Source organism: Miniopterus schreibersii (assembly GCF_964146895.1).
Source record: "Miniopterus schreibersii genome assembly, chromosome: 14".
Lineage (NCBI taxonomy): Eukaryota > Metazoa > Chordata > Mammalia > Chiroptera > Miniopteridae > Miniopterus > Miniopterus schreibersii.
This window is the reverse complement of record NC_138114.1, coordinates 31226654-31491217: the sequence shown is the minus strand read 5'-3', so window position 1 is coordinate 31491217 and position 264564 is coordinate 31226654. Positions and strand designations below refer to the sequence as shown.

The following is a 264564-nucleotide window of genomic DNA, read 5'->3' as shown; positions in this document are numbered from 1 at the left end:
ACTTAGGCAATATTCTGGGAGCTGGAAATATAATGTTGTGTAAGGTGAACCAAGGTTGAGAGATGATCCAGGAAAAGGGTGTAGATCGAGGAAAGAAGATGACCCTGCAGTACTCCAAATTTAAAGTTTTGGTAGGCAGAGAGGAGACCACCAAGCAAGGAGAGCCACATGGCCAGATACCAAGAAATATATATATATGTGTGTATGTATATATACATATGTGTATGTATATATGTATATATGTATATGTATATTCCTTTGAGTGTTGAACCTGTGTATTAGCTTGGGCCTCCATAACAAAATACCACAGACTGGGTGGCTTACACAACAGACATTTATCTTCTCACAGCTGTGGTGGCTGGAATGCTGACAGCGGGATGCCAGCAAGGTTGGTTTCTGGTAAGATCTCTCTTCCTGGCATTTAGACAGCTGCCTTCTTACTGTGTCCTTTTTTGGGGGGTCTGGGGGAGAGGGAGAGAGAAAAAACAGGGAGGGATGAAAGATAAACCAATAGTACATTAGAAAATGATACATAGCTACCTGGTAGGAGAGATTGAGGGCATCCAGAAAGAATAAAATGTTTCTGGTTGGGGTTTTTTGTTTTTGTTTTGCTGGTGTTTTTTTTAAGAGAGAAAGGAAGGGAGAGAGAGAGAAACATTGATGTGAGAAATATTGATCGGCTGCCTCATGCACACACATACACACACACACACTCCCAACCAGGGGATGGAGCCTGCAACTTGGGCATATGCCCTGACTGGGAATCAAACCAGCAACCTTTCAGTGCATGGGACAACACTCAACCAACTGAGCCACACTGGCCAAGGCAAATGTTCCTGGTTTTAAAAATATACAATAAAAGAATAGCCACATTTTATTTTCTCAAACATCTACCCAATTGTTCATATCCTAAATTTAGGAAGTTTTTGCATTTCATAATGTACCTTTTAATCTAAATAGATTTTTAGCAAAATAAACACCGTATGTACAATATAATGGCTTTGCTGATTTGGTTAAATTAGTTGAAGGCATTGTTGACTTCATCATTAAAATTCATTTCTCAATGTTTCTTAGCTTTATTGACTCTTTCATCAATTCTTCAGTTCTGTTATCATTCCTTTCTTCCTGTTTCTTTAAATTTTGCATCTAAAATGTTCCAAATAATTATTATAGAAATTGGAAAGTGACAATGAACCTTTTTTATTGGCAAGAGGTGAACCTTTCAAACACATTCTCAGCTCATCATTGCAGTATCTAGAATATGGAATGGGAATTCATATCTTGAGAGTGCTGCGGTGCTTAAGTATGCAGAACAGATGTTTCATTTAGCAAGTTTTCCCAATTTATTATATGTGATATCTCTATCTGTGTTAGAGGAACACTACTTGGGGAATAGGCCTTCCCATTTTCCCCAGGAAGCTGATGCATGGAAATGGACTGTTGAGTCAACTTGTAATCACCTCAGGATTTTCAAATGCTGTTTATTTTCAAAACAGACATCAAGGGAAATAGTCACAGTTCCATACTCTCACCTCTCTGCACATGCCATTTCCTTACCTGGAATGCATTTAATTGGGTACACCCATCTTGCAAAGCATGGCTTAATTTCGTATCTTTTTTAAAATTGATGAACCCATCTCAGAGTGATAGCTCTTTTTTCAAGCAGCTACACAGTAATTGTTGGTGTTATCATTTTCATCATCATCACTAGCAGTGTAGGGGGGAGAAAGGTGGTATTGGTGAGAGAAGGTGGTGTCTCCCTGTTGCAGTGTAAGTTCCTCACCGGCAGAGACCATTCTTACCACCGTTTGACACCTCTCACAATGGCTAACATAGTGCCTTTTTCACAATTGGTGTTTTAAGATTGCTCAGTCGATTATGTAAAATAGCCTTGCTACTTGGGTAGCCTAACTTTGCTCTTGCATGTGGGCTAAAAAAGAGGGGGAGAAAGAAATAAGAAAATAGCTTTGCCCCCGAAAGCTATGGGATAAAGAAAGGTAAGGAGCAAAGTTGGCATTAGTAGAAAAGCACAAAATTAGGAAGCAGATAATCCTCAGGTCTGAAGGTCAAGTTTCTCTCCTGGTCTACACACTCATCCACTTCAGCTTTTCTTCTCTTTCTTCCCTACAATGGTTTGGCAAACGACCCTGAATAAATCTTCTAATTTTACGTACTTAAGAATGTCCAAACTACTTCATCTCAGACAATGCTGGTGGGAGGGTCAATTGAAATACCCCTGAATGGAAAGCAATTTGGCTGTGGATACCAAGAATTCTAAAAGTAGTCATTCCCATAGTCTCAGTAATCCTACCTCTGGGAGTCTACCCTAATGAAAAAAATTCTAAATCTGAACAGCGATTTCCTAAAGTTTTCAATAGGGCAAAAGGTGAATAAATTGTGACACAAGCCCCTTGCTTGAATGTTTAAAAGTTATTTTAAATTATGTTTTATAGGCATTTCAGCCTATTTTATTTTTTAAATTAACATACAGTAACATTGACTTGACTTTTTTTGAGTGCACAGTTCTATGAATATTAGCATCAATCTAGATTTGTGTAACCACCACCGAAATCAAGATGAAAAACAGCTTCATCACCCCAAAAAATTCCCTGTGCTATTATTCCTTTGTAATCATACCCTGCCAGTTCAGACAACCAAGAGTGTTTTCTGTACTTATAGTTTTGTTGGTTTAGGAATGTCATATAAATGGAATCATCAGTATGCACTTTAATCTTTTGAGACTGGCTTCTTTCACTCAGCATGCCCTTGAGGTTCATCAACATTGTTATGTGTATCAATAGTTCTTTTCTTTTTTATTGCTGAGTAGCATTCCATTGCATTGATGTACCACAATTCATTCATTCACCCATTGGAGGACATTTGGGTTTTTTCCAGTGCTTGGTGATAAATAGAACTGCTATACATGTTCATGTCCCAGATTTTGTGTGAACGTAAGTTTTCATTTCTTTAGGGTAAATGAATAGGAGTGGGGTTGCTGGGCCATATGGTGTTAACTTTGTAAGAAATTTCCAAACTGTTTTCAAGAGTTGAAAGCATTTTTAATTAGGAAAAGTACTTATGTTATAAATGAGGAAGTAGTAAATGTATATGTGTAGGAAGAAGACTGGAAGGAAATATATCAAAATGATAAAGTGATTATCTTGTTGTGATTGGATTATAGGTAGGCTTTTCTTTCTTCTTTTCTGTGTAAACTCTCTGGCTCCTGACATCAAGCAATGAGTAAAAACATATCAAATTTACATTAATTACACAAATCCGAGTGCTCAGAGATCCCACTCCCTTTATTAACATCTAGTCTTGCCCAGCCCTGGCCGGTGGGGTTCAGTTGGTTGAGTGTCAGCCGGTGCACCAAAAGGTGCTGGTTGGATTCCCGGTCAGGGCACATGCCCAGGTTTCGAGCTCAGTCCCCAGTAGGGGGCGTGCAGGAGGCAGCCGATCAGTAACTCTCTCATCACTGATGTTTCTATCTCTCTTCCTCCCTCTTCCTTCCTCTCCCTCTAAAAATTAATAAAAATTTCTTTTTGAAAAAATGCACACCCAAAAAACCATCTAGTACTGCCCAGAGAACCTACTCCCTAGTTTTTACTGGTAGGAGCAGAGCCCCAAAGTCAGGATAGGTTTGTGTCTCTGAAATGCCTGTACTGTAATGTCTGAGGGTTCTGCTTTCTGCCCCTGTTTCTCATTGTGCTGTGCTACCACCTGCTTGAAGGCTGTGCTCCTGAAAGCTTCCTCAGAACCTCTGACCTTCAGTGTGCTCTTTCACCTTGACCACAAGGAGAGCTCCGGCTGCTTGCCTGGTGGCTCCTGGTGACACTTTTCCTTCCGCCATTCACAGACATGCTGAGGTGAGGCATGGGTGGAAGGGGAACAGTCTAATCACGGTCTTGCTGACTCTACAGTCTTGAGCCTCACTCATAGTGTTTTCTCTCAGGTGGTGATGACTCCCCCTTTATTTCAGCCTCCTGGAGTAGCCTAATACTACCAGGCAGGTCTTTCATGAGTGAAGCCCACTGTGGACCAGGACCAGTTTCCCTCCCATGGAACTCCTTAACCCCTGTAGAAATCACCAGACAAGCTTCAGTGTCTACAAGTCTCCAAGAAACTGAAAGCAGCTGCCAGCATTCTCCGGCAGTACACCACACACCGTTAGGGGGCAGTGTTGTCTCAGACCCCACGTTTGTCTACCTGTAATTTAACTCATTCTCGGCTCTAAACCAGCCAAATTACCACTGCACCAGTATTTTCCAAATATTCAGTGAGCACACATTACTTTTATAATCAGAAAAAATAATAACTAATAAGCTAAAGAAAGCAGAGAATTATTTAAACACTAAGCAAAATACTAGGGCATTGCCTAAAATGTAAAAATAGCCTGTTTACAGTCTCCTTTCTCAACCATCTCTTTTTCTGTTAACTTCCTGATGATTCAGAGCTGAAAATTATGCATTATGTAGCTGGGTTGCTAGATTATATGGCTCTTGATTTAAATATTCCATATGTAAAATAGCATTAAAGCTTCTAAAGTCATTTCAATAGTATCCTCTAAGTTTCTCAGGAGAAACTGAGAGTGATACTTCTTCCCTCTCTATTGTATAAAGATAGCAGAGAACTAAAGAGATGGATATTAGTCTTTGTTCTTAGAACATCTAAATAAATATAAATATAAAATATTCTAACAAGTGAAAAGATAATGCTACCATTTATACACACACTGGCATAAGTTTTGAGTCTTTTGAGTTGGGCTATATGACTTTGGCTAGTTCACACACTCCCTCCCTGTGACCAGCCTCCTAGGGATGAAGGCTGCTTGCAGGTCTATCAGATGTGCGGCCAGGGAAAAACAGGCTGACCAGAGTTATGGGTTAGAAATAAAGATCACCAACCTATGCAAGATTTTTGGATAGAAGCCAGCCCCTCCAGAAGAAAACTACTCATTCCCCAAATGTTTATAGAGTGCCTTCTACTTGTCAAGCACTCACTGTTCCAGGTGCTAGGAATACAGTACAGAACTGTGCTAACAAAATTTCTGCTCTTATAGAGTTCACATTCTGGGCATGAGTGGGAGATAGCTAGAAAAGAAAAAGGAAGAAGGAGAGTATCCTCTTGAGAATTAAAATAGTGTGGAGACTGACTTGTGGGGGCTGCTTTATATTAGGGAGTCAGTGAAGGCCTCTTTGAGGAGGTGGCATTTCAGTTGAGATCTGAGTGATGAGGAGCTAGCCTTGAGAGGTTGAGGGGGTTGAGGGGCGTTCCAGGGGAGAAGAAGCACCTAAGACAAAGGCTGGAACAAACTGAATGGGCTCAGGAAACAAAAGAAGGCAAAAGTAGCTGGAATACAGGGGTGAGGGGTAAAGTCAGGAAGGCAGGTGAAGAGTCTGGTCAAGCAACAGCCTTGAAAGCCAAGGTAAGTAATTTGAATTTTATTTAAACGCAATGAGAGATGTGGAGGATTTCACACAGAGGATATCAGAAATAATCTGATACAGGATTTTAAAAAACCACTCTGACTCCATTAAAAGGGAAGCTTGGGAGCATGGAGAACACTTAGGCAGCTATCACCACAACCAAGGCCAGAGGTGCTGAAGGTATGGACCAGGATTGTGGCAGTAGAGCTAGAAGGAAGGGGACAGAGTCACTATATACCTTTTGGAGGTGGAGCTGTTGGGATTAGTGATTTATTAGATGTACACAGTGGCAGGAAGGTGCGAATCAATGGACTACCCCTAGCTGCTTAGTTTGAACAACTGATAGGATAGTGTTTTCATATCCTGAGATGAGAAGACTGAAGAAAGCATGTTTCAGGGGCGTAAATTGGTGTTGAACATGTAGGCCTACTAGCCAAGCCTTTCTTTGGGTGACTTCAGGCTTTTATCACCCTGCAGCTCTGGTTGGAAGGGTGTGGTCAGGCTGGCAACCACTGTGCCTGAGTAAACTGATCCAGAGTTTCATCTGGAAGGAGAAACCCAGGGTTGGATATAAGATCGAAGGTCAGCAACCTGCTACATCAACAAAGAAATGTCTTTTAAGGTGATTCATACTTAAGCATCTAGAAAGAGTGGCTCCTCAAAGTGGCTTAATTCCCACCAGGGATCTGTTACTCATTTGACCCCCACCTTTTGGCAGAACTTTCTGATTTTTTAAAACTATTCAGAGTTATAGTTTATATATATTCATATAAATTGAAAACACATACATAATGTGGATGCTAAATATTTATTTCAATGTTTTAGCATCCCTAAAATTTAAATAAATGAAGCCTTGGGTTTCCATGTAGAGAACACACATGTTTAAAAAGAAGAAGTCTGGGATGGTTTAAAATGGTAAAGCTGTAAACAGCTCTTAAAAACACAATATTTTCAGTCCCCAAAAGTTTAAAATGTAAATAAGTGCTTTAGCTTTTGACTACACAGCTGGAGAATTTGGGGTATTTTGAAGAATTTTGAAATGATACATTTACTCATAGTGATCCTGAACAATCATAGTCCTTAATCATACCCATCTCCTCTTCATTACTGTGAGTGCTTTTGTTAGTCATTTAAAATTTTCTTTTAGTGGAAAGGCTGCCACAGCTTTTGTTTGCTTTTGGGGAATGAGACTTGCCCACTTTAGCAAACTCTGTATTGGGGTCTGCAATGAGTCATTTTCCTGAGAATTGAGGGGCCCACAGTTATATCCTAGAAGAGGTGGGAGGTTCAGAAGCATGAGGGCTGGCCCCAGCAACCAGAATCCATATCATACCAGAAATCCCCCAAAGCAAATACCCAGGGAGGACCTATCCGAGCATCACCACCTTCATGTACTTATTTCCCTAGAGTTGCTTACAAATTCCTCCATCCATCACAAGGACAAAGAACTTTGGAGAATGATTGAATGGCAGAATTTAGGAGTATATTCTTTGTACCTACAATCCATTTGAGCAGCCTGAGCATGGCCCAAAGAACTCCCTTTTGCAGAATATGAATCACTTGTAGGACATAACAGAAATCCTGACCCAGGACTACCCAACATTACAGCGACCTCCTGGACTCTACACTAAGTGGTTCCCCATTCATCTCCCTGCCCTTATGTCCTACCATTGCCTCCCTGGTTCACTGTGCTCCAGCCACTCTGACCTCCCTGTTTTTACTCAAAAACAGACACACCTTACCTTGGAGACTTCACCTTTGCTGGTCCTCTCCCTGAACGCTCTCTTCCTGTGTCCGTACAGCTTTGCTCCCTTACCTCCCTGGGCTCCAACATCACTTTTTGAAAAATCCTACCCATATTAACCCCATTTAATATCACTAACTTCTTCACCATCCACACTTGCCTTGCCCATTATCTAGCTTTTTGTCAAAGCATTTATCACTTTCTAATATATAATATCATGTACATGTGTATTATATTTTTATATTTATTGTTTATTGTGTATATCTTCCCACTAGAATACAGTTCCACAAAAGTTAGAGTGTTTGCCTTTTTGTTTGGTCACTACTGATTTCCTTACGCCTGCAGCAGTGCCTGGCACATAGTAGGCTTGCAATAATAGTTGTAGATTAAATGAGGAACATAGCACATCTGAGAAAACTAAAGGTTGATTTGGTCCCTGCTGTCCACAGTAGCGCACCGCACAGGGCCATTCCTCTCCCAGCGCTGCTGACCGGCTGCCAGTCCGCTGTCAGTGAGCCCGGACAGGGCCTGGCCTCGAGTACCTGCCCAGTACTCACTCGGCATCCACAAAACCACTGCTACCCGTGGCCCAACCCAAGCACGCAATGTTAGCGGCTTGGCTGGGTTTCAGACTCTTCAGGTGTCCAAGTCCCTTTCTCAGTCTGTGCCTGCTCCCTGTGTTCTTGCTCCTGTCCACGTCACTGCAAACGTCTCCTCTCTTACGGTCAGCGACACTTCCCTGGGAAGGCTGGCTTGAGGGCTTTAGTACAGGGTGCCAGTCCCCCCAGCTACCGCTCCCATGCTCTCTGCATGAGGAGCTCTTTTTCCCGTGAAGATTCTTCTGCCAACCATCAGATGAAAATAGACCTGGTATAATAAAAACAATGAACTAGGAATCTAAAAGTTTATGAAATCTTATAAAATTTTCACAGTTGTGTTTTTTCATATGTATTTCTTGCTTTGTTTTTGAGATGATTTATATAGAATCATTTTATGTATCTCCTTTTGGGAGAAAAAGTATTTTCAGAATCTCTTGGTTATGAAAACGTTTATTTAGCAATTACTATGTGCTTGGCACCAAAATGCATCTCTCCACAAAGTACTTCATTTATCCTCACAACATCCTAGTGAGGTTGATGCTGTCGATTTTCCCACTTTAAAGAGGAGAAAACCGAGGCCCAGAGAAGTTACTGACTCCCAAGGTTGCACAGCTGGTAAAATGAAGGACTCTAAGTTTAAACTACAATTTTATCTTATTTGAGTGTTCAAAGTTTCAACCACTATAAAATATCTCTGATATGTGAGAGAGGTTGAAAAATAAGTGCTATTACCTGAAATTTCCTTTATTTTCAGTGGTTGGTGCCAATGTTAATCCATTGAACATATGTTTTACTGAGTACCTTCACTCTGACAGGCAATCGTCTAGCCACTGGGGAAACGGGTGAGCAAACAAACATGGCCCTTGTGCTCAGAACATATGTTTCTTCTGAAAATCAAACTCCAGGCAATATGTATCAATAAATGGACTTTAAAATATTTGTGACCTGTAACCCCATTTCTGAAAATAAAAGTACTCTGAAACAGATACAAATAATTATACATAGAGATGTTTATCAGAGCACTATTTGTAATGGTGGCAAATGGAAACAACTGATATGTCCAGTAGTGGGGAAATCATTAGGTAAATTGTGATACATCCATACATTGGAGTATAACAATAGACATTCATTATAACGTTTTCAAAAATGTTTCATATTATGAACAAATACTTAAATTTTAATGTTAAATGAGAAAAGCAAGCTACAAAAGAATCCGTATGGTATGCTCTTAAGTATGTAAAATAATATAACATTATTTAGATAAATTAGGGTAAACCACATGAAATTAACATTTTTTATAGGTCAAAAGGATCAAATATCAGCGGTTTCATGATGAAAAAACATCTGAAAGCAAATAAGACAAAATATTAATGGTGCTTATTTCTTGGTGGTGATATCATCAGCAATTTTTATTCCCATTCGTATACTTTTCAGCATTTTCCAATTTTAAACAATGTAACTGAATTACTTTTCTAATAAAAACATTATTGTAAAAACAGAAAGAGGATAAATGTTCTCCTTCCAGCCACTTTACTGTCATGATGCTAAAAGCGCTTTGGGTGAGGACCTGTAATCCATCATGTGGGTAACTGCAGCAGACGGCTGCAATTCCATTTTACACACACGGCAGCAGAGACCCAGCCCAGAAGGATATTTCAAGACCGCATTCTGAAGCAGGGCTGGTTCAGATAAAATAGATGCCAGACTGTCTGTGCTTCATTGTGACGGGAAGCAGCTATTTTATACTGGCTGCCTTAGAGACAGGTGTCTAGGGCATAATTCATAACATTTCCAGGAAAAACACCTGAATTTCTTATTGATGATCTCAAGTACCTCCAAAGCATTTTTTTTGGGAGAAAACAAAATTTAGGACCAAAAGAAAAGTGTGTTATAAAGTTCTAGCTCTTGAGGAGAATGGGGAGAATTTTTATATGCTAGAAAGAGGGTGTCTTTTTTTTTAATTTTTATGGATGATTGAAATAACTTATCAATTCTTCATCAGTCAATGTTTATGAACAGTCACATCTGTTAATATAGTTAGGAACAATGAAAATTAAAAATTTAAGTACAACAGGTCATCCTTTTCAAAGTTTAGTGTAACTGCTTCTTTTATACTTATACTTTAAATTGTGTAAGTTATACATTATACATTCATTTTAGTGAGTGCTTACTGTGTGCCAGGCACTGTGCTAAAATCAGCTATAGATTAGTGAACAAGACTAGCAAGTCTCTTACAGCCCAGTGGTAGAGACAGACAAACATGCAAATAAGTGTAAAATTATTTCCTAGAGAAGTAAGATGAAAGCGAAGAACTGGATGCTACAAGAAGAAATTAGGCTAAGGATAAATTAGACTGGGAAGAGCTTGCGATCTAAATTAGCACAGGATGGTCTCTCTGAGGAAGGGACATTTAAGCAAGAGTATGGGCAGAAGGAAAATCTTCCCAGGGTAAGGAAAGATCTAGTAAGGCCATAAAAAAGAGCTAGAGGGCCTGGCCGGGCGTGGCTCGGCAGTTGAGCATCAACCTAGGATCCAGAAAATTGTGGTTCGATTCCCAGTCAGGGCACATTCCCCAGGTTGTGGGCTTGATCCCCGGTTGGGGGCCTGCAGGAGGAAGCCGATCAATGACTCTTTCATCATTGATGTTTCTATCTCTCTCTCCTTCTCCCTTCTTCTCTCTGAGATCAATAAAGTTATATTAGCCCGGCCAGGTGTGGCTCAGTGGTTGAGCGTTGACCTGGGATCCAGGCGATCAGGGTTCGATTCCCGGTCAGGGCACATGCCCGGGTTGCGGGCTGCAGCCGATCAATGACTCTCTAATCATTGGTGTTTCTATCTCTCTCTCTCCCTCTCCTTTCCTCTCTCTGAAATCAATAAAGATGTATTTAAAAAAAAATAAAAATAAAATAAAGTTATATAAAAAAAAAAAAAAAAAAAGAGCTAGAGGTACTGGAAGAAGGTGAGGCTGCCTGGAATTTTCTTGAATAAGGTGTAGTCATCAAATGGTGTTGGTGTGGAAAGCCTCGGCATGTGACTCAGGAATGTACAGATCATGTTAAGGATTTATCCTAAGTAGAATAGAAATATGTTAGGGTATGTTAAACAGATATGACTCGATGTATATTTTTAAACCTCATTCTACTGAAGTGTCCCACTGGGTTATACTGGGTAAAATTCTATGATGTCTGGGGTTTGCTTTAAAATATTCCGATGTAAACAAAAGAGGAAAAAAAGTGGGGGTGACAAGGGCCTATGGTTCACTCTTAATGTTGTACATTCTGTGGATTTGAACAAATGTGTCATGACTGTATCCATCATTATGGTATCATACAGAGTATTTTCCGTGCCCTAAAAATCCTCTGTGTTCCACATATTCATCCCTCCCTACCAATCCCTGATCTTTTCACTGTCTCCATAGTTTTGCCTTTCCCAGAATGTCATATAGTTGGAATTATACAGCATGTAGCTTTTTCAGATTAGCATCTTTTACTTAGTAATACGCATTTAAGTTTCCTCTGTGTCTTTTCGTGGCTTGAAAGTTTTCTTTTTAGCACCCCTATACCTTTATAATAATTTTTTTCTTGTGTAAGCTGGATTCAGTAGGTTTCTGCAGCTTCCAAGCTAAAAAGTACCTTGTGGAAGACAAAGAGATACTTTTAACACCCCCTTCCCAACTTCTTGAAATCTGCAGAAGTTTGTGGTGAGGAGCCTCTGTCACCAAATATGGTGTTGGGGATGGTTGAAGCATCAGTGCTGAGCTGTGTTGAATAAGTCTGCACCATCTCCATGAGAGTATTGACTTCCTCTTTGGAGGCCTTTGTTTTATATCCTATAACCCACCTACACAAATGACTTCTTTTTAATATAGTGCTATAGACTTCAACATTTTGATACCATGATTTAAAATGGGACTAAAGATAGCTATTATGTTGTTTAATTTGACAGAGCAAGGCAGGCAATAATGAAATGGTATTCATCTGAATAGCAATCTTTATTTTTAAAATCCAAATGCATTCAATAATATGATCTATGGACTTTGCTATTGTGATAGCACATAAAATATCAAACATGTCTAATATTTAATTCATTTCGATCATTAGTCTGTGAAGATATAATAAATCAACAAGAAAGTCCCCCGCAAACATTCCCTATTGAAGAGTAGCCTTTGCTTTTATATGCAGTCATGAAGCTTGAAAGTTGCCTCTAAATCAGCATAGCTATTCACACAATATATCCACCACCAACAAAGAAATGCCACTGAAACAGTTGCTGAGCACTTTTTAATGCAAAACTGATGTTAGTGACAGATTTCTAAGCATGTAATTTGTCTCCACACGTGTCATTTTATTGGTAAAAGCTTCCAAGACTAAAAAAACGAAGTTTCAAAAAGTTATTTATTTTTTTCTCCTGGAAGGGTAGGATCGATATAAAATAATCATCCAATGAAAAAATGGGCAAAGGACTTAGATAGACACTTCTCCGAAGAGGACACACAGATGGCCAAGAGAGTCCAGTTGTGATTCGGCCCCAAACGGCGTCTCCGCGGGTGCCGCGGGGCGGTCTGGACACGGAGCGACCCTTCAGCCGCGCCTCGCCCGGGGCACGGGCCGAGCCTCAGGCCTCCGAGTCCAGCCGCCGCGGGGCGCGGGTCTCCCGGGCGGCACGGCGCAGGGGCTCCGCAGCCCGGGCCTGGGGCTGGCTCTGAGCTCCGGCTCCCAGCTGCACTCTCCCCGGCTGCCAAGTCCAAGGGGGCTCAGCCTTCCCTCGGGGGCAGTCAGTGACCTGAGAGGTCAGGCGACCCGGGCAGCGCCTCCCCCGCCCTCGGGAAGCACCGCGACCCCCGGCTCGGCGGAGAGCAGGGCTTCCTCCCGCTCCGCCTCGGCCGGGCTCTGGGAACCCAGCCCCGAGCGCGAGGAGCACGAGCCCCCTCCGGACGCGCAGCCCGAGCGGCGGGGCGTCGCCGCCGGACCGATGACGCGACAGCGCAGCCGCGTTCCCAGGGCGAGGGGGCCGCGCGCTCCGCGGCGCGCACGCGCAGGGAGGGCGCCGCCCGGGGAGCGCTGGGAGCGGGCGGTCAATAAGTCAGTAAGTCACCAAAAGGTCACTTAGTCTACTAAGGCTGCCATAACAAAATACCATAGACTGGATGGCTTTACCAATAGGACATTTATTTGCATATAGTTCTGGAGGCTGGAAAGTCCAAGGTTAAGGTCCAGCAGGGTTCTGTTCCTGGTGAGAGCTCTCTTCCTGGCTTGTAGACAGGTGCCTTCTTGCAGTGTCCTCACATGAAGAAGAAAGAGAGAAATCTTTCTCTCTCTTCCTCCTATAAAGCCACCAATCCTATTGAATTAGGATCCCACCTGTATGACATCATTTAACCTTTATGGCTTTCAAAAGGCCCCGTCTTCAAATATAGTCACCTTGGGAATTAGGGCTTCAACATATACATTTTTTGGAAGATACTGCTTAGTCCATTGCAGTCACTAAGTATAAAAGGACTAAATACCTAGATGTGCTGGAAATGGCAAAATGCAAACATCACCACATACTTTTATCAGATGGAATGCACATTATTCTTGAGTCTAATCCTACCATGTTAAAAAACAAAACCAAAAACACTTCTGTTTCTTTCTAGAACAAGTGAAGATTTTTACCCACTAAGTACTTTCTAAAACTTTTTTTAAATTTATTTTTTGTTTGTTTTTTAACTTAAAAATAATTGTAAACCTACAGAAAGTTGAAAGAATAATATATCCATATATAGGCTCACCATTTTTCCACATTGTCTTATATCCCAATCATAACCTCTCAGCTTGGAATGTAACTTAATGGACATATACAAACTCAGTCCAAGGGGTCAACAACCTCTACTTTCAGATCTTTGGTGAATGGGGAACTCAACTATTTTTGAGCCAGCTCCTTCTGTTTGTAGAGGCCTCTGGTTGTCACTAAGTTTGTGCTTAGAATAAACTGGAATCTAGCCCTCCATAATTTCCCTCAGACAAATTAATTCTCGTTCCTTTCTCACATGACAGCTTTAAAATGTTTGAAGGCAGTGGTCCGAGGGAAGAAAGACTTACCAACCCTGACCCCTTCTTCCATGCCTTATTTGGAGTGGTAAGGAGTCCTCACTTGCTTGGGTGATAGGTTCACATATTTACAAAATGTCACTCAATGTTGATAAGACAATGAGGCTTCTTTATCTTCTCAAATGGATATATTTTTCCCCATTGGCCATGCCAGAGAACACAGTCTCTGTGGGGTATGCAGAGATTGAAATCCTCAAGACCACCTTCAGGTTCAATAATTCACTAGAAGCTTTACAGAACTCACTGGATGCTGTTATACTCACAATTATGGTTTATTACAGCAAAAGTTATAGTTTAAAATTGGCCAAGGGAAGGGATGCCTGGGGCAGAGTCCAGGAGAATTCCAAAGCTTCCACTTGACCTTTCCCAGCAGAGTCCTCCCAGCATGGATGTGTGATAACAGACACAGAGTATTGCTAGCCAGGGAAGATCACCTAAGCCATGATGTCTAGAGTTTTTACTGAAGCTTGTTCATATTTCTTTGACCACTTGCATGATCTTAGCTTCCAGTCCCTCTTGAAGTTGAATTGATAGGGGTGGCCCAAAGCCCTCACCATAAATCACGCTGTTAACATAGACTATCTGGTATGCCCTAAGGCTCCCATGTAAACAGGCAGGACATTTCAAGTATTTAAAGGTTACCTCTCATGGCAAAGGCCAGACTTCTGTATGGGCAAAATTAATTCTGTGCCACCAGAGCAGATGGGCCGTCTTTCAAGTTTCCTCCTTATTCATTTCCTACTTCTCTGTCTGCATTCTCTGCCAGCATGGTGTCTAGGAATGTAAACCCCATGTGACAAGAGATGAGCCTTGATCCGAGTGCAGGTCCTGTCCTGTCCCATGCCTCTGCTGTAGGGTGGCTGATCCAGTCAGGTTCCTGGAGCCTTTCTGTGGTGCTTCCCCAGGTACAGTATTGTTCCTTGGTTTAGTTAAATCCACCCACCTTACATCTGCCAGGACTTGCAGACCTTACCGAGTCTTAGCCAGGTCTTCTCTTTGGCCCCTGGCATGGGCATCTGCTCTCCAGCCTTGATGTTAGAGTCACCTCGCACTGAACCACAGAGGCCCTATCATCGCAGGTTCTGAGGCTTCCAATTCTGTTGCTTGCTTTGTCTCCCACAGGGGATTGTGGGAACTTCTGGATCCCTTCCATGCCCCTTTAGAGCCAAGGCAGGCTCGGGAGGGGTTACATGGGCCCTCCTCTACTGAAGGGCGCCTCCCTGCCATCTTCATTGCGCTGTGGTGGTCCCAGGATGGTAGAGGCAGTGTTCTCTGAGTTCTACACAAGGACTGGAGCACCAGTCCCTTCTGCTTCTGCGTCTGACTCTCCCTTAGTTATATATCGTCTCTCCCCCGCCTGCTTCCAGATTGTGACTTGGAGGGGACAGGCTGCTTACTTGTCCTTTGGCCATCTTATTTTCCCCACAAACCACCAGGCCAAAAGGAAGGATTTCATTTATATTATATTTCCCTCTATCCTGATTTAGGATTTCCTCAGGTTATCCTAGCTAAATGGCTGTAAGGAGCCAGATTTATAAAAGCAGGGCAATAAAAATATTTTCAAAATATTATCTCTATCATGCGTTATAGAGTGTGGCAACAATGAGAGCCTGGAGCCCACTGAGAGCAGGAAAACCTCTTCCTGCCCCATCTTCCTTTCCATTCTTTCCATCTTCCTTACGGCGTGAAGAGCTCACAAACAGCTTAGCAACTGCAAAGTCATGGTTTGGAAATGGGAGACAGTTCACGATTCATTAGAATGTCAGTATCCATGGTAATGATAATAGCTGTCATTTATTTGAACACTATATGGCAAGTATTGTGTGGACTTCATTTAATTCTTCCAAAAGCCCTGTCATTACTCTCATTTTACAGATGAGAAAATTGAGGTTCAGGGAAGTGAAGTAATTTGCCTAAAGTCTTATAGCTGGTGAGTGGTATCACTGGAGTTAAAAAACCCAGCACCATCTGACTACAGAGACCATGCACTAATTGAGCACCACCCTGAACTACCTTTTGATGAGGTTTTCATATTTCTGGCTTCTTGTTATTGTTATATAAAGACATTCAGTAAAGTACAACTTCATACTCAGTTGCACCCACAGCTTTGCAAGCTTCCAAGGATCCTTTGTTGATAGATTAGTAAGTGTGGCATTTAAAACCTACTCTGGTGTTGGCAAGCACCCCAAAAATGCTGCTGGGATTACTGAGGGAATCTGCCACTTGGGATCCTTCCTTTCTAATCGCTTCATAAGGGAACTTGTAATGAATCTAATTGGAAGCATCTACTTGATTCCCTAGAGGATTATGTCACATAAACCAATAGCGGGGAAGGTACTAAAATCAATAAAAGAGAGAGGAGAGGAGGGGATTGGGAGAGAGAATGAAGAGGAGAAAATTGAAAATACAGAGCTCAGGGCAGGAGGGCAGGCAGGATGCTGATTTTGTAGCTCAGGAGGAAAGTCTTGGGCACTTTTTGATAAGCGCTGTAAGTACAAATGAAATTTTTTATTTAGGTGTGGGAACGTTAATAGTTTCCTTTTGATAAGCTAAAGTATGGGAATTTCTATGGGTGCTAATTAAAAATGAGCAGTGCTGGGCATGCTCTCCCTCCGGGGAGCAGGCCCTGGCCTTTCCCTTCTCCCTCTCCTTCCCCCAGGTGCTTTACCTGTGCCTTTTTCTCTCCTAAGCTCCAAGTGCCCTTCTTTTGCTTCTGTAACTTGTTTCCGAAGCCTACACAGCCCGCTGGGTCACTTCCACTACCTCTGTCACTTCCTAAATAAACTTTCTCTTATAATTAAAAAAAAAAAAAGGTGCAATGCTGCTGTGGTCAAAGGGTAGTGCTGCTGGTGGAATTCAGACCCCACTGAGAGCCCAGGCTATGCGACTGTGCTCAACATTGTCCTGGGGCCTTCATTCAGTTATTCAATTGCCCATTAAAGAATTGAGCTGGGCCTGAAGGGTGGGTAGGATCTTCATAGGTGGAGATGGTGAGGTTGGGTATTATAGGTGGAGTCAATAGTGAGCAGAGACCTAAAGATGAGAAAATATGGCACATGTTGGAGCACAGAGAGTTTTTGTTGTTGTTTTGTTTTTTGTTGTTGTTTTCAGAATTTCAGAAGGAGAAAGAAAAAAAAGAGAGAGACAAAGTCAGAAGAGTAGAAGTGTAACATGATGACTCTAGGGCCCCGGGGATGGTGCTCGGTGTGAACCCCCGGCGGCGCTGGGGGACCCTGGGAGGAGGCAGAGCAGGGAGGTTCTGCGCTGGGCGGGACGGGAAGAACTTTCTATGGCCCCCTCGCTGGCTGCCGTAACAGGACAGTTCTTTGGTCTGCTGCCTCATGACTGTCCCAACATGCGTGTTTGCCAGTTCCTCCTCTTGGTGAGCCTCCATCATCTGCCAGAGTTGTCTTTCTCTTCCTCTTGACAATATAGTTTAATCCTTTTGTTTCAGCTCACATTTCTGGGGCGATGGCCCTCAACATTCTCTTACCAGGAGCAATGGTCGGGACGGCGGCAGCAGCCACACTGCAGGGTAGGAGGGCGACTCAGAGGCAGAGGCAGCGACTGTCGGGGTAGAAAGCAGAGAAGGGAGGTCTCTCAGTAATCCCGGGGCCGCGGTGTAGGAGGAAGCGGTCTGTGGGAAGGCCTGAGGCTGCAGGTGCGACGGGAGGTAATTCATGTGGAAGGGGCGAGGGCAGCAAGAAGCGCAGTTTATTAAATGCTCGGGCTAAAAGGGTAGTCGTGTCTAAATAAATTGAAGCTACTCAAAATGAACGCCTTTATTATCTCCTCGCGTCAAAAGGTCTCTGCCTCCGCGGAAATATTCCCTCCGTTCTTTCTAAGATAGCATCTTCTCAAAGCAAAGCTAGCAATAACGTAAAATCCATTTTGTCATACATGTAATAAGTCAACCATCTGTATGTTCAATCTGTGTGAAATCAAACGTGCAGATAGACTGAGTTGTTAAATGAAAATTTCCATCCCACCAATGTCTAATTTGTGTCCTACCATATCCATAGGATCATCATCAGCCTTGTGAATTCATAATAATTGCTGCCTCTCAGAGCTCCCAGATCTCTTATTTCTGAGTTGGTCATTCGAGCATCTTTCTCTTTTTAAAAGGAATATATATGCCAGTCCTTTTAAAAATATCATAAATTTATTTTTCTTCCTTTTGGCACAATAAAGTATTTGTGTAATAGGTCTCTATTTACCTTTAAGATGTAAGTATAGGGTGTCCCAAAAAATGTATACATACACTTTGAATAATTATTAAAGCAGTTTATTAAAATACATTTCATTTTCAAAATTGAGCTGTCAGCTGTTAAAGTGTATATACATTTGGGGGATAACCTATATATGCAGTGAGCTGTGTGTATTTTTCCCGGCAACTCTAAGTGGGAGTTCAAACAAATCCACCTTCAGTATGGATATATTTAGCATTATTCTAACTCACTTTCTTGAGGGTATGACTGTTCCTTTATAACAATAACAACCACTATTATTATTATAAGAATAATAAAGATAAGTCTTAAAATGCAAATATCATTGGGAAGGGGCTCATTAAAAAATTAATATTTTTATTAAGAAACAAATAAATAATATCTAATTGATCCCCTTGTAAAGGTGAGACTTGAGAGGAGAGGGCATAAGTTGAGGAAAGGAGAGGAGAAACAGAAAGAGGCTTAAAGCACCTGAGGCGGCTCCCAGACCAGGGGCAAAACTACAAACCAAACTAGATTTACTTCCCAGTTTTGCTCAGGGCCATCCCTTTAATGTTAAAGGTAAACATTAAAACTGAGTGCATTTCTATTTGTTTCCTTTCTCTAAATTTGAATTCTAAGTTACCAAGTGTATTCACTAAATGGGATGCTCTTTTGTTTTCACTGTTGTACACAGACAAAGCTGTATTTATGCTCTGCCAGTAAATTGGAATAAATTGAGTTTAAAATGATTTTCAGATATTATAAAATGTGTTGACTGCTTTGAAAAGAACAAAAGCAATCTGAACAATGCCTATGGAGAATTGCTTTATACTATTAAAAACATCACTCGTTTACAAAGAAATGTTTCTCTTCAAAAATGGAAACTCCAGCATAGATTTAGTAGTAGCTATGTATAGCTAGCTGTTCCTGAAAGTAGTGAACTGTTAGGAAGTCCATTAATCAGGGTCATGTCTGTACCAATACCTGTTTTTAAAGGAGACTTCTTCCATTCATTACTGCCTATTTCATCAGAGAGTCACTTCTGTCCTTTAATTGCACAAGCATGCAGTAAATTATAGTCTTGAATTTCCCTACCAGAGGCCTAATTTAGGTCAATGCTGAGATAAATTAGCATTACAGCTTTACAGCTTGGCCACAACAGAATTCTGATGTATTATTTGTAAGAGATTCCTTACGTACGGGGTACATCCTCAGATGATAGGTATTGAAATGGCCAATACCTTCAGGCAAGTAGTGTCCTTTCACAAACCCTAGATGAAGAGTGACAACTAACAGAACTGAGGCAATGAGGCTCAGCGGAAGTTTAGAGAAATGTTTTGACTGATCATTTTCCATAAGAACCAAAGATCTAAACACCTGCTATTTCAATTCTTGTGGGACCTCTAAGAGCCATTTAAAGCCTGCTTCTGGATCTTGGCTACAAATATTTTAAAGCTGATGCCTAAATTCCTCCCTCAAAGGTTTTGATTTAATTGGTCTGGGATGCAGCCTGGACCTCACGATTTTTACAAGCTTCCAAATGGTTGAAGGAAGCAGCCAAGGTTGTGAACTTCAGAGGTTTACAGTTTTACAGGTTTGGCGGCAACCCCACAGCTGCTGATAATTTCCTGTTCCACCTAATGATTCCATTCAAATGGTGATGTCTCTGTAGAAAATAAAAATCCACATTTGAACCCCTATTTTGAGGAAGATGAAGCAGGCTCACGTTTCCTCATTTCTGCCACTAAATACAACTAAGAGCTCTGAACATCATATATAAAATAAACATATGACTCTGAAAGGTGTAAAGATGAAGGCAGACTGGGTAGGAAGTTCGGGACCTGAGGAACAACAAGGGGATGGGTTGCCTGGCTTATCTTTTTGCTCTATCTGTTCCAGACTTGAAGAAGCTGGCAGCCTAGAAATCCCCGTGAGCACAGACAAGTAAAGCCCCGAGCAGAAACGGAACAAATAGAATTAAGCAACATATATGATAATTACGTGCCATGACCAAATGCGGTTTATTCCAAGGATACAAAGCTGGGTCAGTACTTGAAAATCAAGCTGTGTAATTTACCATATTAAAGGCTAAAGAAAAAAAATCACATTATATCAATCAATGAGTGCAGAAAGATTTTATAAAAATCAATACCCGTTATGATTTTTAAAAAAACCTATGAGAAAAATAAGAATAGAGAAGAATTTTCTCAGCTCAATAAAGAGCATGTATAAAACCCCACAGCTAACATTTTACTTCATGGTGACATCAGGAACTAGACAATAGCGCCCTCTCCCACCCTCTTATTCAGCACATGACTGGAAGTTCTAGCCTGTTCAATAAACAGGAAGAAATATAAAAAGCGTACAGATCAGAAAGGGAGAAATAAAATGATCCGTATTTGTAGATAACATGATTGTTTACATAGAAAATCCCAAGGAATCTAGAAAAATAAACTCCTAGAACTAATAAGTGAGCTTTAAAAACATACCTAAAAGCCGGATACCAAGATACCAGATAAACATATAAAGATCAGTTGTATTTCTGTATATGAGCAATGAACATGTGGCTACTGAAGTTTAAAATGTAATATCCTTTACGATCACTGAAAAAAAAATACTTAGATATAAGTATCTTTATATAAACTATCTACAGGACTTCTATGCTGAAAATTAAACAATGCTAATGAAAGCTATCAAGGAAGATCTAAGTAAATGGAAAGAGTTTGTGAATTAGAAGACCCAATATAATACAGATATCCATTGTTCCAAATTAATATACAGTCTTAATGCGATTCCTACCCAAATCCCAGCAAGTTTTAAAAATAGATATAGACAACATTATTCTAAAGTTTATATGGAAAAACAAAGGCAAAAGAATAGCTAAGACGATTGTGCAAAGGAAGAATAAAGTGAAAGGAACCAGCCTCTGTGGTTTCAAGACATTTTTATAGCTACTGTAGTCAAGACTGGATGGTATTAACAGAGAACTAGACACGTCGATTGGTGGAACAGACTAAGGGACCCAGAGTTTGGCTCACACAACAAATACAACTGATGTTTTGACATAGGTGCAAAAGAAATTCAATGGAAAAAAGATAGCTTTTTAAATAAATGGTGTTGACCAATCCCACCGAGGACTCACACTTCATGTAAAAATTAACTCAAAATGATTCATAGACTAAATGTAAAACACAAAACTAGAAAACTTTTAGTAGCACACATAGGAGAAAATCTTCATAATGTAGGAATATGCAAAGAGTTCCTAGACTTGACACCTAAAGCAGATTCATAAAAGGAAAAATTGATAAATTGTACTTCATCACAATTAAAAACTTTTTGCTCTGCAAAATACTCTATTACGAGGATGGAAAAACAAATTAGATAGTGGGGGGAAATTTGCAAACCACATATCCAACCAAAAGGGCTAGTATCTAGAACATAAAAATGAACTCTCAAAACTCAACATTAAAGTCCAATTAGAATAAAGGCAAAAGACATGAATAACACTTAACCAAAGAGCATATACAAATGGCAAATAAGGACACAAAATGATGTTGGCATCGTTAGCCAACAGGGAAATACAAATTAAAACTACACACCTATCAGAACAGCTTAAGTAAAAGTTAACGACATTAAAGCTGATGAGCATGAGGAAAAACTGGATTACTCATACGTGACTGTTGGGAATGCAAAATGCTGCAGCCACTCGGAAAACACTTTGATAGTTTCTTTATGTATGACGGTTTCTATATGTTGCTACCATATAGCCCAGCATCTACACCATTGAGCATTTATCCCAGAGAAATGAAGACTTATGTTGACATAAGAACTTGTACACAAATCATCATAGCAGATCTGTTTATAATCTCCAAACACTAGAAACAACCCAGAAGTCCTTCAGCATCTGAATGGTTAAATGAACTGTGGTGAATCCATATCAGGGATTACTACTACTCAGCAAGAAAGGGAACAGACTATTGATACATTCAACAACCTATATGAATGTTCAGACAATTAGGCTGAGAGAAAAAGGCAACCCCAGGAGGTTAAATACTATATGACTTCATTTATGTAACATTGTTGAAATGACAAGATTATAGAAATGGAGAATATATCAGTGGTCACCAGGGGTTAGGGGGAGAAGAGGAACTTGGCATGGCTATAAAAAGGTCAACAGGAGGGGTCCTTATAGTGTTGAAAATATTCTGTATCTTGATGGTTTCAATGTCAATATTCTGGTTATGATATTGTGTTATAATTTTACAAGATGTTACCATTGGGGGAAACTGGGTAAAGGGTCCGTGGAATCTCTCTATATTATTTTTTTCACAACTTCATGTGAATCTACCATTATTTCAAAATAAAAAAATGTAATGATAATAAAAAAACACAAATCTTACCATATCACCTCTCTTCAGTAACTTCCCCATTGTTGTAAGATAGAATCAAAATGCTTCACGGTGCTTGATAGAACTTGTGTGGTCTAGCCCAGTGATTCCCAGCCATGGAAGCCTGTTAGAATTACCTGTGGATCTTATAAAAAGTACTGATGCCTGGGCCCTACTCCAGCTCAATTAGATCAGGATCTCTGGGGGTAACTAGGCATTAATTAGTGTTTTATTTGATTAAAGTCTGTCTTACCATCAGACCATAGGTTCCATGAGGGCAGAAACCAGGCCTGTTTTTACTTTCTCTCGTATCTCCAGCTCCTAAATCAGTGTCTGCCACATAGGAGGTTCTCAGTAACTTTATGTAAAGTGAATGAATGAAGGAATAGAAGGGAAATACATGTGTCCTCCTCTTTCTTGTTGCCTCCTCGAACCCATGAAAATAGAGAAGGGATAAGGTGACTTCCATGGTTTCATCTCCATCTCTCCAGAGCATCTTTATGAAATGCAGGGATCACAGCATTACTCCAAGGAGATCTAACCCATAGCAGAAAATCTGGAAAGGATGACAGTGCCTCCTCCTTTGCACTCACTCAACAAATGTGATGAGAGTGAAACAGAAGCTGACAAGGAGTGAAATGACACATAATCTTACTCATGCAGAGTAATAGAAAACATTGTAAATGCAGCTAAAAAAATTAAAGGCATGACAAAGAAATGAAAAAAGATTTTAGGGAAGGAGAAAAGCCAGGGAAAAGGGAAGCCCCGAGCCTTTGTCCTAATAATCATATTTACAGAAAGTCTTTCTCCTGCACTACTCATCAAGCCAGAGTGTTCACTTAATGAGCGAGTAAAATATGCCATCAGCCAATGAATTCAGCAAATGCCAAGGCAGTCCTGGGATGTACTGGTTCTGTCCACATATCTGAATTGCTTGGTCTCTCGGTATTGTTGAAATTAAAACATGTAATCGCTGTCCCTTCTGCCTTTGTGTAGGTTGACCTGGGCCAGGCGTAGAAAGCATTATATTTGCAATATAGGGAGTTTCTCTTCTTAGTAGTGGTGCACTCTACATGCCCGAGTGGCACCCCATACCACTTAAATCAGAATCTCTGAGGGGTGGGACCCAGATATCAGTGTTTTAAAAAACTCCCTAGGTGTTTCTCCTCTGGTCAAGAACCAGGGCTCTAAAACAGTGGTTCTCAGACTTGAACATGCACCAGAATCACCTGGAAGGCTTGTTAAAAAGCTGATTGCTGGGACCCACTCCTGGAGTTTCTGAGTTAGTAGGTCTGGGTGGGACCCAGGGATATGCATTTCTGGTAAGTTCCCAGGTGATTGGGAAGGTGAGCTAATCAAAAGTAAAGCTGGTCTGAGTGTCAGTTCCTCTTCTTCTTGCCTATGAGGTTATGAGGGGTTTGTGTCTGAGTCTATTCCATGACTTCCCACATGCTGATGAGTCACCCAAGAATACTAGCACGGCGTCCTTTGCTGTGTAAATGCTAAATAGCCTGAGAGCGTCAGAAGTATTTTGAAATAAATCAGGCAATGAATCCCATTAGACTTTGAATGGATTCTAAGGAGATTGCCACAATTTTCAGTAGGAAAATAAATATTTTTCAAAGAAAATTTACCATTCTCACATTTAGTTGTTCCACTCCCATCAGCATTTCTCTTCTATTTTGAAGTATTTGTAATAATTCCTCTTCATAATTTGTCATAAAGTCAAGTTATAAAGTTTATGGAGCCAGAACTCAAAAAAATAGGGATAAATCTTTGGGTCTATTAGGGCAGTGTTGCCAGATTTAGTGAAACCAAACCAAACCAAACCAAACCAGGAACCTATTTAAATTTGAATTTCAGATAAATTATGAATACTTTTAAATATGAAAATGATGAGTGCCTTTTAATATTTAAAAGTCCCATACAACATTTAAAAATCCTGATGAAGGGGGAAATACTAGGATGGGAATGACATATGTACCTGCTGTGGAGAAATAGAACAGAACCCATCCATTTCTGCTTATGGATGCACAGAAGTTCTTGATCTTGAGACTTGTCCATTAACAGCTCAATAATTATTGGCTGAACTGATGCAATATGGATACCTAATATATAAATACAGAACATAAAGTTGCTGAATGACTTCAAAAACGGATGCTTGATAACTCAAGATCCCAGTTTGTTTTGATTCACTTATGCCACTTCAGTCATTATCTGAATCATTTGTTTTCTACTGAGGGCAATTTTCCCCACCTAGGGGACATTTGGCAATGTCTGGAGACAATTTTGTCTGTCACAGCTGGGAGGGGCCGTGTTGCTGGCATCCAGTTGGTTGAGACCAGGGATGCTGCTAGCATCTTGCAATGCACTGGACAGCCTCCCACAATAAAGAATTATCTCGCCCAAAATGTTCAAAGAACTGAGGTTGAGAAACTGTGGTCAGGATTACAGTGCACAGGATTTAACATGTCTTTTGTCAAATTATTCCAGCCATCTCCTCTAATACGTTGCTATTTTATTCTTCCAGGTGTCAATTCAGGGGGAAAATGTCTGGGAACCCTAGCCGGTTTGGTTCAGTGTTTAGAGCATCAGCCTGCTGACTGAAAAGTCCCGGGTTTGATTCTGGCCAAGGGCAGGCATCTCAGTTGCAGGCTTGATCCCCAGCCCCAGTTGGGGATTGCAAGATGATAGCAGCATCCCTGGTCTCAACCAACTGGATGCCAGTTGGGGCTGGGTTCGTGTGGGAGGCCACCAATCGATGTGTCCCTCACATCGATGTTTCTCTCTCTCCCCCTTCCACTCTCTCTGAGAAGCACTGGAAAAAATATTTTCACGTGAGGATTAAAAATAAAAAAAGAAAAAAGAAAATGCCTGGGAGACATAAATTTTGTCTCAAGCCTCTAATTAGTTCTGGCTACCCAGGACATGTTTTCAAATAGTAGTTGGAAGACACTAACTCAAAATATATTCATTGTTTTGTGTACTAGAGTTGTTACTATAATTCTTGTAAAAGAAGAAAGCAGACTGCTAAATACAACAACTATAAACATTTAGACCTTGACAATACCTCGTGTTTTCATTATATTTACCTCTCGTTAACTATAAAACATTTTATAGACTTACATTCTTATTAAACACCTAATTAATTCCCATGATACCCATGAGAAGCAAAGAGCAGGTGGGTTATAGTGTTTCCCTTTTAAGAGGCCATGATTAAGCCCTGCCTGGAGTTACACACCGACTATTTGAAGAGCCAGGAGTAAAGTGCAAGTCTTGACAATGGTGCTGTGTCCGTCAGTCAGAACAGCATTCTGCTGGTGGCATTGATTCATCAGACTCCGTTTAGTGCCCAGTTATAAATGTCTAATTTCAAAGTCCTTTTAAATGTACACAGCAGATTGTGAAGGGTGGTTGCTAATTAGAGAAAGAGGACCACGCAGCTAAGACATTTCATTCCTAAAGGTTTACCCTTTTTAAACAACAACACAGCAACGGAAAAGTAAAAAAGGGGAAAGAAAGGTCTAAGTTACAGTTTTAAAAATGTCTACTATGAGCTAGGGCAACTTGGTGCAAGTCCTGTTCGAAGTACTATGGAAGCTGGACAAATACGTATCCTCAATACGTCGTTTAGTATGTAAGTTGGAGACTCAAGACTTACCTGCAAGAAACATACAGAGAACTAAAATATGTAACATAAACATGTGCCAAAATGTGTGAATAGGAGGCTTCTGCGTCCTTGAGGGCAGAGAGGTTTTTAGGGAAAAGGTGGAATTGGAGATGGGCCTTAAAATATTAGCGGGACTGGTTCCAGTGGTCAGGAGGAATCTATGGAAATAAGATTCGGCTAGACAAAGGGGTAATGGATATGGGTGGGGTCATTCTTGCTATTGTCTGGAAGAGGAAGTTGGGAGCTTTCCAGTGGGCATTTCCTGCTATGTGAACAGAAGGCAGAAAAAGCCAGACAGTAGGGGAGAGAACAAACAGAACTGCAGAGGAGACAGAGGGAGACTTCCTGGGTTCTTATCAACACTCCAGTTTCTGGTTCCAATCTCTGCCTGAGCCTCAGCTGCATCCCTGGTCTACCCCAGTGTCTTCAAATGAATTCCAGTGTTTTGTTGACCCAACAGGAGAAGCCAAGCCGTTATTGAAGACCCGAATCCTAGCTGTGGGGCTTAGGAATGAGCCAAGAGGGTTGTTATCAGATCTAAACCCTGGGGCAAGTACTTGAAAACAACTGTTAACTGCTGGTGGCTTTTCTGGTCAGCATTGGTTAGAAACCAGATTGTGGGTTGGCCAGATGAGTTAAAAGGGCGAAGGGGGCTCATGAGGTCTTATTCCTGCTACTCAGGCTATGTGGCTTCAGATTCGTCCACTGAGACAAATTGCTAGACACAGAAGCCTCATTGCTTCTTGGGGATATTTGACTTTGAATACTGATTGGTAAGAGACGGCTGCTGCTTATAGGTCAACTGGATAAAAAACACTTTTAATCAGGTAGGTTATCTTCTTTCTAAAGGCAGAAGAGTCCTTCATCAGGAATTAAACCACCTACTTGAGAATAGCTGTTTTGGCAAGAGAACTGTTTGCCCCCGGTATTTGTTCTTAGTATTATTTTTAATGTATTTTAATGACAGACTGTGACTTGGAGGTGATTCATTTTTATTTCATAGTTGTCTTGACAACAGTGTAATTATGATATTCTATGTACTTGAGAATCATGAAATTTTACAATCAAGCAGTATGATGCTTATTAAAATTTTGATCCAAAATACACTTTTATAAGAGTCAGGGTAAAACATAACTGCCTCTGAAAAGACTTAAAGATGCTCATTGTTTAGGATATTGATAGCATTGTGGCTAACCCAGTTATTAAATAATAGGAAAGGAACAAAGGGAAGGCCAAATATTATTGTCATTTGTGCAGCTTTGCCAGGAAGCTACAGTTTAACGCTCCCCAGGTCTATTCCCAATGATTGCTGAGGGAAGGGACTGGATGGGAAGAATAGACTCATGCCTCATAAAGTCTGGGTGACGGTGATGCAGCGAAGGTACTTGCTTGTCAGTCACACCTGGGAACAGGTCATTGGCCAGAGTAGGCAAGGCCACCGCAAGTGCGGGAAGATTTGATATATATAAGCCCCTGGACAAGAAGTTCCTTCTCTTGGTGCGTGCTCCTGGCTTGCAGGGTTCTCCTGCTCCTGCATTTGCCCACATGACCCACAGCCATGTGGACCCCCCACAATGGACTGATGGACTGTAACTAGCCTAATGCTGTGCCAGACCCAGCTCCACCTTGGAACAGAAATTTGGACTCTGGCTTTGCATCTTGCTCTGAATCCCCAGCTGTACCTCTTCCAGGACTGGATTAAGGGAAACAAGACTTTAGAAACCGAGGGATATAATTCCACGCAAATAAAGCTTCCTACCATATCTCATCTCCCATGGGGGCCTCTGGAAAACTCTTATTCCAGTGGTAACCCAAGAACCCCTCTCACTAGCAACGGAGAAAGACCCATCCATGAATTTCTCTGATAACAGTTCCCACTGTGGATTCTTGTACTGGGGAAATAATTGAGCCAGCTGACCTTAACAAATGGGGACTACAGACTAGGGGCTCCATATAAGTGGGGAACTGCAAACTGCCACCCATGTAGATCTTGGGACAGACTCAAGGGATGGAGTTTGTCATCAGTTAAATGAGAATTATGGTCTGTAATAAAGGCTAGGGGTTTGGGCTCTGGGCAGAGCTGTCAGCTTAAGCTGACTTGCCTTGTATTGGAAAGCCAATTAGATTGGGAGCTCGATGCAAAGAGAGCATAACTTGGAACAAAGAAAAACTTATTCATGGCCCTTGAAAATAGTGAAAAAGACAGAAAACTTAAAAGGGGTTTATGGGTGTCATGCCTGTATTTCTTGTTGTCCCCAAATGCTGTCAGAAGTGTGCTCTGGCCCTGGCTGGGTGCTCAGTTGGTTAGAGCATCTTCCCAATACGCCAAGGTTGTAGGTTTGATCCAAGGTCAGGGTGCATACGAGAAGCAACCAATGAATGCATAAATAAGTGGAACAGCAAATCAATGTTTCTTTCTCTCTAAAAATCAATTTAAAAAAAGGTTTGCTTTGGATCCCACCACTACCACCAAATCTGTTAAAAAACTTCAACTGAGCAAATTTAAAGATCAAATTGGCTATATTTAAAAAGTCATGAATTGGGCATCATCCCATCTAGCAAACAGAAAGCATCTTTGAGAGCCGTACACAATGGAAGGCTGTTATAAGCAGAAGGGGGCAAAAGAAGGAAGTTTAACAAAAAGTGGACTGTTTTAGGCAAGGTCATCCTCCTTTGGGGGGGAGGGTGTGGTCTATCAATCTGATTACCTCATTTGTGCGGATCAGGTGACTTCAGATTAAGTGGTTAAAAATTACATTCCTGGGAGAGACTGAAACTGAAATTAGGTTAGATATTAAATCTTGGTTTACTGATGTGGGGCTTAACTAAGTGCCTTAATTTTAGGTCTATTGTCTCTTCTTTAACAGTATATAGCCTTTCTCTCTGAATTATTTTATGAAATTGGAATAAAGTAGAAACAGTTCCATACCTTGCTTTTTTTCATGTATTATATATAGTCTTAAAATTACTCAGGGAAAACAATTTAAAATGTTTATTATAAAAAAATTAAACTACAGAAAATTAGATAAAAAACATTACAATGAGCACCCTAGAAAAGCAACTTACAATCAAGAATTATTGATACTTTGCAAAACTTAGTTCACCCTTACTTTTGGGGGGGGGCATTTAAAGTAAATTTAAAGATCCCATGACACAAGTCTACACCAAATGCTTACTTGAACCTTATTTTTAGGAAATCCAAAGCTTAAGCGACATTGCATAAATAGCACTCTAGAGAAACCAGCCAGCAGTTTTCTGGCATTCCCTTAGTTAGAAAAATTTACATTACAAGAAAGCAAGCCTTCCCTTTGACCTCTTGTGCAAACTGAGAGAAACTCCGGAAGGCTACTGAGCCTTACCCTCTGTAGACGTTCAAACCACGAACTGAATTTGTTATTTTAAAGCCCTATGTGACAACTGCGCTTTCTCAGTCTCCCCGGAAAGAGCAGTATGGTGTTAAGGGGTGAAGAAGCCAGAAAAGCCGGAGTCGAGGGCGCAGTAAAAAGCCCGCACTGTCTGTTAGGATCGACCGTGTAAAATTTCAATGCCACATCTGTAAAGCGGGCCGCTCCGACGCCTAGTTCAAATAAAGAAATAAAATGCCTAGAACCACCTGGAGGGCTTGTTAATGAGATCGCAGCATCCCACCCTTAGAGTTTCCCATTCGGTAGAATTTCCTAATTCTAACAAATTCTCCTAGGATGGTGATAAGGCTGGTCCCGAGATCACGGGGACCCCAAGCGCTTCGCGGCGGGAGCTCCATAAATACTGAGTATCGGCAGCCAGGCCGTCCACCGGGAGGGGCCGGGGGTAGCGCCCACCGTCGAGGTTTCTGCCAGCACAGCGCACCTCCTCTGCCGGGAACAGAACAAGGAGGCGGCTGGAGCAGCGGCCTCTCTATCTTACGGAAGGGGACCCCTTTCTCCAACTTCCACCTCTGGGGGAAAACAGACCATCCGACCCCGGGGTCCGCCTTCAGCGTTTCGGAGCCGTTCGCTCCGCGCCCCGCGGGGCCCGCCCTCCGGTGCCCCGGGCGGGCGGAGGCAGGTGCGGGGACCCGGCTGGAGCCCCGCGGGAGGGCGTGGCGGGGACGAGGGCGCTGCGCTCCCGTCTCGGCCGCTCCCGCGCCCGTGACGAGCGCCCGCGGCCCGGTGGCCCGGCGGAAGATGGCTGCCCGAAGCGCCACGGACAGTCACGTGCCCCCGCGATACGGCCTCGCGCCCCCTCCCCCGCCAGCCGGGGCTTCGACACCCGGAGAGGCGGGGCCCCCCTGGCAGCGCCTCCGCTATAGGGGTGTCGCGCGGGCGAGGAGGGAGGGGGGCGCCGTGACGAAAGGCCACCGCTCTCCGCCGGCCGCCCCCAACCCCGCGGCAGGGGTCCTTCGAAGAAAACCTTCCTTTGGGCAACCTGCACCAGGTCGGGCTTCTGGGCATGCGCAGTGCCAGCCCCAGCTAGACTCCGGGTTTTCTCCGCAACTCCGAGGGGCTGGTGGGAGGTGGGGCCCGGCCGGGGCGGCCCCAGGCGTCGGGAGTCTCTCCAGTGGAGCGGAGCTGGGCCCGCCTTCCCGGCCCGAACTGGCGTCAGGGGGCTCGCCCCGCAGGTGGCTTTATTGCTTTGGGGATGCGAGTCTGTGGCTACAGATTTGAAAACAGTGTGTAGAGTCCTAGGCCCGCCCCTTTTAGATGAGCGTGCCATCAGGAGTTAATCACGAGGGTCGCAGCTCTTTGGGTGGGGAAGAGGATCCTCGAGTAGCTCGCCAACTCGTGCCCCGGAGCCCGGACTCCAAAAGGCCGAGTGTGCGTTCGCTCTTCTGACCCGCTGCAGCTCTTCAACTCCGGCCCTGCCCCTCCTGGCAAAGAGCCTCTGACCGTAAAAATCGGCTCCCGTCCGGCCTCAATAAACGGCCCCCTAAAATTGTGCAAGCGGGGCACCAGTCGTCGGTGGGGAAAACGCTCGCCTCCGACCTTGCAATTTACTTAAAAGTAAAACAAAGGGTCCAACTCGCAGCTGCCCCCGGGTGCGCATTCCCGCCGGCGTGCGCCCGGGTCCCGGGGAGAGCCCCCCCGGACACCGCCCACCTGCCCCGCCCTCGCGGCAGCTGCGAACACCCGGAGGAGCGGATTCGTGTCGCGCGGAGTGCCCGCTCGGGCAGCGGACTGGGCATGCTCGGCAGCCCGGGAGGCTCACGGTGGCAAGTCGGAAGCTTTCGCACCAGGGAGGCAGCGTCCGGGGCAGCGGCGGCGGCGGCGGCGGCGGGCGCGGACGGGAGCGGGAAGCACCGGGGACGGCTGCTTTCCCCTGGCGCGCGGCGAGCCGGCCGGAGAGCGCGATCGGGGTGCAGAGCCCTGACGCTGCCTTGGCCCGGATTTTACCCCGCGGCGGGGGGCTCGGCGGGCGGAATTCCGGCGGCTGCCGCGACTCCGGTGCAAGTGAGTCGTGGGGCGTGGGGAGAAAACCAATTTCGGGGGCCCGATCGGACACCCGCCTCACGGGCCTGGGCCTGACTCCGGGCAGCGGAGTGCGGGCAGCCGGGGGGCGAGGGGGCGTGAGTCCAGCCCGTACAGCCCGCGAGGTGCCGCGCGCTTACCTGGCGGGCTCCCCCCCCCCGCGCTGCCGCTCCGGGGGGTGGGCGCAGGGGGCGGTCCGGCGGCCGGGCTCGGGGACTCGGAGGGGGCGGGCCGCCTGCGGGGCTCCTGGTCCAAGTTGGGGCGGGGAGGAAGGCGGGGGCGTCTGTGGGCACCTTTTTTCAGAGGTGCTGCGTACGGGCTGGAAGACTGCCTGATGTCCGAGTGGGGCGAGTGGACGGACGGTGGCGGGGCCAAAGAAACGGGAGACATGTTGCCTTTGGGCAGTGGCCCAGCGGTCCGGAGACCCGCGGGTACCGACCTCAAATCTCGGCCCCACCCCCATTCCCGGGCCGGCGGCGTGACAGTTGGTACCTCCGGGCCAGATCGCAGCGGGCCAGGCCCCCAGGGTTTCAGGATCCTCCCAACCCCACCCCTACCCCCGTGCCGTGACCCCTCTGTGCCCCTCTGCAACATAGCAGGTGGGACCCCATTCTCTGAGGGGCAAGCTCCCCTCCACAGGGGAAACAGCCTCTAGGCAGGAGGAGGCTGTAAGACCCGCTGGCTGCTCCCGCTGGAGGAGGGTGATTGGGGGTGAGGCCCGGGGGAGCCGCGGGCGCACGGACGGCCCCTCCGGGACGGGCTCTCCCGCGAGTGAGGGTCCCCGCGACCCCGAGGGGCTCGTCGAGGGCAGAGCAGCGGCGGCAGCGGCTGTCTCCCCCCGTCTTCCCCGGGACTCGGCTGCAGCTCCCGGCGGGCCGACGAGGCGCCCCGGTCCAGCTAACGGATCCAGTCCGGCGCGTTCTGGTTAACGCTTGTTTCCCTCTTGGGAGGTGCGAGTAAAAATCGGGACAAGGGTGGACGTGTCTGGAGGGAGGGAAGAGCATCCACGCAGGTGCTTCTCAGATGTTTCTTTTCACCTTCAAACAGGACAGACTTCCGCCGTACAGGCTTATGAAACCAAGAGTGAAGGCTGCTTATCTGAAAGGGAAGTTTATTTTCTGTTACGGGGCCTGCCTACTATTTTAGCTCCCTTGACATTTACCTTCCTGGACCTTTAAAGCTGTTTGGACAGGTTATTTTGCTTTCAAATTTGAGGGTGTTTCTGGTTGGCTGCCTGGATATGGAAGTGTTAAGTGCCTGTCATGGTGTGCTGTGAGCTCCCCACGCTTCCTGGCTCCGGGGGTTGAACGTTCAGGGGGGACTGAGTGGGCAGAAGGAGAGGAGTGGGCTGGTGACGTAGCAACGGGATGGGAGTTGCCTAGGGCCGCCCAGACTTAAGGGGGTCGGAGGCTGTTTTGGCCTGTGCTGGAGGGTGCTTCATTGGTGGAGGTGTAAGATGTCCACGGGAGAAGCCAGTGGGGGGATGGGTCCTTGCCTGGTCAGTGCTCCAAGGGAAGCCCAGGGATGTTTGGTGATTCAGCAGGTGGCAGCCTTCCAGCTCTGAAGCCATGCCTTGTCCAAGCAAGCCAGCAAGCCGGTGGCAGCAGCTTGTGCCTGCTGTTGGAGGCGCCAGCTTTGGGGGAACCTCCAGGAGCTAGCTGCCTTCTGCCTTCAGCAGCTCACTTTCCACATCTTGCTTTCTGTTTTGGTCTGGAGGGCCTGGCCTTTTGGGTTTCTTTATTGCTTCTCTTACACTATGTAGCATGTTTTTTAATTTCTCCAGTTCTGTGACCTCGTGAATAGCAGGAGGTGGCAGCTGCCACCATGCACAATTTTAGTTAGTTTTTCTGCAGAAAATGATAGCAATATGCAAAGCAGAGAACTTGTGTTTTCCTTCTTTTCTGCTTCAGAGACTAGAAATGAACATATTTAGTAAAATAGTAAGGTGTATTTCTGCAACTCTTCAGTGCTGGTAGCCAGCTATTTCAAATATCAGAAAGCATTTAAAAAATTAATTCAAGGGATGGATTAAACTGACCTTAAAGGGACAGCTATTTTAAGTGTTTTATTCATTGGAGGATCCCTAGCATTTTGCACAGTGCCTAACTTGAAATTACGCTTACTCAGCTGTAATTTAAAAATGTTTCCATAACAGAAGCTTGTTAGTAAGTTTTGACACTTAAATAACCCTGTGTGTTTTCTTAAGTCAGAATTGCCTGTGTTGACCATAAACATTCAATTTTAGCTTGAAAAACTCAACCCTTTCACTTTTCCCCCTAATTTTAAAATTGTGGCAGATCTTGCACCTCAGCTGAAAAACACAGACATGCTTTGCTAACATATCATGAAAATCTAAAGGATTCTTACATATAGCTGTTACACATTTTTTTTAAACTGAGAAGTACACCTGCTGCCTATCAAATATACATTATTAACAAAACTTTATTTTATGCAAAGCATTTCAGGAAAACCCTAGAATTCCCAAACCTTTACCATCCAATGAAAAGCGCTGTTGTAGAAAAGACAAAACAATGTTTTGAGAAGAAAAATTCAGGATTATTTGCACAGGGGGGTAATCTCCCCAGCCTTTGGGGGAGGTGCTAGTGTTTGGCCCGCTAATTTTTCTGTATTTTACCTTAGCTATTCTCCTCTTTCTTCCAGTTGTTTAGCTATTTCATCTTACCCTGAGACATACTTTCTTGGTTTGGGCTTGCTTGCTTGCTTAAAGCTGCTGCAAGAAGGATCTGCTGTATTTTCTCACATAAATTCAGTCAGTGGGGATTTTTCTCTTCTTATTTGTGGTCTCATCTACTGTCCCACCACTTTGTATGGTACACTGTTTGATGGCCTTTGGAAAAAGCTGTGGCCAGTCTGCCCTTGTAGGGATATGACTGGTTGTAGATGGCTTTTTCTTTGCCTTTTTTTGGATGGTAGCTATAGTCACAGCAATCTCTTCTGGAGGATCTGTATGGCATTCCTGTTCTTAAGGATTTTGGAGTTTCTGATAAAGGCTGTTGGTGAGGAATATAAATGGTCGTTTATCATCTACCATCACATTCCAAGAATTTGGGCTGTGAAGTTTATTACTTTAGTAAGCTACGTAATCACCAGAGGACCATATTTTGGATCAGCCCATTTGGATGTGGGGGTTGGGAAGTAGTATTGTATGTGAGGGGAGAGTGAAGAAAGGGGAAGGGCTAGTGGGGACAGGAAGATGGCTTGGTTTTGTAACTGTGACTTCTTGTTTCAGTACAAATGAACTGAATGGCTGATCAACAAGTATAGCTCAGTCTCCATTCTCTGGAGTGCCCTGCTCTCTTCCCATGTTCTCTTTATCTCCACAAATAACATACTACACACAGACACAGACAGATCTACAGACACACTGAAAAGAGACACAGACACAGAGGTAGACACACATCCCTTTTGCCAAAAGCCAAGAACCCCAGCTTCTTTTTAAATACTAGTATGTCAAAGAGGGAAATTCCAGGGCTCAGTAGCAGTTGGATTCTGAGGGCCTGAAATCACCCCTTTATTTCAAAAAGATCCCCCTTTCTTCTCTCAGGCAAGCTGGGGCTTTAACTGAAGTAACCATTGTATGTCAGTGCAGTAGAGTGAACATTTAGAGATAGCTTTGGTGTTTGTTTGTTTAGTTTTGCTTAAATAACAGAAATGAATGTTCTCACGTGTCCTCACATGGCCTTTCCTCTGTGTACCTGAATCCCTGTGTCTCTTTCTCTTATAGGGATAAGAGTCCCATTGGATTAGGTTCACCCGTGTGACCTCATTTGACCTTAATTATCTCTTTAAAGGCCCCATCTCCAAATACAGTTATATTCTAAGTTGGAGAGGCTGGATGGAGAAAGCCAGACTTGTTGAATTATGAAATGCATGGAAATGAGGAAGAGGGAAATTTGGGGGCCAGGAGAATGAAGGGATTGGATTAATATTGATTTAAAACTTACCCGGCACTGTATTACTAGAATGTCTACGGGGATGTCCCAAAGACACCTGATAATCAGTAAGTGCGGGATGTCCCAAAGACACCTGATAATCAGTAAGCACAAGTTGAACTCATTCCCCCCTTCTGTTGAGGGGTTGGTGAACATTGCTCAGGGGTGGCACAAGATTTTCTCCCTGTGCAATGCCTCTTTCTTCCCACTCCCATTTCCCTCTCCTCCAGAGGAGCCTTTTCTTATGTGTTGGATATTTTCTTAGGTATATCTGTATCTTTGTTAAAGATGTCATGTTATTTTGTGCATGTTTTCAATTTACATTAAGTGGTACTGTTCTGTGATTTCATTCGATTTCTTTTTCATTCAACATTAAAACTTTTTATTATGGAAACTTTTAGATATTTAGAAAAGTCGAAAGGCTTTAATTCAACATTTTATTTGTGAGATCTATGTTAGTGTAGATTTATCTAGTGCATCGCTGTGATTGCTGCTTTGTATGGTTGGCCTGCTGTGCACCTGCTAGCTTTTACTTACCCATATCCCTAGTGATGGACACTTAGCTCGCCTCCAGTCCTGCTACTGGGAGCAAAGCTTTGATGAACATCCTGTGTCAGTCTCTTAACAGTGCTTGCGAGGATATCTCTAGGGTAGTGGTTCTCAAAGTGGTCCACACCCAGCAGCAGCAGCATCGCCTGGGAACTGTTGTGGATTCTCGGGCCCCAATGTAGACCTCCTGAATCAGAAACCCTGGGGGCAGGTCCATCAATTTGTATTTTAACATGCCCAGCCTGGAGATTCTGATGGAGGGGAAAGTTTGAGAACCTCTACTCTAAGGGTATATATTGAGGAGTGGGATGGTTAGATACAAGAGAACAGGCACACCCGTTTTTACTAAATAGTACCAAGTTATTCTCCATTGTTGCTGATTTGGTGGACATTCCCCCATCAGTGCATAAGGGCTTCTGATTCCCCACATCCTTGCTAGTGGTGGATATTAACCATTTTTCTAATTTTACCAATATTCGATGGCTATAAAGTGGCATTTTGTTTCAGTGTGAGTTTACTAGTGAAATTGAGCGTCTTTTAATATATTTGTTAGCTATTACAGCATCGTTGACCAGCTTTAGTCTGTTTTTCTAATGCATTGATTTGCTAATTTTTTTTTGCATATTCTAGATACAAATCCCATTCTGCCATCTGTTAACTTTGTCAGTGGTAATTGTCAGAAATTTTTAGTTTTGATACAGCTCGAATCCATTAATTTTTTGCCTTATATTCCACTTTAGAAGTCTTAAGATTCTTCCTTCTCCAAGATCACAAAGATACTCTATATTTTGTTCTATCAGCTTCCTAGTTACCTTTCACAATGAGGGCTTTCATCTCTTTGAGGTTTATCTTCATCTATGGCATAAAGAAGGAATTCAGCCCAGCCGGCGTGGCTCAGCAGTTGAGCATCGACCTAGGATCCAGGAGATCGCAGTTGGATTCCCAGTCAGGGCACATGCTGGGGTTTTGGGCTCAATCCCCAGTCAGGGTGTGCAGGAGGCAGCCGATCAATGACTCATCACTGATGTTTCTATCCCTCTCTCTCCCTTCCTCTCTGAAATCAATAAAGATATATTAAGAAAAAAACTTAAAAGAAAAAAACTTAAAAAAAGGAGACGGAATCCAGGTTTGTTTTTTTCCTTTCCATTTTGTGAGCCAGCTTTTCCCAAATCATTTATTACACAGTGCATTCTTTTCCTAATATTTTGTGTATGTGGACCATCCTTTATCATACATCAGGTTCCCTCATGCACACACTAGTCTATTTCACTTTACATATGGTAAACTACATCCATTTAAAGTGTACAGTTTGACAAATGTACATACCTGTGAAACCCCCACAACCAAGATACAAGGCATTTTCATTACCCAGAGCTTCCTCTGGGCCTCTTTGCCTCCCATCCGTCTCTTTGTCCCCAGTGTTGGGTAACTGGTCTGCTTTCTATATATATAAGTGCAAACTATAGATTCGTTTGCGTTTTCTAGAATTTTATATAAATGGAACCATCAGATAGGGTACTTTTTGTGTGTCTGATTCCTTTCACTCAACATACAGATTTAAAAAATATTTAAAAAAAAATTGTGGCCAAATAGATATAACAAATTTACCATTTAACCATTTTTAAGTGTATAATTCAGAGGCATTAAGTACATTCACATTGTTGTGCAACCATCACCACCATAAATCTCCGGGACTTTTTCCCTCACCCCAGATTGAAACTCTGTTCACCTTAAACTCAACACATTGATTTTGAGATTCTTCATGGGGGTCTGCTTTTGAGTTCTCTCTTCTGTTCCAGTCCTGTCTGTTTATATGCCAAATTATTTTTATTATTATAGCTTTGCAGTGTGTCTTACATGGCAGGGTGAGCTCCTCATTTGCCCTTCTTTCCCAGACCTTGGTTATATGTGGACCTTTGTTCTTCCGTATACCTTTTGCAATGCTTGTCAAGTTCTCAACAAATTCCTGAAAATGTAACTGGCATTGCACTGAGTGTATAATCCCAAAAGGGGAGAATTGACACCTTTCTGTGCTAATACTGGAATTCTTTCCATGATCATGGTTGTCATCCCATTTTTAAAAAATGGCTTTTTAATAGAGTTTAAAATTTTCTCTCTTATGGTATTTTTTTACAAAGGAAATATGTTTCTTTGAGGAGAATTTGGGTCTGGGCTTCTTAGTCTGAACCGCAGAAGAAAGCAGGTAGGGGCTTTGGGGACAGATCTTGTTTCAGTGTTGTTTTTCCATTCACCAGCCTTGAGTGACATTGGGCAAGTTACTCACCTTCTATAGCCCCAGGTCCTTCCTTACTCAAACTGAATCCCAATAAGCCTCACCTAGGAGGCTGCTGAGGGCTTTAAATGAGGTAATGTAGGAGAGGCAGGGAGTGCAGATCTTGAAACAGTTGCTGCTCAGTGAATGTTGGTGTAATGCCTTCCCTAATGCTGGCTTTGACTAGCATGAACTTCATACTTTTATTCTGCTTCTTAGGGATTGATAACGAAGAGTCACAAAAGCAAGGCGAATAAGCCAATTAATTAACCTTGTACCACTCCCTAAGTCTACATATGCAGCCTGTGCTCCTATCTAGTTTTGTGGAGCTTCATGGAAAGTATGGGTAATTCCAAAGAATTTTACAATCCAGTGGGGAAGAAAAGACACAGAACTCTGTGTGACAGATGGTGTATAATTAGGGGTTAAGTGGTGTGATGTCAGGGGAGTTAGGAGAAAGAGAGAAGTGCTGCTCTATGAGAGTTTTGACTTGATTTGGGTAGAATTAGATTAGGGGGAGGGACTGGTGGAACCAAGTATAATTAGCATTTCTGCCAGGATTTTGAGGGCCTAGTATTGAACCTTGTGACAGTGGATTTTGTCCCTAAATTTAAGTATCTTAAAAGTCATTGCTTTGGGATCAGTGATAACAAGTGGCTAATAGATGCCTAGATAACTAATAGCTGTCTTGTAGTACAGTGGTTAAGAGCACTGACCCTGGAGCTAGAGGAGACAGATCTTGTCATTACTCTTTAGGAGCTGTGGGACCTTAGGCAAGTTAGGTTTACACCCTTTGTACCTCAGTTCCCTAACCCTCAAGTGTGGGTGCAGTAACAGCAGGTACCTCACAGGGTTGTTGTGAGAACTACGTAAATTAACACTTGTCAGGCATTTAGTTCCTGGCACAAGGTAATCACAATATATAGGGTGTCCCCCCAAAATGTATACACACACTTGGAATAATTATAAAGGCAGTGTTTATTAAAATACATTTCATTTTCAAATTTGAGCTATCAGCTGTTAAGGGTGTGTATACATTTTTTGGGGACACCCTGTAGATTTTAGCTGTTCTTATGACTACTTTTGTTAATATTCATTGTGTTTCTCTTGTGTCTTATTGGGGTAGGTATGTAAGGTTTATGCCCCAGAGTTGGATGGCTTTTGCCCAGAAAGACCTGTTGGAGGCACAGCCTTGTGGAGTGGGCTTTCTCTGCACATTGCCAGGCATGTGGTAGGGGCTCAGGTTGTAGACTAAGCAAGTAAATGCTAGTCGGCAACGGGCTATCTCTGTGGGTCCTGGACGCCCTCAGTCAGGGCTCTGGAAGGACTGGATAGAAGAGGTCAGGTGGTTAGCATGCAGGAAGCAAGTTTTATTTTGCTGTATTTCTAGTTTTGAGTAGACAGGTATAATCATAGGATTCACATTTGTTGAGGGCTAACCACCTGCAAGGCCCTTGACCCTTGTGACAATCCTATGAGGTAGATATTATTACCTACTTTTTAGAGCTGAGGAGAGTGGGGCACAAGTAATTTGCCTAAGAAAGGAGTACCGAGATGGAATTTAGTGTTTGAGGGCCTTTGCCAGTTGGCAAAAATTACCAGAGTGGGTGCTGTTGCTGGAGAGACATGATTTTGAAGAGTCGTGAAACACAGGGTAGCCCAGCAGGGCATTCCCATGACCTTGGATGTTTATCAGCCTAAGCTGGTGGTTCTCAAATTTCAGCAGGTATCACAATCACCTGGAGGCCTGTGAAAAACACCTTCTGCTGGGCGCACCCCCACCAGAGGTTCTGAGGCAAGTAGCTTGGGGTGGCACCTGGTAGCTGATTCCTCTAACATGTTCCCTGCTGCTGCTGCTGCTGCTGCTGGCCTAGAGACCACTCTGAGAACTGTCATGAGCAATACTCAGTGAGGAGCCAGCTGCTTCTACGTCTAGTTACAATCAGGTGAGATGGTTTCAGATTCAGAAATTTAAAATACTTTCCACCTCATGAAATAAGAACTGAACTCACATGGTCCTGTTTATTTAGGCCAGCAGAGAAATGTCTGAGCCAGTGCAGAGTAGAAATTTGCTTTCCATCCCTACCAGTGTTTCTGACACTGCCAAGGTGGATAGTAATGCAGGGTGGAGAGAAAATTTGGAAATGCAAGTCAAAGCTCATTGGAAGCATAAAGGGCCAGCTCATGAATCTCATCTTAGGAAATGCCCTGATTTGTTTTTATTTTGTTATTTTTCACCCTCCCCACTCACTGCCATAGGCACAGAAAAGCTTTGTGTCCACCAACTTAGCTTTTGGGAAAATTTAGGCACAGAGAAAATGTATGAAGATATGTAGTCTGACAGTGAAGAGGTGGGAGATAATCTTACTTGACTGGGTTAATTGTAGTAGAAAACTGTCTGCAGGAAGGCACTTAGGAGAAAAGGAAAGGGAAGGGAAGGAAAGGAAAGGAAAGGAAAGGGCTGTGTACCCATCTCCAGCTGCTGTGAGGTAAAGTAGCCCCTATGTCCAAGCTTAGCACAGCGCCTACACACAGGAAGCCCTCAAGAAGTGTGAATTGCTGTTATTATAACACAAGTTTTCTGTTTTGCAATTGAGGCTGCATTTCCCTCCTGAACAATGCTACACATAAAACTTGAATGAGAACATTTTAGAATTGAAAGGTTTTGGAGGAAATGCAGTCCCAGGTTTTGGAGGAAATCGGGTCTTTGAATTCAGTCAGAGGAGAACATACAGATAAGTTGCCTTTGGGAAGAAACTTTGGTGTCTCCTGTGCCCCTGGCAGTCAGGGAGAGCTCCTTTGCTTGGTGAGAGGATGTGTCTGGGCAGAGGGGATGGGGGTGCTAAGGAAAAACTGGGGAGGCCAGAGAGGCCTGTTCACATATGCAGATGTTCTCAAGTCTGGTCTTTTTATAGCTTGGAGTTTACAGCAGTATAAACATGTGCTAAGGGCCCGCTATGGGCTAGACGCCCTGTTAAGCCTTGAGACCCAGAGATGAGTGAGATAGGGTATGGGTCCTTGAGGGCTTGGGGGGGGGGGCAAGGGAGGGGAGGAGCACCAGACATGTCCACAAATAAAGGCCATCACCACAGAGTGAGTTCAGTGTGGTAGCAAGCCTCCTGGGGGTAGGGATGGGCTGGACGCTGGACAGAGAAGGTCACCTGCTCCAGGTCCCCTATGTAACGGCATACGTGAGAAGGTAAATGATACCTTAGGTTACTATAGCTGGAACTGGTATTTTTTGTTTTTGTTTTGTTTTGGGGGTTTCCACTTTTAGTGAGGTAACTCCCACAGCAGAGAGGAGTCTAGAAGATGTGTGCTGTAAGTGGTCAGCCAGCAAAGGGGAATTGGGAACTGGGACTGCATTTCAAAACCACGTAGGAAGCTGTAGGGAGTACTTGACAGTTTTCTTTGTCTCTAAAAAATGAGGCTAAATTTTGGCTACATCCTAGGAATGTAAAACCTGGAAATTAATAACTTTATATCTTTAAGGTAAATCAGCTTTTTAAAGAAAGATTTTATTAAAAACAAAGTTTTATTTTATTACCCCTCAATTTCTGGTAAAGTGCTAAATTCTGCTTTCAAATTTGTTTTCAGTGGTTTGCTTTTCTCGTTTTCTTTGTCTTCTCTTTTCCTCCCTTTCCCCTTTTCTACCCCCTTTCCCTTTCCCCTTTCCTTCCTTAATACCCTTATAAACAACATGCAAGCGAAGGCACACGTGCCAAGCCGTGACCTTGGCAGACTTGGTCTGTTTCCTTATCTGTAAATGGAGAGTTTGGATTAGCTGACCCCTATCCATCTAGTCCCCAGACTCCATGAGTTCTGTGATTGTGGGACACCTGACAAGAGTGTCTACTGAACTCCAGTCATCAGCCGTTTATCATTCTGTTAATAAAAAAGTATCATATTTTGAAATTTCCTTCCCCAGTCCTATTTAGTTGGGTGTACAAACCACTTCATAGAATGAGCCATGAGTGGTTGATTCTTTGCTGTTTGTATTTTCCACGTGGTGACTGATACTCCTCCTGGCAGGCTGGTTCTGCTAATAGTGTAAAATGTGGGATAGTCTTTTAAAAGTTTAAAAGACATACTATGTGAATCCACAAAGGATGTTGTAACTAATGTTATATAAGGACAGATTATAAGGGATGTGATGATTAATTTCAGGTTATGGGGTGGTGTGGGGGCTCTACAGCTAAGCCAGGTGGGTGGCTGATGCTTAAGTTAGGAATGGAGCTCCCGAGTCACAGGTTTAGTGAAGGGTTAGGAGAGGAGATAGAGGTCCTGAGGGCAGGGTGGTGAACAGACCTCAAGAACACTATCCCCTAAGGAGGTGGGAAGGGTTGGCTGAAGGGGATGCCCCCCTCCTGGTGCTAGCAGAGGCTGGAGAAGTCAGGAAGGGGAGAGAAATAGCAGCTGATGGGATGCTGGAAATATTTTGCTCTCCTGAGAAACACAGGCTGACAGTTTGGGCAGATGTCTGAGCAGGGGATGGGGGTTCGGATGTTCCTGAGGCCCAAAGAGAAAAGGAGTTTATTTCTCCTGAGAAAGTGAGGAGGGGAGGGGAAAATGTGTGAGGACAGGCAGGGCCGTGGCTGGTGAAGGTGCTCAGACGGGTGGAGAGGGGAGGAGAGCTGGAGCTTCAGTGCCTGGCATGCTGGAGGAAAAGCCAGGGGACCGAAAGGGTGTCGGGAAAGAAACACCCTGCGTGGGGGAATCCATGGCCTTCAGCCCAAGCCAGGCTGCCCTGGTAACCTGAGATTAAGAGGGAGCAAGTGGGGACAGGTGTGAGTGTCTTCCTGGGGCATTGGCTCTTTCTCATGTGAAATGGGAATAATAAATACGCAATCACAGTGTTGTCGAGTGAAAGCCCTTGGCATGTGCCTGCGTTGTGCAGGGCCGCATCCTGCAGTTGTTGAGGTGACCTTGGGAAGTGGCAGCAGAAGGTGACCCAGCGGCTCTGTCTGAGCAGGAGGGAGTGCTGGTTTCCTTTCTGCCCCTTCTGGGGCGTGCTGCCCATTCATTGGACTAGACGCACCATGAGTGAAACATGGAGTTAATGCACTGGTACTGTCCATTTGTACCTAACTTTGTGGCCATGTGTTGTTGAGATTTTCACCATGCAGACTGTAGTCCCTTCTCTTGTGTTTCTGCCTGATCCCAGAGCCTGTCCCTGTCCCCCCTGGCTGTTAGTTCACTGTCCTTACCATCAGATCCCAAGTGCATGGAATGTCTCCTGTCTGCCGTTGCTCTTATGGGAGTCTTTTCACAACGGCCTCAGTCTCTTCCTGAACCTTCCAAACCACTGGAACCAGTAGCATTGCCTTGGACGAGGCTAAGAATACAGTATAAGTGTGAACCAAGCAAAGGCTTCCCCTGCATGGAGTGTTCTTGGTAATGAGACAGACGCAATAATCAAGTCACTGAATATGGAGCATGCCAGGTGGTCAGGAGGCACAGCCTCACCCGTGCCTCCTAAGGGCTCTGCCACCCATTCACAAGGTAAGTAATTTGACGTTTGCTTTACTGCTGCTGTTCAAGTAGTGATACCTGAGTTACTCTGAAAGGCTCTACAGAGTTACCAGCAGTTGTGCTGGGCAGCATTCCAAGTTTCCATAGGGCCCTGAACATGGCCTGCTTTTCCCCTCCCTTTGATTTTAGAAACAGAGACAGCATGGTGAGAACACTTAGGAATTTCTCAAGCCTCCTTCTGGCCATTTGTTTGAAGGCATTATCAGTGGCCCATGGGTTCCTTTTGGGGTCCTTGGATGGGTTTCACAAAGCCACTGAAATAAAATTTATCATTTTAGGTGTGTGCATTTTTCTGGGGAGAGTGTTTAAAACTTCCATTAAATTCACTTGGAAGATCTCTGAAAGGTTCATTTTTATGAAAGTGAATAAAAGTTAAAATTGTGCCATTGAGGGTCTTTATTGCTGCATTTCCCACTTTTAGAGGAACTGATGAGAAGTGACTACCTAAAGTCAGGAGGCAGACACACACACAGAGCCTCACAGCAGTTATAGGAGACTTGACATTTCTGTGACTTATGGGTGGGACAGGCTCAGCCATTCCTCTGAGGAACTGAGAGAAGCCGAATGGTTTAGCTGGCGTCACGGAAGACCAACGAGCTTAGTGGGAGAAGGGAGTGTGTATGGGGGTGCCGCTACAGTGTGGTTTTGTTCTGAACGAAGCAAGAAAAGGACGTTGAGCTCTGGGAGGAGAGCAGAAGACCACTTGAGCAGATGCTGCTTCTCCGATTTCTGGGTCTGATGGCACCAAAAATAGGTCTAGAGAGAACAGGTTAGGACTTTGGTTGTGGATGTCAAAGGCATCTGTTTTAGGAGATTCTTCTGCTTGAGAAGTCTGCAGTAGTTTACCTAAATAATAAAGTTAGTATCAGTTGTCCTTCATGATAAGGGTATGGAGGGCAGCTTTTAAGAGGCGTGGTGTAGATGCTTACACACTACTTGATCCAGCAGTTCTCCTGGGAGTTTTAAGAAATAATTCAGATGGTTATTCATCCCAGAGCTGTTTTATCACAGTGAAAAGTTGGAAACCTAAATCCAGCAATAGGGGATTAATTAAATTATGTATGCTGCACAATGGAATACTAGGCAACACTTAAAAATAATATCTAGAAAATGCTCACATAAAACATTCTTCTAAAAACATTGTTATGTGCAAAATGATATGTACTTTTTTGTGTGTGTGTTTTTAAAAATATATCTTTATTGACTTCAGAGAGAGGAAGGGAGAGGGAGAGAGAGAGAAACATCAATGATGAGAGAGTCATTGATCGGCTGCCTCTTGCATGCCCCCAAATGGGGATTGAGGCCAGAACCCGAGCATGTGCCCTGACCGGGACTTGAACCTCGATCTTCTGGATCCTAGGTCGATGCTCAACCACTGAGCCACGCCCGGCTGGGTGATATGTACTGCTTTTTAAAAATTTATTGATTTTAGAGAGAGAGGGAGGAAGAGAGAGAAAGAAAGAAAAATAGAGAAACATTGACTTGCTGTTCCACTTATTGATGCATTCATTTGTTGATTCTTGTATGTGTTCTGACTGGGAATCGAATCCACAACCTTAGCATATTGGGACAAAGCTCTAACCAACTGAGCTACCCAGTCAGGGCTGTACTGCTTTTGTAAAAAAAAAAAATAAACTATTCAGGATATACTGGTTGGGTGCCTACTATGAGCCAGGTGCCCTGCTGGTAACTGGTGACATAGTGATGAGCTAAGCAGATATAGTTCCTGCCCTTAACAAGCTTATAGTCTACAAGGGAAGTAGCTAAGCCATATCGACTTTCTCATAAAAAGTTTTATAAGTACTTATAGGAGGACTACAAAGAGAATGACTCCTTAACAGGTAGTTGGACCTTCTGTGAAGTCTGATGAGGTTTCCCTGTATCCCTGTTGTGGCTACATCCCTGATCTGAAATCACGGATGTTCTAGAAAGCCTGAAGTAAGTCATTAAGATGTCTAATGAAAATGCCCTACTGTTGAACAGTCTTCCTTTCTTCCCAGCACAGTGCAAGACTCTGGTGGAAAGGGGTGGTGGTGGTAGCACAGTTGTTTTAGGAGTGGGGGATAGTCCTGCTGACTTTCCAGCTTCTTTGCTTTGCCAAGCCTTATCACAAGCTCACCTGGAATTGCCTCTTGTTGTTCACTGTCACCTCTCTTGGGCCCCATGTTGTTCTGAGTCTTGGGCCTCTGACTTACTTTGTCTGTGGTGTGTGCAGCCATGTGGAGTGGTGCTTTAATCTTAGATGTCATCTGGTTTAAATTCCTTCCTGGAGCCCAGCAAGGCCTGGATTGGAATCTGGGTGTTCTTATTTTCTATGGGCATCTTTTCCACTAGGCACAGCTGTGGCTTCTCCTGGTCACCATAGGCATAGCTCTTCCAGGCAGATATACTTTAAAACCGTAGGCATTTCAAATTGGTGACCCCACAAAGCTGGAATAAAGGTTAATTCTTTCAAAGGCAAAGGGGCTTTCTTGAGGAAGAAGAAATTAACGACTGTCTTTGGTAGTGTGGCCATAGTAATGAGATAAAGCAGAAATGCCGTTGGCACCATTTGGCAAGTTTGTGAAAGTGTGCTCTTTGATAAATGGGTGTGCTTCTGCTGTGTGCTCTCAGGCCGTGTCAGGCTCTCAGGGTCTAAAGAGGAAGGAGTTGTGGGGCTCTGCTCTCGAGAGCTCCACTCCAGAGAGGACAGCTGAGAGATGGCCTAATGACAAGGCAGTGTGATTAAAAGCTGTCTGTACTAGTGAAGGGGACTCAAGGAATTTTGGCTGAAATGTTCGCAGAGGCATTCACTGGGGAGAGCAGGTTTGAGCTGGACATTGATGAGGGATAGAATGGCCAGGGACACCACTGACGTCAGAGTCTGTGAATGGCGATCCTTGGAGTCTGGCAGTGTACAGCCTGTGCTGACTGTTCAGTGTACAGCCTGTGCTGGCTCTGCATTTGCCTTTTAACCTGTTTAGTTTTTTTTTTTAGAAAAACTTCTTTTTCTTTCCTCCCCTCCACACCTCCTTCCCCTCTTATCCTTTCCCCTCCATTTCTCCCCTACCCATCTTTCTCTATTTAGAAAATATACAAGTAAAAAGAATACCATTCATAGTCTTATCACCCATAGATAACCACTATTATTTTGATATATACCTCTCCGATCTTTTTCTATAAATATAGGATGTGTACCAATAAACATTTTGATCGAATGCTGAAAGATGGAATGTTAAAAGGAGTAGAATTGCCAAAGCTAAATCTCACTGTTCTAGAATTGATTTCTGGGATACAAGTATAAATCTGAAAATGTACAAAAATTGGTACAGTGTTATTAACATAGTCAGAGCTTGGCATGTGGCACAGGAACTTAATTTCTTAGCACATACGATCAGTCCGGTGAACATTTGTGATGCTGGATAGATACTGACTTTCAGCTGAGGTGGAGGAGGGAGGGACAAGGCTCCTATTTATTTATTTTGGTTTTTGAATTATTATTTTTGCTAGCTGTCAATATAAACCACTGTAAGTGGTAGTTTGTCTCCAGCTTATTAAACTTTTGTCAAATAACTGGCTTTCCTGGAACTTACGATTTCCTTGGTGATGATGATGCCGTTTTCTTAGTTACCCCTCACCCCAGCTTTGTGCAGTGCTTCAAGGTTGTTTCCTGTGTATGGTTTCCCCCCGGTGTTTTTGCATGCGGTTGCTGCTGCTCAGAACCAGTTGAGAGAAAAATGAGCCTTGGCTCTGGAAGTGTGGCCGTGGAGCAGTGTAATGAGCTTTCAAGATAACAAAGCTGTTTTCCAGATCTCCATCTGCATCTTGGCTTTCACTGCCTGCTCACCACTTTCAGCATGTACCTTGGAGAGGAATGACAGGACAGTCTTTACAGATGTGATATGTGAGAAATGTCTGCTCTCCTAAGGAACCTTCATTTCTTACTATCGACTAATTTCCCCAAGTAACTTAACCATGGTTGTTATCACGCTCTTTGATATTGTTAATAAGCGTGCTCTGTCCATGCTGTTATCTGCAAAGTACAGGGTTAGAATTTTCTTTTATTCAAGCCACTTTTTCAAATATCTAATAACTAGCCATCCCATCCCATCTTTGAATATCTCATATTAAGTACATGACAAAATCCCTTGGGTGTCACAGAGGGGTGCCACCTGTGGGGGTCCTGTGGGGAGATTTTTGTTCTGAGATATATCCAGAATGCTCACCAATTTTTGGAACTGAATCTTCAGCTGTTGCCAGTAAATATTTGAACAGTGTGCCTTGTTCCTATTGCTGACGTTGCCATGCTGATGTGGTGCAATCATTGATCATGCACCAGGTCAGGGACTCCAGAAACAATGTTTCAAGATGGCACTCTGTTCTTTGGCTTTCAGATTGAAACCATTGGAGTTTGGCCAAGTTTGGAAACTGAAGACAGTTTTGATGAATCCTTAAATATACATAGAAATATATATTTTATTTGTATAGGTTTAAGATATAATATTTCTAAGATATGACTGAGAATGTTTTTAACCTAATCTGCTTTTAAAAAGTACAAGCATTTTTTATTTATTTTAATTAGTAAAATACACGTAACATAAAATTGATCATTTTAACCAATTTTAAGAGTACAATTCAGTGGCCTTAAATATATTGACATTGTTGTGACCACCATCCATCTTCAGAATTATTTCATCACCTCAAGCTGAAACTTTGTACCTGTTAAATAATAACTTTCCATCCCCCTTTCCTTCAGTCCTGGCAGCCAACTCTTCTATTTTCTTTGTCTGTAAATTTGACAATTCTAGGCCTCATATAAGTGGAATCATACAGTATTTGTCCTTTTGTGTCTGGCTTATTTCACTCAGCATAATGTTTTCCAGGTTTGTCTATCCTGTTGCAAAAAAGGATTTTATGCTATTCCATTGCATGAATATACCACATTTTACTCATTTAGTCATTGGTGGACACTTGGGTTTCTTCTACCTTTTGACTGTTGTGAATAATACTGCTATAAATCTGTTCAAGTCAAACATCTTTAAATAGGCTTTCAAAAAAACAACAAACCATATCTTTTCTTGTGGTCAATTTTATTAGAGGGCTGCCATATCCAAGTTTAGTCAAGGAAATGCCTGCCTCACTCACATGAAAACATCCAAGCACTTCCATCAGTGTTCAGCTGAAAGCATTAGTATTTGCCTGAGGTCAAGAGAGCAGTTTCACAGCACTTCAGAGCAGTCTCACCAGTGAACTTGGCAGCAACCTTGAGTGAGGCCTGTGAGGGTTCTTGGAAAACAGCCTGGTGTTTTCGTATCTTTTGCTCTGATAGCCCTTGCCTGTCAGTACCTCAAAAGGGAAAAACTGACCATAGTGTTGGTTCCTCAACTCAGTCTTAGCTGGTAAAATTCTCATCAGAATTCGTTCTAGATATGCAGGTCACTAACCTGGCACTGCATCAGCTTTCTAGGCAAACAACTTCCAGTTTACAGTGGAAATCTGGTTTAAGTTACGCGTTTGGTGGGTGAGTGGAAGTGTGATTTCAAAGGTGTAGAATCCGCTGCCTTGTGGCCCTCAGGTAAGCCATAGTTGTGGTTGTCGGAGGTGGTGCTGAGAGCTTGGCAGAGATGCGGCGTCCCGCCTGTGTGCCACTGATGGGCCAGCGATACTTAGTGCTCTGTGTCTTTGCTGCTGCTGGGTGTGTTGGGGGAAAGCAGGGCCCGCTCTGGAGGAGGTTTTGATCATAAGGGGAACATAAGCAATCGTCTCCAGGCTGTTTATACTCAGTATCTTCTACTGAGCCCCTTTAATCTGCATCTGCCCTGACTGCCCCATTGAGAGTGCTCATTCGCATTACTCCTGATCCTCGGGCACTGAATGCTGCTGCTTCCCCCTCCTCTGCTGTCCTGGGATCCCCCCTCTTTCATTTCCTTTCCCTCGCCGAGTCTTCCAGGCTCTCTCCACTTCTGGTCCTTCTGTCTTCCCAGTGGCTTCTTCTCGGACTCCTTCCCTGGCACCTCTGCCTGATTTGTACATGTAAATGTGTAAGGCTCAGCCCTCAGCCTGTGCAGAGCAGCCGGGCATGTGCAGGCTCAGGCCAGGGGACAGTCCCCTTTCTTAGAGGTAAGGTGGTGGGGGATGGGGTCCAGCAAGCGGGTAGAGTTGTGCAGGCTCAGGCCAGGGGACAGTCCCCTTTCTTAGAGGTAAGGTGGTGGGGGATGGGGTCCAGCAAGCGGGTAGAGTGCTGTGATTATATTGTTTGGTTTTGACTCAAAAAATTCCTCCTGTCCGGGAGGTCTGGTCAGAGCGGTTTCAGCCCCTTAAATGTAGACTGTGAGGGGGAAGTGATGGAGAAAGTGCAGGACCTTCTGTGCACTGAGACCTCTATTTTAGGAGGAAACTCTAGGGTGAGAAATACTGATGCATAGGTTAAATCCGACCTTTCTCATTTTCTCATCTGTATTTTATTTCCAGAAGAGTTACTGTGACTCCTGTTGGAATAAACAATGGCATGTCTTTCAAGTGTTATGCTATTCTTAATTTGTGAAAATTCAGTAAATAATAAAATCGCAACCTGCTCACACACGCTCGTTTGTCCCATTCCTCTGTCTGCATGTAGAGGACAAATTTTGTGGGCTCCTTACAGTAACACATGTTTAAAGATAACTAGTATTTGAAATTGACTTTAAGAACTTATTTCTCACAGAGGTTTTGCCAATTGCATCTTTAAGGTCCCTTCAAAAGTTATGGCTGTTCAATTTAAAATAATTACACAGTGTTTCTTTTATAACTGTAAAGGATTGTACAGTTTAGTTTTCTTTACCGCTCAATTTTCTTTATTGCCTTGAGCTAACATTTGGAGGTGCTGTTTCTGATACTGTATATCTCAAGACTGATTTCTGTTTTTCTTTTTTCTTAATTTACTGAACTGCCTGCCAGAGATTTTCTTTATCAGATTCACTCATTTGTGGAGCCCAGAAGTTTATAAAGAATGAGCGGGAATGTCAGATATTGGTAGGCGTACCTCATGGCGTAACGAAAACACAACCAAGGCTTTTGACTCCCGGCAGAGTTGGTTTGGGTGCCCTGCTCTGCCAGTCGTCGGGAATGGGATGTTGATCAGATTACTTGAGTTGTTTGAATCTTCATTTCCTCATCTATAAAATGGGGTAATAATGCTCATCTTACAGATTTGTCATGGGATTGTGTCTGTTGGTCCCCACCACACTGTAGATGTGGAGTACACGGTAGTGGTCATTGCTAGGGCTTCCTCTCCTAAGGTCAAACTGTATTAGAAAGTGGTTATGTTTTCCTGTTGTTTTCTTTTATCACTGACCATTACAGAGGACATGGACATGAGAGGTGGATGAGGAAAGGCTAGACTGACCAAGGATCTCATTTTATTGTTCGCTTGAACTGACGTTGTCTGAATTAGTGCATTTCCATCTTTTCCCCTGATTGCTCTTCAGCTAGCTGTAGAACATGATGTTAAAAACATAATCAAAAGGGGACATCTCTAATACTTTCAACAATAAAGATAAATTTTAAAAAACCACAATACATTGAAATAAGATTTTCTCTCTAGAACCTTTGCAAATGAATCAGTTTGACTAGCGAGTTCTTTCCCCAGGGACTAGAGTCATTACATTTATTTACTCTCATTTCATTATGAAAATATTTTAAACAGAGAAAAATATAGAAAATAATATAGTGAATATATATACCCAGCCCCCAATATTATCATATATTTTGTGTGTTTGATGTGCGTGTGTGTGTATTTTAACATCCCATCTCCACTGGACTCGGTAAGTTCAGGGGCCTTGCTCTCTGGTCCACTGCTCTCTCAAGCCTAGGACTGTGCTTGCCTTCTCCAGCACTTCCCTCCCTTCTTCCCAGAGCTAACACTGTCACAGGAAGGAAGTCATTGAGGTGGGGCAGGTATCATACCAAGTACAGCCAGCCAGTGAGCTAATAAGAACTGCCCTTGAGGAACTTTTCATGCCATGATATAAGGTAGGACAAATGAATTCAGAAATAGCTCCTATAGAAACCAGAATATTCCCCCAGCATTTGCAGAGCCAGAGTGGCTGGTTATCAGAAGTAGCTGTTGGAATGACCTTTAAGGAGCAGAGACGGGGCAGGGCTTTGTAGGGTACTAGGACAGTTGAGCCAGAGCTCAGCAGTGGGAATCATGTTTCTAGGGATTGAAACTGGGAAGGATAGGGTGACTGGGACTCTATTCTCAGAAGGGAGTCACAAAAGAATAAAGTGGCCAGAGAACAAGACTTCTGGGCCCTTATTACATATTACTAATAGTACTGGGCCCTTAAGGGAGCAGCGTAGCATACTTGGTGAAAAGCTGACCACCCTGGATTTAGGTTTAGTTCCCTCTTTTTCTGGCTGCATTGGTCTGGGGTAAGCCACCTACCCTCCTTCATGTGAGGGCCGTTCTCGCTTTGACTACTAAGAAGTTAAGAGCATGGAAGTGAGTTCTTGCCTAGACATTCCATTCTGTTTTAAGAGGTCCTCTTGCCTGTGGGAATTCAGAATAGCCAGCTAAATGATGAGAAATGTGATCTTTTAGTTGGTCACAAATACAGAGCCACCTGCTGTACATGAAGTCAGGTACCAAGTGACACAGTACAAAGCGAATTCATCTTGCCCACCAAATCTGCGCTTCCAGTATCTCATAAAAGACCATCCTCTTCTCAGTCAAGACAGAAAAAAACAGTGACTCATCCATACCTCCTTTTCCTCTACTGCTTCTTTTGTTTTTTTAAAATGTCATTCTTCTTAGTGCCTGGCATTGCATCTGACACATAGGAGGCTCTCAGAAAAGATTAGAATATAAATGGATAAGAAACTTTTTTACCATCCTGAAACCGGGAGGACAGACACATTTTTTTCTCACCACCTTTCTGTCTGTATCCATTCTAGCATCTGCTCAACAGCTCAGCTATGGTCAAAGAGAAGCATATGGTTGACTTGAAAGAGGCAATTGGGATGTGATTGTCCACCCCCCCCCCATACATAATAGCAGTGATGACATCTTGTATTTGTCTTTTTATTTGTATTCTCCTTAAGTGCCTCTACAGACATGATCTCATCCGGCACGGGCACTGGTAGCCTGAGTGCTAGATGGGAGCACCTGATTATCTTCATCTTACAGGTGCAGAAAGGAAGATGGGGGTGAAGAAACTTGCCCAGAGTGAGTGAGTGGGAGACCAGGCTTTGAGCTGAAGCCATCTGCTCTTTCTCCACTTTCATAACCAGCAGGACCATCATTTAGGCAGAAAACTTTTCCAACACCACTTCTTCTGTCAATTTTCTTTTTTGGGGTGTGGTGAAGAAGGAAACTTTATTCAGTGCAAGTAGCTCAACAGTGATAGAGCACGGTTGTGGGGCAGCATGGCTGTGGGGCAGTTCTGGGGTGAGGCCTCTCTCTGGCTAGACAGCTCTGCTCAGCTCAGTTCTGCCCTGCCCTGCTTCACGTGCTCGTCTCTGCTGTGGTCTGGCAAGATCTCTTGGGTGTTTCATCTTTGGTGTTTCAGCTCCAGCTCCAGCCAGAGAAATCCAGCCTTCAGTCTTTGATGGAAAGGGAAAGTGTGTGCTATTCCATGTGCCCTTTTCTCTGGTCTGGCAAGACCTCTTGGGTATTATGTCTTTGGTGTTTCAGCTCCAGCCCCACCTGGAGAAATGCAGTCTTCAGTCTTTGGTAGAAAGGGAAAGTGCACTCTGGGAGCTAGAAAGTAGCCAATTTATGTACTTTTAATTTTTTTAATCTTCACCCAAGGATATGTTTTTCATTGATTTTAGAGAGAGAAAAGGATAGCGAGAGAGAAGAGTGAGAGAAAGAGAAACATCCATGTGAGAGAGAAACATCAATCGCTTGCCTCCTGTTTGTACCCTGGCAAGGAATCAAACCCATCACCTTTCAGGGTTACCAGGCACTCCAACCAACTAAGCCACACCTGCCAGGGCAGGAGCGGACTTATATAGACAGAAAATCCTGCCCCTGGTCCCTGATTGGTCCATCATCATGCAGATAAGGACTCCAAATTATGTCAGTTTGATTGGTCCAGTTGGCCAGAAGGACTCACTCCGATTGGTCAGTGAAGGTGCTGATGGGGATATAATTGTGCAGCTCTGATTGGATGGGGAAGCCTCAGTCCTATTGGTTGAAATAGGACTCCAGGAACTCCTTTGTAAGGGCTGGCTCAGATGCAGAAACACAGTGCAGGCGGCAGTTCAGTGCAGGCTTCTCCCTCAAGTGCAGTTTGCATGAGAGGCCCATGTTTAAAAATGCCTTCTAGGATCTTGTTTTAAATTTGAGCCCACTTAGCCACCATGAGTCCTTCTTAGTAGGTATCTTCTTTCTCATGGTCCATGCAGGTATACTTTTTAACTGTTAATTTCCCTAATCTTCCTTCAGTTCTGGTTAAATGCTCAGAGTGGTATGTCTCACTGGGCTCATTTGGCTGAAAGAGTTGAAGCTCATTAGGTGGTGTTCTGGGGCTTGCTCTGGACAGAGGTGAAGGATTTGTTACATTTTAGTTGGTCAGTTTGGGAATACTATTGACTTCAAGCTATTTTCCTGCTTCACAAACTAATAAGGTGACAATAAAATCTTAATCCTTAAGTTGTATTCTTTACAGTCTTACATCCTTTAAAAATGAAATGTTTCTTTTCATTCTAGAATTCTGGAGTCTTTGCGTAAATGGCTCACCGGCACTCAACAGTCATATTCTTAATTTCCAGGAAGTTCTAAATTTTGAAAATTGCAGCCTCTGAAGTAGGCTGTTGCAGGAAAACTACACCTACATGTTTTATTGAATTCTAGGCTTCTGACAGCAAAGATGAAGGCAGAGTGAGATTGAAAATGCAAGGGCAAAACAATTAGGTTACAGTCAAGATATATTCAGACAGCATGAAGTCAAAGACAAGGTTCAAGTGGTATCTCCACCATTTTATTTTATTGCCTATGTGATTTTGGTCAAGTTACTTAAACTCCCAGAGCCTACATTTCTGCAACTATAAAATGAGAATAATACAGGCCTTGCAGAGATGTGGGGACGATTAGAAATAATGCAATAGAGCACTTAACAAATGCTTGGCATCGTGTAGATGCTTAGTAGCTGGTAGCTACTATAATTGTCACCATTGCAGGGTCTTCTGGCTGGTCTTGGGGGGCTGAAGAAGCTGCCCAGAAGAGTGGTTAAGAATATGAATTCTGGAGTAAATCTCCTGGGTTCAAATTCTTGTTCTACCATTTATCAACTGAGTGACTGTGCACAACATACTTGCTTTTTGTGCTTCAGTTTCCTCCATATGTAAAACGGGTATAATAATAGTTCCTACCTCATAGGGATAAATGATTGTAAAGAGATAAAGAACTCTTAAGAGGTTGAGTTGAAATGACCTCATTTTGGTCATCTAGTGCCATTGTATTTTCAGTGACATGATATGAACCTCCTTGAAATTTACAGTAATATTTCTTCTGTCCTTCCTGCTCCAACTGAAATAAATTCTAATTTTTTTGTTTTTAATGCCAACATAATGTTTGATATTGTTTTTACTCAAAGTACAATACATTATCATAAAAATTACTATTGCCACTTAAGAAATTGAAATAACTAAATATAAAAGAACACCTTTTTGTATAGAGAATGCATAAGTATTTTTTGTAGCATTACTACACATAAAATTGGGTATAGTGAATAAAAATTTCATAGGTGAAAATTTAAAAGACATAATCAACTCCCTCTGAGAAGACAGCAATAAGATGAGACCATGGATGTGAGTCCACCCAGAGGAAAACAGTCTGAATTTAATGTCGGTCTAGAAATCCAGTTTGACTTATCCCTGTAGGCAGTCTTGGGTGCTGGCTCCCCCGGTCTGCATCATTATTCTGAAGTCTGTACTGATGTCCTGTGGCTAATCTGTTCCAGCTGTCTGGGTCAGTGCTTTGGAGTACTATTTATTTGCAGTAGTGATGCTGCAAATAGGAAAAGCTTTCCCTTTGTTGATTGAAAGCTTTGCTGGTAATTAGCAAAACAGGCATGCCTCTTATTTGGAGAGAGACTAGAAAGGCAGCTTAAGAGTCAGTTGTACACAGCCACTTTGGAAAACAGTTTGACATTCCTTAGGAGAACTGAATATTGCGATCCCAAGCCCAGCTCTCCTCTCGTAGGTATGTGCCCTACAGAAACTTGCTGGGTCCTCTGGGCAAGGAGCACTAGAATGTAAATGGCAGCATTATTCATATAGCAAAAAACTGAGAACTTCCCAGATGATCCTCAGCAGAATAGAGCAATAAATTGTGCGTATGTTCATACAGTGAGAACTATACAGTGGTAAAAAATCTTCTACAGCCACATGAGTCAATAGGAGTGAATCCCAAACTCTTAAGAGGCAAGTCTTAGAAGAATACATACAGTTTATTTCATTTATATTAGGCTTACAGCCAGGCAAAATGTAACAATGTATTGAGAATAGTATGTTGTAAAATCATAGAGAGGAGCAAAGAAATAATTAGCTCCAAATTCAGGCTTGTGGTTATCTGTGCTGGGAGGCGGGAGAGTGGGGAGTGTGTGTGTGTGGGGGGAGTTAATCAGGAAGGGGCACACAGAGCTCCCAAAAACAAACAAACATACAAACAAACAAACCCAAACCTAAACCCAGCACCGTCAACTGGCTATTAGGTACATGGGATTTATTTTTTTATTCTTTCATTTGAGATGTTGTTATATTAGTCATCAATGTATGTATAACAAGCAGCTTGAAACTCAGATAAACATTTATGATCTCACATAGTTTCTGTGTGAGCCAGGAAGTCAGGAGCAGCTTAGCTGGGTGGTTGTAACTGGGGGTTGAGCATGGCCTTGCAGTCAAGATACTAGCTGAAGCAGCCATCCTATGAAGGCTTCGCTGGGCTTTAGGATCGCTCCTAAAAGGCTTCCTCCCTTGGCTGTTGCAGGAGGTCTCAGTTCCTCAGCATTGTCTTTAGAGCACTTGAGTGTCCTCACGACATGGCAGCCAGCTTTCCTCCCAAGACAGAGTGAGAGGGAAGCTGCTCTTTCACCTAGCCTTTAAGTCACTCCATCGTTTCCTGAGTATCCTATTGGTTATTCACACCAGCTCTATTCATGTGGGAGGGGACCCACACAAGAGCTTGAATATTGGAGGCGATATCATTGGGGGCCACCTTGGGGCTGGCTACCATGGTTATGCACTTTTTAATATATATTTTTCAATAAAAAGTATTTAGAGGCAAACTAAATTGGTAAGTTTATTTTTCTTGAGTAATGATGCAGCCATCCATGTAAATGAAAATTATTGTAAGTGCTGAATGTGTTATCAGTGAGCGTGGGGTTGAAGAAAAGTCAGCACTGTAAACTGGGTAACGGAGTGGCAGGAGCCTGCCTGACAGGAGTGTGCGTGGAGTGGGGAAGCTGGTGGGAAGGGCGATGAAGAGAGGAACTTCAGGAATACTTAAACCAGGATGTGTGGTGTAGCGAGAGGATGATGTGTGCCTTGCCTTCAAGTCTACTTGACCTAGATCTGGCAGAAATCTGGGTTGCTGATTTTGAAGAGAATTCTCCAGACCAAGGACCACTGGCAGCTTTCTGGGCTCACTGTGATATAAAATCCCAACCAACCTCACATGTTCTCCCAAAACCACTTTAATGATAGAGAGACTCCACCCCTTCCTCCCTCCCTCCACATGTAAGGGTGTAGCTGGAAATGAACTAGGCAAGTAAGGACTTCTAGTTAAAAAATCATGCAATCATGATATTCTACAGCATAAGGCATATTTGTTTTAAATTACTGATTCATTTCCTTATTGTCACCAAAACTTTGAGTAAAATTGATGTTTCCAAAGGTACATCATGTTTTCCCTTGGTTTTGTATAGCTCCTGGCATAGCTTCCTGGTGAGTGTTTCTGGGGTGAAAGTGCTGGGCTTCTGAGTACATTGAGTCACAAGTTACCTCTTTTGTGGGTTGCAGTGTCCTTGTGAATAGGTGTTCCAGCCGCTTGGAGGCCGCTTGGAGAGGTTCTCTGGAGTTTTACTCAAGCTGAGGATGGAGGATACAGGACTGAAAGCCAGGTGCAGGAGTCCCTGACTAGCTTTCCTCAGGCTTTTGTATGCCAGCACCTTCACAGGTTCAGGTTCACTGATACCTCTAAACCTCTGTGTGTGCAGAATTTTGGTGACCAACAATGAAAGGCCACTTTAGGCCATCATAGAGGAACACTACATTCTCCCCAATTGCAGGGTTTTTTTTGTTTTTAAAAAAATCCTTACTTGAGCATATTTTTTCCATTGATTTTTAGAGACAGTGGAAGAGAGGGAGGGAGGGAGAGAGAGAGACAGACAGAGAGACACAGAGAGACAAGGATATCAATGTGTAGACACATCGATTGGCTGCCTCTGGCACCCGCCCTGACCAGGGCCTAGGATTGAATCTCTCACCCTTCAGTGAGCGGGCCAGTGCTCTAACTACTGAGCAACACTGGCCAGGACTGTAGTTTCTTTCTTTCTTTCTTTCTTTCTTTCTTTCTTTCTTTCTTTCTTTCTTTCTTTCTTTCTTTCTTTCTTTCTTCTCTCTCTCTTCTCTCTCTCTCTCTCTCTCTCTCTCTCTCTCTCTCTCTCTCTCTCTCTCTCTCTCTCTCTCTCTTTCTTTCTTTCTTCTTTTTTTTTTCTGCTCCCATCTTTATTGGTGGAGCACTGTTTGTGCTGTTATATTATACTGTATTTTGCATTTTACAAAAATGAATGGAACAGCAATTTATTGCCTTTTGTTGTGGTAAAGATAAAAATCACCAAGGGTGCCATGTGATGCTGGTTTTACTTCTATTGGCCAACACTGTGCTTTCTTGAGAAAGAAGGGGGAAAAAAATAAAATAAAATGTCAACAATAGGGTTATTGTGTTTAAAAGGAAACTATAATTGGTAATCATAAATTACAGTACCAGTGACACTGTTAAGAATGATTTTGAATCTGTACTCTCAGGGAGCAGACTGTAGCACCCTCCATCCCACAGTGGCATGTGAATGTGGTGTTTGGCCCTTGCGCTCCGAGGTTGGGTTTTAGGAGAGCATTGTGTTGTGGGGGAATGAGAAGGGGTGGCGATGACCTGTTTGAGACAAGTCCTGAGCTTAAGACTTACGTTGCAATTTCATCTCTGGTGTTTTCTGGTTGAATGCTCTTGTAAGTCATCTCTGCCACTTAGCCGCCTGCTCTGGAAAATGGAATCGTTAAATTCTGCTTACCTCACAGGGCTGTGGGGAGGACCCACTGTAATAGATGAAATGCCAAAATGAGGTGTGTCGCAGGCAGCAGACCTGTGACTTGCAGGCCACCGTACTGCTGTGTCCCATAGCACGTACTGCAGTGGAGTATAGTAGTCAGTTGGGTCCAAATACCTTGGCTCGGAAGGACTCCAGGGGGTCGGCAGTCCTGGTGGTTCTGAGAGTGTCCCGTGGATGCCTTCTGTGTGTGGTCTCAGAAATCCAGAGCGAAACTCAGGTCCTTGAAGCTCCAGTTTTTGTTTGAGTGGAACTTTGGGCTATGTCACCGCCCTGAAATCGATGTGAATTAAAGGAAACTTACAGAGGAATTCCTTTGTTCCAGAAGTTTGCAGGGTGGGTGAACTTAACAGTTGTTTCCCACGTTTAGTATGTGATGGGATCATTCTTTTCACTTTTTTCCTTTCTTAAAAAACAAATAGTTAACAGTAGCATTTTAATCTAGAGACTTGTCATACATTGAGAACACTTTCTCATGTGAAGTAGCGTTCGCTTAATACAAAGCTTTGGCGATGACGTGTTGTTTTGCTTGTTCTTGCAGGGCGAGGGCAGCATGAACGAGCCCTGAATGTGCCTTTGGGCATATTTAGCCATTCATTTTTGATTAAGAGAAAGAAGCCGGCCATCCACTTGAAAGGTGAATAAACATTTCTATGCAATTTTGTATTATAAAAATTTTCAGACATACTGAAAAGTTAAAAGAACATGTAGGAGTTCCTACGCACTCACTGTGTTTAATAGTTGTTGGCATTTTGCCACATTGTGTGTGCACACGCTTGTGTATGTGTGTGTGTAGGTTTGTACACTTTTCTGCTGAAACGTGCAAGTTACAGACATCCTGACACATTATCCTAAATTCTTGGGAATGAGACTCCTAAAAATAAGGATATTCTTTTCTGAGAGGTATTTTAGAACATTTATAAACTATGTGACATAAAATAATTTAATTAAACACAGTTACAATTTGCTGTTAAAAGGTAATTTTGAATTTATGCTCCCTTAATAGCTGATATAAATAAAGTCAGATTTAAAAAAATCTTTAAACAGTGTTTTATTTAGTGGACAGATGTGCAATATGAATTTGTTTGTTATGAGAAACATCTGAATAAAAAGGATTGGAATTTGCACTATTATATGGGCCCTGTGCAGGAGAGGATTACTATGCTGAAGAGTCCTTGTAATCCACCCATCTGCCCACTTTGGCTGGTGACTATTGTTAGGCCAGTGGATCTGATTACTACGCCTGCTTCTTCCTGATCAGCATTCATACGTAGATCAGTCTCTGTGATCCAGTGTGATCAAAAGTCTTAATTGATTTAAAAAAAAAAATCTTTATTTATTTCAGAAAGAGGAGGGGAGAGGGGGAGATAGAAACATCAATGATGAGAGAGTCATTGGTTGGCTGCCTCTTGCGCTGTCCCGACTGGGGATAGAGCCCGCAACCCGGGCATGTGCCCTGACCAGGAATCGAGCCTTGATCTCCTGGATCCTAGGTTGATGCTCAAGTACTGAGCCACGCCCAGCTGGGCAAAAGTCTTAATTGATTTTTTAACCTGAAATTATTGGGAGACTGTAAAGAATATGAGTGGTAATGTCAAGTTGAGGTTATTATATTAAAGTCAAAATGATTCAAAATGATTCTCAGCCCATAATTTGACTCCCTGAGTTGAAACTTTACATAAAATCTTAAAGATGTGCTCAGCTATGATTATAATTATAGATTATTATACATTATCATCAATTACACAGTTATTACAACTCTGTGATTCTTACAGGCTGTCAACTATTCTACATTCTAATCTCAGTTACATTTTATTTATGGTCTCTTCCTCAAGTGGTCCCTGAGTATCTAAGCCTTTCTTCATAGGTGTTTATAAACTAAACCTGCCCACTTAGAGCATTATTTTAAAAGAAGTCCATTTAAGTGAGCCATTTAGGGCATCAGAGACTTCTTATATTCTCGTGTCTCATTTAGAACAACATGTTGGTGACAGCAGTAAAATTTCTTCAAAAGACACTGACATTCTGAAGGAGCTGTGACTGGAATTACAGGTATCTCAGAATGGTCTAGTTGGCTTTTTCCCTCTATCTGGTTGTACTTTGAAAAGATGAGGAGGAGTTGAGTGGGGCTCCATATGAGACATGGGCTTGAAGGACGGTGAAGTGAAGGCATGTGGGGCCCTGTATGGGGCCTTCAGTTGGCTCTCTGGTCCTGGACTGCTTAGATATGGGGTAATAATTTTTTTACTTTCTATTGAAATAGAACATACATACAAAGAAATACACACATTTTAAGTGTACAGCTCAATATAATTTTACAAACTGAACTCACCCATGTAACCAGCACCAGATCAGGAAACAAAATATTACCACTGCAGCCTCATGCTTCCTTCTGGACACTAGACACCACCCCATTCCATGGGGCTACTCTCTTGACTTCTAGTAGCATAAATTCATTTTGCTATTTCTCTCTTTCATATATATGCAGATTGTACTTTTTGAGTCCAGCTTTTCTCATTCAGCAATGTATTAGATTCCTCCATATTGTTGCATATAGTTATAGATTGCTCCTTTTTATTGCTTTGCAGCATTCCATCATGTGGGAACACAACAGTTTATTTATTCTCTTAGGTGGAGGTAATTTTTTTATGTTCACCCACCCAGGGCACCCTCCGGCAGAAATGAGGAGTAGACAAGGTTTTTATGCTCATTATGGTTCCAGTGGAGGTGGTCCCGGGTGGTCCCACCCCTGCCCAGCTTCTGCTGTGACTGAAGGAGGAACTCAGGCAGCAGAGAGGTGACTGAGACACAGTTGGGAGCTGTGTGTGGCTTTCACTCCTGTCCTGACTGCTGCTTTTCCTGTGGCTGACCATGTCCTACTGGCCCGTGTTTCCTCCATCCTTTCCTCTGCCGTTACCACATCTGTGCAGTCCTTTGAGGGGACAGTGCAGAACACAGCAAATTACAGGCAATCACTGAATACTTAAAGTTCGTTAGGCACTGACATTAGGTGTTAGATGAAGGGCAAGTCATTAAATGTGGCCTTAGAGTCACAGGCGTGGATGTGGCCCAAGCCCCTGGAAACCACTTGCACTGTAGAATTCAGGAGGTAAATTCAAAGGCCTGCCTGGGCAGGCTTGTAACAGGGTGGAAATTAAGCTGGGGCTTGTTCAGTAAGGAGTGATGGACACTGTGGAGAATGCATATATATGCTTTCCCCAATTTTTGACCCAGCAAAACATGTGTGGCTGGATTTAGCAAGTTCACCAATTTCCAGCCTTTAGGGAATAGAATGTTCATTGTAAGAAAGTGGTTCCCTTGGGGTTTGAATGTTTTTATGGATTATGGATGGTTTTGTAAATAAAGTTTTATTCAAACACAACCATGCATATTTGTTTATGTATTATCTATGTCTGCTTTTGTGCTATAACAGCTGAGTTGTTTAGTTGTGAAAGAGACCACAGTTGAGTAGTTCCAACAGTGACCATATGACCCATAATACCTAAAATATTTATCATCTTTCCCTTTACAAAAAAAGCTTGCCAGCTCCTACTTTACTTCATAAAAGCAGTCATAAAATAGTCTGAACCCATTAATTTTAGTGTTAATATCTTTATTCAGCAAATATTTAGAGTGCCTATTGTATGTCAGGCATAAAATAGTGATAGACAGATATGAATCTTGTCCTTGAGGAATTTACGAGAGGTTCCTGTGAACCTGAAGTTCCATTTTGGGATTATGCTCTCTATGAATCAAAACAGAAGTGTAGCCCAGCTGGCATGGCTCAATGGTTGAGTGTCAACCTATGAACAAGGAGGTTGTGGTTCGATTCCCAGTCAGGGCATATGCCCTGGTTGTGGGCTCGATCTCCAGTAGGGGGTGTGCAGGAGGCAGCTGATTAATGACTCTCTCTCATCATAGATACTTCTATCTCTCTCCCATTCGCTTCCTCTCTCTGAAATCAATAAAAACATATTAAAAAACAAACACACTGAAAGTGTAATATGGAAATAGAATTATGAAATCCTTAATTTTAAACTAACATATTGGCTGTATTTATTAATTTTAGAAATATGATTAATACTTATTCTACATAATCTAATGGTTGCTTCAGTTATAAGGTGCATGTGGTATGATGTACATAGAAATGACTTTGTTTAAAGGTCCTAATTGTTTATGTGTGGTAACACCAGCTGTTTGGGAGCTAGCACACCTTTTGAGGCAGTGTCTGAGGGACCAACAGTGCTTTCCTCTAAAATCTAAGGCACTTGTGAGCATTGGTCTGAAGGGACCACAGAGAAGGAATGTCGCCTGGTGCAACAAATAGTTTGATGAATGTGGTTAAAACTGCATACTGGTTGGTTTTGTTGCCAAAATAAATAAATAAAGTTAAGGTTTAGTTCATTTTTATGAAGAAGAAATGATACTTGCTGTTTGTGCTTAAAATGTTTTTAAAAATTCAATTCTGCTCTTCATTTTAATAATTTTTTATAGTTGTTCGGATTTAGGAGTAAATGAAAATGGAAAATAGAGAAGACAGAGAAAATAAATATCACAGTTGTTTTCCTTACAAAGCTGGAAACTGCAGGCTTAATTGCTTTGGTTAAAAATAAAGTTGTTCGAGCCCTGGCTAGAGTGGCTCAGTTGGTTGGAGCGCTGTCCCACATACCAAAAGATCACCAGTTTGATTCCGGGTTGGAGCGCACAACAGGATGTGGGTCTGATGATCCCTGGTCTGGGCGCATGCAGGAGGCAGCCGATCGGTGTTGCTCACACTGATGCTTCTCTCTCTCTGCCCCTCCCTCTTCCTCTCTCTCTAAAATCAATAAAACCATATCCTCAGGTGAGGACTAAAAAAAATAAAATAAAGTTTCTTGAAACAAATTTGATAATAGATCAGATCACTTGATCTGTGGCATTAGGAAAATTGGATCTTCTGTTCTACATAATACGGAGTTTTTTTGTCAAGAACTCCAGCCTCAGGAGTGTTTATTTCAGAGAGGGGAACAGACTAAAGTATAGAAAATGCAGATGAGTATAGTTTGGTAGAATAAACATGTCTGGAAAGCGTATTAGGATGATTCTTTTGCTTGCAAGTGAGAGAAAACCCAATTTCAAACTACCTTAAGTGAAAAAATGTATTGGCTTTGGTAATTGAAAGTCTAGAGATAGATCTGATTTCAGGAAGGCCTTGACTGGGGATCCAAATGATGTTATGAGGATTCATCTTGGCTGCATGTTCTTGGGCTACAAATCAAGACCTCCAGCAGCTTCAGGCTCTCATCATTGTAGTGATCATCCAAGATACTGTACAAATAACATTCTTGGCCTTGTGCCTAGCATTGGACCAGTCACTGGGGCCAGGGACGTTGTCCTTTCCTGACAAGTCAGCCAGGCCATGTGCTTCACTCCTACGGCCTGAGGTCAGCACCTCTGCAGCTGAAGATGAAGCACTGATTGATGACAGTGAGGAATGATTTCCTCCAGAAGTAAATCAGGGCGATTACCAAGAGGGTTAGTGGTGCTGGGAGGCAAACTTTAATAATAAGAATAAAATGTATCTTGATGGTTTGCAAAGCATTTCCAGGGATAGTCTCTCGTTTGACCCAAAGGAAGCATCAGGCTAGTCGGGATAAAGAATTAATAAAGAACATGGGTCCGGGGGCAAGACTACATAGTAGGTTCAGTTAGTAGCCACATACGATTTTGACAAATTATTTAATGTCTCTGTGCCCCAGTTTCCTTAGCTGTGCAGTGGGGATAGAGGTCTCTGTCTACCTCACAGGGTTGTGGATGGGTTAAATTAGTGGATATTTGTAGGCTCTTAGTGCCTGATGCATGCTGGTCTCTCTAGCCCTTGTTATTGCTGTTAATCTTTACAACAGCCCTGCCAGTAGTGCCCTCTTCACTTCACAGGGTGGATGCCGAAGTCCAGAGTCACATGGCCTGTAAATGTGGAGCCAGTAGCATGCGGGTCTCCTGACTTCTTCCCTGTCCCCACACTTGCCTCTTTGTAGTGGTGGTGGGTGTTTTGGCTTCATAATAATTGGAAGAAGCAGAGAGGAAAATGCTCCTAGAAGGTGGGCCTGCTGTTTGGAAGTCCCTAAGTGTACCGAGGGCAGCGCTATTTAGATCTTCTGCTTGCAAATGGATCTCTCTCTTCCCATGTACAGAGTGCCCCCAGGCGTATGTAGGCAATATCACTTTGAGGAGATTCACACTGGCATTGTTCTACCTGGTGGGCGCAGCTGGGGACGATCAGCCATACCTCGGGTTGGCATTCACTTGGGAAAGGTTTGCTGATTGTTTAATCAAATCCATATTCTGAGCTTTAGAGGAATCTGGGACTCCTGGCTGGGAGGTGGTCTGAACCTGTCAGTATGGTGTGAAGATATAACTTCTGACGGAGCCAGGCTTGGACCACCCGAGAATGCTGCTTCCAAGGCAAGGCCTTCAGCCAGTTCTGCCTAGAAATAGACCCTGTTTTCCTCATTACGAGCATTTTCCCAGAATGTTAAGAATGTTTTGTGGGGAAGTTATTCAAGTGACTTAATGGAGAAGGTTTGCCCTGGAGACTCAGACTCTGGTGTGACCCAGACGTCTAAGGAGGGTCATGTTGCTTTCTGAAGACAGTGATTTCTTTGTACTTACTGTGGACTCAAGACACTGGACACTCAAAGTATCACTGTGGGTAATCCATGATACACCCCCCAAATATGCAGCTATGCACAAAAGGAAAAACTTAGCAGAAACCACAATTTTGGCTTTCCCTGCAGTGATTTTGAGGAAAAACGGTGCTATTCAGTATTCCCAAAGCCTGCTTCATCGCCAGACCCACTTGCTCACTGCATGAAAACGCCGCCCTGCCCGCATGTCCTCCCACGTCACCACTGTGCCTGGCACGGGGGAGGCACTCAGATATTTCTTGAATGAACAAACCTATCTGAACAGTGCCTTTTTCTTCATTTTCAATTTCTTTCGACAGGAAGTTATTTACCATGTAGATAGATGTCTTCAGGAACTTCCGCTCAGACTCTTACATTATCTTCTGCGTCTGAACACACCACCTTATATTGTTTCTTTAGATGAAGATGCTGCTGCTTTGACAACTGGTTCTAACACCTGGTTTTACAATGATATTTATATTCTAAATAACAACACCTATTCAGAGAGTAAAGGGATTAGCTACTAATTCTGTAGAAATGACCCTTGGTTTGCAAAATGCTTGTGGGAATCTTAATAGATTCTTAGATTTAATCCCACTTACTTTATTCTTAGCTCCTTGGGAGCTTTTGGCCTTGCTCAGTAGTCTGGGATTGAATATTAATAGTTTCTCCATTGTCTTTAACCTGACCTCATTTTATAGCTAGAAAATCAGGGTCAACCTTATTTCCTGTAATGTCAGCAATAAAAGTAATAACATTACTATCACTGTGTGATGAGCACTACTCTAAGTTCTTTTATTGATGATTCTATTTAATATTTTTAACAACCCTGTGGCCATTATTTTATAGATGATGAAACAGGCCCAGCCAGGATGTCCTGAGTGGCCGCACACCTGCTCATAGCATTCACGTGCATGTATTGTACTGCCAGTTGGTGTGAGCCAGCATCCCGGCAGGGGCTCTTAAACTGCCTGCATAGTGGAATCATCCTGCGGGCTTTAGAAACACTCTGTGTCTAGGTACATCTCCCCCGCCCCCCACATTCTCCCACCTCGGCCTCCTTCCCTTGTGTTCTTAGTTTCTTGGTTTGGGGACTCAGGTAAGGATACAGTGCATTTAGGATTGAGAACTGGAGCCGCAGCCGCAGTATTACTTGGTAACTTGTTAGAAGTAGGAATTCTTAGGTCCCACCCAGACATACTGAACTGAAACTCTGTGGGTGAGGTCTAGGCATCAGTGTTTTAATAAACCCCTAGGTGAGTCTTCTTTTGACTTGTAAAACACACATAACATTAAATTTACCATCTTCACCATTTTTGAATTTACAGTTTGGTAATGTTAAGTGTAGGCACATAGTTGTGAAAAAGATCCCTAAAAGTTTTCATCTTGCAAATCTGAAACTATACCCATTAAACCACAACTTTCCCTTCCTCCCACTCCTTGCCCCTGGTGTCCACCAGTTGATTTTCTGCTTCTATGAATTTGACTACTTTAGATACCTCATCTAAGTGGAATTCCAGGTGATTCTTAGCCACACTCAAGTTTGAGGACCATTGAATTCCCAAATTTGATTTGGCTCATCCCCCTCCAGACTCCCACCCCATCATCAATATGAACTGTATTGTGAATTGCAAGCGTTCCTGTGCACGCTGTGCTCTTTCTAGTCCTGCCTCTCCCACTTCGTTGTTCCATGTCACTTCGATCAAGTTTCTTAATTTCCCTGAGGTGTTTCCTTATCTGTATAAGGGGGTAACCTAACTTGTGGTTTAGTAAAAATTAAATGATTAGACCCATGTGAAAGTATTTTGTAAGTTGTCAAGTGGTACACTAATGAAATACTAAGTGTAGATGGAACAGTCTTCTCTTTTTTAAGTTTAGTTTTTATTTTGATTGAGATTCCATAAGCTTGATTTTTATTTTAAAGAGTTGTATAGTTCCACAAGGCCTCTTGTTCCCTTCATGCTGTTGTTCCTCCCCCTCCCCAATTTCTTATTTGGTGTTTATCTTAAACTATGTAAGCAGGATGCACAGGTACCATATATAGTATAGTTTGATTAACCTTCCTGCACACAAACTTTGTTTTCCTTGGATTTAATAATTGTCTTGTTTTTAAAAAGTTGTGTACTAACCACTAATTTAGCCATATACAGTCTTTGTGTGAATTTCCTACCAATATCTTAATACATTTAGATATTTTACCAATTTTACCTTCTTGACAAATGCCCTGCTCCAATCTAGACTAGTTCCTCTCTAGGTCTGCTGTGCACCACGTCTTGAGAGGAACTCTTCCTTCAACTCCATGCTGGGGGTTTCTTTCATCTCGCTCTTATATTGGCTTCCCTGTTTCTCTCATTCTGTATTTTCTTCTTTCTTGCTTTACTCTCTCATTTTAGCAGACCATATCTTCTGGAACCTTCCTAACAAAAGACACAGAGGTATGACTTTTGAGTTGTTTTACATCTGAGAACGTCATGTTCATATTTAATTTATAGTCTGTCTGGATGTGGAATTCCAGATTGGAAATCTCTGAACCTCAGAATAGTGAATGCTTTGCTCTTTGCCTTCTGGCTTCCAGTGTTGATGGTGAGAAGCTAAGACCTTCTGATTCCCAGTCCTTTGTAGGTGACTGATTTTTCTTATTTTTTTCTCCTGGACTCTTGGGTTCTTTTTTTTTATCTTCAATGTCCTGAAATGTCATAATGATATTGCTTGGTGGGAGAGTCTGTTTTCATTTATTGTGCTGAGATCCAAATGGTCACTTCCAGGCTGGAAACTCATCTTCTTTTTTAGAGATTTTCTTGAAGTATATTATTATTGCTTTTTCCCTCCATTTTCTCTGTTTTTGCCTTCTGAAATTCCTGTTGGATGTTGACTTACTTGTCTAATGACTGTCCTATCTTTTTTCCTATTTTCCATCTCTGTTTTTAAGCTATTAGAATATTTTCTTCTTTTTTAATCCTTCTGTTAAATTTTTCATGTTATTATGTTTTCATTTCCTGCCAGCTCTTCTTTTTGCTTTTTCTCTGAATGCTTCTATTTTATAGAATCTTATTTCATGACAGTATTTTCTGTTAGTTCTCTGAGGAGATTAATGATGCTTTTTTTTTCTTTTTGAAACTTCCTTTTTCTACATAAATGTTAAGTTGATTTTTTTAAAACTGTTTGTTCCTCTCATTCCTATTAGATACTTTATGTGTCTGGTGCTCCTTGACTGTCTGTTCATGTTTAAGAATGGGGCTCACAAATGGGAAGATATGGCTTCTTTGGGCCTGGTGAGTCAGTTGCCATCATCCATTTGTCCTTGTGGATCTACGCTGTTAAAAAGCAAGAATTGTTATATTGGGTTTTTAGGAGGAAAGGAACTAAATCTGTGTTAACTCACTGTCTTTAACTGGAAGTCAGTGTAGAAGTCTTAAAAAGCAAATCCAGGGCAGGATTTGTAGCACTGGTATTTGGTCAGACACATACCTGCAGTGGCGAGCCTTAGCTGGCGTGCTTTTATTTTTAAGGCAGGATATATATATTTAGATTGTCTCAGCAGAGATCTTGGCATTCTTGTTAACTCTGCAGCAGCTGCCTCTTTTTCTTCGTTAAACACTCTCATTTCAGATATAAAATACCAATAAATTTATAAATAATTGGGCTTTGTGATAAAAAATAAGAATCCTTAAAAAAAGATCCCTGTTGATGTTTCTAAAAGGAATTTTCTGATTGTAAGTGTATAATCCTTAGATTAAAATGCAGCTGACATAGTAAGCCTTCTTACGTGAAAAGCCAAATAATAGGCTTTAATGCCATTTGTCCTTTACCACCCACAAAGGGCATTCTGTAGGCCAGAGAGATTGGATGTTAATATGGCATAGGGATTGAGGCTGTGATTTTGATCCCTAGTAAATGCTTCAACAAAGCATTCAAGCACAGAATGTCAGTGAGTAGCTAAAAAACTTGTAAAAAACTAACCTTGATTCTGGTAGCAGGTCTTTGCAAAAATTAAGCAGTTTTTTGGAGGGCAGTGTGGTTCTTTTAATATAGGTCAACTGACCTTGGATTATTTCACGATGTGCTGTGTGTGGTGACAAATTCAATTGCTTTCTGTTCTCTCTGAATGTTGGACATGTCCTCTGTCAAATATTCATGCTTCCTCCTTGCTTACTGGAGCACAGCCGCTCAGAGGAGAGCCTTGGTCTTTGCTGGCCCTGGTGGTGATTAGATAACAAGCTCTCCTCAGATTTGCAGCCGTGTGCAGTAACAGCTCCTCAATTGCTGTAGCTTCACCACTGAGAGAGGAAAGGAAACCTCTCGGCTCCCATGCTGATTGCTATGGAAGCTTGCCCAAGATACATCCTTTCGTGCAGGGCTGTGTGCAGAGCCGAGAAATTGCTTTCCACTTAAAAGCACTGGCCTATTATTACTTTATAAACCTTTGAGGAAATCAGATTCATAGGTTTTCTAAGTTTAGAAAGTCACTTACTTTTATTATTTAAAGCCTCTGACAATCTAGGGGTAATTTTGGTTATTGTCTTGAGGTTGAATTAAATTAATAGGAAGCACAGTACTGTTGAGCTCTAAAAAAACACTAAATATAAATAAAATATGAGTCCTTGCAGTTTAGGAAAGGTCCCTTTTTGTTCAGTTAGCAACTCCTCTTTCTCTCTACTTCTCTCTCTCCCTGGTGCCTTCCAAGTCCGTCTCCTTGTATGTGGTAGGGAAGTGAACTTGGAGTCGCGCCTGTTCCTTAGTAGGCAGACACCAGAGTCCTGTGTAGGGGGAAGGCTGCTGCTGAGGACGCTTAGCTGACCGGGCCCAGCCTGGGCTTCCTGAGTCTGTCATCTCATCGATCGTCATGTTGCTGCCCGGGCCACACTTCCACGCTTAAAGCTCCAGCCCCAGCGTGAGCAAAATATTTCCTCGGTTATCCTCAGCTTAGCTGAAGTAGCCTGAGTCTTTTGAAAGACTTGTAGATTTTGTGAGTTAGCAAAGGAAAATAAACTTTTTTTTTTAAAGTTAAAAGAGACCTACAGCTGATCTTTGCAGAAGCTACCAGTTTCTGATCTTGCTAGAGCTCCCTCGCTCCCAGGGTTTACCTCCTGCAGTATTTACAGATTACTGGAGAAGGGGTCAGAAGAATCAAATACTTAGAGCTTCCAAGTAATTTAGATGATATGCCCGCAGCGCAACCATTATTTAAAATTCCTTTCTCTTGCCAGCATGATGTTGGCATTAGTATGTGGTAATTATAATTTGTACTCTTTAACAAATTCCTGTTTGCAGAAGTTTATTACATACATTATAGTGTAATGGGTGATGATATTAAAAAAGCTCTCAGGAAATGAAGGGTTAAGTTTATGAGATAGATGACTTTGTGATTCAAAAAAATGTATGATACAGACTACAGCTTTGTCATTTGTGATTTGAGATTGTCATGAATAGGCCCCTCATCTGGTTGAGAATTTTAACTACCTCGTTTCTCTATGGAAAAATTGCTCTTCAGACAGAGTGTGAATGAAATATTCTGTCCATTGTGGGACTGTGCTACTCTTGGAGGGGATCAGAAGAAAGAGTGGCATTTATGGAATTTGGCCGTTCTGTGGAAAGGGGTGTGTTCCTCTAGCTGCAGCTGTGGTGTCTGCTGGGAGCATAGTGGGGACAAGGGTGACTCTTAAGAGACTCTAAGATCAGTGTACTGTACTTGGTGAGGGGTTTCAAAGGTTATTGGCTTTTCCCACCAGAGCCCAGTATCTGATGCCTTTTGTGGAGGCCATAGTTATTACATTGTTCGAGAGATTTACTCTTGGGTCCATAACGAGGACGAACTGGCTATGTTACTGTTTAAAGAAATTGGGTGTCAGCTGCAGGGCGAACTGCTTTAGCATGCCCATCACCCACCTTCTTGTGGGGCGTCTCTTGGATCACAAGCTGGGGCTAAGTGAGAGTGATAGGTGGTTGTGCTTAGGGAAGCACTTGATTTTGCTTAGGGAAGCATCTGGGGGTCCCACCCTCTCTAACACGGGAAGTGTGATGCAGGGAAGGAGAGGAAGAGACCACACCCGAAGGCTTTGAGGATTGTGCACTATCAGAGACAGCTCTAACAGGATGTGGAAACTGGCCTGCGACCCTGGGGCAAAATAGCTCTGGGAAGATCAGAAGGGTGTGTTTTTGAGGTGAACGGCTGCACTTCTTTCCTTTATGTATTTTTCTTTTGATTTCCTGTGCAACTTAGAAGAACCTTTCAGAGGATATTGGAAATGCTTTTGCCCATACTTGGGCCATGGCTTTCAAGGTCAAATGTGTGCCCTGTAGCCCCCCAGGATGGTGCTGCCAACAACAGCGCTAATGGGGGAAGGAGCTCTCAAGAATGCTAGTCTGGGTGCCAGGTCTTCTGGAGGATTCTCTTTGTGTGTTCTGTTTTTAATAAGGAAGCTGGGTCCTATAGTTTATTTCACTACTGTATATATGAAAGAGAAAGGAGAATGAAGAGGGTATAGAATGAGATTATGGAGAAGGTGGCAAAGTTAAGAGGAAAACAAAAAGGACCTCTGCTTAACTTTCATAATTTATTCATATTTAGTTTAAAAAATCTGTGAACTAGGCATCTTTGAAGTACAGTGTTTCTTATTAATTTTTGCAAGGTCACAGACTCATAATTTTAACAGTGGAAAGCTGTTCTTCAATTGCTTTTTTTGTTTTGCAAAAACCCAGTATGAAAAACATGACTGTGATACTGCCCTGGTGGGGGGTCCCTCCTGTCACCTCTCTCTCTACTCCCACCCCCACCCCCGCATGAAGAGACCTTTACAATGCTGCAGAGCACACTTGAAACAGTTGAATTCTGTCATTTTCTGGCAAGGAATTGTACATTTTTTTCTCTTTGTTTTGGCAAATGAGAATGTTGGGATATGAGCAGTGGATGGGTGTCACCTCTTCACCACCCTCTCGTGCCCCCCCCTCCCACCAAGGAGGCTGCACAGACTTTGATTTTTCAATTATTTGGGAAACCTATATAATGCAGTACTCTGGTATCCTTGGTTACAAATCTGATCCCATGATGGTAGTTTCAAGAGTTGCTTTTCTGCCCAGAAGAAGGGGCGTGAGCCTTGGAAGAGGTGGCCCTCCCCAGTGAACCGGATGTACAGAACACATCGTGGGCATCTGGCCAGGCAATGCCCATTGCTGCTCTGTTTCTAGTTACAGAGGTGACTGGCTGGCCCTGTGGTCAGAACTTTTAAAAAATGCGTGGTATTTTTTCCTTTGTGGTGATGGTTAGAACCTTCTTTGATGATATGGTATGTACAGTCTCAAGTTTTGAATCTGATAAGATAGATCTGGGTGTAAATCCTAGCTGCTTGGCTGTGACCACGGGAAAATAACTTAACATTCTAAACCTTAGTTTTCTCATATGGAGATATTATTTATTTCGGGGTTATTTTAGGGATTAATTGAGAATCAATGTATATAGGTATATATACATACATGTAAGTTTTATATCTATGTTGATATGTAGGTTTTTACATCCATGTTATATATATGTATACACATACATGTGCACTATATGTGTATTGTGCTCAGTACCTGACACACAGTGAGTGCTAAATACATGGGAGAAGTTATTATCATACTATTATATATTATTATGCTATAATTATATGCAAATATTGCGATATGCTGGGCACTGCATGGTGCCCCTCTGTGTGCCACCCTGCCAGATGCAATAGTGCTTGCTGTAGGGAAACAGAAAAAGATGCCAGGTTTTGTTTGAATTGCATCCAAATTCTAATTTGCTTTTCTTAATTCTTATTCTTCTAACTCTTAAGCCTTGGTCTTTTGTTAATGTTCACCACGTTCTCTGAAAGTCTTACCTATTAAAGTGGACATGACATTTCTCTGGGGCAGGGAATGTAGGCAGCCTGGCCACTGGTGAAGTGACCTCATAAAGATGTGTTTCTTAATCTGTTTACCTTTTTAGGCTTACTTTTTCCTCCATGGATATTAAGGGAGAAAGAATTTGCTCGTGAAACAAACTGAATTTATCAGGCAGCCATTAGTTTTTTTCTACTTTTTATCAGTAATTTGATCAGAGCCTTGGTCAGAAAGAGATAACTGGTGTTTGCATTTGGACTTGATAAAATTCTTGCCAGCAGCAAAGACTATTTAAAAAAAATTGATTTGAGAGAAAGAGATCGATTTGTTGTTTCACTTATTTATGCATTCATTGGTTGATACTTGTATGTGCCCTGACTGGGGATCGAACTGTCAACCTTGGAGTACTGGGACGATGCTCTAAACAACTGAGCTGCCCAGCCAGGGTGGCAAAGACTATTTTGGCAGTTAGCTTGTCCAGATGGATCGGGGCAGAAGCTGTTTCTTTTACTCTTCTTTGAAACAGCAGAGAATCGCAGGGCCTGCAATACATTGTTAATGTTAGGACCCTAATTGGGAACTCTAGGTACAGAGCTGAAGCACATAGACCTCGAGTGTATCTCTCATTTCACTCATTGGGTCTTTGTCTTTTAAAAGAATTTCATGTGTGATGCAGTGGTCCAGATTATGTTGATTTTTTTCCAGAATTATTAAAAAATACATGTTTAGAATAGTTGAAATGCACAAGGAATGCCCATTTCCTTTGAATCATTAACATTGAAAGGATTGGCCTGAGGCTTAATAACAGATTTACTAGAAGAGGGTTTCTGTTATGCTCAGTGATTTTATACAACTGAGCTCTGGTCCTTTAGAACTGTTGTTGTGAAGGGACCAAGACTAGGAGATGTTGGTTGTGTGACTTTTTCTGCAAGTGAAGGCTGGTTCAAATAGTAAAGACTACCAAAGCAACACTTGCCCTTGTTCTCAAATTTCCTTCTGGTCCCGAGAAGCCAGGAGGCCTAGAAAAGTTTCCATCAGCTTTCGTGGCGTTTTTCCCCTGGAGGGTCCACAGTGTGCAGTACTTGGCCAGTGTAAAGACTCAGAGAAAGAGCTGTGGAGAAGATTAGCTGTTCTTGCTGCTGTGTGGCCTGGTCACAGGCTCTCCCACCAGCCTCCTCTGGTGGGGATCACTCCAGCTTCCTTGGACAGCACATGATGTCTCTGGGAGGTTAAGCCACCTCTCCAGGTCACATAACAGTGCTGAGGCAGCATTGATGCCGGATCCATTTATCTCCAAAGTGCACACGTTTAACTACCATGCCTGTTGCCTCCCAGCTAGGAAAACCCACTGGCTCCAAAATTTGTGCTTTTCCTGCTGTCCTGTTGTCCTCATTCTTACTGTTCATCCCTTCCAAAAACACCAAACTTCCAATCCACACCTTTTCCTGCATCTACAGGCACAGCACTTAGAGGCCTCACTTCTTTTGGACAGAGAAAAAGCACCTCAGTGCATTGTAGATTGTTTTTCCTTATTTACGTAGATGAAAAGTGACCACAGGAAGGTAAATATAAATCTGTGTGTGCTGTTTTGTTTTTTTTTTAAACCAACCTTTACTTTTGATAAAGGTTTAGGAAGAAGAGTCTAGGAATTATGAATTGGATGGAATTGGTGGGAGTTCTGAAGGTGTGGGCTTAGAGATAGTAAAAGAAGGGAATCCAGACAGCTGGAGCCACTGGAGAGCAGACAGCAAGGGATCCTCATGGCTCCCTCTGGCTCAGAAATAATGTTACTCCATCCTTTCATGTAGTCGTTCCTTCCTTTCTTCATTCAGGTAGCCCAGCATTCACCAAGCCTTACCGAGTGGCTGTTTTTTCAAGCTCTTTTTGGTGCTATGTAAGAACAAAGGGTGTGATGAATTTCATCTGCCTCCTTTTAATGGGAGCAAAAGGAAATTCAGAAGAAACACAAATGTGTATATGTACCTGTTTAAAAATATTGTTCTTATAGTACCAGATGCTCTTTGCTTATAAAAATAGGATGTTTGGTATATTTTAGAAATGTGTGGTCAAGGCAAAAGTGTTTGAAAAATTGTGAGGTTCTTACCCTGCCTGCTTCTTTTTCTAGAGAACTAGACAGATATTCTCACACCCCTCTCCCTCCCACACCTGAAAGGTGGCGGTGTGAATAAATGGGGAGGTATGACATTTCGTCATTTCCTGAAAGCAGGCATTTAAATGCAAAACATAGTGATGAAATAAGAGATAGAGTAGTTTATAAATTTATTATTTCCAAAAAGTCTAAAATACTGGGAATGTTTGATTGAAGTGGGACAGAATATTTTCTCCCTTTTTTCCTTGTGGAAAAAGGAAATTTTGAAGCATTTGAGTTAAGTGTGTGTTTCTATTTTTTTAGAGCCCGCTTTATGATGCATATAAAAAGGGATCCCAAACTCGAGTGCCTCTTGGGGCCAGACAGGTAACATAAATTGGGGAAGTGGGTTGGATATTAGATAACAGCAGAAGCTGGGCTCGGTAACATACCAAAGAGCTGTGTGCCACTTATAACAGGAGCAGATGCTGCTAGGACCTGCTCCCTGTTGCCAGATGGTGCCCACCTGGGGGGTGGAGGGCAGATCATCCAATTTTCATAGAAATTCAGAGTTTTATGTAACTGACTGAAAACTTGAAGCAACACCAGTGCCTTGTGGATCAAACCAAACCTGCTTGTGGTTTGCATTTGACTCATAGGTTACTACTTTGAAACCTCTTGGTTTTATACCACTTAGTTTTGTGTATAACCAGTATATTCTGGTACTCACAAAATAACTACCTTTGTGTTTTACACTTAAAAATAAAAATTTCAAGCATTAATTATGGAATTTCTAGTTGAATTTGAATGGAAATATTTCTATTTGTTATGGGGTTAGTTATAAATGCATAGTATAGTGCCTTGCACACAGTAGGTCTTTAATAAAGATTTGTTAAACTGAACTGAATGCTAATAATAATAATAATAATAATAATAATAATTATAGTCCATAACCCTCCAATTTACAAGAATCAGAGAGAAATTTGGGAACCGAAGGCACTGTCAACAGAATAAAACAAAGAAAATCAATGTTTTCTGGTTGTAGTGGCCTCTACTGTGTCAAGCAAATAGGCAAAGCATCTGTTCGCAAAAATGAAGGAGCTACGTAGAGGTTAAGGTAAAAAAAAAAAGAGCAGGGCAAGCTCATTGAGTGCTTTTCAGTGTGAGTCTTTGCTCAGTCTCATTTTCTAAGCTATTGCTTCTCTGGTTTGGCTTCTTTTGATGTTTTATTTTTGTCATTCTCTTGCACTTCTAAAAGCCAGAGGTTGTCAGAATTTTCCTACCCTGTCCATGTGTTCTTGATGGCAAGGAAGAACTTAAGCAGAAAAAGCATTAATTGAAGGAATATCCAGCAGTTACCAAAGGAAGTGAGGTTGCCAGAACCACAGCCAAAGCTGTATCATGGGAAGTGGCCACTACTGCACCGTGGACGTTCCAATGAGGACGCCCTGCTGGCTCCAGCCAAGCCCTGGCGTAGAGTTATCTCCATGCCACTCGGCTGTATTCTCCTTTGTCCCTGTCTCCTTGTGTCACTTGTTCCAGATTCAGAGTCCTGGGTGGGAGCATGATTGTCCAGGCCTTGGTGACATGTGCACACACTGGGTGGCAGCACTGGGGGGAAACCATGGCCTCCCTTCTCAGCATCTCCGACGGGTGGGTGCCCCTCCCACCAGTACTTGCCCATTAAGGATGATACCCCCACATAGGAGATGCAGATGCTGGCACCACTATGTGTTAACTTTCAAACCACTCCCGGGGAGGACGATTAGAAGCCCTGGGGCCAACTAGAGGCGAAGGAGTCCGGTGCCATGTCATTCCTAGGACTTGGCACCTCGTGGCTGAATGGAGGGTTCAGAGAGGTTAAGTAAATGGCCAGGGTCCTTTAATGGCAGAGGGGATTTTTACCCATTTGTACCTGACTGCCAAACTCATGCCTTTTATTACTTCTCACCCAGACGTCTCTTTCATGTTACATAAATGTCAGCATTTCAGAGCCCTTTCCCGTCTCCAGCTGAAGGGCGCTGGTCCGCTCTGTTCCGAGCAGATGCAGGAGGCAGTGCTGCTCTGACGAGGAAACTGATGGAGACGGCGTTGTCACCTGCTTTGCAGCAGCAGGAAATCCTTCAAGTGTCAGTATAGATGGTTTTGGACGTGGAGAGCTTTGTAGAAGAATCCTCTTACAGCATAGTTTTTAGAAAATGATTGATTTTGTTGCATTCTACAAATCTCTCTTGTATGTAAGGGGTTTTAGACACTGTGCTAAGCCCGGGGCTACTGAGTTGAGTAAGACCATTTCTGCCCCTCCCACACATGTAAGAGAAGAAAAGGGTAGGCAGCAATGTATAAACACCTTGCCTATTTCATAAAAAGCTGACAAAGGGAAAAGTTTAGAGGGCAAAGGAATCTTGAAAGCCCATCTAGAAAAAAAGACAATAACTCATGCTAACCCTTCCCCCAGTGCTCTTATTACTTATAACACAAGGGTGGGGAGAGTGGGTGCCAGGAAATGGACCAAAGCTGCAGCCAGCCAAGAGCAGGAGAGAGGCACGGGACCAGAAAGGACACTCAGGGCAAGTCCTACATGAAGTGACCCTTTTAAATAATCCACTTACCTTCCCTTGTCTTGTTCTCCGTGCTCTGGGACATTTTTGCATTGGGTGAAACATTATTGTAAGCTGTTAACTGTTGGTAGTTCTCATTACTGTATGTTCTCTCTTGCTCATAAAGTGCCACATTGGTTAGTACTGCGATAGAGGTGGAGAATTTTGAGAGCTCTGTGACAAATGACTCTGCTGCTGGGTGTGTAGCCGCTGGTGGGAACATCTGCTAAGTTCTGATTGTGTTGTGTGCTTGTGGTCTGATCAGCTTGGTGGCTGTCAGGGATGTGTGATCCTAAGACCTAGAGCGCTGCTCTTGCACTAAAGTCAAATTTATGATCACAGTGTGAGCACAAGTTACCACCACCCAGGCCACAAAATAGACATTTTCCAGCACTCTGGAAGCCCCCATGTGCTCTCCCCCATCATGACCCTCTCCCTTCCCCACAAAGGAAACCACAGTCCTAACTTATACTAGTCACATCCTGGTAGCATGTGTTTTCTATTTCACACTTCTCCAAATCCTTTCTATCCATACAAGACTCTGTGTCCTGCTCTGGGGTTCACGAAAGCCAGTGCTCTGACTTGCAGTCTCCCAGGTTGTAAATGGTTCAGGTTCTTGCTTATGTGACTGGAACAGGAATGTGTTTGGGTGGGAGGGCATTGCTCTCTGCATTTCAACGTCAGATTGAATGACAAGTTAATGTGCTTGGCCCAAGGTCTGGTGTCTCATGACCCTGGGTGGTGCCTGCTTGTCTGGTGTAAGGGCTGGCTTGAGAGCCCTGGGAACTGTCACTGTCCTGCCTTTGGCACTTGGAGGTAGGTTGTCAGTTCCTTCGTTCGGAAGCATACACTAGTGTAATTAGAAACCTGCACCTGTGGATCCTTGTAACTTAAACCCCAGTCACTATGGGACTGATTGCATAGGAAACGAGCTCCATTAAGAGCCTCTTATGTAAGAGGATTTAACATGGTTTTCAGTATCATGGTGTTTTAGAGAAGTTCATTCTAACTGTGGTGTAATACATTCCTTTAATTGAATTAGCAGCCTATCAGCATTGCTTTATTTCAGTGTGTGTGCAGAATGCCCTTCCTGTAGGCACAGTCTAGGAGCACAGCAAGTCCTGCCTCCCATCTGCCCAGAGAAGGATGGGTTCAAAACCAGTGCCCACCCATGTCCTACCACATGCTCTTAGATGCCTAATGAGAAGATAGCATCTGCTCAGCTGCAGTTAGTTCATGAGTGAAATTGTTGTTCTGATGCTCTCAAGGTGGACAATTGATTCTGTGATGAATGAGTTGCTGAAGCTGCCAGGAACTTTGCCCCTGAGGTTTTCTTTTGCCAGGAAGTGCTAGAGCCCACCTAGTAAGGGCCACAGCAGTGACCAGATCTGAGCAGGGAAATGTGTTCTGAAGGAATCATGGGCAGGTGAACAGGGAAAGGGGGTCAGATAGAGAACACCTTTCTCCTGTTCCTAGACAGTGTGGAGACAGCATTTTGGCTGTGATTTTAAAGAGATGTAACTTTTCTCTTGCAGCCTCTGCAACAGTATTTTTCAGAGCATGGGCTCCCACCTGTGTAAATGGGAAGAGGCAGAGGTACAGGGTGGTGGTGGAGCGTGTGTGTGTGTGTGTGTGTGTGTGTGTAGGGAGTGTTAGTCAGAAATACAGATTCTTATGTCCCATACCAGACCCACTGAACCATAGTCTATGGGTGTTGAGGCCAGGAATCTTGGATTAGGGAGAGAATGGGACTGGAAAGAAGGAAGAACAGAAGGGATGGGCCTCAGACTTACCTGTTGATCTGAACCAAAGAAATGCAGGTAACCCTTGTCAGTGTGGCCCAGTTGGTTGAGCATAGTCCCATGCACCATGATTCCCACTCGGGTTGGGGGCTCTATCCCCAGTAGGGGGAGTACAAGAGGCAGCCAATTGATATTTCTCTCATAGATGTTTCACTCTCTCTTCCTCTCCCTTCCTCTCTCTCAAATCAATTTAAAAAACATATTTAGAAAAAGATTATGTTTAAAAAGAAAGAAATGCAGGTAAACTAGGATGGTGTTTCACACTCATTGCAAGAGTCTCAAATTTTAAGTCACTCCTTTTGTGCAAATGTTCTGAACTCAGATGAGATATGCTCTCTGGTGGCCTGGAGTTGTCACTGCAATCTCTCTTCACTTTGTGGAGTAGCAAGCAGGTAAACTAGAGTCCTCAGTGGGGAGAGGCCCATCTGAAATATTAGTGAGCAGAGACCAGCTAGTGAGCCTTGAAACTGGTTGTAGTTATATTTCTAGTCTAATTCATCCCAAAAGCAATTTTTTTTTTTTTTTTTTTTGGTAAATCTGGCATCCTTCTGCCTTTCAGTTTAGCTAATAACTTAGTTCCTCCTATGTCAGCGGACAGTGGAATTGTCAAGAAGCATTTGAAATGCCATATGGGATTTCTAGTTTGTTTTAGGGTCACCTTTCATTAAAGTCACTGTTTAAAGTCAATGTGTTTGGTAGCTGCTTTAAATTTTTCAGTGTTTGAAGATAAAGGATTTGTTACTTGTCAAGGGTATTGATCAACTACAAAAAACTGGCATAAATGTGGCTACCTAAGCCCAACTCATTCCTGTCACAGAGGGTTTGAGCTGGAAGGGAACCCAGAAATCCTTTAATCCAGCAGCAAGTTCTGAACTCAGACGGCCTGTGTTCTATTCTTGCTCTGCCAGTTGATGTTAACTGTATAACCTTGTGCCTCAGTTTCCTCAGCTGTCAAATGAGGGTAGTGATACCTACTTCATGGTGTTGTTATGGGATTCTAACGATATGCAGAATGCTTGACCAGCATCCAACATGTAGTAAATACTCACATGCCATATCAGAGGTGAAAAAACAGACTCAAAGAAATTTTGATTTGCCTGAGGTCATTTCGGTAGTTCAAGGTTCAGAAACCAAGCCTTTTCACTCCTAGTCTTATTTTGTTCCTATTGACTGTACTAGTTAACTGGTTCTTAAACTATGGGTTTAAAAGTTTCTATCTGTCCAATATAATCACTAAAATGTATGAAGCTCTGCTTAGCCTCAGTGCTCAGAGACTATTCTTGACTAACAAGGTGTGATTATAACATAAAAAGATTAGCTAACACAAGTGAGACTCTTCTATGCCAATGATTGTGTTCGCTTGCCAAGTAATGAAATGCAGCCTTTACCAATAACTGTTAAGAAAACTGTGTAGCAGGATACAGAAAATATACATGGACCATGCTCACAGCTGTGTGAAACACAATATGAAAAGTGAAGGGAAATTCACTGAAATGATGATGGTGTGTAAGGAATGGGATTCCTGGGTCAGAGGGTATGTATGATGCTTTTGTGGTGGTTGTCAGATCTCTGCTGAAAGGGCTGGGCCGCCGGGAATGTGTGGAGAGTGCCTCTTACTCCATTGATTCGACTTATACTTGTCAGTGACAATATTCTTTCCTCACTTTCTCAGTGCCTGGCATTAAAACCTGGCAGTTGTTTTGCTAAAATCAGTAAGAAAAAACATTCAACAACACAGTCACACATCTGTACAAATGTATATGCATGAATATATGTTTATGTAACAACTGAAGGAAAAATTGTAAATGTTCCCACAAAGAAACCACATTCTGCCTGGCCGGGCGTGGCTCAGCGGTTGAGAATCGACCTAGGATCCAGGAGATCGGGGTTCGATTCCGGGTCAGGGCACATGCCTGGGTTGCGGGCTAGGCAGCCAATCAATGACTCTCTCATCATTGATGTTTCTATCTCTCTCTCTCCCCCTTCCTTTCCTCTTTCTGAAATCAATAAAGATATGTTTTTTTTTAAAAAAAGAAGCCACATTCTTTTTTGAAAAAAAAACGTGTTTTTATTGATTTCAGAGAGAGGAAGGGAGAGAAGAGAGAGTTAGAAACATCAATAATGAGAGAGTCATTGATCAGCTGCCTCCTGCACACCTTCTGCTGGGGACCAAACCCACAATCTGGTCATGTGCCCTGACTGGGAATTGAACTGCAATCTCCTGGATCCTACGTCTATGCTCAAGCGCTGAGCCATGCTGGCTGGGCAAGAAACCACGTTCTTGCTGAGCTGTTTATACCTGCTTTTTTCTTTCTTCTGTCCTAACACACTGTTCTTTCTTGTGTTTAAGGGAGAGGTGTCAGATGCTTCCTCCTCCTGTTTACAGAGCTGAATTGAAACTCCTTATAGTTTTGCATAGGAGAGAATGGGTTTTGTTTTTAGGAACTTCTAAGTGATGGGACATACACTGAAGATACCTTGTGACCTGCATGGCTAGTAAGCACCCACTCCATGGTGTGAGTATCTACCCAGAGCTCAGCAAATGGGAAGCTTAATTCCTCTCTGCTGGTGAAAGTGCTTCATGTGGCCTTTGGGCAGCACAGGCTGTTGAGAAAACCTGCTGAAACTCTACTGACAATAAACAATGTATACTGGGTACTAATTTACACTCAGACAGACCTATGTGACCTTGGACTTCTTTAGGGTTCATTTTCCTTACCAATAAAAAGGTTTTAATTCTAATATACCTGATAGATAGATCTTCCGTATTCAGAGAGTTGGCCAGGATAGCTCTGTTTAATCCTCTGTTTTTCTCCTTCACACCAAAAGCAGGCTGGGTGTCCCTTGTACGTGACTGCTTTTGTGGGCGGGATAACAGATGCGGCAGCACACGTAGAAGACCAGTGATTGCAAATGACTTGGGTTGACAGTTCTGGTTGTACCTCCGGCAGCTGGATGGGGGCAACCTGTGGGGTTGTGCAGCTTGGTTTGGATACTGATATTGCTCAAAGAAGCAAAAGCAAGTTAAAGTGAAAGATTATGGTCAGTAAAACAACATTTAAGGCTCTTCCTTACTCAAACTTTGTTGTTTTAGTAACAGGTCCTTGATATGTGATGTGTACCTGTGGCGTGTTAACCAGTTTGCCTTAGCATCATGGCCAGTTTTAGGTCACAGTTGTCTGAGTGGATTGTTGCAGGGCAGTCCTCAATAGCTTCCAGACCAATATGTACTTACACTAACGCGGTAATATTAGGTTCAAGGCCTTGAAATTTCATGTTCTTAAACACAGACAGAATCCAGTTCTCCAATTAATCAGGAGAGATGCCAGATGCCATTTTTCATGATGGTGTTTGGCTCATGCCAAGTTGCTTACCTGGGATATTTCAGGCACGCAAGTTAAGAAGACAGGAGTAACTTGTTTTTTATGGCAGGAAGCCATACTTTCATGCATTGGGCACACATTAAGTGCTTAGAATCATAAGGTCAATTGATAATAAACAAACGTGGGCTGATCATACACCAAGGCATGTAAAAGGAGCAACATCTCACATGGTAGAAATTTATTTTTAATGTATATATATATATATATATATATATATATATATATATAATATAATATAAATAAAATGGAGGTGAAAGCTTGTGTGTGCCTTTAAATAAAATGTCCTTATAATTTAAAAAATAAGCAGGTAAACAGTAATCATAATAATGATGGATGATGATGTTAGTGAGAGTTCATGGAACCATTTGGCACATAAAGTTGCCAGCCACATAAAATTGTAGGGTCCACATGAGGAGCATAGAAGCAGGAAAGTGTAGTGGTTACTAGCATAGACCTAGAATTAGAATCCGGATTTAAATCAGGCTCCACCTCTTAGTAGCTGTGTGACAAGTAGCTTGATTTCTCTGTGCCTCAGTTTCTTCACTTTTAAGATGGTCAGAGGTAATAATAGTACCTGTCTCATTGGGTGGCTGTGAGGATTATTTAAGTAAATATACATTAATTTGCTGTAATAGTGTCTGGCACTTAGTAAGTATGTGTTAGTTACCTTTATAACCCTAATACTTACCAAGTTCTACTCTCTCCCTCTGTCTTTTTTCCTGTTAACCTGCCTGCAACTGGGAGGCCGTTCCCATGGGTTTCTCTTGTGAGTAGAGACACTGGTTTGCCTCGTTTGTGCAGTGAATAGCCTTGGATGATAGAGTGTTTCTGGAACAAAGGGCAGGCATGCTTACTGCTTGTTATAAAACATTTAGGTTTCCTAAGCACATATAAACTCATTTTCTTTTATAACAATAAAACTTTTTTTCTGGTTGCCTTGATTTGATTTTGCTGTTGAAATTGATTTTTTTTTCTAGTTCAGATTTTAGATCAAGTCTGATTTCTACAACATTTACATCTTTTCTTTGCATTTCTTTTGTTAAAACACATTTTTCTTTAATTTTTCCTCTTTTTATTAAAATTTTTATAACATTTAAAACATATCTAGTAGAAAGCTAATTTATTTACTTTCTATTTCTTAAAATACTTTCAATATTCCTGTTACTCTTTACTCATTATTACGGATATCTAACAAATTGTTTAGTAAATAAGAAAGACTAAGTTTAGTACCTTACACTGATATTCAAACACTGGAAATGCTTCTGAACACTTTCTGGTAGTGTTTGAATAATGTCAACATTTGGATCTTCTAGCAAGATTAACAGGACTGCATAGAGTCAGGATTTGTATAAAGCATACTGTACACAGCTTACTTATATTAACTTTATTTGCAAGATTGACTCAGCATTGGCAGCAGACAGGACCACACACACACACACTTAGGACATGGTAAGAGCTATGAGTAAGACTGAGCAGAATGGGGCAGCTTTGCTTCTATGTGCTCCTGGCCCAGTCCTCAGAAACGTTGGCCTTACCCTTCACCTGCGTATGTCAGCGTTTCCTCCTCTTGCTTTGAACTTGATGTCAGTGGATCCTGTGTTGATTGCTAGGCAAGCAGGAGAATTATAATACTTTCCCCCTATTTCTTGACTGTTTTTTCTCAGTATTCTGAAGAACTATAAATTTCCCAAGAAATTCTGGGAAGGAGTTCCTTCCCATTTTACTCCAGATGATCTCCCAGTTGTTGTTGTTTGCTGCACAGCCCCTTGTGTCTGCCCTCTCTGATTGCACCTCTGAGGACTGTCCCTCTGCTCACTGTGTGCCAGCCACTCTGGCCTCCTTGTCATCCTCATATGTACCAGGCGTGTGCTCCTGTGATGGATCTGCTGTCCTCTCCACCTGGAATACTCTTCCCCTGACACTTTTGTCCCTTCCCCTTCTGTCAGGACATGATCACATGCCCCTTTTGGAATGAAGCCTTTGCTGACGACTTAGATAGAATAACCCATTTTCCAAGCACTCCCTTCCCCTGCCTGCTTCCTTTTTCTCCAAGGCCCTGATCACTTATCTGACACCACCTTGGGGTGGTCCTGTGGGCAAGGGCTTAATGGTGCACCTGCTTTATCCTCAGTGCCTGGCACAGTGCCTGTCGAATAGCGGGGTTCTGTAAATATTTGTCGAATGAGTGAATTTTCAAGATTACTCAGGCAGTTTTGTAGGGAACAAATGGGAGAGGGGAAAGACTGGTGACAGAAAATGAATTAGGAGGCTTTTACCATGGTCTCCCTGAGATTTGGTAAGAACCTAAACCAAGGGGTTAGAGAGGAAAGGAGTCAAGAGACAGGGTGGTTGGGGTATGTTCCTGATGGATCTCATTTGGGAATGGAAGAGAGGAAAAGGAGAGCAATCTGTAATATTCCTTCTTTCTAGCATGGCAATAGGTAGACGGTGTTTTTGTTCAGGTAAGATAAAGATGACCAGGAAAAAAATCAGCCCTAAGTATTTCTTTTTTAAAGCAAATTGTATTAACAGGACTCGAGAATAACTTAATTCTGCAGTTTTTGTTTATCAGAAATATAGTTTCTCAAAGGCTCTAAGTAACCCTCGCTGAAATGCTGATTTTAATTTCAGGTCAAATTTCCTAAAATGTTTTGAAAGTTGGCCATGCAGGGAGGCTTTGGCCTCCAGGGAATTTATATCTTTATTTATTATTTAATTTAATTTATTTATTTTAAAATATATCTTTATTGATTTCTGAGAGAGGAAGGGAGAGGGAGAGAGATAGAAACATCAATGATGAGAGAGAATCCCTGATCAGCTGCCCCCTGCACACCCCCTACTAGGGATCGAGCCTACGACGGGGCACGGACCAGAATCGAACCACGATTTCCTGGATCATAGGTCGATGCTCAACCACTGAAACAAGCCAGCCAGGGGAATTTATATCTTTAGACAGAGAGCTTTTTCTATATCTGGGAGCTATACTGGAGTTTCTGAAAGTCTGAATACTTAATTAGCTTTGCAGTACCTTGAGTCACTAACAGAATTAATATTATGGATATGAAGTTTACAGTTCTTCCTTTTTGTAAATATTTCCTTACATAAGGATGGTCTTTGAAGCGGAGACCTTGACCGCATCCTTTATTCCACTAGTGCAGCTCTGGGGTTACCCAGGAGGCCAGTGATTGGCATCTGCTAGCTGGCCGGGGGAGACAGTTTATGAGCCAGCTCCTGCCCTTTTCTTTAAGGCTTTGAGTCAGGGAAATGGTGAACTCCACAAAAATCTCAGTTAACTCCACTTCCAGTGTGTTTTAGAAATAGGAAGGATATGACTGCTAAGTGAATTCTAATTTAGTAACTTGGATGCATTTTGAGTGACTCTAGATGGTTGCTAATTAAAAAAATAAGGTTGATGGATGTGAGGTTCGTCAACTGATTACATTCCATTACTGTAAGAGACTTTTATCTCCCTTCTTGCTTCTTGCTACCACATGGGAAGCTTTGCCTTTTTGCTTGGCTTTTTTGGAAAGCCAAGATGCTGGCGTGATGGTAGTGACACCTGCTGGCGTGGCCCCATGGTGGGGGGGCTCTGGCTGCTTTCCTGGGGTTAGAGGTGTCCAGGACCTCTGGGGAGCCCATCTGTTAAGCAGAAGGGATTGGCCTAGAGGCTCTTGGGTTATCTCCCTGTATTGAAATTCTGTATTCTAACTCTGGGCTTGGTAAAAGGAATGCAGTAGATCTGAATGTACTGACGTGGAAGGATGTCCATGACATATTGTTGCGTGAAAAAAGCAACTTGTAGAACATCTTGTGTGTCTAGAAAAAGGATACATAGTGATCTAATGTGCTAACAATTGGGGGAGGAACAGGGAAGGACTTTCACTTCTTAATTTATATTCCTTGGAACTCAATTTTATTCACTCATTTGACTTTTATCTTAAAAGAAAAGCAACTGCCCAGCGGGGCGTGGCTCAGCGGTTGAGCGTCAACCTGGGATCCAGGCGATCAGGGTTCGATTCCCGGTCAGGGCACATGCCCAGGTTGTGGGCTCGATCAATGACTCTCTCATCATTGATGTTTCTGTCTCTCTCTCTCCCTCTCTTTCCTCTCTAAAATCAATAAAGATATATTTTTAAAAAAAAAGAAAAAAAAAAGAAAAGCAACCAGAGAGCCAGTGGCTCTGTGATTGCCTAAATGGGCCCTGTGGTCCAGCCCCTGAACCATCACATGTCAGTCTGCCCAGAGACTCTTGCAGCCTGCTCCTGGCCCACACTCCCCGTGGTGACAGTTGGCTTGGGCTGAGAGGTGGCAGTCCCTTTGGATGACGTGTGCACCTTCTGGTTTCTCATACCCGCTGGTTGAACCATTTGTCCTTTATGCCTTGCTCCATTGGCATTTGGGCTTACAACCTCGGTTTGAAAATTTAAAAACGAAGGGTTCTTAAAAATCTCTAACATTTAAACTTTCTTAGTTTCAGCTTGCTTTTCTGAATTAGCAGGTCTTAGTGAGGTTGTGTGTGTCCCAGCGTGGTCTTTCCCTGGTTGACAGACCAGGGCGTCTTGACTGTGTGTGTTTATGACACATGCGCTGTGTGATTGTGCATCTATTTGTAGCTACCAAGGGAGGGTATTATCTCTGTTTCTTGAATGTGGCCAGAGGCGTGACTTATTTTTGTTATCTTCCACAGCCCCTTAATTGGGGTAGTTTCTACCATAACTTGTTAGTGTCACTTGTGCCTCTGAAGCTCTCAGTTGCCGGTGGTTGTACAGCCAGCGGTGCAGGAATCAGGGTAGAGATTCCGAACTCCCAGCAGCTGTGCCCTGAGACCCCCACTGCCTGGGCTTCTTGCTGAGTTCCCGCTTTTCTCTGGGCTCTCCAAGGATGACTCAACACCTTCTAAGTTCTTTTAATCCTAGTCCTTAGAGCTGATCTCTGCCCAGCTGCCTCCTGGCCCCAGCTGTTGCTTCTTGGCCGCCTCTCACGAGGCAGACTGACTTGGACTCACATTTAGGGGTCAAGCGGGTGGGAAATTTGTTAGTGGTGTTGATGTCACTCTTTTTTTCATCCTTGCCCTTATATGACCTGGCAGCTCTTGTGGTTGTGACTCTTGTTGAAGCGAGGGAGATCTGTCAATCTGTCTTCTGTCTCTTATGCTCTATTGGTGCTCTGTCTACTTGGGACAACCCCCAGAAGTTGAGGAGGCCTCTTTTCAAAACCTTTGTTGGAGGTTCTTAGTTCCAGTGTCCTAAAGAGATCTTGATCCCTTTTCTTGTGGTATCTACTGAAATTTCATGCAAATACTAGTCTTTATGGCCCATCCTACTTCACCAGGATTCTAGAGAATATATAGATAGACTTGAGCCACAATTTTCTTCAGAATTCTTGATTGTGACACCCAAAAGAATGGTGAAAGTGGTATGCTTTTCCCATATCCTTTTTCAGAATCTTTCTACCTCTTATGTCAGCCCTACCTTTACTCCTTTACACCACTGAGTCCTAATTAAGAATTAAAATACTAACTTTCCTAAGGATACCTCCATTTTAGTAGAAGGCTTTTAAAGGCTTTAGGAGTCTCAAGCACCTTGTGACCAATGGTGAACCAATATTTATGATCGGTCATGTTGTATGAAAGCTTTTTAGTCACCCATGTAGGCTGGCTGTGCTGTAGGATGTAGCAGCAAGTGGCACTGAGGTTGTCCATGGAGAATAGTAGTAGATGGGGAGAGACCAAGAGATGGCTGACGTGCTTGGCACGTTATACCAAGACCCTTCATCTCCTTTGCTGATTTCAGGTGCCATGTGTCATTCCTGTATAGGGACCTATCAGAATAATTTCATTTGTTGCTCTGAGCATAACCAAGTATTAAGATGAAGACTAACAGATGGAGCCACAACAGCTTAATAATTAAGAAAATAGGTCTTTGTTGGCACTTTGACCTAATATAGAGAACCCATGGAAAAAAGAGTAGCTTTAGACCTTTTATTAAGTGACATGAATTTAATACATGACATTAAGCACATGTCTTAGAGCTATTAGCTGTCATAATTAATCAATTCAGATTCCCAAAAGCTGTGATTCAGAGAGGCAAGCATAAACTTTTCCACTTGCCTTACCTTGCTGAGGTCATTTAAATATCCTAAGCTAGAAATTGGGTAAAGATGTATAGTTTGTCAAACTGAGAGTAAAAGAATATGAGATTTATTAGCTTGGGGTAGAAGTGGATTTTTTGGCCTCTAAACAGCAATAGTACTATCATGTAATAGTTATTTTCATTTACTGAGTGCTTATTGCATAGCAGGTCTAAATGCTTTTTATACATGATCTCATCTAATCCACAAAGTAACTCTATGAATATAGCCCCATTTATAGATGAGGCAGCTAAGTCACAGTATAAACACCTTGACCAAGGTCATGCAATTAACTTGTAAATGTTAGAGCTGGCATTTGAACCCAGGTGGTTTAGCCTAACCACTGACTTATACCATTTCCCTTAGTGGGTGATGAAACCTCACTAGCCAAGGCTAATTGTGGCCTAATTATGGACAAGGCTAATTTGACTTCATTTCAGAATATTTAATGCCAGCAAAAAACACTGCACCATGATTGGCATTGTGGCTGTATTAGTTTCCTAAGGCTGCTGTAACAAAGTATTACAAACTTGGTGACTTAAACAACATAGATTTATTTTCTTTCAGTTCTCAAGGCCACAAATCCCAAATCATTTTCACCAGGCTGAAATCAAGGTGTTGGTAGGGCTGAGAGAAGCTATTCCTTCCTTCTGCTAGTTTATGGTGGTGGCCGCTAACATTCCTTGGCATGTGGCTGCATTATTACAGTCTCCGCCTCCTGGTCATTTTGCCTTTTCTTGTGTCTTGTGTCAGATCACCCTCCGCCTCCCTTTTATAAGGATACCTTTGATTGCATTTAGGGCCCATCCTGATAATTTCCCCATCTCAAGATCCTTAACTTACTCAATACCTGCAAAATGCTCTCTTTTTTTGGCTATACAAGGCAGCATTCACAAATTCCAGGGTTTAGCACATGATGTTTTTTGGGGGACCATTATTCAGCCTACCACTGTAGAAAGAACTGAAATTTTCAGTCTTCCTTGTAGGAGTATGCTTAATTTCAACAATTCCTTAACTGATGCTTAATTTCAACAATTCCCTAACTGTTCTGCAGGACACAGATGCTAAAAATGTGAAAAAATTCCATGGCCAAACAGATTTGAGAGTTATTGAATAATATATTCCTTTTAAAGGAAATTCACAATGTACAATGAAGGCTTTGAAAATTCCTGTGACAAAGAAAGCTGCTTAGCTTAGTTGAACCCAGAATTCCTCAGACTTCGTTGATTATGAAACTTTCCACTTTAAAGCCTATACCTGTTAACATGCATGAAGTTCCTAAACATGCTGTAGGATGTGTCAGTTCAGCTACTTATTACCCGCTTGTCTTGAAGGCATGGCGTATTTCTTAACTGACTTTGTATTACTTAATAATTTAAATACATGTGGAATTGATTAGAAAGAACAAAACGAAGACAAACATACAAAATTAAATGATGATATGTGACAGTGAAAATAAAATATTTTAATCCTCACCCAAGGATATGTTTTTTCTGTTGATTTTTAGAGAGAGTGGAAGGGAGCGAGGGAGGGATAGAGAGAGAAACATCGATGTGAGAGACACATTGATTGGCTGCCTCCTGCATGTGCCCCGACTGGGGCCGGAGATTGAACCTGCAGCCCGGGTATGTGCCCTTGACCAGGAATTGAACCCACAGCCCTTCCGTGCACTGTCCCTCACAGCCTGCTAGTCCTTGGATGAAGAAGGGAACAGGGACGGGGTCATGGAGACGGGTGTCCATTTAGGGTGTGGGCAGAGGAAAACGTTGCCAAAGGAGGCTGAGGAAGACGGGTGAGGGGAGCAGGTGGCCAGCCTGAGTGAGGCAGTAGGATGGCCTCCCAGGCTGATGAGCATTTCAGGTGGGAGAGAGGCAGTGTGCCTTTCTCAGTCAAGGAGGGCAGTGTTCATGGCACATGAGTCTGGCTGGAGTGGAGGGTTGGGAAGGAAGGGCAGTAGGAAATAAGGTTAGGGCCCATGTGTTGGCCTTGAGAACCAGGCCGAATCTTTCTGACTGTGGCAGGAGAGGTGTGTAAGAGCTGATAAAAGCAGTGATTTAGGATGGTTAGTTTGTCAGCTACACACAGATTAGATAGAGGGGTCAGAACTTGTGGTTACTTCACTGGAGCCTGGAGGAATAGCCAAGAAATGCAGGACCCCCAAGGGACCATCGTTATTAGCTCACCGAAGGTGTCTGCATATGCCCTTTTTTTTTATAATGGGGAATTAACGATTAAGCAATCTGTCTGCTTACAAGCAATAAACTTAAAGCAATAAAAAATACAGGTCCTAAAATATGTACACGGTCGTGTGGTAATTACTAAGTGTATGGTTTCCTTTTCTTGGAGACGAGTCAGAGGTGAACTTGAACTCTACCCAGCTGGAATGTCACACAGTCCGAGTTAATGGAATATGAATTTTTAATTTGGTTTTCATAGGCTGTCTCTAGTCAATTTCAAAATTATTTCCTGTTGAACTTCCTGCTTTCTCCTCTTTTGGTGGTTTATTTGAAAAGTTGTGGTTCTTCTGAGATAATTCATGGCATAGAGAGACTCTCACTGAGCCAAGGTCATGTGGAGAAAATAATCCTGGGACCTCTTCCTTGTTTTCATTGGTTGCTGGCATTTTCAACTTGTCATTTCTTTTGCATATAACTAGGAGGCAAATGCTACTATACCTTAATCTACATGCTTTATAAAAAGGGAAGCAAATTCACCCAATCAGTGGTATGACCTGAACTTTTTAAAAATCGCCCTCTTACTCCTAAAATGTTTTTGGACACAAATCACTGATTCTGAAGTAGAGTCCTGTTTTTGTATTGAATCAGCCAGCCTCAAATGTTGTGATGTGTGTGTTTGGTTCAAGAGAAACAGCGAATGGCCCTCCTGGGCCTCATTTCCACACCATTTTTCTTTAAGTGAGAGTGAATTAATTCAGTGAGCCCGAGCGTCCTCCTTTGTGTCCACTGGCAGTTTCCTATCACGAGGGGCCTCTGTTGGGCTCTTTTCTGAACAGCGATACCCTCTTTGGGGTGGAAACAACATTACATTAAAGAGAAATTCAAGTTATTTTTTATGTGTAAAATGAGGATAGAAATATCTGCCTCATGACGCTCTCAGGTGGTGTAAGGATGCGATGCAAGAGCCGCGCGTTCTAAGCAGAGTCCCTGTGAGAATCTGCCTGTACACCCCCATCTGCAGTGGCTATGCCTTCTGTTTGTTGCTGCAGAGCACAGAGTGCTATTTTTTTTTTTTTTTAAAGCAAGCAAACCTTTTCTGAAGCAGAACCAAAAGAAAGAAAATCATTTGGGCTCCTCCTGCATCATCGACCAACAGAATCCCCAACCAGGGGACACACCAACACCTCCTTCTGAGCTCACTGCTTCTAGAAACCTGGAAGGAAAAGACGTATTTAAAAGCACTGCGGAGGATGGTCACTTTCTCTGCATCCTCTAATGCTAGGAATTTCCAGTGTGCCGTGGCTGGGGGAGGGGGTGGGGGTCGGGAGGGGGAGGGCACTGCGATTCCCTTTAATATTACGAAGCTTGGCCTGGGTAGGTAGGTTGATGTTCTGCACGTGCTTCAGTGAAATAGCTGCCTTGTCATCCTCAAGTCACGCCCCTTTCCTTCACTTTACTGATGTTGGTCACATGCTGCATCCACCAAGGCCAAGTGCATTTTCCTTCTCTTTCAGACAGAAACTATGAATAACTTAACCAAGTTATTTACCAGCTACAAACTGAAGATGAAGGTCGTTTCAATAGGTTGAACACATCAATGAAAGAAATGGCACACATTTCACGTTTGCAAACGAGAAGGTGTTTGCAGCACGTCCTGCTCCCTGGGGCTCGCGGCGTGTTTGGACTGAGCTGCTGTTAAGGGGATCGCTGCGCTGTGAGCACCCCGCAGCAGCCCGGCCCGCGTGTGCCTTCTGCTTTTCTGTTTATTTCACACGTTCAAGGCCTTTCACCCTCTGAGACTGCAAGATGGTATTGTAGCTGATTGGTACGCAAAGGACCTATTTCGCTTCTCTTGGACTTTCCAGTTAGACCCGATACATTGTTCTTAGCTTTTCAGTAAAAGCTTTTGATGTAAACTTGCTATTAAGGAAAAAGCTGAATTTGAGCAAAAAGTCATCTTAGTTGCAGCTGAAGCTCTCTACCTTTGAGATGGAAACACATGCTGATGAAGCGAGGAGGGCCCTTAAACCCGCTTCCCTTACTCTGAAGCATGAGCGTCTGGGTTCATAGCACTTAGGTGGACAGGCGTGGAATTCCCTTGCTTAGAGCTCTGGCTTCTAGGTTAGTGATGGCGTTTGTGAGGCAGGCCCTGGTTCGTCTTTTCCAGGCCGCCCTGTGTGACCTGGGTACTTAATTCACGGTCTGTGCTTCAGTTTCCTCGCCTGTGAAATCGGACAGTAAAGCACTTCAGATACTCCTTGCATTCAGTAACTGTTACCTGATACCATTGTTGTTATTACTTTCCTACAACTTATGTCAGCATGTGTGAGTATAGCAGACATTTGAGAAACAAATATATCAGAACCTCCACATCCAGAAGAGTATTTTCTTCCTGAGAATGCGCCCTCAACCCATTCCCTCCGCTGCCGCCTCTACCAGTGGAACGTTAGTCACACTTTGTTTCAGGAGTCACTCAAATGAAGGCTGGTCCCTACAGAAACTCCTTTTCCCTACAGTCAGTGGGATGATTTTCTGCTTTACTTGCAGATTTGTTTTTTTACCCCAAACCATTTTATTCTGATGGTTGGTAATTTTTGACAACTAGATGTCTAATACGTATATCTGCTTACCTTGGCTTTTAAAAATAACTGGACTGGGAGCCAGCCCAGGCCTGCTGGGTGGACATGCTGAAGTGCACAGCCTCACATCCCTGCTGTCCTCTCCCCCCACGATTCCAAGTGATGTGAAACTCAGCCCCAGACTTCAGAGCCACTCCTAAGTCAGGTTGCCAGTCTTGCCACAGAGTCAGTGTTTCCAGCTGAGCATAATGTAATGGAAAAGTCTGAGTCTGCCTTGAAATGTTAACTGCTCTGCAGAACATCAGCACTTGGCCTCCAGGATAGCTCAGGCGCTAATAGCATTCCCCTGCGCTGTCTGGATTGCTGCAGATCAGGTGTGGTTGCCTCATGTCGCTTGTTAAAATTGTCCTGATAGGGATCATACACACAGTGTGTGTGTGAGGGAAGTGGTCCAAGGCTGAACAGTGACGTCTTCCTGCCTTTGGTCCAAAAAGCAGGTAAAGTGCATGTTAAAAACAATAAAAGCTGGGAGATTAGTTTTCAGTTTTTTGGAGGTTTTTTTTTTGCAATTGTCATTATATTACAATGACCGAAGACCCTGCATGAATGGTTGCTGAAAAATAAAAATGAGTTAACAAAGAAAAATTGGGATTTTCTATAATAATATATGTCATTGTGATGTATATAATTTATAGATAACATTTTATGTAACATATGCAACATATACATATGTAATATATATGTTATATATGTTATATATAATATATAGATTTATACCTTTTATATGTTACATATAGGAGTTTCTGTTTTCTCACAGACTTTACGGCACTTGCTTTTACTTTAACTCACGTGATTCATAAATTCTCACTCCCTTGACCTCTTTTTTTTTTTTTAATGGACAAAATATGCCTGTTTTCTGCTCTAAGCCCAGATTAGTGGTATCATAGAAGTTCCAGTCTTTTTCCTTTATTTCAACCTTTGGTATCTCATAATCTGTGCTTAAACAGATGCCCAAGAATTGAATGAATGGCAGCACTTCAAAACTATGATTTGTGAATAAACAAACATGCCTGTCAGATCTTTTTGAATTTTTAAAAATTATTTTAAGGCAGATAATGAATGTACATCCGGCTGTTTTTGGACACATAGGACCTGGGGAGTTTTGTTTGCGCACTTTTGTATGCCATACAAGTCTTTGAAGAATGAAAAGCAGAAGCCATAGGGTGGGGTTACCTTTAGTTTTCTTTCCCACAGGCCTAATTTGGTTGCTGGAACTTCAAAGCTGTGCCTTGGGAATCTCATGTTAGTAGTAGTGGCCATGGGAGGATTTTAAGAAGAAAAATGACCATTTCTGCCAGAGTGATTTTAGGGCAAGGTGTGAGACACGTAGGCTCTTCTGCCTCTGGAAGCTGGCACCTTGAGCTTTTCCTATTAAAACCTGTTGGCAGGAAAGAATCAGAAACTCTTGAAGTGAAGTATCTACCAATTTTAGTGCTACCTTCCTAGGAGATGTATATTTTAGCAGAAAAGAAAAGTCCGCTCCAGGAATCAAAGTCCTTTTTTTAGGTAGATGAGTCTGGAGTTTGGTTCTAGTCACAACTTTTGGAGGCTCCACCCTGCCTCCAAATTTGAAACAAGGCTTTTCCTCCCAGAACCTCTCAGAGTGGGTGGCTCAGCCAGGGGCCAGCATCTTCATTACAGGGTCACCGATCTTGGCCCCATCTCCTGGTCTTGTCTCCAAGTAGGACAACTTACAGCTACCCTGGGCACTGAGAGTATGACAGATGACAGAGCAAGCCAAGCTTGGTATTCTCCATTCACACAGCCAGGGACTTCCCGGGAGGGGCTTGAGACCATAGCAGAATTAATGGAGGATATTAAATTTCTAAGGAAAGATGAAATGATGTTGATGTGCCATACTTAACAAGGCAGGAAAGTGCAAAATCTTTACAAAATTTTCAATAGGAGTGTTTTAGTTGCTTGAATTAAGTTGTTAGGAGAGGTTAAAAATTACAGTAAGTGCTGTAATTTAGAAAATCAGAGACTTATATGATAATGTCTCTACTGGAATAAGTCTTTACAGGTGTAGCAGTATAACTACTATAAAATTTGACTAGATTGGAAAGCAGAAGATACAGGAATAATGTTTTTGGTCTTGTCATCTTCTGTTCCTGCGATCCCCTAATTTTTGAATCTTAAACCTTTCTTAAGGTTTCCAACCGTGGTTGGTCCAGCTGCCTTGTAGAGTTTCCACGAGTGTGTCCTAAGCACTTTAACCAGAGCTGCCTCTTGATCTCTCTTTCTGTCATCCCCTATATGCTTTGTCAGACCAAGTCATTGTAGATTCAGCTTCCAAAGTGATGTCAAATCCACCATTTCTCCCTGTCTCCTTGCCACCCTCCTGGTCTGGTCACTTGGGTGACTGCAGTTGCTCTGTATGTTCATTGTGACTCTTCCATTCTCTTTCTGAAATGCAAATCTGGTAATTCACACCCACCCCCTCAGTAAACCAAAACCAAAACAAACCTACATCACCCAGCTTTTCCATAACTTCCTTGATCTTAAATTGAAATCATGATCTCACAACCTTGAAGTCCCACATGACCTGGTGCCAATCCTTAGCCCTCCCTAGCCCCCTTCCCTCTCTGTGATCCAGCCGTGGTGGCTTGGTTTCCATTTCTCAGAAATAGCATTCACTTCCACTTTCCTCCCTCCTTTTAAACTTTTGGTGACTTCTGTTATTTTTTCTGCTCTCCCCTTAAACACAGTTTTGTCAGGTAAAGCCTTAGGTTAGAGACTGCCTTATTGAGTTACGTCCATCCCATTGGTAGTACTTACACTCTATTCGTATATCTCCAGTACCTAGTATAGTGTGCAGCGTATGGTAGACGCTGAATTCTGTTTGTCCAGTGAAGGAATGAAAGTAGTGGTATTTATAAATATTTTCAGTGCTTCTAAGTACTACGAGAGGTGGCATGTCTAGTGTATGCATGCACAGATGCTGCTGCTTTTCTCACCTGTGCTCATAGCAGACATTGCTGATGTATCACCACTCCCTCCGCCTGCCTCGCTTTCTCAGCATTGCACTTTACGCAGCTGCTTCTGGTCTGCTGGTCTATATGAATTGGCATGTGGCATGAAACCCATCTGCCACTTCTAATCTAGTGGAAAAAGGCACAGCATTCTGGATGTCTAGGTTCTTGTCTTGATTTTAGACACATTGTGTAAACTCTTTCTGCCTTTGATTGCACACCAGTCTGCTACAGGTAATCAGACTGTAAGATAAGATAGTCCTTCATGAGGCTAGAGTAAGAAATACTGAAAACTTAGTAAAGCTTATCCATATAACAGGTTGTATAGTTACATTTAATGTGCTTTAATATAACAAATACTCACCTTGTGATCAGCCACTCTTGTGTGGTAACTAAAATGTAAATTCATGATAAACAAATATGAATTTTAATTATAAGCTTACCATATGGCCTTACAACAGGGACTCTGTTTTTCTTTCAGAATTAAGTCGATCTCTTGTTTCTGTATTTACTAGATGTTTTAATTTTGCTAGCAAAAAGTACATTTCAAGGAGATAGAATATAAAATGTCAAGGAGATGCTAGATTTTTTAGTTTACTGTCATTCTTTGGCAGTGTTTCACAGGGTGTACCCATGGGTCACCTGTCTCAGAAACACCTGTGGGTGGTTCCCGTCCCCACAGCTGACTGAATCAGATTTTTTGAGGCCTGGAAATCTGCATTTTTAAGATGTTCTAAACTCCAGAAGTCTGAGAACCATGCCCATGTGATGCCTAGTATATTGTGCGTCGTTTGTAAGTTCTGAACAGGATCTGTAGAAGAGGCTCTTTCACTGACCTTTTCAGTCTCACCTGAGCATAACAATGACATCAGAAAACATACCACCGCCAACGCTGCACATTAAAGGCAAATATATTGATTGTCGCCAAGGTTAAAAGCAGTCAGTGACCTTACTCAGCCGGAGCACAGAAGATCAACAAGGGACATTGTTCCCAGAGGCTTAAACACACTGGTCCGCTGGGAACAATGGCCCTTTGACCACAGCTGCCCTGGGTGGAAAGGAACCAGGCAAGGTCTGGTCCCCTCCGTGGAGGGAGGGCCTGTCCTGCGTGAAGGGCGGCGCTTCTGACTTAGTTCCCTGGAGCCGCCCAGGGGCCCAGGCCCCCAGTGCCCTTCACCGTCACCGCCTCTCGCTGGTTCCCTGCCTTCCCTGGACACCCTGGATGCAAGGGGAAAACTTGCCCCCAACAAGAAGGCAGAGACAGTAACAAGGTTTCTAAAAGTTGGCGTGGCTGAGCGTGTCGACGGGCTGTGCTTGTGTTGGTCACATAATCAGCGTACAGCGGAGAGCCAGGTGTCCGTGGACAGCGGTTCACGGCACATCTGAACCCTGGGCGGGACTCCCGAGGGAGGCGGCCGGTCCCCATCCTGTTCACGGCAGCGCTAGCTGTGCTGTTCGTGTCCTTGGCCTCCGTTTCCTTTATGGCACGTGCTGCTTGCACGGCACAATTCCATATCCAGATAATGTTTTCTGCCCTTTCCTGAATATTCATTTCATCTCAACATGTAGAAACAGGTTCTTAGTGTGGGGTGGTGTTACTCCCTTGCCCCCTGGGGACATTTGTGGTTGTCATGATGATAGTGAGGGGTGTGTATACTAGCATTTAGCGTCCTGAGGGCATGGGATACTAAATGCCCCTCAGTCCTTGGGACAACCCCACCCAGTGAAGGACTGTCCTGTCCAGAATGCTAGAGGCACCCCCATGAGAAACACTGGAGCTCTTCGGGTTTGTCTGCATCATGTCCAGTGCTCACTTGAAAATAGTCCAGGCATTTACTATGTATTGAGTATGTGTGACTTAAAAGATGCAGTCTGAGCTTGATTATGTGCCAGGAAAATAAGTGGTCCCAGCCACCTTCCTGGATGGCACCTATGCTCTGACAGTGAAGCTGTTGCTCTTCTTGGATTGGGCTCTGCAGCCCCGCTCCTTCTGATGGTACGATGTGGATGAGAGTTATGGTCCAGAAAATAACCCTGAGCTGCTGCTACTGTCCCCCTCAGTAAACACTGATTTTAACAAGCACTGCTGCATGTTGTTCCCCTGACACCTTGGTCCCACAAAGATAAGCGAAGCTGGTAAGTAAATTAAGTGTTACATCATGAGAGGGGGTAGGGGCAGAGAACCCATGTTTCATCACCAACACTGTCCCGCATGAGCCTTCTCGTAAGAAGTGTCCCACAGAACATATTCTGAGGAATGGTGCCACGCCGACTTCCTTAGCAGGAGGAGGGTGTGAGATCTGGAGGCACTTGTTCTGGAGTTACTTTCACTGTGGATTAGAAAGTTACTGTGGGGCCCGGCCAGGTGTGGCTCGGTGGTTGAGCATCGACCTAGGATCCAGGCTGTCGGGGTTCGATTCCCGGTCAGGGCACATGCCCGGGTTGTGGGCTCGATCAGTGACTCTCTCATCATTGATGTTTCTGTCTCTCTCTCTCCCTCTCCTTTCCTCTCTCTGAAATCAATAAAGATATATTTAAAAAAAAAAAAAAAGTTACTGCGGGGAGCAAAGAGGATTTGAACTAAGGATTAGATAAGGTCAGTACAGGTACTGGAATATTTGGTGATTCATATCAGTCATTCAGTTAAAGATACCAGAGAAATGACAGATGGATAAAAATTTAAAAACAAAAGGACAAACAGACAGGATGACTTCAGATCTTGTTTAAAGGACTCAGAAGTTATGCCAAGCCAGATAGCTTATTGGATGAAGGATGTCCAGTAGACTGTAGAATTTGAATATCTTGAAAACCAGGTAATTATTAGACTAACAGCAGTAAAGGCAACAGGAACAGACAGGAAATTCAACCACAGGAGGTTGAGAGAAGTGCAGACTGAAAAGATTCAGAGGGCTGTTTTGTCTACAGGGCCTCCTGTGACTAAATGAGAACAATGTGTTGATCCTTGGACTCAGTGAGCCTACTTCTAGGAGTAATTTCTAAGTAAATGCCTAGAGCTGTGTTCAGAGATTTAGCTTTGAGGATGCTTAGTGAGTGTTGTTTGAAACTAAACATTGGAAGCAACCCAGATGGCCCCCCCAAAGGCGATGGATGGATCCATTATCATTCATCTGTGTAATAGAATATTGTGTAACCATGACAAAGATGTTGAAAAAAAATTGACATGGGACAAAAATGTATGAAAAATAGGCTATAATAGAACTTATAAGGTTAACATACTGCACAAAGAAACTATGTAACATGGGGTTTGGAAAAACCAGGGAAGACGTTAATCAGAATGTTCCCTGTGATTATCTTTTAAGTTTTAGAATTTGAAGTACCTGGAATTCTTTCTTAGGGCTTTAACACTTACAGTGCTTAATGCAAACATATATAATTCTGTAATTAAAACAAATATAGTAAGTAAAAATATGATCTGATTTGTCAGTCTTTTATCCAGATATTTCAATATTTAATCATTTTCAAACCCAAATATTCCTGGTAGTTTGAAGGAGATGTTAGTCCCTCACACCCTGTGTGTTTTGTTGACTTTTTCTGCACTGACTTTGTTGCCTTTGCCTTTGGACAAGCTGTCCTGGACCGTGTCCCCCAGTTACAGGCTATTGACAGCACCAGAGAACTCGCTGCAATGGAAAAAGATTTCCTTATCATGATTGGCTGTTTCAATAAATCCAAAATTATCCTTCGGAATTGCCACATGACCCAAGAGCTTCTTAGAGTGAGAATTATGACCTAAAAGTCTCGCACAGTTTGCTGTCTGCTGTCCAGGCCTATGTTTGTCACTCATATTAAATCCAACCTTACACCTTATTTGAGAAGTGGGTAATGTCCACCTCATCATAAGCAATAATAAGCCTCCTTTTGTTTGCCTTTATTTGGGCTAGTGGTTGTAGGATTGGAAAAAGTGGCGTCTTTTTCTACCGTGCCCAGAAAATGATGATCTGAATGGGAAGGGTGCAGGGATAAGGGAAGTTATAATGATAAACAGATACTCAAAGTGTGGCACTTTCCCCAAACAAATAGAGGAGCTTGTCACTGTTAAGGAAAGTAAAAATTGGGAAAAGAGATGAAGGCACAAATAAGCTAGCTTGTGTATATTCCTTTTAAAATGTGAAATAAAGCCTTGAGTACACGTCAGGATTTCTGCTCCCCTTCTGGCGAGGTGGGTGACCACGGGTCCTCAGTGAGAAGCCACAGAGCGATCTGTAGGTGAGGGGCTGACTTGTGAACAGTGCCTCTCTAGCCAGGGGAGACGGGAGCTCTCTGAGCAGTGAAAATAGTTGTTGGCATTTCTGGAAACCTTTTATTTCAGTTATTCCTGAGAACACCACATCTGAATGGTTTTTCCTGGAAGGTCTTTTGGGGACCAACCTGTCTGTGACACCTTTCCACCCAATGTGCTTTTATTCATCTTATTTAGTACTTTAAAACTTGATATAAACCAAAGGTATTTATTTCTACATTATCAGTGCCTCCCTGAGGACCTTCCCTGAGGTCACTTTAATATTATGCTCATAGCTTTTCTTTAGTAAAGATGTAAGAAACCGGAAGTTATTGCTTCTACATGTATTGTACAAGCCATTGTGAAAAAAGAGGGCTCCCTTTCTCAGTATTTAGGGCATAAAACCCTTTTATATTATTCCTTTTATCAGAGTTACGTGGCCTTTGGCTGTCGGATCTTTAGACATTTTCATGTTCAAGCACACAACAGCATTACCTGGTGTTTGGAAAAATCAGTTTCTTTTTTTATTTCATGACTTTGTATTTGTGACTGTTCTTTGTAAGGACATGTGTCTTTTATTGTATGTTGCCTTAAATATCTCTTGGAGAAGGATAGCACTTAAGTAATTTAATAAAACACACTGCTAATGATGGTGTCACGATTTTAGATAAACCATTTAGCTTGTATCTTTAAGATTTTGGATAGAATATTAAATATAATTTTAATCAGCTATAAGAAGGCCAGGGATTTTGGATGAAGTACTAGGGCCAAGAACTTCTGATTCAGCTTAAACACTCAAGTTGTGTGTGAGTTTAAGCAGCCAGTATTACAGTGTGGCTGATCATTAATTTAAGACCTTCTCTAGCTAGCCTACATTAAAGCAATGTGCAGTTTTTCCTGGTGGCGGGCTGATAATTGAGGAGCTTGATGGCCAAGTACATATTATATGGATGGACTGTGCTGCTTTTTTGCTTTAAAGGAAATAATGAGGGTTGGACAAGGAAATGCAAAAGCTATTGGGGAAAGAAAGGTCCTTTCTCTCAATGTGGGATTGAAATGTGCAGCCGGGTTAGTTCGTCCCTCCTCTACACCCTCCCACAGTTGGTTCTACTTTGCTGAAAGCTCTCATTGTATGGCATTGTAATTATTTGTTTATGTCCTGTGTCTCTTTTAAACTATAGTTGGCCCAGCCTTGGTCTTCTTTGTGTCGGCCTCATTTAGCACAATGCTAGCAGTGAGTTTTTTGCGTATATGATTTATATTTCTGAAATAGCAGATTAGGAGGCATATTTTAGTCCAGTAAATATTTCAGAATATTGGCAAATATTTTGAATAGTCAGAGGGGTTTGGGACGCATTTTTTGCCCCCAAAGCATATTATGTGTTGTTCATTCAAAAAAAATTTTCCTGTAATCTCACATTTTTATAACTGGTAGGTTCCAAAGAGCAGTTTGGTGCTGAGGCCTGCTGGAATGGGATAAATAATCCTTCCTCAGGCAGGTCTTCACGCCTTTTCTCTGCATATCTGTGTTGTGCTGGGTATGAACAGCCACCCTTATTTGTTGAAGGCCTTCGGTACACCCGGCCGTGTATTGTGCTGAGGATACAGTAGTGACCAAAAACATGTGCTTTTCCCTCAGGGATGGAGTTTATATTCTGAAGTATTAGAAGCAGTTTCAAGTCTTAGGAGTTACACAGTGAACCTTTTTGCTGCCCTTTTTTTTTTTTATCTTGGTGACACATAGAAAACCATAAATCAGAAAGTGTGAGAGTCATCGATTTGCTATTTGAGATAAGAATGCTCTGCTAGAAGCAAAATTAGAAAAGGCTGTTTCGATTTACACTGTTCTTCTCTGTGCACTCTCACCCCAGCACACATTTTGTTACTTCGTAACAGTGATGCTACTTCCTTTTCACCGGTGTCAAGACCCCAGTTTGTTGTGGAAATCTAGTCACTTTTGAATAACTATAGCAATTTGTAAATTACTCCTCAGTGTTCCCAAGGGACATTGTGACTAAACTGGATGATAGAGATTTGCCCTACCAGGTCACTTGGATGGGACAGAAAGTGCCAGGAGATGAAATAGAAAGGTTAGCAGGGAGCAGATGATGGCGGGTTTGTTTTATTGAGCCAAGGGGCTCTGACTGTATTCCTGGGAAATGGGGAACCACAGAAGAATTTGTAGAGCTGGCTGACATGAGGAAACAGAATTCAACAGGGTCCACATGGAGACACTGAGTCCTATGAGAAGACTGATCTAAGAGTCCCTTTAGATAGGGAGTGACCCGACAGTGAGGAGGGCCAGGAGACAAGCAAACACTCACTTGCTATGCATCGATTCCCTTTGAGAAGATGGGTTAGGTGGGCTGCAACGTGCATTTCTAACATGGAGAAAATCTGCCCAGGGAGTAGAGGGAAGTTGCCCCACATTCCTGCCTGGCACACTGTTTGGAATGTGCTTGTGCATGTGTGCTGGGGGCGCAGATCTGCTGGTTTGTGCAGGGAAGAATGACTGACTATTCTCCATTTTCCTGTAATTGCAAAATTATCTTCTCTCACAGTATATTCTTGTTAGGCAATTTCCCCTTGATTAACTTTGTGTCTGGATTGCAAGTTTTCTTTTTGGCTTTTTTTTCCTAATTATTTTCTCACTAGTGGTCAGAAGTAGAAATGGAAATACATCAGCAAATGATTTATGGGACAAGGAATTTTCTCCCCACCCCTAAGTACATGCACATAAACGAAAAATGCAGGCTAGCAACTGACTTTCATTTCTTCGGATAGATGATAGTATTTTGTTATGCCACTTGGAGGAAGAGTAATAGAAATCAATGTAAATATGTGTTGCAGTGATAGCCAGCTGGCTGTCTGAAGTGAGTGTCAGCTTTGTGGAAGGAATAGAGACATTTTCCTGTCGTTTTATTTGGAACTGCCTGATGGCTCAAGAGCATTTCTCTTGCCACAGCCCTGCAATAAAAGTAAACACAAACATTTCTAAGAAACAGATTGTTAGAGTTTCTTTGAAATGTTTAAATAAAGAGCATTTACTATATGCTCAAAGCGTTTGAGTCTTAACCCCTTCAGTAGAGCAGCCCTGCGATGCTTAAGCATCACTGATGTTGAAGGCAGAGAGGAGACGAGGGGTCTGGCGCTGGACTTGCCCTTCTGTGTAAACTGGACACCATGTGAGGCAGTTGTTGTTCGTCACTGGGCAGCAGGCAGCCAGGGCTGTGATCCTCGTGAGAAGAGAATCACATGAGGTGACAACCACATCTGCCCTGGCGCTCTGCTCCAGCACTTTTCCAGCCTTTGTCCTGGGCGGGGACCCTTAGGGAGCACGGTGGTCTCATGGAGTACGGGGCTTCCCAGGAGGCTGGGCACTGCGGAGGCGGGAGCCATGCTCGGGGAGGCCAGAAGCTGGAATGTGTATGTGTAGTAGGTGAGATGTAGCAGAGAGCAGCTGCTGCCAGGTTTGGAAGAGTGGCCATGCCAGAGGTCATGGAGTCCTGAGGGAAGTGGAGAGTTCTGGCCTAGCGAGGGTGGAGAGGCCGTGCTGAGCACCAAGATACCAGAAAGACCACGTCTTAGGAGTAAGGACCGTGCCTTAGAGTAGGGCCAGATGCCAGAACTGTGGACACAACTGAAACAGGCCTGTCTTAACCAAGTATGAAACCAAGTCTGACAGGATTAAGAGGATCTGCCAGTAATTTAACTGCCATTGGAATCAAACCGAATACCTTCTTATTGTCTACCTTATAATAGAAAAGAAGCATGCAAAGAAGCAGGTAAATGGGACTCATGTTTAAAATGAAAAGTAATCAATACAAATAGACAGCGCCTTTAAAGCCATGCTATACTAGATCTTGGCCTCTGACAACATTCTCCACTGAAAGGAATCGGGGCTTTTTGGAGAAATGACTGTGTTCAGATAAGAGATGGGGTAGGTATAAGATGAGCCCAGAACTTTATTTTTAAAAAATTTAAAATATGTTTTTATTGATTTCAGAGAGGAAGAGAGAGGGAGGGAGGGAGGGGGAGAGAGAGAGAGAGAGAGAAACATCAGTGATGAGAGAGAGTCATCGATCGATTGGCTGCCTCCTGCCCTACTGGGGATCAAGCCCACAACCCGGGTATGTCCCCTGACTGGGAATCAAACTGTGACCTACTGGGGATCAAGCCCACAACCCGGGTATGTCCCCTGACTGGGAATCAAACTGTGACCTACTGGTTCATAGGTCAGTGCCCAACCACGGAGTCATGCAAGCCAGGCTGAACCCAGAACTTTTTTTTTAAATTTAAATGTTAGCAAGTAAGGATATAACAGTAAGGAAAAATGATGGGAGCCTGGCCGGTTTTGCTCAGTGGTTAGAGCATCAGCCCGCGGACTGAAGGGTCCTAGGTTTGAATCTGGCCAAGGGCACATGCCTCCGTTGCAGGCTTGGTCCCCAGCCCTGTCAGGGCGTGTGCGGGAGGCCACCAATCGATGTGTCTCTCTCACATCCATGTTTCTCTCCCTTCCACTTTCTCTGAAAAGCAATGGAAAAAATATCCTCAGGTGAGGATTAAAAAAAAAAATGATGGGCGCATGTTACAAAGATAAAGGAGTCAGTTTAATGGGGTGCCCACTGGCTAAGTCAGAGACCGTTTGAGCACCAAAAATTAAGTCCAGCGATAAATTATAAACCCTGGAAAAAGTAGGCCTTCAGACATCCATATTGATCATAAGTAGAGAAGTAGACAAATAATGTACAGTACTGAGTAATGACTGACAATGTGGAGGGAATGCTGTGGCCATCCCAGTCAGGTTTCGATCAGGCACGGATCACCAGTGGCTGCTAAAGCTAGGGGGGAGTTTCGCTGAGGGACAAGATATTTTCACGGTCTTAAAGTATCTCCCTAAAGATTACTTATTAGTTGCAAGGGAAAAAAATAATAATTTTCCATTGGAGAAATTAGACAAAACCTTGGCTGGATGATCAAAATTAACATTGCCAAGGAGGGTCAGGTGGATGGTATGTGTTTTCAAATATGACACCTGCAGAAGAAAACATCGCCTGTGTGGTTTTTTTGGCTGATAGTGCATGACTTGAATTAAGTCAGGAGGAAATGTCAGACAAGTCAAAAGGAAGTGTTTTATTCATATAAAAAAGGGGGAGGACTGTATTTTTGTAAAGCATCAGTGTAATAAAAGACAAAGGAAAGCTGTGTGTTTCGGATTAAAGGCAGTGAAGTGCAATACCTAACCCTGAGCTGGGATCCCCAGTTGGAGGAAAAGAAATGCTCTAATGTGGGTTGGGTTAGTTGAAAATGGTGGTAGATAAAAGTATTGTGTCAGTATTAAATCTAAGATTGATAATAACATTATGGCTATTTAAGAATTCCTCTGTTCTTAAGAAATAAATTCACGAGTATTTAGATGTGAAGAACCATGATGTATGGAACTTATCTCCACATGGCTCAGGAAAAAATGTTGAGTGAATGTGTCTGTAGACAGAGTGAATGATTAATGGGTTCAGTGTTAATAATAGGTGAATTTGGGTAAAGAACATATGGTATTCTTTGAACTAGTACTATTCTACAACTTTTCTATAAGCTTGAAGTTATTTTCAAGTTAAAAAAAAAGTCCTGGCAATATAACAATGACTTAAAGAGAAAAGAATATTCAAAAAAGATACATGTGTTTCTTAACTGTCTTGGTGTGGATTTTCTACTCTTTGGGTTGTCTCTGGTAAATAAACATTTAATCCTGTCACACAGTATCTTTATCATTCAGCAGGCAAAGCCATTTCTGTGTCTATTGGCTAAGAAAGTAAATCTAGTGCAAGAAGAAATAATAAGACTTCTTTTCAAGTTGAAGCCATTATATCATTTTGTGCCATAGAAGAATTTAGAACAAGGAGTCATAGAGGTGGTTCTAATTCCTCCTTTGGTATTTTCTGGCTGAATGGCCGTGGAAAGTTCTCTAACCTTTGGGAAGTTTGGCTGCTGCATTTTAAAATACTACGTACCTATTTTCAAGATCTTAAGGCTCAGATGAGAAGATGCATGCAAAAGCTTTTTGTAAATAATAATGGTTTCCTGTACAAACATTAAATTGCTGTTAGTAGTTGTGGTTAAAGATGAATAATGGCTTAGCCTAAGGTAGAGATTTTCCTTAGCTCCAGGAGCTCTTTTTTCTTTTAAATGTCAAGATTAATTCTAGAAGAGGGATTCTTTCCCCAGTAGGCCCTTTGGTTCTTTCTGGTTGCCCTCTTTCTCATTTCCTGTCTGTCTTGTTCCAGGCAAAGCTTCAGTGACTGAGGAGTTGTGGATTCTCTGAATTTCAAGAACAGTGAAATGGGAGCAAAGTAGAGGGTGTATGAAAGAGCATGTAAGTCAAACTCATTGTTCTACCCATTCCCAAATGTCTCATGGACCTGAAGTTCTTAAGAATAGCTCCTGCTTGGCTCTGAGATTGTGTGTGAGGCTCTGATGGGTAGAGGTATCTTCCAAGCCTTCGAGGTGTCCCAGGTCAAAACCACCAGCTGAGGTTTTGGAGGAAAAAGGACTGAAGGAGTCAGCTTCCTCATAGGAGGAGGAAGACAACATGGGCCAGGTTGGTTGAAATTCATAAACAAAAGGGCACAGGAAATAATGTCCACCTGAGTCACAGAAGTGACAGAAAAGGTGCTGCTGGACCTGAAGTCACATAAACCAGCACATTTATTTATTTATTATTTTTTAAATATATCTTTATAGATTTCAGAGAGAGGAAAGGAGAGGGAGAGAGAGAGAGATAGAAACATCAATGATGAGAGAGTCATTGATAGAGCCCACAATTCCTGGGCATCTGCCCTGACTGGGAATCGAACCCGGATCGCCTGGATCCCAGGTTGATGCTCAACCACTGAGCCACGCCCGGCCGGGCTAAACCAGCACATTTAAAAGTTTAACATTTAAACATTACATTTAAAAGGAAAAAGACCACCTGTGTTAAGGACAGTCGCTACCTTAGTGTAATCCCATTTTTCATCTTTAACCAAAGCTATTAATAATAATTTAATTTTATAGAAGAAATTATTAGGAAAGGTTCTAAGGAGGCCTGGGAGAGTCATTTGGGGCCAGGCCTTTCCCTTTGATCTGGAAATACTTTTGATTGAGGCTCTTCAGTCTAAAAGATTACAGTTCTAAGGCCAGCCCTCTTCTCTGGAATTGAGTAGCCGTGGTCAGCGCTGCCTGTGTCAGTCTGAGACGAGATGAAGAGCTTGCTCTAGAACATAGACCAGTAAACTGCTTCCTTCATTGAGAAAGTCTTGTGCCAAAAGTAAAAATTAGCTGAACGAAATAGTATTCTGAGTGTTGGTAGTTAATTTCTATTCTGGCACATAATTACTATGTATATATCCAAACAGTATGTTGATTAGTTTTGTTTGTTTTTAAGCTTGATAAGAGTGGTACATTGGGTGAAGTGTTCTACAACTTGCATTTTTCACTCGGTTATGTTGTTAAAATTCACTTGTATGCAATAACAGTAAATTAATTTTTAATGTTAAAAAAAATTCTGTTGTGAAAATCTGTTAGAGTTTATCTGTTGCTCCACTTCCTTCCAACTTTTGGTATTCTGTTGCCAGTCTGGCACATATAAAATAGCATATGCATGTGGTCTTAATTTGCATTTTCCTGATTAATGCTAACATTGAGCATCTTTCTTTTTGGTATCTTTGGAAAACAGTTCATGACTTTAATGTTGAGAAATTTTTTAGTCTTATATGGCTAGTGCAGTGCTGATTCTGTTTTAGTTTTTTTATTTTGTTTTTTGAAACACAGTCTATCACTATCTTTCTTTTAACTCTGTGTGTTTTTTATTGCTAATTTAATTTTTTTCATTTGGATAGAAATTTTTGTTCTCATTCAAATGTTTTTTTCTTTGCTTATTTGGAACTCATGTGTCCTATTTCTGTTCTTCTAATGATTGTGCTGAAAGTGTATTCTTAACAGTTTTAAAGTCAATCAGTAGTTAAGGTATTTTAATCCCCTTCTGGAATAATACAAAACTCATAGGACACCTAATGAAGACTGTCTCCTTCTGTGCTTATGTGTTCTTTTCATTGTTTCAGTTCTATGATTCACTATACAAATTAAGTAATTATTACTGTTTAGATATGGTATCTGTTTAACTGTATGTTTACGATTTCTTGCTTTTCTTCCCTTCTTGCATCTTATACTTTTCCTCTGGTGACACTTGCCTTCTTCAGATTTTTTCCCCTTAGAATCTCTTGGTGGTAACATTTATCAAATTTGATTTATGTGAAAACATCTTTATTTCACTCTCAGAGTTCTTAGTTGACAGTTGTTTCCTACCAGTATTGTGAACATACTATTTATTGCACTGTCCTATGGCTTTCATTTTTGTTCTTAGGAAACCTATTAGTAGTCTTTCATTTGCCATTTTTTAGTAGGTGATTTGGCTTACTTTGAGATAGTTTATTTGTCATTGGGGTTCTGCAGTTTCACTACAATGTTATGTGCAACTTTCTGGTTTTTATCCTGTTTATATTTGCTGCATTTCTTGTATGTGTGGATTCATGTTATTCATCAGCTCTGACAGTTTCTCAGCTGTTAATACTTTGAATACTGGCTCTCTTTCATCATTTCAGTTGTCTCCTGGTTTTGATTAAATAGATGTTAGAACTTCACTTTTTATTTTTTATGTTTTTTCATTTGTATTTGATATTTTCTTCCTTGTCTTTCTTTGTTTCATTCTGGGTAATTTCTTAAGATTTAGCTTCTAATTCAGTAATTTTCTATTCAGCTGTGTTGAGTCTTTTATTTCACCCATCTCTGGAGTTTTTAATTTCAGTGATTATATTTCTTCATTTCTAAAAGCTTTATTTCTGCTTCATATCTGCGTGAGTATTTTTTGATGGTCTCTTTCTGTTTGTTCATTTTTTACTCCATTTTTCATATCTTTAAACAACACCAAAGAGAGTTATTTGATAAATGCTGGTATCTGAAATCCTTGGAGGTCTAAATCGGTGCTTGTGGTTTGTTTCCTAGTGTGCAGTTTTGATTATGTGCTAATATTTGTTTGATAATTTTACCTTAGAATCTTGAGGTTTTCTTGAAATTTCTGTGTGTTTGTAGTAGGAGCCAGGAGGATACTTACAGATGCAGGACCACTTTTGTTCCCTTTAGGAATCCTGGTTTTAGGTTGGGCTTTCCCCACATTGCTGAAAGCTGAAAGTCTAGATTGCCTATCCCATTGCTGGTATTCATAGTTGCCTCCAGGGCAACTCCTGCCTTCTTTGCTCAGGTTTCAGTGCACTGTTCCTGCCATTTCCTCCTGGGCTTTGTTTCTTTACCTGGAGCTTAACCAAATGCATTAAGAAATATTTTGTAAAATAATTTATTCAGAATCTAATTATAGTATATCAGAAGGGCCCTGCAAATTTTAGTCTACCACAGTTCCTAAATTAGTATTGCCCAAGCCATATTTTAAAATCAGTTTTTTTCTGTACATGGTTTTATAAATTTTCTTAAACCCTTTAAATTTTACGTGATAAATTACTTTATTTCACCTAGGGATAGGAAAATATTGAAGGTAGTGATTTATTTGGAAGCTAGCTTATTCACATCTGTACTCATATCTCATACTCTCTGCTTACACTTTTGCCTGTGTTTTCTTTTTTTCTAGTTAAGCTATTGAATATTTACTTCCTTGAAAGTTGGAATTACTACTTTTGGAATAACTCATAAGAACAGAGTTCTTACTCAGCACCCCTTTATTATACCTCCCAGTCTATTTTCTTTTATAGATCATTTTTCTTTCTATCCAGAATACTGGGTATAAAAGATTAAGTGGTGGATCTATGCGTGTGGATGCTTTTCCTTCTCACATATAGTGCAGAAAATTGATGTTCACTGTTGTGAATTAGAGGCATCACCTGTAAACTCCACGTTTTTACATTCTACATCCCCTTAAAAGGTGTAGAAAGCAGGATCAAGTTTTTGGTCTATAAAATGTTAAACTGACTTTGACACTTGAAAAATTTTAAATTTCAAAATGGATGTTAGTTGAGCTGACTGATTTCATAGTTTATTCATTCTGCAGGCGCATACCATACCTTTGCAGAGGCCTCACAGATCTGACAGGCGAATGTGTGTGGATTAGGACTTTGTGATAAAAGTGATATGTTAGCGATGTTTCCAATCTGCAAAATCTTTACGCTTTGTAGGCCACAGGCAGCGTTCTTGTAATACTACTGTAATCATAGAAAAGACAAGGCACTGAAAACATTCCTAGGAAATGCTGAGCTCTGTCACTAGAGATTCTTTGAGGGACTGCCATGTATATATACATATGTGTGTGTATGTGTATATATATATTTGTTGATATACAAGTTGTCCTAAAAAATGTATACACACTTAACAGCTGATAGCTCAATTGATGTTTCTTTTTTTTTTCAGATTTAACCCATTGGAATTAATAATTATTCAATAAGTATTCAAAGTGTGTATACATTTTTAGGGACACCCTATATATGAACCTCATGGTAACCACAAACCAAAAAACCTACAGTAGATACACAAAAATAAAGATAAAGAACCCAAAATAATACTAAAGACAGCCAACAAGTCACAAGGGAGGAAACCAAGAGAATAACAGAGGAACAAAGAACTTCTAAAACAACCAATAAAGAATTAACAAAATGGCAATAAGTACGTATCTATCAATAATTGCTTTAAATGTAAATGGACTAAATGCTCCAATTAAAAGATATAGAGTGACTGAATGGATAAAAAAAACACAAGACCCATCTATATGCTGCCTACAAAACTCAACTTCAGATTGAAAGACACACACAGACTGAAAGTGACTGGGTGGGAAAATATATTTCATGCAAATAGAAGTGAAAGGAAAGCTGGGGTAGTAATATTCATATCAGACAAAATAGATTTTAAAACAGTGACTATTAAGAGAGACAAAGAAGCCCTGGCTGGGTAGCTTAGTTGGTTAGAGCTACTTCCCGATACGCCAAGATTGTGGGTTTGATCCCCAATCAAGGGCATATACAAGAATCAACCAGTGAATGCATAAATAAGTGGAACAACAAATAGATGTCCCCCCCCAAAAAAAATAAATTTAAAAAAATTAAAAAGAGACAAAGAAGGCCATCACATAATGATAAAGGGGTCAATCCATGAAGAAGATATAAATTCATAAATATTTATGCACTTAATATAGGAGCATCTAAATGTATGAAGCAAATATTAACAGACATACAGGGAGAAATTGACAGTTATACAATAATAGTAGGGGACTTTAATGCCCCATTTAATCAATAGATAGATCATCCAGACAGAAAATCAGTAAGGAAACATTGGCCTTAAATGACACATTATACCAGATGAAGTTAATAGGTATATACAGAACATTTCATCCAAAGAGTGCAGAATACACGTTCTTTTCAAGTGCCAACAAATTGAACAACCTAGAAGAAATGAATAAATTTCTTGAAACATACAGCTCTCTAAGATTGAACCAGGGAGAAACAGAAAATTTTACTAGCAATGAAAAAGTGAATCAGTAATAAAAAACTTAAAAATAAAAGTCCAGGACCAGCCGGCTTAATAGGTGAATTTTACCACACATTCAAAGGAGAATTAATATCTCTTCTTAAAAATATTGGAGGGGGAGGAATGCTTTCAAACTCATTCTATGAGGCCAGCATTACCTTGATACCAAAACCAGACAAAGACACTACAAAAAAATAAAATTGCGGGACAGTATTCCTGATGAACATAGATGCAAAATTCTCAAAAAAGTATTAGCAATCTGAATTCAACAATACATTAAAATGATCATACACCATGATCATGTGGAATTTATTTCAGGGATGCAAGGATGTTTCAACATCTGCAAATCAATGTGATAACCCACATTAACAAAATGAGGGATAAAAATTATATGATCATCTCAATAGATGCAGAAAAAGCATCAACATCCATTTATGATAAAAACTCTCAACAAAGTGGGTATAGAGGGAACATATTTCAACATAATAAAGGCTATATATGACAAATCCTCAACTAAGATAATACTCTATGGTGAAGACCTGAAAGCATTTCCTCTAAGATCAGGAAGAAGACAAAGATGCCCACTCTTACCCCTCTTATTTTATATAGCATTGGAAGTCCTAGCCATAGTAATCAGACAAGAAAAAGAAATAAAAGGAATCCAAATTGGGAAGGAAGAAGTATAACTGTCACTTGTTGCAGATGACATAATACTATATATAGAAATTGATAAAAGACTCCACCAAGACATCGTTAGAACTAATAAATGAATTCAGTAAAGTTGCTGGATAACAAAATTAATATATAGAAATCTGTTGTGTTTCTATACACTAATAATGAGCCATCAGAAAGATAAATTAAGAAAACAATCCCATTTACAATTGCATCAAAAAGAATAAAATACCTAGGAATAAATTTAACCAAAGAGTGGAAGCAATTTAGTGTAACTTGAACTTGTGGGACCAGGGGCCTGCTCCTACTTAGCACCTTGCATCAGAGGATTTCAGTGTTTTTAGCAACTTGCATTACAGTAGTAACATTTATGAGCCATATATGGGCATAATAGAAAAAGTTATAAGTGAAAACTGATTGAAGATTGTCCCTATTAATGTTTTAATATATTTCAGATCATCACCTGGTGGCTCTTTGAGCTGCTGTCCCTGAAATTTGCTAGTTGTTGAAGTAGGGTGGCTACTGTGGTCTGTGGCTGCCTGAGGTGCCCTCTCCTCTTCTTTTTAGGGAGTTTACTTTTATGTTAACTTACCATCTTGGTCTGCTTCAGGGTTGGCAAAGGTCAAGGTGCTGGTTAAGAGAAAGTCTTGGTGAAAAGTCATGTGGTGATTTATTTGCAATAGAGGTTTGGAAAACATGGGTGGAATAATTTTCTGATAATTTAAAATAATTGTAAAACAACTGTTTTAAGATTGGAAAACAATTAGTGTTTTGATTTTGGAGTTCCTGCATTTACTAATTACTAAATGTAAACAATTTCTATATGCAGGTGCCAAGAGCAGCTTCTTTCTTTCATCAGCTATTTAGCCAGCCTGGGAGGCTCCCTTAGTAGCTAGCTCCGGAGGCCTTTCAGGGTTGTAGCCAGCCCTCACTGGCCTTGGCATAGGTCACTGATTCATATGCAGAGGGCCTCAAAGTGTTTGGGAAGCTTATGTTTCAGGTTAGGGAAGATTAGGGTCTCTCTGGAAAGAGGCAGAAGCATGTACAGCAAACTAACTGTTTCTGGAAGGTTTTTTTCCCCTCCCTCATTTTTTATTGATTTCTTAGTGACTCCCCCAGCAGCTGTTGCAGATGCTTGCTTCTTTTTGAACTCTTGATCTCCCTCAGCTCAGTTTTTGGCAAATGCTCACTGGCTCAGATACACCGTGTTCCTGTGGGAAGGCTGCAAATACTGAGGACGAGGCTAGGTTACCAGTCTATACCACATAGTGTTTTAATCTTTTAGCAAATCTTTTACTTTTCATTCATGGATAGTACTTGTCACAATTTCTGTTGCGTGTGTATGTGAATATCTCTCCACTCTAAATTCTTTTAAAGGCAGGGACTGCCATGGTGAGCATTTTATCCATGCTGTTTACACTGGGCTTGCCATATAATAAAGAAAGAATGAACAGGACACACACTCATCCTAAAAAGTGAACTTCTTTGTCAACAATGGTTTACATATAGCAGCCTGATAATAGATCATTGTTTTTTATTATTATTGATTTTAGAGAGAGGAAGGGAGAGAGACAGAGAGAGAGAAACAGCATATGAGAAAGAAACATTGATCGGTTGCCTCCCGCAAGCACTCCAGCCTGGAATGGAACCCATAACCTGGGTATGTCCTTTTGGTGTATGGGATGACACTCCAACCAACTGAGCCACACAGGCCAGGGCAATAAATGACTTTTCATTTGGTCAAGGGAAAAGGGCAGAAGAAAGTTATCGTTTACCATAGCCCTTACAGCCATTGATGTTTGTAAAACCAGACAGGTCTTTTAAAAATATAATGTGCTTTGATCGAACAGATCTATATCGTGATTGTGACAGTGTTTATATGAATCTATATGTGTGATAAAATTTTATAGAACAGTATTAACAATAAATATAAATTAAAAAATTTATAGAACTGTATGCAAAAAGACAAAAGTACATGTAAAAACTAGTGAAATCTGATTAAGGTCTGTAGTTTAGTTACTAGTAGTATACAATGTCAAGTTCCTTTTTTTGCTAATTGTATTGTGGTTATGTAAGATAAAGACGAGTCCTGGGGAAAGGATAGACAGGAACTCTTTACTATTTCACAACTTCTGTGTGAGTCTAAAATTATTTCAAAATCAAAAGTTAAAAGAAAAGCACAATGAGATCCCACCATATACCTATTAAGATAGCTAAAAAACAGGCAAATGAAACAAAAATAGATAATACCAAGCCCTGGCAAAGACAAGAACTCTATTGCATTGCTGGTGGGAAGGTAAAAGGGTACAACCATTTTGGAAAACAGGTAGTTTCTTACAAAGTTAAACATATGTGTACTATATGAGCCAGCAGGTTTCCAGCTGGGTATTTACCCACGAGATATGAAAACCTCTGTTCACACAAAAACCTGTATACTAATATTTCTAACAGCTTTAATCATAACTGCTCATAACTGGAAAAAACTCAAATGTCCTTCAGCAAGTGAATGGATAAATAAAGTAATATATCTATCAATGGAATATTACTCAGCAATAATAAAAGACAAACACAACTATTTGGATGAATCCCAAATAAATGCATTGTGCCATGTGAAAGAAGCCAAACTCAAAAGGTACATCCTGTGAGACTCAAAAGGGTACTTGCTTACTATATATAATTCCATTTATATGACGTTATGGAGGAGGCTGAAGTATAGGGTCAGGAAACAGATCAGTGGTTGTCTGTGGATGGGGGAAAGGATTGGCCTACAATGTCATAAGGAACTTCTGGGTTGAACAAAATGTTTATCTTGATTGTGGAGTTGATTACATGACTGTATGTTTCAAAACTCATAGAATTGTACATTAAAAAGAATGGGTTACTGTATATAAATTATACTCCAATAAATCTGACTTTAACATGAAAACAATACTACCACCACCAAAAAAAAAATAAAAATTAACAATGGTCTTTAGCTTAACCACTAGTAAAGAATTCAGTGTCTGCCACTTGCCTATGACTGAGAAGGATTTGAAAGGTCATTAGTTACACAAGATGTCTCATTCAGACATGAACATAGCCTCTTAAGTACTTTGGCCTCTAATTGAGCAATGGAAATAACTATTACCATAGAGCTGGGAGCTGTAACATTTGTTAAACTGAATGCTGCTGGGAGATTAAAACAAAAGCTTCTGGCTCTCACTTTAGTGGGTATAGTCTTTAGCATGTGAAAATTTAATTGAATACCACTGTATCTTTTCTCCTGGCTCCTTTGTCATTAAATGAGCCATTAATGGAAAAGACTTGAGTTTTTGGATTGTTTTAAATCTCAGCTGTAACAACTGTAGTGTCATCCGCTGTCCCTCCACCCCCCATGGATTATAAAATGTCCTATTGGGAAAGCAACTCTGATTTGGTGGGAGGGAGGGAGGGAGAGATAATTTCAGCGCTACAGGAAGTAGTCTAATTTAAATATAACTCACAAATGTTTATAGCAGGAATAGGAATATTCATACTGGACATTTGAAGTCCTCAAACTCTGAAGCAGTGTTTCTTTATTTGTTTTTTAATGACCCTAAGGTTATTTTTTTTGTTTTTTAAAGAATTTTTTATTGATTTTTAGAGAGAGAAAGGGAGAGAGACACAGAGAGAGGAGCATCCATGTGAGAGCGATACTTCAGCTGCCTCTGCATGCCCCACACTGGGATTGAGCCCGCCCTTACTGGGAATTGAACTGGTGGCCTCTCAGTGCATGGGGCAACACTCAACCAACGCGCAACCACACTTGCCAGGGCTGAAGCACTGTTTCTTGATAATCAGCATTCTTTGTAAATCAGAGTCACACTTTGATTTTGAAAGAAGATTTAAACTCTGAACTCTTGGCTGTGATTTGTGGGGTTGAAGGGTATAACTTCTACCTTTATGGGACAGATATCTGGATAATGCATAGGAGATAACTAGCAACAGTCTTTTCCCAGCACAAGTCTCCTTGTTAACTTAAAACTGGGATTTACTAGATTGGTTTGGATTTAATGCTATCCAGTAGTCATTTCAGTTGAGCAAACACTTAGTAATTATTAACCACATGTCATGCCTATTATGAGGTGTTGGGTTTGCCCAGACAAATGAGCCTCAAGCCCTGTTTTCAAGGAGTTCACCATACAGCACGTGAACCAAGCTATGCACAGCTCCCTTAAATTCAGCTACAGGGGAGACCCTTAGGAGGAAGCCCTAACCTAGGGGATGACATTTGAATTAGCCTCTGTGTGTAAGTAGAATTTTGTTCTCTGTGGAAGAGAGGAAGCCTGGATTTTTCAAGCAGGAGGAGCTGAGTGCTATGTGAAAGCTTTTGTAGTCAGGGAATCATGACTAAGAAACTGGACAAAGAATTTCTCCCCTTCGTCCCCAACTAAGTAAGAGTTAAAATAAAAGCAGTGTATATATAGTAAATAAGATATAAAATTATAAGTAATTTACCCTCTTTCCTCCCCTGTATTAGTTTCTATTGTTGCTGTAATTAATTACCGCCATGATAGTGCTGGTTGTGAAACAACACAAATTTATCTTATGCTTTTGTAGATCAGAACCCGACATGGATCACCCTGGGTTAAAATCAGTGAGTCTGAGGCTTTCAGCCTTTTCTGGCTTCCAGGGGCTGCCAGTATTCTTTGGCTCATGGTTTCTTCTTTATCTTCTCTCTGATTATTTTTCTGTAGTCAAATCCAGGAAAGGGTCTCTGATTTTAAGGATCTGTGTGATTAGATTGGGCCCACCTGGGTAATCCAGGATACTCTTCCCATCTCAGTATCCTTAACTTATTAAAAATTTTTTTAAATGTAAGTGCAGTTGGTATACAACCTTATATTGGTTATATTAGTTTCAGGTGTACAGTAGAGTCACTTGACATTTTTATACCTTACAATGTGATCACCCCACTAACTCTAGTAATCATCTGTCACTATGTAAACTTATCACAATATTATTGACTATATTCCCCTTCCCCTTTTCACCCATTCCCTCACCCCTTCCCTTCTGGTAACCATCCCTTTGGTCTCTGTTTCTATGAGTCTGTTTCTGTTTTATTTGTTTGGATTTTTTAGATTCTACATATAAGTGAAACCATATGGTATTTGTCTTTCTCTGCCTGACTTATTTCACTTTGAATTCTCTATAGCTCCATCCACATTGTCGTAATGGCAAGATTTTATTCTTTTCATTGCTGAGTAATATTTCATTGTATGTATGTGTGTATGTGTACATACATCTTCAATACCCTTAATTTAGTCACATTTCCCAATCCCCTTTGGCCATGTAAAGCAACATATCACAGATTTGGGGGTTAGGATGGACATGGGGCCGTTATTCTGCTGACCCCGTCCTCCCATCCTTACTCCTTATTTTCTTCCCCACTGGTAAGCTATTTGGGCACCAGAGCTTTTATATTTATAATTTTTAAAATTTATATTTAAAATTTAAAAAGTTTTTTTCCTTTTCATTGAATTTATTGGGGTGACACTGGTTAACAAAATTATACAGGTTTCAGGTGCACAATCCCACAGCACATCCTCTGTGCACTGCATTGTGTGTGCACCACGCCAAGTCAAGTCTCGGTCCATCAGCATTTGTCCCCCCATACCCCCCCTCCCCCCGGCAATCACCACTCTGTGGTTCATGTCTATGAGTGTTTTCCCTTTTTTCTTCTTCTTTGCTTAATCCACATTATATCCATGTTTGATCATACTATGTAAAGTTAAACCTTAAAGCTCTTTCCTTGTACTTGCACCTACTAAACTACCTCTTTCATTTTAAATGCTGTAATGGAATTCTAGTTAGCAGGTGTTACTTTCGTTGAAGGTCACAAACAATGCAGTAGTGACCACCACTGGACTTACATCTTCATGTCTTCTCCACACATGTCCTTAGGGAAAATATACTGAATTACTAGAATAGGAGAACCTCTGGGTTGTTCATTTTGAAAGAAGAATTTGAGAAATTAATAAAAGAGACGAGAAAAGAAATGCTTGATACTAAAGAAAGGAAGTTCATTAAAAAGCATCGAAGATGGAAGTGAGCGTTAATTTATGGCTTAGTATGTGCCAGTCTCTATGTTAGAGGATGACTTCCTTTTTCTCACTTGATATTTCACTGTGATACCAAGAGAGATGTCGATAGCCCCAGCTTATTGACGAGGAGAGTGCACGGTAGGAACTAGAGTAAGGTCATGGCTCTAGGATTCCACTCTGTCTTGCTGCCCACCTCAGAGACAGTGAGGACTCTGAAAGCTATGACCTCTACCTCTCAGTCCTCAAGTGTACTCAGCAAGTGGGGAATTGTGAATATTCTTAGATTATTTAGCTCTTTAAATGTTGGTGCTGCTATTGCATGCATTCTCCTTTGATTTTTTTACTTTAAAAACACCGCCCAGAATGAGTGACTGTACTTTAAATAGAGCATCCCTGTTGCACAGCATCCTTAGGAACCCAGGCGTTGCCTAAAGCCTGAGGTCCAGCAGCTCTGGCCGCGTGGCTAGGCTGACAGGAGCTGGGCGAGTGCTCCCTCCTGGGATCTACCTAGGGAGGTGAAGCAGGCTTCCTCCCGTCTCAGGCCGAGCCGGGGCTTACCGTAACCAGGGGAGCCTCGGTTAGAACAGAATTCTCCTGGAGTTGCTACTCTGGGGTGTTAGTGTATTGGGGTTTGAAGCTCCTGAGGATGGCAGGAGGCCCATTAGGGCTGCTTCTCCAATAGAGCTTCCAACACCAAGCATACATTACCTGGCAGGCCTGGTGGTGGCTGTAAGTGGTATTATGTATTATAGCAGACTGTTGGCTGTTAGCTGGCTAATTTGGGAAGGGGGAGAGGTGGTTGGATTCCACTATAAACTGACCTGCATGCGGGTGATAGGGTTTGCCCCAGGGATCATAAAAATCAGGGTGTAGGGGTACATCCAAATGCTCAGGCCTTATTCCACTAGCTCTTGTACAGCAAGCAGTGGGATTGTGTGTGAAACTGCGTTTACTGCTCCTTCAGGGTGAGCAGTGTTAGATAAAAGAGTGTCAGGGCTGCCTGCTTTCCAGCCTGTTGAGCTCAGCTCTGCTTGGCCTGGGCCCAGGACCTCAATGTTCCTGGGCTTCTGTCACTTAGAGAAGAGGTCCCTGGGAGTGCAGGCACAAGGAGCTACTTATGTGAATTCAGACCAGTGGTAGCTGCAAGAAAGGAGAGTGATAAAGTCCTCCTGTTTTGCTGTCGCTCAACTCTAAAAGGTACTTTAGGATTTTTATAACATTGCAGTGTTCCTTAGGAAAGCTTGACTTGGGGCATTTATTCTGAGGGTTTTGGGGACTTTCTGTGAGGGGAGGTGCTATCTATCAGAAGGACAGTCTGACAGGGATGGACCTGTTGGCTGGACCTAGCCACCAACAGGCTGTGTGATCTTGTTCCAGGTACTTTCCCTCTCTGGGCCTTTAATCCAGGGAGCTTATATTAGAGCAGCTGAGTGATTTGCACTCAGTACCGGCACTGGCACATTTGGTAGTAGATCACTGGGTCCCAACTGACATGCTTTGCAGCCTGACAGAGTTGCTTCTGATTCCTGGGTTGCAGCGCTTATCAGCTCTGTGACAGTAAGCAAGTGACTTCTCCTTCACCTCCTTGTTCAGATGGGGATCAGGTTACTTGGATCACGGCACAGTTGCAGAGGTTCCGTTCAGTTAAGTGAGGTAATGTGAGCAAAGCACTTAGTAGAGTATCTGGCACCTGCCTCCTGAGGGTACAGCTCATGGGGACCCCATTAGCATGTAAGCTGTTTGGTACGTGAGGGTCTTGCAGCAGAGTGAGTGGCTCCCATTAACTTTAATAATAAAAAAAAAAATTCTGGCAACTGGACCAGCAGGATGTTGTTTCCTCACTGCTTTCTGTTCCTTCACATCATGTGAATTTGCTGCTGACCTAGTGGGGTCTGGGAGTGGGCAGCTCTGCTCACTGGGCTGCCCTTTAGAAGAGATACTATAACAGGAAACAAAACTGACGGCACACATGTTCTAAATGGCTCAACTTGGGATTTCTCAATTTGGGATTTATGTCAATATAGTTTTTTCATTGTTCCTAACTTTTGTTATTAGAAAAGAAATTTGTGAGTCATATATGATGCAGTGGAAAAAAGCAGCTGTATTTTCTTGAGAGAGAAGACAGGGAAGCTTGAAAAGGAAGGCTTCATCTCTTTGCAAACCTTTATTGAACTCTGCTATTTGTAAGGCCCTGGAGATGCAAGCATGAGTATCGCTGATGTGGTCCTTGCCGTCATGGAGATTAGGTTGTCGGGGCAGGACAGGTAGATATTCAGTTGCAGGAGTGATGATTTCAGTACAGGAGTGGCAGTGCTTAGAGGAGGAGTGTGGAATCAGTGTGTGATGTAGGATCGCATATGATGGGAGATCAGGACAGTCACCCGGGGTGACATTTAGCTTGAGGTGAAGGAGGAGAGAGAGAGCATGCCAGGGCAGATGAGGAAGGCAGAAGGAACACACGACCAACGGCTCCCTGGCAGAAGGGAGCTGGGCCTATCAGAGAATGTAAAAGGCCAACGTAGCTTCGAGACTAGTGAGCTTTGGGGACAGAGGGGCGTGAATGATCTACAGAGGTGGGCAAGGGCTGGTGGCCGGGACATGAAGGGGCCAAATTTTATTCCAGAGAACAGCTGGAAGCATTGAGCTGTTTAGGGAAGGGCCATGATATGATTACATACTCGATCTTAAAAGGTCACTCTCACTGCTTAGTGGAGAATAGCTTTGGGGAGGGGAGCATAAAGGTATGGGGAAACAGTCTGGAGGCTTCTGCAGTCATCCAGGTTTGTAATGGCAAAGCCTTATGTTGCTCAGGTTGGGGGAGTGGAGATGGATATTTAAGAGGTGCAGTCTACAGGATGCCTGATTGGCTGGATGGGGAGCTAGATGGTAGGGTTGAAAGGAAAGATTGCTCAGTTCCAGTCCCGAGCTGCCGGGAGAAGGGTGGTGCCATCTGGGCTGCTAGAAAATGTGGGGGGATTGTGGTTTGGGGCAGTGTCTGCTGGGCACTCGCCTTCCTCTTTGGGGATATACTCCCCCTACATATTGTGTGGCTTGCTCCCGATCTCCCTCAGGCCTCTGCTCAAATCTCCCCATATTAGGGAGACCTTTGGGTCCACCTCACTTGCATCAGTCCTGCCCCTCTCTGCTCTATTTTACTCTGCAGCACCAATCACCATCTGACAAACTGCTCATTTTCTTACTTGGTTACAGTATATGTCCTTCTAGAGAATGTGAGCTCCTTGAGGGCAAGGGGTTTTGTCTATTTTATTTCCTGTTGTATTGGTAGCACCTAAAACAGTACCTGGCATATAGGCCCTCAATAAATATAGAGTGTCCCAAAAAATGTATACATACACTTTGAATAATTATAAAGGTGGTATTTATTAAAATATATTTCATGCCTGGCCAGGTGTGGCTCAGTGGTTGAGCATTGACCTAGGATCCAGGCGATTGGGGTTCGATTCCCAGTCAGGGCACATGCCTGGGTTGTGGGCTCGATCAATGACTCTCTCATCATTGATGTTTCTCTCTCCCTCCCTCTCCTTTCCTCTCTCTGAAATCAATAAAGATATATTAAAATAAATAAATAAATAAATAAATAAATAAATAAATAAAAATAGATTTCATTTTCAAAATTGAGCTCTCAGCTGTTAGAGTGTGTAAACATTTTTGGGGACACCCTGTACTTGTTGAATGAATCATGAGTTTGATTTTAGTTCCTTTTCTGTACCCTTTTCAAACTTGATTGACTTTTAAGGTGAGGCTAGCAAAGGTGGGGCATAGCGGTACTGCTGTTCATTTGACATATCAAATCTTTTTAAAAAAATTTAGGGAGGATGAGTGGAAAAGTTTGATCCCCCCCCCCTTTTTAAAAAATTCAGTGTTAGGGTGGAAGAGAGCAGCTATGAAAATGTTTAAATATCACATCTTTTTTTGTTTTTATAAATGGGTATAAAAACCAAAATGTCCATCTGTTAAATTGTTCAGATTGGGGGGCTAAATTATAGCACATTGTAATTCCTCTAAGCTACTTGTTTTTCTGGGAGGGGCTATTGACTTTGATGACATCGTTTTTACTTTCTGGGGAAAGGTATGGAGGCTAAGATCAAAACTGCCTCAAATTTGAGGGCAGCACTGGATACAAACCTTTCATAAGAGATCTTGTTGGATCTCTAGATCTCTGCATAGCCAGTAATTGGAAAGGACTAATAATTCAGATGTGTTCCTAAACTTACTAACTTTTGAGAATAAATCTATTGCCATCACTTGTGAAAAATGAACAGGATCTCTGATTGTGAAAGAGGAGGCTGTGTATGTGATGGTTACGAATACAGCTGTTGGAGTCACACCTCTCTTTGAATCACCATCACTTACTAGTTATGTAACCTTGCACAGGTTACTTAACCTTTACTTAAACAGTGTTACCAAAATTGTATTGTTATTTGAGGGGTTAGGAGAAAACAAATAATGTGTTATTGTTAACACTGAAGAGCTAACCTAATTGATGCTATTACTAAATGGGATTTAGAGGTAGCAGTATCTTAAAGTGAACAAAATGTTAGAGAGTATAGTTGGTCCAGTCCAACGTTCCTCAAACTTGCCTGAGCATAAGAATATCCTCAGGGTGCTTGAGAAGATGTAGTTCTCAGGCACCACCCAGATGTGCTGAATCGGATCCCTGGAGGTGGGTCCTGGGAACCTTGCTCCTGTAGGTAGGTGATGACACACCTCAGCTTTTGTGAGCCTGTCCTTGGTTTCAGATATTCTGCCTGGTGGATTTCAGGCATGTGTTTATACTTGCCAGATTATGCCCCAATTTTCAGACAGGAAATACGGTCACTGTTTATATAGGCCATCTTATTCAGAGTCCTCTCTAATCAAAGCAGATAGAACTTGCTTCTGGGTTCCCAGGAACACGAGATGATGTGTAGCGACGAAATAGCATAGCGTCGGTTTAAGTTATTGGCCTTCTTGACCTTTCTTTCTCTTTACGAAACCTGTACAATCTTATAACCTGCTCTGGGAAATACATGCAGTGACATGGTCAACATGTCTTGACAACTTCGTTCTCCCCAGTCTCCGAGGCCTCAGTCACTCGGGCCGTCAGAGTGACAGTGACCCAGGAAGCAGTGTCCACACATGCAAAGCGACCCCCCAGGGTTTGTTATTGGAGGCCAGGGCTGCAGAGCTGCTCTTTCCTCTGCGAGCTGGGAACCAGGAAGGAACGTTCCACTCGACTGCACCTAGGACAGCGTGTTCTTCATCAGCTGTTCTGGAAAAACAGCATTTTGTTTGCACACAAGCCTGCAAGTTCATTTCCCCTCTCTGGCCCAGGCAGTAACTAAAATCATTTTCCTATCAGCGACGAAGAAAGATGAGCTTCTAAAACTTTTACTGTGAGGGCTGATATTCCAGTGGAGCCACACCTCTGGGAGGAATCCAGGATTTTCACTTTCGGGGAGGTGGTGGGACTCCCCACACCGGGTGGGGCTGCTGTCGTGGGCCTCTCCCATGAGTCTATGGAGATTTTCTGTAGCAGCCATTTTTCTGTTGGTCATAGTTTCGTATTGATATTTTACTTCACTTTATTTCAGGTTGGCCTCATCTGTATCTTTTTGTTTGCATTACCATGGGAGAAATGGATTTGTGCTAAGAATCTTATTAGGATGATAAGGTCATTTTCTTGACCTGTGACAAATCAATCCACTTTTAGGAACTTTTTTAAAAATTGAAAAGTTGACATGTATTTATAAATTTGCATATTTTTACTTCCTTAGGAAAAGCCTGTGAGGTCTTGAGGGCATCTACCTAAATACATTTAAAGTTAAGAATCTAGAGATTGAAAGGGAAGGTATTTCTTACTCTTTTTCCCCTTGCCTTAATATTTTCATGTGACAAAATGTTGTATCTGCACAGCATTAAATGGCGGAATCCTAAAATTTTAGTGAATTTAAAAACTACTCATTAGGGAAATGTTGTGAAATATGGGCAGAGTTGGCACACCTAAAGGACTAAGCCTTCCAGACGGGCCGGGCCAAGGGCGCGGCCGGTGTGCAGGTGAGTGCGCTTCTCTCGGGCGGACAGGTGGAAGGAGTCCGGCCCTCGGCGGGGACTGAACCTTTCCCTCTCCAGGAGCTTGGCGATGGGATGAGTCTAGGCCTGCTTTGCCGCCTCCTTTCCTCACTTCTCTTGTTGTTCTGGCATTTTTTTTTTCTTTCCTTATTTGTAAACCATCTTTGTGTGGGAAGAGGCTGGAGGTGGAAGTTCAGGAGTCATTTTTTACTGTAGAGGTGACCACCCAGGTAAGCGGTTCTGATCAGTCATAGCCACAGATTGGTATCTTGTCAGGTGAGGGGCCTCTGGGGGAGGAGGGAGTTTGTGGAAGAACAGCTGGGACCTGGACACTTGCGTCCTGTTGACAGGGAGGAGGTGTGGACCACACCGGGCATTTCTAAGTTGCAAATATAGTATATAGTGAAGAAACACAGTCTCTGCTTACAAAGAAAGCCCTCTGTTCAAAGAAACTAAAAACCCCTACTCCCTCCGTCCCCCAGCAAACATACATACAGCAAAAATGGACAATAACCAGGATGTGCAATTTAAATTTTGTTAAATACCCATACTTACAATTGTAATTGTTTATGTAATTATGTCTAATTATCTAAAAAGTAGTCCTAAGGTTTTTTATTAGGGTTTTAATGATACCATGTATGTTAACATCTCACCATATTGTCTAACCTGTTTAAAAGTGGGGTTCCTATTTTATACTTTTCTCCAAACTCCTGCTGCACCAAACACAGGACAAAGCACCTTATAATAGGGACTCTGAGACGACTTGTTGAATTGAGTCCCAGCGTAGCTCAGTGGATTGTGTAGGTGGAATTCTGCACTACTTGCCTGTGGGTGTTCACGTATTCATGATGTTTATTTACAAGCTGTTTTAGTTCAAGAAATGCTTGCTAATTTCTCTTAGTCTGTGTGTGAATCATGTGGAATTATCTCTGCAAATTAGTTTTTTAAATTGACACAGAGAGGAGGGGAAGATCAGACGTGTTTCATTAAGTGCTCTGCCTGGGTAATTAAAAATGTAACGAAGTGCTTTTGTATGTAATACAGCATTTTGCATAAAATTATGTATAAAATAGATAATTGTAGATAGCTGCTGTTGTCATCTTCCCATAATTTAGAACTCTTTTCATTTGTGTTAGAATGATGGAGTTTGGGGACCGATTCCTTCCTTCTGTCCAGTTCTCAGCATGGAAGGAGACCCCAAGGGCGATGCTGTGAATAGGCAAGGGAGAGGAGGTCCTCCGCGGGGACTGAGGGGCTTGAGAAAGGGGGGGCACAACAGGGCCCACTGTGGGAAGCATGGGTGTTATTGCCAGAGCCTAATTTCAAGAGAGGATGACAAAAGATGAATGTGGTGTGGCCAGGACACTCCATTCAGAGAAGTTCTTAACTGCTCTTGGGCTTTAAGCAGGAAGTGACAAGGTACAGTTGCAGCTTTAGGAAGATCTCTGTACTGTTTGGGGGTGAACCGAAGCCACCACAGCATTTGCGAGTTCAGTTGCTCCTCCTTGCAGCCTCCCTCTGCCTGCCTCTGCTTTAGTTTTTGGGAAGCACTTGTCACCAGATCACACAGTATTTGCTTGATTGATTCACTTGCTCCATGACTGCTTTCCTACCTAGAATGTGAACTCCCGAGGGCAAGGCTATGTCTGAATTCCATACGGTGTCACCGGTGCCACCATAATGCCCGGCAAGTAACAGGTGCTCAGCAAGGATGTATTAACCAATCAAATGCTTGAGTCAGTTTCTGAAATCAAAGTGGGTCATTGCTCTCCCCCCCAAATCGAATAATTGATTACAAAAGGAAAAGATAGTAACAGTTCAGTGGGGAACCTGGACAACACTTTGAACAAAGGATCAAAATTAACTTCCCAGTAAGGGACACTGGTGTCACTGCTCCTGGGTGTTATACCCAGTCAAGAATGGGGCATCTGACTAATTGTGAAGAAATGTCAGGGAAACCCAAATTGAAGAGTATTCTCTAAAAATGACTGGCATGTATTCTTCAAAAATATCAATGGCATGAAACACAAAAGCCGAAGCAGTGTTTCAGTTTAAAGAACACTAAGGAGACATAAGGGTTGAAAGCAGTTTGTGATTCTGTGCTGGGTCCTGGGGGAAAGAAAACTGCTGTAAAGGTCATTAAGATGATTGATGAAATTAAAATATTCAGAGGGGGCCAGGGAAACATCACGAGCAAACAAGAGTGCTTATGTATAATTTAGCTCTTTGGATAAAATGTCAGGATTCATAAGCCACATATCTGGGCAGCTGGAGCGTGTTGCAGAACCAGGGCAGCAGGTGAAAGATCAGCAGGGGCAAGAACCCTAGAATCGGATTCCGGAGACCAGGCTTCCGTCCAGGCTCTGCTACCGAAGCTGGGTGGCGGCCGTTCCTTCTCAGAGGTTGGAGTTCGGAGGTTCAGAGACTCTGGCTGTTACATAACCTTGAGTCTGACCAGCAGACCTAGTTCCACGGATATGAATGCCAGGGCTTACTGTGGCTGCCTTGAGGGGTAGGATTCAGATTTCAAAGCCAATGAAGGAGGAAAAGTAAAGACGGTGACTGACAAGGTTTCCTGTTTGTTGGCACTGGGATCGTATTTGCTGGTTTCTTCTTGATGGTCAAATTACAATGCAAACCCGGAGGGAGGTGGGGATAGAAGGAAGCGCCAAGGACGCAGAACATACAGCTTTGCAGAGAATGTGCAGAGAGTGTAGAGTGGGGAAGGTAATTTCAGGAATTTATTTTAGAGGACGTGTTTTGATGTCAGTCCTGTTTCAGCCCAGTTCCTTCTGCCTGGCCCAGAGATCACTGAGACACAGTGATGATAGATATTTCTAAGGTGGCCATGCGCCTTCCTAGGGTTGGTTAAAGAGTTCTTTGAAAAATCAGCTGAGATCCCCCGTTAAATCTTGAACCACCAAAGAAAGAGTTAAAAATTACATATTCATATACCATAATCATTGAAATTAGAAAAGGATTTTAAAGCATTTTAACCTAACAATGGTTGAAACAGAGTTTCCTGGTTAAACCTGAACTAATAAATCTAAACAAAGGCCATTACTAGGGCATTCTACTGTTTTGAACCGCTTCCTTGAGTGGGTGGAAGAAAGGTTAATGTGCGTTTTTATTAGCCAAGGTGGAGAGATGAAGACTGTCCAGAGACCTGGAGCCAGTAACATAATTTAGATTTTAGAGTGTTATTTTATGTGAATGCTTTTCAGCGGAGTATGTAAATAATGTGTCAAAATTTTAAGGAGTAATTGAAATGTAGTAATATTAATGGAACCTGAATCAGAATCCTATGTAGAGATTAAAAGCGTTAATAAACGTGGAGTGCTTAGAAAAATGCCTGGTGCAGGCATACACACACACACACACACACACACACGCACACACACGCACACACAGGTAAAGGGTCTTTAAGTGTTTTGATGATGAATCAGCACCCTTTTGATTTATTTTTTATTTCAAAATCCATTTTCATTTGCTTAAATGTGAAGTATGCATACATACATCTTTTATAACTGCTTCAGGTTCCCACGTATTTTATGTTTTACTGTAATTTGTTAGTAAATTTATAGAAAGAACAAACTAACAGCAATTATTTAGTAGGAATTTGGTTTAAATGATTTCTAAGTCTTTCCCTCAAGTTCTGTGAATTTGAGTGAGAAGCCAGGTAAAGATGGCAAAGTAAAAGATCCCTAGACAGGCTTCAACAGATTAAGCTTGCTTTATCTTATTTTATTTAATACAGTATGTGAATTTAGCCTAAGCCATACTTTAAAACATAGCCCTTTGTCATTAACTCTTTAATTAATTAACCAAGAGAACATAAAAAAGCAATTTTGTCTCACAATATGCTTTTCCCTTTTGCTATAACCAGATTAAGTACAAAATATGTGACAAGTTCATGTTACCCCTTTTCAAATTGTGATAACAGGTGCAATTTTGTACTATGCTACCACTGCTTAATTTTGATAGCCTGCCTACTCTAGAGAATATTTATCTTTATATATTTATATATAAGAAAATGCTATTCAGGTACAGTGACAGCTTTGAGAGTATGCGTATAAATTGTACCAAATGGGATCATCCAAATAAATTTGGAAAGGACATGCATATATAAAGTGCTAAATATGGGATCTTTTGTGACTTACCTTTTAGTGGTATTCTAGTAATAATGAAACTTTCTCCTCCTTGTCATCTGTTATTCTTTTAGTGCTTATTAGATGCCAGGCACATGCCAAGTGCTTTATACAAATTTGCAATTTAATTCTCCCACAACTTTAAGACATAGGTATTCACAGCTCCATTTCACAAATGAGGAAACGAAGGTTTAGAGAAGGGGCACATTTTAACCTCAGAAGTGGTGGTTTCAGATTTGAATAGAAGATGGTTTTGTCTAATTGTTTTTTTGTTGTTGTTTTGTTTTGTTTAACTGCTTTATTAAAATTACCTCTCAGAAGATGATTATTCAGCATACTCATGAGAACCAGATTTGCTAACATTCTTAGCCAACTATGTAGGTGGGACAAAAGTTTAATTTAATTAACCAGTTTTAAAGTTAAAAAAAAAAATAAAAGATTGCCATAAAAATGGCTATTATCAAAATACTCCAGAAATGACAAGTGTTGGCGAGGATATGGATAAATTGGAACCCTTATGCTTAGTAGGAATGTAAGCTAATACAGTTGCTATGGAAAACAGTGTGGCGGTCCCTCAAAAAATTAAAAATATAATTACCATATGATCCAGCAATTCTACTTCTGAGTATCTAATAGAAGTGACAACAGGATCTTGAAGAGATATTTGCACACCCATTTTCATAGCAGCATTAGTCACAGTAACCAAGAGGTGGGAGCAAATGTCCATTGATGAATAGATAGATAAAATGTGGTATATACAAATAATGAAATACTATGCAGCCTTGGAAAGGAAGGAAATTCTAACAAATGCTGCAACATGGATGAACTTGGAGACGTGCTAAGTAAAATAAGCCAACCACAAAAGGACAAATACTGTATGGTTCCACTTACATTAAGTACCTAGAGTATTCAAAATTACAGGGACAGAATGTAGAATGGTGGTTTCCAGGGGCTGGGGTGAGGGGTGGGGAGTTACTGTTCAGCGGGTATAGAATTTCACTTTGGGAAGATGAGAAAGTGCTGGAGATTGATGGTGGTGATGGTTGCACGGCAGTGTGAATGTTCTCAATGCCACTGAGCTATATACTTAAAAGTGATTCAGGTAGTAAATTTTATGTTAAGTGTATTTTATCACAATTAAAAACAGTAATTTTAAAAGGGGGAAAAAAAATAAAGGATTGATGTGGCTGGTTGGCTGTGAACTTTTCCCTCTGAAGAGTAAAAGGGATTTTTATCCCAGTCACATATTTTGCAAATTAAATTATTTCCACCCACCCAAACAGCGTTCTTTGGAAAATCGAGGGTGGTGGGGCTTCACTGAGACCTTGCTTGAGCCTCCATTCTCTTCACCTGTCCAATGCAAGACGGATAGGCGTTTCTTGGAAACTGAGTTCCCTGGGGGTGATGCCAGCATGCTTCCACCCGGGGCTTAACAGCAGCTTGCTCAGCCTGAGAAAAAGCAAAGTGCAGAAATAACTTGGGCCTGACGTTCAGATGGGTAAACAAGCCGTTTCTAAAGTGAAATCTGTAACCGGGTGTCCAGTCGTGCTTTTCAGTTAAGCCCAGTGTTAAATGGTAAGTGGATGAATCATCCGGTCTGAACTGGTCGCCTGAAGGATATGGAATTTAATACCCGGTAACCTTTTGGTTTATCTTACGGCATCTCATTGGTTCCCCATTCAATTCAGGAAAGTTTAATGGGCTACAACAGTGAAGCTAGGTTGTCTTATCTTCCAGCTTTAACACTATATGGGTTGTATGGATTGTAATAATTGAAGAGATGGGTGGGACCTTTCCGGCTGGTTGACAGCTTGAGTTGTCACCGTGCAGGAGCTGGCAGTGTAGTGGTGAATGGAACTCACACCCCAGTGCGGAACGGTCCTTATTAGGCATCTTTCTGTTTGTGTGGAAAGTTCAACAAGGGAGTATTGGGGGCATCTGGCGGAGAGGCCTTTACCCTGTGTGGGGGGAAGGAGAGAGGTGTGGGTGAAGCCGGGGTTCCCCGAGCTAATGGAGAGATTTCTAGCAAGGCTTCTGGACTTCATTCGAATGACCGACAGTGGGGGGGCTGTTGTCACCTTTCAACGGGCAGGGGAGGGTAGACATAACTCTGGTGATTTCACCCCTCCCCGCTTTCAAGGTCACTTTTACTCCTGGGTGGAAGCTAGAGTGGAATTAGCCAGACCAAATAGGAGGCTGCTGTCAGGTGCAGCCTAAAGATGATGGCGGTGGTGTTAGCTGACATGCATCAAGGGCTGCCTCTGTGCTCAGAGCCTTACATGCCTTCTCCTCACTCAGTTCTGTGAGCTCTAGGTGGGTGGCATTCCAGTACCATTTTTTAGATGAAGAAATTTAGGAGCAGAGAGGCTAAGCAATTTGCTGAAGATCACACAGCTTATGCTGACTGGATATGGGATGGCAGGCAGGCCTAGGTGCCGGTAGGGAGGAGCTTTTTAATTTTGCTGAAGCCATGTGATCATCAGGCATGCGGTGTTGCCTTTAACTGGGCTCCAGGAGCCCTGGGGTAGCTCTGGCCATGCCTGTTCCTTCCTGGGAGAGGTGGCAGCTGTTTACCGCATCCTGGCCTGGCCTGAGTTTCGTGGAGGAATGGGCCAACGGGGGGCATTTGCTGGTGCTGTGTGCACCCAGGTGCTTGGGTGCTTTTCTGGCTGGTGGTTGCAGTGACGATGTTGGGAATAAAGTGGGGGTGGTGGCAGAGTACACAGCGCGATTCTCTGTAGTAAGTAATCTGTACGTTGATATTTATTGACGTGAGCAGGTTCCACCAGTTCCCTGGGCATTTGGCTGAGGAATGAAGAACAGTGGACAACCAGCAGAGTGCTTTTTGTGATGTTTACTTTGTACCGAACTATGTGCTTGGCACAACCTGCTTGACAATAATGGCAGCAAGAAATTTACAGCCACTAAAAGAATTATTTATACCAGAATACAAAAACAGACTTTTCAGATGTTTTGGAGGCCTATTTCCTGCAGGTGCTGTGGAAAGTGTGTTCCTCATCTACTAAAATTTAGGAAAGGTGGTTAGCAGTTTTGTAGAGAAGCAGGGACCTGTTAGTTTCCATTTAGTGTAACACAGCCTACCTGCCGTGGTCCTGCTTTTCATTTAATACATTGAACTCAGTATTAAAGGAAAACTGACAGGCAGGGAGCATCCGCTCTTTTACTCTTTTAAAAAATGTTCTTTAGTTTTTTAATTAAGAAAACATATGCACATGGTTTAAAAAATTCCCTAAGCAAAACAGAAGAATATAGAAAGTGAAAAACCTCCCTTTCATTCCAGTCCCCCCTTTTCTTCCCCAGAGTTAGTTTCAATTTTCTTCTGCAGTCTTTCATTATGTTCTATGCAGATGCACACATTCTGTGTATAATATGCACACTACTCCATGCTTTGCTCTTTTCATTGTATAATACTTCTAGGAGATGATTGCATGTCAGCACACATAAGTCTAACCCATTAAAAAAAAATAGCTATGTGATTCAGTGTATAGAATAACCAGTAACCAGAATGTAACCAGCCCTCATTTAGACTTTAACACTTTTTAAACAATATTGAGGGGTATATCTTTATGATACATCCTTTGTTATTAACTTCTCTGTCAGAGTATATGTACATGCAAAATCTTGGGAGGCTCACTCTTGGGCTTTGTAAAGCTAGCATTTGAACATCTGTTGTGTGAAAAACCAGTAACCTTCTAGAATTTAGTTTGATTAATATAGTTTCCACCCTGCCAGCAATTGTGAAAAGGTGCTGGTTAATTTCATCACTTCTATTTAAACATTTTCTCCTAAAAGTAAGGTATTTCAGTTAAATATTTGAGGCAGGTACAATTTAATCATTAAGTAAGTCCCTCTCTTGATAGATACAGCACAGTCTTGATTCTGAGCCCCAGCACCCCATTAGAATCCAAGAACAGTAAGCTAACCATGTTGCGCATGGGGTGGGGGCATTCACTTTCCTCCATGAAGATCTTCACAATGCTTGAATAGGGGGACTGTGCTGAGTGTCTGCTAGTGGAAAGTCTTGAACTTCCGAGGGATCTGCACATATTGTAGTCAAAGGACTGTGTTGCTGCTCTTATTTTTCATCTGTACTTGTGTGTCATCAGTTCGTGGGATATTTTTCTGCCAGCTTTATGCATGTTAACCTACTTGGGCTGGGTGGGAGGGCTTAAACTTCTTATAAATATTGATGTATATCTGCAAATGTTGTTTTTCACCACCTTTTTAAAGTTTTATTAGAGGAGGGTATGAGGATGTTTAAAGAAACTAGTAGTGAGTTTTTGTTTTTGTTTAGATGTTTCAGTCTTTAACCTGGCTTTTAGAACCTGGGCTTTGCCATTTAATTCTCTAGACTTAATTACATTATAATTACTACAATTAAATTTTGGGACACACCTGGAAACCCATATATATGTGCCTCATTGGTCAATTAGCATGTCCTATTTTAAATAAAACAACAACATACTAGCTTGCAGATTTGTTTGAAAGACAATTTGCTAAAATATATCAATCAGTGTCACCAATGAATAGGCCCTACTCCTTTAAACTAATTGTTCTTGTCACTGGTGATCTGAGATGGGTGTAGTTACTGAGCTTTTTAAAGTGTATATCTAACTTCTATAATGTGGTCTTGAGTGGCCCTGGAGTGGGAGCACCCACTGAGCACCTATTAATAACTACCTCTGCATAAATAGTAACAGTTGCTAACTTGCATTGAGCTACTACTCATCAAAACTCTGCAACTTTTCCCCCCCTGAGTTTTATGGATAAGGAAACTGAAGAGGCCAGTTGAACACACAAGGGCCCACAGTTTGTAAGTGTGGAGCTAGTATTTGCCTCAGGCTCCCCTGAGGAGCTTGAAGTTTAGAATTAAATGACCTAACCATAGGTCATTAAAAGTCACACTGCCACTGAGATGTCACATGGTTTGAAATCCAGATTCTTCAGTGTTCCTCACAGTTGTAATTTAAGGCAGGACCTCATGTGTGGGCCTGTTCTACATATTTTAAGACATTGAGCTTCCCTGGAACTCACTCACTAAATGTCAATTGAGACCCAGTGACTATGCCATCGAAAATGTCCCACATATTTCTAATGTCTTCTACTAGATGTCATATTTACATTTCTTAATTCAAACTTATCTCTTACCATTATATTACATTTCCTTCCATTGCAATTTTTTAATCAACAGTAATCCAACTTGACTCTTGCTCATAATTTGGAATAGTTGGATTGATTAGAATAATTGTAAATGCAAATCATTTGAATACAGAATCACAGGTGACACACACACACACACACACACACACACACACACACACACACCCCTTCTACCCACCCAGAGGCACACAGATGGAGGAAAAGACTTTCTGAAAGTCAAAAAATAAATTAGTAGGACTATACTCAGCCCCCGTCGAGTTAGAGGCCATTTCTTTGCATTACCAGTTTGCTTTGGGCAAATGTATTTGACTGAGCTGTGTTTATTTTCTAATGAGTGATTTTGACCTTTCGAAGGGAGACATTTGGAGGGTTAATGTAATTGAATTGAAACAGCACACCATGGAACTGCAGGACAAGTTTGTGGCTATTTTGGAAAAGGTATTTCGAACATTTTATGATGCTGACAAAACTGGACACTTAGGATGAGACTTGTCAGTCTTACCCTGGCTGGTATTTGTGCAGGCTCTCCCCGCATTTAAGTAGAAAAAGAGGCAGATCGAATCATCTCATATATACTAATTCTGATGGTTCCCCTGGAGGGAAAGAATTTTGGTGAATGAAAAATGTTACTGTTTGAGAACATTCGCTTGTTCAGAAAATTTCTTCAATCCTTATCGAGTGGCAGATACAATTTTAAGTTCTGTGGATGAGTTGGGTATAGATTTTGCCTGTTTATGGTGCTGAATGTTTCCATACCTTTTTTGTATCTTGAATAAAACATAACTTGAAAACATTACTTGCCTACACCCACTTAGGGAGTCCGACAACTGTAATGTCCACTTTAGGAAACAAGGTCAGAGGTTAGTTCTGGTAAACATACCCTCTCTTTACCTGACAGCACCAGCCTCATTTGTTTAATTGTATGCATATAGAATATGACGTGTTTTATGGGACAGATTTTTTGTTTTGTTTTAGGGTGGAACAGATTTTATTTTTTCATAACAGATTTAGTAAAGTTGACTCATTATGCAGGGAAGGTCATTAGATGATTATATATCTCTTTTAAAAGGCCTCTTTAACCTCGCAGAATTGCTTGGACCTCAAATTTGGGTTGTGGTTAATCACTTAAGCCCTAGAGCTTGAGGAAACTATGACCAGTGCAGAAATGCCTTCTGATGAATGATGGGAGGGAATTTGCAGGTGTTGGAACAAACCTCCTCCAAATACCCTTGTACAAATTTGGATGTGTTGAAGGATATGCGTTTCTTACTGACTGGGGGGAAGAAAAGTTCATTTAAACTGTTGACATAGATTTTCATTAGAGATTCTGAAATAGAGGTTGTTTTGAAATCACCAAAGTCATAGAAACAAGAAGAAAATTCTTCTTTTCCTTCCCCTTCTCCTTTTTATTCTGATTATATAGAGAATGGGAATGTAACTTGGGAAAAGTCTGAGTTATAACTCACTTTGCAGATACTAGATTCATTGATAGCTGTTTTTGTCTCTTACTTTCATGAGGCAAAGACCACATTGATTAAGAAGCTTGAAACTGGAGAACTCTTTAAAAAAACAAAAATAATAGAACAGATTTAGAGCATCTCCTGGGGTGGTTCATCCCAATAAATGTACAAATCACTTGCATCCATAGCTATAGTGTACTGAAATGATCAGTATTCTTAATGGTGACTTTGACTCAGGACAATCATGTGACATTGGATTCTGGGGACTCTTGTTTAAAAAAATCAGGAAATAACCTTGGAAGTACATTTAAAGAGATAGGAAAGTGTTTAGGATGCCATGTGAGTGAAAACAAGTTACAAAATAGTATGCATGTATGTTCTGAATTTGGTGAGACCCTACAATGTTTTCCAAAATTTTATAGTGAACCAAGTTAACTCGTAAAAGAAAATAAATGTTATTAGAAGTGGGAGGGAAAAACCCTAATTCTTGACAAAGCAGTGAATTGGCCATCTCAAAAAAAGAAGAGGGGCAAAGATGTAGAGGAATATTTAATAGATCAGTAGCCTGGAAATGTGTCCATATATTGTGACATGAGAAATGATTATGAAATAGTATGTATAGTTCTAAATTTATAAAATAATTTATAAAACAAAAAATATTAAATAATCATGTATAATAAGTGTACATAACATACAAAGTAAAATATATACCAGAAATTTACAGAAAGTAAAAATGTATTTAACACCACATATGCGTACACACACACACACACACACACACACACACACACACATCAGTCACACACACATACACATATCAGTGGGTCAAATAGCTTCCTGTCCTGTGGGGCCCTAAAAATGAACTAGGAAGAAATATTTCTAAATGGTAAGTGATCTGACTGAGGGCCAAGGTTTTGGTAGTTTTTCTTGTTTGTGTGCATTCTTATTTACTAATACCATTCAAAGAACATCTGTTACTTTTGTAAATGGGAAAAGTAAGAAAAATCCTAATACATTTCACAAAGATTTTCAGTAACCAAAAGAGAGGAAAAAAACTTCAGCCCAGAAAGTCACTTTTCTTCTATCTGGACAGTTAAGTCTCCACTATTGTGTTTGATAACCGATCCGTTTGAGGGTTTGGGGGCCTCCTAAAGTAGGCGATGCTTTGTAGCCCATGATTATTACTACTTTAATGGGACACACTTAAGACAGCAGGGCAGTGAGGGAATGGATGAATGATTCCTAGGCAGTTCTTCGGGTGCTCTGCTTTTAGAATGAGCGAAAGGCAGGGCATTGTAGTGTCACTGTGTATTTTAAATGAAAGAGCAATTGAAAATAGTGAAAATTTCTAATATTCTATGTACATTTAGCAACTCATTTTAACAATTTTTGTAAGAAAATGTTAGTTCCAATTATGAATTTGATGGGATGGGTATTTATCATGTGACAGCCCAGGTAATAGAATGTTTTCCACCACTGCCCCCAAACTGTCCAAAAATACAGTCCTTGGTCCAAAGGGGATGTGTTGATCCATCAGAGACTGCCTGCACTAAGATTACAAACCATGGAAGACAACTAAGAGACCTTCTCATAAACTGACCTCATTTTATAGGTGAGATACCTAATGTCCAGAATAGAGAGGAAGTTGAAAATAATAAAACTGCATTTCTTTTAAAATTTGACCTCAGGTTTCTTACTAAGCGATTCGAGCTGTTTTCTTCATTTAGTCTAAAAGAAGGCAGCGGGTTTGTTCCAACTATGTTAATAACAGTTGTTTATATAAAAATTTAAAGGTTCAGTTCTCACTTTCTATGACAGACATGCCTATGAAGGTGGCCCTTACCCAAAGATCTAACTGGCAACTTCCTTTAGGCTTCTCGATTCCAGTTCTTGAGGCGGAGAGTCTGATTGGCTGACCCCCACTTTTTACCAGTAAACACAAGTCCCGGGCTGCTGGCCAGCCTGCGAATGGCTGCCTCTTGGTGAGGTGTTCGTCCAGGCCCAACCAGCTGTGGCTGTGTGTGGCGTTGTGGCAGGTGGTACAGAGGTGGCAGCTGAGCCTGAGGGTGTGGCAGAGCCCCCAGAAATAGGAGTGGTGAACAGAAACCCTGATATAAGGCTATTACAGTAAATTTCAGTAAATTAGCTGATCCTCGGTTAACACATTTCCCATAATCTGCTCAGGAACTGCATTTAATATTTTAATTTGTTTCTATATTGAATAAATTTGGGATTTCCTTACAATCTTTATTCTTATTAGCCAGTTAAATTTTGCCTCTTTTAGGAACACAAAAGGCAGCTTTTGTGACTTGCAAAGTTTATTATGGTAGCTTGGTTTTACAATTCATGCTGAATTTTCTTTTGAAGCCATAAATTACTTCAAAATATTTAAAAAGGAAATGAGAAAGTTCTTATTGTTCTGAGTTCCTTTGATTTTCATTAAATATTTATTCTTCTCAATATTTTAAAAGAATCCAGGTTCAAAAGGCAAGGCATTTCAATTAGTTTTTGAAGTCTTTATTAAATTGTTGAATGGTACACACTGTGTGTTTGGTTGCAAAAATTATAACATAATCTGTGCTTATGAGACTAGTTGAGAGATAGTGTGACTGTTTCAAAGGGAGGCTACTTGGACTACAGGAGTTTAGATATAGTTTAGAGAATTGTTTTAAAGGATTAACAGGTTTTGATCTTAGTTAAAAAATAGTTTTGGATAGTGGCATAAGACTGCATAAAGATGGTTTTAATGGAAGTTAAATTATAATCATATATTATGTGGAGGTAATTACTAACCCAGAATTTATTGGATGCATATATGATATTTTGAGAAAGAAGTTTTTATTAAGTAAAAAAAGAACATGTGGACAATTCCTACATCATTGCAAATATATTTCCAGTGTTCTTTCTGAATCAGGTGATGCGTGTGGATTAGGATTAGCAGGGTATGGAGCAAGGTTAACCGAAGACATTGTAGGGATTGCAGGAGCAAAGGTGTAGCAATGAATAAATCTTTTGAGAGTGGGTAGTAATCCAGTTTTGAAAATAATGACCAAGTGTGGAAAGTAGACGTGGGTGTACCAAATGGCTTCACTGGGCTGAGCTAAGAAGCTTGGTTTGATATAATTGGTAACAAACGTAAAAGGGGTGTTGTTAGGTGCTTTCTAACTTCTGTCCTAGGTCATGAGGGCATATAGGCTCCCTCAGGGAGCTGTGATTAAATGACATACAAGGAAGATTATATTAGCACATCAATGGGCCCATGATACCAGGACCTGTTAGAAAATTATTTCTTCAACTTGTAGATTTTTTCAGTAGAAGTTCTGGGAACCTGAGACTCTTCTGGGCAGCCTACAAAAGATAAAATAGGGATTAAGATTAATATTTTAAGGTAGAGGTGGGGGTATCTGAGGATTTAGTTAGAATAAAAAGTACTCTTTTTGTTCAGAAAACACTTTTTTGTGTCCCATACATGTTATTTCCCATCAGTAAAAAGGAGACTGCATTTGACACAGGCTTCCTTTCCTCTTTGTGAAAGGGGAGAGGACTGGTCGTTTGCCTTGAGGTCACACTCAGGTCTTCAGCATTAGCTTTTGGTAGGAGGCTGCAACTTTCAGTCACTTGTTAAAAACCAAAATTTAACTGAGTAAATTTAAGATTGAATTGGCTTTATTAAGAGATTTGTGAATTGGGCAACATCCCATCTAGCAACTAGAAGGGCACTCAGGTGAGTTATACAAAATGGATGGTTTTTATGGCCAGAAAGGAGGTGGGACTAAGAAGTGGAATGTGTGGATTATTTCAGACAGGGACACATTCCCTAGGGGAGGGCAGGAGGTGTTATCAAGCGGATTACCTCCCTTGTGTTGATCAGGAAATTGAAGATTAATTGGTTTAAAATTCCACTCCCGAGGCAGCCTGAAACTAGGTTAGTTATTAAATTTTGGTTTGATGATGTGGTTTAGCAAAAGTGACTCCATTTGGGCTGTTTCTTTCTTTAAACACTCATAAGCTAGACACATGCTGGCTAGGGCTTTTCAACTGTAGTTGAATCCCTCCTTCCTGAGAGATTGTAGAGGTTCCTCGAGCAGAGGAAAGAAAGAGAGGTTCAGTTAAACTGTGTTTATTTGAGAGTCAGATATTAGAGGAAGAAAGCACCAACTTTGTGGTTTGGATTTTATATTTTCTTAACCCAAAATTTCATATGCGTAACATGCTGTTTATAAGTGAGAATGAGAACATTGTCAGTGGTTTTTACTCTTCTAATAAAGTACAGTTTTAATGGAAAAATAAAATAAAAATAGAAAAATATAATTAAATTGATCCTGTGCTGTTGTTGGTCTCTAAATTATTCATGCCTAATTACACACCATCTTTCCCCTGAGAGGAAACAACCAAATTATAATTAGAGTTTGGGACAGGGCTGCCAAAAATGAATCATGCCTGCTGTGATTTCTGTGTCCTGTTTGCACAGTGGACACAGCAGTTGATTTCAGCTTTGTCTCCCAGGGGTATTTTCTGGACTACCACTCAGTCAATCATCAGGTTGGCCCTCAAGATGAAATCACAGCCCTCCCTGGCCTAGGAGGAAGTAACAAGCTTTGAAAGGACTGGCCATACAAATAGAAACTTGTGAAGTGGGAGTTTGCCATGCCTTGCAGAATTATGTCAACTTCAGTCTTTCCTTCCTCAGTCTTGCTTCTTATGTTCATTCCTTTTTACTCTTTGAATTTGTACTCCAGTGTGGTTTTTCTTGAGGAGAAGTCACTGGTAGTAAACACTTTGGAGTTTGAGTATTGCTCTACCAGAATTATTGTGATTAAGGGAAAGGTACATTTTTCTGTCCCATTTCCCCCAATATTCTTCTGAGTGTCATTGGGTTGATGTCTACAAAGATTCTTGCCTTACTCTACTCAGATTTAATTGAATGTTTAGAGCTATAGCCTTACGAGTGTAATTTGGATATTTTCCCCCAGGTGCTTTGCTTGCAAGATGAACATAGTTAAGTTGCTTGTTCACTGGTCCTGGAAAGAACCCCTGTTGTATCTTCACAGCATGTGTCCACTGTAAAAATCAAGCTTGCAGCTTCTACTGTGCTTTCCTTGTGCTAGATCTCACAGAAAGGCATCCCCAGCGAGCTCTCAGCTACTGAGCAGTTATCTAATCTATACAGAGAGTCCATCCAGGCCTGTTTTGGTTTCCTGTCCTCAAGCCACTGGCTAACAGGAAACCTCCATCTCACAGGAGGAAGGAGTGTCAATATCCTTTACTCAGGACACAACAAAAGCAATTTGAAACCAGAAAGTAGTGAAAGAATCATTATATGATTTGGAATTGAAAGCAGATTTGGTTGCTTTCACCAGTAAGCCGGGAACTGTTCCCTGTCTTTGGTATCCAACAGGCATGATTTAGAACTCTTTTCTACTTCCTTGCAGTGTGAACTTGGATAAGTTTTTGAACTTGGACAATTTTGCAACTTTGGACAAGTTATATAACCTCTCCGGGCCCAGTGTGTGCATCTGAGAAGTTGAGGATTCTGGTGGGATTAAACGTAAAAAATTTCATGTTGTCTGATCATCAAAGTTATTGTCATTGACATACTATTTTGGATTTATCAATGTGGAGGAAGGAAGGCCTTTTTAGCTACATGCCTTTTAGTTGGTACATCAGTCTTATGTCAACTTATTCAGGTATTTTACTTCCTCTCAAGTAGCAGTATAGAAAGTTCCCATTTTGAACTATATTCCCATTTCGGCCCCTGCTTTTGGGAAGTACTTTATGATAGGATTAACTATTCTTGCAGGTTGGCATGCCATTTGAAGGTGGCATTATCGTAGGCTCCTCAATGATTTTCTGTGTAATTAGCCTTTCTGTATCTGTGACTTCCTCTGAGGGACAGCATGTTCTTGTTGATTCCCCCACTGCACTGGGAAAGCATTGGGAGCGATAAAATAAGCTCACATGTTAGAAAATCAGACTCTGTGAAGTGTAAGGATTTCTTTTGAAACGTCCCCTTTGAGCTACAGAAAGATAAGCAGACCTACTTTACAAGGGACAGAACCTTCAATTTTTGGGTAATTTAGAAGACTTTGTGGACCCTGGATTACTTGGTTCCTTTCCCTTAAATGATTCATTGGCGGGCATAATACAATATATTCTGTGTCTAGTTACAACGGCCTCTCTTCTGTGAACATTTTCCTTTTGTTTTTTGGTGTCTCTGGTCCTGCACATAGCCGTTTTGAGACTTAATCTCTTTATATGTCTTTGGGCTTCATAGCAGTTGGAAGATCAGATGAGATGGTGATGCATCAGTAACTTAGTTTAGCTTCTGGCAGATATTGGTTTGGCTGTTATCTTTATTTTATAGATATTTTTATACCTATAGGAAGGAGGTCCAGGCTCTCCCTCCTGGGAGCAAGCCCTTGCCTTCCCCTCCCTCACTCCCTCCCTCAGGCACGATAGGGTTAGCATTAGTATTAGCATTAACATTAGTATTAGCATTAGCAATAGTATTAGCATTAGTATTAGTGTTAGTATTAGTGTTAGTTTCCTCATTCCCAAGCTCCAGGGCCTCTATAACTTGTTTCCTAAACCCATTTCTTCTAGAAATTACTTCTTCTACCTCTGCGATTTACCAAATAAAGTGAAATTAAACATTAAAAAAAAAAAAGAAGGAGGTCCAAACTCCCTCCACCCCCCTCCCCTCTTCCCTCTGCTCTCCTTCCCCCATCTCACCCTGAGCAGCACATTCAGCACATTCACAATAGAAGTTTCTTTCCCATCTATATCACAAACCAGCTTCTCTATCCTAGTGTCTAGAGAACTTTGCAGGGCGACCTAAAACAACTATCCAACCAGACAAAACATCTTCCTCAGATACGTCCACAGCTTTCTGAAATAAATCCCCTTGCAGTCAGTGACTACTTGCTTCTCTCTTGCTAAAGCATCTTATTTAGGTCCAGATATTGGGGCTCTTAGACTCTCAGACAGATCCCTGAAAAAAATACCTTTTTCAACAGGCAAAACTAACGTGTGGTATTCAAAGTTAGGCCAATGATGACCTTTGGGGAACAGTGGTGGTTGCACATAGGTGTTCACTTCAGGAAAAATAAGCCAGTCAAGATTTCTGTGTTTTTCTGTCTGTAATTCATATGTTAATGCAAATATTTACTAATTTTTAAGGGAACTACCTCTTTCTGTATTATAATTCACAAGTAGAGCCACATGCTGCATAATGTGTTTCAGGTGAAACACATATAGGATGATGGTCTCCTAAGATTATAACTGAAGTGAAAATTTCTATTGCCCGGTGACAAAGTAGCCATCGTAATGTCTTGGGAAATTTACTGTTTTGTCCATCTCAGTAATCGCTACAAATGCCTGAGGGCTCAGTTAGCCCCCTGGGCCCAGTGAGCTTCCCACGGATACCTCCCTTCCTAAACCAGTGTTACAACTGGACTGACCCTTGTGGTTTTTCCATTTCAAGACACCCTTCAGCAGTAACCATTAGGAAACTTTGAAGAAAAAAATGTTTCTCACTTACAGGCCCTGGAGTCACAAGGCACTCCAGGGGGTACACTGCCAGGTGGAGGTTAGAGAGAGCGAGAGTGAGAGCGAGAGTGTGTGAATGGGCCTGAGGCTCTGCTTTTATTGGGGTTTAGGAGGGTGAGGTCTAGGGTTTCATAGGCTCCCTCTTTATCTGTCAGTTTAAAACTTAAGAGCAGAAATTTAAAGCTCAGGAAGAAAAAGAAACAAGTAGTTCAACTGGTCAGTTATCTAAATCAGCCAAGATCTCCAAAACAAAGGAGCCTTGGTAGGGGGAGGGGGCCTGGCTCCTTACCCAGTCCTGTGGCTGCAATGTGTTTTTTAGAGATAGCCTTCCTTGAAGGGATGCCTCTCTGAAATGGAGTTCTGGGCCAGGCAATCAAAGCTTAAATCTGACACTTGCATTCCAAAAAGAAAAGCCAACCGTCAGAGGTTACACCACAGTTACTCCTGTTTGTGGCGGCGTAAACAAACCTGCTGTGCGGCCAGTCTAGAAGTATAGCACGTGCAATTACAGGAGCAGGCTATGCGGCCTAGGCCTGTGTGCCTGCGCTCGACAAGGGGCGCACGGCGCGTTTCTCAGAGTATGTCCCTGTTGGTAAGTGGCGCGTGACTCGATATTCACATATGTTTTTAAAGGGTCATTTTTTTTAGTTGAGAATGTCTTTCATGAAAGTAAATGAGGAAGGATTTCTAAGCCTCTAAGGTGATGTGGGTTAAAGTCTGTAAGCTCTGATCATACATGTGTGTACATGGACTTTAGTTGTTCCACTTGTTACTGATTGTGTTCTGTAAAAATGAAAAATTAAACATGTTGCTTACCCCTTTCACCCTACAGTTGTAATTCTTATAGTTTAAAAAATGTACTTTCTTGCTTCTTTCTCTTTCTCTATATTGTTAATTAACTGTTATTTACCTCAGTGGATAAGAGATAATTCATAACTACATGATTTTCAAACTCATGTTATACCATTAGATGTCCTTGGTGTGCAATTTTTTATTGGCATTGGATGCACATGCTTACTTCTGCTCGGGTTCCCTTGTAAAGCTTACTCTGATGCCACGACAGTCAGAAATTACCCGGGAACTGGGAAAGAACGATCTTTGCTGTGGCTGAGAACAAGAAGTGAATTATAGCTACCTTAGATTTTAGGGTTTCTTATAGCAGCTCATTACCTGAAGAATGAACTTTAATGTCCTTATTATTTTCTTCTAGATTGGAAAGAAGGCAGATGAAGAAAAATAACATGAATCAGGTAAATGGATTTTAAGTTTCCTTATGTACCCTTTATGCTTGGTTTATATTTCCCATGTTTTCCTATTGAAAAGATCTAAACAAACAATTTTTGTGGCCAACTTAAACGTATAAGGAATGGTTTGGGGATATAGATGTAATAATCAAACATATTTATACCATTTAATTAATTGGGTATGTGCATTTAATCATACATTTATATAAAATATTATAACTAATGCTCCTTTCTATCTCAGAATAATTTTCTTACAACTCTTTCGTACGTATTTGATATTAGTGTCATTTTTAGGGTTGCATTTTTGAAGCATCCAATACCATTTTCTATGTCACGATATCCTTTTAGTTTGCATTATAGCACATTTGGAATTCACATCCTTGCCAACACTTGTATTTTCTGTTTTTTTGATAGTGGCCATCCTCACAAGTGTGAGGTGGTATATCATTTGGTTTGATTTTCATTTCCCTGACAATTAGTGATGTTCAGCATTCTTTCATATGTTCTTTGACCATCTGTATATCTTCTTTGGAGAAATGTCTATTCAAGTTCTTTGCTCATTTTTCAATCAGATTATTTGTTTTTGATGTTGAGTTGTAGGAATTCTTTATATATTCTGGATATTAGCCCCTTATTATATGTATATAGTTTGCAAAGATTTTCTCCCATTTTTTAGGTTGCGTTTTCACTCTGATTGTTTCCTTTGCTGCGCCCAAGTTTTTCAGTTTGATATAGTCCCATTTGTCTATGCTCGCTTTTGTTGCCTGCACTTTTGGTGTCATATCCCAGAAATCATTGCCAAATCTCGTGTCATGAAGCATTGCCCCTATGTTTTTTTCTAGGAATTTTATAGTTTCAGGTTTATGTTTAATCCATTTTGAATAAATTTTTGTATATGCTGTAAGCTAAGGATCTGCTTTATATACAAACTTTCAACTAGTCCCCCTCTCTTCTCAGTTCCTTACCCTCTCCTTCCAGGCACCAGAAGCTCCATTTCCTGGGCCTTTCTGGAGCAGTCAGCTGGCCTTTTGTTTACTTCTCAAGCAATGAGGTTCAACCTGCTCAGCTCAGCTTAGCAGTCATCTCTGCTTTCAGCTTCCAAAATGCCATTATTGTCTGCTCTAATATACTTGCCTGGTCTTTCTGTCCTTGTGGATTTATATTTTCTTTCCTCTTTACTATAATTTTAATGGGGATTTAGAAAGAAGCAGAGATAAACAGCCCTATTCCATTGGCTACCTATACTCCCAAAATCCATATTGCTTTTTAAATTGATACTTAATAGGCTTTTAGAAAATGTTGTCTCGTATTTTCTATTGTTAGGTCCTACCTCCAAAAATAATTGCTCATCTCTCTATTCCTTTGCTTCCTTTAGTTAACTAGTTTCTGTCAAATGACATATAAGTTACTTCCCAAAACATTATTTCATTATTCAAAATAAACTGAGATTTTTTTTTAATCTGAGACTTAGTGATGTCTTAAATATAAGGTGACACCCTATTTCCTGAGATACACTGTTTTGGGGAGAACCCCTTGATTTATCTTTAGGTGTATATACTATATATACATACACACACACACACACACACACACACACATATATGTTGGTATTATCAAGTGATGCTCTTTTTTATCTAAATATATTTTACTCTTAACTTTAATGGAATACTTGTAAGCTAATATAATGACAAGAGAGTCCTATGTTATTTTTAGTTAGTTGTTTCAGTGGCTTTCTTTGTGACTGTGTTGATTATTTCCAGCGTAACACTATTTATGGCAGACAGAATAAAGAATGATTAAATGAGGGATTGCCTGGTATGACTAGGTCCTCAGGGACTATCTAGAGAGGTTTGTTTGTTTTTTTGTTTCCAAGAATTGTTTCTTCGCAAAGTTAAGCCTGTTAGTTGGCTCAAGATATCAGTTACTCAGTTTGGTATGTGGAAGTCCCTAGGATTTTTATCCTGGGGTCCAAGGTTGGGCTTAGATCCTCCAGAATTTGAGTGGTAGTAGAATGGGCTTAGCTTTCAGGTACTTAGTGATGCGTGGCTTATATGATCCTGGATGAGATTGAGAATTCACTTCTAGTAGATTATTCTAGGGGGGAAAATGGAATGTTACTGATTAAATGAAACATGATAAAAATAAAATGCTACCTTGCTAGCTACCGTTGGGTTCCACATTCTCTCACGTATAAGTACACATGACTATAAATGAAAGACTATATGAACAACTAGCTCTATTCTTTGTCACATGCAAAACATTATCTCTAGCGGTTATACAATACCCATTTTCACATCTGCAACTGTAAAAGGTATCATTTATGAGAGTAACATTTGGGTCTTAGAGAAATGACCATCTTTTTTATCAGTCAGCTTGTAAAGAGGGTATCTTAGTAGTTACCCTTTGTTTTCATATTGAAGATGCTGTACCTAAGTTGTGAAATTCAGTTACTTGTAGACAATTAATGATAGTAAGTAAATCTATAGAAGAAATACCTCTGTGTGATAGAGGGCTACAAACTTTAGTTTTCAATTAAGAAAAGGTGGGATAAAATTTATGTTATGTATATTTTAGAACAACAAAAAAGCTGAAGAAAGAAAGAAAAACAAGGTGGAGGTGGAGTGGAAGGTGGGGAAGGTCAATTGTGAATATTTTGTTTCCAATCTAATACTTGAATGATTTTATTTATAGTGGGGTCTACTGGATTCATAAGGTCTCTTCAACCGTAGCATTTTATGATTCCGTTTTGAAGTAGTTAAGCTTAAATTGCTCTTTTCTTCTAGGTACACCATTGAGTTCTTTGGGAGGCACAAAAGTGTTTGGGAAACTTGTGAAATAGAAGACAAGACCCTGCCTCAGGAAGCGTACATGAGAATAAATTTAAAGGAACCTATTGACAAATGCTTAACAGTAGCTGTTGGAGGTATGTAATAACTTAGAGCTTGGATTGGATGCCGTGCAATGCACTCTGCTGTACTAAGTCACGCTGAGCCAGTCTCTGGGAATAGAGCTCGTTCTTAGGGCAGAACCTCACCCTGTGGTCTCAAGTATTAGTGGCTGTTCTCTAAACTTGACTGTGTACTGGGATTTCACTCTTAACCCTTCCTTGAGCAGCTCAGACTCAGCCCCTCTAGAGTCCTTCCTATTTCCTGAAAAACAATAAAGATGATAGAGGTAACAGTGGACTCTGGGCAGATGAAAGTGATAACAGGTTTCTAGCCGGAGACCTTACTGCCTTCTTTTCTGGGAATAGGGCGGTTGGTATCAAAGCTCACTGAATGTGTGTCCTTTGAATCAGGTGTTTTTTATTGGCTTCACTCTTACCTTGGAGGACATCAAGGTTGTATCTGTTTGGGTGGTGGCTGTATGGGCTTGACTGGTTTCCTGTTAGTCATTAACTTTGACCTGTTTGTCTCCTTGACCCCTTGACCCCACTCCTCCACGTGTCAGTTACATGGTTATTTCATTTTCTTGCTTTATAACCTTTAATGCTTTTTATTTTAATCCTCATTTAAGGATATGTTTCTGTTGATTTTCGAGAGAGAGAGAGAGAGAGAAAAAGACGGAGAGAGAGAGAAACATTGATGTGAGAGAGAAACATAGATCGGTTGCCTCCTGTACACGCCCAGACTAGGACTGAACCCGAAACCTAGGTATGTGCCCTGACCTGGAATCAAACCCCTCAACATTTTGGTGTATGGGACGACACTCCAATGTACTGAGCCACCCAACCAGGGCTAGCCTTTAATTTTTATCTCCTCAATAACATATCATCAAGGTCAGGGTCACTCATTATTTCACATGCTATGACTTTCAGTGCCTGGCATTTGATGCACTGGCTCATTTTTTTATGGCATAGCCTGTCATGTTATATATCACCTTGATCCTTTAGGATTTTCTTTTTTTCATGTATCAATATAGAACACTATAGACATACCCCTGGCCTGTGTATTTTACACCTCTGATCATCATACAATCATGAAAACATTAAACAAGTTCAATTTTCTAGATGAAGATACGGAGGTTCCAAGTGGTTGGATAACTGGCCTACTGTTTCCTAGGGCATTTAAGTGGCAGAAATGAGATTCAGCACTAGATCTGCCTTCTCATACTGTGTGTTGTGGAGACAGTATGCCAAGCTGTCTCCCCTTTTTGAAGCAGGGTTTGAAAAATATTCTAATGCTTGTGGAATTTTAATCTTCTGCTCTACTTTTTTCACTGTTATTTGCTACTTTCCCTCATTTCATGGCATCTTATTTGGTTTATAGTTATATTTACATTTGATTAGCATATTAAAATTAAATATTTTCAACAGTTACTGTTCCATACTTTTACTGAGTATATTTTTGGTATGAGACAGTATTGAAATATGCCCCCCCTTTTGAAACATAGGTGCTGATACCTCTATTGATACATTCTGAGTTGATCACAAGGCCAGTATAGGAGATAGGAGGAGTGGACCTTTATATTCCTAATGCAGTCTGATTGTGTCTGTGACATTATTTACACCCCATCCAGATCCTTTCAATTTCGAGTTAGTGAAGATGACGTAGGAGAGGAATGATGAGATTTTGCCAGAAATCTTGTGTAGTTCACATTGTTGTTTCAGAGTCTGAATTCTTTAAAATGAAGAACATTTACTCAAGTGCTTAGTGTTCGCTCAGGGATCACTTTCACTGTATATAGCTGGTCAGGTTGCCCTGAAGGATGTGAGTTTTAAGTTCAAGTGAGTGTAAGAATAAATAGTATCCACTTTTGTTTTTCAGTAGTCGGCTACATGATTTGAAGGTCTGTGTATTTAGGCTTCTAAAATATTTTTATTAAATTAGCACGTGCTGTGTATACTGATAATCCTAGGAGGAAGGTGTGGTCAACCATCTTTGAAAGGTGAACAAACTGAGGCTTGTGAGGTTATGAAGCTTGCTCAAGCTCATGCATTTAGAGAACGGTGGAGCCAAAACTTGAACCTAGATTTGTTTGATTTCACAAACCGTGCTTTTAACAATCACACTGCCTTGCGGATTACACACAGTGGTGACAATTAGATTACAAACATGTCCAAGAATTTTTTTAGTCTTTGCATTAATACAAAGGCAGTCTTAACAGAGGAAGGAGCCTCATCCTCACAGAACTGAAGACTTCTACTGAAGGCCTGGTGCGGTCACTGAGGAGGTTGCATCCAAATAGTGACAATTCTTGTTTATGATGGACTGAGCTATTCTTTAGAACTGGGAGGTGTGTCTACTCCGGCCACATGTCATTTCCCACAATGCGCTTACTATGCTTCCAGGAGCAATTAGGCTCAACTCACTTTAGCAGTTGCATGAGCAGCTGTTTCTTCCAAAGCAATTGGGACTGGAGTTTGGCCAAATAATCACACAGTAAAGGACAACTCTGGCATTTATTTATGAATCTCAAAGTTTACAAAATATTACAAACCTCAAAATTCCAGGTGGTATACTGTATCTAGTTTAGTGTAAGGAAAATTTCTTTTTGTTTTTAAATGTTTATTTTTGTTTGTTTTTTCATTTTAGTGAATCTAAATAGAAAATTTGGTAAGCATTGAAACAACAAAATACAAAACACTCAGGACACATTGGAGTCAAATAGGATCCAAGCTGTCTGCATTCTGGTTGCTATAGCTCCTGACCTACTTTCTGCCACAGTATAAGGCTACACTTTTTGTACACTGTACAACCCACAAGATAAGAATGACTGGCACCCCTGAAATTGTGTGGTGTTGAAGCCCTGTGTATATTCGTCCATCCATCCATCCATCCATCATCCATCCATCCATCATCCATCCATCCATCATCCATCCATCCATCATCCATCCATCCATCCATCCATCCATCCATCCATCCATCCATCATCCATCCATCATCCATCATCCATCCATCATCCATCCATCCATCATCCATCCATCCATCATCCATCCATCCATCATCCATCCATCCATCCATCATCCATCCATCCATCCATCCATCCATCCATCCATCCATCCATCATCCATCCATCATCCATCCATCATCCATCCATCATCCATCCATCCATCCATCCATCCATCCATCCATCCATCCATCCATCATCCATCCATCCATCCATCCATCCATCCATCATCCATCATCCATCCATCCATCATCTATCCATCCATCCATCATCCATCCATCCATCATCCATCCATCCATCCATCCATCCATCCATCCATCCATCCATCCATCATCCATCCATCATCCATCCATCCATCCATCCATCATCCATCCATCCATCCATCCATCCATCCATCATCCATCCATCATCCATCCATCCATCATCCATCCATCCATCATCCATCCATCCATCCATCCATCATTCATCCATCCATCCATCCATCCATCCATCCATCCATCAGCTATTGAGCATCTCTACTTTGTGCCATGCACTGTTCTAGATACTAGACCACAGTAGTAAACAATGCAACCAGGATCCCTTCTCTCAGGGAACTTACAGTCCAATGGGAGTGGGCAGGGTGGTTCAGAGGGACACGTGAGAAAGAGGTATATAAGCAAGGGCGTTTCAGACATGGGTAAGTGCTGAAGACAACAAAACAGGGTGACAGAGTGTCTTAGGGTAGGAAAGACTTTTAAATTTGATTTAAAATGTACAACCTGTGTCTTGACTATTTAATGCTTGTAACTACCTATATTTTTATATTCACCAGCTTTCTTAAAATAATTATGAGAAAAAGTGAGAATCCTCTGTCAAAATTGTGTATTCTTTGGGAACCAAGGAATTAAGATGTTTCTCAAGGTACCAGCATTCTGTGGTGGAAACTGAGATAACTTGTTTTTTTAACTGGTTTGTGAAAATTGAATTTAAAAATAACAATTAATTGCTTGCATATAGCCTGTAAAAAAAATTTTTAATCCATTCCAGGGAAAAATGATACATATTGCTCATAAGGATTGAAGATAGAGAAATTCAGGAAGTGCAGGGTGACCAGGGCTCTGGTTTAGGCGCTTGCCTCCTTCCCAGCTCCCCCACCTTTACTGTCGCTATGACTTTATTGTCACCTCACAGGTACGTTTAAAAGAATGCTGAGTCCTCTTCTTCGGTAGTTATTGGTAGAGTAGTTTAAGGCATCTAGCATGTCATTCTGTAGAAATGGAATTTCTGTTTTTGTTGCTTTGTTTTTAGCAGGGGCGTCTAATAGATGAGGTAGGAGAACAGTTAGGGCAGAGATCAAAAAATTATTTAAAACTTAGGTACAAGCTCAGACTCCCCTTTTAATTTGAATGTTTGCTGTAAACAGTCGGGTGAAGTCAGGAATGAGGTGGAGAGTAATTGCCTGTAATACACTTTCTGAGTTGGCGGAGACCCTGATGTCTTTGAGACATTACTTATTAAAATGAGATTGATTTGTACAGGAAGCAACTTAAATACTCTTATGTAGGGAAGGGATTGAGTGAACTATGGTGCATCCACACAATAGAGGGTTAATAGGGAGGATCTCTATGAAAGAAAGTATGGAATGATTTCTAGGGGTATATTTTAAGTGGAAAATATAAAATACAAAAGAATATATGTAGTATGCTATCTTTTATGTAAGAAAGAAGAGAAAACAACAACAACAACAAAATATATATATATCTGCTCATTTGTGTAAGAAAAAAACCATAGGATGGGTGAGTGGAACAGAATGGAATGGATGGTGATGGGAATGAGGTAGAAGGAATGGAGACAGTATCACTCCTCTGAGTATATCTTTTGTGTATTTCTGACATTTAGAATTATGTTAATGTTTCTCACTCTGTGTGTGTGTGTGTGTGTGTGTGTGTGTAATGTGTGGATATATAGGGTGTCCCAAAAAATGTATAACACACTTTGAATAATTATAAAGGCAGTGCTTGTTAAAATACATTTCATTTTCAAAATTGAGCTATCAGCTGTTAAACTGTGTATACATTTTTTGAGGGGCACCCTGTGTGTGTGTATATACATATATATATAAATTCCTTTACTATGTTTGCAACATTTTAAAGTCTGAGATTATTTCAAAATAAACACTTAAAAATTTACACAAAAAATAAAATGAGATTGATTTTTCTTCATTGACTTGATTAATTAATTACTTGCCTAATATTTTACTCTGTCATATAATTTTACCCTTCTAAGTAAGATTTGATTTCTAAATAACCCCCTCATTATGAGGAGGTTATTTGTTATATATTTTTTGTTATGTGCTATTTGCTGTGGGTCCATATGAGGATGTCCTGAGAGATTCTGATTTACTCTGATCCTTTAATTCAGTGTTACTTCATTTGATTCTGAATTAGTGGAACATAGTGAAAAGGTGTGTGGTTAATAGAATATGCCAGTGATATGAAAAATAAATCAGTCTCAAGAAGAAATATGTGCCACTCATTAACCTAAGTGAATCACACACTTGTGAACTTTTTTAAGAATCTCATGTTAGATCAGTTTTGCAGAGAAGGACCTGCTATCCAGGTTACTGATTTAACACACATAGCCCTCCCCAGTGGCCCATCCCTCAGTCAGCATTGCTGCATTAGAACAGTTTCCTGGCATCAGCAACATATTTGGCAAGACTTAAACTAATGAACAATTTTTTAGCATATATTATGATGCAAAGCAAGTGGAATAAATGTCCATATAGATTGGTAGCAAGTGATGATGGTCAGAGCAGGGATAATGATTGCTTGGTGCAGTTATATATTTTGAGATTTTGAAAGTTAGTGGTGTATTTTAGATATCTGCCATGGAAGGAACCAGAAATATAACATGGAAAGTACGCTGGCTGGATTAATACCACAATTTGTCAGCTGCACACTTATACAAGACCATATTATGATTAGAAATTTTAAAATTAGTATTTGAAGTGCTTGGGGTTTATTAAATTGTGTTAGCATAACATAGCTGCACATTTAGCCTTGAGAAGTGGCTGTGTGTTTTTAAAATATTGTACTGTTTACTTTGACTTGGCATTGGTGGAAGTAGTTTCTAAGGAAAATGGTTTGCAACCCATGTTATAAATATTTCCAGGCTTTTAAATTATTTAACTCAAAGCATTCACTATTCATTATTTTCTGTTCAGAATTTGAGAACATACTTTTTGTAGTATTTTCTTTTTATCATCACAGTTGAATTTTTCATGCATTGCGTGACATTTCTGAAACTTATATCTATGATATTTTTAATAAATTGAGTAAATTTAGGTTGACAAAGAAAGTTCACTCATTTTATTTTATTTTTTTAATCCTCACCCAAGTATATTTTTTCCATTGCTTTTCAGAGAGAGTGGAAGGGGGAAAGAGAGAGAAACATTGATGTGAGAGAGACACATTGATTGATTGCATCCCGCATGTCCCCCGACCGGGCTGGGTATCGAGCCTGCAGCCGAGGTACGTGCCCTTGGCTTGAATTGAACCTGGGCCCCTGCAGTCCGAGGGCCGACGCTCTAACCACTGAGCCAGACCAGTTAGGGCAAAGTTCATTTTAAAAGAATCCTTAAGAAATCCTTTAGTAAAATGAGGAAAGCTTCCTTGATGTTGATAAGTCTTTTTCTCTTTTTTATTCAGGGGTTTTTAATCTTGGGCACTCTTCTGGTAATTTTTTATATTACATTCAAAGATGTGTTGGGTATTTTTGCTTTGACTATATATAAGTATTTCTATCTATATTAATTTGTGAAAGAAACCATAGTGGAAAACAAAGATTATTTAAGTAATAGCTCATCTATAGAATTTTTTTCTCCTAAAATGTTTGGTGGAAAAATGTTCATTATTAACGTACCCACGTACAAACTACCACACAATCAGAAAACCAATTGTTAAGAAAAATATTTGAAGGTATGATTATTGTCCTGACATTCTCACATTCTATTGCTTTTCTTTTTTGTTGAAATGGATAATCAAAGTAAAAAGTGACTTAGTTATTTTTTCTCACCGTTGGACCCTAGTTGGGGTTAGTAGCCAGGAGGTGAAGAACACATAACAGCCACTTGTAACCCAGAGTCTGTTGGCAGACACACTCCTCTCTTCCATTTTGATTACTGGAAAGAAATATATAAATTTCTTATTCTTATCACAATAACCCAGAGTGATCTCACACCCATGGCATGAAGGAGGGGAGGGAATGAGCGTGCTGTATTTGGGAGAACATTCCTCAGTACAGGAAGCACTGAGGCCCAGATACAAACCCAGTCAGCCCTGCCCGGGCAACAAGGTTCTCAAGTGCAGGGTCCCCGGTTCAAACCCATAGTCAAAGCTTGCGCTCTCTCCTCTACCCTGCCTAACTAAAAGGAAATTTTGTTTGCCTTAGTAAGCTTCGCAGCTTCTAGCAAAATGTGTTATACATGGTGAGCACAGACGATTTAACCGTGTCTGCTATTTTCTCTGCTCAGCTAGTAGAACCTCAAAACTCGAACCTCCTTTCACAAGTCTCTTAAGAAGGTTAAGATAACTTTCAGGGAATTACCCTTTCTGCTATTTCTTTAAATTTTTTTCATTTTTATTATTTTGCTTTAAAAATCTTTCTGTTCTTGTTTTATTTGTGAGGTTTCAAAAGAGAACACTCCTAGTTGTGTAGAAACTGACACAAAGCAGTAGCTTAGAAGGGAGAACGAATGGCAGTAGCAGGCGGGACAGTTTTCTCCGTTCTGTTAGGAGATGTCACTTTTGCTGCTGTGTATGCAGAGCCTGTGATGGGTGGCTCACTAGGAATGGTAGACAGCGACACTTTTCAGTGTGAATAATGAAACATTAAATCGGTAGTGGATTGAGTGAAGGTCCCACGTGGACTGTGAACCCAAAGCCTTGCTTGTGGGGAACTACCTTGTACCGAGCAGCTCTTCCCTGTTCCTCTCCCGTTCCCTCGGGAGGGGGGGGGGCGATGACCTGGTCACCACTTCGTTCTGCACCGACCAGCTGAGTTTGGGGGAACCTGCTATGATTTGAGTCCATAGGTGCTGCTTTTCTTTCTTGGTCAAAATGAAGAAACCATTTTTAAAGTTCTATTTGGATAAAATATGAGTCAACCAATGTGCTGTTTATGGTATTGTGACTTTGATATTAACTACTGTTAAGTAACCCTGACACATTCTTAGACTTCTGACCAAAGTGATTTGCTGTTTGGTGTTTTTAGTCAGACTCACTGAATGTCAGTGTCGGTAAGAACCTAGTCCAATGTTAAAAATGAGAACCGAGAACTGACCATTGGCTTTAGCAAATGTTGAAGGTCATTGTTGATTTTTAAATGGATAGTTTCAGTGGAGTAGGGGATAAAAGTAGGCTCAGGATCCCTGGCCAGGTAGCTCAGTTGGTTAGAGCATCATCTTGCTACTCCAAGGTTGTGGGTTCAGTCTCTGGTCAGGGCACATACAGGAATCAACCCACGAATGCAGAAGTAAGTGGAACAACAAATCCAAGTTTCTCTCAATCAATTTTTTAAAAAAGTAGGCTCAGGCGAGAATAGAAGGGAAGGGATTTGTATCACGATTAGATTCCCGAGTGTGAGAACTGACCCAACCCATCTCTTTGTTTTGAGGCATAGCTGGAGTAGCCTTCAGATTTACCTTGCATGGGACAACCAGACTAGCTGTGAGGTTGGCATGGAGGATGTGGGCCAGTAGTTCAAGACATAGTTGCCTAATCCCTTTTGCTGTGGGTAGGATAATTTTCTTTAAAAGGTACATGTGCTATTTTTCCTTGAGCTAAGAAACATGGTTATATGTAGTTTGTTACTAAGTAAGTTTTTCTTTCTTTCTTAAGGAAAGGGATAACTGAATTTATTATGTTTATTTCTTACATATTAATCATCAATATTAAATGTTGTGGTTTTAGACGGATAGATAAGAAGTAATGTGTTTTCTCCAAGTGAGGTCTTTACTAGTGTACATTCGAGAACAGTTCTGTAACATTAAGGTAATTGTCTATGGATACCTCTCCCACCAGACTAGAACTCTTCAACGTTAGGGTGTATGTTTTCCTTTTTCATTTTCCTAGTGACTGTCATTTTACCTGGACTACAGTAGGAATTTAACATATATTTTTGAGTAAGATATTAGAACATTTGGATTTACGTTTTATAGTTTATTTTTTAGTCCTTTCGCCGCTGTGTTGTAAAAAGTAACCTTTAAATTAGTAATGGGATAAATAAACTTATAAAACCTAAAGGATAGATTGCTTTAAATTCCTCTTGGTTAGAACAGATATTCAAAGAGTATTTTCATAGGAAGCAGAAAATAGCTCTTTTTCCTTTGCTTTTATTGGGTGTATATTTCAAAAACGGCACGACGGAACTAAACACACACACCTGTTTTTGCTTTAGAAATCATCTGCTAAGGTAACAAGAAGAGAAATAGTGTTGAGCTGTGGGAGACTATATTTCCTTCAGAACCAATTCACATAAATTTTCGTGAACTTTCTTTTAATTCAAGTATAATTTATATACTATGCAATGTACAAATTTTAATTGAACAGTTCAGTGAACCAACATCTCTCTCAAGATACAGAACTTTTCCATCACTCAGAAAATTCTCTTGTGCCATTTTCAGTCAGTTGTCCCACAAGATAATTTCTATGGACAGAGATTTTTATTGACAGGGCTTAGTTTTGCCTCTTCCAGAACTTTACATAATTATACAGAGTGTACTTGCTATGTCTGGCTTCTTTTGCTTCACTTAATGGTGTTTGTGAGATTCATACTTGTTGACATGTATCAATAGTTTGTTTATGTTGCTGAGTAATATTCCATTGTGTGAATTTATCCATCTACCTATTGATGGACATTTGGGTGGGTTACAGTTTTTGTCTATTCTGTGAACATTACTGTACAAGTCTCTTTGTGGAATATGTTTTCATTTCTTTTGGATGTACTTAGAAGTGCATCACTAAAGGAGTTATATAATTAAACATGCTCATCAACAGTGTATGACATGCTCCAATATGCTCCAAGTCTTTGCCAACAGTTGCTGTTGTCATTCTTTTCAATGTCAGCATTCTAGTGGGTGTACTGTGGTATCTTGTGGCTTCCTGTGGTTTCCTTGATGATAATAATGCTGAACATTTTTTTTCATGCATGTATATATTGGCCATTGTTGTATTTTCTTTTATAAGTATCTAGTCAAGTCTTTTGGTGTTTTAAAAATCGGACTGTATGGCCTTTTTTTTTAGATTTATCACTGAAAGTATTACAGATGTCTTCCCCTCCCCCCCCCATTTACTCCCTCCACCCTCCTCCACTCCCCACCCCGTTGTGTGACTATTTAATTCTTGACTTTTTATGCTTTTTAATTCTTGAATTATAATATGTAGTTCTTTATGTATTCTAGAAAGAAGTCCTTTGTCAGATGTATGTATTGTGAATATTTTGCAATTTGGTGGTTGCCTTTTGTTTTTTTAACTGTGTCTTTAAAAAGCAGAAGTTTTAATTTTGATAAAGTCTGATTTATCAGTTTTTTCTTTTATTCATATGTTTTGCCTACTTCATGGTCACAAAGACATTCTCCTTTGTTTCCCTGCTTTAAAGTTTTAGCTTTTACGGTTTTTCTCTGTGAGGTCAGGATTTATTATTCTTTCCATATGGACATCTGTTTGTTCCTGCCCAATTTGTTGAAGAGACTGTCTTTATACCCACTGAATTATTTTGGCACCTTGGTCAAAAAAACATCAGTTAACCATATATGCGAATGTTTATTCCTAGCCTCTGCTCTGCTTTGTTGTTCTATCCGTGTGTCTTCTACCAATGCTGTATTTTGTTGAGGACTTTTGCATATATGTGTTCTAAGTGATATAGATCTATAGTGTTCTTCTATTGTCTTTGTCTGTTTTTGTATTGAGTTCATGTTGGTGTATCCTGTTCCACCTGTTTATCTATCTGTGTCTTTGAACCTAAAATGCATCAGTTGTAGGTAGTATATGGTTGAGCATTGCTTTTTTATGTATTCTGAGTCTCTGCCTTTTAATTGCAAAGTTTAGTCTTTTTACTATAATTATTGATACAGTTAGTTTCAGATCTACCATTTCATTTTTTCCTAAATGTCCCATCCTTGAGACACTTTTGAATCCTTTATCTCCTTTTCTCCCTTTTCTTTGTTTAATTGAATATATTTTAGTGTTACATTGTAATTTCTCTCAACTTTTCAACTATACCTCTTTGGCCTCTTTGCACTATTGTTTTTGTAGTTTCTCTGCAGAATTCAATATTCATCCTTAATAGAAAGTCTTTTTTGAATTAATATTTTATTATTAATATTTTATTATATGTTGTATAAAGATATGAAACCTACAATATGGTTTCAATTGCCACCCCCCAGCCATTGCACTGTTGTCTTCATGTCTTTTATGTCCCTTTGATACAAACTATACAATACAGTATTCTACTCTTAATGTAGCATTTATAAAGTATGTGTATATACACATACAATACTTGATACAGTAGATCTAATAACTATATCTTAAAGAAATTAAGAGAAATCTTTCATTTTTACCTACACATTTACCATTTCCAACATTCTTCATTATTTTCTGTAGATTACAATTTACATCTTGGATTACTTCTCCTCAGTTTGAAGAGCTTTCTTTAGCAGTCATTGCAGTGTAGGTCTTTTGGCAACAGATTCAGTTTTCATTTATATATTCTTATGAGGGGTATAGATCGTCTACTTCCTTCCTCTTTTGGTTGTTTTCTAGTGCATTCAAAGTTAATTTTTATACCTGTGCCCAGTTTGTAATTGTTATTGCATGGGGGGCAACTCTGTCATCATAAAGACAACCTCTTAAAGAATTTGTTTTGTGTGGTTTATTTCAGATCTTGTAAAGAGGTGTCAAATCTTATTTTCATTTGGAGTTTAAAAATATCTTCAAGTCATGTATAATGGATGAGACTGTTGTCACTCACCAATGTAAACACAAGACAATACTTATGAAATACGTAGTATTTGTGAAAAGCAATGTAAGATATTTTTTTAAAGGATTTTTATTTTTATTTATTTATTTTTTTAATCCTCACCCGAGGATATTTTCTTTATTGCTTTTCAGAGAGAGTCACAGGGAGAGAGAGAAACGTCGATGTGAGAGAGACACATCGATTGTTTGCCTCCTGTATGTGCCCTGACTGGGTCCGGGGATTGAGACTGAAACTGAGGTACATGCCCTTGCCCAGAATGGAACCGGGGACCCTTTAGTCGGTGTTGCTGATGCTCTAACCACTGAGAAAAACCTGGTAGGACAGAAATGTAAGATATTAAAGCACACTCTATGATGGGAAACTTGGTAATCTCTCTGATTCAGAAATAGGCTAATGCTCGATAACCACGTGAATTGAAGTTTAACATACTTAGTATATGTATTTAAAGACTCAGTGTAGGCACTGGAAATAAATTTCAAGTAACCACTTCAGTATTCCTAATGTCTGGCTGCCAATTTCTGATCCATATAAATAACCTTTAAGAGAGGACATCTCACTTGTAAAGTTTGTTATCTGCCCCTCATGCATTTTGGTCACTGAAATTGGTTAGGTAAGTTAGCACAGTTCTGAGGTCAAGACCAGAGAGAAATTAGGCCAACTTAAAATATATTGTGCTTCAGGTAAGTAAAAATGTAGTTCGAAACTGAAATTAACACCCTCAGCATTGGAACTGTTTTGCTTTTGTCTGCTGATGCTCTCACTGTGGTAAAATGTACCGTCATGATGATTTTGGTAGGAATGGGTGAACATTTAAGGAGGTCAGAAACATTTTTTTTTGCTCTGTCAGCAAAGCTATGTTAAAGAATAACAGCATTGCCCTGTTCCCCCTTTTCCCTGTGTGTTATGTTTCTTTTTAACAGCTTTGAAGTATTGCCTAATCAGCAAGAGATTTTTGTTTGAAATAAATTTTTAAAAAACTCTTTACAAAAATATGTGGTCATGGTATAAAAAGAAGAAAATACTGACAGTGAAAAGGAAGAAAATGAAATTAATCCAAATCCCTCTAATCGGTACAACCAGTATGGGAGGCATTCTTTTAGGGTCTTTTGTTTGTTTTAGTTTATAAAAATGGATCACACTGTATGTATTTTATAATATGCATTTTTTCTCACTTAGTTCAAACAGTTCAATATGTGTGTGGACGTTTGTGCTTTTATATATGCTGTATTTATTTAAACAAAAGGAAATTGTGCAGATACTTGTTTTAAATCTATCCAGCTAAATATCTTTGGATATGCTGGGGCCTACAATAATGAAAATTTTAGCATTAACTGAAACCACATTTACTTTGTTTAACTGATGAGCATGAGAGAAACTTCTTTGCAGCTTCTACATTAACAAACTTAGGAATGGGTGGCGTGCTCTTATTCTGTTTGAACGTAGGGGCAGTTTACTTCCTGGGACCTGGACATAATCTCTCCCCGGCTTTATTGCATCATACATGGTCTAGGTTAGAAAAGCCCCAGAGTTGCTCTGCAAAATCATGCTCTGCTAATCATCTCCAGCTATATATTTAGTCACTCAGCGTAGTGTCATTTGAAACGCCAAAGCCTTCCCATTGCCATCCTTGTACTTGGCGTTGAGCAAGGCAGCTTTCCAAGGTTTATGGTCTAGCCAGGAAGCAGTTGTTTAGCTGGGGAGGGAGCATAGGTATCCTGAGAGTAATAAGTTCATGTCATTCGAGCGTATGGCAGGTGTCTTGACATCAAACATCTGGGATGTTTGAGGAAAGTTTCTTGGAGAAAAATATGTTTAAGTTGATACTTTAATGAGGAGTAAGATTTTAGGTAGGAAAATGGGACAGGAAAAGTCAGGGGTAGTTTTCCAGGGGAAGGAACTGTCAGAGATGGAAGCCAGGATTCATTCAGTTGCCTCTGTTCATGACAGTTTTCTTTCATAGTTACTTTTGGAACATTGGGGTGATTTTTCCCATAATCATCCATGTAAAATATAACCGGGCTTAACTGCTATGTGAGTCCTAATAGACATAGTGTTTCTTTGAATGTTAATAACTTCAGATAAACTAAGACTGAACAAATGCATCATTTCAGTGTCTTAATCAAAAGGCTGTGCAGACTAGGTGCTTGTGGGAATAGTATCCCCTGGGTGTTTGCTGCCAGCTGAATGATTATGTTGTCCCTAGATTTTTTTTTTTTTGGTGGCTGTAGCATCTTTCTGTTTGCTTCTTTAGTATCTCATAGGTTTCCTGTGGAGGCCAGGTGACCATCTAGGCCAGGGGTTAGCAAACTATAGCTGGAGGCCAAATCTGGCCTTAGACCTGCTTTTATAAATACAATTTTGTTGGCACACAGTCGTGTTCATTTATTTACATGTTACCTATGGCTGTTTTTGCACGATAATGGCAGAGTTGAGTAACTGCAAAAGATGCCATATGCCCTTCATAGCCTAACGTAATATACTCTTTGGTCCTTTACAGAAAACGTTTGCTAACCACTAGTTTAGGAATAGTCCATGACCAAGTACCTCCCATCATTTCTATGTTTTGGTTGGTGCTTCTAATATTTTCCACAGCCAGTGTGCTGTTTGTCGCCTTGGTTGTCTGATTTTTCTTTCTTTTCTCTTTTTTCACCAGTTATCCAGACTGTGCTAGTAAATCAGTGGGGCGACACATCACATGGCGTCACATCACACTGCATCGCTGCTAGTCTTTGTTTTCGGCTCTTCTCTTCGGTTTTGATCACTGCTCGTGCTCGGAGGCTTTTCCCATCACTTCTCACTTCTCAGAGACCTTGAGGTAAAAAAGCACAAACTGGCTCCACTAGAAGAACTGTGTTTCAGGTCAAGCCCTGCCACTTAGAAAGTAAGCTTAGGTATGTCACTGTCCTTCTCTGAGCCTCAGGTTCTTTTTCTAAAAATGGAGATAATGCTACAGCTGCCCTACCTACAGCAGGAGTGTTGTAAGCACCAGGGCAGGTAAATGCCAGTGTATCTGTCATTTGTTTTTTTCTGTAAATCTGGTGGTGCCAGGTGACTGACTTCTTTCACTTATGTGTATTTGTGACAAAGTTAATTTTGCTTTTACATTTATTATGGAATAAATATCTTTTGTTTTTACTTTGAAAGTTTTGCTCAGGCAACACTATGGAAAACTGTTCTTACTCATACAGTTTGAGTAAGAAAGCATGAAGCTTAAATTATCTGCATTAAATATCCCGGTAGCACAAAATCAATATTACTGAATGAAAGCCCTTTTAAATGTAGTTTTAAAACCAGAAGCACTGCATTTTTGAGATAAAGGGAGAATCAAATGATAAACCTAGAAATTAGAGACATTTTTATCCCTGGGTCAGCCTTCCAGGCTCTGGCCTTTGACAGAGCCTCTCTCCCCCTTCCCCTCCTTGCTCAGAAGGACATGTGGTTGCACAGGGACTCCTCCCTCACTTCCCTTCTGTGTTAGTCATCTAGAGCTACAGAACAATAGCACTACAAACTTCACAGCTTAATCAGTGCACAGACTGTCCCACCGTCCCTGTGGCTCAGGAATCTGGTCATGACGTAGCTAGGTACTTTACAAGGCTGCAGTCAAATGTCAACCAGGCTCCTGCCTTATCTGAGGCTCAAATGGGAAAAAATTTGCTTCCGAGCCCATATGATTGTTGTCAGCTTCTTGGGGGCTCTGGGGCTGAGGGCCTGAGTTTCTCGTTACCTGTCAGCTGGAGGCTGCCCTCACTATAGGCAGCTCACCACATGGACCTGGCTTCTTCAGAGTCAGCAAGGAGTAGGATCTTGTGGCAGCATGGACATGACAATATTATGTGCTGTAACCACGTGGATTCCATCATTTTTACCACATTCTGTTGGCTATAAGCAAGTCACAGGCCCCACCCCCTCTCAAGGGGAGGGGGTTACACAGGCCTGGATAGTAAGAGACGGGGTCCTAGGGGCCATTCTAGAGCCTACTGCATAGGAGGCCTGGCAGGAGTATGGCTTCTCTTCACCCTTACTCCTCTGTGCGTTCTCCTACTTAACTAGGAACGTTTTCTATCCCTTCTGTCTTCTTCCCTCCTTCTCACCTGCAGAGAATTCAACAGCCGTGATGGCTTTTCTTTCTCTTTTTGGCTGTAGAAATGGAAGAAAGGGATAGCAGAAACTCTGCCTTGGTAAGCAGCTCTCATGCTGATTGCCCTCCCTGACAGCTGGTATTTTGAATGTGTGACACCTTCCCTAGCGGTGTTTCTAAGTCATAATATGGTTTATACAACGGACCTAAGTGGGATCGTCTCAGCTTGTGTGTCTCCTGGTCACTGCTGTCTGTAGCAAGCACTGAATTCCAAACTAGATCACTCTCACAGCGCATCCTTTTAGGATCTCTTGCTAGGACTGTTTTTAGAGTCATGAGCTGTTTTGGTCCTGTTACTCTTTGGCCCGATTCACTTCCCCTTTGTATTATGTCCCTGTTCAGTCATTCTTGGGTGTTTCTTGCCTTTCTCTGGCCTGCTCTGGTCTTCCTCAGTCCTTAATGAGGGACTTCCTCCTTGCTGAGGAGACACTGTCATTCAGTGGTTGAGAGCAAGGACTGAAGGCGGACTGCCCGGGTTTGAGTCGCAGCTCTGCCCTGTGTTAGCTGGGGAATCTCAAGCAAGAGATTGAGTTTTGTGTATATAGGGCTGGTATTTACCTTTTTCATTTTCCCACTGGCCAACAAGCTGCTGCGACTCTCACCCAAGATATATGCACAGATAGAGGAGCAATTTGTGCTTTATTGCTGAATGAAACTACCTCGAGCCATTTCTGGTCTCCTGGTGAAGTGGCTGGGAGCACATCTGAGCTTAGAACAGCTCTTCTTTTACGGACATCATCCCTGGTACCTGCTTTGACTCCTAAGGATGAGGGCAGTACACTCCTCGCAGTAGCAACAGCATTTAGTAAGTGCTTACTGTTTGCCATGGGCCCTCTTCAGTTGTTTGCAGGCATGATGTCTTTGAACCCATATAGCAGCGTTCAGTTGTAGCACTGCTGCTACTCCCATTCTGTAGGTCGGGGTGGGGAATGTCCGGGCCACGGGCTGAAATCACTTGGTCAGGCCCTGCCAAGGCAACCACAGGCAGGACTCGAAATTCAATAAATGTAGGAGCTTTTTTTCAAAGCTCATTTTCAGGTTGATAATTTTTTATGGCCCGTGAATGATGTTATAAATATCCAAATGGCCCTTGGCAGAAAAAAGGTTCCCCGCCTCTGCTGTAGATGAAGAAACTGAGGCTTAGAGAAATGAAACAATATCCTCAAGGTCTTCAGGGCAGACGGGGAATGCAGTTCTGTGTGATTGCAAAACACATGCTCTTAATGACCACAGGGCACTGCCTCCATGGAGGCAGCCCAAACCCTTAGGAGACTAGAACCTAAGAATCCAAAACAATTACGTCTTGTGGGTGCAAGAGCTTTTATCCACTTCTGTGGCCTTAGTGCAGATGTCATCCTCTAGCCTCTTAGCTCTGAAATGCTCTTGCTTTTGATGCCCACCCGTTTCCTCCCACCTTGTGGCAGCAAGCTTGGCCTCGCCCTTTAGGAGACCATACATTTAAAAAGGAGTGTAGTCTTTTCAGCCAGGCTTTTGTGTGACTATGGTGGAATCGCAACATTGAATGTGAAGATGATTAAGAACTCCTTGGCTTTGAATAATCCCATCCAAGAGCCGTACATTCAGATCGTCCTCTTAAATGCGTCAGCTAAGTTAATTGCTTCCATTTGGTGATACTGCCATTGCCCTGCATTCTTTTAAATGGACTGTTTCAAACACTTATACTCCCTTCCCTACGTCCAGGACTTGTGCCAAATGGTTAGTTCATTAAAGTCGGTTGTTGAAGTCACTTTGTAATATTTTTAAATGACCATAGTGATGGGAAATTACCATCTTTGAGGAGGAGATTTGATTCCTTGAACCTATTAAAATTTTTTCCACTGTAGAAAATAAACTGGGTTTTGTTCAGAAATCAGGAGTGACTAAACTGTACTGAGACATTTTCTTGTGGCCAATAATTGTACACTGGTTTTGAAGGGAAAAGAAGAATACTCAAGTATTCTCAGCCGTCAGCATCCTCGGAGTGAGTCCTAATCACATGACTTCGAAGAGGTCCATGAACACTTTTTACAGATAGGAAGTTCTGTTTAAGTGTTGGTATTGCCTCACCTGTATGTCTTTTTTTTTTTTAAAAACATAGCTGACAAATCCACACTGTTGCTGAGACTGTAATATGAAGCTAGCCTGGGTAATAAATAGGGTGCTGCCATTCTCAGGGTGGCTTTTATGTCCCACAGATCCCTGCTGAATTCTTGGCATTACTGTGTACACCAGAAGAATTAGCACTGATGGAAATGATTCATTCCTTTCAAGAATTTATCATAAAAAACAGTCAGTACTGGTATGAAGAATGCTAACACACGCATAGCTGGGGCTTTCTGTTTCCACATTAGTGAAGGCTATCAACTAAAATGGAGACTTTAATTTAAAGCTCCAGAACAACATAGGAGAGTTTTCTATTGATGTCAAAAGTATAATTTGAATCTCTCTCCAAAATATTCACATAGGGAGAGTCTGAATTTAATGAACCGTATACCATGATTGCAATGGTTACCATGAATTTAATAGACTGTCATACTTAGACTAGTAAACGTAATAATTGCAATTATATTTTGGGGCCATATTCTGCGATGGGCACTGAAATGCATCATGTCTAATCTAAATAAGTATCTCCAAGGTAGGTATGCATTGTCCCTATTTTATAGACTTGGAAACTGAGACTTAGAAGGATTAAATTACCTGGCAAGGACCACACTGCAGTTACATAGCAGAGGCGGGGTTCAAGCCTAATTATTTTAAACCTATAAAAAAGCTTTCTGCATTTCCCATCATTTTAAAAGGCTCCCACGCCAAGTGAGCAGGCGTCCAAAGCTATAGCTAGCCATAAGCATGCTCCTCTCAGCCTGGGTGTAATCCAGGAGCCGTTGACTCGTCAGCCCTTCCCTGCTATTTTTATTGATGTTGGCAAGTTCTTTCTTTGTTACTAGGAAACTCTCTGGGTTTACATGGTGTTTGCTTCATTTTCTACCTTCTCTATGCCACAGGCACAAATACACAAACACACTCTAACGGTTTGGATAACTTGAGCTTTCTGTCTATTCTGTAACTGGTACATCAGTGTGTGAAACCATTTTACAGTTATTACTAATCTCTCTGAATGACTTAACACTGAGGCCCCAGGTGAGGAAAGATGGTAGGTTTCTGTTTTATGTGTTGTCTACTTGCTGCTAGATGTTTTGCATATAAAACGAGTGATAGTTGCATTCTGCCTGGTAGAGAAGTTGAGTGTTTCACTTAGTGCTCTTCTGTGAAGGGAAAGAAAGCAGAACTTCTCTCCTTCTATCCCTAGGTTGTATAATGTTATAAAATTAAAAAACAAAAGTAAAATATTCTGAATGTCTTCCTCTTAGAAACATGAAGGCATTTTGCTGGGCATATTCCATTATTTCATGAATTAGAAATCTCCAGTGTCTGAGTTGGACATAAGGACAAAGCAGCAAGTCTGGTCATGGGCATTGTTGGGTGTTCCTGGTGCTGGGATAATGTCCTTGTTGGACAAAAGCATGCTTGACTTTGGCAGATTATATTTTTCATCTTATTTAATCCTTACAACCACACAGTATAGTAGGGGACGTGTGATCCTTTTTCACAAATGAAGAAATTGAGGCTGGTGAAAGAAGTCATTTTCCCAAGGTCAGGTGGCTAGTGAGTGGTAGGACTTTGAACCAAGGTTTAACTTCTGCACTGTAAAGGTTTTACCTATCCTTTGATGGTGTGGGTTGCCTAATCATTCACTTTTCCCATCCTAGAAGTTTTAATCCATTTGAGAAACAGAGCAGGGATTCGAATGGGAATCAACATAGATAGCAGCTTAATTACTGATAAGGCAGAATTAGAGAACAGTCAGTTACTTCCTTGTCTAAAACGCGCCTTGGACCCTCGCATCCCTGACCTGTCACCCAGGGACAGCGGGAGAGAAGCTGGAGCGAGCGCGCTGGCCGGCCGCTGGGCTCCAGGCGGCCCTTGTCCTGCGTCCTGTGTGTAGCTGAGCTGGCTCCAGGTGGCCCTTGCTGCCCAGCTCAGTGCAGCGGCCACACACTGAGCCAGTGCTTTTTCTAGCCCTCCCTGCCAAATTAGTCACTCACTTTTGAGGAGAGGGAAGAAAGGAGTTGGGGAGAGACAGAAAGTGGGCTACTTTAATACTGCTCCCTCCCAGGAAACAGACTAAAAGTCTGTATCCCGAAAACATGAGGGTGGGTATTTTAGGGGTTCTCCATCCCAAATCCCAACAGTAGAAATACTGCCCTTTAAATTTTTTTCCTCTTGGGCTGATCTTTTATGTTACTCTCGTCTTCCTTTCTGATTTTGGAGAGAAAGGAAGAGACAAATGTGTTTTTCTCTGTGTTTTGGGGTATAAAGAAAGGAAAAAAACTAATATAGAAACCAAGGAATGGTCTGTATTAGACAGATAACTGATCCCATTTTTCTCTCCTTACGACAGGTGATGGAAATGTCCTGGAACAGCAGGAGAAGCCGGTAACTTACAGGAAGCCAAGATGACAAGAATTTTAAAAAGTAATCAGTAAGTAAATTTTTGTTAGCCCTTCAGAATTCTTTTGACTACTAGGTGAATTTTCTGTAAGAAACCACAGGAAAAGGATAGCACAAGCAAATAACTTAAAAGTGTAAAGGAGAAACTAAAACTAATTATCAGAAGTACTTCAAAAGATTTTTGCTAACATTTGAGAAATTATTCTTTCCTGGTAGAGTGTGTCATTTTAAGTTGGGTACATCAGTTTGGTGGATAGAGCAGAAATATTTAAAGGTTTAAAAGAGGAATCCTTTTATATTAAACCTCTCAAATACAAATATTCTTGGTCCTGTTGGTTCTGTGGGCCCCATTTCTTACCCGCATATTGTGGGTACATTTTGGGGGTAGATATGAATAAACTTAGTGAACAAGAATAAAACTGAGCTCTTTGTCTACACTCTCCCAATATTCTTCTTTGTGTAGTGTCACTATTTACACCTCAGAAGCTATTAATGTTTGCTAACCATCAGGCGATTTTATGTGGTTGATTTTGGTTTTATTGTGATAATGATAGTGTTAGTATGTGGAGTAGCCAGGTGGAAAGGGTATATATGTTTGAGTCAGACATTCATAACTCTGACTCTTGCTCTTGTGCTTTTTAATAGTTACTCACTCTCTGAACCTCAGTTGACTCATTTGTATATTGGATTTGATATGAGTCAATACACAGGTCAAAGACTGTGTGGCTAGTACTTTGTGTCATGATTGGTACATTACAGGGCACAGTAGAAGTAGTTACTTTCCTTCCTTATATTTGTATCTTGACTTACAGTTTACAAGCCTTTATTTTGACTCAGAAGATTAGCCAGCTCAACTTCCTTAGCTACTATTAGGCAGTGGTGGGTTAAGATCTGGCCCTCTTGGAAGGAGGTATGGGATTATAGTGTTTGCTGATTTCTGTGGTGTAAATATTCCCACCATGGCTGATTTCAGCAAAAGTCACCACCAGCAGAGTTGGGAAATGTTATGCAGGAGCACACCATTACATAGTTATCTACCAACCATGTAAAGTAGTTGCAAGTCCCATCAAGAGCATAGGTAATAGTAAATAGGAAGTGGTAATTTTTGAGTATTTATTTCCTTTGTTTTTATATCATTTATTTCAGTTGTATGTTTATATAAGTTGACCTTTAATCATGGCTGTGTTTAACAACTGGCTTGCCAAAAATCCTGAGAATATGACAGTTGGCTCTAGTGGATTTGTATGAGCTGGCTCCAGCTAAGCCACAATGTTCAATTATCTGTCTCAGCCTGGTGCTAAGACTTCGGTTGGGTTGATAAAAGCAAGGTTTGGTTTTGAATTCTTGCTTGTCAACTCGCGTCGTCGTGCTCACATAGCTTCTGGAATTGAAGGTAAGTGCTGAGACCAATTTAGAATTTAAACCTCTTTTCTTAAGAGTGTGACTGGAGTTCTCAGGCTGTTACCTCAGTTTGTAATTGGCCCCCGAACCCCTTCCCGTTCCTGGTTGTTGCGTGGCAATGCCTGGAGATAAGGCAGACTGTTTCCTCCCTTCTGAACTTCCTTCTGCCCCTGTCCTCTCTCGGCTCTCCATTTCCTCCGGCAGTGACACGGCAGGGACTAGCAGCCAGGGTTTGTCCTGGCTACGGCATGAGGCTTTGCTTTTTGATTCAGAAATTAAGTTTTAATGAAAGTGAATTGTCTCCAGAGAGAGAGAAACAAAACAAAACAAAACAAAACAAAATCTGGGCAGTTTAAAGTTCATAGGGGCTTAATTAAAATTTAGGGAATAAAACGAAGGGAAGAAAGGCAACTGGATTAGATATCTCAGTGTTTCTCCTAAGAAGCAGTTTATTCGGTTTTCTGACCTTACTCTGTAGAAGGGAACAATTGAAGCCTGAAACTGCTACGTAACAGCTAAGATTGTGGTGGTGGTTTTTATTTTAAATCTCACCCACTTAGTTTTCAAAACACATTTTTCATTGAACCTTAAAAAAATGCCTTGGATATTTCAAAACATTCGTTTATGTCAATTCCCTTACATAATCTTAAAACATTTATTTTCCTTATTTCTTCCTTACTCAATAGGTACTTATAGTTCCTACTGGGTTGGGGATGGACTTGGGTTATTGCAACATCGGAAAGTTGTGGATAGAAGTCTGAGAGACTTGCCTCTGGATTAGGAAATACCTCTGTCTCAATCGAGTTGAATAAGGGTATCTTTGGTAACTTTGAAACAAACGTAGAGGTAATAATTAACAAAGAAATATTCTGATTTATAATTTCTCTCCCCAGAATGGACCTTATGCTATTTCTGAACATAGATAGATGAATTTTTGGTTAGAGAGCTACTAGGTGTGTAGTCTTCAAATATGTAAATTTTACAGCCTTGCATTAGGTTTAAATCAACACACTCAGTAGTTGGCTGGATACTTGGGAGTCTTGGTTGTGAAGGTGAATTTCCGTACTAATAAGACAGGCTTACTCTATTTTGGGAGTTGACAGTCAAGCCTGAACACAGAAAGTTATAATTTCAAAACAAACGTGGTTGATGTTATAAGAGATTACAGGGTGGGGCAAAAAAGCTTTATAGTTGAAACAGACTTTATTCTTGTATTATTATTTGTTAATTATTGTATTATTTTTCATAAGAACAACTGTAAACCAACTTTGGCCCCAGGGAGGATTTCAGGAGCCGATGACATTTGAATTGGGTATTTAGTAATTAATGCCTTTTAATTAAAATACCTTTTAAAAATTATAAAAATTAACAATGTTAATTGGAAAGAACTTTAAAAATATGAAAATCCTTAAGAGTAGAAAACTCATCAATATTATCGCCACCCAGAGATACTATTAATATTGGGGATTTTTGTATTCTGCCATACTCACTCTATGCCTACATTAGATACACACATTTTTCGCCCTAAAACAGATCGTTACAAATATCATTTTGAAACCTGATTTGATTGACAGTATACCAAGACCATGCCACATCGACAAATACACATCTCCATCGTTTTTGTAATTGTTACTTGCATTCCATGCATAGGTGGCTTATAGTACATTTAACTAGCTCCCTATGAGTGAGCATTTTAGCAGTTCTCAGCTTTTTACTATGATGAACATCCCTGTTCATCAGCCGTGGTGCAGTTACCGAATTACTTGTGCAGCATCTTGGAAGGGCGCGGCAGTGCTTGGGGAGCACTCTGGGCGGCGCTGGGAAGGGGGTGCCCGCCCTGGGTCCAGCAGACGGCCAGGAGGGCCGGGGAGCGGTGCTGAGCAGGGCTGCAGGAGGCGGCAGAGCGCCTGCGTGCTGAGCCTCGCGTTCATTCTCGGTTGGGAGCCGTACTGGAATCAGTATCGTTTTTCAGATGAAGATTTTGCGTACCTTCAATTTTTCTTAATTTCCCTTATTTTGGTTGTCTGCCGTCCTTAAGCTGTTCTTTGTGTCATTGCTTCCAGCTAGTTAAACTTCTCTCCCCCTTTCCCTTTCCTCCTCAGCATGTTTTTACTATACCATTTAATTTGTATTTTTAGCGAAACAGTCTATACTGACTCACTCACTAGTTTAGTGTGTATGTCCTTTCTTTTGGCATATATTGTAAACTCTTGAACTTCGCACATGATGCATCTTAAATGTTTCGCCATAATATAAGTTGCTTAACACACTATCACAACAAAATTAAACTCTTGGTAAATTATTGACTATTTGATTTGATTTCCCCCCTCATGTCATTGGTTCTTTTTTCTATGATATATGAAGGGGAGTTCATTGTTAGCCAGAGTGCTCTTTTCCTTTTTTTTTAAAACAGTGTCTGACGTGTTCAAGGCTCTGCCTGGGAGAACCAGTTTGTCTTGGCTTAGCCATACCTTACCTCAGTTTGGAATAATTTGGAGGTTACCTGTCATGTGTCTAGTAATCTGACCGATGCTAAGGAGATCTAACTTAATTTTACATTCCTAGTTCTGGCTTTGGACATAAGGGAAACCAAGAGCTCCGAGAGGTCTGTTTGATTAGTAGTTTCTGGGTTAAGACAACATATGAAGATGTTTCCTTCCTTCCTGATTATGAATTCAGCTGGTTTCTGTATTCTTACTTCTGACCACTTCTCCACTTTGATTTGAAAGGCACACGGTTAATTTATTATGAATAAGTCCCAGGGACTTTCAGTGAATGCCCCCTTGCTTTTACCTGTGCTGCTTCAAGTGCCATTTCTGTTAACCTGCAAGTAAAAGAATGCTGACTAATTTATTTAATTGTTTATACTTGGAATACTTAAGAAGTCAGTGTCTTTGTCATGGGCAATTATAATAAATATAATTGCATAGTGGGACAGCTGATTTATGACATAACTTTTGAGAACAGTGGCACCATTTATTCCCATCTCATAAAAGCATAAATGTATTAGCACTAATCAAAAGGTACTAGTGACTGTGTGTGTGTATATATAAAATGACTCTTTTGACAGAGTTTTTTTCTAATGCAAATGTCATATAACTTTTGATTTTAAACCATACAAATAAACGGATACTTAAGATGTTTCTAGTAGTTATGAGTTGCCTTGAAGAACTGCCCTTTGGTACCATTTATGGTTAGGAGCACGTGTAGGTAGTTAATATACCATGTACACTGAGAGAGATGTTTCTATTTAAGAAGGAATTGGTACTTTGGCAGCATTATCAAATAAGTACATTTGTGTTCCTTACTTGAAAGCGGAGATAGAATGACTTAATGCTTTTCTTCTCTTTAGTAGGTTATTGTGTGGGGAACTGAGATTTTATGTGACAACACTCTTGTAAACTTCACTTCCCTTTAGGAAGTATCAGATTTGCCTTCTCATTCCGTATTGTTGGAACATGTCATAAAGAGCAAAGAAACACATCTGCCATTTGAGTCCTGCTTGCCAACTGCTTTAAACAGCTATAATATTTGTTTATTCTTGATGTGTCAGCAGTCAAAGGAAAGTTTTCCTTTCTCTTGCGGTTGTTATATAACTTAAACATTATTATATCAACAATGACTGTTCAGAATCTACTAGGTCCTGGGCAGGGGGATACGAGGCCCCGGAAACACAATGTCTGCCTTGAATAGACTTGTCATCTGGTGAGAAAAAAAAGTCAGGGATCCCCCAAAGAAGGAAGATGCTAAGGTTCTGTAAGTCAGCTTTGAGAAGGAAGTGTAAGAGGTCTAGGCATTTGGAGGAGAGGAGCGTTCCGAACCCGGGGCTTGAGCCAGTGAGGAGGGTTTTGGGAAAAGCAAGGGTTTGAGTGGGTCTGGAAGGTGATAAGCAGTAAGAGGAGTGAGGGAGGGTCATCAGACAGAGGGCATGGTGTACGCCCAGGTGTGGAGGTGGTAATGTGCCCACTGCGTTAGGGGAACACGTGGGCCAGGTCGGTTATTTGGCAGAGGGTTTTTTTAAGTGGAAGGGAGGTGGGGGTTGGAGAGGTGAAGGCCAGTTTATGAATGATTAAGCATCATGACATTGGGCTAATTGTTACTTTTTAAAAACTGTGGAATGACAATCTTTGTGCTTTGTATTTTAACTTCCGGCAACAAAGACATCCTAGAAATAATTACCCTTTTTCTACTGTGAGAATGTTCTGAAACACTTGGTGATCGCATCCTTATGTCTGAAGCATAAGGATTATTGTAAACATCTTTGAAGTGCTTTGAGTTATGATTGCAGGTGGACATAGTTACAAAGCCCTCCTTCTTCCTGAATGGCGCTCCCACTCTGTGGGTTTTAAGCTTGACTGGATCCTAGGCAATAGAAGCAAACTAGATTAGCTCTCTCTTTCCCGTATGTGCTAGCTTTCCCTTTCTCTTTCATGTATCTCAGTGCATCTATGTCTGCATACACACATACAGTGGCCTTTTTTCAGACTGTAGTGTTATGAAGTTTATTGAATTGCTCATATATACATTGGTTTTATATATATATATATAGTCTCATATAAAAGCTGTTGTTCTTGGTATAACAGCCAACGTATTCTCAGTTTGGCTAGTATAATTGATTGTGATAGTTTTGCAAGCAAAAAATTGATGTGCTTAAAAATACATACTTATATGAATGTTTGAGGAAAGTTGCCTATGAAGCAAATGGTTTCCTTTTGGTTTCTATTGTAAAACTATAGTTGTTTAATTGATAGAGAGAGGAAAGGTTCATGACGTGATGGCACACTGGACTTTGACACTTGTCATGTGATGGTAGTGATGTGTTGGGAGCACAGAGCGGGAGGGACCTGGCAGCTGAAACAACACGTCTGCGATACTTGAACTTGGCACGAGGGGACGAATGCCTGAACCAGGAATGGAAAAAATGGTACAGATGTCAAAAACCCTAGGAAGCTGTCATCATAGCTGTTGATAGTGAATTGCCAAGAGAGAGGGAGGGAGCTCAGGTGACTCCAGAATCTTAATGTGTCCAAAACAATAAGATTACCTTTGTGAAGAATATGAGAATGTAAGAGAGGTTTATCAGCTTTATATCATCTACAATACAGCACCAACTATGCCTGTTGCTGAGGTTTATCTTGCACCTGTCCTTTAAAAAAAAATTTTTTTTTAAAATCTTTTTTTTAGATTATTTTCTTTAAATTTATTCTTGTTATAGTTGACGTACAATATTATATTAGTTTCAGGTGTACAACATAATGATTAGACACATATACCTAATGAAGTGATCACTCTGTTAAGTCTAGTACCCATCTGGCACCATACGCAGTTATTACCATGATAATTGACTATATTCCCTGTGTGGTACCTTAGCGCTTGCTCTTTTTGACCTTAAGTTGGTCTTCCAAGTAGAAGAACTCTTAGAGGTCTTCAGAGAGAGATGGAGCAGTTTGCCTTGGGCCACACACCTGGCCACTTACTGGCAGGGCTGGGGTTAGGACAGGAGCACTTGACTGCTGGTGCAGTTCTTTCCAGCCTTCAGTCCTGGTTTGGAGAAAAAGTAGCATTTTAGATCCCTGGATCTCACTTTAGATCTTATATTTGACTGTTGAGTATTATGAAGAAATCTTGGCCTATAGAATGACTGGTTCTAAACAACTATGAGAAAGTTAAACTCAGGAGATCTTCTCCAAAGCCAAGAAGGTTTAATTTGTAACTTGAAAAAAAAACTCCTCCTCTGTAAAAACTCTGGACCCTCACTAGTAATCAACTTACTTCTTAACTAGTCCTCGGACCTACCAGCTCTGTAGTTTCCTGTAATTTGCCAATTCCCAATTACTTAGTTTCTTTTAAATATTTTTATTCCAAAATAATGGTTAGGGCACAATGACCCAGAAAGGAAGAGTGTTTCCAAAATTACTCTTACTTTTTAAAAAGTCGGTTTAATTGTGACATAAATGAAATCATTGCAATTTTAAGCCCTTTGTTTTGCTACTAATAAAATTTCTGATGTATAATAAGAACACCAAATCCAAGAATCCTAAACCAAAAGCTTCTGTTTTTTTCACCACTTAAGGGATTCAGACCATGCAATACCAAAGAACTATTTCAGCTCTAAAATTCTTTGGATCTTTAAAAAAGAATAACAGAAAAATTATAGGCCAGTTTGTCCACAATTTTGGAGATTCTGATACAGAACTCAGAGGGACAAGGCAGCTTTAAGTGCCTCCTCTGTTTCAGGTGCTGTGCCAAATTCTCTGCATGTGTTAAGACATGTCACCTGTCCGTCAAGCTCTGTTAGGTGAGCGTTTTGTCGCCCTCATTGCAGGTGACTATCCTGCCCGAGGTCATACAGTGTCAGAAGTCAGATCCAAATCTGCTGGGACTCCCGATGCCACCATCCTCATTACACCCCGGATCGCTCCCTAACTCAGGAACTTTTACTGGGGAATAGAAATCAACGTACATCCATTGTTCAGGTATCTATCAGAACAAGATTAATCCTTGTTTTATAAGAGTTTTTAAAAGGCCATCTACATTTTCTTGAAGTTGATGAAGGCTTAAGTTAAAAAAAAAAGAAAAAAAAAGGCTGCAAAAGGCTCCTAAGCCTGATATAAATCAAGAAAGGAAAGTTCCGCCTTAACCGACTGAACGCGCTTATTGGTTAGGATCGCACGGGCTGACTCACTTCTTTTTTGCTGGGTTGGAGGGCCGCGCCCTGCATTCCCCAAACCTCCGCTGCCCGCTCCGCCGGCCGCCTCCCGCGGGAGCCTGGGGCTGGGCCGCGTGTCTGCGCACAGCCGCCCCCGGAGCACCGGCCGCGGGCGCCGCGCCGCGAGCACCGCCGTCCTCGCCCCGCAGCCGGCGGGCCCGGGAGAGGCGGCCCCGCCCGCGGAGGCCGCGCGCCGCGCTCCGCCCGCGCCCCTCCGCCCGCGCCCGGCGGCAGCGCCCGGCAGGCAGCGCGCACCCGGCCGTGCCGGAGCCCGAGCCGGAGCCGGAGCCGCGGCGCGCAAACTTAGTGCCCCAGGAACTTTGCCCTGGCCGGGACTGTCGCCTCCGGAGAGGAGACACCGTAAGTGTTGCTCCGTGTGGGATGCTGTGGTTCATTAAAATACTGCCTGGGGCAGGCGCTGGGTCCCACAGACGGGGGGACCTGGTTCGCGCAGGGGCAAAGAGCCTTTCTTGCCTTGCAGAAAACCCACGAACGCCATCCTTGCCGTGCCCCCACCGTGGGGAAGTAAAGGGACCCTTAGTTTGGGCTTGATCTCGCCTTGATGATAAAATGGGCAGTGGCTGTTGACACCTGAGAACTCCCCCGGTGTGGCTGCCCCCCGGAGCAGCGGGGCAGCTATAGGTAGGCAGTGCCACTGCTCTCAATTTTGGGGGCTGCTTTCCATGGCCAAGGATCAGGCGATGGTTTCGGTTTGGGGTTATCAAGCTTTCCTAGTGGAGGTTCTTGAGGGAGTGGAGTTGTATTTACAGTTTGTTACCAAGTTTGGGGAAATACTCACTTTCTCAGACTCCAGCCCCGGAACGAAGTAAATGAAAGGTCCCTCAGCCACCTCCCTGGGCTGGCGAGAAGCTTAGCTGCTGAGTGAGATCTGTGCTCAGTGCCAGGAGGAGGCACGTGCTCCTGTGTTGTGGAGTGAACATGTTTACTCCACAGCTATGCTTTCTATTTACTGTGGCCAGGTAATTGCTCTGCGGAATTTGTGGAAATAAATACACTGAGAAGAGAGCATAGCATTTGCTTTTTTATTTTTTCCTATTTGTGTTTGCTCTCTGGAGTTGTTACCTGAGTTGTATTACAGCGGGGAATCTGGAGACTTAAGGTGTATTCCCTTTCCACTCTTAAGCTTGTTGAGTTGATTATCACTTTTAAATTTATGTAGAAATAGTACGTGAGCTTCTTTTTAAAAAATCTACTTTTTATGTAAGAAATTAGTGCATAGATTTGTATGCTGCAAGTAAATTATTTTCTTGCAAGAGGAGAGGGAGGTAGGGGACAGGAGAAGCAGAATCTTGTGATTATTGCAACAGACATATATCACCATCAGAAACACTGACCGTCCTGGAAAGGCAGGTAGAAGACATTCCAGTAGTATAAAGGGTGGCAGGAACTTACAATGTTATCATTATATTTCTTCATTTATGAAGATACAGACCCTAATGTGGTAGACAGGCTCTGTAACAGAAAGAAAGAGTAAAGTTCTTTGCAATTGACTTTTTCAGGTCTGTGAAGGAAACTTTTCTAGACATTAATCACATTTCTAAGTGGGGTCATTAAAATAATTTGTTAGAATTTTTAATTATTTACACCTTGAACTAATACTAACACTATTTCCAAGCTCATAGACTAATTGGAAGTTCAGTTGCTTTGAGTTTAACTAATTAAGTGTCTCTGTGTGAGAAGTAACAACTTGGGATCCCATTTCTTTTGAGAAACAGCCTGTGATGTTGGGAGAAAGGGCCCTAATTCCACTGGGGTAGTTGGAAAGCCCCCTCAGGTGGTAAGAATGGGAAAATACTTTACTAAATCTCTAAGATGTCTAAAATCTGGAGAGATAATTAAAGTTGGATTTTGACTCAGGTTTCATCCTAATGGAGGTAACAGAACCGAACATTTAAAGAGCCCGCTTTTATCAGGCACTGAGATGCTTTGCACCCACTGCCTCATTTAATCTTCAAAATAATGCTGAGAGGTAGAGGTATTATTATCTGTTTTATAGTTCAAGAAACAGTCCCGGCACGGTTACATAATCGGCTCCATATTTCACAGCTAGTTAATTTAGTTTACACTAGAACTTAGCACGTAAGGTTTGTAATTTTTCCTAGGTGACTCCAATTGCTCCTAACAAAATAGTGTTAATTTTTCTTTGTGAAATAATCAAGAGGAAGATCTTGGTTCAAAGGAGATTTTTAAGTGATTTTAAAGCTTCTCATGGCCCCTGTGCCAAAATGTCAAAGTTCAGGGAATAGTGCATTTGCTCTGGAAGCCTTTGGTTTTCAAATATTAACTAAGCAAGTCCTGTTTTTGGTGAACCTGTTAATACAGGTGGTGGTGGCCTCCTCCTTTGTTCCTGAAGCACTTTTAGTTCTGGATGTGCATGTTCATCCTGCTCCTCCCAAAGTGCGACTCAGGTGTCTGTACTTGTAAAACCAAGCAGCTGGGTCCATGCACTTCCAGCAGTTGAATTCTCTGTGTGTGGATGCACACCTGCGGTATTTTATATGCTGTGTGAAATGTTTTAAAGTTTCTCTTAGCACATCAGTTTGCGCTGGACCTGCCTATTTAGAGTGGTCAGGTTATGAAAGGTGCGCTATTATGAGTACTAAAGCTTTTCTTGCTAGATGGAAGTGGGAAAGGATGTCATCATAAACAGTGCCACCTTCTCAGAAGACCATGTACTCCAGCATTTGTTCCAGCACTGGTTATTGCTCACACCCCTACCTTATCATTTCACCACCCACCTTCCCAGGCACAGCAAGGATGCCCTGGCTTCCTCCTTAAACCTCTCTAAATCCTAGCTGCTTTAAGTGCCTCAAGTTCCTGAGAATGTTGAAAGAACATGCCAGTGTGATGATAAAACCTCTTGGGGTTAATCTTGTGAAAATCACAGAGAGGAAGAAGTGTGCCAGACAACTTGATTTTCAAAACTAGGGGAGATGGTAAATTCCAGAAACTTTAGATTCAGAGCTTGTGTTGGTGTCTAGCAGAATTGAAAATCATATTTTTGAAAAGATGGGTGGGGATCACTTAGAAAACATGGTGATGATCAGTATTTAGCATCACTCCTCTCCAATTAACCTCATTTCTTTTTTTGATAGTTACTGGACAAGTATATCAACATTGCTATAGATGACATGTCTGCTTTAACAAGACATTTGAGGAAGTGCTTTGTGTTCTTAACTCAAGATGGGCAAATGTGGGTTGGACAGCATTATAGATAAGTGGACTTGCTTGCGTCTTGCCATACCGAAGGAGGGATGATCTGGAGAATGGTGTCAGACTTGACGGAGGTCACTTGATGAGGGCCCTTGATACAGCTGGGGGAAAACCTCACACATTCCTAGAGATGGACTATTCAGAACCAAATGTTGATAATCCCACAGTTCTTTGAAGTGCTGTAGATTAGTGGTTAAGAACAGGGACTTTGGAGCCTGACCTTGGGCAGGTTGTTTGTTCTCTGTGCCTCAGTCTCTTCATTCGTAAAAGGCAGATAATAATGCCTACCTCAAAGGCTGTTGAAAATGTTCAAGGATTAAGTGAGATAACCCATGTGAAGTGCTTAAGAACAGAGCCCGACAGAAAACTGTATGCGTTAGATGTTAGTCTTCTGTTGCTGCTCCTGCTTTCACTCCTTCAGGGAGTGTTGTGCACATCTCTGGGGCTGTGTTTCAGTGTGTTTCCAGACGGGGTAATCGGGTTTTGGAGAGGGTCTAGAAACTGTTTGAATAGCGGTTGAAAACACTAGGGGTGTACGTGTACCTCAGAGTAAAAGTTGGGAGACAGAACTTACAAAGTGAAGTAAAATAGAGGCAGTCACATTCGGAATTCTGTACATTTCCCCCAGTCTAGCAAGTGCTTCCTCTTAAGGAGCTATAGCTTGGTATGAGAAATGTCTGCACTACGCTAGGATTTAGAAGAGCTCTTTCCTGATATCAGGACAATCTTTAACCAGTTATGTGACCTTAGCAATTAGCTTAGCTCAGTGGTTCTCCACAGGGTGTTAATTTACCCCTCAGGGGTCATTTGGCAAAGTCCAGACAAATATTTGATTGACGCAACTGGGGTAGGGAGGTGTGCTACTGACATTTAGTGGGTTGAGGCCAGGGATGCTAACATCCCCAGGTGCATAGGACAGACCCTGCAACAAAGAATTATCCTGTCCCAATATCTGTAGTGCTGAGGTTGAGAACCCCTGGCTTAACTCTTCAATATGTGTGTTTCTGTTTGTGAAATTTGAATACTAATCTTTGCTTTAGCAATATCACAAAATAGCTTTAAGAGTATATTTATGAAAGGGGCTTTGAGAGTTAATGTATTCTCAAGTCTGCAGCTGTGTACAGCATATGCATTTTATGAGCGGCAGCACAGTTAATATCATTTATTCCATTCCCTGGAGAAATATATTACAGTGGTTTGAGTCAGATAAGCCTGTGATTGAATCTCAGCCCTATTGATTTAACCTGCTGTGTGATTTGGGGGCAAGTCTCCTTATCCGTGAAAATCCAGTCCCTGATTCATAGAGTTTCGGGGGATAAACAAGGTATGTATGTAAATCTTATAGCTCAATTTTTAGGCATAATAGTAAGCCATTGTTTTTTAAATTAACTTTTTTTTTTGGTAATGGGATTGAGTGGTGCTTATTAAAATGTAAGATTTGGAAAGAGGATGAGTAAAGAAAGTAGATTTTTAGTAGCTAAAAGACAAAAAACAAAAAGGCTTCTTATCTTCAGAATTCAGGAGAGGGAAATATCTTTGCAAGTGTTATTTTGGTCTTGTAGGAAAGGATCATGATCTACTTTATATTGGTCTGGAACTAGCTAAGAATATAACCTATGTTTGTGAATTGCTTCACTGTGAAAACTTGTAATGTTTGTTCTTAGGCAGTGCCCTTAAGGTGTAAGCAAGCAGTGCACCCAGCCAGTGTATGTGCAGACGTGTCTGCTCTGCAGTCTTCGTGATTTCCTGCGCCCTCTCAGCCTCCCCCACAGAAGGTAAAGCAAAGCTTTTGTGCGACTACTCTTCTGTCACCACCACATGGGTGTCAGCGGTGGAACTAGGAGTTCTGGGACCAACTAGGAGTCCCACTGTTTTGTTGCCGCTGTGGTAACTGGTAGCAGTATGTAGTATATCCATCAGATCAGGTGGAAGTTAATGTACTTAAGAGCGTGATTTTTTTTTTTAATGATCGGGCTTGGATAGAAAGCTCCCTGAGTGTGCACAGCCCACCGCTGTCTACTTTGTAAAGGTGGAACGTTTTTGCAGCTCTGTTCATCTTCCAAGGAAGTAGCGGTAAGAGATTGAGCAATGAAAAGCTCCCAGGTTTATTAGGAAGATACGCTTATTCAAGTTGGATAATTGAAGTTAGTGATTTTTGGAAAGAAGATTACTCTTAATTTTCTTTCTCAAGGTCCCTATTGCATTTGAACTGAATTGTTTAAATCACACATATACATGTGACATGAGTCCTCAAATGGAGCAAGTGTTAATACCTCTACTCCCAGCCGCTTGCCTCTCTGTGGGCATCTGGAAATCTTTCCTTTTGGAGCAGTGGGGAGAATTTATGGCTATCTCACACCACTAGAGCAGTGGCAGCCCAAGGTGAAGTGTAGCAGTCACAGTCTAAGTGGTATGGAGAGTGGAAATGATTTGGGGATCAGAACATACTTCTGAGAAATGTGTAACACAGACTAAGTCTGTTAGTGCTTGGAAGCCTTCATTAACGTAACCTTCAAGTTCACTTAAATCTCCTGGTTGTACAGAAAATAGAAGCTTATGTTCTAGACTCTCTGTCTTAAGCTGCCCTTGAGTTGCAGGGTAAGCAATACTGACAAAAATTCAGTGATTCTAACGGGAACCCTGAACTGGAAACACAAAATTGCCTACCTCTGTAGGGTCAGAAGGCAAGAGTTTTATATTCAAGCCAAGCCAAAGTGAGGTTAACAATAAACTAAAAGAGATAGTGGACAAATTACGATTTTAGATGGTGCCGGTGACCACAATTCTCGAGACCCGACTGATAAATGATTTCTCCGCTTTAAGTGTACCCATCACTGATTTCTCAGATGTGGATGAGACCAGACAAATCCATAAGCTTCTGAAAGTGTTGTTGAAAGTATTTGAAGGCTGATTATGTATTTGCTGGGCTCCTGGGCATCAGCTTGATTAAATTCTGTAGTATTTTGTACCAAAATCACAAGTTCTAGACTTGTGCTGAATCAACAGATCTAAAGATAGATTTCCTTGCATTTTGAAACTGGAGTCTGACCAAATGGCCCACACACATTTTAGACATAGAAGAAACAAAAAGTTTAAAATGTCAAGGTAGAGTAGAACAGTATAACTGATTACTTATGTCGTAGGTCTGTTAGCTTGTATTTTAAAAAATAGTTTATTGATTTTTATTTTTTAGAGAGGGGAAGAGAGAGAGAGAGAAACATCGATATGAGAGTGCAACATAGATGAGTTGCCTCCTGCACGCCCCCTACGAGAGATTGAACCTGCAACCCGGGCATGTGCCCTTGATGGGTATCAAACTGGCAACCTCCTGGTGCATGGGATGATGCCCAGCCAACTGAGCTACACTGGCCAGGGCTGTTAGCTTGTAATTTTAAAAGAGTTTAAGCTTAGTATTTAATGAATTCTTTAATATACTTCTTTAAATATAAGTTGTGGGTATAGTGTTTTTTAAGAGGTTCCCCCTGCCTTCCCTGAAATCCCTAAAGCCTTCTTGTCGCTGTGGAATTATTAGCTCCTACCGTAGTGTAGTATGTGTGTGTCATTTATGAGGGTCAATAGGTAGATCTCTTTCCCTTTCTGAGTTGGAAAAAAGATGAGACTCCAAAAGAAACTATAAAATACGTGTGATGAATGGATCACAGCAAAGATAGACAAAATAAGTAAAGATTAAATAGTTTCTAGGGTAGAATTAGAACTTGGTTAAAGGTACTAACATGTTAGCCTGAAAGGGACTTTGAAGAGGGATCTAGAGAGTGGAACTTGGAGACTGGAGTGGGAGGCCAAGTTTGAGAAGTTAACCTGGCCTGTCTCCAGGAGAAGGCACCTAGCATAGCATGAACAGGCCTCTGTATGGATCTTAACCCTGTAGTGGGGCTGTCTGTAGTTTTGAAATCCAACTGTTAGGTTCCAACCCTGAGTTAGAGTATGGCTTTGCTCTAGTCACTGAATACCGCTGAGCCCACCTTAACCTCTCAATGCAGTGTGAAGTCACATAGGAATCCACCAAATGTATCTCTGTTCCATGCCCACTGTGCATCCTTCTGATTGTAATTTGGGCTCCTTGTGTAATTATGCTTTGGGGAGACACATGATCATCAGGCATCAGCATCCAATCTACATGATGGTTTATATTTCTCACAACAAGATACTGAATTGGCATCTTGACTCTACTGCCACCATGAATGTGGTTAGCATGAGCCCTCTCCTGATCATCCTATTTATGAATTTCTCAGATTAAGGACCAGCCTTGGACTGCGAATCCACCAACATGGGCCACCCGGCTTCCCCAGGGCTGTCTTTTCTATTCGACTTGCAGCACAACAGTGCAATGACCATAACACTAGCATCTTTTTTTGTATTGAGTCAATGTTGAGAAGAACAGTGAGTGGCACTGTGTGCCTGGTCATGCTGGAAATGTGTTGTTCTGTTCTGTGAGCAACTCCTGTAAACATGAGTCAAACAAACTAGAATACATTACTATAGTTAGGACAATGAAAAGGTTCATTAATTCCTACTTTGCTAGTTAGCAAATCCTGTAATTCTCATTTAAGTTGCATATATTACCAAACAACTGCAGAAGTTTCCAATCAAAGCAGTTCCTGGTCAGAATTTCACAGTAGACTTTTCCACTGTGTTCTATATTGCTAAGATTCTTGTAGATTTGTAAAGTATACTTTTCTTTGGTTCTCAATAATATGCCCAAGTCTTCTGGGCCTTTGGGTTCAGAAGCTGTGGTACTTTCAAAGTGTATTCATATAAGACTGTCATTTTAATACTCTTATATTCCCACTGTTAAACAGACATGGCTTTCTGCAGTTATCTACTGTGGATAGTGATTTTCGTCCTGCTGAGCAATTGTTTTATAAATACCAGTCTAGTGACCTGGGCGAGTCACCTTCTTAAATCCTTAGCATTTACTTGTAGGAACAAAATTCTCAGGAGAATCATGTGCCTAATGTCATTTACTTTGATATATCCATGTAAAGGTCAGAGATGTGAAATTAAATCTTTCTAGCCCAGAAACTAGTCATTGTCAGTCTGTAGATCAAAGGGAAGGTCTTGCACAGTTTCAGCTGTGCAGAATCGCTGCCAGTCAGTCGTATGTTAACCACCCACTCCCAGTTAGACTCTAGGGGAATCCTCCTGGAAAGAGAGTAAGGAGTGAGCTGCAACAGTTCCTGGGGCCGAAGCAGGATCATTTCCACTGGGCTGAAGGATAGGGGAACAAGGCAAGAATTCCAGTGTTATCTCTTTCCACAGAGAGTGCCTCCTCTTACTGGATCCCTACCTCTCTTCAACCACAATTTCCTCCACACCTCTTCACTCTCAGGCTACTGTGTTCAAAGCCTTTTATTGTCTGAAAATTTGTTAAGAAAATGGTCTGAGTAAATTGTATGTCTGTGTGGGCAGGGGTCAGGTAGGCTAGGGGTTGTTAGGGCTGATACTTCTACTGTGTTTCTCTCTGTACCCCACCATTCCCCGCCAAAGCCCACAGAGACAACACCATTCGTAGAGTCCTTCCCCACAATAGATGACCATGGACTTTTGCTGTCCAATACCGTAGTCACTAGCCACAGGCAGATATTTAAATTAAATTAAAATTTAATAAAATTAAAGATTCTATTTCTCAGTCACACTAACCATGTTCAAGTGTTCAGCAGCCACATGTACCTAGTGGTAAACTTGCTGGACAGAGCAGATACATAACATTCCCATCTTCTCATTTGGGAAGATGATTCCGTTTTTAAAAAATAGACGTTAAGACATTGAGTCCATTTTCCAGAAATTCCCACATAAACCAGAACATTTCTGGGGTTTAACGTTGGCTCTTTTAGGCCTAATGAAGGTAAATTATTGGAAAATTTTAGGTTTCCTCAAGTTTAAACTTTGGATTCTAGCAGAGCATGGCAGATTGCAAGAGTAGCTGCAGTGATGCACCGGCATGTGCGTGTGCAGCCTTTATATTGTAACTGGTTAGTCAGGGCCCAAGAAGTCCAAAAAGGGATTTGGTGAACTTACTTCCACAGGTGATGGTGCAGCAGGGAGCCCAACAGGGCACCTTGATAAACCCAGAGATTAGCCCCAGCACGGAGTCATTACTAGCCTCTGGCTAGAGGGACAAATGGAGGAGACTGTTACTGGAGCTTAGGGCAGATGGGAGCTGAAGCCACAAGGGAGATCCAGGTGTCAGCCCAGAGGAAGGTGAGAAATGCTCCCAGCAACTTCTCCATTCCTTCTGCCTGCAGTCTTCTGCCAGTGCCTCCCAGTAGGTTGGTTCTCTGTGATAATGCAGAGCAGAGGTAGGGACAGGGAGGGGTGATCTGTGCACTAACAGGCCTAGGACTGACATAGCTGGCCCCTTTTCAGCCAAACACTTCTTATGTATAAGGGGAACTCCTAATGCCACCCCCTCTTCAGGCATGCAGAGTCAAGCACCCTTCCTATCTCATAAATTTGCATGGAATGTGTTTCTCTCCTGTGACCCACTGTGTGGCAGAGAAGTCGTTAGTGCCAAGCTGGTAAACTTGCTAAAAATCCACCCTCCAGAACTTGCTGGAAACCTATCCCCTTTGGGGTACCAGGGAAAGCTGTTCAAGGGGAGATGCTTAACTGGAGACACGCCACTACAAAGCCGTTACAAGACGTGCTGGACAGGTTGCACGTGCTGCAGGAGCCTTCCGGGGACCACAGCGGAACCGGGGACCACAGCTTCTTCCTCCCAGTGTCTTTCCCGCATCTTCTGCTGACAAAACTTAGCATCATGCTAGACAGCAAGTGAAAAAAAAAAATTAAGGGGCCCATATTTTTTTTGCAGATCAGGTAGTAAAGGGTGAATCTGTAATTGAGAGGCAGTAAATTGATAACTGGCACAGGGAGGAAGAGTCCCACCCTTCCTCACCGATCCTGGATTCTTTTTTCATCAACCAGCACTTGTACATGATGTATATATATTTAGGTGTTGTTCTCCCTCCCCCCCCTCCATGGTACTTCATCATTTCCCAAAAACTTTTAACATTGTTTGGTTTAATTACCTATATTATCCATAGAGTGACTCATCCCTAAGGGACAATTGAAGATTAAGTTTCTTGAATTTTCACTTTTATTGTTTGCCTCTTAAACCTTAGGTAAATATATGGATAATCAGGAATTGGAACCCCATTTATGAAATGACATCCAGCTAGATGACATTCCAGGCATTTTGTTTAATGCCTCTGAAGATATTTAGTACAATCTGGAATTATAATTGCATGTGAAGTAATTCAGTTTGGGATTTTATCTTTTAGACTTTATAAATATTTGCCAAAAGATTTCATGATTCATTGCAGGGTTATGGTTTTATTTGTTTTTGGTGGGTTTTTAATTTGGTTTGCTAGTGCATTTTTTAACTGCTTCCTTGTGAATTTGGAAGAATACTTCTTCCAAAACTGCTTTTTAAAGATTTTCCCTCCAGGTTGTTTTCTACATTCCACAGCTTTGAACTACTAGGAGTTCTTTGTGGCTTCTTGCTCCCAACCACCATGCAATGTATATTTTATCCTTTTGTTTAAAACATTAAAAAAAGAGAAATGCTCTACCTTGTCCTTGAACCCAAGTTGATATTTTATCTATCCGCTTTGCCTTCTTTTTTTCTACTTCATTTCTCGTTTTGTTTTATTTTTTTCCTTCAGAACTCTACTAAAAAGTCCTTACCTCATCAAATATATTTAAATTAGATTTTGTTGAAGGACAGAGTATAAAGAGAGAGAAGAAACTTGCCCGTAATCTTAGCTTCAGGTAACCCATGATGACATTGAAAAGAAATAAAAACTGCATGTACATGATTAACATAAAAATGGTATTAAAAGGTACAAAAAGAGATAGAGAGGTAAAAGCCTCCCTTCAAATGTAACTATTATTACATTTCTTGTGATTTCTTCTGGTGGGAGGGATTTTTTGGTAAATATCTGCATCTGTCTGGCTTTCTGCTTTTTATATTGTTTAATAAAAGGATTAAATTTTCTGTAGGCTTTTTTTGGTGTGTACTTTTCCTATTATATTTTTAGAGATTTTTCTATCAATACACACCAGTCTTCCTTATTTACTTATACACTTTAATGTGCATAAACTTTCATTATATGAATGAACAGTAATTGATTTCACCTTTGCCTTATTTCTGGCTATTTTAGAAATTGCCAAATATTTGGGAGGAGGAATTGTGTTGAGCTATTGGAATTATTGCAGTTTGCCTTTTTGAAAATATTTTTTTTCTTTTTTAAAAAATTTCCTTTTTATTTTTCAGTTACAGTTGACATCAATATTGTATTGGTTTCAGATGGACAGCACAGTGGTTAGACATAACTTTCGAAGTGATCCTCCTGCTTCCCCCACCCCCATTTTTAAATACTTTTGTATAAACATCTTGCTGACATATCTGTAGGTTAATGTTAAATTCCTAATAGTGAGATTGCTCATAAACATTATCCAGTTGTATTCTAGAATGGTTATGTAGATTGATTTTTTTAAAAAAAATATATCTTTATTGATTTCAGAGAGAGGAAAGGAGAGGGAGAGAGAGACAGAAACATCAATGATGAGAGAGCCATTGATCGAGCCCGCAACCCGGGCATGTGCCCTGACCGGGAATCGAACCCCGATCGCCTGGATCCCAGGTCGACGCTCAGCCGCTGAGCCATGCCTGGCCAGGCGATTGATTTTTTTTTTTTTAAAACCAGGGTTGTATCTCCCACCCCTCTCCAATAACACAGATTACCAAGCTATAACATTTTTGCCAATCTGGCAAATTAACAATGTTCTCTCTGTTTCACTTGCCTTATCTTTAATGACAGGCTCAGGATCCTATAGGCTCTTTGGCTATTTGAATTTCTTTCTGTAAATTTGTTCTTGTGTTTTGCTTGCTTCTTCCTCCCCCTTTCCTTGTCTTTCTGTTTCTTCCTCACAGGGCTCTTGTCTTTATTAGATTGACTTACATGACCTCATTTTAAATTAGCGAAGTCAGTCCTATTTCATATGTACTGTAAATATTTTCTTCCATGTTATTTCCACTTTTGAAGTTCATTGAAAACATTGTTTTTAATTTTGGTGCAAGGGGTAAAAAACATGTTCTTTTTAAAAAGAAATGAAAGAAAGGTGGGGTTTGAGAAAAGTTGGCCATACCTTGTGCTCTTTTTAAGGTCAAGTAGTTGTAGTTTGGGACAAAAAGTTATTCCCACTGATCCCAGTATGTCTCATAGGTCTGGGGACACGCCCCCTGTACCAGCTTATTATGGGAATGCTCTTCCTCTGAAGGAGTACTCACTAGACCTTGGTGTCTTTCCTCTCTGTTTTGCCTAGGCTCCCAGCAGTTTATTGGGCCTCTTAATTAAGAGCCTGTGAGTTTATGAATAGCCATGTCTATAAACATCAGAATTTAGCTACCTGGTGAGATCATTTCAGGTAACCAGAGTCACGGGGAATGCTCACTTCTATCTCCCCAGCACCTAGAGCTGTACCTGAGATGAAGTCCAGTGTGTTGAATGAATGGATGGAGTCACAGAGGAGGAAGAAGTGCTGGAGGGAGAATGATCGGGAATTGAGATTCACTGTGGAGTACTTTAGTCAGCTGCATGTGTGCATGCCTGACAGGTACACCCGTGGAGTCCAGAACGCTTCCATTTCTTCTCTTCATAATCCCTATTCAGTTAGCTTCTAGACAGCTGGGGTGAATTCTAAGATACTAGCATAGAATATGTCTCATGGGAAATTTTATAGGATGTTGAATGTGGAAGCAGTGCACTGGTACCAGGTTGAATCTCTTCTCTCTTTGTGTTCACATAATTCTCTCTCCAGACTGGCCAGTGAGAGATAATTATGCCTATCTGCTGTGAGTAGAGTGTTATGAAAAATATATAAAAATGTATTTTAAAATCTGAGTTTAAAATAATGACTAAATGGATTTCTCTCCATATTTCTTCATGGAGTAAACTTCTCCTTTGAACATTTAAAGTAATTCTGGTTAACAATAATTGAGTCAACAGCTCGTTACATACTGTGTAAACTGTGACTCAGCCTAAAACCAAGGGAAATACTTGGCTTGTTCTTTATTTAAATGAATATCTCCAGAGAAGATTTTAAGCATTCCCTGACAATTCAAATAGTTTATATTTATATATGTGTCTTACTCATGGCAATATGGCTTGGCATACACTGTTGCTTCTTGAAGACTTCAGTAAATCTTACTTTCTAATAGTATTATGGATGTTTTGTGATTCCATTTGACCTGAGATGAGATGTCTGATGGCTCTGTTTATTCTCTTCATAGTTTTATGAAGGCAGTCAATTCAGTTAACTTGAACTTACTGAAATAAAAAGCCTACAACAGAAAAAAGTAGATTTATTTTTGAGAAAGCTAATGCTAAGCTTTGACTTCTGTTACTGTTCAGTGGCATTCAGTGCAAAAATAATGGGATACCAGAACAGTAGAGAACCAGCCACTAATGTTTTTAATGATCATGGCACTTATTAAGCATCCATTTCTATGTAGACCGATGAAGCAATTGATGCCTGATGCCATTAATTTGTCTTTTGACCAGACGAATTTATTATATTTGATGACAGTTTCTAAATAGTATATATCAAAATGAAAGATAAATGGAGATGTTTAAAAATGTCTAGCTTTGTCAGAGGAAAGTTCACAAGTGATTTTAGCACAATAGTTTTGTACCACTTTGGAGAACCTTGTCTGTTTAGCTTTAGCTTATAAATCATGCTAACAGAATAAGGCTGCCAAAAGTTCATTTGTGAATTTGTCTTCGACATTTCACACAGGAGGGTAAATGAACAAGGCAGCGGATCTACTTTGAAAGATTAGTTTCTGAAAGCAGGAGTTGCTGTGGTTTGTTCTGCTCAGTGGAGATGAGTCTGGGGGCGAGACCTTGTGCCTTGTTGAAAACCAGTCCGCTTTGGAGAAAGAAAGAAATGAAAAATAAGATGCTAACACCAACCGTGTCCATTGTAAAAAATATATACTCCAAGAAAATTCCAGGAACTTTGTGGGACATTTTTGGTTAGGCATTCTAAATTTTTGATGGCGTATAGGCCTTTTGAAGGAAATACTTTGCAGTTGAAATAAAAGGTGTGAACCACTTTAAGAATGAAACCTGCAGGATTTCCAGTGCTTGGGAAAGCAGAGACTTTGGAAATGCATGATTCTGCAGTGGATTCTCAGTGCTGCCACTCATGGGTGGACTCAAGTAAGGAATATACTCTCTCTGAGCCCCCGTTTTCTAAATTTGTAAAAGGAGATTAAAACACCTACCTCAAAGAGTTTCGAGAGAAATAGATGAACTCGGTACATAGTAATCACTCAACAAATGTAAGTGTTCTTCCAGTATTGTGCAAGGTGAGAGGGTGGCCGTTGGAAAAGACTGTAAGGACTACTAAAGTTTAAAGTTCCTCTTACATCAGAAGGTATGGAAAATGGGACTATGTTAGAACTTGCTGTTTTCAGGAAAGCAGATTTGCTTTGTGTTAATAGAATATGATAATTACTGATTTTTTCCATTGCTCGTTCAATTGTTAGATAATTGACCCTAGTTGATATTGTTATGTCCCAAGATGAGGCCACAGGTCTCATTGAGGTCAGTCATTAGGCATAAGTGTTTATAGTGGAGCGTTCATGTCTCAGGTGTCCTCTGTCCATTGGTCTGGTCACATGCTAATTATCTCTCTCATTATGAGTCAGTCACAACACATGGAGCCCAGGCACTTGGGAGCCTCCCGCTTAGGTACCCTGCTTGCTCCCCCTCCAAGGGTGTCTAACCAGCATGAGTAGCAGCTTGCCAGGGGAGGAAAGGTCATGACCAGCAGTATGAAAGGTCAGGGGGTCTAAACCGCATGAGCAGCGATATGCTAGGGGAGGAAAGGTCACCCTGGGGGGGAGCTCCTTGTTTTCCCAGTTTTGTCCTTTGCTAGGCACCAAGAGCTTTCTACCCTGCTGACCTTCTTTGTATCTGGCCCATTGACCTTGCTCGCCTCATGTCTTTCTAACTGCCTACAACAATAGTAAATTGGGATTCTTGGTTTAGTGTGATTGAGAACTGAATATATGCTGTTTTTACAGAAGATGTGTTACCAAAACATAGCAAGAATTTACCAGAACCTCACCTTTGAGAAGCGATACCAAAGAGTTCACAGTAGCCTTCGCTGGCTACTTGGTGACTCAGTCGGTTGGAACATTGTCCCCATACACCAAAAGGTTGCTGGTTCAATCCCCAGTTGGGGCATGTGTGGGAGACAAACAATCAATGTTTCTCTCTTCCCATTGCTCTCTCTCTCTAAAATTATCAAAAGCATATCCTTGGGTGAGGATTTTTTTTAAAAAAGTTCGCAGTAATATCTTTTGGGCACTAGGTGTTAGCTTCATATTGCAAAGAAAAGTTGTGCAGGACAACTCTGTAGTGTTCAAATAATTTAAAAGTTTAAAAAATTAAAATTACTATTTTATTGCTTTTATGAACCTTTTGAATTAAAAGCTGATGATTAAAAAAATTTAGGGTGATTTTATTTCAATATTTAATTTTTCAATATCTGGTAGTTTCTGCAAGTTTTTGGATGCCTACTCCCTGCATTTATAGAGCTGTTAATCTGTTCTCTTCATATGGTCTCCTTTGGGGTTTCCATTTGAAGTGCATATATGTTTCTTGTTAATTGTCACTTCCAGTAAATAATTACTATTTTTCAATTTTTTCTCATTGCTTTTTAGAGAGAGTGAAAGAGAGAGAAAGAGAAACATCGATGTGAGAGAGACACATCAATTGGTTGCCTCCCATACAAGCCCCAACTGGGCTGGGGATGGTGCCTGCAACTGAAGTACATGCCCTTGACTGGAATCGAACCTGAGACCCTTCAGGCCAGTGCTCTAACCATGGAGCAAAAGTATAGGGCCAAAGACCTATACTTTTAAAGAACGTTAGAGTGAGTAGAAAAGTAATAGTCCTGCCCCTTTTATTAATGAGAAAAATTTTCAGTATGATATTAACTGTACTAAGACATTTATTTGCACACCTGAGCACAAAGTCCAGGGATGGAATTATTTCAGTGTGTAGCCTTTTGAAATGTATCTAGTAAGCAGAAGGTATTCCCAAGTCATATACTAAAGAGAAATGAAATGATTTAGCATCACAACTCTCAAATGCCACTCTGCCTCTTGCTGCAGATTGTCTCACTCTCAGCCTTTCATAGCCTCATCACTCATTTGTTCTTATGGGCTTCTTTGTGCATCATTAATTAGCACCTGAGGAGGAGAAAAGCTTTTCTTCTGAGGAAATAACAGATTTATCTTCAATACCTTTAAAACCTGAATGGTTGCTTAGGTGACAGCTGCTATATTTTATCATCTTTGGCAAATGGGAAAGGCAGCCTTCTCAACATGTGTTTGTTTTCTAAAGGGAAAATCAGAGCAATGTGTAGTAGTTGATGCGTATCCAGAAAGGATAACTCATTTGCACGGAGGCAGAGAGATGTCGACATCTAAATAAACCCAGACACGTTGTTTTTCAGAACTTAAAATTTTTTTTTGTTTTTCTTTCATAGAAGGAGAGTGAGCTGTGATCAGATGTGTGTGTAGTTGGAATGTTGTTAAAAATAAACAAGCTTTATTCCCTCTTCTCGCCTTTCTCCTTTGATTTGGTGTCTTGACTGTCTGATTTAAGAACTAGACCAGGCCAACCATATTTAATCTTCCCTGTACTCTTCAGCATCTCCATCTCGTACAATATGTGCATGATTCAAGATTCAAGATCCTCTTGTTGAACTGGGGAATGAAGATATAAATAACACTGACCATGACCCTGTACCCAGAGTGGTACCTGCCGAGTCCCCTCCCCTGAGGGAGCTCCATCTTCGTGTGCAGTGAACCTTCACCTCAGGGTGATAATCTGCTCTTTGCAGAGTGTACAGCTTGAATCTCGAAATCTAGCAGCCACATCAGAGATCCTAGATGATGGTTCACTATAAGGAAATGGGTTGGGGGTATTGATGTAAAGAGAATAAACTGCTTTTTTTCCCCTTTTGCTTTTGTTCTAACTGTACATTAATTTGGAGTAAATTTAATAATATAAATCATCCAGCTGCTGTTCACATTTTGAGTGCCCCATACTTTCAGAGCTCCCAAGAGTGTATTAAGGGTGAAACCGGACAACAGTGGGTCCGGGCTGCCTGTCACCACTTGAGCCAATTAAGCAGAGACAGGGTTGAATAGTATATGAGCATTTATTCCAATATTGCTGGCAATATGGGAGAGCAGTAGGGGTCATCCGTGAAAATCTGCTCTACCACCCCCGGCGCCATAAGCCAGCTCCTTATATTGGGTAGGGTTGGGTCTGACTTTTTTCAGGAATGTATGTATGGGTAGGTTACTAAAGAGGTGGTGGTTTCACAATATATATGGATATTAAATCATCACATTGTACACCTTAAAAAAAATAAACAACAGAAAAAGGGATGGTGGCTCCAGTAAACGTTGATAAATGCATGAGGCTTGGTGGAAAGAGCTGTTTGCTACGAATAGTGGCTTTCAGCCTAGTAGTTGTAGGAAATAAGCTGACTGATTTCATCCCACCACCTAATGTAAATTTTTGGTGCATTTATATTTATTTTTATGGGTTTTTTTGGCATACAACATATTAGTTTCAAGAGTACAACATAATGATTTGATATTTGTATATATTGCAGAATGATTACCACAAAAAGTCTAGTTAACATATATCACCATACATAGTTACAGGTTTTTTTTTCTTGTGATGAGAGCTTTTAAGTTCTACTCCCTTAGCAACTTTCAGATATGCAATATAGCATTATTAACTATAGTCACCATCCTGTACATTATATCCCCATGACTAATTTATCTTATAATGGAAAGTTTTGACCTTTCACCTTCACTCATTTTCATAATTTATTTTTTCTGGGTGCTTTATGTTTTGTATACATGCATGTATTATTTTTTAAAACAAATTTGGTTTACACCAGATTAAATTACAGTATAAAAGAATGTTAAGACAGTTTTCAAAAACAATTTTTAAAAATGTAAGCTGACTAGTAAAATGAACCCCATATCCTTATCACTCAGGGTTAACAGCCATCAATTTACTGTGACTCTTGTTCTGTCCCCTCCTCCCCTCCTTTTTCGGGGTGCAGGGGAGGGAGAGGGGAGGAAGTGTTTTAAAGCAGATCTCAGACATCGCACGATTTTACTCCAGTACTTCATTCTCATGTTATTCAATTACTTACTTTTTGTCTGTTGACTCTTCTTTCTCTTGTTACTGAAATTGCTCATGGACTGTGTCCTGGTGATGTTATAAAGGTGGGCTCTTCTGGCTCTTGCCTTGTTCTTTGCATGGTGGTAGGTGGGCTGGTCTTCAGGGGTCCAGAGGAGGGCAAGCTTGCTGCTGTGATGTTCATGGTCCAGTTACTAGTGGAATGCAGAGGTGTGACCACTGCTTCCCTAGCTTGTAAGGGCAGGTGAGAGGCTTGGCATTTATTGTGTGATGTTATGCTTAGAAGAAATAGATCCAAATCTAAGTGATGGTTTGTATTATTTATTCAACTTGTACAGAAACCACAGCCTCGAATAATAAGAGTCTTTAAAGGAAGATGGCTAGATCCTATTTTATTTTTCTAGTTACCTAAATGGAAAACTGTTGACATTGCAATTCAGTTATACATAAACCTGCCATCCTTTGAGTACTGTACTAATCTATTTGTGCAGCATTGTGCGCTTTTTAAAGGATTCTGTGTAGTTTGTTACATTCAAGCCACACAATAGTGTTGTGAGTAAGGAATGGGATTAAATTCTGCCCAATTAAGTCAAAATCGAAGGTGAGGAAGAGAAGGGGAGTCTGTGACTCAACTTTAGGTCTTGTCTCCTAGCCTAGAAGTCTTTCAGTTTTGAATGGTTTTTGAGTTGCTTTGGAAGGCATTGTGACATTGGAACATGCCTTTTTCTTTATACCTGATCCTTGTTGTTTGAATGTTTGGGAGATTCTCATCACCTTGGACAAACTTGTAGAGATGCTTGGGGAAGACTGTACCCCACTGGAGTCCTAAACCATGGCAGGGCCATGGCAGCAAGCACAGCCCTTTCTGGAGCCATCTGATTCCTGACATCACCATCTCTCCCCCTGACATTGGCTTCCACCTCTCTCCACTGCTATCCCAAACCCCGACTGTGGCCATTGCCACCTTTACATTGGTGCACCAGTTACTTTTGTGATAGAGTGGAATACATTTGAGCCTAAAATGTCTGAAACTTTCCCTAGAGATGAGAGATATTTGATCCAGTAGATAAATTGTTTGGATAGTCCTCCACCTCCATAGGAATTTGGTGCAAGCACCTAATTTCCCAGTTCCTTTAAAAATATCTAGACATGAACATTGGTTTAAATTCCCTGAGGGAACAGAATCATTCATTCTTCAGGGATTATGTTTTATTGAAGAAATTATTATAGTAACAATCTAAATTTTGTATATTTTCTTTCATTAGTTAAAATTGGTTTCCTGCTGATGTGTCTTGCCTGTTGCAGGTATATTTCATAAAACATTATTTATGCATTTGACTCAGGGACATTATACATAAAGTTACAAATATTTTGAGTAAGAATTGAACACAATTTGAATGCAGGTATTTTAACCATTGTTTATTATTCAAGGAATTCTCTATATGCAGTAGGTTAATATAATTCCTGATATGAAATTGGTTTGGAAGAATTGAGGGAAAGCCTGCTAAAATCAGGGGGAATTTGTAATAGGGAATATTTTAAACAACAGGCAGTGCTGTTTTCAAACAGGTAAACTAGTCAAAATGGTTGATTAATCAAATGTTGTCAAACCTAGGTTCTGTTTTTAACAAATACATAAAACAGATCTCCTCTTAGTACGTTAACCAGTAAGCAGATGGCACAGCTAAAATGATTATTAAAGTGCTTGGAAACAATATATTTGTTAAAACAAAAGGCTTCATACAAAGTCTAATGAGGTACAGATCTTGTTAGAGATCTTATGTTTTGCAGAGCCAGACTTAGTTCACCTGTTGTGGTGAAGGGGTTAAAAAGGGTGGTTCTGTCAATGGATGTGGGCCCCTGGGCCCAGATGAGATGTCAGAGGGTTTTTATTTGAGGGAGCTGGCAGTGGCTGTGTGCATGTGGGGTGGAGGTGGGGAAGAAAGGGACATATAGAAAGACTACTGGTCAAATTTTATGCTCCCATTGAGAAATTGCTGTCACAGCCAGGTCTTGTCTCGGCTGGGCCATGTTTGCCGTGTCTCTTGTTGGGTAAAGCTCTTTGCTTTGATGATCACCAGTTTGTATTAGATTCAACTAGAATCTGGTTTTCATATTGGGGTGCTTAAATTTCCCCAGATATGGGATGGTGAGTCAAGAGGTGTGCAGTAGCTGTTTCTTGAAGATATGGGCAAAGACAGTGGTTTTTGTGTGAATATAGCCATGACAAATTATAGAGCAAAACACAAAATGTATGTGTCATTCTGGAGTAAACTGTAAACAGAAAAAATTGTCCCTTTCATCACTGAGCCACTTAGGCCTGTGCACCCAGACTTTGGCTGGCTGGCTGGCTGTGTGTGCCCTCTCTCTGCCCACAGGAGACTTGGGAGAAAAGGTTCAGAATGAGAGTCGGTATGTTTGCCAGTTGCTTGATACCCACAGTCTTCTTTCACTCTTAGTTTATACTATTCATCTGTAAAAACTGATCATGGATGCCTTTCCATGTCCTTAATCAAATGTTTGTGTTTGTTTTTCTGTTGTGTGTAGTAGGTTACTTAAAACAGCATGTGGCCCGTGAGTAGTGTAATTCCTATTGTGTTAAAATGGACAGTAGGCTGCTTTGTTTCGTTCATTCTGCGTTTTGATCGAGTGCCTGCTCTATGCTAGGCGCTGTTTAAGTACATGTTTCTTTGTTTTAATATTTAAATTAAATAGTTCATATTTTGAATAGATAATATATTCACATGGTTCCACATTCAAATAGTAAGAAAGGATCTAGAGTGACAAGTGTACGTCTCACCCTTGTCACTCAGGCCTATTCCTGGGACCCAGACGATACTGCTTCTTTTGGCACCTTCAGGTGATATTTAATGTCTTTGTTAGCAAGTCTGGATATATCTCCTTCCCTCCCTCGCTTACACAGGTGGTATTGGAGAATACATGTAGAATGCTCACTCGCTGTTTTCATGAGCAGTTAGATTTGCTTTCTTTTCTTTTCGTCTTAAGTCCTGAAGGGTGCACATCGACTGTCCTAAAGGGTTTACAGCAGTCTGGTAGCGCTGCTGTCTCTGGAGGGTGGGGTGGAGGAAGCTCTCCTGCCCTGCCACCCGCCCTCTCCTCTGCCTACCTTCTCCCTACCATCTATTAACTTGAATGTGCTTCTGTAACATGGGGATCTTTTTACAAGGAGAATAGTGACTTTTATAAAAAGAGGCAAGTCCTATGAAGAAGGAGGTGGGATAAGGTGAATAAGTTCTCACACACCGATCCAATATCTGGCCCTTCTGATAGCGGCTCAGGGCGTGGGGCCTGGCAGTGTGGGGGCGGCCTCTGCCCTGGGAAAGGGCTGAGCCTGGAGCTCTCTGAAAGAACCCCAGTGATGTCTCTTCCTTTGCCTAAGTGGTTGAGGAAAGTAAAGCTGTGTGGAGCTTCCTCCCCTGGCACTTTGCCCCCCCCCATGTAACTCACTGTTTTGCAAATGGTGAGTTGTGCTCAAGACTTGCCTGAGTGGTACCTGCGGAAGCCGCCTGGAGCCAAGGCGCGCGCAGAGCCAGAAGGAAGGTGTCTGCAGCTCAGGAAACCTGCTCTTGTCTCCAGCTAATGGAGTCGGGGTGGGGACAGCGGGCACCTTAGCCTGGGCCTGGAGCAGTGGAGGGCGGGGAGCCTGTGCTCGGAGCCTTGGAGTGGTGGAATGTTTACCCCTAAGTGCACTGAAGCCGCAGGGAGAGGGGAGAAGCTGTCGGTGATAACAGTCCCTGTGGGAACAGTGCGCTTCGTTTTAAGGAACTGAGAACACTTGCCAGAATCTTCTGTCACCTGCACCCTGTGCTGTGAAGGGAAGCGATGGCATCCCCGCTTGGGGGTCCTGCTCCCTGGCGGCACACGGGCTGTGGCCCAGGTGCTGGGGCCCACTCCAGCTCCTGACGTCACTTGCCTGACCTCCCTCTGGGCTAGGCCTACCTGTCAGAGGGGCTCCCGCCGTAGGTCAGCTGGTTCCATCCCTCCCCCCCCTCGCCCAGGGAGCAGCGGGAGTCCAGGAGCTGGGAAGTGACCGGCCTCCCCCTTGCCTCGGGAGAGGGGCGCTGAGAGAAGGCCCGGACTCTTCATCCCCCTCGGCTCTCCCTTTCAGCCGCCCTCTGAAAGCCTGCCTTCTCCCAGGTCGCTCAGGGGTCACTGGGCCTGCTCCTCCTCTTGGCCTCATCTCAGGTTGTCACATGCGTTTCATTTGAACTCTGCGGCATACAGGTTCCCTCCCACCTTGGCATTGGGAAGACTCGGGTGACTGTCCGCTTCCTGGCCCCTGAGGTGTGGCACTGGGTCACATACTGATTTCCTAACTGCTTCAGCACATAATCGGGCCCTGATGCTTTGTGATGAGCGTCTGACTGTGTGAAGTAACACTGTCTGGCCTGCAGTACAGTGTCTCATGACTCTCTCATGTTTATAAATAATGACATGGTTCCCTAGGCGGTTTGCCCAGTGGTTAGAGCATCAGCCCGTGGACGGGAGGATCTCGGGTTCGATTCCCTGTCAAAGGCACGAACCTCGCTTGCAGGCTTGATCCCCAGCCCAGGTTGGGGCAACCTATCGATGTGTCTCTCTCACATCGATGTTTCCCTCTCTCTCTCTCTTTCTCCCTCCTCCCTCCTCTCCCCTCTCTTAAAAAAAAAAAAAAAATTAATGGAAAAAACATCCTTGGGTTAGGATTAACAAAAATAATAAAAATAATAAAAATAATGAACGTAGCTTTCCAAAGCCGAGGCTAAGTCCACAAGGGCCGTACTGCCATAATTAGCTTTATAATTATTTGTGTGCTCTGATGGAGAAGTGTTTCCTTCTCAGTGAGAAGCTATTGTCCAGTTGTTTATGACTCCTGAAGTTAATAATCTGCTTCTAAAGACTTTGACCTTTGTTATTTAGATTTACATGTAGTAGGTGTTCCACAGGAAACAAGTTGCTATTTGCTGGGATATTGCATCAGCCAGCACACTGGGGTGCTATTTTTAATAGTATGCAATTCCTGTCGCCATTTGATAAAACTAGAAGCTTACAAAATGAAGCCCAGAGTGACTGGCCTAGAAAGTTTAGGTTCACGAGACCAGAACTATTTCAGGGACTGGTTTTGAGAGGAACTGTAACTTAGATCTGTCTGCTAAATATAGTCTGTCGGCTTGCCAGGGTCTCTCCACCCAGTTTCTGTTTATAACAGAGGATGGGGGCATGGTATTTGGAGGGGTTGGGTGGGGAGATGGAATGTGTTTGTGTCCTGGGGAGGGCATCTACCTATAAGACATCTATTTATTTTTATATCCTTTTATTGGTTATAAAAATAATGTCATCCTTACAATAAATTTTGAACTATAAAAGGATAAGCAGAATTGTTAAGTTACCAGGGGTAAATCTCATAAGTCTGGTATGTAGACCTGCATTCTTATTTTGTGTGTGTATATATCGCTGTACAACATAGATAACACAAAATATTGATCTTGCCATACATACACTGAACAAAAACTGGCTTAAAATTGACGATATAGAATATCACATGCATTCTTCCATATCCTTATCTCAATTATTTTCCAGAAGATAATTCATAATTGTGTGGAATTGCTTATAAGGGTAGATTCATTTGGTATAGTTTCTTATTGCTGTACACATAGACTCTTCTTTCCCCTGAGATTGACTGGTGCCAACTGAAACCCACAGGGCAAAAATCAATTAAATTTAATCCCAATTCTTGTTTCCAAGGTTACTACCATGTAAAACTTACCTAATATAAAAGGTATATATATATATATCCAATTTTATCCAATAATTTCATCCCCAGTGGTATCATAGAATTAAAAAGGACAGAAAGGCCTGTGGTTTACAGCTAGAGAGCCGGTTACCCAAAGCACCACTTTCTTCTTCGTCAGATTTTGCAACAAGGGGTGCTAGGGTTAGCCAGCTGACTGGTTGCAGTTTCATTCCTCCCTGAGCTACCTCAGGCCCTCTTCTCCACTGTCGTTAAACCCCTGAAAGATAAAAGGTAGAGAAGACAAGGGATAAAGAGAGATGGGCAGGGCCACTCCGAGCCGCACACAGAACCTGTCCAGGCCCGTAGTGCGGAGGCTGCTCGCCATTCTTCCCAGCTCACTTGCTGAGTATAGTTGGCTTTTTGTTTTGTTTTTACTTTTTTATTGTGGTAAAATACACATAATGTAAAATTTGCCATTTTAACCGTTTTTTAAGTGCACAGTTAAGTGGTATTAAGTATATTCATATTGTACAACCATCACCACTATCCACTCTCTCCCCCTAGAACTTTGTCATCATCCTAAACTGAAGCTCTTTATAATTATCTTTTAAACATTAAGATTTGAAACATATGTGGGTCCCAAGGGCAAAGGAATTTGATGTAAATAAAATAAACTGAATATAGTAATAGAGGAGACTCACAAAAGGTTTTTTTTCCTGCTGTCCCTTCTTTCTCCGTTTCCCGTTCCTTTTTTGTTGGAAACAAGCTTGTGGTCATAGGCGGCACCACACGTTTGCACAGGTGGTGAGCGCTCCCCAAGTTCACGCGCAGTGTTCTTGTTTGCACCTCTGCATTTTCCCAGGTTGGGTTTTTCAAAACACTGTTCCTAAACTTTCACACACCATGGGAATCAGACAACACTTTTAAAATCCTCAGTTGTATGTTCGTTGGTTTAAAAAAAAAGCCAGTACATTAAACATCTGTTTTCATGAATAGCATTGCTTAGGACAAGAATTAGTTTACAAAAGAGATAGAGAGAACCAACTTGAAGAATGCTATTAAGTAAACAATAGTACAGGTGGTGTAGGGAGGTGCCAAATTGAGGTGCAGGTAAATAACACTTGAGGAAGAGGCTCTGAATGGTCTTTGAGTAAGTCATACCTCATTCCATTGCAGCCTCTGGCAGCAGGATGAAGCCAGGTCAGCAATGACTTGGAGGGAGATTCCTCTGCTGATTCTGCTAATGGGCTGTCCAGGAGCTCAGGGACCTGGAGAAACTCAGAAAGACCATGCCTCTTTGTAGTCTGTGTTCCCAGCACTACGCCCCAGACCTAGCTAGCCCCATGCAATGATTGTGTTCTTGTGTTGGTCTTGTTTACTGCTTGCAACATCAGAAAGGAGAGAGGATAAGAAAGTCTGCATTTGAGAAGCTGGCCTCCTTTTAAATTCAGGTCCTGAATAGAAAGAGAAAGGTTTATTTTGGTGACTGTGGTAGATCTTTGTTGGTGTGTCTTTCTTAGGGGTACTCAGGTCCCATGAGTCTGCTGGGAATTTTGTCAGGACTTGGGATGAGTGAACAAACTCAGCTCTAGGACTGAAGAGCAGCGCCTGCAGGGGCTTAGGGTAGGAGGGAAGAGCTGCTCTTCAGTTTTCCTTCCCTTCTGTTATTCTTTTCTTTTCTCTTAGTAGAACTGCCACTGCCAGCCAGGTTGGGGCAGGACCCCAGCAGCATTGGTTTCCAAAGAGGGAGGGCAGTGGAAATCCTCAGAAGATATGGTTGCATGAGAGGGTGAATTCCATGACTGCCTGGCTTGGCAGCTGTTACCACTTGGTATTTATATTTAAAAACACATATGTAACTCTGGACATTAGAATTCTTTGGTAATCTTTTCTTACATTTTGTTCTCTTGCTCTCTAACTTTTATGTTTTTAAAAAGCACCTAATTATACATGATTATTGCATATTATATCATGTATGAACAAGTGCAATTTCCTCACCCTCTCCAATTCTGCATTTCTATTACCTCTTAGCCTCTGTATTGTGTATACCTCTAGAATTTTAATGCTTATACATACATATGCACATATACAGTGTGGGGCAAAAGTAGGTTTACAGTTGTTCATTTGGAAAATAATACAATAATTAGTAAGTAATAGTACAAGAATGAACTCTGTTTCATGTCCTCACAACTGTAAACCTACTTTTGCCCCACCCTATATATAGTGAAATATGTACATTTAAAAATGAAAATAATGTATATTTCTGCATCACAGACATGTTGGTATATACAGATACACCTCTTTTTTCCAATAACTGCATGGTATTCTGTTGAGAGGAGGTATCAAATTAATTTATCCAAACCACACCGAAGAATGTTCAGATGCTTTGGGAAATTTTGCTGTATAAACAGGACTGCTGTGAACAGTTTTGAACGTATATCTTTACTCACTTGTTAATGTTTCTGTGAGATTCTTAGAAATAGAATTTCTGGAACACAGTATAGATTTGGCTAAATACTGTAACATTGCCTTACATAAAAGTTATGACTATCCTGTTTTTTAAATATGTTTTTATTGATTTTCTTAGAGAGAGTGGGGGTGAGAGGGATAGAGAGACAGAAACATCAATGATGAGAGAAAAACATCATCCATTGGCTGCCTCCTGCACACCCCCTCCTAGGGATCAAGCCTGCAGCCCTGGCATGTGCCCTGACCAGGAACTGAACCAGCGACCTCTTGGTTCATGGACTGACGCTCAATCACTGAGCCACACTGCCCGGGCTATGACAGTTTTAAATAATTGTGATCTAATTGTTTTGCCTGTATTGAGTCTTAGCATATATTACTTGCACTTTATCTCGTATTCCACTTTTGGACATTTTTTCTATATATCCTACCTCAGTGTGTTCTCTTTGCTCCCTGCCTGGATTATGAATGCTCATTGTCAGGGATGCATAGTGCTTTAATAGTAGGCACTCAATACAGTAATGAGTTTTAGAAACGAAAGTCCTTTTTAATCATTTGGGAATAGCAAAGTAACTCCAAGTTCAGTTCTTGTGGATTTCTTCTCCCATTCTTGTGGCACTGGTTTGCTGTTCCCTAATGACGGATAAAGAACCATCAGGTGTGTACTGAGGTATCTGTTCAGATTAAGTGCTCAGATTTGTTAGAACTAGTAATGATTAATTCCACATATTCATTCATTCAACAAATATTTTTTAAGGACCTATTCTGTGCTGGTGCTGTACTAGTGCACTGAAATTTTTAGCCCTGACTATATATTTTCATTCAGTTCTAGAGTGCTTCTTGTTAGTACACGAATACTTCTTTGAGTGGGTCTTGGGTTTGATGGGATTGGCTCTGACTGGCCGGGAGGAGGGAGAGCGCACCAGCTAAGAGTCTTTGCCAGAGCAAATGGTAGGATGGAGTTGCAATTTGCTAAGCTGAAGAAGGCATGCAGGAGGAGGAGGTGTGGAGAAGAGCAGGAATTTGGTTTTTGGACCTTTTAACCTAGTTAGGCAGGAACCATGGTGAACACATCCCTGTGACTCAGAAGATGCTGGAGACATAGTAGGTGCTTAATATTTGGTTTTATTTTGATTCAGTGATTTGACTTTTATAAATATGTATAATTTTCAGTCCTTTGCTCTTTAGTGCTGGTTCTATTTATACCAAAGAGAAGCTCATTAGGATTATAAATGGAAGATAAATTTGAGCTGTGTCTGTAGGAAATTGATGTGCCTGTCTCGTTGCCAGAGTGCTTTGGTGATCTGTTCGTTGAATGCTGATCATCTAGTTCCTTTCGTGAACAAGATCTCTGTCATATGTACTTAGCTCTGTATAAGCAGAACTTAGTGCAGGCGATGAGGATCTTTTATTGTGTGAGTGGCTTGATTCCTCTAGCTTAGGTACGGAACATGGTCACGATATGGAATGGGCACTGTGGGACTGCCACTGTTATTTTATGGTAAGAATGTAGTTCTCAGAATTAATGTAGAAAGCTATTTTTGTGCTAAATTTTAAACCCCCTATTGAGAGATTCTGTTCCCCCAGATGTAGTGTATGATTGCTGTTCTTAGTTATTTTTCCAGTTTTGATCTTCATGACTAGTGTTTTGTTCTTTTACAAATTAAATCCATATTTTTCCTTTCTCCTTGTTTCTCTTTTATATTGAAATAATTCGTGACATTTGAAAGTTGAAGTGTTTGATCTTGCAGTTTACATCTTCAGATCATTTGACGAGATTTTAAAACAATTTTAAGGAGCCATGCTACCTTTCCAGGTTATAACATAATGTGAAACTGACATTTCGTCAAATGGTTTGGGTGATACTGCATACAGAATTTTGGGGAAATGAGCATGACATGATCTGGGCATAAAAAAGAACTCAGGACAGTGACACCTGCAGTTCTATTTTAGTGGCCAGAACCTGTTAGGTAATGAATAATTAGGGACATGCCATCTCGATGCTGTGTTCTTCAGATGTGCCTGTAATCTTTTATTATTCCAGCCAATGTCTACTAGTACACATGAATGAACAACTCATCTATAAAGTACCTAGAAGTTATCACACCTTCAGAAGCTATTGGGAAACGGGTATGGTCTCATATTTAGGCTGTATTTTCCACTAGGATACTCCTAAAAATCTGATTAGCATACTACTGAGGAGGATTTTGGTAATTTTGAAAAGTGTGAGGGTTTAGTTTTAGGTGCAAGATGGCTTTGTATTCAATTTGGGGAGGGGGAGACCCTTCCTGTATTTTTATTTTAATTCATTATTTTGTAAATATGAAATTACAAGTTTGTTTTAATACTTTCGGGTTCTATACTATAGCATTGACTCTGTTTTTTTTTTGTTTACTTTGCTTATAGCAAAGAATAAAAATTGAGGAACCTCTCTCAGTCTTCTCTTTGGTTATAACAATTGGATGGCCACTTATTTTTATATGTTTAAAAAATTAAGTCCTTGCAGAGGCCAACAGGGCTCAATGCTGTTTTCTTCTTCTACTAAGGTCTAAAAAGAAGAAACGGTACAATGAAAGGAAGTATGTTTTCCCATCTGAGAATTCTAACTATATTTCTTTTAAAGAAGTTACTTATGTTTTTAAAATTAATTTTTTTAATGAAATAGTTTATGGATTTATTCTTTTTTATTAATAGGTGGGAGAAAGTGATTTTTAAGGAGGATAGTCTGGTCAGTCTCACACAGCAAAGAATCTGGCATTAAGACCTATATCCTTAGAATCAAATACAGTTGGCTACCTTCTTTCTGTAGTTTTTACTTTTCTGTTCAGGGAACAGAGATTGATATTGACTGCTGAATGTGTGCCGGCACTGTGCTGCTCCTGGAGATACAATACTGAAAAACACAACAAAGGACCTTCCCTCAGGGAGCTTCTATGCTGGTAGGGCAGAAAGACAGTCAGGAAGCAATATAATATGGATAAGAAGATGATGGAGAAGGCTTGTCTGAAGACGTAACATAGGAATGGAGGCTGGAAGTTGAATGGAAACCGGTAGTGAAGGAATAGGATGAAAGTGTTCTGGAGAAACAGTAATAGCCTGTTCAGAGGCCCTGAGGCACCTAGGCACTAAAAGTAGATTGGAGTAATTGAAGTGTCCAGTGGTGGTACTTGGCCATACAAAGGCAGGAGGGGTCTTGTAAGCTGTGTAACAAGTGTGGATTTTATTCTAGAGTAGTGGGCAGCACCACAGGGTTTCACACATGTCAGTCACACGGTTTAAGAAGTTCTCTGCTGCATTATGGAGGTTGCATTTGGGGTTTGGACGTGATGGTAAGTACAGAAGCAGTATTGACGAGGGTGTGGTCGTAATTCAGATGAAATGTGGTGTTGGCTGAACCAAGGTGGTTGCGTGCAAGTGTAAAGAAGTAGATGGATTCATGATTGTTTCAGAAGTAGAATTGGCAGACCTTGGACCCTTGGTGACAATGGTTCTTTTTAATTATTTTCTTTTGGATTTTTTTAACCTTTGCCAACTCAGTAGCTGAAGAATGGCATCTTACTATTTTAATTTTTTTTAATAAACTGGTGAAATTGAATGTTTTTGTGCTCCACATTTGTTGGTCGTGTGTGTGTGTGTGTGTGTGTGTGATTGACCTCTGTGTGATCCTTGTTTAAAGTTTCTTAACTGATTTTCAAGAACACCTCATATTTGACATCTGTGACAGATTAAAAAGTATTCTTTTCTGTGTTATCACTTGTCTTTATTTCATTTATGGAGTATTTTGACTGTGTTATATGTTTAAAGCCGTGGTTTATACACTTGGTGTCACTTCATAAATGTATGTGAACTTGAGAGAATACTTTGTATATGACTGATTTTGAACTTATTTCAGTATAACATAACAGTCGTATATGTGCAAGACTTTTTAAGAGTAAAGAACTTATTTCATCTAATGCAAAGTAGCCTTAGCTGTGCTTGTTCAGATCTTTTAGTATCATTTTATTATGCTTTTTGTTAACTCTTTTTACAACTTAGGTAATTTTACATAGTATTTTTATAGTTCAACTGTATCATTGATTATTTTAATTGCAAAGGTCTAAATTTGTTGCATTACTTATAGTTATGGAAGTCAGAATAAAGCTTATTAAGTTTTATATAAAGCAAGAATAAATATCTACAGTGATTGTCTTAGCATTAGTCCTTCTGGTAAATGGTGTGCTCTCTAATTGTAGGCTTTTGTACTTCTTTGAGTCCTACATCCTAGACATGGTCTTGTTTAGGTGAGATTTCAGGATAGCTCAGATATGTAGTACGTACGTTTGCCTGAAAAACTCTGGTAATGGACACATTTCAAATGTTGCAAGTATAGAAAGAAGGAGCATCATTTGATGGTTTAGGGGTCTAGTTCTTGTAGTTCTGTGACCTAGCTGTGTTGCTTAGGCTCAGGATCTCTGTTGGTAGAGATCTCCCAAATCCTTTATAGCTTTGGGAAAGGTGCTGGGATGACTATTTCATAGGCTTTCTGCTGCCCCCTGGTGGTACTCTACCTCAGTCCAAAGCTAGAGCTGTAGTCCCTTTACAACCTGAGCCTGTGCTCCAGTGCTGGCACCATCCCATTTCAGCAGCTGAGCTTTGGTGCTATTAACTATTGGTCAATTGATAAAGGAGCTCAGTGAAGATGGGCCCTGGAAGCTTGGGAAATTATCAGGTAGAACCAAGAAATCATGATCAGTGGTGACTGGAGAGAAGTTGATGAGTTAATGGATCTTCATTTTTAAGAATCAGCATAATTGCTGTCAGAAAATATGCTTATTGCATCTTTCATGAGTATGGAGATAAAGGTAGAGGAGACCAGGGAAGGAGACAGAAGGATCCATTTGTGGGAGAAGACTAGAACATGGTGGGAACAGGGACTGTTCCTTCAAGGCAAGGACTGCCCAGAGATGATGCACACTAAGTGCCACCAGCTTAGAATTTACCCCTTTATATGCTCTCTAGTATGAAAATAGTTGAAACTCTTCTAGCTGTTAAAGTATTTCAATTTTATTTTGGGAGATAGACTTGAACTTGATTCTCCTATCTGGGCCTGCAAATTGTTGCTAACTTTAAAACATGGTGCTAGTCCCCAGGGTTATGTTTCTTCAAGTAGCTTTCCTCTTCTTCAGTGAGTTAAATTTATTTTTATAAGTGTAGGTTTAGAAGAAATTTGGTAGACTTCCTCTTACTGAAATGGAAAAGCTTTGGTTACCCAGCTAAGTGGGTATTTCTGATCCTTAGTGGACTGTAAAAACTTATTTCACTATAGATAAGATTTTTATTTTACATTAATCAAACAACTGTGTTTTATTTTGTTTTGTTTTTTAAGCCTGCTCATAACACTAGGCAGTCCTCAATTTAAATGCCAAAGATATACTTTAAATTAGTTGCATTTTATTGTTATGTGTGGTGACTGGGGCCCCAATAAGTTTTCCAAAATCCATACATTATTAAGAGTGGTCACACTTCTTTGTAAAATAATCATAAATCTAATAATTTCTTATACTACTTCTGGGTATCAGACGCATTCTGGGAGAAAAGTAGTTTAGAAACAAATGTTAAATCTTCTAAGACATTATAATGGCACATAGACAAAGGAAAAATATATTTGAAATCCGAACTGCCTTAGAAAATCTGGGGGAAATGGTTACCGTATTTAAAATGTATCTAAATTTTATGCACTATTTTTCTCATCGTTTACATAGTATTAAAGAGGCATTGTCTAGTACAATAGTGACCAAAAATGCAGTCAAAATTCTACTTTGGGATACTTAGGGGGAAAAATACATGTTTTCCCCTTACCTGTCTTAGGTTCTGGGGCTTGGGCTCCATAAATTAGACTGACACAAGACATTAACAAAGAATAACAAACACGTTTATTAACACCCATGAAACATACTCAGGGGGGCACTAAGCAATGGGTAACTCAAAGGGATGGTAAGAACTTGGGCTTATATAGAATCTTAACAAACGAAGTATTTTAGAAAACTGACAAGGCAAAGAAAAAGGACTTTAAGCTTCTAGGGGCCCAGATGTGAGAAGGCAAATATATTGGGAAACTAATGACATAAAGTTTAGTTTTAGCAAGGTTTGTTAGGTTCCTCGGATGCCCTCTCGAGGCTGATAAGAATCTAACGCCGTCTCTAGTGATTAACTGCTATCCGGCTAGAGAGGGGAAGGGGAATACTTTTACAAACTTCTCTCTTGCTTTTAGGCAACTAGAGGGCAGAGAGGTTTTCTTGTGTCTTCTGCTTCTCAGTGCCTTCATTTCAAAACACCCTTCAGTTCCTTCTGCACCCTTCAATACCAAGAACACTGTCTTTGAGCTTTCAGTCCCCAGTGCCTCTTCTGGTCACGGACGGCAAAGTACCAGTAAGGAAGTAAAGGGGCGAAGATTGCAAGCTGCGATCGGGTTGGGGGTAAGACAGGGAAACATATCCAGGGTGGTGAAAAGCAGGGTGGGGCCTGGAACATTCTTTAAGATTTCTTTTTCCCATTTCCTTTAAAATAATTAATACAGAATAATAATAACATATATGTATTTTGTATTTTCAGCCATTGTTCTTGGACACTGGAACCCTTTCAGTCCAGCAATTCATGTCCCCCTGAGTTCTGAGAAATTTTCTTGAATGAGTTCTTAGATTTTTCCTTCTCTCTGTTTTTCCCTCTGTGCTCTTTCTTAAGCTATTCACATATTGAACTTCCTAGATTACTTTTTTAATGTTCTTACCTTAACACTCAATTTTCCATCTTTATGTCTTGTTCTACTTTCTTACTTTTTAGCTTTACTTTCCATTGCGCCTAGTGAATTTTTCATATTTAGCATGAATTTCCAAGAGCTTTCTTTTTAAAATTCTCTGAATTTTTTTGGTACCATTTTGTTCTTGCTGGATACGTCTTTGAGAATGTTAATAGGGTTTGTTTGTTTGTTTTTGTTCTTCTAACATTATCGTTTCCCTACTTAGTCTGTTTCTTCCAGGTTATTTTTTGTTTCGCTCTCTGGCGATTATACCTACTAGAATTTCTTCACGTGTCTGTTGACTTTTAGCTGTTCATACGTTAAAGGAAGTGAAAGGTTAACAGTAAGCGGGCAGGCTAAATAGCCATCTCAGACAGTCGATAAGTAAAAATTGAATTTATTTAAGGAAAGGGGATGGGAGATGGGCTATCCAAAGAGCAGGGCTGCACAGCACTGAGTCAAAGGGTGTTGGGTCCCTGATGGCAGCAAAAGTATACTTAGGACTGTGACACAAGGAAGGTGCACGGAGGCAACAGGAGGGTCTAGGCTGGGCTGCTCTGGCTCACTGAGGTCAGAGAGAGAAGGTTCAGGGGTAAGCCCGGAGGAGCTGCCTCTGCCCGTTGCTCCCCTGGTTACAAGTCTCGTGGGGTCCCCTCTGATAAAAGGAGGGGGAAGGAGATGACGCTGGGTCCTTTGTCCCGAGCTTATTTATCTCTCTCTCGCAGGTGGAAGTCTTCGGGGAGGTCTCAGGGGAGGGTCTCAATAGAATATTCATCAGCTTTCCAGCTGTGCTCTTTCCAGGTCGTGGTTTCCACTGAGTGGTTGGTGCCAGGGCAGCTGTTCCTGAGGCAGCCACGGAGCCTCTTGTCTGGCTTTGCTGCTTTGCTGGGCCTGGAGCTGAAACACAGTTGAGGCCTAGATGTTACTTTTAGGGAGGAAATGCTCATAGGGTCTAAACCGCATGACTAGTGATATGCTAGGGTAGGATAGGTTACCTTGGGGACAAGGTTCTTGTTTTCTCAGTTTTGCCTCTTGCTAGGCATCAAGGGCTTCCTGCCCTGGTGAGTTTCTGTCCCTGGCCCATCTAACAGGAAGCACTGAAAGTGCTGTTTGGAAGTGTTTTGCGTGAGTGGAGGTGGATTACATGATTTCAGTATTAGCGTTCTCAGGTCTTGTCTCTTAAAATGTCTGGGGTTCCTAGTAAAAATGTATGTGGTCACCTGCCAAGAAGTCTTCATCCTGGTTTCCAGTATTTTGGGTGTCTGCTGAGGTGAAGGGTGAGGGCAGGTCCAACTTAGCATCTATTTGTAATTTTTAACTTACTCCCTTGTTTTTAGTACAATTCTCCCACTTTCAGCTGTGTGGTGTCCCCTAGTCCAGACTCCCCATTTCACTTTTCCAGAGAACAGACTTCCAGCCTTCTCTGGTGGGGGGGAGAGGCCATTGCTGAGCTGTGCAGAGTGAGAATCTGGGGGTAGCTTCTTGCAGCCAATCATTCTATTTTTAGCTCCGCCTTCACCTCATTTTGTAAGGTACCCGTGCCACCAGTCCCTCATCCTCTTAAGGCTTCTCTGCTGCAAATCGCATCTCTTCTCACCTGGCCCTTTGCTGGCCCAGGGTTGTTTTTTGGGGTCTGCTAAGTGAGTAACTAGTCCATTCACTTACCACCTTCCTAAATTGAGTTGCCGCTGACTCCTTAGTTCGCTTTGCCTTTTTTTAATCTCGGTGCTGTCATTTCAGGGGAGTTTCAGAGGCCGTGGGAACTGATGTGTATGCTCAGTTAGATGTCTTCTTTGAAGTCGGATTTATCTTTTGATTGACTGGATTCAGTTTTTTCCCTCTTCCCCTTCCGCCATCCCCCTCAGCCCCCGGAAAGTATATATGGGGTGCTAGATAGCTTGAGTTTCTGAGGTTTTAAAAACAGCCTGTCAATTGCCTTTAAACTTACATATTTTATATTTGTGCCCATTTCTCTTCCTTCTTGACCTCTCTTTAGCCTTTCACTTTCTCGCCCTTGGTTACTGGCCAAGGAGAGGATCTGGGATTTTCCACCTTGTTTAAACACACCTGTCCTCTTTTTTGGGGGGAAAAAAAAAATCATGTCTTTTTTTCTTTTATTATGGTTTCAATTTTTTCTCTTACCTCTTTAATATACTCATTCCACAGCCTCTTCAAACTATTTTACTTTCTCAGGTTTGTGATTTGGTAAACTTCCTGTTTGTCACACCTGCCAAGTCTGTGCTGTGGTAGATTATCTCCCCGTGTGATTTATAATGTTCAGTTGTTTACTTGTCCTCAGCAGAGGTTACTTCCTCCCCGGGAGTCCTGTGAACTCCTTCTTGTTGAAGGGTCTCTGAGGAACCATTTTGCATTTACTTCCATTTTGTATTTGCAGTATTTAGCTTGGAAATCCCACACTATGCAGGTAGTGTGAATTTGGGGTCTGCATTCTAGTGTGCTGATTTCGTGGGTCCAGTTTTCCTAGTCCTTTGGGCATCCTTGCTTTATTCAGGGGCCTTTGTTCTCATATTCTGCCTGGATCTGGCCTCGGGTCGTGTCTTCTGCCCAGGCCTGGATCTTTTTTTTTTTTTTTTTAAATATATCTTTATTGATTTCAGAGAGAGGAAAGGAGAGAGAGAGAGAGAGATAGAAACATCAATGATGAGAGGGTCATTGATCAAGCCCGCAACCCGGGCATGTGCCCTGACCGGGAATCGAACCCTGATCGCCTAGATCCCAGGTTGACGCCCAACCTCTGAGCCACGCCGGGCCCCAGGCTTAGATCTTAAAACTCCATCCCCGGGCTGCCCGGGTCCAAGGCTGGTTACCTCTCTGGGTTGTATGTGTTAGCTTGTATCTTTTCCACTCTGGCTTTGAGATACCTCTTCTTTTGATACATGGGACGTTCCCCCTCTTTATTTTGAAATGGATTGTGGTGTTAAAAATTTAGCGGTTATATTTACGTCGATTTTTATGTGTTTGATATACAAAAAAGATACGCATCACTGGGGCCATGTTATAGCAGAAGCCATCTCTTTTGCATTCTCATTTATTCATATGTTCAACAAACATCTATGAAATGTGTACCGTGTGTTAGGCGCTGTAGATTCCAACACAAATGAGACCCAAGAAGAACAAAAATATGAGGTGGGAAGGATATTGTAGGTGGAAAGAACAGTGTGTGCCGTGTGCAATGAATGGCGTGAAAGAAGCTGCTGCACAGCCGAGTGTGGGTATAGCACAGCCCCAGTGCTTGTAGGTAAAGGCTGCCAGACTGGAGGCAGAGACTTAAGCAGAGCAAATGGGGATAGGAAACCAGGAGCAGATTTGAGAGCTCCTTCAAGGTGGAATCTCCAGGAATTAAGTGGCCAATTAGATGTAGCGGGTGAGGGAGCAAGGGAGTCACAAAGTGGCAGTCCCATGGGCCAGATTCAGTTTGTGTGGTTTTGGTCTGTTTTTACCATTAAGACAATTAAACTGAAACTGCACTGGGTGTGGCTTGCCTTACTCATTCGGCACCATCCTCACCATTCCCTGTCCACTTGCCTGGTCCCTGAAGGCATCTGAAGTTGAGAGCCTGGTGAAATGACTTCCCTAGAGAGCCTTTGTATTTTGCCTGCTTATCCTGGGAGTGAGGAGAGACGGCGATGAGGCAGGAACAAGGAATGGCGGGGCAGGGTGACCACTTTCCTCTCCCCTGATACTGGCTCTGTCACCATCCCCAACCTCCAGCCTCCGCAACCACCCCCACCCCCGGCCTCTTGAGTGACCCCTATTGGATTTTCTGCAGGAAAGAGAGGAAAAGAGGAAGGATCTGGACTTTCCCCCCAGTAGATGCCTTGAACAGCTCCTGTTACTGTGCATGTACTCAATGCCACCTTAGATTTCTAAACCTTTTGCAGCCCTGCAGGAATGCAGCATTACTTTTACTTTGCAGATGAGTAAACTGAGGCAGTTTAAGTAAGCCAGGCTACCAGTATGCTTTAGAGTACTGCACTGAAGTTTCTCAAAAACAGAGAGGCTATTAAAGCATAGCCTCCCCCTTCTAAAAAGCCATTTGGCTTTATTCTCCCTGATACACTTGTATGGTAGAGTCAGAGGCACACACCGCCTTTTTATTCCAGCTGAACATGCATAAAGTAGGAGGATTTTAGTTCTCATTTTGAAAGAGCAGACTTGGAAGAAAGGGAAAGAATGGAGTAGAGTGTAATAGAAATAGAGAGCCTTTCCCCAGGCTTCTCAGGGCCGATGAGATCACTGCTGTGCACATCAGCTGGACTTGAAAGCCAACAATTTTGAAAACATTGATTAGTCCTAACATTCCTGAGTGCTGCCAGAGCGAGCCTGTGCCCAAGGCCTACAGATTAACTAGATGAATGTTAAAATGGCCCTGCTGGTTTCGGACGGAGAGAGGGAGTTAATCAGTTGAGTGGGAATAGATCATCTTCAGAGTTTCGGTAATTGGGTTCTAAGAAGGAACCCCCAGGGGAGAGCTATAGCGATTAGTTGTCATTGGAGCTCTACAGACTTTTCCTTGTAATGTCAACAAGGCAGCAATTTCAAATGGTCGTTTACATTTGGCAATAGGCTGGATGGATGGATATTGAAGAAAAATGTAGATGATAGAACAGTGGTGATTCTGATGGTTTGTTGTTGTTTTCTCTGGAATGATGGGAAATATGTGAGACTGGAATTTCTTTATGTACTTAGGTTCAGATTTCAGCTCTATCTTTGTTGGTGGTTTGGCTCATCTCCCGGAACTATGATGTTCTGGGAGTATGAGGATTTGAGAACCTAATTATATAGAGAGGGCAGAGGTTCCCTTTATTTAGAGAAATATGCAAGCCCATTTCATATTTTTAAAGAAAACTAATGTAGGAAGCCATCTCTTTTTAAGTTTACAATGCAGCCTACATGTTTAAAAACACAGAATACACTTAAAAGAAAACCCTTTTCTTTCTAAACACAACTAATAGGTGTTTATCAGAGAATTAGAAAATACTGGGGGGGAAGAGGGGAAGAAAGCAGAAAGTTACTTTAAATTCTATCACCCAAAATAACAGAAGCTGATATACACCTTCTATACTTTTTTTTATGGATATTTGTAAATACATGTGTGTTTACAAAAATGGTATCATTCTCTTTTCCAATCTCTATTCCAATGTTAGGTGGAGGCTTAATATTCTGTTGTATAATGATGTATTTAATTAGTTCTCGCAGTAGAACTTTTAGGTTGTTTCTGATTTTTTACCATAATAAATGATTCTTTGAATTTCCTGGTTACTAAATATTTATGTTCCATTACAGAATGACTCCAATGGAGGCTCAGCGGATGGGAAACAGAATTAGCTAATTTTGCTGATGGTAGGACGCTCCATGAGATAGATGAAACAGTTTGTATTTCACACTGTCAGAGAAGAACTAGAATCATGATTTGTGGTATATAATTGATCTGGCTGTTTGCTTGTCAGTGTTATATCTACTAATTTTGTCAGCCACAAATCCTCTCTTTTTCTCTGGAGCATTGAGGGCTACTTCATTGGAATGGGTCATTTTGGGAGGGAAGCATAAAAAAGGAGGCTATCAGGAAAGTTACAGGGCAACTGCTGAGAATGAATACATTTCAGATATTGCAAAATCTAAGTATCAAACATAGTTAAACAAACCAGGCATGGCTTAAACCAAAAGATGTTATCACATGAGGATTTTCTAATAGCCCAAAGTGAGTCAAAAGGCAAATATGTACACTTTAGCATGCCCTTCCTTCTCGTGTCTAAACAAAATACGTCAACATATACTTAGTTGAAGGAGCTGTTTCATAAGGGCTGATTTTATTTGCTAACCAGTCTTAGTCTGTGGAATTGTGAGCACTGCATGTAATAGCAATTTAAAAGAAAGGACAATTTAAAGGTTAAGGCATCAAAAGTAATCTAAAATTTCCCCAAGTGTAGATTGAGGTAAATATGTAGGTCCTTCAGCAAGACTGTGTGGTTGTTATTCTAGCCATTTTTTTTTTTCTCCTTCAAACAAATACAATTTTATAAATTCTACCTATTTAAGTTACCTCTTTAAATGCTAAATAACAAAAAAAATAAAGCTAAATGGTTTGGAGAAAAGCATTCAGGAGCTATCCAAACTGAGTTAGAGAAGAGTTAAACACCTGCCTCATGAGTATTTCAATGGACTGTATTGCTCTAAAAGGGCTACAAGGTTATTATTGACTTTTATGGAAAGTTCTAGTAGATGTAAAGGCCTTTATCAGGACTTGAAGCGTTTGCAAAAAGGTGATTCACTTGTTTCATAACAAAATAGTATCACTTCTTAATTTGCATTGCTCTTTAACAGAGTACCCACATGTAGTTTCTTGTAAAGTCTGTGCAAAATACTACATGCTCACCAAATTTTGCTCTTGGATTAAGTTTATAAGCTAGTAGAGTAAAATATGTATATGCCCATATTACTTTTGCTGTTGTATTTTCCTTCATTTTTAGATTTTATTTTATTATTTTTCTATCATCATTTATCCCCCATTTACTCTCTTCCAACATGCCCCTCCCCCGCAGTCACCACACTGATGTCCCTGTCCTTGAGTTCTTTTTTGTGTGCTCAATCCCTTCACCCTCGCTCCCTCCCTTAGCGTAATGTTCTCCAGTTCCATCCATGCAGTTGCAAAGGGTAAAATTTTCTTCCCTTTTATGGCCGTGTAATGTTCCATTGTTTAAACATACCATAGTTATTTTATCTACTCATCTACTGATGGACACGTGAGCTGCTTCCAGATCTTGACTATTCTAAATAATGCTGCAATGAGCATAGGGGTTCAGATATTCTTTCGAATTAGTGTTTTTAGGTTTCCTCGGATAACTTCCCAGCCATTTTGACAGGTGTGAGGTGATATCTCACTGTGCTTTTAATTTGCGTTTCTCTGATTAGTAATGTTGAGCATCTTTTCATTAGTCTATTGACCATCTGTACATCCTCTTTGGAGAAGTGTGTGTTCAGGTCCTTTGCCCATTTTTTAATTGGATTGTTTTCTTGGTGTTGAGTTTTATAAATTCTTTATAAATTTTGGATATTAACCCCTTATCAGATGTATCAGTGAATATGTTCTTCCATTCAGTGGGTTGTCTTTTTATTTTGTTGATGGTTTCCTTTGCTGTGCAAAACTTTTACTTTGATGTAGTCCCATTTGTTTATTTTTTCTTTTGTTTCCCTTGCCTGAGGAGATATATCAGAAAAAATATTGCTACAAGAAATGTCTGAGATTTTACTGCCTATGTTTTCTTCTAGGATTTTTAAGGTTTCAGGTCTAACATTTAAGTCTTTAATCTGTTTTGAGTTTATTGTTGTGTGGAGTGTAAGAAGACTGTCTAGTTTTATTTTTTTGCACATATCTGTCCAATTTTCTTAACCTCATTTATTGAATAGAATATCTTTAGCTCATTGTATGTTTTTGCCTCCTTTGTCAAATATTAATTGACTATAAAAGCATGGGCTTATTTCTGGGCTCTCTGTTTTGTTCCATTGATCTGTATATCTGTTTTTATTCTAGTACCATGCTGTTTTGATTACTATAGTTTTGTAGTATAGATTGATATCAAGTAATGTGATTCCTCCAACTTTGTTCTTCTTTCTCAAAATACTGTTGCTATTTAGGGTCTTTTGTGGTTCCATATAAATTTTTGGAATATTTGTTCTGGTTTTGTGAAATACGCCATTGGTATCATGATAGTAATTGCATTGAATTTGTAGATTGCTTTGGCTAGTATGGACATTTTAATGTTAATTCTTCCTACCCATGAGCATGGTATATGCTTCCACTTATTTGTATCTTCTTCAGTTTCTCTCTTCCGTGTCTTACAATTTTCTAAGTACAGGTCTTTTATATGCTTGGTTAAATTTATTCCTAGGCATTTTATTCTTTTGAAGCAATTGTGAGTGGGATTGTTTTTTTTTAGTTTTTCTTTCTGGTAGTAAATTATTGGTGTGTAAGAATGCAACTTGTTTCTGGATATTTATTTTGTATCCTGCTACTTTACTGAATTCATTTATTAGTTCTAGTAGTTTTTTTAATAGAATCTTTAGGGTTCTCGTGCAGATGGCATGATATACAGTATCATGCCATCTGCAAATAATGACAGTTTTACTTCCTCCTTTTCAGTTTGGATGCCTTTTCTTTCTTCTTCTTGTCTGATTGCTTTGGCTAGGACTTCCAGTACTATGTTGAATACGAGTGGTGAAAGCGGACATCCCTGACAATCTTAAGGGGAATGCTTTATAATTTTTGCCTATTGAGGATGAAGTTGGCTGTGGTTTTGTATTATATGGCCTTTATTACATTGAGGTGTGTTTCCTCTGTTCCCACTTTGCTGAGAGTTTTTATCATAAATGGGTCCTGGATTTTATCAAATGCTTCTTCTGCATCTATTTATATGATCACGTGGTTGTTATCCTTCATTTTGTTTTTGTGGTGTATAACATTTATTGCTTTGCAGATATTGTACCAACCTTGCATCCCCGGAATAAATCCCACTTGATCATGGTGCATGATCTTTATAATGTATTGCTGGATTCAGTTTGCTAATATTATGTTGAGGATTTTAGCATTATGTTCATCAGGGATATTGACCTGTAATTTTCTTTCTTTGTCATGTCTTTATCTGGTTTTGGAATTAGTATAATGCCTGGGCTCATAAAATGAGCTTGGGAGTCTTCTGATGTTTTTAGAGACTTTATGCACAAAGCAGAAAGTTTAGTTGACTACACGCTTATAAAATTAATTATGCATGCACTACTTCCTTCTTTCATTTGCCATTTATCAGCATTTAGAAACATCTGGAATTTCCCTGTAGTTTCTTCACTGACATGCCAGCTTTGTTCAGTCTTGGGTCCATCATGCCTTAAAAATTAATAAAAATTCACTTCTTAATTTCATGGTGCTCATTATAAAAGTTCATTGAATCTTCAAAGGAGAATAAATTAGATTCAGTATAATAATTTCTTACATTTTTATGTATTGCTTTATGTGTTCCAAAGCACTGTAAAGCCTGTGTAAATTCCCTTACTAATGAAACAAGTAGAAGGAGTAAATTATTCCATTACAGGAAACCGAGGCACTGGGGTTGGAGTACAAATTAATGACAGAGCAAGCATTAGAACTCCGATTTCCTGAGTAATTGTTCCATGGGTAGTTGTATTGTGCATTTTTGTAGTGTTCTAATTCTTGAAAACTGGTGTCCAGTGTGTATTTCATATGGGGTAGCTTTTTGTTTAGGCGGTGTTTTATTTCTAGGCAGTGCCAGATCACAAGATAATACAATAGATTCTTTTTGAGTAAGGATGAACAAATACTCACAAATGATTAATTTAGTGGTTTTGCTTGGCTAATGTTTTTTCTCATTACCAAGATAATTGCTTTAACTTATTTTTTTGTTTTTAGAGATCTGGCTTTGATAATTAAGTAGTTTCTAGTGTGTCATTGCGTATTATCTGATGGCTTTTATAATATTAAAGACTAAAATATCTGTTTTAAGAATTGGAGCTGAATCATATTTAGCAAATTTATTTTTTACTTAGTTGAGGCCCAATAGAAAACCCTGCTGAGTTTAGAATCTGTAATGAATATGCTGTTGTTTGTTATTCTTTTGGACTCCATAATTTAAAAGAAAACCTTTTTAGACAATTTTTCATACGTGCTCAGAGCTGTGAAGCCTTTGGGTGCTTGCAAGATGAGAGCCCTGGCGAGCATTGTAGGTTTCTGTCTTGCCCCACGACCAGCTCTTTGCTCTGTGTGAGATTTTAGACAAATCTCCATCTCACTGAACTTCATTTACTTATGTCTAAAAATTCCAGAAGAACGAGAATTCGGGTACCCCTTCTGTCTCTCAAATTCTGCGCTATTCCATTGTAAAGAGTTTATACACAGTTTTGCTCTTCTGTTACTTCTTCCCAGGCCTGAGAAATATGTCTAATGTTTGAGCTGTGCGCTGCTCCTTAGCATTCCCCCGGTTATGGATCCTGGGTGGCTTTTCTGGGTGACGGTAGCAGTAGCGGTTTTCTGAGCCCAGCCTACCGTACAGTCTTCTGGGCCTGGATGTGAGGACACCGCCTTTCCTTTTGCAGCAGCGCCACAGGATGTGTGCTCTAAATCGAGCGTGCGAGTCCCGGGGAGAGTCACTTTCTCACTTTCCTGCTACAGCGGGGCTCTGGGGTCCACACCGGGCAGTGCCCTTTGAAGCACTGAGCAGCTGTCCCACAGTTTACTCCCAGAAGAATGAGCTTTTCCCCGTTTGTACCATTTCAGCATCAGCTGCAGGAAAACAGCATGTGTGTCTTTATTTTCAAGCTTCAAAGCTTGCTTGCAAAATAAAGGGCCATTTTCTCATGAAAGCTGGAGGGCTGTTTTTACTCATGCATTGGAATGATTGGGCTTTTAAAAATGCCACTTGGAAGTGGCAGCTTCGGTAAATATATACGACATGTCACGATGACCCAGTTGGGCGTAGAAAGGAAGCGGGACATTGCGAAAAGGACAAGATATATTCCTTGGAGCAGTTAATATCTTTTATTCCTTTTACATGGTAGGTTTTGTCACAGCAGTCGCAGCCCCTGTGAAGATAGGTAGGTAGGTGGTAATCCTGTTCTCCAGAGAAAAATGAGGCTTGGAGAGGTGAAAGGCCCTCGCCAAGAAGGAAGTCGCTGAGCCGACTCCCTGACTCACAGCTGGTGCTCTGTCTCCCACACCGTGCGCAGGGCAGTTAATCTCTGTCATGTGGCAGGTCAGTGACGCAGAAACCAGGGAGGGGAAAGGGTGGTGGCGGAGTGGTCTGGGACGGCTCTGCGAGCAGGACCTGGAAGACCAAGGGAAGAGCCTGGACTTGCTGAAGAGAGTAAAGGGGAGCTCCGACGTGAAGGGGCACACAGGGGCCCTCCCAGGCAGTGCGCAGTTATGTTGTCCGAGTTACTGACCGGAGCCATTTACTTCCCGTGGCACTTAAGAGTTCCTCTGGCTATCAGAAACTGCCTGGTGGCCTTGCCTTCACAAGATTTGTGTTCCTCCGTTTGGATGGAGGCTTGCAGTGCCTCTGTGTGTGTGTGTGTGTGTGTGTGTGTGTGTGTGTGTGTGTCTGATGGCCTAGATCGTCTCCTACCACTTGATTTTTTTTTTTTTTTTCTGTTTTAAAAATTACAGTATTGTCTCTTAAGAGGAGATTATCTGACCGTTCCCCCATCAGAGAGAAGTGAAATACCACCTTGGCGTTGATCTGATCTTTGTGGTTCTAAGAGGGTTTCCCCTCCTAGCAGATTTCCTACGTAGGACAAGGGGAACAATGAGGACCTACATGAAAAGCCCATGTTCATGTCCTTGGGCCTGAATGTTCCACCGAGAATTTTTCTTTAGAGCTCGTGTAGCCACTTGAAGATGTTGAGGGTTCCCTTGGCTGTGACCCTACTTCTACTGAGGAGTATTTGGGGAGAAGCCTGGAGTCTGATAGCAGGAGATCCCCTTTCCTACAGGGCCTCTGCCAGGACTCCCATTTGGCCTGTGTGCCTTCTTGTCACTCCAGGCAGTACTAGTGACACTTGCAACTCCTTGGCACTGGTTTTGAAGTGGTCAGAGATTCTGTGGTATCATAGTTCTCTGGAGAATGCCCGCTTGATTCTCCTCAACCACCCAACTCGTTTTAAAGCAGTGGGCAGTTCCCAGGCTTATTTGGATTTTTTTTTTAAGCATGGAGCATTTTTTCAGATTATTGTTCCACAAAACATATTTAGGGAAATACTGCCATCAGTGATTTTCAGCTCTTAAATCTACAAATCTGTGCAAGTGTTTTTGTAGTTAACACAACATCCATCATTTGAGAAAAAAAAAGTTAGCCCTGTATTGGACAGGGTGTTTTCATGGTGAGATATAGTGGACAGTAGGTGTCCTATATGATAGAAAATTTAAGAAAGAAATAAAAGGATATGGCTGCCAACAGACCCTTTTTAGTGCTAGGTTATATATCATCAACTTCCACAATTGGTTTTTTTAAGTACTGACAACAACCCTGTGAAGGAGATATTTGATTTTACCCATTTTACAGATGAATAACTGAAGCTCACCTAATGGGTTATGCACGGGAGATGCTGAGAGTCAAACTTCTTCTGCCAAAGACCATGTTACATTAACAACAACGCTTTGTTATAGAGTTTGGTATTTATTTTTAGCTTTTCTTGTGTGGGGACTTAAAAATATTAATATTTTTCTTCTAAATTCTTCTAGGCTAGGCTAATAAATTAACAGAGGGAGATTAACAGGAGAAAATCAAGTTTATAATACATGTACATGGGAAATTCATATAGGCATGAAAACCCCAAAGACAGTGAGGCAGCACTGGGTATATGTGACATTTTGGACAAAGGAGAAAGGGAGGGAGCTTATATTTAAGAAGTGAAAATGGGTAATTTACAGGTAGTTGAGGGAGAGGGGAACACATGTGGTAGGCAAATTCTTCCTAGGCAGCTCAGAAACAATGGGACAGGGTGAGGGAGTGGGGGGTGTATTTAATTAACAGACCCCTGCCTGAAGCGTTTTTAATTATCACGCTTAATTCAAATTAGGCTAAAGTGGACATGCTAAGATTTCATTCCTGAAGCAGGTTTTTCTATCTGAATCTCTTGGGAAGGAAAGGGGGGAGGGTCAAAGGTTCTTTCTGAGCCTTGTTTCTTAATAAACAGCTTAAAGTCATTAGCCCAAAAAGGCAGCTTCAGTGTGGCAAAACTTTAGTCCTGTCACTTGCTTTTTAGTTTTAAATGATTGTTACAAAAGTAATACATGTTATTAAAAAAAAAAAAGGATAAAAGTAGAAAATGCCCCCCAGGCCTGTCATTAAGTATAATTTCAGTTAATATTTATTTATTTATTATTATTTAAAAATGTATCTTTGTTGATTTCAGAGAGAGGAAGAGAGGGGGGAGAGAGAGAAACATCAATGATGAGAGTCATTGATCGGCCGCCTCCTGCATGCCCCCTGCTGGAGATCGAGCCTGAAACTCAGGCATGTGCCCTGACCGGGAATAGAACCACATACTCAACTGCTGAGCCACGCCCAGATGGGCGTGATTTATTTTTTACCAATTGTTTTATGCAATGTTATGTTCATTAACCATAGTTGTGTTTAAATAAGAATAGGTACGTTATCTAGACATAAATAATTATTTATACTCACATACATTTATAAAAATTTGAATCCTGCTTTTGAATCTCCCCTGCTAATGTGAATTGGTTATTGCCACATACAGTTAAGTATTTTAATAAATAATGCATTGAACTATAGGACTCAGAGACTTAACTTGGCAGCTCTGCAGTGCAAGCTGCCACATGACCATGGGACTGTTTCTTGACCTTCCTGGAACTTAGTTTACAGATTTATAAATGAGGGAGCTGAATCAGATCATTGATTTTAAAACTGTGAGATTCCACGAAACACCTTGTGGGCTAGGAGTAGAAAGGTCAGTGGAGCAGGGAGGACCCTGGCCCTTCACTCCACCTCTGTTTCAACTCAAAGAGTTGCATCTATAATTATGGATTTGGGGGTCCAAGCACATTTGGAAAAGGGATTCATTGATTTTTTTTGTGTGTGAAAAAATGTAAAATTGTTGGACCAAATTATCTTGAAGCTCAACATTTCTATGGTATCTATTAAGCTGCTTGTGTTCTATACCTTTTAAAACATTTCTTCACCAGGTAGAAGGGTAGATTAAGCAAACTTGCCACATCCTTTCAGCTTGTCCCAGGAAGCACATACACGCAAGAGAATCACTGATCCGACACGAGCGGTGTCTGAAGCACTGTTGAATTATTTCTTAGAAAAGACATTTCCCCTTTGACTTCACTCGTCAGGTCCATTTAGTGCTCTTTCAGGGAAGACTAAGCAGGAATCAGTGGTCCCCTAAACTAATAAGTGTTTGAAAACTACAGGCTTTATCAGTAACTGGTTTTTCATTTTCCTTATGCATATTAAGGTTTTGCAGTTTGAGGGGATTGATTTGGAAGTCTCAATATCTTGACTTTTTCTCTTGCCTCCGCAGAAGGAAGAATCTTGTTGAAAAATGAGGTGAATGAGTGCTCGGGAAAGAACCCTGGACAGCTGCTACATGAGGTGTTTAAAAACTGCCCCGACCATCTTGATACCCAAGTCTGTCATGAGGCATGACAGGATGAGCACGCTGCGGAGGGACAGCATCCTGCTCCGCAAGAACGCTGACTGCTGACCTGCAGGAGCAAGCTGGGGACTGCCTGTCGTCTGCCAGCACAATGAAGGAAGTGGTTTATTGGTCACCCAAGAAGGTGGCAGACTGGCTGCTGGAGAATGCTATGCCAGAATACTGTGAGCCTCTGGAACATTTCACAGGCCGGGACTTGATCAACCTAACCCAAGAGGATTTCATAAAACCCCCCTTGTGCCGAGTCTCCTCCGACAACGGGCAGCGGCTCCTGGACATGATAGAGACCCTGAAAATGGAGCACCACATGGAAGTCCACAAGAACGGCCACGCCAACGGGCACCTCAGCATTGGCACAGACGTCCCCACCCCCGACGGCAGCTTCAGCATCAAGGTCAAACTCAACGGGATGCCCAATGGGTATAGGAAGGAGATGATAAAGATCCCCATGCCAGAGCTGGAGCGCTCCCAGTACCCCATGGAGTGGGGCAAGACTCTCCTGGCCTTTCTTTATGCACTTGCCTGCTTTGTTCTCACCACAGTGATGATCTCGGTCGTCCATGAACGAGTACCTCCTAAGGAGGTGCAACCTCCACTACCGGACACGTTTTTTGACCATTTTAACCGGGTGCAGTGGGCCTTTTCTATTTGTGAAATTAACGGCATGATCCTTGTAGGACTCTGGTTAATTCAGTGGCTGCTCTTAAAATACAAGTAAGTAAAACGAAAGCCCTCAGATTCAGTAACTGAGGAGTTTTCATTGCAGGTGTCTGATATTATTTGGAAATGAAATTTATGAAGCAATGGAATCAAAGCATATTATTCCCCTACATTTTTTTTTTTAAACCACATACCCAACTAAAGCTTTGGCAGCTTTAAGAAAATGCCGTGTTTATTGCCTGTTTTGTACAAGATTTGTACAGAATGGTGAATAGGATGGTTAGAGAGACTGCTCGACTGTTTTCAGTTCACAGGAAAGAAAACCCTCAGACACCTTCAGAGAGTAATATATAGGCCATTGAACCGCAACCATCCAGTCTTGGTGGTGTTAACCCATCAAGTAAATTGTTAACAGTTGGCCAAAGCACCAAGAATGGCTGTATAGCTTTTCCCAAGCAGAGTCAGACATCTGGAACCTTAGCAGTGTTTATTGTAGGAGATTTCACACATAAAATTCAGAACAGCCATTCCAGAGTGGCTTGGGGCTGTTGGGAAAATAATACCCTCAGGGAATGACTTTGTTTAGGTAGGTGCAATATAGGTGAACCTGCGTGGCTTTTCACCTTCTAGAATGTGGCAACTAAAGCAATATGTCGCTATCCCGATCACATTTCTCGGGACTTTTATTAGGCACCTTCTTTTAGCTTCTGGTGGATCTGAAGTAGCTTTCACATCCCTAGCTCCAAACTCAGCATAAATCCCCTCAGGCAAGCTGTTTGCTTGGGATTCATAGCTAACAAAACACATACGTGCCCCTTGTCATTGGTGTCTCATTTTCCTATTGCCGAACATCCTTACGGCTTCCACGCATGGGAGTTGGAACTGGTTTGTTAAGGAGCTGAGTTTCTCTAGTGGATTGTGTTTCATGACTCACAGGATGGTTGAATATTAAGTATGTCGTCTTAAATCAGGAAAAAAAATGCAGAGTTTATGCTGAACTCGACCTAACAGAAATGATGTTCATGAGGACTGTTTTTCCACCTTATAAATTACACATGTGCAAATGGAAATAAAAGCAATTTCTGCCTCTGCCAGGAAAAAACTCTCTTAACTTGTGTAAAGGAAGTTGTTTAAGTGGCCAGTGTTTCTTTTGGGGCGGGTTTAGCAAATTTTTAGCTAAATTTGTAGTATAGAAATGATGATCTGGGCTGCATTTGATTTGATGGAAGACCTTTTTTTGGTTTGCTTTAGTTTTAAGAGGCTAAATAGATAGGAATAAGCTTTAGAAGTATGAGATGCTTCAGATTTATTAATTACATTCATTTGGCTGCCAAACTTCAGTTTCTTCTTTTGACTTTTAAACTTTTAACTTCTAAACTGCTTTTTCTAAAAGCACATTAGAAAAAAATGCCAATATTTTTTCTTTAAAAAGTCAATCAACTAAATTATGTTTTCTGAGTTTTTCCTAATATTGGAAAACCCTCTGACACCATTGAGTGGGTCAGTTATGTTAGAACATTATTAGCTGCAGAGCATTGTTTTGTTGATGAGAGCTTATTTTCTGGTTTTTCATCAATATTTTTACATGCAAGCAAATAATTAACTAACCCAGAATATAATTTTGGTTAAATCATACCATGCATGAGTCCAAATAATTCATTCTTGTTCTAAGGAAGTGTCCTAACTATAGGGCTAATTTCTTTAAAATGTATCACTGTCTATATTTCTCTCAGCAGGGACTTTTTCTCATATCTGTTTTGCTTTAAGCTTTCGAATGTCATGTTTTACTAGTACTTATTGCCAACACTGTAGTCACTTGTATATTTACATTGTTCAGTAGCAATAAATCAGTTGATTTGTGCCTTGGACCAAATTAACCCAGCGCTGAGACACAGGCAGATTGGGTTCCAGCCCCAGTTGTGCCCTGACATGCCGAGTAGTGTGGGTGACTCTCACCCTCAGGAGCCTGGCTTTTCTCACAGATAAAATAAGAGCTCCTCAGTCTAGATGATTTCTTTTGTTCTATACAACTATGTTTTATTTTGTTCTAACACGATTGAATGCGCCAATTATGTTAGAACCTTAATAGCTGCAGAGTGTTTTTTTGTGTGTCTAGGAGACATGTAACTAAGGATTCTTTAGAGTGCTTTCTCTGATTTCCATGTTGACAGGATAGGGACATGGGAAATGGAATCCATCTGTTGTCCTGATAATCCTAAGCAGTGCCACCCCCTGTCCTTCTACTGGGGCGTGTCCCTGGTTTCCCATCTGCCTCCCTGAGGCCTGTCTCCAGTGTGTGTGGCTCACCAGACATGGGGGAGGTAGGAGGACAGATGCAGTGGATATTGACACACTGCCTTTCCCGGCTCCCTAAAGAGACCCCTGGCTTCTGGTTGTTTGCCTGTTGCTGTGTAGCAGCTTTGTTTATCCAGCATGCAGGGAAATGGATACTTCTGGTTGTGGAATATCGTACTGAACAGGGAGTTCACCTCTCCCTCTTTTTCTGCTAAACTCCTCTGAGTCTTGACCCTTTTCCCCAACCTCCACCTGGAGGTTTGCCACTTAGGAAGCACGTTCTACATGCCTCCTTGGGGGTGATCCCCACAGGGGAGTTTTACTTTGATTTTAATAGTCTTAGATTAGAGCCCTTTGAAAAATCAGGCTGTTCCTTTTTGCTTCTGTATCTTCTGCTTTTTAGAGAAGAATCGGAAGTCTGAAAGTGTAGAGGGTGTAAACTTACTGAGATATGAGGTCACTGGAATTTGGGCAATATCCCTCCATAGCACACCTTTCAGCCAGATGCTTGAGATGCTAGGAAACCTTGATGCTGAATTTGTGACATTGTGACAGTTGGGTCTTATGTTGTATGCATTTGTCGTTTACTGTCAAACATAAGTTTTGTTTTTAGCACTTAATTTTTTTAAAATTTTTTTTTGGCCTCTTTTCATTCTTAACATCTCCCCCTCGTGTCTATATGTATATATGTTCATATATCCATATATCCACATGGAATTCCCATAACATTGCCAAGTGGAAAGCAACACTAATGCCTCTCCTTGAGAACTTTTTGATTCTTAAATAGTAAATAATGTTGTCTCTCCATTTAGAATTGGACTTTCAAGCCAGTGACTAGGAAAAATTCCTGGGAAACCTCTGCATTTGTGTCAGACTTCACTGCCTAACAGCTATCCCTTGTTTTAAGAAAGCATGATAAAGACTGTTGAATTGCAGACTTGGTAAGGACTTCCCATGCGTGGCTGAATCACCGCTGCCACGTGGCACCTCTGCGTGATACGTGCGGCCAGTAGGACGTTGTGAACACCGGGTATAAAGCCAGGGAGCAGGACTGTAGAATTTCCAAGTCGGGGGTTTTAGCCACCAGAGAGATCACTATGTATGACTTAGTGTGGTGATCGAAGACCCTCAAACTCAGCTTTTCTAACACCAGACTTACGTCGTTTTCTTCCAACTTCATTCTACTGCATGGGCAATGGCATTCCCTAGAAACCTAGAACTTCTCCGTTCCTTTCATACAGAGAAAGTGCTCACTTAACATTCATTTTGTCATTCAACTTGTAGTTACTGAGCAACCTTCTATGTGCCAGGCACTGTTGTAGACGCTGGGGGTACTGCGGAGAGCAGAGACCCCCGAGCGCCTGTGGAGCTTACCTTCTGGCTAGGCTAACCCAGCAGTAAGCAAATGAATACATAGTGCCAGGCTGTGATAAGGGACATGAAGAGAAATAAGGCACACAATAGGTTAGAGAGTGCCAGGGACAGTGGGGAGGGGGTTTAGATGGGATGAGTGAAAGAGGCCTCTAATGAGGTGACAGTTGAGCAGACACCTGAGCCAAATGAGGGTGAGTGCCTGCAGAAGTTTGGGGCCAGAGCAGTCAGACAGGAAACAGAGCAAGTGCAGTGCCCCCGGACTCACTGGAGAACAGCTGAGGGCCCGCGAGCAGTGAGCTGATGCAGGTGGTCACGAGGTGTGGACAGTGGTTGGGTAGGTGTCGTCAGCCAGGGCTAAAGAGTTTGGATTGATTTTGTTCCAGGTGTGGTAAGTCATTAGGAAAGAATGCTATGAACAGATTTCTATTTTAAAAGATTCGCTCTGGCGGCAGTATAGAGAATAGGGAGTGTGATGGAAGCTGGGGACTGGTTAGGATGCCATTGCTACAGTCCAGGTGGGAAATGGTCGCAACCCAACTCATCTAACGTGTGGCCAGTGAATAAATTTTGTGCTGGGGCGGTGGGAAGGGATGAACTCTGAAGAAGGTTTGGTTCCTGTTTCATTCAGAGCTGCTTATCTTTTATGGCTGTAGGGCTGCCTTCTGTCGTAGTATCTTCCTCACGCAGGGTTTTTGGGCCTCTCTGCGAATCCCTGAATTTTATGGGGAGATAGAATTCCCTAACTTGGGAGCTCTCACAACCTTGCTTGAATGTATTTTATTCAGGGCAGAGCCCTGTGGTATGCATATCCTGGTGTATGTTTTCTACCTGGCTTCTCGTGGACCAGACATTTGCCTAAAAAAAAGTAGTGTAAGTTAGTTGTGGGGGGCGGATTGGGTAAGGATGACTTCATGTTGTGGGATTTATTGGTCCGTTGGTGGTGTAAAAATGTGAAGAAAAAAGAAAAGGAGCCATTGGATAGTCAGGGTGTGGGGTGGAGTGGAAAGAGGCCGGCGATTGAGGCACTGGATATGGGGTAGAACATTCTGGCATGAACCAGTCGTGTAGAGTTACAGAGAGATCGGCAGAACAGTCACTGAGTAGGTTCTTTGCAAACTGATCCCATGTCGAAGGGGAAGGAACCGGAGAAGGGAAACGGTGTTGGCAGATCCTGCTTAGGACCTGTTGTGACATCTGTATTGATTTAACTGTTCCAGGGGCTTTGTCTGTCCCACTGAGAGGAGCAGGTATAGTTTCCCAGTATGGCTTTTCTAGGACTGCACTCCCAGAGGACTGGGATGGGTTTTTAGATGTCTGGCAGCAGTGTGTATTGTATCTTCAGAGACCACTTAGGAAAAGATTTGTTTCATATTTTAACTTTTGATAAATGCTCTGGCTTTGGAGCCATTATTTGTTAGGTGGGTATCTTCCAGCATAAGAAAGTTTATCTTATAGCATTTAGCTCTCTTATGTGAATGCAATCTAATTTCCAAGAACATATTCCTGTACTGATTGGGGACTGCTGCTCCAGATGGAAATTTGATTACTTTTGGTTTTTGTCTTATTTAGCAGACTAGACTCTCCACTGACACTTATCTTTCATTTTACCCCATTGTAATTCTATCAGCACTGCTTTTCACATTAAGTTGATTGGATCAATGTACTTATCTCTTTTCCTCTTTAATCCCTAAGGTAGTTAATAACCAGTTATTGTCAACATTTTTCCCATTGTTTTTAAGCCTTTGATAGTTGTGATTAAGTTAAGTTCTTAAGAGTTCTTGGTAATAGAGCATTTGATATGAAGCAGGCCTCTTCAGGTTCCTGTTCAATAGAAGTTATTGTTCAAGTTCCAGAAGAGCCTTTTCCTAAGGCCATTTCATTTCATTATAAATTGACTTTATGTGGACCACAAGGCTAGTCTCTAATGGTGCTTCAGGGCATCTTTACACTGAGTTATTTACCAAGAATTACAGAATACTGGGCACTAGGATGCAGAAGCAAGCCAAGAAAGCTGCACCGAGGTTACCTTCTGAGGAATTTGTTCTCATTGTAACACCTCAGTTTTTGAAAGTGTGTTATTCAAACTCTATCCAGATATAAAACGTATGAGGACACAAAGCCTCTCGTGTTATTGACACTTTGGGGGGCATCTCTCTCATTAATTAATTGGCTGATCAGGGGTCATACCCCTCTCCAGCAATACAACAAGGTAAGAGCTCAGGGAGCATCTCTTGCCCTCTTGCGTCTCCCTCTACGGACGCTAGCTGCGTCTATTTGGTGCTCACTCAAGGTCTGTTTTCTTCTGCTGCTGTTCACCCATGTTACCAACAGTCATTATCGTCCTATCAAATGGCAGATTCCAGCCAGCTGATACTTGGGTACAAGAATTTTTTACATGCACTGTGGTGTTTGATCCAATCTCCTCTCAAAATAAGTAGTGTTGTTCACTCTCAGTGAAGGTAGGTGAGACTCGGCAAAGCTGTTGACCTGCCCAAAGATCCCACATGGTATATTTTGGGGATTGAAGGCACTTCAGTATAAATCCTGTCTAGGTCCTGGTATAACAGGCACTCATCCCCTGGTGTTTTCTTAACAGATATAGTGGCACAGATTCCATGTGCATAGGACAGATAGAATGAAGACAGACCAGTTCAGTGTTTGATAATAAGGTTCATGTGTCATATATCATCTGGGTCACGTGCACATTTGCCCCAAAGGGGACCTGCCAACCCTGAGAGCCAACGTATCTTGTGTTCCACCATCGTTTGTAGAAAACATACTTCACTCTGTCCTTACCGACTGCTATAACCTCCTGTAACTTCTAGGTGTGGCATGAGCCCTCCTCACTACCAGTCTAGGAAGTCTCCTTTGCCACCAACTTCAGCCACGATTTTCTGCTGAAGACCACAGGCCAGGAGTGCCCAACCTTGTTCTTTTCCTTCCTGTTTCTAGTAAGTTTTCGCCTCTCCCATTAATTGTGACTCATTGTCCATCCGAGCTGTAGAGCCTGGGCTGAGGTCCTGCTTTCTGTCCTTTCCTGGGGACCTTCCCTGTCCCATCCCCACAGTTTGGACCTGTGGGGTTTTGCGGGCCCGTCCCTCACCTCTTTCACCAGGGGCATTGTTGGGAGTGGGAAAGGGCAGTCACTCTAGGGGCTAGATGACAGACTCAGTCCCGGGCTCTGTCCACTTCTTACTCTCACAGTAGCTAATTGGTAATCACCGGGCATGCTATAAAATAGAAGGCAAATGTGATACCATTTAAAAGTACACATCTGGCCTGTCTGTCAGTCCCACCACTTCTCACCACCGCTGCTGCTGCCCTAGGTCTACCCACCGTCATCTCTTCCTGGGGTTGTTGCAGGAGCTTCTTGCTGGTTGCTCAGTCTCTGTTCTTGCTCCCTGTAAGTCACCTGCCGACCTGGCAGGCAGAGTGTCGCTGTAAGAGGCAGTTGGTGTATGTCGCTCTTCTCTCACCTCATAATAGCTTTAAGGCCCAAGTTCTCATGGTGACCAAAGAGGCCCTGTCAGACCCGGCGCCGTGTCCTCCACTCCCTGGCCCCCTTGCTGGTCAGCAAACACCCGCACTTGCTAGCCTCTAATTTGGAGTCTCCCAGATATCCTCATGGTAACCCCCTCAGACACAGGGACACCTTCTCTGACCAACTTAGCCCAAATGGCACTCTTGCTTAATTTTACCCTTTAGCACGTATCTAACTTGCTCTGTACAGGGTGGGGAAAAAGTAGGCTTACAGTTGTTCATATGGAAATAACAGTCATTAATAAATAATAGTAAACTCTGTGTTGCATGTACTCTCAACGGTTAACCTACTTTTGCCCCTCCCTGCATTGTATTTATTTACCTTGTTCATTGTCTGCCTCCCCCACTGAACATAAGCACCCGAGGCAGGCTTTGGGTCCATTCTGTTCACTGCTCTATTTCCAGTGCCCAGAATAATGCCCAGCACACGGGTTTTTGTTATGTAAATAAATAACAGTAGGGAGGGAGCAGATGCAGGGTGGAGGGGGTCAATGGCGGAAGCAAAGGGGGATATCTGTAATACTTTCAACAATAAAGATAAAAAAAAGTACTGATAGCAGCAGCTAACATTTTTTGAGAGCTCCTAGTTACTGTGCCTAGAATTCAATGAGTGTTAGTCACTGCTGGTGATGTATATGGTTATTATGTTTTTGGAAACCTGCTGTTAAAAATGAGAGAGTGTTACTTTTAAGGGTAATCCATTAGCCCAAGAGCAAATATTAATTGTTCAGTTTCACTAGCTGTCACTGCACAAGCCCCTAAAACTGTGATTTGGGTGGGTAAGTTTTGATGAAGGGAAGGAATGAGGAAAGATGTGGGTAAACATACATATTTGCATTATATCATACATATTTGCATTACATATTTGTATCGTGTATACACACACGTTTATACACGTGTGTGTATATATACACATATATACATATATTACTTTTGTTAATAGCCTAAAATACCAGCGAGAAATATAACTCCCTTTGTTTTATACATATGTATGTAGCAGTTTGTGGATGATACTTGATTTTAATTCTTCATAACTGTCTCAAGTAGATCATATTGATGTTGTCTTTCAGATCTTATAAAGTAACATTTCTTGTTTACCTTATTATAATCTATATTTAAGTCAGGAAATAATACTTTTTAAAAGGTATGTTGGGCAGAGACAATTTTATAATGTGAGCTGCTCTTTGCAAGTCCCCTAAACCAATGTGGATCATTTCTCAAACTTAACTATTGCAATTTATTGCATATTTTTTATATGGGGCTTAGAAGAAAAGTCTAAGCCACTGACTTTTTTAAACTTGAATTTAGTGAAGAGAGTAGCTAATGAAAGTCAGGAGACCTGGGTTTTGTATAGCTCTCTCATTGACTGACTCTGCGGTCCTATGGTAGTACTCAAGCTCTTTACACCTTAATTTTCCCTTCTGTAAAATGGGATAATATGTGCTAAACAGAAATGTGGTTAAAATACTTAACACCAAAGATGTGAAATCTCTTGGAGTTGGATTTTTAAAAGGAAAAAAGGCACTGTGCGTGTATAGACACATTTCTGCACTGGGAGCACGGGTCTGTGTCATTCTCCTGAGTCACAGCATGCGATCGCCCAGTGAGTGTGCAGGAAACACTAAATGAGTTATAGGACTCCTAGGAGAGCATATATTTTTACTTTTCTGTTTGTTCTTCAGCATTTATTCTTCCCCTTTGATTTGTTTTACAAACCTTTCCTTGGAATTTTCTTTCCTGAAATACTGAATGAAGCCTGGGTTTTCATGACCGACCATCTGGGGCAGTTGAGACCCTTGCGATGGGTAGAAAGCTTTCAGGGCAATGTGGAGACGGGTGAGGAAAGGGAGAAAGATGCAGAACTCATGGTCCCAGTCTCCAGGGGTGAACAGCCTAAGTTTGATGAGTGAATGTAGCAATCTCAGCAAGTGTTGTAAATTAAAATATAAGTGCAAAAAGGGTGCAGAGTGAAGGATAGGTCAGGTTAATTCTGGGAGATACATGGAGGAGTTTAAAGGGCAAACGTTTATGGTAAGAAGCAGGTAAGGACTATCAGAGGGAGTAAGAAGCGAAGCTCTATAGCACAGAACTGTATGGTATTGCCTGTATCACAGGTACCATTGAAAGTCTTACTGGGACTAAAAGGCACAACTCTGTTTAAGAGCTGCCCATAATAGAAGAGACAAGACCTTCTGTTGGTAATGGTGATGCTAGTCTTTCAACTAAAAATACCTTAAAATAGAAACCAAGTTTTGAAGTGATTTGGAGGGGGACGTGGCTCCATCCAGTTGGCGACACCTGGAAGGCTCCATGCAGAGGTAGTATTTGAACTGGATTATAGGATAGGATTATAACAGATGATATAATGGGAAAGGCCAGGGAAAGATATTTGCTGGCAAAGCAAGAAACTGGAGTTTTAGGGCACAATGAGTGGCTTATTTTGCCCAGGGCAGTGGGATTCAGGCCTGCAAGATAAGACATAAGGTAGCTTGGGGTCATGTGGAGGGGAGTCCTGGGAGTTTGAACTTCAGTAGACAGTGGTGGGTCGTTGTCATGATCTAGGGTCTCCAAGGGCTAGTAGTAAGGAATTAAAGGGAGGGAAGCAGATGAAAGAAACTCTGGAGTTGACTTAGCAGAATGTAGGGGATGGAGGGAAGAATGGGACTCTGAAGAAACTAAAACAGAAAGGTCAGAGCGAGTACCTGGAACTTCTTTAGAGTAGGTGGAAAGATGACAGGCATTGTTCCAGGAGTCCACGCCAAGGGAATGGCTGTCACAGAGGTCCTGCCTGAGGCAGGAGGGACTTTGGGGTGTTCAGAGTACCAAAGGCATCCGCCTGAAGCTGGGTTCTAGAGAATGGTGGGACAGCAGCGGAGCTCGAGGTTGAGCGGAGGCGGCCAGGTCATCTGGGGCCTCATGAGCTTGGTGAAGGGTTTGGATTTTGTTCGAGATACATTTGGCAACCACTGGAGAGTTTTAAAGGGCACACGCTGTTTAACTATTTCCAAAAAGATAATTCTGGCTGCTCTGTGTGGAGTAGATTTTAGGGAGACCTGAGTGGAATTAGGGACAACAGGTGGAACGGAAGGTGGCTGTGGAAGTTCAGGTGAGAGAGAACGTTGAGGCGTGGATGACAGTTCAGCATGACTGAGTAAACTAGGGAGTGGGGGTAGAAAGCAAATCTGACGGCGCAGACGGTGCAGACAGTAATGGGAAAAGGGGTACACTTAATGTTGGATGTGTAGAAGGATTTTTCAGAACTTTAATAACTAATACAGTTATTAAATTATCACAATGCTTACTTTTTAGAGTTCTGGGTGAATATGAAATGTTAAATACTAACTGAGTGAAAAATCTGACTTAAGTAGATTTTGAAATGTAGCTTTAATGTCATAGAATGTTTGCTCACCTCTAGGTACACAGCAGTGTAGTCTCCAAATAAAACTGGGATTTCTTACACCATTTGAAGCAATTTCCTGAATCCTTTTATCTTGTGTAATATATTTATATTTTAGCTTAAACTGTCTGAACCACAGTTTCCCCACCTGTAAAATAAGGATCACCGTCGTGCACTGCAGGTTGTGTTAAGAATTAAATGGCACAGAACTTGGCGTATAGGAGAAACTTGGTAAAACTATAACCACTGTTAACACCCTGGGGAAATACCTCAGTAGCATTTCTCTGGTTCATAAGAAAGAGACATCCTTTCCTCCTTTTGCTGGCTCGGAAGACCAATTTCCAAGGTAACTAACTGAGATGGTCAGGCCACCAGTAGGTCTTTGGTGAAGGTGGAGCTAGCATCTGCGTGAAGGGAAGCTGAGCGCTGCCTTGTCCATGTTGCATGTACTGGCGTTGCTCTTCAGAGGCCTGAGTCGGGCACCTGAACTGCACCGGCTCCATGCTGCTCCGGAGATGTGACCTCCCCGAGTCTGTGTTAGCTGTGCTCTCCTGCTTGCTAATGGCCCCGTAATTGGGATTGTTGCTTAGTTCCACTGCTGTGTTTCAGGACCTGTTTGTTTCTGAAAGCCAGTGTCCTCCACAAAGAGCTTGCACACCAGTTGTGAGCACTGAATGAGTTGCATTTATTTCTAGCTATGGGTTAGTTGAAAGAGAAAACAGAAGAATGTTCCAGTATTTCAGTATCACTTTCTAATATAGTCCTTTTTTTCACTTAAAAAAAAAAAAAATTTTAGATCTTTGTACCAAATGTGAAGAACAGTGTAGTTCTACTATTCTAGGTCTAATTTCCATAGTATTAGGTTCTGAGTAGTTTTTCCTTTTTAAGTAGGGATATTTATTTGTTTATTTTAAATATATCTTTATTGATTTCAGAGGGAAGGAGGGAGGGAGGGAGAGAGAAACATCAATGATGAGAAAGAACCACTGATCGGCTGCCCCCTGCACGCTCCTTACCCTGGGTCAAGCCCGAAATCTGGGCATGTGCCCCGACCGGGACCTCCTGGTCACGGGATATATAAATAGGGATATTTTAAAAAGTGAAAATAAAGTTTTCTGTATGGACATAACATACTATTCTGGCAAGTCTTAATAATTATCTATAAAACACGGACACTTTTACTCATACTTCTTTTTAATGACATTTAACAAATGTGTTTTTCTCTCAGAAAAAGTAGTAACGAGCCTATTACTCAAATGCTTGGGAGAAGAAGCGATAAGGGGATAAAAAGAGATAAGGGGAGTCTGTGAGGTGACCGTCATTGCGAAGTGTGAGCAGCTGGGCAACAGGCTCCTTTTTTTTAGGCTTTTTTCTAATGTAAAGGAGAGAGGTATCCCCAAGGGGAAGAACACCACTGAGCTGCTGAGAATTAGAACCCTACCTGCTATTAACTACAGTTTCAGCATTCTGATTGCAAGCTCTCAAGTCGTTCTTTGGGTTTGTTTTATTGGGTCACTGAAAACTTAAAGAACATGAACCTGCGGAATTTCGTGACTGAGTGACTGTTTTTCCCTTTTTCTAGGTCTATTATTAGCAGAAGATTTTTCTGCATAGTTGGCACGCTGTACCTGTATCGGTGTATTACAATGTATGTAACTACACTCCCAGTACCTGGTATGCATTTCAACTGCTCTCCGAAGGTAAACCATTCCTCACTGTAATTACCCTTTTTGTTTGTTTCTCCTCTTGCCCCGGGTTCCTTTGACTAAGGCAAAATCTCTTTAGGATACAATCAAGTCCCTCCACCCCCATCTGGGAATGATACTGAGCAACATGGCCAGGCGGCCCCACCCTTCTCAAAATCTCCAAACCCTGCCAGTGCTTCCCAGCTGAGAAAATATGTGGTCGAGTCAGTGCTGGAAGCAGTTAAGCTTTGTGTGTGGGTGTAGCTCTTTGGTTTCCTGCCACATTTTTAAAATAATCGTTCTCTCCCTTGACACAGATCCAAAAGCTTTTCGATTGCTCTTCCCTCTCCGAGATGGAAAGTTCGGTTTGAAATGATATTTGTTCCTTCTTTCTATGAATCCCTTCGGTGGTAATTGTAACAGCAGAGCAGGGGACACTGCTTCTGCCTCCTTGCACCCTCCACCCACCCAGGCGAGATCGCCACTCTCGAGGCAGATTTTGCAAATACGCTGATCTTCTCTGGTCACGTAGAAGCCTTTCTTTAAAATAAACTTCATTCCTCTCTTACTGTCTCCCCCGTTCCATCAGAGTCATATAACATTCCTTCCCCCTAACCTTTATCTTGGAATAATGTCCGCTTGGGAGACCACTGGAACTTTATGAAATAATAAGCAGAAGATTTGGTTTTAAAAATGTTTACCCATGTTATAGGTCTGATGCAAGAAGTAGAAGAGACCAGTTTTCTGGACTTGGTTGGGAGAAAAATATGGGCTACTTTAGAGTGTTTGAAATCGTTCCTTTGCATTGCACTTGTGCAGGTGAAACCGCACCCTTTCAGGTCACCTCTTTGTACTTTTGTTCCTTCCAGGAGAGAGATATTTTCTCTGCTAGAACCCTGGAAGAGGGCTGAAAATGGACTTTGGATTTTTAAAGTGGTGTCTTTAGCATTTGAAATTTCGGATTCCTTTAGGTTATTTGCTTACTATGGTCCCTCTTTCTTTTTAGACTTCTGTATGTGCTCAGAGAGGTAGCTAGTTTCTTACTTTGCTCTTTCTGTTTTTCTGCAAACTCTTTCCTTAACTCTGGAGAAGCCGCCACAAGGAATGAATGAATATTCCCAGTGTTCCACTGTGTCAGTCCTACCTCTCTGTTCCTCCCGCGTTGCTTTTTCTTCCACTTGTGCAAAGAAGCCAGCCTCACATCTTCTGTATTCTCTATGGACTCTCTCCAGCATTAGCCATAGAGCTACTGAGCTGTAGAAATACCTTGTTATCACTGAGGATCCAGTGTTGTAGACTCTTGCTGGGAGGCTGGCTTGTTAGCAGTATGTTCTCAGTAGTAGGCTGACTATTAAGGGTATATTTTCCTAAGTTTAGTTCTTTAAAAAAGCCTGTCTATGCATTGGGAGGTTTCTCCACCAAGGAACATGTCATGCCAATTTAGTGGGATGTGTGATCTGGCCAAGCACACATTGGAGATGGATCCAACACCATGCTGGGTAGCCTTTCTCCCGACTCGGGCTCTTACTGTGTTTCTTCTTAGGAGTTCTGCAGCTCCTCTCAGCTGCTGGCCAGCACAGGTCTGTTGGCATTGGCACTTACAGAGTCAGCTTCAATCATCAGCATCTCGAAACAAGATCTGTAACTAAAAAATAGCCTGTGGGTTTTCTTGGTAAAGGCAGAGGTATTAGCAGGAACTATATGCAAAAACCACACCCAAACATGTCACTCATTTAGTGTGTAGCCAGAAATCCCAAATAGATACATCATTCTGTGACTATCTAATAGAAATTGAAAATTTTCAAATAAAGTATACAAGAGAGGGTGGAATATTAGCACACCTTAGCAAACATTATCAGTTAAAACTCATTAAGTCTAATTACTTCATTTGCAGAACAGGGCTCTTGGAAGAAAGAAGTCAGAAAACAGTTTTTTATTCTGAAAATTTTGAAATGTATCCCAAAGTAAAAGACTAGTGTAAGGGACCTTTGTATACCCGACACCCAGATGCAGTAATTATCAAGATTTGCTGCATTTGCTTCATCTGTTTTTTCTTTTGAAGTATTTTTTTAATCCCGGACAATGTCATTTTATTGCTACATACTTTTGTATACATCTAAAATTTTTAGACATTTTGTTGCATAACTAACTATAATGCTGTTGGTGCATTCAACATGATTAACAGTAATTCTTTGGTATCACAGTGGCCATTTCATGGAGTACCTTGGTTGTCTTAAAATGCCTTTTTCTGTTTACATTGGTTTATATAAATTAGGATCCCTTTACATTGCATATAGTTGTTCTGTCTCTTAAGTCTCTAATCCTGGACCAGCCCTCTCTCTCTCTTTTATTTTTCCCCATCAGTAACTTGTAGATCAGATCAGTTGTCTTGTGGAATATTCCACATTCTGGATTTGTCTGATTATTTGTTTCTAGTGTCAATGAACTTATTCCCCTTTCCTGCATATTTCCTCTAAATAGAAAGTTGGCTCTGGAGACTTCATTTGATTCCATTTTAACTTGTTTGGCAAGAGTACTTTGCAGGTGAAACAGTGACTCCTGAAGCTAGAGAGAAGGGTGAGCAAAGCCCTCACAGGCTCGGGGCTGCCCGTGGAGTGGCAGGTCAAGCTTAAGGAATTCAGTGGTCAGCCAAGGGCTAGGAGGCTGCACTGCACAGTGTCAGAGAGAGAGCCGCACACCTGCTCTGTCTACTTGAGAAGCATATCCAGGGCTGGGTTTCAGAATTGAAAGGAACCCTAGGAGAAGTCATCCCATCCAGAGTTCTGTTTGATCTCTCAGTGTCTTCACCACCAGACCTTGGTCAGCCTCTCACTGAACCACTGCACAGAGAGGGGATTTACTACCCTAATACCTACAGACCTACCCAGTAGTTAGGGTGACCTTGCACAGTCACTTACTTGTTGTGTGGCTGTTGCATTTAACTTCTCAGAACCCAGTTCCCTTATTGGCAAAACAGGGCTAAAAACACTTTTTATATCTGTCTGCAGGAGCTGTGAGTGAAAGAAGGCGGTGCTAGGGGTTCTGTTGGTGTAAATGCTGCTATACAGAAATAAGGGAACTTGGTGTCACATCGCGCTTCGACCCCTAGACTTACTTGCCCAGCATTTGTAAAATGCTGTAATGAGGGCCTCAGGCTAAACCACTGGCCCGAAGGGTGGAAAGGAGGAGACAGATTCGAACCATGTTTAAGTGGCTGAATCAGTACAAGTTGGTACTAAATCTGGTGTAAGGAATGGGGATGGAAAGGAAGGACTTCAAAGGCGATGGGTTTACCACTTCGATACTTCTAAGGGAAGGAGGAAAGGAGGTTGACGACTTCAGATTAAACAAATAGAGTCTGAGGTGCTTGTGAGATACCTAAGTGGTGATGTCCAGGACAGTTAGCAATGTAGGCCTGAGGTTGAGGGGAAAACCAGAGGTAGAAATTAAACATTTGTGATTCATCATAACCTAGATGGTGCCAAAGCTGTGTGTTTTGATGAAAAGACCAGAGGCAGGACAGAAGAGTACAGTGTTTCTAGAATCGGACGTTACTCCTTGAATAGAGACAGCATTCAAGGCCTGTCTGGTGGTGGATACCCTTACAGTTATCAATCATGACTGAACTATACAGGGGAAGGGAGTTGAGCTTTAGAATAGGACTTTCTGTTTAGCACAGTCATGTGAATTTAAACTTGGTTCTGCCATCATATTAAATGCCATAATTAGTATACTTAATTCTTCCCTTAATGCCAGTACTCAAAATGCATGGCTGCTAGGAAACGCGTTCCAACAAGTGTGCCGTAGTAATTGTGAAAATCATCCCTATTGTTCGTTCATTCGGTGGTGGTGTGCTCGTCACTTCACAAAACGTAATAGCTTGGAGAATAACCCTGTGAGATGATTATGTGAAGAGGAAAAATGCTCTTGCAACAAAGACAGCCGCTGGGAAAGGGGAGCGGGTGTGCTCGGCTCCTAGATCAGAATGCCCGGGGAGCACTTGCTTATATCCCAGCGTACGGGTGCACCAGGCTTACACTACCTTGTAAGTTTTTGCTACCTTGATTAGCCCATGCTAATCTCATCACAGCTTTTCTCCAAGGAGCACATGTACAAACGCAAAAACAACCTCTTGTCATCTTGTTCCAATTGTTTAGGATTCTGTTAAAAAGTGAAAAAACAAGGCAGAAACATTTGAGTATTCTCTGGTGGCCTATGCTTTCTATAAGAAGTTTTTTTCTAACTTTTTTAGCAAACTCCAAAAGAGAGAAAAAAACAACCTATCTTAGGCACCAGATACACCGACAGCCTACTTATGAGTTAATCTAGTGACTAAGCATTAAAGTGAGGTGCCTGTTGGGTTCTGTTTTATAGTCTCCATGGTGAGCTTAGACTTGAAAACCTTCGAAAGGAGTTATGTTACAGGCAGGGTACTTAGCTGGCTAATGCATTAATCTGACAGTATTTTCAGTGAAATGATTCTCTTGAACTTGAAAGACATGCTTTTTGTTGTTGTTTTTAAAAATCCTGTAAAGCACTTGAACGTAGCCCACCATTGGACAAGGGCTATGTCTGGGTGGCACCCGAGGTTAACTGAATTGTTCAGTGCAACACTAAAATACAGAGGTAATAACAGAAAGACCTGTGCATTCTCTTCTGTCCCTGCCAGTCTCTCTGCACTGCACAAATGAGAAAGGTCAAAGCACGTCCTCTAATTCACTGCTAAGCCGTGATGCGACAGTCATCAGTCTGAAAGGTCTCTTTTTCTGGCGTGAGTTCAGTCTTACAAGGCAAAGACTCATTGCTATTTAGGATTTTTAACGTACTTTAGTTCTTTCTCACATTCTCAGGTAACCACTTGAGGGTTCCAAGCTGCCCTCCATGCTCACAGATTTTGATCCTCTGGCTCCTGCTAACCTTATCAGTATTTCAGAATATGGTTTGCATCCTGTTACCAAAATAGCTTCATGTCATCCTGTTGCATTGTGTGGAATTTAAATCGTTAGTGCTTGATTTTACCTAATTTTCTGCTTGCCCGCCAGTTTCCTAAGGTCAGTGTACTTTTCCTTTTGTTCATTTTCATTTTTTCCTATTTCTTGCATATAATTTCCAGTAACCTTTCCCCTTCCAACTCTCTTCTTCACTTTCCCATTTCTCTCTCCAGGCACAAATTATTTCTTTCTCTTAAAAAAAATAAAATAAAATAAAAATCTTTTTTTTCTATTTTAAAGAAACTGCACATTCATTATAGAATCATTGAAAAAATACAAAAAGAGGAAAATTTTTATGACCACTCATGGCCCTGTCTATTATTAATGTTTTAGTAGATGTATTAGTTCCTTATGTGTATTTTTCTTCTGATTATGATTTCTGTAGAGTTACTCCTGTTTTCTTATAGGTAACATTTGATATATGCATTTGGCATGATTTTATAAACCCCAAACTTTTCTAAATGCTTTTCTTATTTACGGCAACTCACCAGGGAGAGTCACACTTAAAGACTGTGTGGCAGGGAGTTTGTAGATGTGGGTACTATTGATAAACACGCAACTTGCTTATTTCCTGAACAAACATTTCTAGAGAACCAATCCTGTGCAGGGTACATTTTGAGGACACACAAATATATAAGACAAGAGCCCCTCCCCTCATAAATGGGCCCCCAGACGCCATGACAGACATGTGACCAGCAGGTTACGCTCTGACTAGTTCAGTCCCCTCTGCCATCGGTGTGTGCAGCTCAGTTGCCATGGAAGCACAGAAGAGGGTGACACACTCCCCTGGGAGTGTTCGCTGCACTGAGGAGGGGCCATCTGAGCCACAACTCAAAAGGATGAGTAGGAGTTGGCCAAGTGGAGTTGAAGGGAGGGAGAGCTTGCCAGGTGGAGAAAACAAGAAGGGTGTGAGAGAGTCTGGGGAGCAGGTAGAGTCAGATGTGCCTGGGCTTGTGATCCTGTGGGTTGAGTCGCCAGAGATGAAGCCAGAGAGGCAAATCGTGGGCAGATTTTATGGGGGCTTGTCACCCTTCTTAGGAGCGTGGGCTTGATCTAAGGAGTCTGGCCATCGGAAGGCAGGGAAGGTTTGAGCAGGGAGTGTTATATGACCATGCCTGTCTCTTAGGCCTCTCTGCAGTGATAAAGTAAGCTGTTGGGACGGAGGGGAGGGAGGTGGACTTCAGAGTGGTGCCAAATTATGTGTCCCTGTTTTGTGCCAGGTATGATCCTAAATGTTTTGTTTTCATTTAATCCTCACAGCAGTGAGTGGCTGCCTGTTTCCCCACAGGTCCTAATGGTACTGAGTGGCAGAGACAAGAAGTTTGGCCACATCTCGGTTCTTGGTCCTTCACACGCAGGATACAGTTGAGGCTACTTTTGCGTGGTTGTCTGAATTAGAGGTGAGGCAGTACTAGGCCGACCAGGGTAGACAGGGCTGTTTGGGGGACACTGGGAAGGTGACAGTATTTTCTGTATGGCAGCAGCTGTCTAGTATGAAAAGGTCACCAGAGGCAGGATGCGTTCACCGAGCTTCGTAAGTTACGTAAATGTCTAACCACTGTGCTGTACACCTGAAACTAATATATTGAATGACAATTATGATTGAAAAATAAATTTAAAAAAGGAAAACATTCACTGAGGAAATGCAGAGAGCCTCAGGTGACTGTACATGAAGCAGCACCCACGTGTCAGAGAACAGAGTCCTTCGTCCTGAGGAAGGTTCCAGAGCTGCCCAGACACTACAGGCCAGTGGGTTCCATTCAGAACCGTACTGTCCTGCTTGAGAGGCTCCCACTGGCCACGTTTGAGTCAATTTGAGCATTACAATGAAATAATGACAGTAATTAATTGAAAGCATTTCAAAAATTAATATTGGGGGAGAAAAAAGTCAAGTAATTAGATATAAAAGAAACATTAGAAATAGAAAAATTACCATTTTGCAACTACTGTAGTAATAATTCAAGCAGGAACTATCAGTCCAGGAGAAAGAGAAAAGCAAATGCAGCATCGAATGGAATTGGTAACGGATGGGCTAACCCGAAGAGTTCACTGTGTTCTTCTTTAGCTTTAGAAATTTTCAGCACAAAACTCGGGGGGAAATTGTTTCTTCATGGCCAGGGAGGCTAACGGATCTCTCAACACCTAAAGCAAATACGATGTTATTAAAGGCAAGTCTTGCCTGGCTGAGATACTGGATTTCTTTAATGTGACAGATAAGAATATGGGTAAATGGAAACCCATACTGACCTTTATTTAATATTTTAGGAAACCTTTGATATGCCTCCTTACTAGAGGCCATGGAAAAATTTTAAAGTTTTTTACTGGGGAAAGGGAGGCTGGTTAGGGTGAGTGATTTATTGCTGATAATTACTTAGAGGTGACACCCCACCACCAAAAAAATGCCTGCCTAATACAGGGGTTATAGGAGTTGATGGATGCGTTTGATAATGGAGACGCCAGAGAACCAAGTCCTTCAGAGCTGAGTGGAGGGGAAAGTCTTTTCAGAAGTCATATGTGTGAGTTCTGAGAGGGTGTGCCTACTGAAATCTCTCTCCTTCACATCAGTTGAGGTGGACATAATATTTGTGGGTGAAACTAAATCTTTTCAGAAGTGAAGTGATTACGGTCTGGAGGAAGTGTTCAGAAAAGTCTCTCGATCGCAGATGAGCATCTGTGAGGACTGTGTGTTTGAGGAGGACCATCCAGATTTCACTTGTTGTCTGCTAGGCCTTGAGTTCTCACTTAAGGACCCCCCCCCCCCAACATTGACTTACCCTGGTGATTGTATTGCCACCTTACGCTTGTATAGAACTTTATGCTTTAGCAGGCGCTGTTACAGCGTTGTCGCGCCTTGGTTGTGGGGCTGAGGATGAGGAAGCGTTGCTCTCACCACCTCACAGATGAGAGAACTGGAGCTAGAGGAGGTGAAGTGGTTTGTCCAGAGCCCCCAGAACTGGGGTGTGGGGTTGTGTTTATGCTCATTCTTGTTCCAGTGAAAGTAACCTTGGTAACCTGTGGAACATCGGTCCAAACAGCACAGTATAAGGCAAAGAAAGTTAAAATCAAACTAAAGACACCTTGTATAAGGAGGCAGGAAATGGGTGATTTGTTTGTGAAAGATTTCCATGACAGTCACTTTTATAGAGATGGGGAAGTTTAATTTAAACGGAGAACAGCACTTATGAAAAATAGATCTTTAGAGAATAATGAATAAATATTGTTTTAGCTACTCAACTGCTGTACATTTAAATGACACATAAAATGGATTAAGAGACATTGTTCAGCCTTTGTGGTTGGGGAGGTGTTTGCAGCAATAGCAGGCTCTCCCCAGGGACCCCAGGCAGGCTTGTTTAGGTGAGAGGTAAGACATTCAGATGGATCCCAACTGAGTCACTGTGTGAAACAGAAATACCTCTGTGTTTATTTGCTCATCTGTTAAATGGACATCATAACATCTGCATTAGCCACACCGGCCTGTGAGAACATGAGGTAATTGATAGGAAAACTCTGTTAAAAAGTTGCAATTTCTATAAAAACAAAAGGTAATGCTTTATTATGTGAAACAAGCCTACCACCCTCTTTTTTACTTCCCATTCCAGTAACAGAAGGCATGAAAAATTATAAGGGGCAGTTTTGAGCCCCTCACTGCTGCTGAGAAATCTAAAGCATTCATCAAACTTACAAACACACTGTCTTGCCCTTGGGGGCTTCAAGGTCATGCTAAAGGGCGTTTTCTTTATTCATATTAATTCTTGAGTATCCCTCATTGGTTGGGGAGGCTACAGGCCAGTTGAAATTCAGGAAGTGGCACAGTTTCGCTGTCTTGGGCCTTTGTCGCGTGGGGAGTGAGGCCGCGGGGAAGCCACAGTGCAGCTCAGTCGAAGGCTGCCGGGGCTTCCACTGGTCCTCCTGCTCCTTGACGCTTCATTCCCACAGCGTCTGACCTGTAGTCTGGGTGTTAAGAGCAGCTCGCTGCCTTGGTGTGACATGGATGATAGTGACTTGTTTGTTTGGAGGAAAATTGTTCTTCAGGAATAAGACAAAAAAATTATTTGCTCTGATGGTAGTAGGTAGATACATGGAATGAATGAACGGACGGATGGACGGATGAACGAACGAATGAATACTTTGAGACGCCTGGCCGTCCGTGTTGTTGGAATGAGGGGTTATCGATAGCGTGCCCCGACCCTAAGGCCCCCGGGCTTCTCGAGGCAGGATCCCGTTGGCCGTCCCGGTCGCCTGCCCTACGCGGGCTCGTGCGGGGCTGTCGGCGCACCGGTACCGTGTGGTTTTGCAGGCGGCACAGACGGGGAGCCGGGAACGTGGCACATTCCCAGCTAATACTGAAGAGCAGGCACAGTTATTCAGCAGCTCTCGTTTCGGTTGTGTCCAGCTTGTTGCTTTTATAAACTGTGTTGCAGTGGGATATTTGTACTTAGAACTTTTCTTCATATTTGGGATCATTTCTTTGAGGGAGACTCCAGGAAGCAATTCACTGAGTCAGAGGTGGTCGCTCTTTCGATTGCTGATCAGTATTGATGATTATTTTTGCAGATCCTGCCAATTATGATGAATATATTACTCCCCGAGTTGTAGATGAGGAAATTGAGGCGTGGAGTGGCTCGGCCGCCTAGGGGCACACAGCTCGTCGGTAGAAGAGCCCTGGTTTCCCCGGCCTGTCCCCTCCTCCCCTCCCTGCGCCGCCCGCTGCAGCATTCACCCTGTTCCCTCCTCTCAAAGGAGCCTGCTTGAGACCAGCACGCACCTGCCCTGCCGTCAGCTCTGATACTTTGGTGTGGGGAAAAACGAGCTCCTCTTAATGTTAATTTTTATTTCTGTTTATTTGACAGAGATTGGTCTTATTTACTTGACTTACATGTGCTGTGAACACAACAAAGATCTTAACTTGTTTCTGCTCCAATTGTTTTGTAATTTGTCTTGTAATTTATTGGCTTTTTAAAACATAATTAAATTTTTATATGTAGCTGTAATCATCCCCCCCCCCCCCCGGTTTCCAGCTAAGCTTAAAGAGAGGTTGCCCTTGCAGAGGTTTGGCAAACATGGAAAGATGTGTTTAAAGAAAGCTTAGGGGTTTTAAGGGAACTTGTAAGAAACGCAGCATTAATTTTTGGCTGTTTTGCCTCAATGCCATGTTTACCTCATAGTTTCTCTCTCCTCCTCTACACATACAGTTTGCCCACAAACATTTTCCTGCTAAAATGGAAGGGCAACTTATTGGGTGGTGGTGCCTGAGAATATGACGTACAGTTTTCAGAGCACAGAGTTTTGGAAGGACAATTTAGTGTAAAATGAAGAGCTACCTTAGCTTTTTGCTATAATCTCCTTCTATATATTATCCATTCTTATGACAGAACTAGATCCAACTTTCCATCTAAAACTTTAAAAAAATTATGTTTATGCATGCATGCAAATTAAAAATGAAATGGGCTTGTTATGAAAAACAGTAGTCCCCTAACCCTACTCTAACTCACTTTTCTATTCTTTAAACTCTATTAACTGAATCTTGTGGTGTTTACCTTCATTCATATCTTTAACTTTTATAGGGTGTGTGTGTGGCGGGGGGGGGGGGGTTACCCTCAGGTCTCTAAGTGGCATGGCAGTATTGTTTATGATTTCTAATATAGGCTGTCTCTATTATTGACTTGCTGCGGAAGGCCAGGATTTAGAGTCTCATGCCCTCCCCCACCAGCTTGCACCCGTTCTGTGCCTTATCCTTCCCTTCTCCCTCTCCCACACCATTCAGTCACACATTCACAGCTCTTGTTCTGTCTTCCCAGTGTAACATTCTGTCCTTGATTTAACTCAATATTCAGTGCACACATTATTACAGTTTTGTAAATGCTGTTCCCAGCCAACTCGTGTAGTTTCCTGTAATTTTCCTTTTCTGCATAATATTTTATTTCCTGTAGAATTAGTAATCGCCATGCTTTTTACTTTATTCATTTTTATGTACTTATTCACCCCCACATTGTGACTCTGCTGTCGATACATCAGGCATTGCGTGCTCTATCAATCTCATCTCCTTCAAGATGACTCTCCAGAGCTCTCACTCACCCATTTGAGAGGCTCACTTTCTGAGCTGACTGCACAGTTTTCAGCTCTCCTTTTATTGGCATCCTAGTAAATCCTGTTTCTTCCTTTTTCTGTGTTTACTGCTTTTTTTTGGTAGAGCATATCCTTTGTAATTTCCTGAAAAAGTGTACACAGGTGGTAAATATCTGAAATCTTGTATATATAAAAATGACTTTAGTTTATCCTTGGTTGGTGCTTAGTTAACAGTGTGGCTGGGTATAGAATTCTAAGTTGGAAATAATTTTCCCTCAGGATTTGGAGGCATTTTTCCAGAGCCTTCTGTTTTCCAGTGTTGCTTCTGAAAATTTCTGATTCTTGATCCTTCATGTGAAACTTGTTTTTAATCTTTGGAAGTTTTGGGGTTTCTTCTTTGCCCCGTTTCTGAAATTCCATGATGCTGAGTCTTGCTGTGTAGATGTTTTCTTCTGTTGAGCTGCGCATTCAGTGATTCCTTTGAATTTGGAAATTCATATCCTCTGTATGATGTGTTCAAACTGCCATCCTTAACTAGAAAGCTTCATAAAAAATTTAAAGGGAAATTATAATGAATTTATATTTATATGAACATGTTTTCCAAAGCTGTAATATTATCAGTTAAATGTTGAAACATGATCATGGTAATTCATTGGCCAACCAAATTTAAAAGAGTTCTGACAACCATAAAATATAGACAATCACACATTTCACTTGACAGAGCAAATGAAAATTGCAGTGAGTGAATTGTTCAAGCATATATTACTCTAGTAACCAGCCTAGACTTGTATCAGAGACAGGTAGATTTATTGTTAAACTTTTTTCACTTGTATTGAAAGGAAAACCATGCAATTCAATCCATATAATTTCAGAAGACTGAAGGTACATCCTACTCAGTTCCTTGTTTTAATTTGATCCCCCAAAATCACATACCAAAACCTGTTTATATGTTTGCCCGAACCTTCAGCTGCTTTTGCAATAGAACGGTTGTGCTCTAGGCCAAGCGTGTGAAAATACTTATTTAAAATTTCCCTAGAGATTTAAAAATTCCCCTCCAATACTACAGTAATAGGAGCAAATCAGTCAGTCTTTCTCTATAAGTGTAATAATAGTAAAAAAAAGTAAGCATCTGCTGAAATGTGCTATAAGAAGTGCTAACATCTAAGGAAAGTTCCATATGTTCACCAGCCCGAGAGCTCTCCAAACGCCATCCTTTTGGATTTTTGAGGAGGCTTTATTAGGTAGGCATGATTGATTAAGCCATTGGCCATTGGTGATTAAGCCAGAGGTGGGAAGTGGACTGAAGGCTCCAGCCCTCGCACCACCTGGTTGGTTCTGGCAACCATATCATCCTTGGGGGCTTTCCAAAAGTCAACACATTAAGGTGAGCTCAGGTGTGGTTGAAAAATGGCTTGTTATGAATAACAATAGTCACCTTTATCTTATCACTTAGGAAGTTCCAGAGGGCTTAGACGCCCTGTGCCAGGAATGGGGGCAAAGACCAAATATATAGTTCTTCTTATAAATCACAGCAGCACAAAGCTAAGTTCTGACTAGAAATACTAAGTATGGCTCACCTTCACATGGGCTAATGAGTCCTGTTTTCTTTTCCCATCAGCTTTTTGGAGACTGGGAAGCCCAGCTGCGGAGGATAATGAAGCTCATTGCTGGCGGTGGCCTGTCCATCACTGGCTCTCACAACATGTGCGGGGACTATCTGTACAGCGGCCACACGGTCATGCTCACCCTCACCTACTTATTTATCAAAGAGTGTAAGTCTCAGACAGGCTCCCGTGAGCACTCTCTTGCCTGCTGCCTCCTAGGGCCATGGGAAGTCTGGGAAGGGGACCGGAGGCCTCGGGGGACAGTGCCTCAGCCCGCCCCCGTGCCCGCACACAGCCCGCCCCCGGGAAGTGTGCAGTAGCAGCAGCTGCTCTTCTACGCTGCAGTCTCTTGTTTCCCCAAGTGCCAGCCGTAGTACTGGGGTGTTTGACAACTGCTAGAAGGAATCAGAGGAAATCTCAAAGACACAGAAATTTAGTAAATGTAGTATTGGGCCTGAGTGGATGAGGGAAGGTCATGGGTTCACTCAGGAGCCATATTTTCAAGCACCTGGCCCTGTGCTGTACCCTGAGGGTACAGTGGTGGCTCGGTGACCCTCACAGAGGCCATGGGCTCAGGAACACTAAATGAGGCAGACACTGTATGGGGAAGTTTCTTTAAAAAATGCACTTAGAATATTTTATTATGAAACACAAAAGCAAATAAAATGTTAATATATGATTAAAACCTTTTATCCCTTCCCCCTTCCCCTTTTCCTATATCATTTCCATACATGTTTTGTCCTTGTGTAGTATTATTTTATAGTTTTCACAATTTTCATAAATGGTATCATACTATATATAGTCTTCTGCCACTTTTCTCTCAGTTATGTTTTTGAAATGAGACTCTGGTTCATTTTAACTGTTGTTTGTATTACAATACTATAAATCAGGGGTGGGGAGCCTTTTTTCTGCCAAGGGCCATTTGGATATTTGTAACATCATTTGCGGGCCATACAAAATTATCAACTTAAAAATTAGCTATGAAAAAAGCTCCCAGATTTATTGAATTTCAAGTCCCGCCTGTGGCTGCCTTGATTTCACAGGCCTTTTATGGCCCTCGGGCCAGATGTTTCCCACCCCTGCTAAATGAATCATAGATTATATTTGTTCATTTATCTACTCGTTGAAAATTCAGTGTGTTCAATATTTTACTGTTAAAAACAGTCTCAGTGAGCTTTATACAGGCAGTTTCCATGAAAGAGTGACAACTAAACCAGGTTGCTGTTACCATAGAGGAGGGACATACATTGCAGTCTGGAGGTGTCTTGGGAGCATGTGGCACCTTGGAAGTTTAATTTGGTTGGAATTTAGAGTGCAGGTAATGATGAGAAGTGAGAATGAACTGGTAAGTAGGAACCAGATCATGGAGCATGCGTTAAGCCACCAGAAGATGAACATCCATCTGACAGATGGGGTGCCTATTGAACGGTTGTTCCAGTGGGGCAATGTCATCTTATCTTTTTTAGAGGGACAAACCACTCTTGCAGGATGAATGGGAGAGGGACAATATTGGAGACCAGGAGAAAAGTTAGGAGACTGCTGCTGCTGTACTCAAGAACAGAGATGGTGGTGTCTCAAACTACCATGGTGGCATTGGGGGTGGAAAGAAGTGGAGGGATCAAGGCGAGATTAACAAAGAAGGGTCCACAGTTAGCAGGATTGATTATGGGGGTTCAGGAGACAGGTGGTAGACTGAAGGGTGAATGTCCAGTTTTGGCCTTAAAAAACAACAACACTAAGATGGGGGCACAGCAGCAGCAGAAGAGAAGACAGGCTTCAGGGCACTGACCAAACAGCGTGAATTCTAACAGTGTCTATTCAGAATTGTGAGGACATGGTTCTTGTACTAGGATATAACTGGGCTTAGAAAATGGGAATGGAATAGGCCTGATGTCAGCAAGCCTGGGGGACAGATTTTCCCTCTTTCTGGTTGGTACCTGAAATCCTTTAATGGGATTAAGCATTATCTTTCTAGAAGATAATAAAGCAGTGTGCGATATTGGGTCACAAACTCTGATTTTTGAATTCTGGTGCTGTCACTTACTAGCTCTGTGGCCTTGGGAAAAACATTTAACCTTTCTAAGTCTTGGTTTCCACATTTTTAAAATGAGATACGGATAGCTATTTCATGGGTGAGGGAGAGGTGGCAAAAACTAAAATAGATGGCATACATGGACACTTCCAATAGAGTTGCATGACGAGTGAATATGTGTTGCTATATTGTTAAAGTATTGAATACAAATTTTTCTGGAAATGGAATATGGAACCCTATACATACACTAAGACTTCTACCCTGACACTGCACTTAAAATTGTAAACCTCCCCTGGCCGGCGGGGCTCAGTTGGTTGGGTGTCATCCTGTGCACCAGAAGGTTGCCAGTTTGATTCCTGGTCAGGGCACATGCCCCAGTTTCAGGCTCAGTCCCCAGTGGGGAGCATGCAGGAGGCAGCTGATCGATGTTTCCCTCTCACACCAATGTTTCTCTCTCACCCCCTTCCTCTCTCTCTAAGAATCCATAAAAACATTAAAAAATAATGAACTAAAATTGCAAACCACCCTTCACCCTTCTCATCCTGCTTATCCTGTTCAACTTTTATTATTTTTTCATAGCATTTAACACCCCTAACATAGTGTCTGATTTCCTTACTTGTCATAATTTTTTTTTTTTGCCTCTCTTCCCCACTAGGAAGGAATCTCCCCACAACGGCAGGCTCTATGCCTGTTTTGTACATTGATCTCAGCACCTAGAACAATTCGTATCCCGAGCACATTGTACATGCTCAGTAAATGCTGGTTGAATGAATGACTGATTCTTGGACCCTTGAGAATCCAACAGAATCCTGAAATTTCTCCCCTGGGGTGGGGAGGGAGGATAGACCACATTCACACAGTATTCTTCCCTACTATTTCAGACCCTCAGAAGCCCACCTATTGAGAATACAAGGCTGAAAGGCCTGTACTAATGGCGATGTTGACGCTTCCACCAGGTGATTTCCTAGCGGAGGAGCAGACGAGTGCTTATCTGACACTGCCCTACCGTTGGGAATGCACTTAGACTGGAATTTCCAGGCATTTGGATTCTCTCTGATTTGTATTTGAGAAGGTGGAAATCTCAAAGACTCAGAGTATTGTATGATTACACAGCTTGGAAAGCAAATCAGACAGTCGGTATCGATTATAACTGTTTAGTCCACGTATGTGGATCTATAGACAAAAAGATTGATTTTTGTATGGAGAATTAACCCCAAATTATTTGCAGGTAAATTAAATGTCTGCAGACAGTTTTTAAAAAAATAGACCATGATACATTAACCTGTCCTTATTTGTCCTTTTAAACTGTACTTATGACTGTGCGAATCAAGTAACAGCCAAATATGAGTTACTATTGCTAGTAAAAAAAAACTTTATAAAATAAGATGCTTCTATTCTAGCATTGGTTACAGATAAGCTCAAGCCCTTAGATTTGCTAGCTCAAGAGATTTGTTTTCAGAAGGAAGGACCCAAGGTAACTGCATTCACAATAGTAGTAGAGGTGTGGTTGGGTGCCCTAATCGGTACTTAAATAGTGGGATTATTGGCAATTTCTCCTCTCTTCAGATTCCCCTCGACGACTCTGGTGGTATCACTGGATTTGCTGGCTTCTCAGCGTGGTTGGAATCTTCTGTATTCTTTTAGCGCATGACCACTACACTGTGGACGTGGTGGTGGCATATTACATCACTACGAGACTCTTCTGGTGGTACCACACTATGGCCAATCAGCAAGTGAGTTTCCCCCCATTTGATTTTGGCTTCTGTTGCTCCTGGGTTGGGGTTACTGGCATGGCAGGAGGGAAAGCACAAAGAACCCAGATGTCTTAGGTTTCTCTTTTCTTAAGGGATAGTCAACCACGGTTATGTTGTGTTTTGCAATGCTGATCCACTTGAAAATCAAAAATGAACAAGGAATGTGTTAATAAATAAGATAGGAGATTGCATCCTCTTAGAACAGGTATCGCCTTCTCACTGCCCCTGAAAATACTTGCTTAGCTGTGCCCACCTGTTGCTTGACTTGCATTCCTGCCTTCCTCCTGCCCTTGGCCACTCACCAGCTTAATACTTAACAATTAATTACATCTGTCCATTTTCCTTGTAGAAGAGTAACTAAAACCGAGTTGAGGTCTTTATTCGTAGACAGGAGGCTGAGTGAGCCGCAGGTTTTCCTTGCACTCCTGAGTCAGAGCTACTTGCTCTTGTCCGTGGGTGTTTCCCAGTTTGCGATGAGTGCCGAGTGTAGCACGGTGGTGCGGCTGTGAAATGGCTGTGAGGGTGCATGTGGGGCTGGGCCAGGGCCCTTTGTGAATTTTAATATAAAAAAGGTTTGATCTTAAAGTGAAAGATTATGAGGAAAAGATGTCTATTCCTTTTGGGGCTGGAACAAGTTAATTCTTCTTCCTGACTTGGTTTTTCCTTTCCTCGTTGTCTTAGGTGCTCAAAGAAGCTTCCCAGATGAACCTCTTGGCCAGGGTGTGGTGGTACAGGCCATTTCAGTACTTTGAAAAGAATGTCCAAGGAATTGTACCTCGATCTTACCATTGGCCCTTCCCCTGGCCAGTCGTCCACCTCAGTAGGCCAGTTAAATACAGCCGGTTGGTGAATGACACATAACAGCTGTGCAGAGTGGGGGAACGAAGACCTGTCCGAAGTGCTAAGAACTCCATGAGAGAAGATGCCATAAAATAAACACCTCCCTAATCCTACTATCTTTCAACGGTTACCTTGACTTAACCTATTGAGTTACCTGGTCAGCACTGTGATCTTTTTTTCTCTCCAAAGGACCTGCGTTGGACAACAATAAAGGAAATTCAACCTATCATGCACTGTACACATGTCCCGTTCATAAGTTTGGGATTTACACAACCCACAGCCACCATGTTCCTTTGTATATGATGCAACAGCATAAATGTAAGCTTTTATATCCTAAGTTCTGGTCTTTCCAGTCACACCTGGAAATAAAGTGTATTATTTTTCTTGGGAAAACATACTTTTCATATCTCTTGCCCCAAAGATTGGGCTGAAAGCCATTTTCTAGCAAATGTCTCTTTGAAGGTTTCTAAGTATCTGAATGGGGTTCGATTCTGAAATCTTTCTACCTGTTGAACCAACATTGAAATAAAAATGACAGACACAGAAGGGTTGAGTAACTTTGGGTTTTGTAAAATCAGCAGAGACAGTGTGTCAAAAAGTGCAAAAAAAAAAAAAAAAGATTCTGTTATAAAGTGATTTTCTAAGTATTTCCTAACTTTATTTTTCAAATGATGTTATGAAAACCAAATTTAAAGATTTTTACATGTCAAAGAGAAGAGAGTTAAAATTTAAAAATGCTTCTTGGGAGAGAAATTTGTCTATGTTTCTAGTGCCTTTTTCTTGTCTTGATTGTATGGTCAGTAGGAAATCTTAAAAATGTTTTTATTTAAAATAAAGTATTCCATGAAAATATAAATGTATGTATACACTACTAAATTTTACATTTATAGCTAAATTAAATCAGAAGACTGCTTATGGTTTTTTTCAATTGCTCTAAATTACAGAATGGGGGGGTGATAGAAAGTCAGAGCCTGCTCCCATATTGTGAGCAGGTGGCAACGACATGTCCCACTTACATTATTTTACCTATTTGGTGGTTCAATTTTAACTCTACAGTGAAAACAGCCATGAATACTTCTTTTTTTAAAAGCGAGTTTTGAAAATGATCACTTAACTAAAACTTGAAAGCTATAAATTAGTTATCCATACTCTCATGACAATTTTGTTGGTGAACAACAAAAAAAGATCTATTTCTTTATATTTGTGCAGAAACTGCATGTAACTCTAAGTTTTACTCCTAACACCAGTATGTTTGGGGAAGTATTCTACTCTATACTTGCCAACGTGGAGAACAAAGTAGTTTTTTAAGAATGAAGAAGTATATATATCCATTCTGTATTTTATGTGCAGCAGAATATCTCTGTAGGGTTTTTTTGGTGTGTAGTCACAAGGTGATATTTGTATTGTAAAACAATAATGGTGAAGGAAATAAAAAGGCTTTTAAAATTTTGTTTGTTTTAAATCTTTGTAAAGTTGTTATTCCAGAGAGTATACTGATATCTTAACAGCTTACCTAGATCATAAATTAATCAAAATGCACTTTTTAATAAAAACTGATACTTAAAAATACATGGCTATTTCTAATGTGTTCACATTCACAGAAATCCTGTTTTAAAATCCTCACCAGAGGATATTTTTTCCATTGCTTTTCAGAGAGAGTGGATGGGAGAGGGGAAGAGAGAGAGAGAGAGAGAGGGACATCGATGTGAGAGAGACACATCGATTGGTTGCCTCCCACACACGCCCTGACCAGGGCCCGGCATTGAGCCTGCAACCAAGGTACGTGCCCTTGGCTGGAATCAAACCCGGGACCCTTCAGTCCGAGGTCCAACACTGTAACCACTGAGCCAAACCGGCCAGGGCCAGAAGTCCTAAATGAAGTCATTAAAGCCAGATAAGGGGCTCAGTTTCAGAATTTATTCAGTGAGTTTTGGTAGGACAGGGCCTTTCATAATCATGTTTCCTTTCCCTTGAGATTCCTTATAACGTACTCTGAAATTCAGTCACCTCTACAGATTGAGTGCATTTAAAAAAATACAGCTGAACCTTGAATGACTCAGAGGTTGGGGTGCCACCTCGTACACCATGGAAAATCTTCATATAACTTTGACTTACAGTCAACCCTCTGCATCCAAGGATATGAAGGACCAACCTTTTTTTTTTTTAATCCACATATAAGTAGACCACACAGTTCAAACCTGTGTTGTTCAAGGGTCAACTGTATACAGAGAGAATCACAGGTAAGTTAAATTCAAACTGCAGACCACTGCTTACCAACAACTTTGAATTCTCTGATTCTCCATCAAGTCACTGACTTTTTATCCCCAGTAACTCCCCAGTAATACTGCTTTTCTGGTTTAGAAAGGGAAAGGAAATCTGAAATGAGAAATACAGTATTAGTACTTTGATAATAAATGGTCATGCAAAAGAACTGTTTAAAAAGAAACAAGATGTTCTTGATGTGGGAAAGGAAGGGAGATGTTAACAGTGGCTTCCTGTCCTCATTAACAAGTGTCCAGAGACCAGAAATGGAAAACTGTAAGATTTCCTTCATGGAGCTTCAGACTTGTGTCTCCATGAGAGAAAATGCGGTGGCCTCTGAAGGCAAATAGAGCACAATTTTTGTATAAGTTTGTGTTTAACTGTTACAGCCTTTTACTAACTTTGACTATTGTATAGGGTATCCCCAAAAATGTATACACACACTTTGAATAATTATAAAGGTAGTGTTCAGTAAAAATACTTTTCACTTTCAAAATTGAGCTATCAGCTGTTAAGTGTGTATACATTTCGGGGGGACTCCCTGCATATTGCATATTGAAAGTGAAAGGAACTTGAGTAATGAGAATGAATTATTGGTGCATGCTAACGGTAAGATATTTTTTCCTAAGTCAAAATAGTTATATTTTAAAAATTATTACAAGTTTGCATACTATGTGTGTCCCAAGAAACTCACTTGCCGATTCCTTTTCATACCTGACCCCACTGATTCGTGAGTTGACATATCTAGTCTGCAAATCCCAGGAGGGACAGAGCGCTCTCACTGTCCTGCAGAATCGATAACGGCCACCTGAGTCACGTGCTTGCTTTTGTCCACTAGTTTGGTAGATCAAAGCCCTAGACAATAACTTCATTTTGCTCTCTTTACACGGTGGGTGCTTTACATATATTATCCTGTTAACCCTCACACAGCCTCAACGTCAATTAACGTCCGAATTTTACTCTGATAAGTTTCCCAAGGACATGCAACTGGTAAGTGGTAAAACTCTGGTTGGAGTTCAGGTTTCTCCCTCTCCTCGTGCCTCGCCCTCACCCCCGAGTCTCACAGTTTTCCTAAGTTCTTTAGTAAGAGCCTGCAGTGGGACAAATCTGCCCATGGTGGGAAAGCTAAGTAAGAGAATGTACTGTGGGCTCAGGGGCAAGACATTTTCGCCATGTGGTGGGAGAGAATAAATTTTCCAACTTCCTAGTTGCTGTGTGTTTCATCGGTATCCCAAGCAAATACCCAAGTTGGAAAATACCTCATAAACCTGATGCATATCCCATGAAACGAGACTGCACCCCAGCTTTCGTTTGACCATTGAACACAAAGCCACGCAGGGTTCGAATTAATGAGCGAACAGAACACCTGCTTGGATCCCTCGATTCTGATGTGTCAGAAAAAGGAATAATTAAGAACTGCTGACTTCAAATTCTGCTTTTCAACACCTTAAAATACTTCTCTGTTTTCTGGTTCAGAGTTACCAGTCAGGAGGAAATTAAGCGGTGCCTGCCCTCCGGAGGCTCGGACTCCGGCTGCCGCGGGGAGGTCAGGCGCGGGCACGGTCGCTGAGCGCGAAGGAGGGAGGGAAGTCGCAGGCAGGAAAGGAGCCGGCTGGGCCCCAGGGGACCAAGAGGATTCGGACAGTGTGCGACGCAGCAGCAGGGTGGCGGGACGACAGTGTGTGTGGTGCCGGCTTTCTGTTGGTGAGACTGTGGCCTAAGAGTTTATGTTGATGGCAGGTAAGGATGATGCTTCTCATTTTCGTGTCCAGTTCGTGCTGCTGGCACAGTGTTCGCTTTGGAAGTGTCGCTGGCCCGGGACGCTGGAGTGCTTTCCTGGGCTCATGAGCTGACACTAGATCTCCTCAGAGCTTGCTCTCCCTCCGCAGCTCTCAGTGGACACTAGAACCCTCGGGCCCAAGCAGTCGCCCAGTGAGATTCTTTGCCCCCTGAGGGTCCTGTTTCCTGAGCACGTTGGGCTCCAACTGTGGGAAGGCAGAGGTACTGAAGCAAGAAGTATAGCCAGACAGCGGTGGTCCTTGTTCTTGCACAACCCTCTGCACCAATTGTACCCAACACACACCAAAAGTTGTTGAGGGTGGTGGTGGCGCCAGTTCTTCCTTCAGGAGAGGAAATGTCAATGTATTCAGCACATGTAACCCCCACATACTATTAACATTCACTGAGAGTGAATTCAAATGAAAAGTCACCAAAATTAGACGGGGAGGTATCCAAAATGTCACTTTCACACATGGCAAGTGTGGAGAACTGTGACGATTTGGCTTCCTGTAGATCTGGGCTGTGAAACTGGTTTAATTTCTCAAGATGTTCAGGGCTTAATCACCAATTAAAATCAGGAGCAACAATGAATTTGCTCAAGCCCTAGGAAATCCCTTTTCTTCTTGAAGGAGGCCCAAACCCACGTCTCTCACTTGACAAAAGTGATGAGGAATTACTGGCAATCTTTTTACTGTTGGTGAAAGGGGGTCAGAGCAGGAGAGGCAGCCAAGCTCACTAGGAAGACCTGCTGGTTTCTGTTTGGATTTACAGCAGCTGATTTCATATGCCCCAGGATTGGGGGGAAATGAGCTGGTAGGACTGGGGCTGAAGCCCAAAGGGACAAGAGTCACTGAGGGGTGGTCTCTGGAGGGTGGATGAATGTTAGGTACTGGGCAACATGAAGTTCTCTGTTGACCAGTTCTCTCTTCATATACACACATACACACACACACACACATATAAATTCAGCATTCATATCAGTATTTTTAAGGCTCTAATAAACTTTCCCTTAAAGAAACCTACTTACATTTCATTAGGGTAGTACTTTCCAAATTTATTTGGCCTTGAAACCCTTTTTGTACAAACCTTTTCTCCATCTTACATTTTATTACCAAAAAAAATTTAAGTGTACACTAAATTTTTAAGAATTTTACAGTAAGAACCTATACAGTATTAATTGCTGTTTTATTAACTCACTTTATCACATATCAATCCATTTGTCTGTCTTTTAATCCATGTATCAATTATTCTTATTTTTAATGCATTTCAAAGTGAATTACAGATATCAGTTCACTTCTCCCTAAATACTTTGACATTCATACCACTAACTAAAATTCAAAATTTGTTCACAGTTTTTGTGAGCTGAAATTTATAAAGGAATGCACAAACCTTAAGTGTTTTGACAAATGCATGCGCCTGTGTAACTCAAACACCTGTCATGACATAGAACATTGCTATCTTCCCGGAAAGATCCTTCATGCCCCCTTCCCTGTCAATCCTTGCCAACCCCTCACTCTTCCTCTCCCAGAGGCAAACACCTTCTGTATCCACCCTTTTCTTCCCCCATTGGTTTCTTTCCCCACCATGTACTATGTATGTACTTTTTGTGTGGCTTATTTCACTCTGCATAACATATTTAGATTCATACATGTTGTGGGTATTGATAACTCATTCCTTTTTATTAGTGAGTAGTATCCCATTGAATAAATGTACCACAGTTCCTTTATCTCCACTCTTTTATAGATTGATACCTGGACTGTCTCTAAGTTTTGGATATTATGAATAAAGCAGCTAAGAACATTCTTGTGTATGTTTTCTCTGTGTGTATGTGTGTGCATGTATGTATGTATATATGTTTTCATTTCTAATGGGCAAATACCCAGATGTGGGATTACTAGGTCATAGGGTAGATGAATGTTTAATTTTTCAGAAATTACCAGACCTGCTTCTAGGAAATTTGTCTTGCTCCTAAAAAGAGATCCATGGTTGAAAAATACCCCCTTCTGCCCGGCTGGCATGGCTCAGTGGTTGAGTGTTGACCTATGTCCAGGAGATTGTGGTTCAATTCCCGGTCAGGGCACATGCCTGGGTTGCAGGCTCGATCCCCAGTTGGGGTCGTGCAGGAGGAAGCCAATCAATGACTCTCTCATCATTGATGTTTCTCTCTCTCTCTCTCTCCCTTCCTCTCCCTGAAAGCAATAAAAACGTAATTTTTAAAAAAGAAAAAGAGAATACCCCCTTCCTCTGGGTAAGGTGGTATGTAGATACAATGCCCAGCACTTCTGCAGCTCTGAGGACAGAACTGACACACGGGAAGGAACTGGGTCCTTAATGATATCACTGGACACTGAAGTAACCACCCTCGGGCTGCCTTCCTCAGAGTTACGCAAGTCAGTAACATTCCTTGTTATTTCAGCCAGTTTGAACCAGACATACAGAGTAAAAGTACTTTTATAGACTTTACTGAAGTATTACACATATATGAAAAGTACATACAGGTTAATTTTCACAAACTACAAATACCTAAGTAACTGGCCTCCAGGCCAAGGAACGTTACCAGTATCAGGGTGGCCTTGAGGGAATGGAGCTATACCACACATTATCAAAACTGGAAGTAAAAATAAAATTTGTGGCCCAGTTGAGTTCACTGGTGAATTCTGCCAAACATTTAAGGAAGAAATGATCCCAGTGCTCTACTAGACACAATTAGACTCCACCATCAGAAACCACTCACTCTTCCTCGAGTTTCTCTCCCCTGGTTTCTCTGTCTCCCCAAAACCTCCTCTTGCAGCCACTCATCAACACAGGTTTCTGTTGAATATTCTCTCTCCAAACTCCTCAGCTTGCACATTTCATTTAAGGCAAAAGCTTATCATTAATTACAATAGCAATCACTTAATTTTCCTCAGGTTGTCCTTGGTGTGAGTGAGGACTGTTGGGGAAGAAGCACAACTAGACAATAGAGTGATCTTGTAAAGTGCTACTTGTCCCATGGAACAGGTTAAAAAGTGAGGAGTCAGAAAGTAAGTTGTTACCTATTGACAAGGTGACCTTGGACATGTGGCTACTTATGCTTTGGATGTTCTTTTATTTGTGAAGTAGCTGGAATAATAGCTACTTTATCAGGCTGTTTTGAAGGTTGAATGTAAATGGCTTGCATACATTAAGGGGGGGCATAGCAAAGGTTATGTTCTGGGGTTCATGGGAAAACTTCTTTCCTGTTTGTATGCTAAGCAGGAGGGGATCCTTTCCCTCAAACGCTGTCAGCTGGAGCACTGAAAAGGACTGGTGTCGTGGGAGCCACATGCATCTCAAATGGGGTCACTTGCTAGAGTTTGAGAGCAGAGCTGCTACAACCTTTAACTATCAGAAGACGGGATAGGGCAGCGACTGGCCTTGGTCAGGGCCTGTGAAGGAAAGCACATTCTTTTTTTTTTTTTTTTTTTTTAAATATATCTTTATTGATTTCAAAGAGAGGAAGGAAGAGGGGGAGAGATAGAAACATCAATGATGAGAGAGTCATTGATCAGCTGCCTCCCAAAAGCCACCCACTGGGGATCGAGCCGGCAACCTGGGCATGTGCCCCAACCGGGAATCGAACCACGATCTTCTGGATCCTAGGTTGATGCTCAACTGCTGAGCCATGCCCGGCCGGGCAGGAAAGCACATTCTTTTATAAGAACTCCAACTCGAGTAACCTTTGAGCAATTACATATGATCACTGAGAGAATAATCTCAGAGACCGACCTTTAAAGATACGTAAGCTAATTGGGTATTAAATAGTACACCGGTATTTCTCAACATTCACCAATTAGTGTATAGCTGACAGGATTTTCCCTGTAACTATCACTTGTACTATTATTTATTTAGCATTGTCTTCCAATAAAGTCCTTAAAAATTGGTTTAGCCGCAGTCTATAATTTATATTTCTAATTTACATAAAACCAATACATAATTATTAAAAAAAAAAAGTGTCTATACCACCTGAAGACCTATCACTCTTTGGGATGCACTTTTTTCTGTCATTGTCTTAGCAGAGATTAGCTATCTCCCAAGCAATCTCAACCAGTCATTTTTAGAAGGTCCGGAGCTGAAGAATCCCCCCAGAATTCCTTTGCAGAGATGCCCCATGCTTGCTTCTCTCACTCTCTTCCTTGTCTTAGCCAAGGCTAACTCCACTCTACCAGTTCTTCAGTCTAGAAAGCTTTGGAATCATTCTTGACTTTTATTTCTCTCTCATCCTTCTAAACCCAACAAGAAATCTCGTTGTTGGCTGTGCCTTCAAAACACATCCATACTAGCCCACGTCACATCATCTCTGCTTCTAGCCTTCTGGTCCCAGTTTCTTGCTTGGATATTGCAAAATGCTCTGAATTAGTCTCCTTACTTTTAAACTTGCCTCTCTGCAGTGTGTCCCTCATAGAATCTAGGTGATAAATAGCACAGTGAGCCTTCTAAAGAGCAGATCGTACCGCTGCTCTGCTCAGAGATCCCTGATGACTTCCCATCTCATTCGGAGTAAATCTAAAGTCCTTACCTTGATCTGTAAGGCCTTCCTGCCCTCCATCTCCTGCAGCTCCAGTGCACATCTTGACCACATTTCCAAGGTCTCCTTCTCTTGCGCTCTCTGCTCATGTCAACCTAGGCATCTGTTCTTCCTTCCAACCACCAAGCACAGCCTTGTCTGGGGACCTTGAGGTTTGTTCTTCCTTTTTCTTGGAATGCTTTTCCCCAGGCATAAGCATGACTTCCACTTTCTTCCCTCTTCCTCCAGGTGTCTACTGAGACATTACCCCATCAGAGAGGACCTCTCTGATTATAGCATACAAAACAGCCTTCTCTCACCTCTTATTTGGCTTTATTCTTTTTAGCACTTATAACCTAAGAAATGATATTTTATTTTATTTTTTGTTTATCTTTCTCCATTTAGAATGGAAGTATCATGAAAGAAAGGACTTTTCTTCACTACTTTCTCTTCAAGGCCTACCCGAGTGCCTGGCCAATAATAGGCAATTAGTAAATACATGAATCAACTCTGGAATGGGCAATACTACCTGACCATTACAGTCAAGGTTCTGGTGCCCAGAAAGAGCAAAACCAGGTAGGGAGGGCCATACTCCCAGCCCTCACCCCTCCACCTGATAGTTATAAATATGCTTCATGTTACATGGGTAGTAATCTTATCAACCAGCAAACTTATTCATTATTATATAGAGTGCTACAAAGATATAGTGAAATAAAACGAGCTTGGACTCCAGGTGGAGTAGGA

General features: G+C 41.4%; 1 protein-coding gene across 14 annotated transcripts; it reads left to right on the top strand.

Moving 5' to 3' along the window:
- Positions 1-31253: 31253 nt before the first annotated feature.
- SGMS1 (sphingomyelin synthase 1) lies at positions 31254-256703 on the top strand. 14 transcript variants are annotated; one of them, XM_081157509.1, is made up of 13 exons: positions 31278-31553; positions 59706-59801; positions 107999-108087; positions 145627-145666; positions 148444-148583; positions 154953-155061; positions 163221-163382; positions 169168-169248; positions 224882-225730; positions 237865-237982; positions 250643-250796; positions 254227-254393; positions 255096-256703. In XM_081157509.1, exons 9-13 carry the CDS (start codon positions 225108-225110, stop codon positions 255273-255275), a joined length of 1242 nt encoding a protein of 413 aa, XP_081013635.1. In that variant the 5' UTR covers positions 31278-31553; positions 59706-59801; positions 107999-108087; positions 145627-145666; positions 148444-148583; positions 154953-155061; positions 163221-163382; positions 169168-169248; positions 224882-225107; the 3' UTR covers positions 255276-256703. The 14 variants fall into 14 exon arrangements, with proteins under 14 accessions (XP_081013636.1, XP_081013634.1, XP_081013640.1 ...); XM_081157510.1 differs by lacking the exon at positions 59706-59801 and having other exon boundaries at positions 31254-31553; XM_081157502.1 differs by lacking the exon at positions 154953-155061.
- The last annotated feature ends 7861 nt before the right edge of the window (positions 256704-264564 follow it).

Excerpts from the sequence above, each read along its gene's own strand:
- SGMS1 (XM_081157505.1), top strand. The coding sequence starts at position 225,108 with ATGAAGGAAGTGGTTTATTGGTCACCCAAGAAGGTGGCAGACTGGCTG. Across the intron at positions 225,731-237,864 it reads TGGCTGCTCTTAAAATACAA|GTCTATTATTAGCAGAAGAT; the intron begins GTAAGTAAAACG and ends CCCTTTTTCTAG. Across the intron at positions 254,394-255,095 it reads ACACTATGGCCAATCAGCAA|GTGCTCAAAGAAGCTTCCCA; the intron begins GTGAGTTTCCCC and ends TCGTTGTCTTAG.